We start from the raw sequence: 288358 nt of genomic DNA on the forward strand, positions 1-288358 counted from the left end.
TACACTTCAATTTCAGCCGTTCGGAAAGTCGTACCAGAACCTGTTTCTTTTTCACCCTGTTTTTCAATCACGCGTCCGAGCTCATTTCAGAAATCAACCTGTTCGATTTCAGGAATGAACCTGTTCGATTTCAGCCTCAAATAACGAGCTTTAACACATTTTTCACGATAATCCGAGTTTCGAATCTTTGGTTTGTGGCACACCGGCACCCCCAAATGTCTTCCGTTGGTGCTCAAACTTTGCGTGGCCGCTTTATCTCGACCCGATGAACTTTCTATGTGATTTCCGAGAATTTTATTCCGGACCCCTGAATCCCGAAAAACCATGTATTCTACACTTCAATTTCAGCCGTTCGGAAGGTCGTACCGGAACCTGTTTCTTTTTCTCCCTGTTTTTCAATAACGCGTCCGAGCTCATTTAAGGAATCAACCTGTTCGATTTCAGGAATCAACCTGTTCGATTTCAGCCTCAAATAACGAGCATTAACACATTTTTCACGATAATCCGAGTTTCGGCGAATGCTGGTTTGTGGCACACCGGCACCCCCAAATGTCTTCCGTTGGTGCTCAAACTTTGCGTGGCCTCTTTATCTGACCCGAGGAACTTTCTATGTGATTTCCGTAGAATTTTATTCCGGGACCCCGGAATCTCGAAAAATCGTGTAATATACACTTCAATTTGAGCCGTTCGGAAGGTCGTAGCGGAACCTGTTTCTTTTTCTCCCTGTTTTTCAATCACGCGTCCGATCTCATTTCAGGTATCAACCTGTTCAATTTCAGCCTCAAATAACGAGCTTTAACACATTTTTCACGATAATCCGAGTTTCGGCGAATTCTGGTTTGTGGCACCCCGGCACCCCCAAATATCTTCCGTTGGTGCTCAAACATTGCGTGGCCACTTTATCTGACCCGAGGAAAGTTCTATGTGATTACGGGAGAATTTTATTCCGGGACCCCGGAATCCCGAAAAACCGTGTATTACACTTCAATTTCAGCCGTTCGGAAGGTCGTACCGGAACCTGTTTCTTTTTCTCCCTGTTTTTCAATCACGCATCCGAGCTCATTTCAGGAATCAACCTGGTCGATTTCAGCCTCAAATAACGAGCTTTAACACATTTTTCACGATAATCCGAGTTTCGGCGAATTCTGGTTTGTGGCACACCGGCACCCCCAAATATCTTCCGTTGGTGCTCAAACTTTGCGTGGCCGCTTTATCTGACTCGAGGAAAGTTCTATGTGATTTCCGGAGAATCTTATTCCGGGACCCCGGAATCCCGAAAAACCGTGTATTACACTTCAATTTCAGCCGTTCGGAAGGTCGTGCTTTAACTGTTTTTTTTCTCCCTGTTTTTCAATCACGCATCCGAGCTCATTTCAGAATCAACCTTGTTCGATTTCAACCTCAAATAACGAGCTTTAACACATTTTTCACGATAAACCGAGTTTCGGCGAATCTTTGGTTTGTGGCACACCGCACCCCCAAATGCCTTCCGTTGGTGCTCAAACTTTGCGTGGCCGCTTTATCTGACCCGAGGAACTTTCTATGTGATTTCCGGGACCCCGGAATCCCGAAAAACCGTGTATTATATACACTTCAATTTCAGCCGTTCGGAAGGTCGTACCGGAACTTGTTTCTTTTTCTCCCTGTTTTTCAGTCACGCGTCCGAGCTCATTTCAGGAATCAATCTGTTCGATTTCAGCCTCAAATAACGAGCTTTAATACATTTTTCACGATAAACCGAGTTTCGGCGAATGCTGGTTTGTGGCACACCGGCACCCCCAAATGTCTTCCGTTGGTGCTCAAACTTTGCGTGGCCTCTTTATCTGACCCGAGGAACTTTCTATGTGATTTCCGGAGAATTTTATTCCGGGACCCCGGAATCCCGAAAAACCGTGTAATATACACTTCAATTTGAGCCGTTCGGAAGGTCGTACCCAAACCTGCTTCTTTTTCTCCTTGTTTTTCAATCACGCGTCCGAGCTCATTTCAGGAATCAACCTGTTCGATTTCAGGAATCAACCGGTTCGATTTCAGTCTCAAATAACGAGCTTTAACACATTTTTCACGATAATCCGAGTTTCGGCGAATGCTGGTTTGTGACACACCGACACACCCAAATGTGTTCCGTTGGTGCTCAAACTTTGCGTGGCCGCTTTATCTGACCCGAGGAACTTTCTATGTGATTTCCGGAGAATTTTATTCCGGGACCCCGGAATCCCGAAAAACCGTGTATTATACACTTCAATTTCAGCCGTTCGGAAGGTCGTACCGGAACCTGTTTCTTTTTCTCCCTGTTTTTCAATCACGCGTCCGAGCTCATTTAAGGAATCAACCTGTTCGATTTCAGCCTCAATTAACGAGCTTTAACACATTTTTCACGATAATCCGAGTTTCGGCGAATGCTAATTTGTGGCACACCGGCACTCCCAAATGTCTTCCGTTGGTGCTCAAACTTTGCGTGGCCGCTTTATCTGACCCGAGGAACTTTCTATGTGATTTCCGGAGAATTTTATTCCGGGACCCCGGAATCCCGAAAAACCGTGTATTATACACTTCTATTTCAGCCGTTCGGAAGGTCGTACCCGAACCTGTTTCTTTTTCTCCCTGTTTTTCAATCACGAGTCCGAGCTCATTTCAGGAATCAACCTGTTCGATTTCAGCCTCAAATAACGAGCTTTAACACATTTTTCACGATAATCCGAGTTTCGGCGAATGCTGGTTTGTGGCACACCGGTACCCCCAAATGTCTTCCGTTGGTGCTCAAACTTTGCGTGGCCGCTTTATCTGACCCGATGAACTTTCTATGTGATTTCCGGAGAATTTTATTCCGGGACCCCGGAATCCCGAAAAACCGTGTAATATACACTTCAATTTGAGCCGTTCGGAAGGTCGTACCGGAACCTGTTTCTTTTTCTCCTTGTTTTTCAATCACGCGTCCGAGCTCATTTAAGGAATCAACCTGTTCGATTTTGTGGACAGCGGGCCGCCCACGGGGGCGCTTGGTGAGGAGCGAAAACAAGCGTTTGCATTTGTATGGAGTCGCCACCAATTTTTATGGGAAATTGGAACCGTTCGAATACCTCGTGTCATGTCAAGACACAAAGTAGTGACATGAACACTAAGCAATCGTTACCCTTAGCATTCTATGTCTAGAATGACTCTCGTGGATGCCAATGAACACGGGTGCTCACGGAGATCTGGAGTAAGGGGTGAGGGTACGTATTAGGAAGCTCTTTTGATCGAACACCTAATCCCGCCCGCCTCGATAGCGGCCTCTACTAATGATTAGGGAAGTTATTCGTACTCGATATATTGTCGGTTATATGCATGAATGCAACATCCAATAGATTAATCCTAGCATGTGAGAATTAACTAAGCCGGTGAACAATTAATTAGGCAAACAATTGGGTCGAAGTTGAGATTTAAGGTTGATTTACATGTGAAAACATACAAGTGAAAGAAATACAGTAACTATAAATTACAATAACGAAAATTGGAATAGGCGATTTATGTCGAAAATACCTTTAAAACGGATGATTTGAGAAAAGAATAAAAGAATAAAAGAAATAAAATTACGAACAGGAATTAACGTGATAATACGAATAATAGTTAATTAATACGTAAACTAATTAAACTAGGTCAAGGCAGAAAAGGAGTTCAGGGACAGAAGTCGTCCTAGAACAGGCGCAGCAGACACTGCGCCCTTTGGAAGAGGCGCAGCAATTGCTGCTGTTCCAAGGACGAACTCTGGCTGTGAAGCCAAAACTGCAATTGTTAACGTTAATTGGTGAATCTAATGGATTGATTGATATTACTCGGATGGAAGTGATTTACAGATTATTTACATATGATTAATGTCATAAAAACAATAACATGGATGAAACGGAGATAAGGACAGATTAAACATGTGAAGGGTCGATGTTAATGAACGAACTAAACAAGCGAATAATTAACTAATACTAAACATGATGGATTGATGACGAATTAATGAACAAACAGGTGAAAATATACCAACGATGAATCCCAGAAACTCAACATGAACGAATTGAATCCCTAGAACTCGAATTGAATATTAGTGACGAAAACCCGCAAATATTGATTATTTGGGATTTGAGTCGGACCTATGACAACATAAACATGCTAATGACGATAGAATATATGATACAATATACATGCTAATCATTATGATTTTATGACGGAGAATTAACAGACGAACAAACAAAACAAATAAATTTGATACGAATTACAGAGGACGGAGGAAGAAGAAAAGAAGCAGGAACTGCGGCAGCCTCACAAAGAGGCGCAGCAGGTGCTGCGCTCCTTTGAAGAGGCGCAGCGGTTGCTGCGTCTTTTCTCGACTGTCTGTCTACTAGAAATCCGTAAAAAAGGGTTTGAAAGACGGTTTTAGAAATCGGTTTTAATGAGGTACTTTCGACACAAATCTTACAATTGTTATACAATAAATAAAATACAATAAATAAAAGGAATTATACACCCTCAGACTTGCATGTTGACGGAACGAGAAGAACTAAGAAGATCGATTAGTGATGCTCGACGCGAATGCAAGGAAAGAGTGCCCTCGTAAGAGGAAAACGATTTAACAAGTTGATTAATTAGATTGATTGAGTGTAGTGGTCAAATTGGTCGGTCATGCAACGGAGAGGCTGGTACCCGGAAGGATCCGAGCTTACGTGGTCGGAAGTCCAAGCACGTAGGCGCCAATTAGTAAGAACGAAGTCTAGAATGCAAAGGGAGAAGAGAAGGGCGGACACTTGCGTGAGAAATATGAGGAACGAAAGCTCCTATTTATACTAATCACGTGAAGGAATAGGGTTTCGGAGACTCTTTGGAAGTGAATCTCGGAAAGATATAAAAAAGATACGTAAATTATGCAAAAAAGGGCCTGGGAAGAGGCGCAGCAGCCACTGCGTCTCTTGGAAGAGGCGCAAAGACTGCCGTGCGTCTGTTCCCGAGGAGGTTTCCTCCGCTTAAGAAAGATTTCCGCGTTTTAGTTATGGTAGGACGGATTTAATTTGATTATCTTTTGAATATTACGGGATATTGTTTGCCAAAAGATAAAGTTTGATGAATATGGAATAGAAATATCCGGAACATTCCGGAACATTCCGACTCGGGATTTAACGGCTATCAGAAAATGGAGACGGTTTTTGACCCGGACTCCGAATGAACTCTAATTACTGCCAAAACGACCGTATCGGCACGTAGATGACATTTAAGAGGTTGACATTAATATTTGAGCAATCACTTGACGATAATCTTACGAATTGTCACAAATCGTTCCGCGAATCAAACATGCGGCCCAATCATCACCGGGTGGTTTGCGAGGGGTGCAGAAACGAGGTGTCTACAGAGCCCCCACTTTGACTGAGGCTTGGACAAGGCGAAAGTCAAAGTATAGCCATCAGGTCAATCGAAGATTACAACCTGACGACTATGGCGACGCGAGGCGCTCGGGGGTCTGAGCCAAGGACCTGTCGTCGGGAACATTTTAGAGTCTGTCGACTATCGGGGAGGGTCGTTTAAAGTCCATTAGACTACGTAAGGAGGCTCGCCAGCCATAAGAAGAGACCATACCTGAGACTTCTTCTCGAGATGCTTCCGGAGGTGCATAGGAGCTAAAAGGTTGAGCATGGGAGCTAAGGGTAAGACCTAAAGGATATACAAGGATTGTGCTAGGGTATGGGGCCCTAAAGGAAAGCATCGATGGGAAGGAAGCCTAAAAGTAAGTTCAACTTAAAGGGTAACAAGAGATATAGAAGGTAGCAGGACGTCGGTAGAAACTGCTGGGAACCTGCTTGCATCGGTCTCAAGCGGACTCTGGCGAAATTTTGGAGGTTGAATCTGCTTGCGTTGGTCTCAAGCGGACTCTTGGTTTGGAGAATATGTTGACGACTAGGAACATTTTAACCGTCATGAAAGAAAGTCTTGAATGAGCAGTACTGCAAAATACCACCGCGCTGGGGACAAATATTTTGACGACTAGGAACATCTTGATCGTCATGGAAGAAATCTTGAGTGAGCAATACTGCAAAATACTGCTGCGCTGGATATAAAAAATGCGGGCCGGAACGAAAGGAAATTGTCGAAACGGACCAAAATGATAAAATGTCATCGAGGAAGAGGCGCACCAAAGATGGGCCCACAAATAACGAACTTATAACGAATTTTCGAAAATTCGTGTGGAGGGAACAAAAGGAAGAGGCGCAGCAAGAGCTGCGTCTCTTGGAAGAGGCGCAGCGCCTGCTGCGTCTTTTCCCCAATTCGGCGGTTCTGCGTAAAAACGCAAAATCAGAAGAGGTTTGTTTCATTTTATTCGAAACACAATTTCTCAATTTCTCTCTCAAATCTTCACCATTTCCGTCAAGGTTGGATTCAAAAGCTTGCTTGGAACATGACTAATCGAGGTATGTGCTTTAATCTTGCATTAATCTTCCGTATTTGTCGAATTTTGAGCCGCGAACATTAGGGTTTTCAACCCTTTTGATCGAAAATTTGGGGCTTTTCCCCCAAATGGATTTTTCACGCCGAATTGATACTAGAAATAAGTAGTAGGCAATGTTAGGAACATAACCATGTATTTACTTCGAATTTCCATCGAATTTTGAGCCCTTGAGCGAATTTTGAGACGGTTTCACAGCTAGATCGAAAATTGCTTCGAAAATGGCCTTAGGATTGCCCATTTGTGATGGAATTTGATATTAGGGACCCTTGGATGATGGGTAACCTCCCTGTCATCTCGGAATTTTGGTTTGTGACAACTTTTGCAGGACACCTTTCTAGGGCATAATCGCCATTATAGCGAAATGCTGCCGAATTTTCGACCCGAACTCGAGACTAGGCTTTGACTTTGACTTGACTTGACCCTATTCATCACATGAGTGATCGAATTGGCGGGAAAATGGCCAAGGAGGGCCGGACAGGGGTGATTTCTGGGCCTTGAAGGCTCGAAAACTATTTAACAAAGGCTTGTCGTCATGTGACGCGGCCTGAATTTACCTTACTGTTTGCAGGTGACGCTGCTTCTACTTCCGGGAGAGATTCCATGGACATAGACGCTGCTGTCGTCGAGGAGGCATTGGAGCAGGCCTTCACCGCTGCGGTGATGGCTGCTGCGGACGAGGTTCCCGAGGAGGAGCCTGCCGAGGAGGAGGAGATCCCGAGACGAGCTCATCTTGGGCGAGGGGGTCGTCAGCTGAGAGGTGCTCCTGCGTGGGCTGAGACCTGGGAGAGTAGGCACCTTGTGTGGGCTGCCGAGGGTCACTTGTCCTACAGGACGGTGAAGAGCTTGGTAAATAAGAATTTCCTAACTCATTATTCATCCTCTTTCATTTTTGTTTCGAATTTCCATTCAAAACTAAAGATAGCTTTGTTTCAAATCATAATAGGAGACTGGGAATATCCGGTCGTTCTCCGGGTACACGACAGCGATGGAGCACTACGAGCGTCTGTCAGCGGAGGAGAGGGCCATGATCGAGCGCGGAGCGTTTGGTCCTCTGGTTCAGGTTTGGAGGGATATCGTGAAGAGGAAGTTGCGGGCCAACCTTAGCCTGGTCCGCGCTTTCTTGGATCGATTCTGGGATACGACTTCCACGTTTCACCTGCCGTTCGGCGAGGTGGGAGTCACCTTGGAGGATTACGGCATGATTTCTGGTCTGCCGTGCGGGACCGAGGAGATGGTGTGGCCAGAGACTGGCATGAGGGCGGACTCGGCCGAGGCGAGGAGGTTGATCGGCTGGAACTTGTCGCCGAAGGCTGTTGCGGTGCCAGGTTTGGTACCCAGTACCTACGTTCGAGACTACTTTGCGGGGAAGACCCCGGCATCGGTGGTGATCGATGGGAGGGAGACGGCTCCTCCTCCTTGTACAGCCGAGCAGAGGGCTCGCCTGTGGCTTTGGTGGTTCTTGTCTTCGATCTACCTCGGGGACAAGGGTGAGAGGCTGTCGATGAAGCTTCTTCCCTTTCTTTCTGACCTGAGTTCCCTAGGGCGTTGGGACTGGGTCACTGCTGGCTTTGCGGTCCTCATCCGCTTCATGAGGGCCATGGTTCGTCCGGAGTTGATGGAGAAGGGGACTTCTCCTGGCGCTGTCGGACCTGGGCTGCTGTTGGAGGTATGAACCCACCTTTAGACCAAAGTAAATTCCTTTCTTTTATCAAGGATCGAAAGATCGTCATTGACTATTTTATTTTATAGGCGTGGGTGTACTCCTACTTTCCGGACCTCGCGCCCAAGAGGACGGAGCCGTTGGAGAGGGCCTATCCCGTGGTGAGGGATTGGGTCATGTGCCGGACGAAGAGCAAACGTTCTTCTCACAATGTCTACCGGCGGGACGTGAACGCTCTTCAGCTGAGCAGCGTGAGCATCTCATTTGTATTCATTCACATCTTCTCATATTTTGTTTTCAATTGATCATAGGAATGACCTTTGCCTTCATATTGTCATAGTGGGTGCCCAGACCTTGGGCGGAGTACGCTGGAGCGCCTCCCTTTGTTGCTGAGGTCCTTCGACCTAGGAGCTCGAGTAGGCTGTTGCTGTGGACGTCGATGGGTCCTGTGTGGTATCTGGGCGAGCGGCTAGCTCGTCAGTGCTTTCGGGGCGCGTTGACGGTTCCCATTGATCCTCCTAGGACGATGTTTAGGGAGCCTTCTGAGGCTGAGAGAGAGGCGGACCTGGCTGGTGCCAGTGGCGACGACCTTCTTCTCCCTGACGAGGATTACTCGGCGTTCCTTTACGGGAGGTTGGCGTATTGGCCGGTAGTGGTGAGGATCTTTTGTTTTCTTGATTTCGATTTTCGAGACTTGCGACGAAAGATCGTCGATTAATGAGAGCCATTTGTCTTTTCAGGAGGTTGAGGCGGCGGGCATCGAGCCCCCAGAGTACCCCGAGACCCTCGAGTACACTGACGCTACTGGGAGGACGACGATCTCCGAGCTGCGTGACTTTGACGTAGCTGTGACGGATGCTGGCCTAGATGACTGGCAGCATCTGATTCGGAGGGTAAGTCTCCACTTTGCATAGTTTAGTGTAAGAACACATTTGATTGAATTTGTTTAATTTACTGAGAATTCTTTTGAAATGCAGGTTGCGCCATCTCGGTTCGTGGCACTATGGAGGGTGGCCAACCGGCTACGAGCTACGGCCATTGAGGCACTCGTCGGCGGTCGAGGTCGTCCGGTATGAACCTTTATACCCATTTTTCGATCTCCTTTTTTTGATTTCCAGTTTTGATTGAGTTGATTGACATGAGTCTATTTTATTGCTGTTTGCAGGGTGACCGCGAGCTGGAGCGAGAGTTGGCCCAGTCTCGGGAGGAGACGGCTCGCTTGTCGAGGGAGCTCGAGTTTCGGGATGCCGAGATCGCCGCTCTGATGGCGAGAGTTGCTGAGAGTTGGAGGGCGCCCCAGAGTAGCTTGTGTAGTTTTGTACATCTGATTTTGAAACATTTTTGGACTCGGTTTGGGGCGCAAGCCCCCAGTTTTCTTGGATTTTGGATTTGGTCGGGGCGCAAGCCCCCAGTTTGCTTGTGCATTTGGACGTGTTCGGGGCGCGAGCCCCCAGTTTGCTTGTACATTCGCTTTTTGTTGTATATATGATGGCCTGAGTGCCTTTGCTGTTGGGTTGTGTTGCTTGTACCTGCAGGTTAGTTCTTGAACATGTTTGGTAGACAACGGTTTATGCCGTTATGCTGCCGAAATTTACATGGGAAATCACGCGATTCATACATTTTATATACATATAAGGCCTTAATTAGCGCACAATGAGACTCAAAAGAAACGCAAAAATGCAAAAATTTTGCCGGAAATGACCGGACGGTAGGGAGGGTTACCCCCGAAAAAAAGAAAAATAGAAATCTATAAGTTAGAAAATGTAGGAATAGAAATTAAGAAAATGAAATAAATATATAAATGTTTGAATAATGAAAAGAATTAAACGGACAATTAAATACACAAATGTGATAAAATGGTGAAAATGTCAATGTCGCCTCGAAATGCGTGCCCGCGAAATTAGGAAATCCCAAAACATGGTAAACTTCCGTAGTTTACCAAAATAAAATCCCATAGGAATAGGAAATCACGCGTGTTATAGAATTAGGAAAGATCCAAACGCGGAAATCACAGGAGTGAGCCTGGGGAAGAGGCGCAGCACCAGCTGCGTCCCTTTGAAGAGGCGCAGCGGGCGCCGCGCCTGTTCCCAGATGGGTTTGTTCTGACGGATTTTGGAAACAGCAAATTAGTATAAATAGAAGCGCTGCCGAAGCTTTGAATCATATAATTCTTCCGTCTTTTCTTCGTCGCTTCTCATAAAACTCCTAAAATAAATTTTCAAGAGAAAATTATCATCATGAATACTTTGGAGGTTCGCTTGAAGGAATGGACTAATGAGTTTTCGAACACGGAAAAGCACGACATGGGTGCTTATAATCTTGGGTCTTTATTGAGTTTGAAACTCATCAAGGTAGTGAAACCGTTCTTGGATGCTTGCCTTGATTATTGGGATCCAAATTATCATGTATTCGCCTTTCCAGGAGGTGATATTTGTCCTTTTCCGGAGGAAATTGCTGCTATTGGCGGGTGGGACCCCGAACACTTACCTGCCATCCCTTCTACTGCTCAAGGGTATAAGAGCAAATTTAGAGATTTGCTTGGACTTACCAGACTCGAGGTAGATCGTCTTGTTACCCCGAAAGGCGTGCGGATGTTGGATTTTATAGACCGATTCATCAACAGGGCCGACCCTACTATTTCTTATGTTGCCAGGAGGAGGGCATTTGGCTTCTGTTTGCTGCATGTGTATGTCTTTCAGGGACATGTTGATGAGGACTTGAGAGGTGATCCTCGCCTTTTGGGTCTTATTGAGCAAATGGAGCTGCGCAGGAGCCCAGCTTGTTTGTGCCTAGGGGAGATCATTTTGGGTTTGGATAACAGGAAATCCAACCGTGATCTGCCGTTCTTGGGAAGTCCCGTCATCTTACAGGTAAAAAGACACGTTTTTTTTTTTTTTTTTTTTTTTTTTTGTGTCTAATGCTTGTTTTTGGTAGGTTTGGCTCATGGAACGGCTCCGACTGCTCGAGCCCCCAGTTCATGCACTTTCCTATCATGCCCGTATGATTTCGATGAGGACTCGGTTGTACATGGTGGACTTCTCCCGGGTCTGTGACTATTGGAAGAACAAGCTGAAGAGCGATGACGGCCCGTTGATCAGGTGGGTTGTACCATGGTGGCATCTCAAGTCTGTCACTGGAGTGTCTTCTCTGGATCCCACCAGGTCCTTGCGCATTCCTGGATTGGAGTTCATGGTATGCATCTTTCCTGAGAGGTTGATGAGGCAAGTCGGGTTGAAGCAGATGATCCCTAGGCTTGACACCGTTCCGCAGACTGCTATGGCGCTGACTACCGAGAGTCGGAGAGAGTGGGCTATGAAATGGGCCCAGAGAAACATGTGGTTCCTGAGCTTCTCCGCCAATGCTTTGTGGGTGTCGGACTCTTATCGAGGTGGAGAAAGGCCGCAACTTCGGAAGAGCGCGAAGATCGAGGAAGCGCGAGCCCGTTGATTACAAGGTGCGCGAGGGAGAGAAAGAGAAAGAGAAGCATCGACCGAAGGAGAAGAGGAAGCCGGCTCAAGTCATTCATCCTTCGAAGAAATCAAAGACTACTCCTGTCGCAGAGATGGTGGTTGGCAAGAATGGAAGAGTCAGGCCTCGAGAAAGACCGTTGGTGATTAGGTCTGAAGTGGTGCAAGAGCGACCGGCTCGAGGTCGTGACAAGAAATATGACAAGAACGACAAGGGCAAGGGAAAGATGGAGGAATAGCCCAAGTCTTAGTTATTATTATCTGATTATTATTATTATTGTTGTAATAAAAAGGAGGGATTTTTAGAATCCTAGCCTATCTATTTTTATTATCTGTCGTATTATTATTATTAGAAATTGAATGAAATAAAAGAGGTTAGGTGGTTATGAAACCGTTGGTATTTCTTTTAATTATTCTTGTCGAATTTCAAATGCAATGCAAATGTCCTTCTATTTACATTTACTTTATAAATAATGGCGGGTTGAATCCGGTGAAGGATTGCCTACGTATTCACTTTAAAAAAGCGAAATCAAACCCTTGTGCGTAGTTCGAGAAAATGTAAAAGAATAATTGTTCGAAGCAAGAGCTTGTAATGAACATAGAAAATAAGCACGAGCTTTTGCTTACTCTGGAGGTGCGAATTTAGTTTGTTTGATGATATGAGGATGACAAGTTTGCCAAGACGCAAGAGCATAGTGACATTCAAATAGGCCAGGGGCCGTTTATTTAGTGCCACAAGAGCGACACGTGGGTTTACGCGAGGCGCGTTTCTGTTCTATCCTAGGCATAGTATCGTTTCAGTTGGTCGAGATTTGTGGGGTTTGAGAACTCATTCCCATCTAGGTCTGTGATTCTAACCGCACCCCCTGGGAGTATGGATTTGACTAGATATGGTCCGGCCCAATTAGGTTTGAATTTCCCCCTCGGGTCGACAGGTAAAAGAGCTCTAACCGATTTGAGAACTAAATCTCTTTCTTTGATGTTTCTTGGCCTAACTCTTTTGTTGAAAGCTCGTTTGATACGTGCTTGATATGTTTGGACATTATGTAAGGCACGAAGCCTACGTTCATCCAGGAGGATGAGTTCTTCATATCTATCCCTTTTCCAATCGGCTTCCGGGATTTGACTTTCTAGCAGAATACGCAAGGATGGTATTTCTAGCTCAACTGGTTGTACGGCTTCCATGCCGTAGGTCAAATAGAAAGGAGTAGCCCCAGTGGGCGTCCTGACTGATGTACGATACCCCCACAAAGCGAAGGGTATTTTGCTTGGCCAATCTCTATAATTGTCAGTCATTTTCTTGAGGATTGTGACGACATTCTTGTTAGCCGCTTCTACCGCGCCGTTAGTCTGTGGTCTATAGGGCGAGGAATGGTGATGCTTGATCTTGTACTTGGCTAGCAATTGTTCGGTTTCGGCTTGGAAGTGGGACCCATTATCGCTAATGATCTCATGTGGGCAACCATATCGGCAGATGATGTTATTCTGTATGAACTTGGCCACGTTTTTGGCTGTAAGAGCGGTGTAGGAAGCCGCTTCCACCCACTTGGTGAAGTAGTCGATTGCTACTAGGATGAAACAGTGACCTCCTGTTCCGGCTGGGGTTATTTTCCCAATTATGTCAATTCCCCATGCGGAGAATGGCCAAGGAGATGTCATCGTATAGAGCAACGAAGGAGGGACATGTTGTACGTTCCCGAAGATTTGTGATTGTGGCAATGCCTCACATATTTGATGCAATCGGATTCCATTGTGGTCCAATAGTACCCTAGACGTGTGATTTTCTTTGCCATCATAGGTCCACTCATGTGAGGACCGCATTCTCCGTCGTGGACTTCCTCCATCACCTTTCGTGCCTGTGAATGATCGAGGCAACGTAGGACTACACCAAGAGGTGTTCTTTTGTATAACTCTCCTTGCATGAGAACGTATTGTGAAGACAATAGGCGTATAGCTCGTTGTCCCCTCTTGTCCATATCTGGTGGATAGGTACCATTAAGTTTGAAGTTCAGATTGCTTGGAACCGGGGTTCTGTGCGAGTTCTTCTTCATCGGTAATTTGATGGACATAAGCCGGCTCTGACCGTCGTTCGATACACAAAGGCATTTCCATCATGTAATCTGGCATGTTTATCAAAGATGCAAGTTTCGCAAGAGCGTCTGCGAATTGATTTTCCTCTCGAGGTAGGTGTAAGTAGGTTACGTGATCAAAGAATTGAGCGACTTGGTCTATCCTAGCTTGATAGGGTGCAAGGCTTTCACTCCGGATTTTCCAGGATCCTGTAACTTGGTTGATGATCAGTGATGAATCCCCATGTACTCGGAGGTTTTTGATGCCTAAACTTACTGCCGCTTGTAGTCCAATTAGACAAGCTTCATATTCTGCCGCGTTGTTTGTCACCTCGAAGTCGAGTTTGACAGCGATCGGTGTATGCTCACCTTCAGGAGAAATGAGCAACACTCCTATCCCAAATCCTCTCAGGTTTGATGCTCCATCAAAGTATAGATCCCAGGAGTCTACATCTGTTTGAAGTATATCCTCGTCGGGAAATGACCAAGTATCTATAGTTTGTGTGTCGTTGATGGGATTTTCTGCGAAGAATTCGGCGACGGCGCGACCCTTTATTACTTTCAGTGGCACATAATTGAGGTCAAATTCTGAGAGCATCATGGTCCATCTTGCCAGGCGTCCGTTGAGGACGGGTTTCTCGAAGAGGTATTTGACTGGATCCATTTTGGAGAATATCTTGACAGAGTAGCTAAGCATGTAGTGACGTAGCTTCTTCGTTGCCCATACAAGAGCGAGGCATGTCTTTTCGAGTTGTGAGTATTTGCACTCGTATTCTAAGAACTTCTTACTTAGATAGTAAATAGCTCTTTCTTCACTTCCTACGGTTTGAGCTAGCATGGCGCCCATGGCGGTTTCAGTTACCGTGAGATACAAACCAAGAGGTTGATCTCGTTGTGGTGGCATGAGCACTGGTGGTTTAGCCAATATCTCCTTGATTCTGTCGAACGCCTTTTGACAATCGTCATCCCACATTGTGTGGTCCGTTTTCTTGAGTTTCTTGAAGATAGGCTCACAAATCATCGTAAGTTTCGATATGAATCGACTTATGTATTGAACTTTTCCCAGGAATCCTCTGACTTCTTTTTCTGTTTGAGGTTGCGGCATTTCGATCAGAGCCTTGATCTTGGAAGGATCTATTTCTATGCCCCGTTGGCTAACGACGTATCCCAGGAGTTTGCCGGATGTTACCCCGAATGTGCATTTCTGAGGATTGAGTCTCATGTTGTACTTTCGTAGCCTTGCGAAGAACTTGCGAAGGTTCGCGATATGTCCCTCTCTTTCCTTAGATTTGACGATCATGTCATCCACATATACCTCGACTTCTTTATGCATCATGTCGTGTAGGAGTGTAGTCGCGGTGCGTTGGTATGTAGCTCCGGCGTTGATCAACCCGAATGGCATTACTGTATAACAATAGGTTCCCCATTGGGTGACGAATGCGGTCTTATGCATATCTTCCATGGCCATCTTGATTTGGTTATAACCCGCGTATCCATCCATGAAGGATAGTAACGCGTGGTCTGCGATATTGTCCACTAATATGTCAATGTGAGGTAGAGGAAGTCATCTTTTGGGTGGCTTTGTTCAGATCCCTAAAGTCAACATAAACTCGGATTCTCCCATCCTTTTTGGGTACGGGTACTATGTTAGCTACCCAGTCAGAATACTCGGAAACTTTGATGAACCCGGCTTTGAATTGCTTGTCGACTTCTTCCTTAATCTTTAGAGCCCATTCTGTTCTCATTCGTCGAAGCTTCATTTCACGGGTTTGAAACTTGGCTTAATCGAATTCTATGTTCGGCGATATCCTGTCGATCCCTGGCATGTCTTTGTAGGACCAAGCGAAAACGTCTTTGAATTCATTTAGGAGGTCTATGAAATCGGTCCTTTCGGTTGAGCTCAAGGTAGTCCCTATCCTAAGTTCTTTGGGTTCTAGTTCGGTTCCAACATTGATGGGTTCGGTGTCTTCTATTACTGGTCCCCCTTCCCCTTCCTGTAGTATTTCTTTGGCTACGTAGGGAGGTATTTCGGTCAAGTCTGGGTCTTGGTCGTCCTCAGTATCATCATAAACAGAATTGCACTCAAGATAACGCAAAGAGTAAGCAGAACCTGATTTATTCATATTAAGATTTGAGTAAAGTTGAAACAAAGAAGCCAACTGATCGAAGGATAGTGGCGGCAAAGGGACAGTGGTTGGGGCATTTCCCGAACTACTGTGACTACTCGAAAATAAGCTAGGAGAAACGAGGGGAGTGGGGATGACGACAGGAGTAGACTCTCTAATGACTTCTCTAGACTTTGACTCGACTCCGACTCCGACTCGATTCGAACTCGTCGTCTTCGGCTCTTCTTTGAACATCTCTCCTTCTCCGAGAGTGAGCTTGAAGAGTCTTCCTTGATTGTTGGTCCATTTGATTGATTTTCTCCACCCTTTCTGCTGCTTGGTGTCGATTTCTGTGATCAATGCGGTGGGGTTGAAGCGATCATCTTGAAGTATTGTAGTAATGATCTCATCCTGCGCGGCCCTAACAAATCGGTCCTCTCCAAACAAAAGGCTAACAGCTTGTTCGTCTAAGCAAGGTGCTTGACGGGTTTTGACGGTAGGATCCGTTTCTGGAGGAATGAAGTAGCAATCGTGAAAGATCTCGATTCCGGCTAGCTTCCTCTTGAGGTAATGCCAAGGTTCGGGGAATCCATGAAAGGGTTCTGAACTTCCTTCTTGGACGAAGTATCCATTGAGGGTAGGAAGATATGGCCTCATTTGGACTCCCACATACTTGCGGTTTTGGACTTGGGCAAGCATTTCGATGACTTCGTCTGGTGTGGGCTTGTATCCTAGCCCAAGTGGTATTCTTGATGAGTTGCCTTTCTTGTACGGCGCGAAGGTGTTCTTCCGAACTGGGTTCAAAGGCATTCCAGGGAAGTATCCCTGGTTTTTGAGTATGTGGTTGACCACCAAGTTAGAGTAGGGATTATAGTATAAGGGTGCCAACTCACTTTCTATGACATTTACACTTTGGAAGCCCCCAAGTTCGTATATGGGATCCGCAAGGACTTGATTATTTGATTGCTTCTCGATTATGGCTTTGATGGGTGACGAAGTGATTGTTACAACTTTGCCATTTAGTGGGATCTTGATCTTTTGATGAAGGGTGGATGTTACCGCTTTAGAAGCATGAATCCAAGGCCTTCCCAGAAGTATGTTGAATGAAGCTTCGATGTCCACTATTTGGAAGTTAACCTTTCGTTCGATTGGTCCCGTTGCTATGGTTAGGCTAGCAAGTCCTACCACCTTTCGACGTGTACCGTCATATGCACGTACACCTTGATTTGTAGGAGTCCAGTCCGACTCTTTCATGCCTAGTTTGTATGCCGTTTTGAGGGGTATGACGTTGACCGCGGAGCCATCATCTACCAAGGTCATTGGCACATTCTTCTTTAGACAGATGACGGTGATGTATAGAGCAAGGTTGTGACTGGCGCCAAAAGGTGGCAAGTCTTCGTCCGAGAAAGTAATAGGATTACTTAGCTTCGGTGATTCTTGGAAGACCAAGTTGACTATATCTTCGGGAGTAGAGTTATGTGCCACATTCAATTTGGCCAAAGCTTGCAGCAAAGCTTGGCGGTGTGGAAATGAGCTTGCCACTAGTTGCCAGACTGAAAGATCAGCCTTGGTTCTTTGTAATTGCTTGAGCAAATGATCAGTGGGGTCGTCTTCGTTGTCATTTGGTGTGATGACGTTGGTTGGACCGTTCTGAGTAGTGCTTTGGTATGGACGACCCGAGCGAGTTAGGTGCTCCACATCTTGGTCTTCACCATTTTGGACTATTTCCTTGACTAAGGAGTTTTCAATGAGATATTCATCTTCGTCGTCATCGGCCCAAACCCCATTGACTGCAGCTAGTTCCCTCATCCTCATGATGTCACTTTCTAGTTGTATGATTTGATCGACTAGCTTGTCGACCGCGGCGACTACTTCTTGCATAGTGGCATTTTGAGAGAAGGTCAATGGTACGCGCTCTTTAGGGGTTGCGTTGGGATTGCGCAAGATTGTTACCATTTTTTCTAGTTCCCACACTTGTCTATCTACACTCCTTGCCCATGCGATGAAGTCGGAAATGGTAGGGGAGATGGTAGAGTAGAGTCTTTCTTTCTCAATTGTATGAATTTCATCCTCGGCGGGAGAAATGAGATGTGAACAATCTAAGGTAGATTCATCACTTGTAATCACTAGAACTCCAAGAGGATTCTGAGTGTTATTGGGCTTACCTCCTGGTGGAATTGGAAGTCGACCATCTTCAATCATATCCCGAAGCACGTGTTTCAACTTGTAGCATTTTTCGGTGTCGTGCCCCTTGCCCCTATGGTATTCACAGTAAGAGTTTTCGTCCCAGAATTTGGACTTCCTTTCGGGCTCGGGAGTAGGTCCAATGGGTTGGAGTTTGCCTTGCTTCACTAGCCTTTTTAGAGCATTGGAGTATGTATCCCCAAGGTTTGTGAACTTCCTTGGTGGGCTAGTTTTCTTGGATGGTTCGAGAAGGTTAACTTCGTCGGTCTTGCTAGTAGAGCCGTATGAATGACTTGTGGACCCTTGGTATCCCCGACCTACCATTTTGGACAAGAGTCCTTTGCGGATGTCATCTTCAATTCGTGTCCCTAATACGGTTAAGTCCTTGAAAGTCTTGATGTTTTGATATCTCAAATGGTTGGCATATATGGGCTTGAGATTGTCCACGAACTTTTCCACAAGAGTGGCCTCATCCGGGCGTTCAACTAGTTGAGTACTAGTCTTCCTCCACCTACTTAGGAAGTCGGTGAATCCTTCTTTGTCATTTTGGGTAAGAACCTCTAGAGTACGCATATTGACTTGGATCTCGGCATTATCCGCGTATTGTTTTGAGAATTCGATCGCGGCGTCCTCCCATGTAGCGACCTTTTTGTGATCTAAAGTGTAGAACCATTGCTTTGGGATGGTGTCGAGAGATGAAGGAAAGATCCTTAAGAACATCTCGGGTTTGATGCCTTTGATAGACATGTAATCCTTGAAGGCACGGATATGGTTCAAAGGGTTCTCGTGTCCTTTGAACTTAGGGATATCTGTCATGCTAAAATTAGTGGGCAATTTGGAATTGACGGCTTCATACTTACGATTGTTCTCCCTATAAATGTCATCTCCTTTAAGGTACATCAATTGCTCCTCTAGGTATTGGAGCCTTTTCTCAGCTGCGGTCATCCCCACGGGAGGACTCTCATCCTTAGACTCGTCATCGGAAAATTGTAGTACTTCACCTTTAATGGGAGGCAACCTTCCCTCTACGTCAAAGATACGGCCTTCGATGAGCTCGAGGCGATCATAGGTTTGGTTTTGGGTAACTTGCATTTGGGCTAGCGCGGCTAGGATTCGATCATTACTTTCTTGAATTTGCTGGAGGTTCGTATCATCACTTGACCCAGGCATCTTGAAAACTGAGTAAGAGATCGGCGACGAATCAAAACACGATCGACCATTCTATCACACTTGCTAAAAGAGGAAAAGTTTTGACTCGTGAAGTGGGTGTGTGCCACTTGTGTTGAGTGAGTTTTGAAGAAAGACAAGATCTTTGAAAATGTGTGTCCTAGTCAACCGTAGTGTAGTTGCAGGAGTGGACTCGAGGTGAGGTTTGAAATGGGCTTGTGACCCGAATTTTGACACGACAAATGGACAGAGCTTTGACCGGATTTGCACTAATTAAAGGCCCTATTTCGAAATTCTTGATTTGAAATTGGGTTTTGATTTTTGAAAATTTGTCATGATTTGTTTTGAAATGGTGATCACGTAGGGTTTACATATTTATACAAGCATTATAACGGGATGCTGAATGCATTTAGAAAGGTTTTGGTTTAAAGGGTGGGTTGCCATACCGAACCATCAAACCCGAAGTCTGTGGAGAGGCTCGTGCCAAACAAGAGTAAGGCCGATTCCTAGTCCATTTCCTCAAGTAGTGAAGGCCCTTGATACAAACAAGAGTAAGCATCACGGTATGGATGACGTCAACCGCTATCCATCCTTAGGCCCAAATAGGAATTAGGACCGTTTAGACGGGACGATTGGTCGAATGGGTTGGGTTGGGCCTAGGAAGGCCGAATTAAACGGTCTAGGAAGACCGAGTTATGAAAACCGACAATTGTCTTGTACAAACTTATTCCCTAACCTTGTTCAAGTTTCACCCTAGCTACACGTAAGTGTATATCCCCAGCGGAGTCGCCAAACTGTGGACAGCGGGCCGCCCACGGGGGCGCTTGGTGAGGAGCGAAAACAAGCGTTTGCATTTGTATGGAGTCGCCACCAATTTTTATGGGAAATTGGAACCGTTCGAATACCTCGTGTCATGTCAAGACACAAAGTAGTGACATGAACACTAAGCAATCGTTACCCTTAGCATTCTATGTCTAGAATGACTCTCGTGGATGCCAATGAACACGGGTGCTCACGGAGATCTGGAGTAAGGGGTGAGGGTACGTATTAGGAAGCTCTTTTGATCGAACACCTAATCCCGCCCGCCTCGATAGCGGCCTCTACTAATGATTAGGGAAGTTATTCGTACTCGATATATTGTCGGTTATATGCATGAATGCAACATCCAATAGATTAATCCTAGCATGTGAGAATTAACTAAGCCGGTGAACAATTAATTAGGCAAACAATTGGGTCGAAGTTGAGATTTAAGGTTGATTTACATGTGAAAACATACAAGTGAAAGAAATACAGTGACTATAAATTACAATAACGAAAATTGGAATAGGCGATTTATGTCGAAAATACCTTTAAAACGGATGATTTGAGAAAAGAATAAAAGAATAAAAGAAATAAAATTACGAACAGGAATTAACGTGATAATACGAATAATAGTTAATTAATACGTAAACTAATTAAACTAGGTCAAGGCAGAAAAGGAGTTCAGGGACAGAAGTCGTCCTGGAACAGGCGCAGCAGACACTGCGCCCTTTGGAAGAGGCGCAGCAATTGCTGCGTCTGTTCCAAGGACGAACTCTGGCTGTGAAGCCAAAACTGCAATTGTTAACGTTAATTGGTGAATCTAATGGATTGATTGATATTACTCGGATGGAAGTGATTTACAGATTATTTACATATGATTAATGTCATAAAAACAATAACATGGATGAAACGGAGATAAGGACAGATTAAACATGTGAAGGGTCGATGTTAATGAACGAACTAAACAAGCGAATAATTAACTAATACTAAACATGATGGATTGATGACGAATTAATGAACAAACAGGTGAAAATATACCAACGATGAATCCCAGAAACTCAACATGAACGAATTGAATCCCTAGAACTCGAATTGAATATTAGTGACGAAAACCCGCAAATATTGATTATTTGGGATTTGAGTCGGACCTATGACAACATAAACATGCTAATGACGATAGAATATATGATACAATATACATGCTAATCATTATGATTTTATGACGGAGAATTAACAGACGAACAAACAAAACAAATAAATTTGATACGAATTACAGAGGACGGAGGAAGAAGAAAAGAAGCAGGAACTGCGGCAGCCTCACAAAGAGGCGCAGCAGGTGCTGCGCTCCTTTGAAGAGGCGCAGCGGTTGCTGCGTCTTTTCTCGACTGTCTGTCTACTAGAAATCCGTAAAAAAGGGTTTGAAAGACGGTTTTAGAAATCGGTTTTAATGAGGTACTTTCGACACAAATCTTACAATTGTTATACAATAAATAAAAGGAATTATACACCCTCAGACTTGCATGTTGACGGAACGAGAAGAACTAAGAAGATCGATTAGTGATGCTCGACGCGAATGCAAGGAAAGAGTGCCCTCGTAAGAGGAAAACGATTTAACAAGTTGATTAATTAGATTGATTGAGTGTAGTGGTCAAATTGGTCGGTCATGCAACGGAGAGGCTGGTACCCGGAAGGATCCGAGCTTACGTGGTCGGAAGTCCAAGCACGTAGGCGCCAATTAGTAAGAACGAAGTCTAGAATGCAAAGGGAGAAGAGAAGGGCGGACACTCGCGTGAGAAATATGAGGAACGAAAGCTCCTATTTATACTAATCACGTGAAGGAATAGGGTTTCGGAGACTCTTTGGAAGTGAATCTCGGAAAGATATAAAAAAGATACGTAAATTATGCAAAAAGGGCACGGGAAGAGGCGCAGCGACCCACTGCGTCTCTTGGAAGAGGCGCAAAGACTCTGCTTGCGTCTGTTCCCGGGAGGTTTCCTCCGCTAAGAAAGATTTCCGCGTTTTAGTTATGGTAGGACGGATTTAATTTGATTATCTTTTGAATATTACGGGATATTGTTTGCCAAAAGATAAAGTTTGATGAATATGGAATAGAAATATCCGGAACATTCCGGAACATTCCGACTCGGGATTTAACGGCTATCAGAAAATGGAGACGGTTTTTGACCCGGACTCCGAATGAACTCTAATTACTGCCAAAACGACCGTATCGGCACGTAGATGACATTTAAGAGGTTGACATTAATATTTGAGCAATCACTTGACGATAATCTTACGAATTGTCACAAATCGTTCCGCGAATCAAACATGCGGCCCAATCATCACCGGGTGGTTTGCGAGGGGTGCAGAAACGAGGTGTCTACAGATTTCAGGAATCAACCTGTTCGATTTCAGCCTCAAATAACGAGCATTAACAAATTTTTCACGATAATCCGAGTTTCGGCGAATGTTGGTTTGTGGCACACCGGCACCCCCAAATGTCTTCCGTTGGTGCTCAAACTTTGCGTGGCCTCTTTATCTGACCCGAGAAACTTTCTATGTGATTTCCGGAGAATTTTATTCCGGGACCCCGGAATCCCGAAAAACCGTGTAATATACACTTCAATTTGAGCCGTTCGGAAGGTCGTACCCAAACCTGTTTCTTTTTCTCCTTGTTTTTCAATCACGCGTCCGAGCTCATTTCAGGAATCAACCTGTTCGATTTCGAGAATCAACCGGTTCGATTTCGATCTCAAATAACGAGCTTTAACACATTTTCACGATAATCCGAGTTTCGGCGAATCTTTGGTTTGTGACACACCGACACCCCCAAATGTGTTCCGTTGGTGCTCAAACTTTGCGTGGCCGCTTTATCGACCGAAGAACTTTCTATGTGATTTTCGAGAATTTTATTCGAGGGAGCCCGAATCCGAAAAACCGTGTATTCTACACTTTAATTTCAGCCGTTCGGAAGGTCGTACCGGAACCTGTTTCTTTTTCTCCCTGTTTTTCAATCACGCGTCCGAGCTCATTTAAGGAATCAACCTGTTCGATTTCAGCCTCAATTAAGGAGCTTTAACACATTTTTCACGATAATCCGAGTTTCGGCGAATGCTAATTTGTGGCACACCGGCACTCCCAAATGTCTTCCGTTGGTGCTCAAACTTTGCGTGGCCTCTTTATCTGACCCGAGGAACTTTCTATGTGATTTCCGGAGAATTTTATTCCGGGACCCCGGAATCCCGAAAAACCGTGTATTATACACTTCAATTTCAGCCGTTCGGAAGGTCGTACCCGAACCTGTTTCTTTTTCTCCCTGTTTTTCAATCACGCGTCCGAGCTCATTTCAGGAATCAACCTGTTCGATTTCAGCCTCAAATAACGAGCTTTAACACATTTTTCACGATAATCCGAGTTTCGGCGAATGCTGGTTTGTGGCACACCGGTACCCCCAAATGTCATCCGTTGGTGCTCAAACTTTGCGTGGCCGCTTTATCTGACCCGATGAACTTTCTATGTGATTTCCGGAGAATTTTATTCCGGGACCCCGGAATCCCGAAAAACCGTGTAATATACACTTCAATTTGAGCCGTTCGGAAGGTCGTACCGGAACCTGTTTCTTTTTCTCCTTGTTTTTCAATCACGCGTCCGAGCTCATTTAAGGAATCAACCTGTTCGATTCCAGGAATCAACCTGTTCGATTTCAGCCTCAAATAACGAGCATTAACACATTTTTCACGATAATCCGAGTTTCGGCGAATGCTGGTTTGTGGCACACCGGCACCCCCAAATGTCTTCCGTTGGTGCTCAAACTTTGCGTGGCCTCTTTATCTGACCCGAGGAACTTTCTATGTGATTTCCGGAGAATTTTATTCCGGGACCCCGGAATCCCGAAAAACCGTGTATTATACACTTCAATTTGAGCCGTTCGGAAGGTCGTACCGGAACCTGTTTCTTTTTCACCCTGTTTTGTAATCACGCGTCTGAGCTCATTTCAGGAATCAACCTGTTCGATTCCTGCCTCAAATAACGAGCTTTAACACATTTCTCACGATAATCCTAGTTTCGGCGAATGCTAATTTGTGGCACACCGGCACTCCCAAATGTCTTCCGTTGGTGCTCAAACTTTGCGTGGCCTCTTTATCTGACCCGAGGAAGTTTCTATGTGATTTCCGGAGAATTTTATTCCGGGACCCCGGAATCCCGAAAAACCGTGTATTATACACTTCAATTTCAGCCGTTCGGAAGGTCGTACCAGAACCTGTTTCTTTTTTTCCCTGTTTTTCAATCACGCGTCCGAGCTCATTTCAGGAATCAACCTGTTCGATTTCAGCCTCAAATAACGAGCTTTAACACATTTTTCACGATAATCCGAGTTTCGGCGAATGCTGGTTTATGGCACACCGGCACCCCCAAATGTCTTCCGTTGGTGCTCAAACTTTGCGTGGCCGCTTTATCTGACCCGATGAAATTTCTATGTGATTTCCTGAGAATTTTATTCCGGGACCCCTAATCCCGAAAAACCATGTATTCTACACTTCAATTTCAAATAGTTCGGAAGGTAGTACCGAACCTGTTTCTTTTTTTTCCCTTTTTTCAATCACGCGTCCGAGCTCATTTAAGGAATCAACCTGTTCGATTTCAGAATCAACTGTTCGATTTCAGCCTCAAATAACGAGCATTAACACATTTTTCACGATAATCCGAGTTTCGGCGAATGCTGGTTTGTGGCACACCGGCACCCGCAAATGTCTTCCGTTGGTGCTTAAACTTTGCGTGGCCTTTTTATCTGACCCGGGGAACTTTCTATGTGATTTCCGGAGAATTTTATTCCGGGACCCCGGGATCCCGAAAAACCGTGTATTATACACTTCAATTTGAGTCGTTCGGAAGGTCGTACCCAAACCTGTTTCTTTTTCTCCTTGTTTTTCAATGACGCGTCCGAGCTCATTTCAGGAATCAACCTGTTCGATTTCAGAAATCAACCGGTTCGATTTCAGTCTCAAATAACGAGCTTTAACACATTTTTCACGATAATCCGAGTTTCGGCGAATGCTGGTTTGTGACACACCGACACCCCCAAATGTGTTCCGTTGGTGCTCAAACTCTGCGTGGCCGCTTTATCTGGCCCGAGGAACTTTCTATGTGATTTCCGGAGAATTTTATTCCGGGATCCCGGAATCCCGAAAAACCGTGTATTATACACTTCAATTTGAGCCGTTCGGAAGGTCGTACCGGAACCTGTTTCTTTTTCACCCTGTTTTTTAATCACGCGTCCGAGCTTATTTCAGAATCAACCTTGTTCGATTTCACCTCAAATAACGAGCTTTAACACATTTTTCACGATAATCCGAGTTTCGGCGAATCTTTGGTTTGTGGCAAACCGTCACCCCCAAATGTCTTCCGTTGGTGCTCAAACTTTGCGTGGCCACTTTATCGACCCGAGGAACTTTCTATGTGATTTCCGAGATTTTATTCCTGGACCGGAATCCCGAAAACCGTGTATTTTACACTTCAATTTCTCGCCGTTCGGAAGGTCGTCTGAACCTGTTTCTTTTTCTCTCTTTTTTCAATCACGCGTCCGAGCTCATTTCGGAATCAACCTGTTCGATTTCGACCTCAAATAACGAGCTTTAACACATTTTTCACGATAATCCGAGTTTCGGCGAATCTTGGTTTGTGGCACACCGGCACCCCCAAATGTCTTCCGTTGGTGCTCAAACTTTGCGTGGCCGCTTTATCTGACCTGATGAACTTTCTATGTGATTTCCGGTGAATTTTATTCCGGGACCCCGGAATCCCGAAAACCGTGTATTCTACACTTCAATTTCAAATTCGGAAGGTCGTCGGAACTGTTTCTTTTTCTTCCTGTTTTTCAATCACGCGTCCGAGCTCATTTAAGGAATCAACCTGTTCGATTTCAGAATCAACTTTGTTCGATTTCACCTCAAATAACGAGCTTTAACACATTTTTCACGATAATCCGAGTTTCGGCGAATGCTGGTTTGTGGCACACCGGCACCCCCAAATGTCTTCCGTTGGTGCTCAAACTTTGCGTGGCCTCTTTATCTGACCCGAGGAACTTTCTATGTGATTTCCGGAGAATTTTATTCCGGGACCCCGGAATCCCGAAAAACCGTGTATTATAATCTTCAATTTGAGCCGTTCGGAAGGTCGTATCCAAACCTGTTTCTTTTTCTCCTTGTTTTTCAATCACGCGTCCGAGCTCATTTCAGGAATCAACCTGTTCGATTTCAGGAATCAACCGGTTCAATTTCAGTCTCAAAGAACGAGCTTTAACACATTTTTCACGATAATCCGAGTTTCGACGAATGCTGGTTTGTGACACACCGGCACCCCCAAATGTGTTCCGTTGGTGCTCAAACTTTGCGTGGCCGCTTTATCTGACCCGAGGAACTTTCTATGTGATTTCCGGAGAATTTTATTCCGGGACCCCGGAATCCCGAAAAACCGTGTATTATACACTACAATTTGAGCCGTTCGGAAGGTCGTACCGGAACATGTTTCATTTTCTCCCTTTTTTTAATCACGCGTCCGAGCTCATTTCAGGAATCAACCTGTTCGATTTCAGCCTCAAATAACGAGCTTTAACACATTTTTCACGATAATTCGAGTTTCGGCGAATGCTGGTTTGTGACACACCGGCACCCCCAAATGTGTTCCGTTGGTGCTCAAACTTTGCGTGGCCGCTTTATCTGACCCGAGGAACTTTCTTTGTGATTTCCGGAAATTTTATTCTGGGACCCCGAAATCCTGAAAAACCCGTGTATTATACACATCAATTTGAGCCGTTCGGAAGAACGTACCGGAACCTGTTTCTTTTTTTCCCTGTTTTTCATTCACGCGTCCGAGCTCATTTCAGGAATCAACCTGTTCGATTTCAGCCTCAAATAACGAGCTTTAACACATTTTTCACGATAATCCGAGTTTCGGCGAATGCTGGTTTGTGGCACACCGGCACCCCCAAATGTCTTCCGTTGGTGCTCAAACATTGCGTGGCCGCTTTATCTGACCCGAGGAACTTTCTATGTGATTTCCGGAAAATTTTATTCCGGGACCCCAGAATCCCGAAAAACCGTGTATTATACACTTCAATTTGAGCCGTTCGGAATGTCGTACCCGAACCTGTTTCTTTTTCTCCCTGTTTTTCAATCACGCGTCCGAGTTCATTTCAGGAATCAACCTGTTCGATTTCAGGAATCAACCGGTTCGATTTCAGTCTCAAATAACGAGCTTTAACACATTTTTCACGATAATCCGAGTTTCGACGAATGCTGGTTTGTGACACACCGGCACCCCCAAATGTGTTCCGTTGGTGCTCAAACTTTGCGTGGCCGCTTTATCTGACCCGAGAAACTTTCTATCTGGTTTCCGAAGAATTTTATTCCGGGACCCCGGAATCCCGAAAAACCGTGTATTATACACTTCAATTTGAGTACATTCGGAAGGTCGTGCACGGAACTGTTTCTTTTTCTCCCTGTTTTTCAATCACGCGTCCGAGCTCATTTCAGGAATCAACCTGTTCGATTTCAGCCTCAAATAACGAGCTTTAACACATTTTTCACGATAATCCGAGTTTCGGCGAATGCTGGTTTGTGGCACACCGGCACCCCCAAATGTCTTCCGTTGGTGCTCAAACTTTGCGTGGCCGCTTTATCTGGCCCGAGGAACTTTCTATGTGATTTCCGGAGATTTTATTCCTGGACCCCGGAATCCCGAAAAACCGTGTATATTACACTTCAATTTCACCGTTCGGAAGGTCGTAAATGCGGAAATCTGTTTCTTTTTCTCCCTGTTTTTCAATCACGCGTCCGAGCTCATTTCGGAATCAACCTGTTCGATTTCAGCCTCAAATAACGAGCTTTAACACATTTTTCACGATAATCCGAGTTTCGGCGAATGCTGGTTTGTGGCACACCGGCACCCCCAAATGTCTTCCGTTGGTGCTCAAACTTTGCGTGGCCGCTTTATCTAACCCAATGAACTTTCTATGTGATTTCCGGAGAATTTTATTCGGGACCCCGAATCCCGAAAACCGTGTATTCTACACTTCAATTTCACTGCCGTTCGGAAGGTCGTCTGGAACCTTTTTCTTTTTCACCCTGTTTTTTAATCACGCCTCCGAGCTCATTTCAGGAATCAACCTGTTCGATTTCAGCCTCAAATAACGAGCTTTAACACATTTTTCACGATAATCCGAGTTTCGGCGAATGCTGGTTTGTGGCACACCGGCACCCTCAAATGTCTTCCGTTGGTGCTCAAACTTTGCGTGGCCGCTTTATCTGGCCCGAGGAACTTTCTATGTGATTTCCGGAGATTTTATTTCTGGACCCCGGAATCCCGAAAAACCGTGTATTTTACACTTCAATTTCAGCCGTTCGGAAGGTCGTACCGGAACTTGTTTCTTTTTCTCCCTGTTTTTCAATCACGCGTCCGAACTCATTTCAGGAATCAACCTGTTCGATTTCAGCCTCAAATAACGAGCTTTAACACATTTTTCACGATAATCCGAGTTTCGGCGAATGCTGGTTTGTGGCACACCGGCACCCCCAAATGTCTTCCGTTGGTGCTCAAACTTTGCGTGGCCTCTTTATCTGACCCGAGAAACTTTCTATGTGATTTCCGGAGAATTTTATTCCGGGACCCCGGAATCCCGAAAAACCGTGTATTATACACACTTCAATTTGAGCCGTTCGGAAGGTCGTACCCAAACCTGTTTCTTTTTCTCATTGTTTTTCAATCACGCGTCCGAGTTCATTTCAGGAATCAACCTGTTCGATTTCAGGAATCAACCGGTTCGATTTCAGGAATCAACCGGTTCGATTTCAGTCTCAAATAACGAGCTTTAACACATTTTTCACGATAATCCGAGTTTCGGCGAATGCTGGTTTGTGGCACACCGGCACCCTCAAATGTCTTCCGTTGGTGCTCAAACTTTGCGTGGCCGCTTTATCTGGCCCGAGGAACTTTCTATGTGATTTCCGGAGATTTTATTTCTGGACCCCGGAATCCCGAAAAACCGTGTATTTTACACTTCAATTTCAGCCGTTCGGAAGGTCGTACCGGAACCTGTTTCTTTTTCTCCCTGTTTTTCAATCACGCGTCCGAACTCATTTCAGGAATCAACCTGTTCGATTTCAGCCTCAAATAACGAGCTTTAACACATTTTTCACGATAATCCGAGTTTCGACGAATGCTGGTTTGTGACACACCGGCACCCCCAAATGTGTTCCGTTGGTGCTCAAACTTTGCGTGGCCTCTTTATCCGACCCGAGAAACTTTCTATGTGATTTCCGGAGAATTTTATTCGGAACCCCGAATCCCAAAAACCGTGTATTCTACACTTCAATTTCAGCCGTTCGGAAGGTCGTACCGGAACCTGTTTCTTTTTCTCCCTGTTTTTCAATCACGCGTCCGAGCTCATTTAAGGAATCAACCTGTTCGATTTCAGGAATCAACCTGTTCGATTTCAGCCTCAAATAACGAGCTTTAACACATTTTTCACGATAATCCGAGTTTCGACGAATTCTGGTTTGTGACAAACCGGCACCCCCAAATGTGTTCCGTTGGTGCTCAAACTTTGCGTGGCCTCTTTATCTGACCCGAGAAACTTTCTATGTGATTTCCGGAGAATTTTATTCCGGGACCCCGAATCCGAAAAAACCGTGTATTCTACACTTCAATTTCACTAGTTCGGAAGGTCGTGCTCGGAACCTGTTTCTTTTTCTTCCTGTTTTTCAATCACGCGTCCGAGCTCATTTAAGGAATCAACCTGTTCGATTTCGGGAATCAACCTGTTCGATTTCGACCTCAAATAACGAGCTTTAACACATTTTTCACGATAATCCGAGTTTCGCGACTTCAGTTTATGGCACACCGGCACCCCCAAATGTCTTCCGTTGGTGCTCAAACTTTGCGTGGCCTCTTTATCTGACCCGAGAAACTTTCTATGTGATTTCCGGAGAATTTTATTCCGGGACCCCGGAATCCCGAAAAACCGTGTATTATACACTTCAATTTGAGCCGTTCGGAAGGTCGTACCCAAACCTGTTTCTTTTTCACCTTGTTTTTCAATCACGCGTCCGAGTTCATTTCAGGAATCAACCTGTTCGATTTCATTTCAGGAATCAACCGGTTCGATTTCAGAAATCAACCGGTTCGATTTCAGTCTCAAATAACGAGCTTTAACACATTTTTCACGATAATGAAGTTTCGGCGAATCTTTGGTTTGTGACACACCGACACCCCCAAATGTGTTCCGTTGGTGCTCAAACTTTGCGTGGCCGCTTTATCTGACCTGAGGAACTTTCTATGTGATTTCCGGAGAATTTTATTCCGGGACCCCGGAATCCCGAAAAACCGTGTATTATACACTTCAATTTGAGCCGTTCGGAAGGTCGTACCCAAACCTGTTTCTTTTTCTCCTTGTTTTTCAATCACGCGTCCGAGCTCATTTCAGAATCAACCTGTTCGATTTCAGAATCAACCGGTTCGATTTCGATCTCAAATAACGAGCTTTAACACATTTTTCACGATAATCCGAGTTTCGGCGAATCTTTGGTTTGTGACACACCGACACCCCCAAATGTGTTCCGCTGGTTCTCAAACTTTGGGTGGCCGCTTTATCTGACCCGAGGAGCTTTCTATGTGATTTCCGGAGAATTTTATTCCGGGACCCCGGAATCCCGAAAAACCGTGTATTCTACACTTCAATTTCAGCCGTTCGGAAGGTCGTACCGGAACCTGTTTCTTTTTCTCCCTGTTTTTCAATCACGCGTCCGAGCTCATTTAAGGAATCAACCTGTTCGATTTCAGGAATCAACCTGTTCGATTTCAGCCTCAAATAACGAGCTTTAACACATTTTTCACGATAATCCGAGTTTCGGCGAATGCTGTTTAATGGCACACCGGCACCCCCAAATGTCTTCCGTTGGTGCTCAAACTTTGCGTGGCCTCTTTATCTGACCCGAGGAACTTTCTATGTGATTTCCGGAGAATTTTATTCCGGGACCCCGGAATCCCGAAAAACCGTGTATTATACACTTCAATTTGAGCCGTTCGGAAGGTCGTACCCAAACCTGTTTCTTTTTCTCCTTGTTTTTCAATCACGCGTCCGAGCTCATTTCAGGAATCAACCTGTTCGATTTCAGGAATCAACCTGTTCGATTTCAGCCTCAAATAACGAGCTTTAACACATTTTTCACGATAATCCGAGTTTCGGCGAATCTTTGGTTTGTGACACACCGACACCCCCAAATGTGTTCCGCTGGTTCTCAAACTTTGGGTGGCCGCTTTATCGACCCGAGGAGCTTTCTATGTGATTTCCGAGAATTTTATTCCGGGACCCCGAATCCGAAAAACCGTGTATTCTACACTTCAATTTCACTGTTCGGAAGGTCGTGCGGAACCTGTTTCTTTTTCTCCCTGTTTTTCAATCACGCGTCCGAGCTCATTTCAGGAATCAACCTGTTCGATTTCAGGAATCAACCTGTTCGATTTCAGCCTCAAATAACGAGCTTTAACACATTTTTCACGATAATCCGAGTTTCGACGAATGCTGGTTTGTGACACACCGGCACCCCCAAATGTGTTCCGTTGGTGCTCAAACTTTGCGTGGCCTCTTTATCTGACCCGAGAAACTTTCTATGTGATTTCCGGAGAATTTTATTCCGGGACCCCGGAATCCAAAAAACCGTGTATTCTACACTTCATTTCAAATAGTTCGGAAGGTCGTCTGGAACTGTTTCTTTTTCTCCTGTTTTTCAATCACGCGTCCGAGCTCATTTCAGGAATCAACCTGTTCGATTTCAGGAATCAACCTGTTCGATTTCACCTCAAATAACGAGCTTTAACACATTTTTCACGATAATCCGAGTTTCGGCGAATTCAGTTTATGGCACACCGGCACCCCAAATGTCTTCCGTTGGTGCTCAAACTTTGCGTGGCCTCTTTATCTGACCCGAGGAACTTTCTATGTGATTTCCGGAGAATTTTATTCCGGACCCCTAATCCCGAAAAACCGTGTATTATACACTTCAATTTGAGCCGTTCGGAAGGTCGTACCCAAACCTGTTTCTTTTTCTCCTTGTTTTTCAATCACGCGTCCGAGCTCATTTCAGAATCAACCTGTTCGATTTCAGGAATCAACCCGTTCGATTTCGATCTCAAATAACGAGCTTTAACACATTTTTCACGATAATCCGAGTTTTGGCGAATCTGGTTTGTGACACACCGACACCCCCAAATGTGTTCCGCTGGTTCTCAAACTTTGGGTGGCCGCTTTATCTGACCCGAGGAGCTTTCTATGTGATTTCCGGAGAATTTTATTCCGGGACCCCGGAATCCCGAAAAACCGTGTATTCTACACTTCAATTTCACTAGTTCGGAAGGTCGTCACTGAACCTTTCTTTTTTTTCTCCCTGTTTTTCAATCACGCGTCCGAGCTCATTTAAGGAATCAACCTTTTCGATTTCAGGAATCAACCTGTTCGATTTCAGCCTCAAATAACGAGCTTTAACACATTTTTCACGATAATCCGAGTTTCGACGAATGCTGGTTTGTGACACACCGGCACCCCCAAATGTGTTCCGTTGGTGCTCAAACTTTGCGTGGCCTCTTTATCTGACCCGAGAAACTTTCTATGTGATTTCCGGAGAATTTTATTCCGGGACCCCGGAATCCCGAAAAACCGTGTATTCTACACTTCAATTTCAAATAGTTCGGAAGGTCGTACCGGAACCTGTTTCTTTTTCTCCCTGTTTTTCAATCACGCGTCCGAGCTCATTAAAGGAATCAACCTGTTCGATTTCAGGAATCAACCTGTTCGATTTCAGGAATCAACCTGTTCGATTTCAGCCTCAATTAACGAGCTTTAACACATTTTTCACGATAATCCGAGTTTCGGCGAATGCTAATTTGTGGCACACCGGCACCCCCAAATGTCTTCCGTTGGTGCTCAAACTTTGCGTGGCCGCTTTATCTGACCCGAGGAACTTTCTATGTGATTTCCGGAGAATTTTATTCCGGGACCCCGGAATCCCGAAAAACCGTGTATTCTACACTTCAATTTCAGCCGTTCGGAAGGTCGTACCGGAACCTGTTTCTTTTTCACCCTGTTTTTTAATCACGCCTCCGAGCTCATTTCAGGAATCAACCTGTTCGATTTCAGCCTCAAATAACGAGCTTTAACACATTTTTCACGATAATCCGAGTTTCGGCGAATGCTGGTTTGTGGCACACCGGCACCCTCAAATGTCTTCCGTTGGTGCTCAAACTTTGCGTGGCCGCTTTATCTGGCCCGAGGAACTTTCTATGTGATTTCCGGAGATTTTATTTCTGGACCCCGGAATCCCGAAAAACCGTGTATTTTACACTTCAATTTCAGCCGTTCGGAAGGTCGTACCGGAACCTGTTTCTTTTTCTCCTGTTTTTCAATCACGCGTCCGAACTCATTTCAGAATCAACTTTGTTCGATTTCAGCCTCAAATAACGAGCTTTAACACATTTTTCACGATAATCCGAGTTTCGGCGAATCTTTGGTTTGTAGCACACCGGCACCCCCAAATGTCTTCCGTTGGTGCTCAAACTTTGCGTGGCCTCTTTATCTGACCCGAGAAACTTTCTATGTGATTTCCGGAGAATTTTATTCCGGGACCCCGGAATCCCGAAAAACCGTGTATTATATACACTTCAATTTGAGCCGTTCGGAAGGTCGTACCCAAACCTGTTTCTTTTTCTCATTGTTTTTCAATCACGCGTCCGAGTTCATTTCAGGAATCAACCTGTTCGATTTCAGGAATCAACCGGTTCGATTTCAGGAATCAACCGGTTCGATTTCAGTCTCAAATAACGAGCTTTAACACATTTTTCACGATAATCCGAGTTTCGGCGAATGCTGGTTTGTGGCACACCGGCACCCCCAAATGTCTTCCGTTGGTGCTCAAACTTTGCGTGGCCGCTTTATCTGACCTGAGGAAATTTCTATGTGATTTCCGGAGAATTTTATTCCGGGACTCCGGAATCCCGAAAAACCGTGTATTATACACTTCAATTTGAGCCGTTCGGAAGGTCGTACCGGAACCTGTTTCTTTTTCACCCTGTTTTTTAATCACGCCTCCGAGCTCATTTCAGAATCAACTTTGTTCGATTTCACCTCAAATAACGAGCTTTAACACATTTTTCACGATAATCCGAGTTTCGCGAATCTTTGGTTTGGCACACCGCACCCTCAAATGTCTTCCGTTGGTGCTCAAACTTTGCGTGGCCACTTTATCTGGCCCGAGGAACTTTCTATGTGATTTCCGGAGATTTTATTTCTGGACCCCGGAATCCCGAAAAACCGTGTATTTTACACTTCAATTTCAGCCGTTCGGAAGGTCGTACCGGAACCTGTTTCTTTTTCTCCCTGTTTTTCAATCACGCGTCCGAGCTCATTTCAGGAATCAACCTGTTCGATTTCAGCCTCAAATAACGAGCTTTAACACATTTTTCACGATAATCCGAGTTTCGGCGAATGCTGGTTTGTGGCACACCGGCACCCCCAAATGTCTTCCGTTGGTGCTCAAACTTTGCGTGGCCTCTTTATCTGACCCGAGAAACTTTCTATGTGATTTCCGGAGAATTTTATTCCGGGACCCCGGAATCCCGAAAAACCGTGTATTATATACACTTCAATTTGAGCCGTTCGGAAGGTCGTACCCAAACCTGTTTTTTTTTCTCATTGTTTTTCAATCACGCGTCCGAGTTCATTTCAGGAATCAACCTGTTTGATTTCAGGAATCAACCGGTTCGATTTCAGGAATCAACCGGTTCGATTTCAGTCTCAAATAACGAGCTTTAACAGATTTTTCACGATAATCCGAGTTTCGGCGAATGCTGGTTTGTGGCACACCGGCACCCCCAAATGTCTTCCGTTGGTGCTCAAACTTTGCGTGGCCGCTTTATCCGACTCCGAGGAAATTTCTATGTGATTTCCGAGAATTTTATTCCGGACTCCGAATCCCGAAAAACCGTGTATTATACACTTCAATTTCAGCCGTTCGAAAGGTCGTACCGAAACCTGTTTCTTTTTCTCCCTGTTTTTCAATCACGCGTCCGAGCTCATTTCAGGAATCAACCTGTTCGATTTCACCTCAAATAACGAGCTTTAACAAATTTTTCACGATAATCCGAGTTTCGGAATCTTTGGTTTGTAGGCACACCGGCACCCCCAAATGTCTTCCGTTGGTGCTCAAACTTTGCGTGGCCGCTTTATCTGACCCGATGAACTTTCTATGTGATTTCCGGAGAATTTTATTCCGGGACCCCGGAATCCCGAAAAACCGTGTATTCTACACTTCAATTTCAGCCGTTCGGAAGGTCGTACCGGAACCTGTTTTTTTTCTCCCTGTTTTTCAATCACGCGTCCGAGCTCATTTCAGGAATCAACCTGTTCGATTTCAGGAATCAACCTGTTCGATTTCAGCCTCAAATAACGAGCTTTAACACATTTTTCACGATAATCCGAGTTTCGGCGAATTCTGGTTTATGGCACACCGGCACCCCCAAATGTCTTCCGTTGGTGCTCAAACTTTGCGTGGCCTCTTTATCTGACCCGAGGAACTTTCTATGTGATTTCCGGAGAATTTTATTCCGGGACCCCGGAATCCCGAAAAACCGTGTATTATACACTTCAATTTGAGCCGTTCGGAAGGTCGTACCCAAACCTGTTTCTTTTTCTCCTTGTTTTTCAATCACGCGTCCGAGCTCATTTCAGGAATCAACCTGTTCGATTTCAGGAATCAACCTGTTCGATTTCAGTCTCAAATAACGAGCTTTAACACATTTTTCACGATAATCCGAGTTTCGGCGAATGCTGGTTTGTGACACACCGACACCCCCAAATGTGTTCCGCTGGTTCTCAAACTTTGGGTGGCCGCTTTATCTGACCCGAGGAACTTTCTATGTGATTTCCGGAGAATTTTATTCCGGGACCCCGGAATCCCGAAAAACCGTGTATTATACACTTCAATTTCAGCCGTTCGGAAGGTCGTACCGGAACCTGTTTCTTTTTCTCCCTGTTTTTCAATCACGCGTCCGAGCTCATTTAAGGAATCAACCTGTTCGATTTCAGGAATCAACCTGTTCGATTTCAGCCTCAAATAACGAGCTTTAACACATTTTTCACGATAATCCGAGTTTCGACGAATGCTGGTTTGTGACACACCGGCACCCCCAAATGTGTTCCGTTGGTGCTCAAACTTTGCGTGGCCTCTTTATCTGACCCGAGAAACTTTCTATGTGATTTCCGGAGAATTTTATTCCGGGACCCCGGAATCCCGAAAAACCGTGTATTCTACACTTCAATTTCAAATAGTTCGGAAGGTCGTCGACATCGAACCTGTTTCTTTTTCTCCCTGTTTTTCAATCACGCGTCCGAGCTCATTAAAGGAATCAACCTGTTCGATTTCAGGAATCAACCTGTTCGATTTCAGCCTCAATTAACGAGCTTTAACACATTTTTCACGATAATCCGAGTTTCGGCGAATGCTAATTTGTGGCACACCGGCACCCCCAAATGTCTTCCGTTGGTGCTCAAACTTTGCGTGGCCTCTTTATCTGACCCGAGGAACTTTCTATGTGATTTCCGGAGAATTTTATTCCGGGACCCCGGAATCCCGAAAAACCGTGTATTATACACTTCAATTTCAAGTTCGGAAGGTCGTGATCGGAACCTGTTTCTTTTTCTCCCTGTTTTTCAATCACGCGTCCGAGCTCATTTCAGGAATCAACCTGTTCGATTTCAGGAATCAACCTGTTCGATTTCAGCCTCAAATAACGAGCTTTAACACATTTTTCACGATAATCCGAGTTTCGGCGAATGCTGGTTTGTGGCACACCGGCACCCCCAAATGTCTTCCGTTGGTGCACAAACTTTGCGTGGCCTCTTTATCTGACCCGAGAAACTTTCTATGTGATTTCCGGAGAATTTTATTCCTCGGACCCCTTAATCCCGAAAAACCGTGTATTATACACTTCAATTTGAGCCGTTCGGAAGGTCGTACCCAAACCTGTTTCTTTTTCTCATTGTTTTTCAATCACGCGTCCGAGTTCATTTCAGGAATCAACCTGTTCGATTTCAGGAATCAACCGGTTCGATTTCAGGAATCAACCGGTTCGATTTCAGTCTCAAATAACGAGCTTTAACACATTTTTCACGATAATCCGAGTTTCGGCGAATGCTGGTTTGTGACACACCGACACCCCCAAATGTGTTCCGTTGGTGCTCAAACTTTGCGTGGCCGCTTTATCTGACCTGAGGAACTTTCTATGTGATTTCCGGAGAATTTTATTCCGGGACCCCGGAATCCCGAAAAACCGTGTATTATAAACTTCAATTTGAGCCGTTCGGAAGGTCGTACCCAAACCTGTTTCTTTTTCACCCTGTTTTTTAATCACGCGTCCGAGCTCATTTCAGGAATCAACCTGTTCGATTTCAGCCTCAAATAACGAGCTTTAACACATTTTTCACGATAATCCGAGTTTCGGCGAATCTTTGGTTTGGCACACCGCACCCCCAAATGTCTTCCGTTGGTGCTCAAACTTTGCGTGGCCTCTTTATCTGACCCGAGAAACTTTATATGTGATTTCCGGAGAATTTTATTCCGGGACCCCGGAATCCCGAAAAACCGTGTATTATACATTTCAACTTGAGCCGTTCGGAAGGTCGTACCCAAACCTGTTTCTTTTTCTCATTGTTTTTCAATCACGCGTCCGAGTTCATTTCAGGAATCAACCTGTTCGATTTCAGGAATCGACCGGTTCGATTTCAGGAATCAACCGGTTCGATTTCAGTCTCAAATAACGAGCTTTAACACATTTTTCACGATAATCCGAGTTTCGGCGAATGCTGGTTTGTGACACACCGACACCCCCAAATGTGTTCCGCTGGTGCTCAAACTTTGCGTGGCCGCTTTATCTGACCTGAGGAACTTTCTATGTGATTTCCGGAGAATTTTATTCCGGGACCCCGAAATCCCGAAAAACCGTGTATTATACACTTCAATTTGAGCCGTTCGGAAGGTCGTACCCAAACCTGTTTCTTTTTCACCCTGTTTTTAATCACGCGTCCGAGCTCATTTCAGGAATCAACCTGTTCGATTTCAGCCTCAAATAACGAGCTTTAACACATTAGTCACGATAATCCGAGTTTCGGCGAATGCTGGTTTGTGGCACACCGGCACCCCCAAATGTCTTCCGTTGGTGCTCAAACTTTGCGTGGCCGCTTTATCTGACCCGATGAACTTTCTATGTGATTTCCGGAGAATTTTATTCGGAACCCCGAATCCCGAAAACCGTGTATTCTACACTTCAATTTCACCGTTCGGAAGGTCGTCATCGAACCTGTTTCTTTTTTTTCTCCTGTTTTTCAATCACGCGTCCGAGCTCATTTAAGGAATCAACCTGTTCGATTTCAGGAATCAACCTGTTCGATTTCAGCCTCAAATAACGAGCTTTAAAACATTTTTCACGATAATCCGAGTTTCGGCGAATTCTGGTTTATGGCACACCGGCACCCCCAAATGTCTTCCGTTGGTGCTCAAACTTTGCGTGGCCTCTTTATCTGACCCGAGGAACTTTCTATGAGATTTCCGGAGAATTTTATTCCGGGACCCCGGAATCCCGAAAAACCGTGTATTATACACTTCAATTTGAGCCGTTCGGAAGGTCGTACCCAAACCTGTTTCTTTTTCTCCTTGTTTTTCAATCACGCGTCCGAGCTCATTTCAGGAATCAACCTGTTCGATTTCAGGAATCAACCGGTTCGATTTCAGTCTCAAATAACGAGCTTTAACACATTTTTCACGATAATCCGAGTTTCGGCGAATGCTGGTTTGTGACACACCGACACCCCCAAATGTGTTCCGCTGGTGCTCAAACTTTGGGTGGCCGCTTTATCTGACCCGAGGAACTTTCTATGTGATTTCCGGAGAATTTTATTCCGGGACCCCGGAATCCCGAAAAACCGTGTATTCTACACTTCAATTTCACTAGTTCGGAAGGTCGTGACCGAACCTGTTTCTTTTTCTCCCTGTTTTTCAATCACGCGTCCGAGCTCATTTCAGGAATCAACCTGTTCGATTTCAGGAATCAACCTGTTCGATTTCAGCCTCAAATAACGAGCTTTAACACATTTTTCACGATAATCCGAGTTTCGGCGAATGCTGGTTTGTGGCACACCGGCACCCCCAAATGTCTTCCGTTGGTGCTCAAACTTTGCGTGGCCTCTTTATCTGACCCGAGAAACTTTCTATGTGATTTCCGGAGAATTTTATTCCGGGACCCCGGAATCCCGAAAAACCGTGTATTATACACTTCAATTTGAGCCGTTCGGAAGGTCGTACCCAAACCTGTTTCTTTTTCACCTTGTTTTTCAATCACGCGTCCGAGTTCATTTCAGGAATCAACCTGTTCGATTTCATTTCAGGAATCAACCGGTTCGATTTCAGAAATCAACCGGTTCGATTTCAGTCTCAAATAACGAGCTTTAACACATTTTTCACGATAATCTGAGTTTCGGCGAATGCTGGTTTGTGACACACCGACACCCCCAAATGTGTTCCGTTGGTGCTCAAACTTTGCGTGGCCGCTTTATCTGACCCGAGGAACTTTCTATGTGATTTCCGGAGAATTTTATTCCGGGACCCCGGAATCCCGAAAACCGTGTATTATACACTTCAATTTGAGCCGTTCGGAAGGTCGTACCGGAACCTGTTTCTTTTTCTCCCTGTTTTTAAATCACGCGTCCGAGCTCATTTCAGGAATCAACCTGTTCGATTTCAGCCTCAAATAACGAGCTTTAACACATTTTTCACGATAATCCGAGTTTCGGCGAATGCTGGTTTGTGGCACACCGTCACCCCCAAATGTCTTCCGTTGGTGCTCAAACTTTGCGTGGCCGCTTTATCTGGCCCGAGGAACTTTCTATGTGATTTCCGGAGATTTTATTCCTGGACCCCGGAATCCCGAAAAACCGTGTATTTTACACTTCAATTTCAGTCGTTCGGAAGGTCGTACCGGAACCTGTTTCTTTTTCTCCCTGTTTTTCAATCACGCGTCCGAGCTCATTTCAGGAATCAACCTGTTCGATTTCAGCCTCAAATAACGAGCTTTAACACATTTTTCACGATAATCCGAGTTTCGGCGAATGCTGGTTTGTGGCACACCGGCACCCCCAAATGTCTTCCGTTGGTGCTCAAACTTTGCGTGGCCGCTTTATCTGACCCGATGAACTTTCTATGTGATTTCCGGAGAATTTTATTCCGGGACCCCGTAATCCCGAAAAACCGTGTATTCTACACTTCAATTTCAGCCGTTCGGAAGGTCGTACCGGAACCTGTTTCTTTTTCTCCCTGTTTTTCAATCACGCGTCCGAGCTCATTTCAGGAATCAACCTGTTCGATTTCAGGAATCAACCTGTTCGATTTCAGCCTCAAATAACGAGCTTTAACACATTTTTCACGATAATCCGAGTTTCGGCGAATGTTGGTTTATGGCACACCGGCACCCCCAAATGTCTTCCGTTGGTGCTCAAACTTTGCGTGGCCTCTTTATCTGACCCGAGGAACTTTCTATGTGATTTCCGGAGAATTTTATTCCGGGACCCCGGAATCCCGAAAAACCGTGTATTATACACTTCAATTTGAGCCGTTCGGAAGGTCGTACCCAAACCTGTTTCTTTTTCTCCTTGTTTTTCAATCACGCGTCCGAGCTCATTTCAGGAATCAACCTGTTCGATTTCTGGAATCAACCGGTTCGATTTCTGGAATCAACCGGTTCGATTTCAGTCTCAAATAACGAGCTTTAACACATTTTTCACGATAATCCGAGTTTCGGCGAATCTTTGGTTTGTGACACACCGACACCCCCAAATGTGTTCCGTTGGTGCTCAAACTTTGCGTGGCCGCTTTATCGACCCGAGGAACTTTCTATGTGATTGCCGGAGAATTTTATTCCGGGACCCCGAAATCCCGAAAACCGTGTATTATACACTTCAATTTGAGCCGTTCGGAAGGTCGTACCGGAACCTGTTTCTTTTTCACCCTGTTTTTTAATCACGCGTCCGAGCTCATTTCAGGAATCAACCTGTTCGATTTCAGCCTCAAATAACGAGCTTTAACACATTTTTCACGATAATCCGAGTTTCGGCGAATGCTTGTTTGTGGCACACCGGCACCCCCAAATGTCTTCCGTTGGTGCTCAAACTTTGCGTGGCCGCTTTATCTGACCCGATGAACTTTCTATGTGATTTCCGGAGAATTTTATTCCGGGACCCCGAATCCCGAAAACCGTGTATTCTACACTTCAATTTCAAATAGTTCGGAAGGTCGTGCGAACCTGTTTCTTTTTCTCCCCGTTTTTCAATCACGCGTCCGAGCTCATTTAAGGAATCAACCTGTTCGATTTCAGGAATCAACTTGTTCGATTTCACCTCAAATAACGAGCTTTAACACATTTTTCACGATAATCCGAGTTTCGCGAATCTTTGTTTAATGGCACACCGGCACCCCCAAATGTCTTCCGTTGGTGCTCAAACTTTGCGTGGCCTCTTTATCTGACCCGAGGAACTTTCTATGTGATTTCCGAGAATTTTATTCCGGGACCCCTAATCCCGAAAACCGTGTATTATACACTTCAATTTGAGCCGTTCGGAAGGTCGTACCCAAACCTGTTTCTTTTTCTCCTTGTTTTTCAATCACGCGTCCGAGCTCATTTCAGAATCAACCTGTTCGATTTCAGGAATCAACCTGTTCGATTTCAGCCTCAAATAACGAGCTTTAACACATTTTTCACGATAATCCGAGTTTCGGCGAATGTTGGTTTGTGGCACACCGGCACCCCAAATGTCTTCCGTTGGTGCTCAAACTTTGCGTGGCCTGTTTATCGACCCGAGGAACTTTCTATGTGATTTCCGGAGAATTTTATTCCGGAACCCTGGAATCCCGAAAAACCGTGTATTATACACTTCAATTTGAGTCGTTCGGAAGGTCGTAACCAAACCTGTTTCTTTTTCTCCTTGTTTTTCAATCACGCGTCCGAGCTCATTTCAGGAATCAACCTGTTCGATTTCAGCCTCAAATAACGAGCTTTAACACATTTTTCACGATAATCCGAGTTTCGGCGAATCTTGGTTTGTGGCACACCGCACCCCAAATGTCTTCCGTTGGTGCTCAAACTTTGCGTGGCCTGTTTATCTGACCCGAGGAACTTTCTATGTGATTTCCGGATATTTTTATTCCGGGACCCCGGAATCCCGAAAAACCGTGTATTATACACTGCAATTTGAGTCGTTCGGAAGGTCGTACCCAAACCTGTTTCTTTTTCTCCTTGTTTTTCAATCACGCGTCCGAGCTCATTTCAGGAATCAACCTGTTCGATTTCACGAATCAACCGGTTCGATTTCGATCTCAAATAACAAGCATTAACACATTTTTCACGATAATCCGAGTTTCGGCGAATCTTTGGTTTGTGACACACCGACACCCCCAAATGTGTTCCGTTGGTGCTCAAACTTTGCGTGGCCGCTTTATCGACTCCGAGGAACTTTCTATGTGATTTCCGGAGAATTTTGTTTCGGGACCCCGAATCCCGAAAAACCGTGTATTATACACTTCAATTTGAGCCGTTCGGAAGGTCGTACCGGAACCTGTTTCTTTTTCACCCTGTTTTTTAATCACGCGTCCGAGCTCATTTCAGGAATCAACCTGTTCGATTTCAGCCTCAAATAACGAGCTTTAACACATTTTTCACGATAATCCGAGTTTCGGCGAATGCTGGTTTGTGGCACACCGTCACCCCCAAATATCTTCCGTTGGTGCTCAAACTTTGCGTGGCCGCTTTATCTGGCCCGAGGAACTTTCTATGTGATTTCCGGAGATTTTATTCCTGGACCCCGGAATCCCGAAAAACCGTGTATTTTACACTTCAATTTCAGTTCGGAAGGTCGTACTGAACCTGTTTCTTTTTCTCCCTGTTTTTCAATCACGCGTCCGAGCTCATTTCAGGAATCAACCTGTTCGATTTCAGCCTCAAATAACGAGCTTTAACACATTTTTCACGATAATCCGAGTTTCGGCGAATGCTGGTTTGTGGCACACCGGCACCCCCAAATGTCTTCCGTTGGTGCTCAAACTTTGCGTGGCCTCTTTATCTGACCCGAGAACTTTCTATGTGATTTCCGGAGAATTTTATTCCGGGACCCCGGAATCCCGAAAAACCGTGTATTATACACTTTAATTTGAGTCGTTCGGAAGGTCGTACCCAAACCTGTTTCTTTTTCTCCTTGTTTTTCAATCACGCGTCCGAGCTCATTTCAGGAATCAACCTGTTCGATTTCACGAATCAACCGGTTCGATTTCAGTCTCAAATAACAAGCATTAACACATTTTTCACGATAATCCGAGGAGTTTCGGCGAATCTTTGGTTTGTGGCACACCGGCACCCCAAATGTCTTCCGTTGGTGCTCAAACTTTGCGTGGCCGCTTTATCTGACCCGATGAACTTTCTATGTGATTTCCGGAGAATTTTATTCCGGGACCTCGGAATCCCGAAAAACCGTGTATTCTACACTTCAATTTCAGCCGTTCGGAAGGTCGTACCGGAACCTGTTTCTTTTTCTCCCTGTTTTTCAATCACGCGTCCGAGCTCATTTAAGGAATCAACCTGTTCGATTTCAGGAATCAACCTGTTCGATTTCAGCCTCAAATAACGAGCTTTAACACATTTTTCACGATAATCCGAGTTTCGGCGAATGCTGGTTTGTGGCACACCGGCACCCCCAAATGTCTTCCGTTGGTGCTCAAACTTTGCGTGGCCTCTTTATCTGACCCGAGGAACTTTCTATGTGATTTCCGGAGAATTTTATTCCGGGACCCCGGAATCCCGAAAAACCGTGTATTATACACTTCAATTTGAGCCGTTCGGAAGGTCGTGCCCAAACCTGTTTCTTTTTCTCCTTGTTTTTCAATCACGCGTCCGAGCTCATTTCAGGAATCAACCTGTTCGATTTCTGGAATCAACCGGTTCGATTTCTGGAATCAACCGGTTCGATTTCAGTCTCAAATAACGAGCTTTAACACATTTTTCACGATAATCCGAGTTTCGGCGAATGCTGGTTTGTGACACACCGACACCCCCAAATGTGTTCCGTTGGTGCTCAAACTTTGCGTGGCCGCTTTATCTCGACTGAGGAACTTTCTATGTGATTTCCGGAGAATTTTGTTCCGGGACCCGGAATCCCGAAAAACCGTGTATTATACACTTCAATTTGAGCCGTTCGGAAGGTCGTACCGGACCCTGTTTCTTTTTCACCTGTTTTTCAATCACGCGTCCGAGCTCATTTCAGGAATCAACCTGTTCGATTTCAGCCTCAAATAACGAGCTTTAACACATTTTTCACGATAATCCGAGTTTCGGCGAATGCTGGTTTGTGGCACACCGTCACCCCCAAATATCTTCCGTTGGTGCTCAAACTTTGCGTGGCCGCTTTATCTGGCCCGAGGAACTTTCTATGTGATTTCCGGAGATTTTATTCCGGGACCCCGGAATCCCGAAAACCGTGTATTTTACACTTCAATTTCAAATAGTTCGGAAGGTCGTCTGAACCTGTTTCTTTTTCTCCTTTTTTCAATCACGCGTCCGAGCTCATTTCAGGAATCAACCTGTTCGATTTCAGCCTCAAATAACGAGCTTTAACACATTTTTCACGATAATCCGAGTTTCGGCGAATGCTGGTTTGTGGCACACCGGCACCCCCAAATGTCTTCCGTTGGTGCTCAAACTTTGCGTGGCCTGTTTATCTGACCCTAGGAACTTTCTATGTGATTTCCGGATAATTTTATTCCGGGACCCCGGAATCCCGAAAAACCGTGTATTATACACTTTAATTTGAGTCGTTCGGAAGGTCGTACCCAAACCTGTTTCTTTTTCTCCTTGTTTTTCAATCACGCGTCCGAGCTCATTTCAGGAATCAACCTGTTCGATTTCACGAATCAACCGGTTCGATTTCAGTCTCAAATAACAAGCATTAACACATTTTTCACGATAATCCGAGTTTCGGCGAATGCTGGTTTGTGGCACACCGGCACCCCCAAATGTCTTCCGTTGGTGCTCAAACTTTGCGTGGCCGCTTTATCTGACCCGATGAACTTTCTATGTGATTTCCGGAGAATTTTATTCCGGGACCTCGGAATCCCGAAAAACCGTGTATTCTACACTTCAATTTACGCTTCGGAAGGTCGTCACGAACCTGTTTCTTTTTCTCCTGTTTTTCAATCACGCGTCCGAGCTCATTTCAGGAATCAACCTGTTCGATTTCAGGAATCAACCTGTTCGATTTCAGCCTCAAATAACGAGCTTTAACACATTTTTCACGATAATCCGAGTTTCGGCGAATGCTGGTTTGTGGCACACCGGCACCCCCAAATGTCTTCCGTTGGTGCTCAAACTTTGCGTGGCCTCTTTATCTGACCCGAGGAACTTTCTATGTGATTTCCGGAGAATTTTATTCCGGGACCCCGGAATCCCGAAAAACCGTGTATTATACACTTCAATTTGAGCCGTTCGGAAGGTCGTACCCAAACTGTTTCTTTTTCTCTTTGTTTTTCAATCACGCGTCCGAGCTCATTTCAGAATCAACCTGTTCGATTTCTGAATCAACCGGTTCGATTTCTGAATCAACCGGTTCGATTTCAGTCTCAAATAACGAGCTTTAACACATTTTTCACGATAATCCGAGTTTCGGCGAATCTTTGGTTTGTGACACACCGACACCCCCAAATGTGTTCCGTTGGTGCTCAAACTTTGCGTGGCCGCTTTATCTGACCCGAGGAACTTTCTATGTGATTTCGGAGAATTTTATTCCGGGACCCCCGAATCCCGAAAAACCGTGTATTATACACTTCAATTTGAGCCGTTCGGAAGGTCGTGCGGAACTGTTTCTTTTTCTCCCTGTTTTTCAATCACGCGTCCGAGCTCATTTCAGGAATCAACCTGTTCGATTTCAGCCTCAAATAACGAGCTTTAACACATTTTTCACGATAATCCGAGTTTCGGCGAATGCTTGTTTGTGGCACACCGGCACCCCCAAATGTCTTCCGTTGGTGCTCAAACTTTGCGTGGCCGCTTTATCTCGACCCGATGAATATGTGATTTCCGGAGAATTTTATTCGGGACCCCGAATCCCAAAACCGTGTATTCTACACTTCATTTCAGTAGTTCGGAAGGTCGTGCATCGAACCTGTTTCTTTTTCCCCCTGTTTTTCAATCACGCGTCCGAGCTCATTTAAGGAATCAACCTGTTCGATTTCAGGAATCAACCTGTTCGATTTCAGCCTCAAATAACGAGCTTTAACACATTTTTCACGATAATCCGAGTTTCGCGAATCTTTGTTTAATGGCACACCGCACCCCAAAATGTCTTCCGTTGGTGCTCAAACTTTGCGTGGCCTCTTTATCTGACCCGAGGAACTTTCTATGTGATTTCCGGAGAATTTTATTCCGGGACCCCGGAATCCCGAAAAACCGTGTATTATACACTTCAATTTGAGCCGTTCGGAAGGTCGTACCCAAACCTGTTTCTTTTTCTCCTTGTTTTTCAATCACGCGTCCGAGCTCATTTCAGGAATCAACCTGTTCGATTTCAGGAATCAACCGGTTCGATTTCAGTCTCAAATAACGAGCTTTAACACATTTTTCACGATAATCCGAGTTTCGGCGAATGCTTGTTTGTGACACACCGACACCCCCAAATGTGTTCCGTTGGTGCTCAAACTTTGCGTGGCCGCTTTATCTGACCTGAGGAACTTTCTATGTGATTTCCGGAGAATTTTATTCCGGGACCCCGGAATCCCGAAAAACCGTGTATTTATACACTTCAATTTGAGCCGTTCGGAAGGTCGTACCGGAACCTGTTTCTTTTTCACCCTGTTTTTTAATCACGCGTCCGAGCTCATTTCAGGAATCAACCTGTTCGATTTCAGCCTCAAATAACGAGCTTTAACACATTTTTCACGATAATCCGAGTTTCGGCGAATGCTGGTTTGTGGCACACCGGCACCCCCAAATGTCTTCCGTTGGTGCTCAAACTTTGCGTGGCCTGTTTATCTGACCCGAGGAACTTTCTATGTGATTTCCGGATATTTTTATTCCGGGACCCCGGAATCCCGAAAAACCGTGTATTATACACTGCAATTTGAGTCGTTCGGAAGGTCGTACCCAAACCTGTTTCTTTTTCTCCTTGTTTTTCAATCACGCGTCCGAGCTCATTTCAGGAATCAACCTGTTCGATTTCACGAATCAACCGGTTCGATTTCAGTCTCAAATAACAAGCATTAACACATTTTTCACGATAATCCGAGTTTCGGCGAATGCTGGTTTGTGACACACCGACACCCCCAAATGTGTTCCGTTGGTGCTCAAACTTTGCGTGGCGTTTTATCGACTTTGAGGAACTTTCTATGTGATTTCCGGAGAATTTTGTTCCGGGACCCCGGAATCCCGAAAACCGTGTATTATACACTTCAATTTGAGCCGTTCGGAAGGTCGTAAATGCAGGAACTGTTTCTTTTTCACCCTGTTTTTTAATCACGCGTCCGAGCTCATTTCAGGAATCAACCTGTTCGATTTCAGCCTCAAATAACGAGCTTTAACACATTTTTCACGATAATCCGAGTTTCGGCGAATGCTGGTTTGTGGCACACCGTCACCCCCAAATATCTTCCGTTGGTGCTCAAACTTTGCGTGGCCGCTTTATCTGGCCCGAGGAACTTTCTATGTGATTTCCGGAGATTTTATTCCTGGACCCCGGAATCCCGAAAAACCGTGTATTTTACACTTCAATTTCAGCCGTTCGGAAGGTCGTGCTTAACCTGTTTCTTTTTCTCCTGTTTTTCAATCACGCGTCCGAGCTCATTTCGAATCAACTTTGTTCGATTTCACCTCAAATAACGAGCTTTAACACATTTTTCACGATAATCCGAGTTTCGGCGAATGTTGGTTTGTGGCACACCGGCACCCCCAAATGTCTTCCGTTGGTGCTCAAACTTTGCGTGGCCTGTTTATCTGACCCGAGGAACTTTCTATGTGATTTCCGGATAATTTTATTCCGGACCCCTAATCCCGAAAACCGTGTATTATACACTTTAATTTGAGTCGTTCGGAAGGTCGTACCCAAACCTGTTTCTTTTTCTCCTTGTTTTTCAATCACGCGTCCGAGCTCATTTCAGGAATCAACCTGTTCGATTTCACGAATCAACCGGTTCGATTTCAGTCTCAAATAACAAGCATTAACACATTTTTCACGATAATCCGAGTTTCGGCGAATGCTGGTTTGTGGCACACCGGCACCCCCAAATGTCTTCCGTTGGTGCTCAAACTTTGCGTGGCCGCTTTATCTGACCCGATGAACTTTCTATGTGATTTCCGGAGAATTTTATTCCGGGACCTCGGAATCCCGAAAAACCGTGTATTCTACACTTCAATTTCTGCCGTTCGGAAGGTCGTACCGGAACCTGTTTCTTTTTCTCCCTGTTTTTCAATCACGCGTCCGAGCTCATTTAAGGAATCAACCTGTTCGATTTCAGGAATCAACCTGTTCGATTTCAGCCTCAAATAACGAGCTTTAACACATTTTTCACGATAATCCGAGTTTTAGAATCTTTGGTTTGTGCACACCGGCACCCCAAATGTCTTCCGTTGGTGCTCAAACTTTGCGTGGCCTCTTTATCTGACCCGAGGAACTTTCTATGTGATTTCCGGAGAATTTTATTCCGGGACCCCGGAATCCCGAAAAACCGTGTATTATACACTTCAATTTGAGCCGTTCGGAAGGTCGTACCCAAACCTGTTTCTTTTTCTCCTTGTTTTTCAATCACGCGTCCGAGCTCATTTCAGGAATCAACCTGTTCGATTTCAGGAATCAACCGGTTCGATTTCAGTCTCAAATAACGAGCTTTAACACATTTTTCACGATAATCCGAGTTTCGGCGAATGCTGGTTTGTGGCACACCGGCACCCCCAAATGTCTTCCGTTGGTGCTCAAACTTTGCGGGGCCGCTTTATCTGACCCGATGAACTTTCTATGTGATTTCCGGAGATTTTTATTCCCGGACCCCGGAATCCCGAAAAACCGTGTATTATACACTTCAATTTCAGCCGTTCGGAAGGTCGTACCGGAACCTGTTTCTTTTTCTCCCTGTTTTTCAATCACGCGTCCGAGCTCATTTCAGGAATCAACCTGTTCGATTTCAGCCTCAAATAACGAGCTTTAACACATTTTTCACGATAATCCGAGTTTCGGCGAATGCTGGTTTGTGGCACACCGGCACCCCCAAATGTCTTCCGTTGGTGCTCAAACTTTGCGTGGCCTGTTTATCTGACTCGAGGAACTTTCTATGTGATTTCCGGATAATTTTATTCCGGACCCGAATCCCGAAAACCGTGTATTATACACTTTAATTTCAGCCGTTCGGAAGGTCGTACCGAAACTGTTTCTTTTTCTCCCTGTTTTTCAATCACGCGTCCGAGCTCATTTCAGGAATCAACCTGTTCGATTTCACGAATCAACCGGTTCGATTTCAGTCTCAAATAACAAGCATTAACACATTTTTCACGATAATCCGAGTTTCGGCGAATGCTGGTTTGTGGCACACCGGCACCCCCAAATGTCTTCCGTTGGTGCTCAAACTTTGCGTGGCCGCTTTATCGACCCGATGAACTTTCTATGTGATTTCCGAGAATTTTATTCCGGACCTCGGAATCCCGAAAAACGTGTATTCTACACTTCAATTTCTGGCCGTTCGGAAGGTCGTACCGGAACCTGTTTCTTTTTCTCCCTGTTTTTCAATCACGCGTCCGAGCTCATTTCAGGAATCAACCTGTTCGATTTCAGAATCAACCTGTTCGATTTCAGCCTCAAATAACGAGCTTTAACACATTTTTCACGATAATCCGAGTTTCGGCGAATGCTGGTTTGTGGCACACCGGCACCCCCAAATGTCTTCCGTTGGTGCTCAAACTTTGCGTGGCCTCTTTATCTGACCCGAGGAACTTTCTATGTGATTTCCGGAGAATTTTATTCCGGGACCCGGAATCCCGAAAAACCGTGTATTATACACTTCAATTTGAGCCGTTCGGAAGGTCGTACCCAAACCTGTTTCTTTTTCTCCTTGTTTTTCAATCACGCGTCCGAGCTCATTTCAGGAATCAACCTGTTCGATTTCAGGAATCAACCCGTTCGATTTCGATCTCAAATAACGAGCTTTAACACATTTTTCACGATAATCCGAGTTTCTGCGAATCTTTGGTTTGTGGCACACCGGCACCCCCAAATGTCTTCCGTTGGTGCTCAAACTTTGCGGGGCCGCTTTATCTGACCCGATGAACTTTCTATGTGATTTCCGGAGATTTTTATTCCCGGACCCCGGAATCCCGAAAAACCGTGTATTCTACACTTCAATTTCAGCCGTTCGGAAGGTCGTACCGGAACCTGTTTCTTTTTCACCCTGTTTTTTAATCACGCGTCCGAGCTCATTTCAGGAATCAACCTGTTCGATTTCAGCCTCAAATAACGAGCTTTAACACATTATTCACGATAATCCGAGTTTCGGCGAATGCTGGTTTGTGGCACACCGGCACCCTCAAATGTCTTCCGTTGGTGCTCAAACTTTGCGTGGCCGCTTTATCTGACCCGATGAACTTTCTATGTGATTTCCGGAGAATTTTATTCCGGGACCCCGGAATTCCGAAAAACCGTGTATTATACACTTCAATTTCAGCCGTTCGGAAGGTCGTACCGGAACCTGTTTCTTTTTCTCCCTGTTTTTCAATCACGCGTCCGAGCTCATTACAGGAATCAACCTGTTCGATTTCAGGAATCAACCTGTTCGATTTCAGCCTCAAATAACGAGCTTTAACACATTTTTCACGATAATCCGAGTTTCGGCGAATGCTGGTTTGTGGCACACCGGCACCCCCAAATGTCTTCCGTTGGTGCTCAAACTTTGCGTGGCCTGTTTATCTGACCCGAGGAACTTTCTATGTGATTTCCGGATATTTTTATTCCGTGACCCCGGAATCCCGAAAAACCGTGTATTATACACTTCAATTTGAGTCGTTCGGAAGGTCGTACCCAAACCTGTTTCTTTTTCTCCTTGTTTTTCAATCACGCGTCCGAGCTCATTTCAGGAATCAACCTGTTCGATTTCACGAATCAACCGGTTCGATTTCAGTCTCAAATAACAAGCATTAACACATTTTTCACGATAATCCGAGTTTCGGCGAATGCTGGTTTGTGACACACCGACACCCCCAAATGTGTTCCGTTGGTGCTCAAACTTTGCGTGGCCGCTTTATCTGACCCGAGGAACTTTCTATGTGATTTCCGGAGAATTTTATTCCGGGACCCCGGAATCCCGAAAAACCGTGTATTATACACTTCAATTTGAGCCGTTCGGAAGGTCGTCTGGAACTGTTTCTTTTTCTCCCTGTTTTTTAATCACGCGTCCGAGCTCATTTCAGAATCAACCTGTTCGATTTCACCTCAAATAACGAGCTTTAACACATTTTTCACGATAATCCGAGTTTCGGCGAATGCTGGTTTGTGGCACACCGTCACCCCAAATGTCTTCCGTTGGTGCTCAAACTTTGCGTGGCCGCTTTATCTGGCCCGAGGAACTTTCTATGTGATTTCCGGAGATTTTATTCCTGGACCCCGGAATCCCGAAAAACCGTGTATTTTACACTTCAATTTCAGCCGTTCGGAAGGTCGTACCGGAACCTGTTTCTTTTTCTCCCTGTTTTTCAATCACGCGTCCGAGCTCATTTCAGGAATCAACCTGTTCGATTTCAGCCTCAAATAACGAGCTTTAACACATTTTTCACGATAATCCGAGTTTCGGCGAATGCTGGTTTGTGGCACACCGGCACCCCCAAATGTCTTCCGTTGGTGCTCAAACTTTGCGGGGCCGCTTTATCTGACCCGATGAACTTTCTATGTGATTTCCGGAGATTTTTATTCCGGACCCCTAATCCCGAAAACCGTGTATTCTACACTTCAATTTCAAATGTTCGGATGGTCGTGCGAACCTGTTTCTTTTTCTCCCTGTTTTTTAATCACGCGTCCGAGCTCATTTCAGAATCAACCTGTTCGATTTCACCTCAAATAACGAGCTTTAACACATTTTTCACGATAATCCGAGTTTCGGCGAATGCTGGTTTGTGGCACACCGGCACCCTCAAATGTCTTCCGTTGGTGCTCAAACTTTGTGTGGCCGCTTTATCTGACCCGATGAACTTTCTATGTGATTTCCGGAGACTTTTATTCCGGGACCCCGGAATTCCGAAAAACCGTGTATTCTACACTTCAATTTCAGCCGTTCGGAAGGTCGTACCGGAACCTGTTTCTTTTTCTCCCTGTTTTTCAATCACGCGTCCGAGCTCATTAAAGGAATCAACCTGTTCGATTTCAGGAATCAACCTGTTCGATTTCAGCCTCAAATAACGAGCTTTAACACATTTTTCACGATAATCCGAGTTTCGGCGAATGCTGGTTTGTGGCACACCGGCACCCCCAAATGTCTTCCGTTGGTGCTCAAACTTTGCGGGGCCGCTTTATCTGACCCGATGAACTTTCTATGTGATTTCCGGAGATTTTTATTCCCGGACCCCGGAATCCCGAAAAACCGTGTATTCTACACTTCAATTTCAGCCGTTCGGAAGGTCGTACCGGAACCTGTTTCTTTTTCACCCTGTTTTTTAATCACGCGTCCGAGCTCATTTCAGGAATCAACCTGTTCGATTTCAGCCTCAAATAACGAGCTTTAACACATTTTTCACGATAATCCGAGTTTCGGCGAATGCTGGTTTGTGGCACACCGGCACCCTCAAATATCTTCCGTTGGTGCTCAAACTTTGTGTGGCCGCTTTATCTGACCCGATGAACTTTCTATGTGATTTCCGGAGAATTTTATTCCGGGACCCCGAATCAAAACCGTGTATTCTACACTTCAATTTCACCGTTCGGAAGGTCGACGTCGGAACCTGTTTCTTTTTCTCCCTGTTTTTCAATCACGCGTCCGAGCTCATTAAAGGAATCAACCTGTTCGATTTCAGGAATCAACCTGTTCGATTTCAGTCTCAAATAACAAGCATTAACACATTTTTCACGATAATCCGAGTTTCGGCGAATGCTGGTTTGTGACACACCGACACCCCCAAATGTGTTCCGTTGGTGCTCAAACTTTGCGTGGCCGCTTTATCTGGCCCGAGGAACTTTCTATGTGATTTCCGGAGATTTTATTCCTGGACCCCGGAATCCCGAAAAACCGTGTATTTTACACTTCAATTTCAGCCGTTCGGAAGGTCGTACCGGAACCTGTTTCTTTTTCTCCCTGTTTTTCAATCACGCGTCCGAGCTCATTTCAGAATCAACCTGTTCGATTTCACCTCAAATAACGAGCTTTAACACATTTTTCACGATAATCCGAGGTTTCGGCGAATCTTTGGTTTGTGGCACACCGCACCCCCAAATGTCTTCCGTTGGTGCTCAAACTTTGCGTTGCTGTTTATCCGACCCGAGGAACTTTCTATGTGATTTCCGGAGAATTTTATTCCGGGACCCCGAATCCCGAAAAACCGTGTATTCTACACTTCAATTTCAAATTTCGGAAGGTCGTACGAACTGTTTCTTTTTCTCCCTGTTTTCAATCACGCGTCCGAGCTCATTTAAGGAATCAACCTGTTCGATTTCAGGAATCAACCTGTTCGATTTCAGCCTCAATTAACGAGCTTTAACACATTTTTCACGATAATCCGAGTTTCGGCGAATGCTAATTTGTGGCGAACCGGCACCCCCAATTGTCTTCCGTTGGTGCTCAAACTTTGCGTGGCCTCTTTATCTGACCCGAGGAACTTTCTATGTGATTTCCGGAGAATTTTATTCGGGGACCTCGGAATCCCGAAAAACCGTGTATTATACACTTCAATTTCAGCCGTTCGGAAGGTCGTACCCGAACCTGTTTCTTTTTCTCCCTGTTTTTCAATCACGTGTCCGAGCGCATTTCAGGAATCAACCTGTTCGATTTCAGGAATCAACCGGTTCGATTTCAGTCTCAAATAACAAGTTTTAACACATTTTTCACGATAATCTGAGTTTCGGCGAATGCTGGTTTGTGACACACCGACACCCCCAAATGTGTTCCGTTGGTGCTCAAACTTTGCGTGGCCGCTTTATCTGACCAGAGGAACTTTCTATGTGATTTCCGGAGAATTTTATTCCGGGACCCCGGAATCCCGAAAAACCGTGTATTATACACTTCAATTTCAGCCGTTCGGAAGGTCGTACCGGAACCTGTTTCTTTTTCACCCTCTTTTTTAATCACGCGTCCGAGCTCATTTCAGAATCAACTTTGTTCGATTTCACCTCAAATAACGAGCTTTAACACATTTTTCACGATAATCCGAGTTTCGGCGAATGCTGGTTTGTGGCACACCGTCACCCCCAAATGTCTTCCGTTGGTGCTCAAACTTTGCATGGCCGCTTTATCTGGCCCGAGGAACTTTCTATGTGATTTCCGGAGATTTTATTCCCGGACCCCTAATCCCGAAAAACCGTGTATTTTACACTTCAATTTCAAATAGTTCGGAAGGTCGTGCTTTAACCTGTTTCTTTTTCTCCCTGTTTTTCAATCACGCGTCCGAGCTCATTTCAGGAATCAACCTGTTCGATTTCAGCCTCAAATAACGAGCTTTAACACATTTTTCACGATAATCCGAGTTTCGGCGAATGCTGGTTTGTGGCACACCGGCACCCCCAAATATCTTCCGTTGGTGCTCAAACTTTGCGTGGCCGCTTTATCTGACCCGATGAACTTTCTATGTGATTTCCGGAAAATTTTATTCCGGGACCCCGGAATCCCGAAAAACCGTGTATTCTACACTTCAATTTCAAATAGTTCGGAAGGTCGTGCTAACCTGTTTCTTTTTCTCCCTGTTTTTCAATCACGCGTCCGAGCTCATTTAAGGAAACAACCTGTTCGATTTCAGGAATCAACCTTTGTTCGATTTCAAATTCAAATAACGAACTTTAACACATTTTTCACGATAATCCGAGTTTCGGCGAATGCTGGTTTGTGGCACACCGGCAACCCCAAATGTCTTCCGTTGGTGCTCAAACTTTGCGTGGCCTCTTTATCTGACCCGAGGAACTTTCTATGTGATTTCCGGAGAATTTTATTCCGGGACCCCGGAATCCCGAAAAACCGTGTATTACACTTCAATTTGAGCCGTTCGGAGGGTCGTACCCAAACTTGTTTCTTTTTCTCCTTGTTTTTCAATCACGCGTCCGAGCTCATTTCAAGAATCAACCTGTTCGATTTCTGGAATCAACCGGTTCGATTTCAGTCTCAAATAACGAGCTTTAACACATTTTTCACGATAATCCGAGTTTCGGCGAATGCTGGTTTGTGACACACCGACACCCCCAAATGTGTTCCGTTGGTGCACAAACTTTGCGTGGCCGCTTTATCTGACCCGAAGAACTTTCTATGTGATTTCCGGAAAATTTTATTCCGGGACCCCGGAATCCCGAAAAACCGTGTATTCTACACTTCAATTTCAAATTTCGGAAGGTCGTGCGAACTGTTTCTTTTTCTCCCTGTTTTTCAATCACGCGTCCGAGCTCATTTAAGGAATCAACCTATTCGATTTCAGGAATCAACCTGTTCGATTTCAGCCTCAATTAACGAGCTTTAAAACATTTTTCACGATAATCCGAGTTTCGACGAATGCTAATTTGTGGCACACCGGCACCCCCAAATGTCTTCCGTTGGTGCTCAAACTTTGCGTGGCCTCTTTATCTGACCCGAGGAACTTTCTATGTGATTTCCGGAGAATTTTATTCCGGGACCCCGAAATCCCGAAAAACCGTGTATTATACACTTCAATTTCAGCCGTTCGGAAGGTCGTACCCGAACCTGTTTCTTTTTCTCCCTGTTTTTCAATCACGCGTCCGAGCTCATTTCAGGAATCAACCTGTTCGATTTCAGGAATCAACCGGTTCGATTTCAGTCTCAAATAACAAGCTTTAACACATTTTTCACGATAATCCGAGTTTCGGCGAATGCTGGTTTGTGACACACCGACACCCCCAAATGTGTTCCGTTGGTGCTCAAACTTTGCGTGGCCGCTTTATCTGACCTGAGGAACTTTCTATGTGATTTCCGGAAAATTTTATTCCGGGACCCCGGAATCCCGAAAAACCGTGTATTATACACTTCAATTTGAGCCGTTCGGAAGGTCGTACCGGAACCTGTTTCTTTTTCACCCTGTTTTTTAATCACGCGTCCGAGCTCATTTCAGGAATCAACCTGTTCGATTTCAGCCTCAAATAACGAGCTTTAACACATTTTTCACGATAATCCGAGTTTCGGCGAATGCTGGTTTGTGGCACACCGTCACCCCCAAATGTCTTCCGTTGGTGCTCAATGTAACGCCCCGTAATTTTGGACCGTTATTATTTTGCGAAGGTAATTTATTAATCAAGTTGAATTTAATATTAATGTATTTGAAGTAAAAATAATTCAAAGAAATATAATTTTATTATATTTTGAAGTAAAGTATTTATTTTGATAGTTTCGAAATGTTTAAAAATAGTTTAAACCGTGTAAAAACTTTTTATTTCGAAAAATGGGCATATCGGGAAAAAATTACAACTCTTTTGAAAATTGGGTAAACGATTTTGGAAATGGGTCGTATGAGTATTCAATTTTCTTGTAATCTCGTGTTTAAGAACTTTGGTCTTGTCGGAATTTGCGTTTGACAAACGGTTTTAGTTATTATCGAATCGAGCCAAACCCGACTCGTAAAATCCCGACTAAAACCCGCACCTTCCTCCTTTCCTCTCCCTTTCACGCGGCACCTCCCCCTTCCCCTTCCTTTTTCTGATTTTTCTTTTCTATCTACTCCAAACATTTCCCAAAACACCAAAAACACCATTTTTCTACAATTTCAAGCTAAAAATCACCATAACTTCCTCATTTCTTGTCGGATTTTCGCATAATTTATATTTCCGGAATCCTCTCGTCGAGATCTATAACCTGGTATATTTTAATTTCAGTTTTTCTTGAAGTTGTTTTAAGATGAATTTTGGCACAATTTCGGTTTTTATGCTTATTTTTGTGTTTTTATTGTTTTTTTTAGGTGAAGAATTGGAGGACGAGTTTGGGGACTCGTATATTGTCGAAGATAGTGGCTAGTTGCTTGTTAGGGTTTGGTTTTCAAGGTGCTAATTGCTCATTTTATAGCTTAAGGTAACATATTTCGAGTTACTCGACGAATAATCGTCACATTCTTTGGTTTTGTATGTTTTTGTGATTTTTGGTTGAGTAGTAAATTTTCACATGTTTAAAATGGGTTGCATGCATGTCTTTTGTTAGTTTAAGATAACATGTTAGTATTAGTAACGATTAATTATGTTTCAGACGGTGTTAAACTGAACTAAAACGGAAAAATGGAGGTGTAGCGGTGGCGGCAGCAGGCCCGGCAGGCCCACGGCTGGCCCGGGTCAGCCCGTTGCTTGTTTCGCGGTTTTTCACGCTTTGTTCATCGTTTTAGGTCCATTAATGTTATAGTTAGTATAAGATACATATGAGTACATTATTGAGACATCTCCAACAACGAGATTTAACACTCATTAATGTTAAAACCATTAAAAATCATAAAAGCATTTTCAAAATTTTAGTTTAAAGTTCTATAATAAGAATAATAATCAAAAGAGCTGTATGAATTTCATGAGGTAAGAATTGAAGTCGAACCTAAATGGGTGTCAAAGATAGAGTTTCATAGGTTACCAACATCAAACTTATGAGAGGAGTATGATGAAGTAAGGAAAAGAGGTATGAGCAGTAACGCTCATGATCAAGGAAGAAGGAAAAACAGACAACAAGGAAATGCCAGACACTTTTATCACAAACTACAACAACACCCAAAACGGTTCCAAAACTTCCTAACAACAAAACTCATAACCACATCACTCCCAAGGGTTTCCTCAATTGCTTATGTTACCTCATCCTAATCTATTCCCTGAAACAAGGTATTCCACTATAAGCGTGATCTCATCGTTCCAAATCCTCAAACATCCAGAAACAACTTCCACAAGCCTAAGGTCAAAGCTTCCAACAAAGCTATATTCGTATTCAACTAGTGTCAACTATGGTTTCCTCAAAAAGTAAACCTTCAATCAAGAATCCCAATACCAAGCCATAAACTCCAAGAGAAAGTTCCTCAAATATTCCACAAGATTCTCATTTCAAAACAAGGTAGTAACATACCAACCCCAAACTCTGAAAAATCAATAGGATCTGAAGTTTTCTATCCTTTTGCTTATTAAGGATTGCCAAAAGCGGATCTACACTCAGCTACAACATCCTCCCATTATCTCAAGTACTCAATGCGACCTCAAGGTCTATAAATCTATAGGGTTAACAAATTCTTCTCAACACTAAGTCTCTCTCAACTCAAGAATTCTCAAGAGTCAACTAAAATACCAAATCACATCACCAAACCATTATGGTCATCAACATCTCAAGGAATATTCTTTCAAATTTGACATCCTAAAACTTACTTACCGTCAAATTCCCAAGGAACAAGGTCTTAATTGTAACAACACTTTATCACCTCAAAGTTCCTAAAACCATAAGTGAAACTATGTTCTTTAACCTAACAATTGGTGTCAACCAAACCATTACCCTTTCTAGTTACCAAAACAAGTGCTAAGACTTCCCAACAATGTAGCTTACTCTCACTCTCATAACATACTTCAAGTAGTAATCAATATCACTCACTAAAACCAACAAATAATCCCACCTTTAACATTTCCCACACGATAACATATACATTATCAAACCCTCTTATCCAAAGTGATTATGGAAGCCAAACCCAAACTCGGCTACTTAGTCAATCCTATATCCTCAAATCACATCTCACTAACTCTGTAAACATGGTCAACAGGGTACCAACTATACTAAGGAGATAAGGAGTGATAACGGGATAGAGAAACGGTAAAATATTTTCAAAGGGTGCATGAACCTGACAAGTTAGGGAACTAAGGAGTCAGACCGTAAAGATAACGGTTGACAAAAATAAGAGGTATTCGAGTTAAGAAGATATCTAGGGCAAGAAGAAGATACATAAACTTTGGCATAAAAACAGGGTTCAACAAACGTTAAAGAGAAGGGAAGGAGAACAGAAGCGGCATAATGAAAGGGTTACCGCTTACCAAACACTCATCAAAGCCTATGATCGATATGATAAGGTTACATCACTAAGGTGCTCAACAAAGCCTCAAAAGTCTACCAAATCATAGGACTAACAAGGACTCCACAATGGTAGGTATTCCTCAACTCAATTGGTTCTAAGAGCCAAAATCAATTCACCACACAAATTCATTTGTTACCATCCATGTCCCAATGTATCTCCTTTACCATTCTCATCATCGAACTTCACTTACTATGTCATCCCCAAGTACCATGGCTTGTTTACTCCCTCATCTCACGACTTAATACTTCTAGTCTCCGATACCATAAATTAGAATCACATCTTTGAACTTACGAACTACATTGAACAACATTCCACCAAAATTCCCAAATTCAGATACGATTAAAAAGGTCAACCACGTGTTCTCAAATTTCGAAAGGTCAACAAGGGCTACTCTATACTAGATTTGGTCAACTCAAAAGGTTTAACAAACTAACTAATTCCAAAGTACGATACCAATCCATTAAGCAACGTCAATGTCCTATTCTATTCCTTTCAAGGCCTACAAGGATTAGGGCTAACTATCATTCCTTAAATTTTCCACAAGAAACATCAAGACTCTCAAATGAAGTAGCTCAGGTTCATTCCATCTTATGTACTAAGGTAGTACCCATGCTCAATCATCTATAACAAACAAGCTCTCAATAGTCATAAATCCCAAGGTGTTTCTCAACTCACTAGGCTCCCATATCAAGCACAACTAACAAGACTAACCAAAGGATCCCAAGTTATATTCTCCTATACAACTCAAACCTTAAACAATTAATTTCTCAACTCGTTCACGCCCTCCAAAATTACATTCTCTCAAAACCGGGTTCTCTTGAACAAGGGGACTATCCTGCGGAATAAAAGGAAGGTGTCCACATGGACTTTTGTTATAAGGAGAAAACGAACCAAGGATGAATCAGGAGAAAGAATTGAAGAGTAGTTACCAAGGCGAGATAAGAGGAATTTGAAAGACGAATGAACAACGAAATTGGAAGATTAAGGTAAGATACACTGAATACGGAAAGAAATATCGAGAAAGTGGAAGCATTCTTCATTTGGCATAACCAATCTTTAATGGCACCAAAATTAATAACTAACAATCAACAAACCTAACAATTAGCAATCACAAACAGACTAGCACATAAAATCCTAACTCTACCCATCCTACCCATCTCTCAAGTTTATTATTTAAAGGTCAAGTGATTTTAGGTGGGGTGCACAAACGTGCGTCGGGAGCAAATAAGCTCTGATACCAACTGTGACACCCTTAAATTTAGCGATTAAAAAAACACGTAAAATCTACGGAAAAACTGACAGGATATGTTTGTAATTGGTTCAACTAGACAAAACCTGTAATTTTTAAAATTTTTCTAAACCATTCACAAACATCTCCAAGAGGAGGGTGCCAAAATCTGTAAATACCAACAACTAATTTACAAACCTATGCTAAAGGCAAGAAAATATAGAGATACAAACCAAAGTAAAAGAGGGAGACATATGTCCCTTCAAATTATATACATAACCAAGAGTTAAAAGGTTTCTACAAAAATAACCAAACTAGGTCCAAGGTTCTCTTGCTCACTAGCTCGTCCGTGAACCCCAACTAAGCAACAAGTACCTGTCAATCGCATTTTATACAAACACGAAAGCCACAATTCAGTGGGGAGTAACTTCGAGTCCTCTCAGCCACGAAACGTCATATTTAATGTAACATGTAGTGTAACATGTAAACAACATGACAAGTAATTCAATTATCAAGTATTCTAACATGTGAGCCCTAAACTGACCAAACTAAACTATCATGTGAAACATATAACAAGTAGTAATCCAAACTTTATCAATTGTAACCGGCTTACATCTCACCTATTACAATTCATAAAATCACCATACAAGAAAGGGCAATATATCAAAGACATGCATAAGTTTTTACACGGTTAAAACTATTTTTAAACATTTCGAAACTATCAAAATAAATACTTTACTTCAAAATATAATAAAATTATATTTCTTTGAATTATTTTTACTTCAAATACATTAATATTAAATTCAACTTGATTAATAAATTACCTTCGCAAAATAATAACGGTCCAAAATTACGGGGCGTTACAATAAAAAGTTTTTACACGGTTTAAACTATTTTTAAACATTTCGAAACTATCAAAATAAATACTTTACTTCAAAATATAATAAAATTATATTTCTTTGAATTATTTTTACTTCAAATACATTAATATTAAATTCAACTTGATTAATAAATTACCTTCGCAAAATAATAACGGTCCAAAATTACGGGGCGTTACACTCAAACTTTGCATGGCCGCTTTATCTGGCCCGAGGAACTTTCTATGTGATTTCCGGAGATTTTATTCCTGGACCCCGGAATCCCGAAAAACCGTGTATTTTACACTTCAATTTCAGCCGTTCGGAAGGTCGTCACGAACCTGTTTCTTTTTCTCCCTGTTTTTCAATCACGCGTCCGAGCTCATTTCAGGAATCAACCTGTTCGATTTCAGCCTCAAATAACGAGCTTTAACACATTTTTCACGATAATCCGAGTTTCGGCGAATGCTGGTTTGTGGCACACCGGCACCCCCAAATGTCTTCCGTTGGTGCTCAAACTTTGCGTGGCCTGTTTATCTGACCCGAGGAACTTTCTATGTGATTTCCGGATAATTTTATTCCGGGAACCCGGAATCCCGAAAAACCGTGTATTATACACTTCAATTTGAGTCGTTCGGAAGGTCGTAACCAAACCTGTTTCTTTTTCTCCTTGTTTTTCAATCACGCGTCCGAGCTCATTTCAGGAATCAACCTGTTCGATTTCAGCCTCAAATAACGAGCTTTAACACATTTTTCACGATAATCCGAGTTTCGGCGAATCTTTGGTTTGTAGGCACACCGGCACCCCCAAATGTCTTCCGTTGGTGCTCAAACTTTGCGTGGCCTCTTTATCTGACCCGAGGAACTTTCTATGTGATTTCCGGAGAATTTTATTCCGGGACCCCGGAATCCCGAAAAACCGTGTATTATACACTTCAATTTGAGCCGTTCGGAAGGTCGTACCCAAACCTGTTTCTTTTTCTCCTTGTTTTTCAATCACGCGTCCGATCTCATTTCAGGAATCAACCTGTTCGATTTCAGGAATCAACCGGTTCGATTTCAGTCTCAAATAACGAGCTTTAACACATTTTTCACGATAATCCGAGTTTCGGCGAATGCTGGTTTGTGACACACCGACACCCCCAAATGTGTTCCGTTGCTGCTCAAACTTTGCGTGGCCGCTTTATCTGACCAGAGGAACTTTCTATGTGATTTCCGTAGAATTTTATTCCGGGATCCCGGAATCCCGAAAAACCGTGTATTATACACTTCAATTTGAGCCGTTCGGAAGGTCGTACCGGAACCTGTTTCTTTTTCACCCTGTTTTTCATTCACGCGTCCGAGCTCATTTCAGGAATCAACCTGTTCGATTTCAGTCTCAAATAACGAGCTTTAACACATTTTTCACGATAATCCGAGTTTCGGCGAATGCTGGTTTGTGGCACACCGTCAACCCCAAATGTCTTCCGTTGGTGCTCAAACTTTGCGTGGCCGCTTTATCTGGCCCGAGGAACTTTCTATGTGATTTCCGGAGATTTTATTCCTGGACCCCGGAATCCCGAAAAACCGTGTATTTTACACTTCAATTTTAGCCGTTCGGAAGGTCGTACCTGAACCTGTTTCTTTTTCTCCCTGTTTTTCAATCACACGTCCGAGCTCATTTCAGGAATCAACCTGTTCGATTTCAGCCTCAAATAACGAGCTTTAACACATTTTTCACGATAATCCGAGTTTCGGCGAATGCTGGTTTGTGGCACACCGGCACCCCCAAATGTCTTCCGTTGGTGCTCAAACTTTGCGTGGCCGCTTTATTTGACCCGATGAACTTTCTATGTGATTTACGGAGAATTTTATTCCGGGACCCCGGAATCCCGAAAAACCGTGTATTCTACACTTCAATTTCAGCCGTCGGAAGGTCGTACTGGAACCTGTTTCTTTTTCTCCCTGTTTTTAAATCACGCGTCCGAGCTCATTAAAGGAATCAACCTGTTCGATTTAAGGAATCAACCTGTTCGATTTCAGCCTCAATTAACGAGCTTTAACACATTTTTCACGATAATCCGAGTTTCGGCGAATGCTAATTTGTGGCACACCGGCACCCCCAAATGTCTTCCGTTGGTGCTCAAAATTTGCGTGGCCTCTTTATCTGACCCGAGGAACTTTCTATGTGATTTCCGGAGAATTTTATTCCGGGACCCCGGAATCCCGAAAAACCGTGTATTATACACTTCATTTAAATAGTTCGGAAGGTCGTTCTGGAACCTGTTTCTTTTTCTCCCTGTTTTTCAATCACGCGTCCGAGCTCATTTCAGAATCAACCTGTTCGATTTCAGGAATCAACCTGTTCGATTTCAACGACCTCAAATAACGAGCTTTAACACATTTTTCACGATAATCCGAGTTTCGGCGAATGCTGGTTTGTGGCACACCGGCACCCCCAAATGTCTTCCGTTGGTGCTCAAACTTTGCGTGGCCTCTTTATCTGACCCGAGGAACTTTCTATGTGATTTCCGGAGAATTTTATTCCGGGACCCCGGAATCCCGAAAAACCGTGTATTATACACTTCAATTTGAGCCGTTCGGAAGGTCGTACCCAAACCTGTTTCTTTTTCTCTTTGTTTTTCAATCACGTGTCCGAGCTCATTTCAAGAATCAACCTGTTCGATTTCTGGAATCAACCGGTTCGATTTCAGTCTCAAATAACGAGCTTTAACACATTTTTCACGATAATCCGAGTTTCGGCGAATGCTGGTTTGTGACACAACGACACCCCCAAATGTGTTCCGTTGGTGCTCAAAATTTGCGTGGCCGCTTTATCTGACCCGAGGAACTTTCTATGTGATTTCCGGAGAATTTTATTCCGGGACCCCGGAATCCCGAAAAACCGTGTATTCTACACTTCAATTTCAGCCGTTCGGAAGTTCGTACCGGAACCTGTTTCTTTTTCTCCCTGTTTTTCAATCACGCGTCCGAGCTCATTTAAGGAATCAACCTGTTCGATTTCAGGAATCAACCTGTTCGATTTCAGCCTCAATTAACGAGCTTTAACACATTTTTCACGATAATCCGAGTTTCGGCGAATGCTAATTTGTGGCACACCGGCACCCCCAAATGTCTTCCGTTGGTGCTCAAACTTTTCGTGGCCTCTTTATCTGACCCGAGGAACTTTCTATGTGATTTCCGGAGAATTTTATTCCGGGACCCCGAAAAACCGTGTATTATACACTTCAATTTCAGCCGTTCGGAAGGTCGTACCGGAACCTGTTTCTTTTTCTCCCTGTTTTTCAATCACGCGTCCGAGCTCATTTCAGGAATCAACCTGTTCGATTTCAGGAATCAACCGGTTCGATTTCAGTCTCAAATAACAAGCTTTAACACATTTTTCACGATAATCCGAGTTTCGGCGAATGCTGGTTTTTGAAACACCGACAGCCCCAAATGTCTTCCGTTGGTGCTCAAACTTTGCGTGGCCGATTTATCTGACCCGATGAACTTTCTATGTGATTTCCGGAGAATTTTATTCCGGGACTCCGGAATCCCGAAAAACCGTGTATTATACACTTCAATTTGAGCCGTTCGGAAGGTCGTACCGGAACCTGTTTCTTTTTCACCCTGTTTTTTAATCACGCGTCCGAGCTCATTTCAGGAATCAACCTGTTCGATTTCAGCCTCAAATAACGAGCTTTAACACATTTTTCACGATAATCCGAGTTTCGGCGAATGCTGGTTTGTGGCACACCGTCACCCCCAAATGTCTTCCGTTGGTGCTCAAACTTTGCCTGGCCGCTTTATCTGGCCCGAGGAACTTTCTATATGATTTCCGGAGATTTTATTCCTGGACCCCGGAATCCCGAAAAACCGTGTATTTTACACTTCAATTTGAGCCGTTCGGAAGGTCGTACCGGAACCTGTTTCTTTTTCTCCCTGTTTTTCAATCACGCGTCCGAGCTCATTTCAGGAATCAACCTGTTCGATTTCAGACCTCAAATAACGAGCTTTAACACATTTTCCACGATAATCCGAGTTTCGGCGAATCTGGTTTGTGGCACACCGGCACCCCCAAATGTCTTTCGTTGGTCCTCAGACTTTGCGTGGCCGCTTTATCTGACCCGATGAACTTTCTATGTGATTTCCGGAGAATTTTATTCCGGGACCCCGGAATCCCGAAAAACCGTGTATTCTACACTTCAATTTCAGCCGTTCGGAAGGTCGTACCGGAACCTGTTTCTTTTTCTCCCTGTTTTTCAATCATGCGTCCGAGCTCATTTCAGGAATCAACCTGTTCGATTTCAGGAATCAACCTGTTCGATTTCAGCCTCAAATAACGAGCTTTAACACATTTTTCACGATAATCCGAGTTTCGGCGAATGCTGGTTTGTGGCACACCGGCACCCCCAAATGTCTTCCGTTGGTGCTCAAACTTTGCGTGGCCTCTTTATCTGACCCGAGGAACTTTCTATGTGATTTCCGGAGAATTTTATTCCGGACCCCTAATCCCGAAAAACCGTGTATTATACACTTCAATTTGAGCCGTTCGGAAGGTCGTACCCAAACCTGTTTCTTTTTCTCCTTGTTTTTCAATCACGTGTCCGAGCTCATTTCAAGAATCAACCTGTTCGATTTCAGGAATCAACCGGTTCGATTTCAGTCTCAAATAACGAGCTTTAACACATTTTTCACGATAATCCGAGTTTTGGCGAATCTTTGGTTTGTGACACACCGACACCCCCAAATGTCTTCCGTTGGTGCTCAAACTTTGCGTGGCCGCTTTATCCGACCCGAGGAACTTTCTATGTGATTTCCGGAGAATTTTATTCCGGGACCCCTAATCCCGAAAAACCGTGTATTCTACACTTCAATTTCAAATTTCAGCAGTTCGGAAGGTCGTACCGGAACCTGTTTCTTTTTTCCCTGTTTTTCAATCACGCGTCCGAGCTCATTTAAGGAATCAACCTGTTCGATTTCAGCCTCAAATAACGAGCTTTAACACATTTTTCACGATAATCCGAGTTTCGGCGAATGCTGGTTTGTGGCACACCGCACCCCCAAATGTCTTCCGTTGGTGCTCAAACTTTGCGTGGCCTCTTTATCTGACCCGAGGAACTTTCTATGTGATTTCCGGAGAATTTTATTCCGGGACCCTGGAATCCCGAAAACCGTGTATTATACACTTCAATTTCACCCGTTCGGAAGGTCGTGCCAACAACCTGTTTCTTTTTCTCCCTGTTTTTCAATCACGCGTCCGAGCTCATTTCAGGAATCAACCAGTTCGATTTCAGTCTCAAATAACAAGCTTTAACACATTTTTCACGATAATCCGAGTTTCGGCGAATGCTGGTTTGTGAAACACCGACAGCCCCAAATGTCTTCCGTTGGTGCTCAAACTTTGCGTGGCCGATTTATCTGACCCGATGAACTTTCTATGTGATTTCCGGAGAATTTTATTCCGGGACTCCGGAATCCCGAAAAACCGTGTATTATACACTTCAATTTGAGCCGTTCGGAAGGTCGTACCGGAACCTGTTTCTTTTTCTCCCTGTTTTTTAATCACGCGTCCGAGCTCATTTCAGAATCAACTTTGTTCGATTTCACCTCAAATAACGAGCTTTAACACATTTTTCACGATAATCCGAGTTTCGGAATCTTTGGTTTGTGGCACACCGTCACCCCCAAATGTCTTCCGTTGGTGCTCAAACTTTGCCTGGCCGCTTTATCCGCCCGAGGAACTTTCTATGTGATTTCCGGAGATTTTATTCCTGGACCCCGGAATCCCGAAAAACCGTGTATTTTACACTTCAATTTGAGCCGTTCGGAAGGTCGTACCGGAACCTGTTTCTTTTTCTCCCTGTTTTTCAATCACGCGTCCGAGCTCATTTCAGGAATCAACCTGTTCGATTTCAGCCTCAAATAACGAGCTTTAACACATTTTTCACGATAATCCGAGTTTCGACGAATCTTTGGTTTGTGGCACACCGCACCCCCAAATGTCTTTCGTTGGTCCTCGGACTTTGCGTGGCCGCTTTATCGACCCGAGGAACTTTCTATGTGATTTCCGGAGAATTTTATTCCGGACCCCGAATCCAAAAAATCGTGTATTCTACACTTCAATTTCAAATTAGTTCGGAAGGTCGTCACGGAACCTGTTTCTTTTTCTCCTCGTTTTTAAATCATGCGTCCGAGCTCATTTAAGGAATCAACTGTTCGATTTCGGGAATCAACTTTGTTCGATTTCACCTCAAATAACGAGCTTTAACACATTTTTCACGATAATCCGAGTTTCGGCGAATGCTGGTTTGTGGCACACCGGCACCCCCAAATGTCTTCCGTTGGTGCTCAAACTTTGCGTGGCCTCTTTATCTGACCCGAGGAACTTTCTATGTGATTTCCGGATAATTTTATTCCGGGACCCCGGAATCCCGAAAAACCGTGTATTATAGACTTCAATTTGAGTCGTTCGGAAGGTCGTACCCAAATCTGTTTCTTTTTCTCCCTGTTTTTCAATCACGCGTCCGAGCTCATTTCAGGAATCAACCTGTTCGATTTCAGGAATCAACCGGTTCGATTTCAGTCTCAAATAACGAGCTTTAACACATTTTTCACGATAATCCGAGTTTCGACGAATGCTGGTTTGTGACACACCGGCGCCCCCAAATGTGTTCCGTTGGTGCTCAAACTTTGCGTGGCCGCTTTATCTGACCCGAGGAACTTTATATGTGATTTCCGGAGAATTTTATTCCGGGACCCCGGAATCCCGAAAAACCGTGTATTCTACACTTCAATTTGAGCCGTTCGGAAGGTCGTACCGGAACCTGTTTCATTTTCTCCCTTTTTTTTGATCACGCGTCCGAGCTCATTTCAGGAATCAACCTGTTCGATTTCAGCCTCAAATAACGAGCTTTAACACATTTTTCACGATAATTCGAGTTTCGGCGAATGCTGGTTTGTGGCACACCAGCACCCCCAAATGTCTCTCCCGTTGGTGCTCAAACTTTGCGTGGCCGCTTTATCTGACCCGAGGAACTTTCTTTGTGATTTCCGGAAATTTTATTCTGGAACCCCGAAATCCTGAAAAACCCGTGTATTATACACTTCAATTTGAGCCGTTCGGAAGATCGTACCGGAACCTGTTTCTTTTTTTCCCTGTTTTTCATTCACGCGTCCGAGCTCATTTCAGGAATCAACCTGTTCGATTTCAGCCTCAAATAACGAGCTTTAACACATTTTTCACGATAATCCGAGTTTCGGCGAATGCTGGTTTGTGGCACACCGGCACCACCAAATGTCTTCCGTTGGTGCTCAAACTTTGCGTGGCCGCTTTATCTGACCCGATGAACTTTCTATGTGATTTCCGGAGAATTTTATTCCGGGACTCTGGAATCCCGAAAAACCGTGTATTCTACACTTCAATTTCAGCCGTTCGGAAGGTCGTATCGGAACCTGTTTCTTTTTCACCCTGTTTTTTAATCACGCGTCCGAGCTCATTTCGAGAATCAACCTTTGTTCGATTTCAACCTCAAATAACGAGCTTTAACACATTTTCACGATAATCCGAGTTTCGAATCTTTGGTTTGTGGCACACCGGCACCCCCAAATGTCTTCCGTTGGTGCTCAAACTTTGCGTGGCCGCTTTATCTGACCCGATGAACTTTCTATGTGATTTCCGGAGAATTTTATTCCGGGACCCCGGAATCCCGAAAAACCGTGTATTCTACACTTCAATTTCAAGTTCGGAAGGTCGTCTCCGTAACTTTGTTTCTTTATCTCCCTGTTTTTCAATCACGCGTCCGAGCTCATTAAAGAAATCAACCTGTTCGATTTCGAGAATCAACTTTGTTCGATTTCACCTCAATTAACGAGCTTTAACACATTTTTCACGATAATCCGAGTTTCGGCGAATGCTAATTTGTGGCACACCGGCACCCCCAAATGTCTTCCGTTGGTGCTCAAAATTTGCGTGGGGTCTTTATCTGACCCGAGGAACTTTCTATGTGATTTCCGGAGAATTTTATTCCGGGACCCCGGAATCCTGAAAAACCGTGTATTATACACTTCAATTTCAGCCGTTCGGAAGGTCGTACCCGAACCTGTTTCTTTTTCTCCCTGTTTTTCAATCACGCGTCCGAGCTCATTTCAGGAATCAACCTGTTCGATTTCAGGAATCAACCGGTTCGATTTAAGTCTCAAATAACAAGCTTTAACACATTTTTCACGATAATCCGAGTTTCGGCGAATGCTGGTTTGTGACACACCGACACCCCCAAATGTGTTCCGTTGGTGCTCAAACTTTGCGGGGCCGCTTTATCTGACCCGATGAACTTTCTATGTGATTTCCGGAGAATTTTATTCCCGGACCCCGGAATCCCGAAAAACCGTGTATTCTACACTTCAATTTCAGCCGTTCGGAAGGTTGTACCGGAACCTGTTTCTTTTTCACCCTGTTTTTTAATCACGCGTCCAAGCTCATTTCAGGAATCAACCTGTTCGATTTCAGCCTCAAATAACGAGCTTTAACACATTTTTCACGATAATTCGAGTTTCGGCGAATGCTGGTTTGTGGCACACCAGCACCCCCAAATGTCTCTCCCGTTGGTGCTCAAATTTTGCGTGGCCGTTTTATCTGACCCGAGGAACTTTCTTTGTGATTTCCGGAAATTTTATTCTGGGACCCCGAAATCCTGAAAAACCCGTGTATTTATACACTTCAATTTGAGCCGTTCGGAAGATCGTACCGGAACCTGTTTCTTTTTTTCCCTGTTTTTCATTCACGCGTCCGAGCTCATTTCAGGAATCAACCTGTTCGATTTCAGCCTCAAATAACGAGCTTTAACACATTTTTCACGATAATCCGAGTTTCGGCGAATGCTGGTTTGTGGCACACCGGCACCCCCAAATGTCTTCCGTTGGTGCTCAAACTTTGCGTGGCCGCTTTATCTGACCCGATGAACTTTCTATGTGATTTCCGCAGAATTTTATTCCGGTACTCCGGAATCCCGAAAAACCGTGTATTCTACACTTCAATTTCAGCCGTTCGGAAGGTCGTACCGGAACCTGTTTCTTTTTCACCCTGTTTTTTAATCACGCTTCCGAGCTCATTTCAGGAATCAACCTGTTCGATTTCAGCCTCAAATAACGAGCTTTATTACATTTTTCACGATAATCCGAGTTTCGGCGAATGCTGGTTTGTGGCACACCGGCACCCTCAAATGTCTTCCGTTGGTGCTCAAACTTTGCGTGGCCGCTTTATCTGGCCCGATGAACTTTCTATGTGATTTTCGGAGATTTTATTCCTGGACCCCGGAATCCCGAAAAACCGTGTATTTTACACTTCAATTTCAGCCGTTCGGAAGGTCGTACCGGAACCTGTTTCTTTTTCTCCCTGTTTTTCAATCACGCGTCCGAACTCATTTCAGGAATCAACCTGTTCGATTTCAGCCTCAAATAACGAGCTTTAACACATTTTTCACGATAATCCGAGTTTCGGCGAATGCTGGTTTGTGGCACACCGGCACCCCCAAATGTCTTCCGTTGGTGCTCAAACTTTGCGTGGCCGCTTTATCTGACCCGATGAACTTCCTATGTGATTTCCGGAGAATTTTATTCCGAGACCCCGGAATCCCGAAAAACCGTGTATTCTACACTTCAATTTCAGCCGTTCGGAAGGTCGTACCCGAACCTGTTTCTTTTTCTCCCTGTTTTTCAATCACGCGTCCGAGCTCATTAAAGGAATCAACCTGTTCGATTTCAGGAATCAACCTGTTCGATTTCAGCCTCAATTAACGAGCTTTAACACATTTTTCACGATAATCCGAGTTTCGGCGAATGCTGGATTGTGACACATCGACACCCCCAAATGTGTTCCGTTGGTGCTCAAACTTTGCGTGGCCGCTTTATCTGACCCGAGGAACTTTCTATGTGATTTCCGGAGAATTTTATTCCGGGACTCCGGAATCCCGAAAAACCGTGTATTATACACTTCAATTTGAGCCGTTCGGAAGGTCGTACCGGAACCTGTTTCTTTTTCACCCTGTTTTTTAATCACGCGTCCGAGCTTATTTCAGAATCAACCTTTGTTCGATTTCACCTCAAATAACGAGCTTTAACACATTTTTCACGATAATCCGAGTTTCGGAAATCTTTGGTTTGTGGCACACCGTCACCCCCAAATGTCTTCCGTTGGTGCTCAAACTTTGCGTGGCCTCTTTATCTGACCCGAGGAACTTTCTATGTGATTTCCGGAGAATTTTATTCCGGGACCCCGGTATCCCGAAAAACCGTGTATTATACACTTCAATTTGAGCCGTTCGGAAGGTCGTACCGGAACCTGTTTCTTTTTCACCCTGTTTTTTAATCACGCGTCCGAGCTCATTTCAGAAATCAACCTGTTCGATTTCAGCCTCAAATAACGAGCTTCAACATATTTTTCACGATAATCCGAGTTTCGGCGAATGCTGGTTTGTGGCACACCGTCACCCCCAAATGTCTTCCTTTGGTGCTCAAACTTTGCGTGGCCGCTTTATCTAGCCCGAGAAACTTTCTATGTGATTTCCGGAGATTTTATTCCTGGACCCCGGAATCCAGAAAAACAGTGTATTTTACACTTCAATTTCAGCCGTTCGGAAGGTCGTACCGGAACCTAATTCTTTTTCTCTCTGTTTTTCAATCACGCGTCCGAGCTCATTTCAGGAATCAACCTGTTCGATTTCAGCCTCAAATAACGAGCTTTAACACATTTTTCACGATAATCCGAGTTTCGGCGAATGCTGGTTTGTGGCACACCGGCACCCCCAAATGTCTTCCGTTGGTGCTCAAACTTTGCGTGGCCGCTTTATCTGACCCGATGAACTTCCTATGTGATTTCCGGAGAATTTTATTCCGAGACCCCGGAATCCCGAAAAACCGTGTATTCTACACTTCAATTTCAGCCGTTCGGAAGGTCGTACCCGAACCTGTTTCTTTTTCTCCCTGTTTTTCAATCACGCGTCCGAGCTCATTAAAGGAATCAACCTTGTTCGATTTCAGAATCAACCCGTTCGATTTCAAATTCAATTAACGAGCTTTAACACATTTTTCACGATAATCCGAGTTTCGGCGAATGCTGGATTGTGACACACCGACACCCCCAAATGTGTTCCGTTGGTGCTCAAACTTTGCGTGGCCGCTTTATCTGACCCGAGGAACTTTCTATGTGATTTCCGGAGAATTTTATTCCGGGACCCCGGAATCCCGAAAAAACGTGTATTATACACTTCAATTTGAGCCGTTCGGAAGGTCGTACCGGAACCTGTTTCTTTTTCTCCCTGTTTTTCAATCACGCGTCCGAGCTCATTTCAGGAATCAACCTGTTCGATTTCAGCCTCAAATAACGAGCTTTAACACATTTTTCACGATAATCCGAGTTTCGGCGAATGCTGGTTTGTGGCACACCGTCACCCCCAAATGTCTTCCGTTGGTGCTCAAACTTTGCGTGGCCGCTTTAACTGGCCCGAGGAACTTTCTATGTGATTTCCGTAGATTTTATTCCTGGACCCCGGAATCCCGAAAAACCGTGTATTTTACACTTCAATTTCAGCCGTTCGGAAGGTCGTACCGAAGGTCATACCGGAACCTGTTTCTTTTTCTCCCTGTTTTTCAATCACGCGTCCGAGCTTATTTCAGGAATCAACCTGTTCGATTTCAGCCTCAAATAACGAGCTTTAACACATTTTTCACGATAATCCGAGTTTCGGCGAATGCTGGTTTGTGGCACACCGGCACCCCCAAATGTCTTTCGTTGGTCCTCAAACTTTGCGTGGCCGCTTTATCTGACCCGATGAACTTTCTATGTGTTTTCCGGAGAATTTTATTCCGGGACCCCGGAATCCCGAAAAACCGTGTATTCTACACTTCAATTTCAGCCGTTCGGAAGGTCGTACCGGAACCTGTTTCTTTTTCTCCCTGTTTTTCAATCATGCGTCCGAGCTCATTTAAGGAATCAACCTGTTCGATTTCAGGAATCAACCTGTTCGATTTCAGCCTCAAATAACGAGCTTTAACACATTTTTCACGATAATCCGAGTTTCGGCGAATGCTGGTTTGTGGCACACCGTCACCCCCAAATGTCTTCCGTTGGTGCTCAAACTTTGCGTGGCCTCTTTATCTGACCCGAGGAACTTTCTATGTGATTTCCGGAGAATTTTATTCCGGGACCCCGGTATCCCGAAAAACCGTGTATTATACACTTCAATTTGAGCCGTTCGGAAGGTCGTACCGGAACCTGTTTCTTTTTCACCCTGTTTTTTAATCACGCGTCCGAGCTCATTTCAGGAATCAACCTGTTCGATTTCAGCCTCAAATAACGAGCTTCAACATATTTTTCACGATAATCCGAGTTTCGGCGAATGCTGGTTTGTGGCACACCGTCACCCCCAAATGTCTTCCTTTGGTGCTCAAACTTTGCGTGGCCGCTTTATCTAGCCCGAGAAACTTTCTATGTGATTTCCGGAGATTTTATTCCTGGACCCCGGAATCCAGAAAAACAGTGTATTTTACACTTCAATTTCAGCCGTTCGGAAGGTCGTACCGGAACCTAATTCTTTTTCTCTCTGTTTTTCAATCACGCGTCCGAGCTCATTTCAGGAATCAACCTGTTCGATTTCAGCCTCAAATAACGAGCTTTAACACATTTTTCACGATAATCCGAGTTTCGGCGAATGCTGGTTTGTGGCACACCGGCACCCCCAAATGTCTTCTGTTGGTGCTCAAACTTTGCGTGGCCGCTTTATCTGACCTGATGAACTTTCTATGTGATTTCTGGAGAATTTTATTCCGGGACCCCGGAATCCCGAAAAACCGTGTATTATACACTTCAATTTCAGCCGTTCGGAAGGTCGTACCGGAACCTGTTTCTTTTTCTCCCTGTTTTTCAATCACGCGTACGAGCTCATTTAAGGAATCAACCTGTTCGATTTCAGGAATCAACCTGTTCGATTTCAGCCACAAATAACGAGCTTTAACACATATTTCACGATAATCCGAGTTTCGGCGAATGCTGGTTTGTGGCACACCGGCACCCCCAAATGTCTTCCGTTGGTGCTCAAAATTTGCGTGGCCTCTTTATCTGACTCGAGGAACTTTCTATTTGATTTCCGGAGAATTTTATTCCGGGACCCCGGAATCCCGAAAAACCGTGTATTATACACTTCAATTTGAGCCGTTCGAAAGGTTGTACCGGAACCTGTTTCTTTTTCACCCTGTTTTGTAATCACGCGTCCGAGCTCATTTCAGGAATTAACCTGTTCGATTCCAATCTCAAATAACGAGCTTTAACACATTTCTCACGATAATCCTAGTTTCGGCGAATGCTGGTTAGTGGCACACCGGCACCCCCAAATGTCTTCCGTTGGTGCTCAAACTTTGCGTGGCCGCTTTATCTGATCCGAGGAACTTTCTATGTGATTTCCGGAGAATTTTATTCCGGGACCCCGGAATCCCGAAAAACCGTGTATTATACACTTCAATTTTAGCCGTTCGGAAGGTCGTACCGGAACCTGTTTCTTTTTCTCCCTGTTTTTCAATCACGCGTCCGATCTCATTTAAGGAATCAACCTGTTTGATTTCAGCCTCAAATAACGAGCTTTAACACATTTTTCACGATAATCCGAGTTTCGGCGAATGCTGGTTTGTGGCACACCGGCACCCCCAAATGTCTTGCGTTGGTGCTCAAACTTTGCGTGGCCTCTTTATCTTACCCGAGGAACTTTCTATGTGATTTCCGGAGAATTTTATTCCGGGACCCCGGAATCTCGAAAAACCATGTTTTATACACTTCAATTTGAGCCGTTCGGAAGGTCGTACCCGAACCTGTTTCTTTTTCTCCCTGTTTTTCAATCACGCGTCCGAGCTCATTTCAGGAATCAACCTGTTCGATTTCAGGAATCAACCGGTTCGATTTCAGTCTCAAATAACGAGCTTTAACACATTTTTCACGATAATCCGAGTTTCGGCGAATGTTGGTTTGTGACACACCGGCACCCCCAAATGTGTTCCGTTGGTGCTTAAACTTTGCGTGGCCGCTTTATCTGACCCGAGAAACTTTCTATGTGATTTCCGGAGAATTTTATTCCGGGACCCCGGAATCCCGAAAAACCGTGTATTATACACTTCAATTTGAGCCGTTCGGAAGGTCGTACCGGAACCTGTTTCTTTTTCACCCTGTTTTTTAATCACGCGTCCGAGCTCATTTCAGAAATTAACCTGTTCGATTTCAGCCTCAAATAACGAGCTTTAACACATTTTTCACGATAATCCGAGTTTCGGCGAATGCAGGTTTGTGGCACACCGGCACCCCCAAATGTCTTCCGTTGGTGCTCAAACTTTGCGTGGCCGCTTTATCTAGCCCGAGAAACTGTCTATGTGATTTCTGGAGAATTTTATTCCGGGACCCCGGAATCCCGAAAAACCGTGTATTATATATACACTTCAATTTCAGCAGTTCGGAAGGTCGTACCGGAACCTGTTTCTTTTTCTCCCTGTTTTTCAATCACGCATCCGAGCTCATTTCAGGAATCAACCTGTTTGATTTCAGCCTCAAATAACGAGTTTTAACACATTTTTCACGATAATCCGAGTTTTGGCGAATGCTGGTTTGTGGCACACCGGCACCCCCAAATGTCTTCCGTTGGTGCTCAAACTTTGCGTGGCCTCTTTATCTGACTCGAGGAACTTTCTATGTGATTTCCGGAGAATTTTATTCCGGGACCCCGGAATCCCGAAAAACCGTGTATTATACACTTCAATTTGAGCCGTTCGGAAGGTCGTACCGGAACCTGTTTCTTTTTCTCCCTGTTTTTCAATCACGCGTCCGAGCTCATTTCAGGAATCAACCTGTTCGATTTCAGGAATCAACCGGTTCGATTTCAGTCTCAAATAACGAGCTTTAACACATTTTTCACGATAATCCGAATTTCGGCGAATCTTTGGTTTGGCACACCGGCACCCCCAAATGTCTTCCGTTGGTGCTCAAACTTTGCGTGGCCTCTTTATCTGACCCGAGAAACTTTCTATGTGATTTCCGGAGAATTTTATTCCGGGACCCCGGAATCCCGAAAAACCGTGTATTATACACTTCAATTTGTGCAGTTCGGAAGGTCGTACCCGAACCTGTTTCTTTTTCTCCCTATTTTTCAATCACGCGTCCGAGCTCATTTCAGGAATCAACCTGTTCGATTTCAGGAATCAACCGGTTCGATTTCAGTCTCAAATAACGAGCTTTAACACATTTTTCACGATAATCCGAGTTTCGGCGAATGCTGGTTTGTGGCACACCGGCACCCCCAAATGTCTTCCTTTGGTGCTCAAACTTTGCGTGGCCTCTTTATCTGACCCGAGGAACTTTCTATGTGATTTCTGGAGAATTTTATTCCGGGACCCCGGAATCCCGAAAAACCGTGTATTATACACTTTAATTTCAGCCGTTTGGAAGGTCGTACCCGAACCTGTTTGTTTTTCTCCCTGTTTTTCGATCACGCGTCTGAGCTCATTTCAGGAATCAACCTGTTCGATTTCAGGAATCAACCTGTTCGATTTCAGTCTCAAATAACGAGCTTTAACACATTTTTCACGATAATCCGAGTTTCAGCGAATGCTGGTTTGTGGCACACCGGCACCCCCAAATGTCTTCCGTTGGTGCTCAAACTTTGCGTGGACTCTTTATCTGACCCGAGGAACTTTCTATGTGATTTCCGGAGAATTTTATTCCGGGACCCCGGAATCCCGAAAAACCGTGTATTATACACTTCAATTTCAGCCGTTCGGAAGGTCGTACCCGAACCTGTTTTATTTTCTCCCTGTTTTTCAATCACGCGTCCGAGCTCATTTCAGGAATCAACATGTTCGATTTCAGGAATCAACCGGTTCGATTTCTGCCTTAAATAACGACCTTTAACACATTTTTCACGATAATCAGAGTTTCGGCGAATGCTGGTTTGTGACACATCGGCACCCCCAAATGTGTTCCGTTGGTGCTCAAACTTTGCGTGGCCGCTTTATCTGACCCGAGGAACTTTCTATGTGATTTCCGGAGAATTTTATTCCGGGACTCCGGAATCCCGAAAAACCGTGTATTATACACTTCAATTTGAGCCGTTCGGAAGGTCGTACCGGAACCTGTTTCTTTTTCACCCTGTTTTTTAATCACGCGTCCGAGCTCATTTCAGGAATCAACCTGTTCGATTTCAGCCTCAAATAACGAGCTTTAACACATTTTTCACGATAATCCGAGTTTCGGCGAATGCTGGTTTGTGGCACACCGGCACCCCCAAATGTCTTCCTTTGGTGCTCAAACTTTGCGTGGCCGATTTATCTGACCCGATGAACTTTCTATGTGATTTCCGGAGAATTTTATTCCGGGACTCCGGAATCCCGAAAAACCGTGTATTATACACTTCAATTTGAGCCGTTCGGAAGGTCGTCTGGAACTGTTTCTTTTTCTCCCTGTTTTTTAATCACGCGTCCGAGCTCATTTCAGAATCAACCTGTTCGATTTCACCTCAAATAACGAGCTTTAACACATTTTTCACGATAATCCGAGTTTCGGCGAATGCTGGTTTGTGGCACACCGGCACCCCCAAATGTCTTCCTTTGGTGCTCAAACTTTGCGTGGCCGCTTTATCTGACCCGAGGAACTTTCTATGTGATTTCCGGAAAATTTTATTCCGGGACCCCGGGATCCCGAAAAACTGTGTATCATACACTTCAATTTTAGCCGTTCGGATGGTCGTACCGGAACCTGTTTCTTTTTCTCCCTGTTTTTCAATCACGCGTCCGAGCTCATTTCAGGAATCAAGTTGTTCGATTTCAGGAATCAACCTGTTCGATTTCAGCCTTAAATAACGAGCTTTAACACATTTTTCACGATAATCCGAGTTTCGGCGAATGCTGGTTTATGGCACACCGGCACCCCCAAATGTCTTCCGTTGGTGCTTAAACTTTGCGTGGCCGCTTTATCTAACCCGAGGAACTTTCTATGTGATTTCCGGAGATATTTATTCCGGGACCCCGGAATCCCGAAAAACAATGTATTATACACTTCAATTTCAGCCGTTTGGAAGGTCGTACCGGAACTTGTTTCTTTTTCTCCCTATTTTTCAATCACGCGTCCGAGCTCATTTCAGGAATCAACCTGTTCGATTTCAGGAATCAACCTGTTCGATTTCACCCTCAAATAACGAGCTTTAACACATTTTTCACGATAATGTGAGTTTCGGCGAATGCTGGTTTGTGGCACATTGGCACCTCCAAATGTCTTCCGTTGGTGCTCAAACTTTGCGTGGCCTCTTTATCTGACTCGATGAACTTTCTATTTGATTTCCGGAGAATTTTATTCCGGGACCCCGGAATCCCGAAAAACCGTGTATACTTCAATTTGAGCCGTTCGGAAGGTCGTACCGGAACCTGTTTCTTTTTCACCCTGTTTTTTAATCACGCGTCCGAGCTCATTTCAGGAATTAACCTGTTCGATTTCTGCCTCAAATAACGAAGTTTAACACATTTTTCACGATAATCCTAGTTTCGGCGAATGCTGGTTTGTGGCATACCGGCACCCCCAAATGTCTTCCGTTGGTGCTCAAACTTTGCGTGGCCTCTTTATCTGACCCGAGGAACTTTCTATGTGATTTCCGGAGAATTTTATTTCGGGACCCCGAAATCCCGAAAAACCGTGTATTATACACTTCAATTTGAGCCGTTCGGAAGGTCGTACCCGAACTTGTTTCTTTTTCTCCCTGTTTTTCAATCACGTGTCCGAGCTCATTTCAGGAATCAACCTGTTCGATTTCAGGAATCAACCGGTTCGATTTCAGTCTCAAATAACGAGCTTTAACACATTTTTCACGATAATCCGAGTTTCGGCGAATGCTGGTTTGTGGCACATCGGCACCCCCAAATGTCTTCCGTTGGTGCTCAAACTTTGCGTGGCCGCTTTATATGACCCGATGAACTTTCTATGTGATTTCCGGAGAATTTTATTCCGGGACCCCGGAATCCCGAAAAACCGTGTATTATATACACTTCAATTTGAGCCGTTCGGAAGGTCGTACCGGAACCTGTTTCTTTTTCACCCTGTTTTTTAATCACGCGTCCGAGCTCATTTCAGGAATCAACCTGTTCGATTTCAGCCTCAAATAACAAGCTTTAACACATTTTTCACGATAATCCGAGTTTCGACGAATGCTGGTTTGTGGCACACCGGCACCCCCAAATGTCTTCCGTTGGTGCTCAAACTTTGCGTGGCCGCTTTATCTGACCCGAGGAACTTTCTATGTGATTTCCGGAGAATTTTATTCCGGGACCCGGGGATCCCGAAAAACCGTGTATTATACACTTCAATTTCAGCCGTTCGGATGGTCGTACCGGAACATGTTTCTTTTTCTCCCTGTTTTTCAATCACGCGTCCGAGCTCATTTCAGGAATCAAGCTGTTCGATTTCAGGAATCAACCTGTTCGATTTCAGCCTTAAATAACGAGGTTTAACACATTTTTTACGATAATCCGAGTTTCGGCGAATGCTGGTTTGTGGCACACCGGCACCCCCAAATGTCTTCCGTTGCTGCTTAAATTTTGCATGGTCGTTTTATCTGACCCGAGGAACTTTCTATGTGATTTCCGGAGAATTTTGTTCTGAGACCCTGGAATCCTGAAAAACCGTGTATTATACACTTCAATTTGAGCCGTTCAGGAGGTTTTACCGGACCCTGTTTCTTTTTATCCCAGTTTTTCAATCACGCGTCCGAGGTCGTTTCAGGAGCTAACCTATTCGATTCAGCCTCAAATAACGAGCATTAAACGAGCATTAATCCATTTTTCACGATTATCCGAGGTTCGACGAATGCTGGTTTATGGCATACCGGCACCTCTAAATTTCTTCCGTTGCTGCTCAAATTTTGCGTAGCCGCTTTATCTGGCCCGAGGAATTTTCTATGTGATTTCCGGAGAATTTTGTTTCGGGACTCTGGAATCCCGAAAAACCGTGTATTATAAACTTCAATTTGAGCCGTTCGGGTGGTCGTACAGGATCCTGTTTCTTTTTCTCCCGGTTTTTCAATCACGTGTCTGAGGTCATTTCAGGAGTTAACCTATTCGATTCAGCCTCAAATAACGAGCATTAAACGAGCATTAATCCATTTTTCACGATTATCCGAGGTTCGACGAATGCAGGTTTATGGCATAACGGCACCCCCAAATTTCTTCCGTTGCTGCTCAAATTTTCCATGGCCGTTTTATCTGACCCGAGGAACTTTCTATGTGATTTCCGGAGAATTTTATTCCGGGACCCCGGAATCCCGAAAAGCCGTGTATTATACACTTTAATTTCAGCCGTTCGGAAGGTCGTACCCGAACCTGTTTGTTTTTCTCCCTGTTTTTCGATCACGCGTCTGAGCTCATTTCAGGAATCAACCTGTTCGATTTCAGGAATCAACCTGTTCGACTTCAGCCTCAAATAACGAGCTTTAACACATTTTTCACGATAATCCGAGTTTCGGCGAATCTTTGGTTTGTAGCACACCGACACCCAAATGTCTTCCGTTGGTGCTCAAACTTTGCGTGGACGCTTTATCTGACCCGGGAACTTTCTATGTGATTTCCGGAGAATTTTATTCCGGACCCCGGAATCCCGAAAACCGTGTATTATACACTTCAATTTCAAACTCGGAAGGTCGTACCCGAACCTGTTTCTTTTTCTCCCTGTTTTTCAATCACGCGTCCGAGCTCATTTCAGAATCAACCTGTTCGATTTCAGGAATCAACCTGTTCGATTTCGCCTCAAATAACGAGCTTTAACACATTTTTCACGATAATCGAGTTTCGGCGAATCTTTGGTTTGTGACACATCGGCACCCCCAAATGTCTTCCGTTGGTGCTCAAACTTTGCGTGGCCGCTTTATCGACCCGAGGAACTTTCTATGTGATTTCCGGAGAATTTTATTCCGGACACCGAATCCCGAAAACCGTGTATTCTACACTTCAATTTCAGCCGTTCGGAAGGTCGTATCGGAACCTGTTTCTTTTTCACCCTGTTTTTTAATCACGCGTCCGAGCTCATTTCAGAATCAACCTGTTCGATTTCACCTCAAATAACGAGCTTTAACACATTTTTCACGATAATCCGAGTTTCGCGAATCTTTGATTTGTGGCACACCGGCACCCCCAAATGTCTTCCTTTGGTGCTCAAACTTTGCGTGGCCGCTTTATCTGACCCGAGGAACTTTCTATGTGATTTCCGGAGAATTTTATTCCGGGACCCCGGGATCCCGAAAAACCGTGTATCATACACTTCAATTTCAGCCGTTCGGATGGTCGTACCGGAACCTGTTTCTTTTTCTCCCTGTTTTTCAATCACGCGTCCGAGCTCATTTCAGGAATCAAGTTGTTCGATTTCAGGAATCAACCTGTTCGATTTCAGCCTTAAATAACGAGCTTTAACACATTTTTCACGATAATCCGAGTTTCGGCGAATGCTGGTTTGTGGCACACCGGCACCCCCAAATGTCTTCCGTTGGTGCTTAAACTTTGTGTGGCCGCTTTATCTAACCCGAGGAACTTTCTATGTGATTTCCGGAGATATTTATTCCGGGACCCCGGAATCCCGAAAAACCGTGTATTATACACTTCAATTTCAGCCGTTTGGAAGGTCGTACCGGAACTTGTTTCTTTTTCTCCCTATTTTTCAATCACGCGTCCGAGCTCATTTCAGGAATCAACCTGTTCGATTTCAGGAATCAACCTGTTCGATTTCAGCCTCAAATAACGAGCTTTAACACATTTTTCACGATAATGTAAGTTTCGGCGAATGCTGGTTTGTGGCACATTGGCACCTCCAAATGTCTTCCGTTGGTGCTCAAACTTTGCGTGGCCTCTTTATCTGACTCGATGAACTTTCTATTTGATTTCCGGAGAATTTTATTCCGGGACCCCGGAATCCCGAAAAACCGTGTATACTTCAATTTGAGCCGTTCGGATGGTCGTACCGGAACCTGTTTCTTTTTCACCCTGTTTTTTAATCACGCGTCCGAGCTCATTTCAGGAATTAACCTGTTCGATTTCTGCCTCAAATAACGAAGTTTAACACATTTTTCACGATAATCCTAGTTTCGGCGAATGCTGGTTTGTGGCATACCGGCACCCCCAAATGTCTTCCGTTGGTGCTCAAAATTTGCGTGACCTCTTTATCTGACCCGAGGAACTTTCTATGTGATTTCCGGAGAATTTTATTTCGGGACCCCGAAATCCCGAAAAACCGTGTATTATACACTTCAATTTGAGCCGTTCGTAAGGTCGTACCCGAACCTGTTTCTTTTTCTCCCTGTTTTTCAATCACGTGTCCGAGCTCATTTCAGGAATCAACCTGTTCGATTTCAGGAATCAACCGGTTCGATTTCAGTCTCAAATAACGAGCTTTAACACATTTTTCACGATAATCCGAGTTTCGGCGAATGCTGGTTTGTGGCACATCGGCACCCCCAAATGTCTTCCGTTGGTGCTCAAACTTTGCGTGGCCGCTTTATATGACCCGATGAACTTTCTATGTGATTTCCGGAGAATTTTATTCCGGGACTCCGGAATCCCGAAAAACCGTGTATTATACACTTCAACTTGAGCCGTTCGGAAGGTCGTACCGGAACCTGTTTCTTTTTCACCCTGTTTTTTAATCACGCGTCCGAGCTCATTTCAGGAATCAACCTGTTCGATTTCAGCCTCAAATAACGAGCTTTAACACATTTTTCACGATAATCCGAGTTTCGCGAATCTTTGGTTTGTGGCACACCGCACCCCCAAATGTCTTCCGTTGGTGCTCAAACTTTGCGTGGCCGCTTTATTCGACCCGAGGAACTTTCTATGTGATTTCCGGAGAATTTTGTTCCGGGACCCCGGATCCCGAAAAACCGTGTATTATACACTTCAATTTCAAATTTCGGATGGTCGTAATCGAACATGTTTCTTTTTCTCCCCGTTTTTTCAATCACGCGTCCGAGTTCATTTCAGAATCAACCTTGTTCGATTTCAGAATCAACCCGTTCGATTTCAAATTTTTAAATAACGAGGTTTAACACATTTTTCACGATAATCCGAGTTTCGGCGAATGCTGGTTTGTGGCACCGGCACCCCCAAATGTCTTCCGTTGCTGCTTAAATTTTGCATGGTCGTTTTATCTGACCCGAGGAACTTTCTATGTGATTTCCGGAGAATTTTGTTCTGAGACCCTGGAATCCTGAAAAACCGTGTATTATACACTTCAATTTGAGCCGTTCGGGAGGTTTTACCGGACCCTGTTTCTTTTTATCCCAGTTTTTCAATCACGCGTCCGAGGTCGTTTCAGGAGTTAACCTATTCGATTCAGCCTCAAATAACGAGTATTAAACGAGCATTAATCCATTTTTCACGATTATCCGAGGTTCGACGAATGCTGGTTTATGGCATACCGGCACCCCTAAATTTCTTCCGTTCTTTGCTCAAATTTTGCGTAGCCGCTTTATCCGCCCGAGGAATTTTCTATGTGATTTCCGGAGAATTTTGTTTCGGGACTCTGGAATCCCGAAAAACCGTGTATTATAAACTTCAATTTGAGCCGTTCGGGTGGTCGTACAGGATCCTGTTTCTTTTTCTCCCGGTTTTTCAATCACGTGTCTGAGGTCATTTCAGGAGTTAAACTATTCGATTCAGCCTCAAATAACGAGCATTAAACGAGCATTAATCCATTTTTCACGATTATCCGAGGTTCGACGAATGCAGGTTTATGGCATAACGGCACCCCCAAATTTCTTCCGTTGCTGCTCAAATTTTCCATGGCCGTTTTATCTGACCCGAGGAACTTTCTATGTGATTTCCGGAGAATTTTATTCCGGGACCCTGGAATCCCGAAAAACCGTGTATTATACACTTGAATTTGAGCCGTTCGGGAGGTTTTACCGGACCCTGTTTCTTTTTCTCCCAATTATTCAATCACGCGTCCGAGGTGGTTTCAGAAGTTAACCTATTTGATTCAGCCTCAAATAACGAGCATTAAACGAGCATTAATCCATTTTTCACGATGATCCAAGGTTCGATGAATGCTGGTTTATGGTAAAACGGCACCTCCAAATTTCTTCCGTTGCTGTAGGTTGTCAAGCATCTTAGCTCTTTCGAATAAAGAATTGCTTTAGGACCTTTGTGTTCGGTTCTCTATATACGGTGCCCAATTGTTTCGGGAAAGATTACACGAGACTTAATTAGATGAATAAGAATGCGACTAAGATGCTTGACTTTGTGTGTGAATGTGAGGTCCTTCATCCTTGATTTGCTCCCACTTTTGCGGTCTTTCACAGAAAGACAATAAACCTAGCCCCGGAGGTTTTCGAGGAAAAGCTCTTGATGCTTAAGTTAGCTATGCTTCCCTTATGGCGATCGAATTCCTCGTGAGGAGTTATTCGTGCCGCCCAATTGTAGAGAAATAAAGTTAAATGGCTTAAAAGTGGGATAAGTTACCATCTCAATTGAATAGTGAAAGGTATTTATAGGATGTACTTGTACAGGCGTGGATGTATACGTGGCAAATCCACGTGTCCTGTTCTATACATCCAACATGTGGTCCAAGGCAACCTCCCACTCGGACCTAAGGCGTGCTCGGACCTAGGGTGCGAAAACAGAGGTCGGAGGGAGCTGATCTGTATGGTCAATTGTTTACATGCTCTCCTCGTCAATTGACCCAGACTGGCCAGGTCAATGGCACGGTCCGAATAAGGCTTATTCACGTGCCTCGCCTGTAGGAACACTTATTTTCCTATTCTTTCCAACATAATAAAAATTGAAACTAGGAAGAGATAGAGACAACGTCGTATGTATGCAGGATTCGGAACAGTAGGGCTCATGGCTTGGCAAAGCAAGCTATGAGAATGCATTATGAACCTTTCTTTTCAACTGCCAAAAAAAAAAAAAAAAAAAATTGAAACTAGACCTGGTTTCATCTTTTGGATCAGTTTGAATTTTGGTCTAATTTCGGCCCCCCGTTGAAGATTTTTTTAAGTCGAAGGATCATAATTACCTATCGTCCATGTTTTTACCCAGCCTCAAATCTCGGCCATGCTCTAGGAGGAGCATTCGATTGAACACACAAGTTTGGAGTCAAGACCATCTACAATTGTCGGGAAGCATATCGGTAGAAGCAAGCTCGGTACTTCAGAATTTTTGCAGCCATTTTAAAGCTAATTAGTCATTTAAGTAAAACACATCATAGATAAGCCATAGCCATGCAAATTAACCCAAGCAACAAAATCAAATTTAGTTCCACAATCTTAAATAGAAATCCCAAATTTGCCAAAACATTGGCATTGTCTTAGAGAACCAACCGGAAAAGAAAGGAGAAATAATAATAAATGGAAGTATCTTCCATATTCGAAACCTCGGGGCTCAAATTTGTCACTCATTAAGCAGCTCGGTGATAGCATCAAGCAAAGCTTCAGCCTCGATTACATCTAGGAAACTGCGTCCCAGTTCTTCATTACCTCCCATGTGCTCTGGTAATGGTACCATGAATTCCCCGGGTTGTGCATATGCAGCATTCAGGTTAGCAAATATAAACATCTCGATTACAATTGCTAGGCCAATTGGCACTGACATTGGCACAACTGTCGGTACACTGGAAACAGTTATCGCCGACAGTGGTGGTAGTGGAGCACTCGAACGAGCTTCATATTGAGCTGCCCATCTGGATAGGGATCCCTTGACGATGATCTTCAGTTGCTTGCGACAGTGGGGGTCCTGCATAAACCTAGTTAAAACTGATTCTCTCTCTTCAGTATGCATGGTTTCATGGTGGTTGTTGGGAGCCTGGCCCATCATAAAAGGCGGATTTGGAGCAATACCAAATGTTGCACCAGGACTAACCATTCGGGACTGAAAGTACATGTGAAATTGCTGTGATATTAAAAAAATAAGATCAAATTATGGTATTTATGTATTGTCTGTGAAAATTTCAGCTTTTTTGACAGAATATTAAAGCACAAAGAGACGAACCTGTAACCTATTCACTGTAAGCGTCGTAGCGACACCAGGGACGTTAGTACAGTGAGCTAACTCTGAGGGAGCCGCATCTGAATCAAGAGAGCAGAAAACAATAACAGTGTCAGCAAAAAGTAATTCACAGTTATTACGCACTCACGTGTGAGATCAACCCGAATAGGTGCATTTTCCTTGTTTAGTTTTATGATTAATGGGTTAGTCTCACAGGTAATACGACCAAGTTTTTGTGCTTACTGGAAATCCCCGAATGCTGAGCAATATTTCGAAACCCACGACGTAGATCCAGTGCCCAACTGAATGATGAGGTCTGTCCCATAGACCAGCCAGAACCTCTCTCCATCTCGTCGATCTTCCTTTTTCCGTACCTTTGGGATCCACTACTGCTCCCGGGAATCATTAGATTTCTTTTCGGAAAAACGCTTGCATGAGGAAGTTGACGGGATCCGACGACAAATGGTCTTCTTGCTTCTCTGGGAGTACTGGAGTCCTCCGGAATATCCGGCATTAGGGGTGGGCGGGATTCAAGCAAGATCTCCCGTCTCTTCACTATAGGGAATTGCCACAAGTATTTAATGTCATTTTGAGATAGTGGCTTCATAAGATACATCATAGCTCCATTCGACAGAGCTTGCGTGACGAGTTCTTCATCGAAAGTATCACACATCACTGCATAGAGTAAAGGGTATAAGTTCAAAAGAGTGGCTGATCCAGATAATTTTCTCAGTACTTCCTTTTTAATATTTCAAATTTGTAATATGTATAATTTTTTGTTTTTAGCACGAAAATGCATTAAGAATTATGTTTCTGGTGTCTAGGACCCCAGAAGACACATCATGCATCCACCATTGTTCGAAAAGATAATGACAAGAATTAAACATAATCAAAAGAGATACTTACGAACTACTGGAAGCCTTGTTTCCTTTTCAACTTTTTCCAGAAACTCAAGACAGCGCATGTCTGGCAATCTGATGTCTGTCACTACCAAGGAGATGCCATGATTTTTGTTCAGTAAAATCTGTAGTGCAACTTCTCCAGTGGCAGCAGCCACAACTAAGAATGCAACGCAAAAAATAGTTAAGACGACAAGATCAGATTTAGGCAATAGAGGAAAGAAATTATACTCAGATGGTTCTGCCCGCCTGGAACTAAAGAAAGAAAACAAAGTAGCACATCATAGATCAGTATTTTTAGATGGCACAATCATTAATAAGTAGACATGTCAAACCGGCAGGGTAGGTTGGGTTTGGTTCGGGTGCAAGTCATACGGGTCACGGGTCAACTTAAGTATAAATCAAATATTTTGAGAGATATTGAAGAGAGAAGTGAAGGTCTCGAAAAGTATGAATGACATATAAAAATACAGAGCTAATACTTTTGAATGGTTATTTCACAATCAATATATGAATTCATACCCCATTTTAATATCCATAAAAATTTACTTGAACCATTTATTAACATTAAACCATTGTTTTTCGTTTATATGTTTGAAATACACTTTTAAAATAAACTTATCTTCGGGTCTAATTGGTTGGGTCATCTTTCGACTCCAAATTAAGGGGTCATTTCAAGCTATATTATTCCGACTAGGCAGAAAGTGTCATGGCGACCTTATCTGACAAAGAATTTTTCAAATTTGACGACAGACGAGTGTCTGATCAATTTTGTAGACACAAATGTGAAACATCTCACAAGTTTTAAAGAGAAGATGAAGAGATAATTACCCCAGGTTATTTTTTTAGACATTTTCATTTTGCTTTTTCAAATGTGAATTTTATAAATTAAGGAAATCTCTTTTATGTGTTGTCACAGAAAATGAAAAATCATTACTAGATTTAAAACTGACACCATTGAAACTAATTAAAAGCCAATTCTTAAAAAATCATTTTGGGGTTATTCTTGGCAGATCATTTTCCCTTTACCCTTTTGATAATTTCCCTCTTCTTTGACACCATACAAACTATTCAAGTGACATTAGTGAAGTGTAGTCAGAAATTGGTGTTTTGAACACGTGTCAAGTGTTGTGTCGGTACAAGACATGTGTCAGACACGCATACACCAAATAAGTAAAATGTGCGGTAACATAGGTTTCAAGTCATGGGTTAAGAACATACAGAGTACACAAAATCGAACAATTTATTCTTGTTAAAATAAGTTTCTTATGATAAACCCCAGCCTTTATTAACATAAATACTTGCAAGTGTATGAGCAATTTACGCTTAAATGGGGTCATCAAATAGTAGACTTATTTTCATATCAAAATTTGAGATGATAAGATTTTCTCCTTCAGCAATCACCATTAGGCCTAAAACAAACCTACGGCCTCCTCTTAGAAAAGAGCAAAGAGTGCTCGGAGGATCAGCCATTAGAGTGAAGGAGAGGATCAGCCATTCAGCCTCAGATGCGTCAGCAACGAAATACATATACAAGACCCGTCTGGCACTTCGCTACAAAATACATTCTCATACATGAAAATAATTCATAAGCAAATCAACTAAATAAAAGGGGAAAATTAATGTAGAGTTCCTCCAGATAAAATGATTAATATAAATTGGAAACAAGACTTCCTAGGACAAAATTAAAAAAAATCGGACAACGATTGTGAGGGTAATTTAATCTACCCCATTCTCTTTTAGGAACAACAATCCAATGCACTAGGATAAACGAAAGATACCATAAAAAAATGAATGACAAGAAAGATGCAGAGAAACCTTTCAACCATACATAAAAGCGATTAGGTACAAACCTTCATATTTCAACTTGATCAAGTTTGCGATCCTCGCTGAGAAATCAAAATCAACCACTAGGATACGAATATTTTGGGTAGAAGCCGTCATATCCATGACGCAAGAATATAAGAGGAAGAAGAAAAAGGAAGTATGCAGCAAGAATATAAGGGAGGAAGAAAAAGGAAGTATGCAACAAGAATATAAGGGAAGAAGAAAAAGGAAGTATTACAATCAAGACAGAAGAGAAGGCTTTGATTTTATATGGAGGAACTATCCCTATCACCCTATGAATGGCCTTTTATATAGAAGAAGAAACAAAAGTATAGTAGAAGTCTCGGAAAAGTCCCCAAATGATGATCCAAAGGGATTCGAATCGAGATTTCAGGATTAATTAGATGCCATCTAAAAAGAAAGTGATTATTATTTGTCAAGGAAAATACACCTTAAAACAAATTATATTCCATCTAAAAAGGAAATGTCATTATTATTTGTCAAGGGAAATACACCCTAAAACAAATTAGTACGTACTCCATCTCATCTCTACGTTACTCCGACACTTCACTTAGCTGTTGTATCGCGTGTCGGGGTCCAAATCCGACGCTCTGAACATAACTCGGAACATAACTCGGAACAGAACTGGGGAGTCGAAGTAACAAAGTCCCTTATTATACTATCCTTCCTTCATCTATATAAAAGTCATTCATAGGAATTGTTGCTCCATATAAAATCAAAACTTTCTCTTCTCCTCACCCTTACTACTAATCCGCTCATGGCGTGTAACGTAAGATGTCAACTTTTAAAAACTTATAAAAGATAATCTCTTTTAAAAGTTGGTCTATATATATGTAACACTCCTCTAATTTTCTACCTTATTTGCAAATAAGTGGATTTTTTTCCTTTTTGACTAGAGGATTCATTTATATTGTCACTATTACATTAAAAAGGTCATTGTTAATAAACTTTGACCGTTATTTTCCACGTATATATAAAGAGAATATAAAATAATACTCTGAATATGTAATGACACAAGTACAATGTGAACTTTGTCATGTTTCAAAAAGGAAAAAACCCATGAAATTTGTAAATAAGGTAGAAAATTGGAGGACGTTACACCACATAAGAGATCATCTTTTGAAAGTTCGCATCTTACGTTACATTACACACCATGAGTAGATTGGTAGAACATGAGAAACATGATACTCCGTATAAAATACATAAAATCATCTGATCTACCCCTAAACTCCAAGATTAGTACCAAAAGTACCTCAAATATCCAAATTCAAATTTTTTAATGGCTACTTATTATCACAAAAAAAAAAATAGTGTACATTGATGAGTAAATAACTATTATATTAATGACTATATGTATTTTGATGATTGATCAACTAAAACCACCTAAATATAATATTTAAATTGTAAAATTTTAGCATTTATGGTAGGGTTTTTTGCCAAAAACTACCTTATATTTAGGTGTATTTGTAAAAATACTACCTTATATTATTATTTTTGTTTTCAACTACCTTTGTTTTCTTTATTTTTGGTCAATAACTACCTACACTAAGAATCTAGACATATTTGGTCTATTTTTCGGCTTTAACATATCTCACATGACTCTTTTATGTTTTAATCTTACTAAGGCCCGATTTTGGGAAGTCATAAAGTACTTACGCTAAACTTTAGTAGATGTTTGTAGTTATTATTGAAATGTGAAATTTATTAATTTTGCTTATCTGAAGTTAAATTTTGGTTTGGACACAGTTGATCATTGTTGTTTGATGTTAAGAAAGTCATGTGAGATAGGTTAATGTCACTAAATCGACCAAATCTCGCCATATTTTCAGCGTAGGTAGTTTTTGACCAAAAAATGAGAAAACAAAGGTAGTCTAAAACAAGAAAAATAATATAAGATAGTTTTTTTACAAATACCCATAAATATAAGGTAGTTTTTTACAAAAAACCCTTTATGGTATTTGTAGACCGAGGTTAGGGGTATCTTGTGTCATATTGAAAAACCGATGGTATATTTTAGAATCTTAAAAAACATAGGGGTACATCGTAGAAAAACCCAACCACTAAATATGCATTAAATATGCGCATGAGACACTAGATTTCGTGAATCATTTTACTTTATTCCATCACAATCAAAAGTAAAATTATACTGAATTTGTAGGTCTAGTGGAAGTGGAATGGAAACAATCACAGAAGAACCAATATAGCACAAAATCAAAAAACCCTTCTCAATTTGGCAGAATGATATATATGTTTGATCTAATAACTACAGCTAAGAGATCTTTTATCTTTTTCCATGTCAGAAGGATAATTTGTTTTATGGTGTATTTTCCTTAACAAATAATAATGACACTTCCTTTTTAGATAGCATTTAATTAATCAATAAATCTCTAATCGAATTCGTTTGAATCATCATCTGGAAACTATTCCGAGGCTTCTACTATAATTTTCCTTCTTCATCTATATAAAAGCCATTCATAGGGATAGTTGCTACATATAAAATCAAAGTCTTTTCTTCCGTCTTGATTGTAATACCTCCTTTCTTCATCCCTTATATTCTTTGTGGCATGGATATGACATCTACCCAAAATATTTCCTTTCTTCATCCCTTATATTCTTTGCGGCATGGATATGACATCTACCCAAAATATTCGTATCCTAATAGTTGATTTTGATTTTTTAGCGAGGGTGGCAAACTTGCTGAAGTCGAAGTATGAAGGTTTTACTAATTGCTTTTGTGTATGTTTAAAATGTTTCTCCGCATTTGTCGTGTCATTCCTTCTTTTAGGGTATCTTTCGATTATCCAACGCATGCAGCAACTCGCATCGCATTGGATTGGATTGTTGTTCATAAAGGAGGATGAGGGTAGATTAAATTACCTTGACAAACGTTGTCCGATTTTTGTTAATTTTCTCCTAGGAAGTCTTGTTTCTAATTTTTGTTAATCATTAATCGCTGTTGTTATCATTTAAGTTTATTAAGTTTATTGGTCAAAAGATAAACTTGTCCGATACATCAAACATGACAAATTAGTACGTACTAATAATCATGGGGGGCACTAATTTGGGAATTTAGGGGTATATCATATGTAAATTGAGGGTATATGTTAAAATTTGAGAAAATGCAGGCATACACCGTATAAAATATCTAAATATAATTTAATACGGAGCATCTTGTTTCTCATGTTCTACCAATTAGAGATGACCAAACCGTTTTCAAAATCTCATTTTTGAGCGATATCTGGTGCAATTTATTTAAATACATTGATTTTTGGTGATTTTATGATTTCGTAAAAACATAAAAAAAATCATATTGAATAGGATAAGAGTAAATAACATAAAAATATATATCGATATTTCGTCGTTTTATGATTTATTTTAATATTTTATACTCCCTCCGTTTTTGAATATATGGCGTTTTGTGTTTTTTTAGGTAACCCTTTGACTTTAATTTTTACAAAAATATCGTGGTTTAAAAACTAAAAAAATTATACCATTTAAGAGATACTTAAGAGAGAGAAGAGGGTGTCTTGAAAAGTGAGATAGGATATATAAAACATACGGAGTTTTAAAAAGGAACCATATAATTCATGGTCACGAGTTCGGAACGCGACGATTCTTTTTTTCAAATACAAATTGATCGTCTTTAGGAGATCTTCAATTTGAAAAAAAAAAAAAAAATGTATTCCCACTTGTTGAACTTGTTGCAAAATTATTGTCAGTCAAAACGTTTTTAACAAAAAAAAAAACTTTAACTGACTATATCTTATGGCTACAAGCTCATAAAATAACGAATTGTTTTTAAATTGATCGTTTATACGAAGAAAAATAGGCCGTTCTCGAAGTTTGTGGTCAAGAATTATAGACCAACCAAAGATTTTTAGCTCAAAAGGAGAGGTACACTAGAATATCCCCAAAAAAATGAACATTAGAAGACCATATAGTATACGATTAGACGATACCTTACTATCATATTTTCTTTTTCTCCACTTCTCATTTTTTTCCCACCTCAAATTGATGATTCCAGCTTCCATGCCATGATTCATCTCAGCCGATCTACAAGAAGTCAAGTAACTTTTTGAGCAAAGGCTTTGTTGGTTTTATTGAGCATGATATGATTACACCATAAGTATCATGCTTAAAATCCATACTTCAGGTGTCAAAAAAGAAAAATGCAATTATATTAGATAGGATTCGAGTAAAGTGACCAAGACGGGATTCATGGATATGATAATCCCCTTCAAAATACTTCATACTTATCAAAATAATAAGTGAAAAAACAAATAGCGCACCTGGATGGTGGATACCATAAACGATTTGAACTAAATTTGAACATCAGCCAGTGACCAAATTCTATTCCCACTAGGAGTAGATGTCTCATTCGTTTACCATTCTGTTAGGGGAAATATTTTTAGTTTCATGAAATAAATCCCTAGTTTGTTTATGACTTTTATAACCATATACAAAGTTATCCCCACAAATGACTCGGGATCCACCATTGTTAGTCCAAGTCCATACACCCAACAAAGAGTTGATGACGGAAAGGAAATGAGAGAGAAGTTAAGGAAGGGGAGAGAGGTGAAGATAACTTTGTATTTTTCAGTCAACTAAGTATACCCTGCCCATTACATTTTCTTTTGAACGCGGTATTTCCATTATTCAAACAAAGCACAAAGAAGGTCTTTATAAAATTGGTATACTTCAATTTCTATGGTTCTCAAAGGAAATCAGAAAGGCGTCTTACATGGGGACCGACAAGATAGTGTCATCTTAAGAAGTAAACTTGAGCCTTGCCGGATCATTAAACTAGTTTCATTAATAATTTCCCGTTTGGCAACATCTTGTTAACAATACAATCCATTCTTGAATGGTCCTTTTTTTGCGAGGTACTGAAGGCCACTTGATGGGTAGACTCTTCCCAAGTCTGCTTTTTTCATTCACAAGGATCAATAATCAAGCCCACACTGATCACATTTTTTAAGAAAAGAGATCTCTTACCCCTGACGCCAATCAACTTTGAAAAAGGTCGTTCTTTGAAAATGATACTCCCGAGTGAGATGGGTTTAACCAACAAATTTAATGCAAATTATTTTTTTCCAAACGAAACTAGTTTGATTAACCGGCGAGGTAGGATGTTTACTTTTTGTTTGACACTATCGTTTCAATCCTCATGGAAACTAAAGTGTGAAAACCAAACAGGGAAATACCATTGAAGCATGATATCAAATATCGGTCCTTACGCAAAGGATTCTCTTTTACTACACCAATGTATAACAGATTGCCAAAAAAGCCAATATTTGAATAATACGCTCAATATAGATAATACCGTTGATACAAGGCTTACAACCGATAGTAGACCGATGCGGCTACTATGACAGATATAAATGCGGTAAACGACAACATTAGATGTGCCGCTTCTTGGTAGGCAATCATGATTTGTGACCGATACCATGATTTAATACCTTGAAGAAACCTACTAACTATAAGGGGTCGCTTAGGATGAGTGTAATTATCAGAGGAGTAATTTAACTCAAATTAACTAGAAAATGGAGGAGTGTAATGGTGGTGAAGTGATGCAGTCATTATCAGTCCTATGTAGATTGAGTGTAAGACCCTGAACAAACCTATTAACTATAAGGGGTCGCATAGATTGAATCTAATTATCAGGGGAGTAATAGAACTCAAATGAACTGGAAGTTCATAAACAACTGAAACAGTGACATGTTAGCTATTAACCCTTGGCTGACTGGCTGTTGCAGGCTTGCAACTGAGACAGTGAGACGTAATTCTATTGTTCATGTCACAAGCATAACAATTTTTTATTAAAAAAAAAAACAAGTTTGTTACCATTTTTACAACATTGTTAGCTTTATTGATTTATTGACTATTTATGGGGTCTCCTTATATTCTTTTCCTCATTTTTTTTCTTATCATAACCCTAGTCATTGACAGTTTCAAATAATGAATTACGTTAGAGCCTTCATTCCATATAGATTTTGAAGAGGAATTATTTCTGTCAAAGTGCTTGAGAAGAAGAGCTAGAAAAATTGTTGTGGAAAAACTGCATGTCTGAAACAAGTATACTATAATTATATAGCAGCTACACCGCTTTAACAAGGATCTAAAAGCTTTATACTACATATACAAACTTAAGGAACAGAGGCAAATACGAAACAAAGGTGTACTTACCATGTTGTGAGTTTCCAGCAGAAAGTATCCGGCAAAACAAGCTGTAGTAGTGGGTCGGCATCCAAAGATGAAAATAATCGCAAGCATACAATCCATGCATCATCCGTACACTGCATAATTCGTTGGAAGATGATTTGAGCTACTCGTCACTTAATTCTCTGTGCACATAGCAAACTACCAGATCAGAAATACATTTCCACTTGACAATCGACATGCAACACGATGTAGCTAATAATTTTTTACGAAAGGTATTTCTACAAAGTAATAAAGCAAGGAAACCTGATTAACCATACAATATCAGGTGTGTATAACTAATCCATATAAGGCATGTATAAATTGTGTGATCCAAACATCTATCGTTCCACTATATTTCCAAAGTTGCTCAACCCCTAGCGAAACGCATGGACAGATTCCGAGGGCCTGAGCCCACCCTAAGAAATTGAATAAATAATTTTTTTGCATAGCTATTCCACTCGGGCGGCTGATTTAACATTTATTCTCCTGTAAGGCCGGCTTATACAACAGTTGTGTAAAACGGAATCTATAAGTTACTCATATATCATAATGACCCTTTAAATTGAAACTTTGGTTAGTTAGTTAGTTAGTTAGTTAGTTAGTTAAAAGATCTGTTTTACAAATTTCTAGTTAAAAGATCTAACATCATCAACCCATACAATTACTGTAATTACTCCAAGCTAGAAAATTTTCAGCAACATCAACAATCATTACAAAACCACACAATCAATGACCCGAATTCGATTTCTCCAAGTTTCGTCCTCTATATATCTAAATTTGAGATGAAAAGATTGTCTCCTTCAGCAATCACCATTTAGGCCTAAACCCAACTACCGCCTTCTTTTAGAAAAGAGGACTCAGAGGATCAGCCATTAGAGTGAAGGAGGAGGCCATTCAGCCACAGATGCGTCAAACACAAAATACATATATAAGACCCGTGTGGCACTTGGCTAGTTGGCTACCAGTACCAAGAGTCCACTAGAAAAAAAACACCTTCTCAGACACATGAAAGTAAGCAAATCAGCTAATTAAAAGGGGAAAATTAATGTAGAGTTCCTCTGGATAAAATGATTTAACATAAATTGGAAATAAGACTTCCTAGGAGAAAATTAACAAAAATCAGACAACGATTGTCAGAGTAATCTACCCTCATTCTCCTTTATGAACAACAATCCAATGCAAGTTGTAGCATGCGTTGGATAATCGAAAGATACCATAAAAGAAGGAATGACACCACGGAGAGAAACATTCAAACATACATAAAAGTGATTAGGTACAAACCTTCATACTTTGAATTGAGCAAGTTTGCCACTAAGAAGTCAAAATCAACTACTAAGATACGAACATTCTGGGTAGGCGCCACCATATCCACGCGACAGAGAATATAAGGAGAGAAAAAAGAAGGTATTACAATCAAGGCAGAAGAGAAGGCTTTGATTTTATATGGAGAAACTATCCCTATGAATGACTTTTATATAGATAAAGGAAAAGTATACTAGAAGCCTCAGAAAAGTTCCAAAATGATATCCCAACGGAATCGATCAAAGATTTCAGAATTAATTAAAGCCATCTAAAAAGGAAATGTCATTATTATTTGCCAAGGGAAATACACCCTAAAACAAATTAGTGCGTAATCCATACCATTTCTATGTTACTTCAGACACTTCACTTAGCACTTGTGTCGCGTGTCGGATACGTATCAAATCCGACATTTCACTATAGGCAACAAAATAGAAAAAGTTGCACAAAATAGCCATGTACGACACTCCGAGAGTCTATATAAAAGTCATTCATAGGATAGTTCATCCATATAAAATCCAAACCTTGTATTCTCCCTTGATTGTATTACTTTCTTTCTTCTTCCCTTATATTCTTTGTGAGATGGATATGGTGACGCCTACCCAAAATGTTTGCATCCTAATAGTTGATTTTGACTTCTAAGCGAGTGTGGCAAACTTACTCAAGTCCAAATATGAAGGTTTGTACCTAATTACCATTGTTAGCATTTTAGTTTATTGGTCAAAAGATGTCAACTTAATTGAGTGTATATTTTAGAATCCAGGAAAAACAAAGGCGTACACCGTAGAAAATATCTTAATATATTTAATACGGAGTATCATGTTTCTCATGTTCTACCAATTAGAGGTGACCAAACCGTAACGGGTATCCGGTTTACAAAATCTCATTTTTGAGCATCCTAACCTCTTCCGTATACTCTTCCGTATATCCGGAAATTGTATATGCGGTATTTGGTACAATTTATGTAATTTTATGTCTTATTTTATTGTATTTTTGTGATTTTATGATTTTGTAATAACTTTATAAATCATATTAAATAGTATAAGAGTAAATAGCATAAAAATGTATATCGATATTTTGTGGTTTTATGATTTTATTTTAATATTTTATACTCCCGTTTCTGTATATACCGTATCGGAAATCGTATATCCGATTTCAAAATTTGCCGATACGTATCCGATATGGTTTACCATATCACATATACAAAAATTCGTATCGGATATACGAATATTCGTATAATTTAAACCGTATACGTATAACATAAACGTATCGTATATTTTTGCTCACCCTTACTACCAATCCACTCATAGCGTGTAACGTAAGATGTCAACTTTTAAAAGATGATAACTTTTAAAATATGGTCTCTTATATTCTGTAACGCTCCTCTAATTTTCTACCTTATTTGCAAATTTCATGGGGTTTTTTTCCTTTTTGACTAGAGGATCCATTACATTGTCTCTATTTCATTACGAAAGTCACTCTTAACCGTTATTTTTCCACGTTTATATAAAGAGACAATGTAAAATAAAACTATGTATATATAATGGTACACGTACAACGTGAACTTTGTCATGTTTTAAAAAGGAAAAAAACCCATGAAATTTATAAATAAGGTAGAAAATTAGAGGAATGTTACACACTTACACCACATAAGAGACCATCTTTTGAAGGTTCACATCTTACGTTACATTACACGCCATGAGTGGATTGGTAGAACATGAGAAACATGATACTCCGTATAAAATATATTTAGGGACATTCTACTTTGTGCACTTGTGTTTTCTCGAATTCTAACATACATCCTCGAGAAAAATCATTTGATATAACCCTAAACTCCAAGATTAGTTCCTAAAATACCCCCCATATTCCAGTTTTTTAATGGTTACATATTGTCACAAAAAAAATTGTACATTGTACATTGATAAGTAAATAAGAATTATATTGATGGCTCTATGTATTTTGATGAGCGATCAACTAAAACCACCCAAATTTAATATTTAAATTGTAAAATTTGAGCATTTATGGTATTTGTAGAACAATTAATTGAGGTTAGGGGTATCTTGTGTCATTTTGAAAAATCGATAGTTTATTGTAAAATCTGAAAAAACATAGGGGTACAACAAAGAAAAAACCCATATATTAGAATAATGAGCCTACACACATATACAAGCTACGTTTCGTTTCATTTTATATATTGTTCTCGAATGTTCCATATGAATTAAGAAAAATCATTGACAATATAACAATATTAGCTGGGTATAATAATTTTCTCTTGAAAACTGAAAAACGAACAATATTCTTTGTATCAAGTCTTAAACTCTTAATTTTACCAATGAGATTAACACTCTCATTGGTTTGTGAATAATGCATGAGAGTTTGAATTTTTAGAAAGAATTACATGAAAAATGTAAAACAAAAATAAAAATTAAAAACATTTTATTTTTCTAAAATGAATTATAAAACGAAATAGAGGGAGATTGAGAACGCAAAACAAGCCACAATCTAAGAACCACGGACATTTTGTGAATCATTTACTTTATTCAATCACAATCAAAAGTAAAATTACATTGAACTTGTAGCTCTAGTGAAATGGAAACAATCACAGAATAACCAATATAGCATAAAATCAAAAAACCTGCTCAATTTGGCAGATTGATATATATGTTTGATCTAACAACTATAGCTAAAAGATGATCTTCCATGCAAGGATGACATAACGAAGCGTTATTAGATTTTAATAATTAGATTACCAAAGTTATACGGTAAGTTAAACGGTAAATGTGGCTGGATTATGATTTTTAGTATTGATATATAGGCACTTTTAGTCATAATAATAGGCGTGGTCTCGTGGATGATTAATGACTATGCCGTAATTTAGTTGTAGTCCTGTTATATCGGATTTCATGGTTAATATGATGAGAGTGTAGGCCATAAGGGGCACGAGATGATTCAGTTCGAGTTGAGTTGGTGACGGTTTTCTAGAGAAACCAAAGGAAGGTCAACCAAAGTAAACACTCAACATGGACCGTGGACCGAAACCGAGAACTAAGATCCAGCGCTAAAATCATACTCCTAAGTCTGCCAAGGGTCAATGGTCAACTAAAGTAAAGGTAAAGAAAGACACAAGGGGAAGAAAGGAGAGAAAATGAAGTCACAAAACATAACCAAACCGCTAGATGGCGGGTCCAGATCCAGGGGTCGCAAGTCGTGGAGCAGGCCGTCTATTGCGTTTATTTCTGTCTTTTGCTCTAAACCTAATTTTAGGTTCAAGATATCATTGGTAATACATTGGTGAAAGCATATTATTCTAGGATTTCATGCTAATACTTAGTATGGAGAGCTAATTCATTTTTCTAGATCTATCCATTAAAGTTGTCATTTTTATCATTATGAAGTTTCCAATCTCCTTCATTTTATCTCATTTGTTGTTAATCATCTTGCTTTATTGCTTGATTAATGTAATTGTTGCTTGATTGATCAACTTGTTGGTTGAATTTGATTGTTTGACAATTTCAACACACAGCTTGTGAATGAGTTTTAGAGTAGATTAATCTTAACTCGGATTAACAGATGCTTTGGTGCTAATCACGTGTATTAGTGTCATTCACCTCAATCAAACCCTCTCTTCATATCTTCTTATTGGATTCAACATATGCTTGAATCTCCACTTTTGCATACTTAAACATCAAGTCAAATTCTACTTCAATATCTAACTAAGGGCCTTGTATAATTTACTTTCTTAGAAGTTAAAACACAAAATCTTCAGATTAAAAATACAAGTTATGTAAGTAATGGAAGATTTAAAAAAAAAAAAAAAAAAAAAAAAAAAAAAAAAAAAAAAAAAAGAATATTCTACATGGTACCCCTCCTTTTCCACTAAAAAAAAATTGACGGCCTATATTTCATGGTCACGAGTTCCAAACACGACGATTCTTTTTTTCAAATTCAAAGTGATCATCTTTACAAGATCTTTGATTTGAAAAAAAAAAAAAAAAAAAATATATATATATATATAGGGACATTCTACGATGTACCCCTGAGTTTTTCGGTTTTCTATGTTGTGCCCCTCATTTTTTATATTCTACCTTGTACCCCTAAACTTCATACTTATTTCTCCATTATGACCAAGTTTAACTCACCATTAACTTTATCACTATCAAACAACCGTATTTTGACTTTTATTCTGACTTATTAGTGTTGTGTCACCATCCTATATGAGAAATATCATAAATCACTTTTAATAAGCACAAACTACTATTAAAAACATCTGTCATGATTCATGACATGATAATGGGGATTTGATGAACGTTTTGTTAGATTCTTATACTATTTGGTGGGTTAATAGGTAATGCAGCCAACTAATAAGTAAATGAGTAAGTTATCGAGTAATTGGAAGGGTAAATAAACGATTTAATAGGTCAATTAAGAAACCAAGTTTGCAAAGATAATAAATAAGGTCATGGTATAGACTAATTTATAGAGTTGAGGGGTACACCATAGAATTTTAAAAATGTAGGGGTACAGCATAGAAAATCGAAAAACTCGAGGGTATAGACTAATATATATTACTACTTTCTGAACTTGTTGGAAGAGTTATTGTCGCTCAAAACGTTTTTAAACAAACAAACTTTGACTGACTACATCTCATGGCTACGAGATCATAAATTTTAACGAATTTTTTTAAATTGATCGTCTGTCAGGATCTTAGTTTGAAAAAAAATAGGTCATTCTCCGAGTTCGTGGCCAATAATTATAGACAATCAAAGATTTTTAGCTTAAAAAGAGGGGTACACCGTACACTATAGAATATGCAAAAAATTGGGGTACCATGTAGAATATCCCAAAAAAAAAATGAACACTAGAAAACCATATAATGTACGATTAGACGATATCTTACTATCGTATTTTCTTTTTCTCCACTTTTCATTTTTTCCCACCTCAAATTGATGGTTCCAACTTCCATGCCGGGATTCATGTCAGCCGATCTACAAGAAGTCAAGAACTTTTTGAGCAAAGGCTTTGTTGGTTTTATTGAACATGATATGATTACACCTCAAGAATCATGCTTAAAGTCCGTACTTCAGGTGTCAAAAAAAATGCACTTATATTAGATGGGATTCGAGAAACGTGACCAAGATGGGTCATGGATGTGAATTATGATAATCCCCTTCAAAATACTTCATACTTATCAAAATAATAAGTGAAAAAACAAATAGCACAACTGGATGGTGGATACCATAAACAATTTGAACTAAATTTAAACATCAGCCATTGACAAAAAAAAAAAAAGCTACTAACTTTTTTATAGACAAACTGCATGTCTGAAACAAGTATACTTTAATTGTATAGCAGCTACACCGCTTTAACAAGGATCTAAAACCTTTCAACTATATACACAATCCTACAAGAACAGAAGTAAATACAAAACGAAGATGTACTTACCATGTGAGTTTCCGGCAGAAAGTATCCCGCAAAACAAGCTGTAGTAGTTGGCATCCAAAGATGGAACTAATCGCAGGCGTATAATCCATGTATCATCCATTCATACTTGCACTCCATATATCATTGAAAGATGACTGTGAGCTACTAATCACTGAACTTTCTCTGCAAATAGCAAACTACCAAATCAGAAATACATTTCCACTGGACAATTGACATGCAACACTATGTAGCTAATGATTTTATACGAAAGGTATTTCTACGGGCTAATGACGCAAGGAAACATGATTCACAATACAATATCAGGTGTGTGTAACTAATCTATAAGGCATGAACTAAATTGTGTGATCCAAACAACTACTGTTCCACGCTTCCACTATATTTCCAAATTCGCTCGACCCCTAGCGAAACGCATGGGAAGATTCCGGGGGCCTGAACCCACCCCAAGGAATTGAATAAATTTTTTTTTTTTGCATAGTATTCCACACGGGCCGCTGAACTTAGTTTAAAAAAAGCGCGCCTTGGATGAGGCACTAGCCAAGACGCCTCGGTGCGTTTTAGGTGCGCCTTTTAGACAAGACTCAACCCCTAGTGAAACGCATGGGCAGATTCCGAAGACCTGGGGCACGTGCCCACCCCACCCCAATAAATGAAATAAATAATGTTTTTGCATAGCTATTCCACGAGTGCCGCTGATTAACATTTATTCTCCTGTAAGGCCGGCTTATACAACAGTTGTGTAAAACAGAATCTATAAGTTTCTCGTACATCATAATGACCCTTTAAATTGGAAGTTCGGTTAGTTGGTTAAAAATCCGTTTTACAAATTTCTTGTTTACGGTCGACTGCCTTACTTTAGAGCTTGTATCTGATTAAGTAAATTACACATTCTTACACAAGTAATCTTAAAAATCTAACATCATCAACCCATAAAATCACTGTAATTACTCCAAGCTAGAAAATTTTCAGCAACATAAACAATCATTTACAAAACCATACAATCAATGACCCGAATTCCGTTTCTCCAAGTTTCATCCTCGAAAATTGAGCCCAATTCAATTAACCCACCAACAATTTCCAATATATCTACATATAAAAACCAGAAATATATAAAAATCAACCCATAAAATTACTGTAACTGCTCCAATCTAGAAAATTTCAGCAACATAAACAATCATTTACAAAAAATCACACAATCAATGACCCGAATTCGATTTCTCCGAATTTCGACATCAACAATCAAGCCCAATTCAATTAACCCACAAAATAATCGATATATCTACATCTAAAAACCACCAAATTATAAAAATTATGAACAATCATGAACAAAGCACAAATCGAAATAAAAAACACAAAAATAAAGAAAGAAGTAATGGACCTTTGAGAACAAATTGAACAAATTGGAATACCCAATTGGGAAATCGATTGAAACTATCATCTTGATGTTGTGTAGATGATCAAATCCCTCAATTTTTTGAATAGGGTTTTGGAATTTCCGGGAACACTACCAAACCCCATTTCAATCGAGTTATTCACCTCCTTTTGTGTTGATTTTATAGTGGATTTATAAGCACTGAAATATGTTCTGTTTGGTGTAAATTGGGGTGTCCACCGTCGGACAATAGTGTATAATTCTTCGCCGCCGGTATAAACACGGAAATATTTGGATATAATAATTAAATGGATCTAAATTTGTTTGGTCTTGTTTAAAATGGTCTTTCGTCGGACAATAGTGTATAATTCACTGTTCTTCGTCGCCGGTATAAACACGGAAATATTTAGACATAATAATTAAATGGATCTAAATTCGTCTGGTCTTGTTTAAAATGGTCTTTCGTCGGACAATAGTGTATAATTCTTCGTCGCCGGTATAAACACGGAAATATTTGGACATAATAATTAAATGGATCTAAATTTGTTTGGTCTTGTTTAAAACGGTCTTAATTAACAAATTTCATAATCTTTTTAAAATTCTGTCTATTTCGGGTATGCGATTCATTTTAAGTTAAGACGATTTTAGACAAAATTTGGTGTTGCTAGGGTACTACTCCGTACTCGATAATCTATATATAGAAATTGGGCAATTCATGTTATTACACCGCGTTCATTCACACACTATTTCGATCGAGTTACGGTAATTTTAGTTTAGTTTGGTTTGGTTTACATTAGTTTTATCATCTCGCTTAAACTATATTTAATTTTGTTTCGTTCAGAAAGTTTCTATCAAAGTGAACGAGACCCAATTAGACGAAGATGATCGTTAGTTTTAGGTTTAAATGATTTTCTTTTAATTGTTTTTATGATTGCGAGTTACTCCTTATGTCCAGATCACTTGTTAAAAAGTAAATTAATACTCTCCTGTTCTCTTTGCTCGATAAATACACATAAAATTATTCTCGCAAAATTTTATTACGTGTCGAGTTGTTAACCAAAGATTGAGATACAATTTTTTTTAGAAAAAACTAGATTTTTAAAACAACCCCAAATATGGCTTGCAATTTTGACTAACATTTTTCAAACAAAATTTAATCCTTAAATATAGGGTTGTTCACTCAGTGGTCCGGACCAAAGACCAAACCGGATCGGACCATTTGGTCCGGACCAGACCGGACCGAATTTTGTTTGGTCCGGTCCACGGTCCACCTATTTACTTTACTTTGGTCTTTGGTCCGGTCCTGGACCAACCCGAATGGACCGCGGACCGGACCATGGACCGAAGTTATGTAATAAAAGAATTTTTAAATTTGTAATATTATTGATTTTATTTTCTACTTTGTTTACACGTATTATAAGATGTGTAATTATGTAGTTAAATCTCGTAAGAAAATAATGTTGTTTATTTTGACCATTACGAACTTCTCGAGTTTTAGTTTTATATGGTAAAACATGTCAATGACAATAATATTTGGTCCATTTGGTCCTGTCTGGTCCGGTCCACGTGTTTTTGTGGTCCAGACCTGACCGGACCAATATTAATATGGTCCGGTCCTCGGTCTACCTCTTAACCCTTATTTGGTCTTCGGTCCAGAGAGTTTGGTCTGGTCCGGTCCGGTCCCGGACCAATGAACACCCCTACTTAAATAGATAACTAGTTAAGATCCCGCGCAATGCATGCACGGTATATATAAGAGTTGTTATTTTTAGCATGTTTTAGTTATAGGTTAAATCGACACGTTATTAATTTTCATATTTCACGCCTAAGTTTTTCGATTGGAGGAAAAAAATGTAAATTTTCTTAAAAAAATCATCATATAAGCTAATAATATGAGCTTATAGTTTTATTTCTACAGGTAATTAAGTGCTCAATCATTAATAATAGCTCCAAATGAAAAACTTAGTAATATATAATTTATGGGTATATCAAATTTATTTTATTTTAATTACTAGTTATATTTTAGAGTTTAATAACAAACTAGTTTAGATCCCGCGCATAAATGCGCGGTATTTATAGGATTTTTACTTTTATATTACTTAATAATGCTAAATTAATACCTCACTAATTTTTCATATTTCATGTCATTATATTTTGATATGAGAAAAAAAATTGAGCTGTAGAATTATTCAAGAAAACCGAGTAAAATTGAACTGCAAAATAATAATGGTATTTAATTAATTGTTCATTTTCTCGTTATTATATATTTTTTCGAAAAAAAAAATTAAAACTGAAAATTAGTCAAAGAGAATTGAGTAACGTGCTGAAATGTATTTTTTAAAAACTATTTTTTATACCACAAAGCTAATGATTCCAATTTATTAATTCTCTCATTTTTTTTTGTCATTTAAGTAATCAAAACGATTTATAGTTTTGTTTATACATAGTATGAGTCAAGTCATTCTCAAATAATAGCATCAATAAAAGATTTAATAGTTTACTAAAATATTTAATAGTTTATAGCTTTATATTATTTATATTTTAATTAAAATATTATAGTTTAGTGTTTAGTAAAAATTATAAAATTTGATGAAAAAGTTAATATTAAATGAAATACATTATAATTATTAATTACCTTATTCAGTGAATACAATTAAATTATCAATAGTTTCCTTATTTATAAAGATGCTTTTTGGAGGGAAAATTTTGGAGTTCACCTATTCATTTAGTAAATAGGAGATTTGTTGATGAAATAATAAAAAGATAATGGTTTAATGGAAGAAAATCAATCTTATTTATTCTTTTAATTAAGAAAGTGTTTTTTGGATATAAAATATTTCATAATACTTATTCTTTTAGTATATGGGGTATGAAAAAGGGAAAACACAATAATAAAATCAACCAGATGATTTCAACCATATTTTAGGAAAGACATCATCTCCATTTTTTTTTTCATGGGTATATTTTCTCTCTTAAGGAATACATGGTATAATATTATACATATCCATTTTAGTATTTCATTCAGTCATTCAACATTATATATTTTATATTTTAGGAAATATATCTTCTTTATTTTATTTTTTTTGGTACAATATCTCTCTTTAAGGAATATGGGTATAATATTATACATATCCATTTTAGTATTTCAGTTATTAAACCTTATCCATTTTATATTTAAGGAAAGACATCAACTCCATTTTTTTTGGGTACATTTTATGGAATACATGGTATAATATTATACATATCCATTTTAGTATTTCAGTCATTAACCTTATCTGTTTTCTAGTCAAACTAAAACTATTTGCACGGTCTAGAATTAAGAGCATGTTTGGCCAAATTTGTTAAAGTGGGTTTTTATAAATTAATACTCTTCTCCTTTGTCTTTGTGCAATACATTACGTAAATTCCTTCTTGCAAACTTCTATTACATACCGAGTTCTTAACTAAATATTGAGATATAATTTCAGAAAAATAGTATATATTTCTAAAACAACTCCAAATATCGCTTATAATTTTGACTTCGCATCTTCTCCAAACAAACTTTAATCCTTATGTAGATAATGAAAAAGGGAAAACACCATTAACAAAATTCAACCAGGATGATTTCAAACCATATTGCTGGAAAGACATGTTCTCCATTTATTTTTGGTACATTTTTTCTCTTAAGTAATACAAAGTATCATATATACATATCATTTTAGTATTTCACTCATTAAACCTTATCTATTTTTTTTTGTCAAATTAAAACTATCCGATCGATCCAGAATTAAGAGTATGTTTGGCTTAATTTGTTAAAAATAGGTTTTTATAAATTAATACTCCGGTCTTCTCCTTTGCCTTTGCGCAATAAAATACTTCAATTTCTTCTTGCAAATTTATATTACGTACCAAGTTCTTAACCAAATATTCTGATATAATTTCAAGAAAATTAATCTAGATTTCTAAAACAACTCGAAATGTCGCTTACAGTTTTGACTTGACATCTTCTTGCATATTTTTAATTTTTTACTCTCACTCGCTCGGTTTTCTTCTTTGGGAATTCAATGTTCCGAGGCTTTCTTTGAGAGTCAATTAGTCCGTGTTCGTGTCCCTTGGTTTTTACGTTCTCTTTGGGTAATGTGAAAGTTTTTGACTTTCGATTAACGCTCTCATCCGCGAGGATATTATGGGTCAATTTCGATTGACCTAATTTCATTTTCTTCCTTGTCAAAAAAAATTGAATTTTAGTACGGATCCCGTTTATTTTCACAAATACTACTATCCTCGAGTTGTATAATAAGCATTGTACAACCACTATACATTTATCTCAGCTTATGTGTAATTTTTCACAGTTTTTAAAAAGCTTGCTTTTTTAATGTTTAAGTATGTGATTTCAAAAATTTTACAGCATAGCTCGAATTCTAAACTATACAACTGGCGATATAGTCTATTAATTGTCTATTTGCCATCTTAAAAAGAAATGAAGGTTTATCATCCTTTTTAACGGTCCAGATTTAACTCTAACTCGATTGGATAGTTGTAATTTGACTAGAAAATAGATAAGGTTTAATGACTCTAATACTAAAATTGTAACACCCCAACTATCCGGTCAAGATAATTGGAGCGTTACCATCTCAGTTTCCCGAGATAGTGTTTCAAAACTCCAATCGAAGAACATTTTATTAATGTAAAGTTTAATGATTTACATAAACATAAACAAATGAATAAAGTACAACTCATGACATCTATACTCTTCTAGCCAACTGGACTCGTCTCGTGATATCATCAAGCTCGTCCCGTCTCCCGCGTACTAACCAAACAACCTGTACTTAACTTGCTCCCCGTATGACCAAAGGATATCATATGGATCGACACAGGTCACTTCAAGAGAGATAGGTGACAAAGACACAGACACACAAACGTTAGTTTCAACAGATAAATAAAGTGTCACACGACTCGAGTGTGTGAACATATAACGTGACTATCATATGAATAACATGATATCAAATAACCGATGCCACAGTACCGGGACACGCCCAGAAATACCGACCACCTCACTGGTACCGGGACACGTCCATACATACCGATAACCACAAACAGGTACCGGGACTAGGGGTGAGCAAAAAATTTTGAAACGGTTTTTTAATACGGATACGATACGGTATACGGTTCTCATTATACGATTTTTCGTATATACGTTTTTTTTCGTATACTCGATACGGTTTTCTACAAACCGTTTCGTATTCGCATCAGCGAAAATGAAAATCGGATATCCGGTTTTGACACGGTTTTGAGTATATTTTAAAAAAAAATTATATGTATAAATGATACCTCACCCTCACCCTCATAAGTCATAACACTAATTTCTATCCTCAATCCTCCGCCTCCTCAGTCCTTCACTCCTCACTCCTCAGTTCTCACAAAGACCTTTCGATCCCTAAATTCAATCCACAATTTCGACTTCATCCTCCTCTCGAACAACTGATCTGTTGCACAAAATCACAAATAGTCACTCTATCAATTTTTGTGTTTTGGTTGTTCATGTTCATGTTTTCCATTAATTTCTTTTTTTTTTTGTGTTTTCCATTATGTCGTCATGGTCGATGAGGAGACGAAATCTTAAAGACTTGAAACCTTAAGTAGCCAACCCACTGAACATGGAAAATTTATAATATTTGGAACATTATGCAGAGAGGCACTTTGAAGACTTTGTAATATTTATCTATTTGGCACTCTTTGGAGAAGAGACGAGAAGAGCTTGTTTGGCCGCTATTGACTTTACAAAATCTGAGTGTTCTATTTTTTTTTTAAATCTCATCTAATAGAAAAATAGGGTAACGGTATCCGGATTTCGTATATACGGTTTAACCGGGTAACCGAAAACCGTATACACGGTTAAACCGAATCGTATTCGGAACCAAAAAAGTTGGTGTTCAAAAAACCGTATACCCGAAAAACGTATCGGGTATATAGTTTTCCTCAGCCCTAACCGGGATACGCCCAGACGTACCGGGTCCGGAAGCCAACTGATTCCCCTGCCAGACGTCATGTCTCAACCACACGAGTCCCTCTAAACTCAAGTCATTAATGTGCACATCCCTCTTGGAGTGAGAAAGTTCCAAGAGGCGACCCAAGCGAGAGACGGTCTTCCAACCGTCTCCCGTCTCCTCAACAACAACCAACAGTCACAGCCGTTATATTACCTAATATACATGACAAGTAGAATAAATGCAAATACCACACAATATGCCAACCAGTGATTCATCGAAAACTCTAATCCAATATCATGCTATAATGCAAATGACTAATCAATGCCGACTCACTCAACCATTATAAACATATTGAAACTGAGTAGGATTAACCTACCTCACAACAAATCCTCATAAGCAATCCGCCACACAAGCTAGGTCCGTCTCGTAAAACCGTCTCATAAAACACATTTTCAAAATACGATAATAATACAAATACATATAAATATACTCATCTAATCACACAAATACATATAAATATACTAATATATTTATACCAATACATATAAATAACTAATACATTTATACAAATATGTATACGACTAACTAAATACGAATTAATTAACTAAATAAACTCGTCTTAATTATTTACTCAAAAACCCGACTCAACCCAAATACCACCACCACCTCTGCTGCCACCGTGGACCATCACCACTGGCCACGGTGGCCACGACCAGCCGCAACAACCACGACCACCACCAACGGTCGACACTACTAGTGCTGAGCAAAATCGTATACCTAATAAGGTTTCGATACGGTTTTCAGGTATACGGTTTTTTGAACACCGATTTTTTTATTTAGGATACGATACAGTTTAACCGTGTATACAGTTTTCGGTTACCCGGTTAAATCGTATGTACGAAATCCGGATACCTGGATAAGGTTGCCCTGTTTCTCTATTAGATGAGATTAAAAAAAATAGAACACTCTGATTTTGTAAAGTCAGTAGCAGCCAAACCAGCTCTTCTCGTCTCTTCTCCAAAGAGTGTCAAATAGATAAACATTACAAAGTCTCCAAAGTGCCTCTCTACATAATGTTCCAAATATTATAAATTTTCCATTTTCAGTGGTTTGGCTACTTATGGTTTCAAGTCTTAAAGATTTCGTCTCCTCATCGACCATGACGACATCATGGAAAACATAAAAAATTAAATTAATCGAAAACATGAACATGAACAACCAAAACACAAAAATTGATAGAGTGACTATTTGTGATTTTGTGCAACAGATCCGTTGTTTGAGAGGGGGAGGAAGTCGAAATTGTGGATCGAATTTAGGGATCGAAAAGTCTTTGTGAGGACAGAGGAGTGGAGGATTGAGGAGGCGGAGGATTGGGGATAGAAATTAGTGTTATGACTTATGAGGGTGAGGTTGAGGTATCATTTATACATATAATTTTTTTTTAAAAAAAATATTACTCAAAACCGTGTCAAAACCGGGTATCCGGTTTTCATTTTCGCTAAACCGGATACGGAATGGTTTGTAGAAAACCGTATAGGGCATACGAAAAAAACGTATATACGGAAAACCTTATAATGAGAACCGTATACCGTATCGTATCTGTATTAAAAAAAAAAAACCCAATTTGAAATATTGTGCTCACCCCTAAACACCACCACCACCACCACCAACAACAACAACAACAAAAAACACCAACAACACCACCCTCCACACGGCACACCCACACATACCTCCACCACTGAGGCTGCCACCACCACGGTGCCGCCCTGACCACGGTGGGTCCAAGGGTGGCCACCATGCCGACAACCACAACAGCAACAACTACCACAACAATTAACAACAAAACACCCGACAACACTCGACATCCCTCTTTCTCTCCCCTTTCCCGCTACCTGTAGCCATGATGTATCCATTTTATATATAGTTTAGCCCCCTATTTTAGCCCGATTTATTTGACTATTGTGCTTTATTTAGTGTTTTTATGAGCTAATATTGCATTCTAGGTGTATTGCTCGTATTTGTTACATTTTGTAGGAATCTAAGCGATCAGAAGCTTTTTCCCGTCATTTTAGCAAACATCGGAATTTGCAAAGTTAAGTAGAGGCAAGCTTGATCATGGCATTGCAATTTATAAGGAGTGTTAGTACAAGCAAAAATGACACTAACTTATGTTAGTAGAAAAGTGAAGAAATGAACCCAAGTATAAAATCAAGTGTTAAAGCCCAAGTAGAGAATATGGGAGAATGCCTTGGATGCTCATCTTAAGATGCTCTTTGGATGCTAATTGTGCAATAAACCGAATGTTTAAGAAAGAGTTAATGGCCAACATGGGATTCTCTGGATAATTACTCAAAAAATGGTCGGACTCATGCATCCCCGATCGGGGTTAGCCATATCTAAGCTCTTCCGAGTTGTTTACATTTCACCTCCTATTTACTATAAATAGTGGGTAGTATTCCACACTTGGGGTAGACTTCCACAATATATTTCTCTCATATTTTAGCACAAATCATTAGTTTTTTAGTTCTTAGTTTAGTTTAGTTTAGATTTCGTTTAAGCATTTCCATATTGTTATTTACACTTCATTTAAGCTTTTCAAGTTATTTCAAGTATTTGTTCTTCAAGTTTCATTTCCTTTGTTAAGGTAATTTTATTTCTTGTATTATTTTGTTGTTCCTTTGTCATTTACTTTTGCTAATATTCATGTTTATTATATCACTTGCTATAGTTTCATTTCTATTATGTTCGAGTAATTTCCTTAGTCTAGGGACTAGGGAAGCCATGCAAAATCTAATATATGTAAAATCATAAATTAGGTTGATATAATATTGTCTAATCGTTTCTATCACATGTTTGTATCGTCACGTTTAATCTTTGTTTAAAGGCCTTATTCATTGATTAAGTTTGTTAATTCGTTTTATAAGTCGAGAGACACGGAATCGGATTAGACTAAGCATGTTTAGTAGGACGACCTAGTCATAAATGAGAGTTTCTCTAAGACCCGGTCTATGGTTGATACTAATATCGTGAGGTATGTGTCTTTAAGCCTAAACAATTGACAATGTTATTATTTACGAGTTTAGCATGAATATATATTTACAATTGCATGTGTGACCCGACTCCCCTAGACTCCTCTAATCATATAGTTTACAACGTTTTATTTGCATAACCAACCAACAACCGATAAACCGACCTCGATAGAATCCAATCCATAACAACTTGTTTAGCAAACTCCCGTCTCCTCGTGGTTTGACCCATATTACTACATTTATTTGTGTTTAGGGAATTTATCTTTGCATAGGTGTGTGATAGCCTATCAAGCCACCCTCACGGCCACCCATAACCACCACTCTACTCCCCTTTATTCCCTTAACCTAGCTCCGCCCAAAACCAGACCTACACCAACCCGCAACAACCTCAAAACCGGAGCCCTAACCCGTGACCCAAAACCCGAAAAATCCCCTTTTAAACCCACGGTCAAACCCCTAAATGGGTGGTCAACGGTGCTAAATGGGTGGTTAAAGGCGGGTCAGAGGTGGGTCAAGGTCGGGATGGGTCAATGGTATGAATAAAATAATATAAAGGCTAGTATAAGACGGTTTACCTTACGAATTCGAGGTGGGGGGACAAAAGACAAATCTCCCTTTTCTTCTCTTTTTCTCTCTGCTTTCTCTCTAAGATGTCCCTCAATTTTGTGTGGTGGAAATGATGAATGAAATTATAAGGTTGGGTGGATGAGGATAAGGGAGTATATATGTATGTGGTGGAAGTATAATACATATATAATGTATTATTATTATTATCATTATTATTTCGTCTCAACATAACTCGTATAAATAAAATATTATTGTTATTATTATTAAATACGGAGTATTAGAAAAATGGATATGTATAATATAATATAATATAATATAATACCATGTATTCCTTAAGAGAGAAAATGTACTAAAAATAAATGGAAAGGATGTCTTTCATAAAATATGGGTTGAAAATTGAAATCATCCCGGTTGAATTATGTTTATTGTGTTTTTCCTTTTTCATTAGGTGGCTGGTTCATATCGACGACAACAAAACCAAAAGCATTAAAAAAATTGAAGTTGGTCTCCCCCTGCAAGGGAACAAAGGAGAATGACATACTACAGACTCCGACCCTTGCGCCTTAGCTCATGGTCTTTAGTTTTTTTACCTGATATTTCTTTCTATGTAATGGATTTATCCATATTAGTCACCAAAAAAAGGGAAAAAAAGGGCCCCAAATTAACATAAACATATTTCAGCGGAAATTCAAAAGTGCTAAAAGATCTAAGGGGGTATTTGGTTGGCATCATTGGAATGGATTGAAATGGATTTGATCAATTTCAATGTTTGGTTGGAGCATTTTGGAATGGAGTTAAATATCCAATGGATTCTAGCTCTATTCCAATCCCTTGGAATCACATATGACATATCCATCTCCTTTCCATGGATTCAAACTCCATAACTTTATGTTTATTTTTCCAATGAACCAAACAAGTTTTGAAAGGTATGGAGTTGGAACCCCATACTTCTATGGTTTCTCATTCCAATCCATATTAAGTAACAAACCAAACGGCCCCAACACATTATCATACTCTTGAAGAATAATAATGATTTGGAACAAAATATTAGAAGAAAAACTCTTAAACTATTGCTCTTAATATCCTTGATTTAAACCTTCTATAAACAAGATATATGACTAAAATAAATTCCGCTAGGCTAAAATGGAGAATAAATTAAAGTCTAATATATAGAAAAGCGCGAAAGTGGTAATTTACCCCCTTAACTTTGGTCAGTAGTGAAATTAGGCTCCTTAAGTTTCATTTGTAGCAATCAAGCCCCATAAGTTTGATCAAAAGTGAAATTAATCCTCATTGTGAGATTTCTCATGAATATTCCATGAAAATGAATTTCATAATCGAATTAATCAAATAGAAAAATTTATTTTTATAATCTTATAACTTTTATACAATATATAATTGTAATAGCGAGTATGTTTTGATAATTTTACAATTGTTAGACAATTTATTATAAATGTTAGAATAATTCATTAATTTGTATCATATTTTTAATTTGTTTTATTATAGATGAATGTAAAATTATTATTTAGGTGAATATTTAATTTTATATAAATTATTAAAATGAAATTATTAATTTTTATTTGGTATTGGTTGTGTAATATAAGTATAAATATGATTTTTTGTTGATTTTTAAGTAATTATAAAAAATCGGGGATGAATTTCACTTTTATAAAAGTTAGGGAGCTTGAGTGCTACAGTTGAAATTTGAGGGGCCTAATTTCACCATTGAACATAGTTATGGGGGCAAATTGCCACTTTCGCGTATAAAAAAGGTCAAAATCAAGAAACAAAACTGATATTTTTTTTTTCAATTAAAGGACTTTGTGTTATAATAATCGCTTTGTCGAGTTGTGAGTTGCTCCTAGAATGTTAACCTCAACTCCTCCACGTTCAATGAAAAAGAAATTGAACAAGAGGGAAACATGTAGTTGACATACCAAAGCAATAATCCAAAAGAAGCAATGTTTGTAACCAAATTATTGAACATTCATGATCTACCTGATTTAATAATTGTTGTAACAATGACATTCATATTACTTCTACTAGATAGATTGATAGGACGCCCCGCAAATTAGGATTAGAAAGCATGAGTCCAACGCAACACGAACCGTTGGTCTATTTTAAAACGGAGAAGATATACATGTTAGACACGGAATATTAAGATTAAAATAAGTTAAATAACAAATCCCTTGATAGATAAGATAAATTTCGATATACCGTCCCATTTTATAGTATATTACTTCCTCCATTCAACTCCATTCTACCACTTTGCTTTTTCACGTTTGCCAACTCGTGTTTTACGCGGTAAATATCGTTAGCTACGTATTTTCAAAAATTATAAAAGTTAGATATTTTTAATGTACTCGTAAAGACGAATTAAACAAGATCACACATGAATATATTTTCACTTATGTATTGAGAGAAAATCGAAATTGAATGTGTATTTGTGAATAGTGTAGGAAATGGAAATAGGTAGAGTGGAGTTGAATGGAGGAAGTACCTGTTTTAGGGTTTGACAAATTATTGTCTATGACGACATTATCTGCCTTAAGACAAGTTTAAAATGGTAGATAAGACAAAAGAATAATGCTTGGGGATTAATAAAAAGTTGGGTTTAATGAAATGTTCCTACAAATACCCAAAATGTTCAAATTTTACAATTTTAATATTAAATTTGGCTGTTTTAGTAGATTACTTATTTATGTTACGTAGCGCCATTAAATAATTCTTATTTACTCATCATATACAACTTTTTTTTATAGAATTGAATCTTTAAAGTACCCCAATTTTGATAATTTGTGTATTTTAAAAATTATAGTATTTGAATTTAAGGGATATAGTAGATGTTTGTTAAAAATTGAGGGTGCATAATAAAATTTGAGAAAACACAAAGAAATATCATAAAAAAATCCCTAAAATATTTGTCAACAAATAGAAAGTGAAAAGACCGAAAACACATTTCACTAATTTTCATATTAAAACAAATATATAACCATCCTAATAAATTATGTCTTTAATAATCTCTTAAATTTTAAAACTGTTGTGAAATAAAGACAAGAGAAAATTATAGAGAGGAAGTAGAGAGACAGAACTGTATCCTTATTCCATTATGAAGGGTATATATATACAATACAATGGGAGAAGGTTTCCATAAGACAATATATTCTAGAGTATTCTAAGATATGGACATCCATATAATATTTACATTAATAATATTTCATAACACTCCCCCTTGGATGTCCATTATTGAAGAAGATGCCTCGTTAAAAACCTTACTAGAAAAACCCTGTGGGAAAAAAATACTAGAAAGGAAAAGAGTACAATAATCTTCAAACACGCATAATAATAACTGCCTCGTTAAAACCTTTCCATGGAAAACCCAGTGGGACAAAACCATGGATAAGGAAAAAGAGTACAGCGCGTGTCAACTCCCCCTGATGATTGCATAACTTGATAAATCTTGAAATGAACCATGCTTTGACGTAACTTCTCGAACGTTGAATAAAATCCATTGTAGTTGATAAACTTGATATCTCCAAATCCTTGATAATTTCAATCTTCATATTTCTTTAATTCTCACAATTTGGGTGTAGTCATTTGTGATGACTCTTGGATCTTATTTCAAATAATATTTCCACAATAGTGATATAGTTGCTCCTCAACAAACGACATAACATTACATGTCTAAAACAATTTGTAATCTCAATCAATAATGATGATCATGACTATAGCGTAATAATGCGCTTATAGTGCTACCTCGTTAAAAACCTTGCTAGGAAAAATCCATTGGGACAAAAAAACCTAGTCGAAGGGAAAAAGAGTGTAGCCATCGTTCCTTAATTCCTTGTATTAAGGAGAATCAGTCCGATAATTATTGAATACATCATCCAATTTCTTTGAGCTATTTTCTTTGCTAAACCACATATGTATGGATTGACATTCTCATTGTAGATTTTGACTACATTATTTTCCAATCGTTATGGTACTTCTGGACCACAAACTAATTTCACATGTTTAGCATAAAGCTCATTTACGTCATTATTCTCATATGCTCAAACTTCAGGTTGAGACAATAACAATTTCAAATAAACTCTATAGGAGTTTTGATGTTCCATTTTAGAACTAATCACGATATCTTTCAATCGTATTGTAGAGGTTTATATATTTCATCAAGAGTTTTCAATAACTCAATTGATCAACCATTAACAATTGATGATCATTTATAAGAGGCTCCTAAAGGGAGTTTTCCTCAAAGGGGTAGATCATGATATATTTCTCCTTTCTAACATTATCCATTCAAAATTATATTATGAAACATGTGCATGCATATGATATGAAACTAAGTTCTAAATGACATATGCTAACAAAGATGTAATAATAATAAATTAAATATTAAAACTAATATGCAATGATAAACTTACTCTCTATATGCACATGATGATGACTCAAAATGCAAACTGTACAGTTTTCTTTTCCAAGATTCATAATTTGGATTGACTTCAGGTCAATAAGTGGACTTCTAATCCATGAGCTCATTTATAATCATTGATTATATGTCGACAATCAAAATTGGACTTACTTATAAGATCCCCATTATCTAGTCCATTAAATTCCGCGCGCAAATGCATATCGGTTCCTTAAACATATCGATATAATTTCAATATCTCGTGATATTGTCAGTACTGATCAATGATATCTGAATATATTTGGTACCATTCCTTTTCTAAATAGGCCATCTATTATCATTCAGATATCGATGTCACTTTCGGGACATCCAAATTTCTTTACTCCATAGGAGTACCAACTGCCAATGCTTGCCATTTTCTTATTACTTGAAATATGTGAACCGATATGACTCTCACACTACATTCCACGTGTGGTTATTGTTCAATTTGGCAAGAATCTAATTTTCATTACATCTATTTTCTATGACTAATTTATAGCTCGCTATACCACATATAGGGCTAATCTGTCTATAATTAAATCATAGATTTTAATGTAACATATCACATTTTGATAAGGTGGTAAAAGTGGTATCATAATACATCTTCATAATCAAATGAATGCCATCATTTCTAATTTCATGAACCTCTACTTGATGTATTTCATATTGAAAACAAACCACTGAACTTCAGGTCCAGTTGGGGATAATATACTTGTTTGTTTTTACCAGCTTTTCGTTATCATTCTCCCCCTAAGGTGGTAAAAACCATAACCACCTTAGACCTTAATTTCTCATATCACCGATAAGAATTTATATGGGCATTTTTGTAGATTAATAAAATCTTCTGGGGAGTAACATATAATGCAGTTGGATTTTAAATGTGCTGAATTACAATGCCCTTTTCGGAGACTAACGATTCTATATAATAATCAAACTGTGATCTCCAATATTAAATATACTCAGTCTTCGTGTAATGTCTTGCCTTTAATAAATTTACACCAGAGAGTTTTCAGCACTTATGTTTTCCGTAGGATAAACTTCAGGTTTATCAAAACGGGTATAATAAGAACCCGGATGGCCTTAATGTCACATTTGAATAATTTCATGTCAACCTTTTTAGTTGCCCACAATCCGGGACAATCTTTCATAATCAATCTGGCTAGATAAATAATGTGACATATGACACAACATGTGTCTCGTATATGTTGGCAAGACTCACCAATATTCCAATAAGGAATATATTACTCTTTGAGTATTTTCATATGACATTTCATGAAATATTCACTTTCATGAGATATTTTCATTTCTTTCAATGAACAACTTTGGCTCAATAAGACCACATCATTAAGCTCAATTAAGGCTTCTTTACTTGGCTCATCAAATGCCACATTATTAGGCTCAATTAATAAGGCCACAATATTAGGCTTGTCATAACGCCATATTTTCGATCTGTGTTACAAACAGAGTCTTTATGAGATGTCACATTCAACTTCAAAGAATGGATCAAATTTCATATCTCATTATACTGTTCATCTTCAGGTGAACAAGAATCAAGTCGCAAATAATAAATTTGCCTTTCATAAAGACCGCTTTAAATAGAACAGCGGTTCATATACTCATAGACGTGAACTTCTGGCCTACTTACACTTATACAATATGAATATATTGTATTGAAGAGACGGTGTTAAATTATTACACACCTTTAGAACTTTGAACTTTCCAAAGTCATAATATGGACATATCTCTCATCCTTATAAAATAAATCTTTTGGAATTTCAAATCCAAAATTATAGGATATGTCCTTTTTCTAAACTTGTTTATCAAATATCTGAAATTTTATGACCAATTATAAGTACATACATCCTACGAGGCTGAAAAACTTCTTGTCACGACATACAATTGCATCAAATTCTCACAGAATAATTTTTTCATGCAAAACAAGAAGATACACTAATCGTAATAAATTAAAATAGGGAGAATTAGATGTACTGCACATGAAAATCGAAGCGAATTGCAGCGGAGTATAGCTATTATGATATTGCTAGCCAATCAAAAACTTGAAATTGGCTTTTATGCATGGTCCATGAAACAACTTAGCCAACAACCACTTAGGTATTAAAATTACAATAGAAAAACCAAGCCCCAACTAGTTAATATAGTAGGGGACATTCAATCAGGTTTAAAAGAAAAATAAATTTATAGAGCACCGCATAATTCATTTGAATGAAAAAATTGATAAATCTAACGTATAACAACATGGATTACTTATGAACATTCCGACATATTTTATGAGTCTTTTGATGTAGTGCATAAACTTACTAGTAATCTCGAATTATACTCGCAAAACAAAATTAATACATTCATCAAGCAATTTTCTTTTGCCCTTTTTCTCTGGAATTTCCTTACGGCAATAGTAATAATATGTGTACTGAATAAATACATGCCATGATTGTTGAACAAAAAAATTACATAAAGACAAACCAATTAAATATAATTCAACAATGAAGTAATATGAGTATAAATAATCTCTGTCTATTTGACATACATATAAACTACTTAATCAACATGTAAGCATATATATTAAATTCTCATGATACACCGTAGCACATACGTAAAAATTGCAATCATGATACCCTAAAATTTTCTTCAAAAGTTAATGTAAATTATCATTAAGACAACATGGTAATTAGTAGTTATAGTAATCATGATACCACAATTTAAGCATGATATTTATTCATAGTTCAATCATTAACTAAGTTGGTTTAATGCTATGCTTCCCGGATTTTGGTCTTTTGTACGTATTTGTAATGGATATACAATCACAATAATAGACCAATAAATAAAATTATAAGAACTAAACAAGGGTGAACGACATAATGAAGCAATATAACCCTAATCAATTGAAGGAACATTCTTAATTTACATTATTGCTTGTTACTCGGTAGATAATAGTTGCGAAAGAAAAAAAAAAATACCTGAATTGGCAAAGTAATAGAATAAGATCTGATATGAACCTCCATATTATCAGATCTGAATAATAAGTAATCGTCGTTAATTTTATTTGCCCAGTCGGTTAGGATTCGTGCTGATAACGTGTTGTGAAATAAAGACAAGAGAAAATTATAGAGAGGAAGTAGAGAGACAGAACTGTATCCTTATTCCATTATGAAGGGTATATATATACAATACAATGGGAGAAGGTTTCCATAAGACAATATATTCTAGAGTATTCTAAGATATGGACATCCATATAATATTTACATTAATAATATTTCATAACAAAAACAAGTTTAAGGCGAATATTTGTCTTTAATAATTTCTTAAATTTTAAAACAATTTTAAGACGAATATTTCCGTCTCAAATAAGAATCCGGAAACAAAATACCAACCAGGCAACAACAAACACACACTTACCTTTTTACATTCCTTCACTGGTTTGTCTCTCTATAGATTCTTCTCACAAAACCCATTTTGACCAAAATTCCACTATATTTCTTACTGATCCATCATACATTCATACCTAAAACTTATAAAGTTTCAATCTTTTGAAATTTTCTAACTCATTTTGACCAAAATCCCACTATAAAGTTTTCATTTTTAAGATATCCTGCAAAATTTGTGCTTTTTTATTGACTGATCCATCATACATTCATACCCATAACTTAAAGTTTTAATTTTCCGTCCTAATTATTTGTTTACCTTTAATTAAAATACGACCCACAAAGAATAAAATAGGTAAACAAATAATCCAGATGAAGGAAGTAGTAAAAAAAGTAGAGATTGTGTGAGAAATGGTGGAATGGAGAGATTGAGGAAGAAAAGAGAGAAATGGCAATTAATAGTAGAGGAGTATTGAAATGGGTTTCTTCATATAAAAGGATTACTTTAATTGTTTGTTCAATTAACATTGTTATTGGTTTATATGTTCTTCATTGTCTTTACAGTTCTCTATATGTTTACACTGATACCAGTAGCTCCTCTCAGTATGGTAAATTTCTTTTCTTTTCTTTGATTGATTGATTACTTGCATTTGTATGAATTGTATCAGTGGCGGACCCAGGATTTCGAGTTTTAAGGGTCTTAGGAGGATTTTGGATTATGGGTTCTTTTGATTTTGCTCAAATTGTTGTTCATGAATGTTTGATAATTAATCCCCTTGATTGATTACTTGCATTTGTATCAGTGGCGGACGCAGGATTTTAGCCTTTTGGGTCTTAGGGGGATTTTGTATTAAGTGGTTGTTTTGATTTTGTTCAAATTGTTGTTCATGGATGTTGAATTGTTGATGAATGTTGATTATGTTGTTGACTGATTCATGAAGTGTTTTGGATAGTTTGTATGTGAATTAAGCTTTGTTTTGATTAGTTTAGAAGGGTTTGATTTCTTCAACTCTACATAGTAAAAGTTACAATGTGAGCTATTTCAACCGAAAATTTGCTTATGGGATGGTCGATTAATGATTTTATACCTTAAAATTTAGCTGAAATTGTTGTTCATGGATGTTGATGAATGTTGATTGTATATGCTGTTGACTGATTTATGAAGTGTTTTGGATAGTTTGAATGTGAATTGAGTTTTGTTTTGAATAGTTCAGTTGGGGTTTGATTTCTTCAACTCTTGATAGTATAGTAAAAGTTACAATCTGAGCTATTTCGAGCAAAGGTTAGATGATAGTCAGATGGTCAATCGATGATCTTATACCTTAATATATCGCTTAGGCGAATGCTGTTTGAGATTAAAGAGTGGATAATGCACACATTATGAAATTTCACTAAGTTAATGAGTCTCTAGGGATTTGAATTTGGGACATGTCATTGAGTTACTATACCATGTGAAAGAACCGTTTCTACTAAAAGCGCCTTAGTTGATGGTTGATGCCCTTTTGTGTTGTTATAGGTCCCTCATGTAAGTCCGTCTCATATAAGTCTCCGTGATGTTTATGGGTTGCATTGCTTTAGCTGCATTCGTGTTCCTGCATCTCCATTTGCTTATTTCTTTGCAATTGTACTATTATTATGTCCATTTGGATCGCTCCTTCCACTGATTTAAGCTTGGAAGTATTGGTTGTTTGTTGACTGATGTATCGTATACGTGAATCGAACTGTGATTTATTCAATTCAGTTCACAATTTCTTTTCAGGATGTTAAGAATGATGGTTTTACTTTGTTATGAACAGATATTAAGTACACCCCAAATGAGATAAGTAGAATGGAGGAATCTCTCCGAATTAGGGAAGCATCAGAGCCTATAGAACTCATTAAAGTGGTAAGACTGGTTTTTGTCTTCTACTCCGCATTTCACTGCAATAACATTACATTACGTCATTACCCAATGTTTCAAGGGGCTGGCATAGTATTAGATATATGCTTCGAGTCTTCGACGCTGCATCACGATCAAGTTACAAAGGCTTTAAAGGTTACCACCACTACCATATTTTTAGGCAAGATCTTGCCACATGTATAGCACCGTGACCAAATTGGGTTGTGAGAACCAATTTGGAAATCAACATACCGAGATTTCATACCATGCTCAGCTTCTGTAGTCCTGCCAATGGCAGGGTAAGGGTAAGGGCCAAGGGGGGTTGGATGCTACTGGAATAGTTTGACTTTGGCTCCATCTGAATAGAAATGTCTCGTGTTATATTGATAGCTGCATTTGATTTGGAAAGTTTCTGAACAAATTCTTTCAGCTAATGGGTGGTTCGTTGCTGTGATTTGGCCCTTAGTTCAACGCATATAGTCAAGTTGAAGTTCAATTTAGCTACTGTTAATATTTTGATTGTTTTTTTTTTTGCTGTTTATAGTGATGTTCATGTACTTTGCTTTCCTTTAAACTGACACCTCTTTTTTTTTGGTTGTTTAAGGTTAAGAATTTCACTACGACATTAGCTGAACAAAGGCGTAAGCCAAATTTACCACTGCACTTAAAGCAGTTGATTAGAGATGAGATCTTGCAACAGCTCAGAAGTCTGCCTGAAAATGCAAATCTGACTGAGCAAAGAGGTTGGTGTGTGTAATTTGTGGTCTTTGTTATTTGTTAATCTAATTTATGTTTTATGGTTTTGCTACTTTCTATAAGGCACGACACATAGATTTCTGTAGCTGACCCTGTAAGAGTACCGAACTCTGAATTAATGTACATTTGCTTTTCGACTTTAACATGGAGAGCTCCATGCCCTTTGCATCTTTTGTTGTCTAATGTTGTCATACTTTAGTAGAAGTTTAGATGATTTCATAATTTATCTACTTGCAGCCAAGAGAGCTGTTACTCGATCCTTGACTGCATGATATTGAATCTCGGTTTGAGACGATCTAGAAATAGATTGTCACTGTCTGATCTCAACCGTTGTGCCATCAGAGCGGCCAATTCCACCTTGAAAACCGATGGTGTAACCTTGAAAACCCTGATAACCCAATGTCGATTCGGTTGCGGCCTAGATTACGATGCTTGACTCGTGTAAATGCCAAGTCATTTCTTTTTTTCTAGAATTGTATCATCACTGTTGTCAGTTTTCTTTGTTTCCTTTACTATTATAATTGGTTTACAGAACAGCAATTTTTTGCATATAGTAGGAAACAAAAACCTACCTGGCTTCCTATACCAATTCTCTGCCTGTAAGCCTTATGGCCCATTTCGTTTGATATAAGGTCTGACCAACTTTGAACATTCACCCGTTTTTTTACTCTCCGTATGTCGTTTGGCGTCGTGTCATTACTCATTAAGCACTCATGCGTTCCACCGTGGATTTAATCTACTTCCACTGTGGATTTAAATTGAAACCTGTGTAAACTGAGACCAAATCGTCTCCCATTAGCACTCTTTTATTGTGATTGATAGGCAAACTAACTCTCTCTTCTAGTTGTCTTATTGACGTTAATGTTTTGTCTAACATGGCTATCTCTTTCCTTGAAAACAGAAGCAGTGGAAACCTGGAGAAGAATAAAATTACATGAAGCAAACCTGCTTCTTCTTGGTGAAAATAACACAACACTGACGAATGTGACGATGTCGACTGATGAAGCTGGTGTGCACTTCTTCTCCTCAACTTATGTATTGTCTTTGAAGTAGTTATACATTTTCTTGACATTCAGCAGCATGTTTAACCACAATAGTTTTTCGTGATTCTTGTCTTTTTGCTTTTTTTTTTGTAGCACTTTTAGTCACGGCCTTGGAATCAAAGTGGTCTATGGTTATGGACGAAATCGGATTGTGGATACCACCAATTGTTATCAACAAGGAACACATGGATAAACCTGCAGACGTAGATGAGCTTGGTAAGCTATCGGCACTATCAGTTACTCTTTCCCTTTTCTTTTTAATAGATGTCATTTTTCAATGTCGGGAAGGTGCTCTAACTCTACTTTAACAAAAAAATATGGTACTTTGAAAAGTTGTGAAATTTGTCTCGTTATATTTGTATCCAAAAATGCTTTCATAAGAGAAAAATCTCATAACGTTTACTCATATATTTTTGTTCTGAGAGCCACTGAAGAGAGAAGTCGGTGTCTCTAAATGTGAGAACGACTATTTTTTTTTCCCTTAAAATTTTTACTGCCGATTTTTTGTTTTCTGAGATCTATGTTTTGACTTTGACGGCCGTGTCAGCAATTTTTGTGTCAAGTCAGCAAATGTGTGTGACGTTATTACTTTTGTGTCTCCAGAGGATTACTACCCTTTACCAGGGAAGCCTGTTCCTTCCGAGTGTCATGCAGAACTTCATACGGATTATGGTGGGGCCGCGGTTAGATGGGGTCTAACCCACCATAAAGAGAGTGCAGCTGACTGTTGTCAGGCTTGCTTTAATCAGGCTAGACTTGCCAAGCCTGGTCAAATGAAATGCAATATATGGGTTTATTGTCCATCTGAGACGGGTTGTTATTCTCCCGACATTTATGAACATAAGAATCAGGAATGCTGGCTAAAATACGTAAGTGCCCGCCTGTTTTACGCTCGTAGCTTTTACGCAACAGCAAAGTTCAGCTTTTTTCGTATAGCTTTAATAAATAATGTGATGACTGTGCAGGCCGAACAACCCAAAGTAAATTTCAAAGACAAATATACGGAATCATATCGAAGTACGCACCCAACAGCACCATTAGTCGTTCCTTGGGTTTCTGGGGTCATTTCGTAACGACCCCGTCATTTCTGCTAAGCAGAAACATAGCTGCTAAAAACTTTGTTTTCGCAAACTAGAGGATTTCCAGGCAAATATTGAATGGAACAAATTGTTCATCAGCTTCTTCAATTCTGAAGCCGATTTTCTGTCAATCGTGAGATCGTGCCATATTTGAGATGGTTCATACTGGTTAGCATAGACATTGTCTTATGAATACATTGTTTTGTTATCTAATGTATCATGTATGTGTAAGTTGATGTATCAAATGTGTAATTCCTATATAAATGCTCAGCAAAGATCGGTCGATCGATCAACTCATTTTCAGAGTGATCATTCTTTTCTTTATTCTGACCTAGACAATGGTACTCAAAAGGCAACACTGTAAACTTACAATGTAATGGGATCTCTCCCAAATTTGGTTTTTAAGTCCGGTTGTTAGATGAATTTCCGCTGTTTGTTTAAGAGATGAGAGCTTTTGTTAGTTAGACCAATTGAAATTTATACCTCTCAACTCTAAAAGAGTGTGAATCTCAAATATACTTAGACCTCTCCATTTGAGCGGTTTGGGCCGTCTCGGCTTAGGGTCCGCATTTTTTCCAAGCCTGTCTAGCCGCTCACTAGCCTGACCCAACCCGCCTCCTCGTCGGGCCGATACAAGATCCAAGATTTGCAGCCTTCCCAACCAAGTATAGGAAAAAATGGACCATCACGACCTGACTAATCCACCAGCCAGGCCTGAGTCATCCCAGTTTGGCTCGCCTCCCCCATAGGCCGATTTAGAGTAATCGACTCGGTAAGAGCTCTCTTACCCCCAACCATGAAGTTAAGGGCTCGATTTTCACCCGCGACTAAATGCGCTCATTTGAAAAAAAAAAATTCTTATTTGGGCTCTGCCCGACCTGTCCCATCTCCTTAATGAGCTGGTTCACGGTCAGCTCGAGATGTGGTCAGGTACTCAGGTCTATGTTAAACGGATCCCCTACAACCCGATCCCTCGCTCTAATTAAAACACGTTCAGAAATTAATTTTAAATCCAAACCGCCAAATTTGTTAACCTTACATTTCCTATTCAAAATCAGCCGCCACATTTCTCATCTCTACTACTATCACCTTTCTCCGGCAACCACTTCACTTCTATTCCGTTATCCGGTAAGTTCCTATATTCAATCAATTCGTCTTCTGTGAGACGGTTTTACACTAATATTACTGTAAAACGGATCCACTAACAAAAATAAATATCGTTACAATATCCGTTTTACACAAATTCATCGGGAAGAGTGTAAGACCGTATTATACAAGAATTTGTAATATTTAATAACGACCTCTTATTGGTCGGAAAAAGGGTTTAGGGTACGATTTTCCGATACTTTCTCAAAACCCTAATGCAATTGTAATTGTCCCCTAAATTATTTCTTTTGTTTTTTTGTTAGTGCTATTAAGGTATTAATGGACATTAACGATGTCGATGTTGATGAGGAGGATCTCGATTTCTCGAGGAATTACTTCCTGGCTAAAGAATTAGCAAGTTCAGCTAAAAAATCAGGACATAAGTTATCTGATATTGATCTTGTTTCTGAAGAGGTAATTGTTTGAATTTATCTTTAATTGTTGAATTTAATTTGATTGTTTGGTGCGATTTCGGCGAATTATTGGGATTGCATTGGTTGTTTGTGTGCTTGTGTAGGAGTTGAGAGCGGCGGTGGCTAATCTGAAGCCGAAACATGAGAAAGAAGTTAAGACTTTGATGGTTGGATATAAGAGTTTGTATAAGAAATGGTTGTTTGAATTGAGGTAGTTAATTTGTTGATTGATCTGATTTGTTGCATTGTTGATTTCTGATTTGGATAGAGCCGAAAACTTCGTGTTCTTTTGGTTATGGATTAGGATGGAATAATTCTCGCACAAATAGGATTATACATCCAGTTGTACCATAAACATTGTACAACCAAGGTATAAGAATCCGAGCTTATATTATTTAACATAAAGCTCGGATACTTTATCACAAAGCTCGGATTCTACACCGTACAACATATACAACTGGTTGTATAGTCCATGAATTGTAATTCTCGTTGCAATTTTCATTTTTGGTCATGTGGAAACAACCTCCCTGTTTGTTAATGCAAGGGTAAGGGTGTATATCGAGTTAGGATTCTCTCAATTTCCTATCAGTGATTAGGATTTCGTGTCGGGTCAATATGGAAGCTCCATGTTCATTTGAGACACTTCTGTCAACTATTTGTCCAAATTAAATCATATCCACTATTAGTGCTTACTGTACATTGATCCCCTTTTAAATTTTACCCCGCCATTTGCTGGAGCCTTTTTGCCATCAGAGTGTCATCCGAAGAAAACTTGAACTAATAGAAGAAATAACATTTTTGAACTCTAGGATTTTTTGGAAGGAATGTTAAGCAGCATGTTCATATTGTTAAAAGGATTCAATACACTGCCAGTATCGGCATGCTTTCTCGAGAAAATCAGCAGATGTAGGATGTCATTTTGGAAGCCTTGCATAGGGTTTAGTGTGTGTGGCCTCTTTTGGTTTTCTGCTGGGTTTTCTCTTTAAGAGGTTGTTTGGTTAGTTGCCTGTTAAGTCTTGATTCATGGGAAGTAGAAATTTCCCTGAATTGATTAAACATGATGTTGTTTGATTGCCCATTTCATGGGAATTAGAATTTCCCGAGGAACTCTAATTCCTACATAATGTAGGAAGTCATTTACCTAGCCCCCTAGGTAAGTGCAAGTTCCCACATGAATTCATTTGTCATGGATGAATAAATTGGGTATAATTCATTTGTAAAAAACACATACTTGCCAATCAAGAAATAATGGTGTTTATTTTGATATATTTTTTATTGACTAATTTTAAGCTGGTTTTAGCTGTAACCAGGAACATCTATCGTGCCAAACTACAGTTTCAGCATTCGTATGAGTTTATTCTAACCCTTTGATTTGCATTTTGTATGGTATCAGATGTGGGTTTGGCCTTCTTATGTATGGTTTTGGATCGAAAAAGGCCTTAATTGAGGATTTTGCTTCAACAACATTGAAGGAGTTTTCGGTGCTTGTCATCAATGGTTATCTACAATCAGTAAATATCAAACAGGTGATGTTACTGCAAATTTAGATTTTTTTTTTCTGAGCAAACTCGCTTATTCTGTCAGAAGAGATTTGTTGAAAATCTTTATAACTCGTTTCAAAAGCGGGATAAGCTGTTACTAAATAATCTAACTTGCAGGTTATCATTGCGGTGGCTGAACTCTTTATGGAGGAAGTAAAATTAAACCGGAAAGCCGCAGGAAGCTATCCAAAGCTTCAGCAACCATTTAATTCTAAATCCATGGATGATTTGCTTGCTTTTCTAAATGGATATGGGGAAAACAAGAGTGATAAATTTGTCTGTATTCTGGTTCATAACATCGATGGACCTGGGTTACGGGACTCTGAAAGTCAACAATATCTTGCACGGTTGGCCGCTTGTGCTCATGTTCGAATGGTTGCTTCCATTGATCATGTGAATGCAACTTTGTGTAAGCACTCTCACCTTCGCTACTATTTGGACTAAAGAGTTAAGATAGGTGTACAAAAACATGGTACCTATTCATATAATATAATGTGAATCTGAAATAATCATACCAGTAGAATGCATTTCGACTACTATTTCTTATTTACGTGCTCTCTGTCTATTGTTTTCCTAAATTATTTCTTTTATAGGAAAATAGAAGCAACTGGTGGGTGTTTGGTACTTCTTTTTCATGAAGTAGCAGATGGTTGTCCCAATGTCGGCTTAACGTTACTTGGATACCAGTAGCCACCTTTGCTGCTAATCACGTTTTCTATCCTGTAATTAACTTCACCGTCGTTTTTGGCATTGCAAATATATTAGACAAGAATGGTTATATCATCTCTGTGTCATCCCTATAGATCAAGTTGAAGCAACCAATGGCGTACTTCAACTGGGATTTCTGGTTTATCCGTGTCTGATCTATATTTTAGCGGATTTAATGCACATGACTACTGTAAACAGAGAATTTTTTCAGTTGGATATTAGAGAGTTGTTACTTGGCTCTAATGACTTGTTCTTGCAGTATGGGATAAGAAAATGGTGCACACACAGTTCAACTGGTGCTGTCATCACATCCCTACCTTCGCGCCATACAAGGTTGAAACAACATTCTTCCCATTAATTCTTGCAAATGCTGGTAGTGCTCAAAGTGCCAAAACTGCTGCTATAGTTCTCCAAAGTTTAACCCCTAATGCTCAGAGTGTATTTAAAGTTCTCGCTGATTTTCAATTGGCTCATCCAGACGAAGAAGGTAAATACTAAATAGCTTCTTTTGAACTAAGATAACACATATTTTCGCTGAGTTGGTCTCATGACGAGTGATGACCAATACATTAGCTACATTCTTAATTTTGGTTTTCAGTGGGTTAGTGCCTTAGGGTACGTGGGCAAGATATTTTTTTCGACTATCTAGATGAAGAAGATGAATGACTTCTTCTGAACTAACAGACAGTCAGACACAAAGTATCATATGCGAGTATGAGACGGTCTAATGATATGATTATCATGAGATTAATTCACACAGTGCGGTAGATACTTAGTAAATGGGCTTGTTTGACATGATATTAATTTGAGACGGTCTCTCAGGAGAAGACTAACTGTGGGTTTCAGGGCGATTCAAGTATATAATAAATCCTTTTATCTTGCAGGGATGCCAGTAAACGATTTGTATACAGTGTGTCGTGAGCGGTTCCTGGTCAGTAGTCAGGTCACCCTGAACTCCCATCTAACAGAGTTTAAAGATCACGAGTTAGTCAAGACGAGAAAACACTCTGACGGTCAAGATTGTTTGTACGTTCCTCTCTCCAGTGAAGCTATTGAGAAACTGTTAATTGAGATTAGTCAGTAGATTGCTGCCATGAACACTAATTTGCTGTATTTGCCCATGTCTCTTGTAATGATAACTTGGCTTCTGAAGCAAATTCTGTCACAATTTCTTCATTATTTGTATTTTATAAATTTTTATTTTTATGAATGAACTTGAGAAAATGATTATAACTATACTTGGCAAAATTGACTCGTCCCAATGACTCGGTCCGAATAAGCCGACTCGTACTTAACATGCCAATGGGGACCCGAGTTTGACCCGTAACCTGAATTGACCCGGTTAATATGATCCGACTGAAATGTTTATTGTTTCATGCATTCCATTATCCCTAAATAACATGATAACAACAAACCCGAATTGACATGTCCCAACACGATCTGACAATCTGACCTGAATCCCGAATTCCTGTTAAACCTAAAAATGGCCTGACCCAAATGCACGCAACCCAGTTAACCCGTTTGTCAAGTCTAATTATATCTCCATTTGTCAAAAAGAAAAGAAATAAGAAAGAACAAGATGACTGCCCACCAAATTATAATCACTCGCAATTAGTCTCTGTAGACGAGCAATAGGTCTTGGTATAGACGGGTGGGGCGAACAGACGGGTAAAGACCTCTAATAAAATGGGTAGGAGGGACAAGGTGGGGCACCCCCATGTGCTTCCCATTTTATGACAAATGGGTATTTTGTGAGGGGAAATGGTATCCGTCTATACGTATAGACGGATAGTGTCCGTCTATAATGAGAATTTGTGGTAGACGAGTCTGTCTAAAGTACCAACTCCGACGTCCTACTTCTCCACTTTCCAATCATAAATTTGGTTGTTATTAGTCATTAACAAACTCAATAATATTTCTTGTTAGTCACTTTTTTGTTTTTTATGGCAGCTGTTAGTCACTTTCAAATACTCAAATAATTTAGAATCAAAACGATGTTAATCCCAATCAAATCTAATTACTAACAAAATATATCATGAATCAGCAATTTATTTAACAATATGTCTTGTTTAAAATCGTCTTTTTAAGTTAAAACTTCTCACAAGTCACACATGCCTCCTCTTATTTTTGCTTCATTAAAATCGTTTGGGGTGCTATCTAAAGTCTTAAACTCTAAACTTAGGATGGTTTTAACCAAGAATTTAGTTTCCCAGTTCCCACCTCTTCACTTAGAATCAAAACGATGATAATCCCAATCAAAATCTTAATTACTAACAAAATATATCATGAATCAAGATAAGCAATTTATTTATTTAACAATATGTCTTGTTTAAGATTGTACTCCCTCCATTTTTTAATATATGACGTTTTCCTTTTTTCGAGGCGAGCCTTTGACTTTAATATCTACAAAAATATATTTGGTAAAAAATTATAAAAATTATATCATTAAATTCCTTATGAAAAACTCTTTTATATGAGTATACATATCACTATATTTAAACATATAATTTGAGAGATATTGAAGAGAGAAGTGTGTATCTCGAAATGTGAGAAAGTCATATATAGGAAAATAGAGGGAGTATCTTTTTAAGTTAAAACCTCTCACAAGTCACACATCCCTCCTCTTATTTTTGCTTCATTTAAATGGTTTGGAGTGTTATCTAAAGTCTAAACTCTAAACTTAAGATGGTTTCAACCGAGAATTTGGTTTCCCAGATCCTACCTCTTCACTTACAAGTTACAATCCCATACATAACAAACTTTTTTTTCTCACTTAACTGAATCACACCACACCATTGACCATACCACTCAACTCAACCAAACCAATCGTTGACCATGGAGGAAAAGAAGAAAATACTGGTAACCGGATCATCCGGTTACCTAGGCGGTCACCTATGCCACGCATTACTCAACCATGGTTACGCCGTCCGAGCTCTAGTCCGCCGTACCAGCAACGTCTCCGCTCTTCCGCCCTCGCAAACGCCGTCATTTGAGCTCTTTTACGGCGACATTACTGATTTTCCTTCTCTCCTCGCCGCCGCTTCCGGTTTCCAATTCATCATCCACTCTGCCGCCGTTGTCGAACCTTGGCTTCCTGATCCTTCCCGATTTTTCAGTGTATTTACTCTCTCCGTCTCAGTCAATTGTTTAATATTTTTTAATTAATTTTTTAGAATTGTTGCTTAAGTCAGCTTATATTCAGTAATTATTGCGTGAGACGGTCTGACTCCTTCCGTCTCAGTCAATTGTTTAATATTTTTTAATTATTTTCTTTTTAGAATTCTTGCTTTTAAGTCAGCTTATATTCAGTAATGATTGTGTGAGACGGTCTGACTCTCCCTGAGACGGTCATACTATGCTAAAAGACGATTCATTTATTAGTGAGAAATGATTTTTTTTTACTGAAATGGATCGTCTCACAGCGTGACACCGTTTTACCTTGTAACTATGGTGCTAGTCTATAGATAATGTGAGAAATTGAGTGGTAAATGTGTTTTTAGTGGATTATTTACTGTTTTTTTTGTTGTTGTTATTGGTAGGTTAATGTAGGTGGATTGAAGAATGTGATTCAAGTTTGCAAGGAAACTAATTCAATCGAGAAGATCGTTTATACGTCGTCGTTTTTTGCTCTTGGTCCTAGTCGTGCTGGTGCGATTGCGGACGAGAATCAAGTAATTTGTCTTACTGAACTAATTGCTCTTGGTCGTACTCATGCTGGTGTGATTTTCCGATGGAACTTAAGACTCATTGTTATTTAGATTATATTACGACGAATTAAAGCATATGTCTTACTAAACTGATTGCTCCTGTTGTTGACATTGTTGTTGTTGTTGTTGTTGTTGTTGTTGTTGTTGTTGTTGTTGTTGTTGTTGTTGTTATGGATAGAGGTAGCTTTAGTTTGCTTCCGCGTTGTTTGGGATGGAGGCAGTGGAGGAGCCAGAATCATTTACCTGTGGGGTCTATTCTAATGTAATTGTTATTCATATCTTATTACGGGGTCTTAAAGACAAAATTTTCAAAACAAACAAATATTAATGATAAAAATCGTCAATTAACCCCACTACTCTATATGTGGGTACGCCATTGGATGAAGGTAATGTAAAAGTTGGAGAAGTTACATACACACCCTTTAAAAAGCGCTTAGCTCGACTGTTGCTTCGTGCTCACTTGAAAATTATGGAGTAAATTCTTTGTTGGAGAATGATGCTAAATACAGGAAGTGTTTTGTAGATGTGCATGTTTGATGTATATATTGATGTTCTTCTAGGTACATCCGGAGAAATATTTTTGTTCAGAGTATGAGAGATCAAAGGCTGCAGCTGATAAGATTGCATTGCAAGCGGCATCAGAAGGGGTTCCAATTGTGGTGATGTACCCTGGAGTTATCTATGGTTCTGGAAAGCTCACTACAGGAAACATTGTCGCAAAATTGGTGAGTCAGAGTCTTTGAGTTTCAGATTACTTGAATTTTTCGTGTAGTTTGGTGTCAGCCAGTGTACTGTCATAAGGAATGGTTGCTGGCTTATTTACAGAGATATATACCGTCATCAAAATGGTTCACCGAATTACCAGTTCTTTTTTATTATGAGTTGCAGACTTTTAGTAATTCGAGGCAATTTCTCACCGCAGTTTTCATCAGGAGTCATCTAGAAAAAAGAGAAACAAAGTTTAACGCAACGTACAACTTAATCCCCTCCTCCTACCTTGGCATTTGCGGAAACCTGAGGTGTTGGGATAATGTTGTAGTTAGTGTATAAAAAATACTTAAGGGTGTATTTGGATTGAGTGATTTGAAGGGAAAAGAAAGGAAGGGAGAGTAGGGGATTTAAAATCCCTTGTTTGGATAACAAATGAGGGTGAAGGGAAATGAAGGTGGAGAGATTTGAAGGGATTCAATTTCCCTCCTCCAAGGCAAATCAAAATCTCTCCACAATAGGCAAGATTTGGAGGGAAATTGTATCCAAACACCCACACCCCATTCCCCCTGCCCTTCCCTTTCCTTCTCTCCCTTTCCCTTATCTCCTTCCCCCTCCCCTCCCTTTCCCTCCACTTTTGCTATCCAAACACACCGGTGAGTTTCTCAAACTCGTTTCCTTAAGGGTGTGTTTGGAGGGAAAAGAAAGGGAGGGAGAGTAGGGGATTTAAATCCCTTGTTTGGATAGCAAATGAGGGTGGAGGGAAATGAAGGGGGAGAGATTTGGAGGGATCGAATTTCCCTCCAAGCCTAATCAAAATCTTTCCACGATAGGCAAGATTTGGAAAGAAATTGTATCCAAACAACCACACTCCATTCCCCCTCCCCTCCCCTTCCCTTCCCTTCCCTACTTCCCCCTCCCCTCCCTTTCCCTCCAAATCTCTCCCCCTCCATTTCCCTCCACCCTCATTTCCTATCCAAACAAGGGATTTTAAATCCCCTATTCCCCCTCCCTTTCTTTTCCCTCCAAATCACCCAATCCAAGATTCCAAACACACCCTAAATGTCACTTAAACGTCGTAAATAGAGGGGAACTTATTTCTATGAGAACGTATGTGTTATACGGAACTATATTGCTCACAGTTTCCAAACTTTCCTCTCAAAGATGAGTTACTGCATGTTCTGAAGTCTGAACTACTTTAATATTGTTCTGTTGCAAAGGACTATAAGATTTGAACTGATTCTAATTTTTCCGCTTTCCTGGGCGAGGGTAATATAACTCTCAGGAGTCCCAGTTATGCAAATACATTAAAACCAGTGTTCATTCTATTCTAACCGTTGAACGCCTTTTGTGTTCTGCCTCCTGGAGATAGACTCATCGAATTTATATTTCTGCCTGTCAGCTAATAGAACGCTTTAATTGGCGACTACCTGGTTATTTTGGACAAGGAAATGACAAATTTTCTTTTAGTCATATTGATGATGTGGCGGACGGACATATATCAGCTATTAAGAAAGGCCGAGTAGGTGAAAGATATTTGCTTACAGGAGAGAATGCATCATTCAAGCATGTTTTTGATGCTGCAGCTATCCTTACTAATACGAGCAAGCCACGATTTGGTATTCCCTTTTTCGCAATTGAGGCATATGCATGGGTTTGCGTTCTATTCTCTCGGATTACTGGAAAATTGCCATTGCTCAGCCCACCGGTATGTCATTTATCCTTTAAATTCATGTTTTAGTTTTTCATTTGCCTTTTCAGTACGAAACCTATTCTACTGAACAAATTCGCCACCTTAAATTTGTCTTGTGTTCTTTGCGAAACAGACTTGTGTTTAACAAATCGGGTCTTGTAAGGTTTGTGTTCGTGATGAACAATAGGTCATCAGTCACTTAAATCCGAACACAACTCAAGCATATAAGCAGGTCGTACTCAAACACGACCTCTTTATTTACCAGACCAATGTAACATGTAAGTTGTCGAATACTCGAACCCATATGTATATTGTAGGTCAAATGGTAGCTACTCAGTGGTTAAGGTTTCTAGTTAACCTGTTTAATTCAGACTTGGTAATGATAACCAAGTGGTGTTAGTCCAATGGTAGCCGGGTTAAACCTTGAAGCTTGCAGAAATGCAGGAGTTGAGAGGTCCCAGGTTCAGGTTCGACTATCGACTACCAGCTGGGGCGATGATCACTTGGCCACTGCAGCCCCCCCCGAAGGGAGTGGCTTACATGGTCCATGTGGTGGTGCGGGAATGCATGGGCCCGGGGGTGTGTTCAACCCCCTCGTCATCAAAAAAAAAAAAAAAAAAAGACTTGGTAATGATGCTAGTAGGGGTGTTCATGATCCGGTCCGGACCAGAAAATTGGACCGGACTGGAATCTAATGAACTGGAACAGGAATTAAAGATTCCGGTCCAAGCTTTCTAAGTGATGGGGCATATTCTGCACCCGCTGACCAAGTCAACATATTGAGTGGGGTCTCGGCATAGACATCCCGGTGATGACCTTTCGGCTACCGCCACTGGGTCTCGGATGGCAACCTACCGTAGGGGCACATACCCGCGTACTCACATCCAAGAACCCTCGGCATGGAGTCAACCAGGCTCGCCGGCCTGCCATAGGTCCCTCGGCCGAGGGTAGATCAGTCTTTCCACCTGCTATGCCACTTGGCCCACTTGGCCACTACGTGACAAAAGGTGAAAGTCTATAAATACTCCTCAATCCTCATTGAGGAGGGGATCCAGAATCTAACCTAAGAACCACTTAAATTGGTATTATCTCTCTCATCTCTCTACAATACACGTAATCAAGCTACATACTACTTAATCACAATAAGGTCACTGACTTGAGCGTCGGAGTGAGTACGCTTGGCACAAAGCCAAGCCCTCAGTTTGCTTATTGTTGCAGGAGAGGCCGAGGAGAGCAGTCAAGGCTAGAAGAGGCATTATTCGACAAAGCTAGCGTGGTAAACAAACCTGCTTCGGAATCCATACCCGGAACAATTGGCGGCATTCAATACAAACCGAGGCCTTCGATAAAGGGGCAGGCGCTGGCAGACTTCTTGGCCGAATGCACGTATCAGGAAGAATCGTGTCCCGGCATGTGGGAGGTATATACCGATGGATCCTCCACAACGAACGGCTCGGGAGCCGGCATCCTTATCATCGGCCCAAACGGGGACGACCCGAGTACGCTTTGAAGTTTACCTTCTCGACCTCAAACAACGAATCCGAATATGAGGCGTGATAACCGAATTGAGTTAGCCGAGCCGAGCGGCGGGCGTAACACATCATTTTGAAAACGGACTCTCTCTTGGTGACTAACCAATACGAAGGAGAGTACGAAGCTCGGGACAATGGGATGGTAAGATACCTCGAAAAGGTAAGAGCCGAGACCTCAAAATTGAAGTCATTCAAAATGCGACACATCCCTGTGTCCGAGAACAACCGGCCGACGCTCTCTCAAAGCGCGATTCGACCATAAAGAATATCACCGCACCGTCTTTGGTGGACATCGAGAACGCTAAAAGCATTGACGAAACCATCGGCATGGTGTGCGACGTGGAAGCCGAGACGACATGGATGAGTCCGATAAAGAGGTTTAAATCGACAAAATGAGTTCGGAGGACCGCATCTCTCACAAAAGATAAAGAGGATCGCAAAGAAGGTACTTGGTATTTGAAGGAGAGTTATACAGAGGTCCGTGACAAGGCCACTCTGAAATGTGTCGGTCCAACCGATGCAGAGCTAATACCGACGAAATACACGAAGGCATCTCGTGGTCATCACACGGGGGCAAGAACACTAGCCCACAAAGCTCTCCGAGCCGGCTACTTCGCCCACCATGCTTGAAGATTCCAAACAAAACCGTAAAATGCAACAATCGCCGATGCACGCTCCTGATACACGCACCTTCCCGAGACTCGCAACCGTGCTTAATCCCCTTCCCTTTGCACAGTGGGGAATGGATCTACTAGGGCCATTTCCAACGGCATCCGGAGGAAGAAAGTTCCTAATCGTCGCCGTCGACTACTTCACCAAACGGGTTGAGGCGTGTGGCGGTGCTCGCGAAAACCGCGCGGCCGTAAGAAAGGTGATCTGGGAAAATGTCATAACTCGTTTTGGGTTACCCCAAGTCATGGTGTTCGACCATGGCCGAGAATTTTGGAGTGACACAATAATGAGCGGGAAGAACTCGGCATCAAATTTGCATACTCCTCCGTCCGCCACCCCGCAACGGACAAAGTGAGGCGACGAATAAAAAACGATCCTCAACGGCTTGAAGAAGACAAATTGAAGACCTCGAAGGAAGATGGGCCGATGAGCTACCCGACGTTCTATGGTCCCTCCGACCACGGAGAAAAAGAAGCAACGGGTGCGTCCTTTTCACCTAGTCTACGGTCCGGCGATCCCCGCCGATTGAAGCAACGGTGCCAACATTCAGAACGGCCACTTTTAACCCGGATGAAAACGAGGAAGGCCTAAGAACCTCCCCGGACCTCGGTCGAAGAAAGCCGAGATACGGCACGCCTCAACTTAGCAAAGATATCGAGCCGAATGAAAAGGGCCTACAAATCAAGAGTCCACAAAAGGGACTTAAAAGTAGGAGATCTGGTCCTAAGGAAGTCAGCCGCCACCAACAAAGGAAACATCCATGGCAAGTTGACGGCCAACTCGGGAGGGTCCCTACAAGGTAGTTGAAGAAATGAGGCGGCACATACCGGCCGACGGACATGGGAGATATACCTTTGATGAGCCATTGAACACCGACAATCTCGTAAAATACTTTGTATAACAAATGAGTTGCCCAAAACAATTGTTGGCACCCCAATGCATATTCATATCTAATGAGGAGTCATCCAAGTTTTTCATCAAAGTGTTAATCCACCCCAATCGAAGGCATACTAACATATGTACACAAAGCAGACAGAGCCAAAACCTCGTCTCATCCCTACCTTTAACGGAATGACGGGGACGAGCCGATATGCTAACATATGTTCAACGGCGGCAAAACGTAAACTCCGTTGCCCCGAATCGGGCCGGGAAGAGACGAGTGAAACGCAATCGCCTCGGCAAATTAAGACCGAGCTTAAAGACGTTAAACACAGATGAGATACGCATTCTAACTGCCTCGGCCAAGCCGAAGGTAAAAACGAAAAAGCGCTCAATTAGTTAACGCAACCGCCCTCGGCAAATTAAGACCGAGCTTAAAGACGTTGAACACAAATGAGATACGCATCCTAAATCGCCTCGGCTAAAGCCGAAGGTAGAAACGAAAAAGCGCTCAATTAATTAACGCAAAAAGACAAGTGAAGGAATAAATCAAAGGCCTCGGCCAAGCCAGAGGCAAAACAAGCGAGTTCTCATTAAAGAAAAAGATAACAAAGTTACAAGAAGGAGAAATACGGACGACGACGGCCCCTTTGGGATAAGCCAAGACTCTACCTACCAAGGTTTTACAAAATACAAGGAAAAGTAAAGCAAAAGGTTACTGACTGGTTCTTTGAAGCGCCAAAAGGATGGGCGGGAGAAAAGGCTTAATAGTTGGCCCCCGAATAAGGCTATCCGAGACGCCGGTGAGCCCGGTGACGACCGCCCGTCTCCCTATGCCCTTCTTGCGCCCTTACCGCCATCGCCAGCGCGTTACCCTCGGTGAGCGACTTAGATGCGCTCCGAGCGACCTTAGCATCCTCGGCTTTCTTAGCGCCTTAGCATCCTCACCGCCTTGCCCAGCGAGACTCCTCCTCGGCCGCCCTCGTCTTCTCTGCAAGGGCCGCCTTTGCAGCGGCCGCCTCCTCCTCCTTCTTGCCCTGGCATCCTCGGCGACCTTATCTCGCCGCAGCCTTCTCTTTAGCTTCGAGCCTATCATCGAACAACTCGTCGAATTTTGTCCACCGAAAGGAGCCATCCTGGATAGACCTCATCTACCACCTCCCCGAAAGCTTCTTCTGGTCCCTATACCGAGCACACATGCGTGGGAGAAGCGTGTTTTGAAGTGTCTCAATATCCTTCTCCCTTTGGGCAAGGATAGCACTAGTCTCCCTACGCGACTGCTGAGCCGATACGCCCTTTTCGACTCCTCCTTTGGGGCGACAACGACGTCGTAGCCGCCCTTCAGACTCGTCCCGTTCCTCCTTCACCACGGCGGCGGCAGAGTCGCCAGCCTCTACCTTGGCCTTCTCGCCGACAAAGAGCTTCTCAATTTCCTCGACCCGCTTGTGCGGCAAGGAGGTCATGCTTAGCCTTTCCTAGCCACCCTCATGCAACAACATCGAGCCTCACCGCTTATCAACGGCCCCGTATCGGCCAAAGCCTTTTCTTGCTCCCTAATACGGAGCCGACCAGACGGACCAAATCCCAACCTTCTTGCTCGCCTTTGTACCCTCCGCTACGAGCGGCCGTTGGGATATCGACGCGAGTACGAGTCGACATTTTTTCCCGCCGTCTCGCATAGGCCTCTTCTCAACTCGCCGCTCGAATGGGGACAGATCGCGCCGGTTGATCTACAAAAATTCAACCAAAGAGTCCACGTCAACGTTCATGGACATACCCGCAGAGCCTGGCCATCGTATATCTAATGAGCCTGGCTAAATCGAGCCGCAAGTTAGACTGTCACGGAGGGCTTGCTCTTCTTGCCGGTTGACCCGTTTCTGCTACCGCATTAACATGAGCGTCGGAGGCGAAGCATCGGTGGCATGGGTAGATCTTTTCCTCTTACGCCTAAGCGAGATCCTCAAGATCGGAATCCTCTCCATCGACAATGTCAACGACCTCCACCTCTCGTTGAGGCGAACCAAGGTTGACACCGTCGCCGCCGTGACTCGCTTTTCTGATCCTGGCGAGGAATGGCAAGCAGCTACCTTGGCTGGGCCGCCGTATCGTCCAAGCCCTTCAGAGGTCGGTGGCGACGGACGGCGGTCATGCACATCGACCTTCTGATTCTTCTCCTTAACGTTTCCGTCTTTGTCCACCCATCTTCTCGAGGAGTTGCTCGTACAGCCGGGACCAAAGTGCTCAGTAAAAAAACAAAGCAAAACTTAGACAAAGGGACATGTCAAGAAACAAACAACGAAAAACATTAAAGCAGAAATGGGCCTCACACCGACCCCACTCACCCCGTGCTAGGGCCGGTATGAGGCCGACGTGGCAAAGCGGCTCATCCATCTGGATGACTTGCGTCGGGGGCAACCAAACCTTCGGCGCCCCATCATCATCGACCTCGAAAAGCTTCGATGCTCGCTTCTCGTCCTCATTAAGATAGACATTCCCGGCGTCCATCTTATTCTTGCCCTTGGGGATCATCTTCTCACGCTCCCCTTTGCTCTCGCACCGCAAGTTAACATGGTGCTCAAAAGACCGAGGCAACGGATAATCATCCGGGACCTCGACATACACCCACCGTTCCTTCCACCCTTCGCAAGAGGTGAGCTTAGGCACGGTGAGGTAGCCCGCTCGGTCGGGACGCTATACCACCCCCGGCCACCTTGAACATTCATTCGAAGAAAATGAATTCGGCGGAATAAGTTTACCGTTGGGATCACCCCCCGAAACGACACGACCACACGAAGCCGACTATAGTCCTAACGCCAAAGGGTGAAGCCGCGCCGCCGCAACGTTCATCGCCCGAATTATGGAAGAGACGTACATATTGAGAGAGAAACCGAGACCATACTCCATGTGCCTCATATATACGCCGATGTGACCCGGGGGAGGGCAACAGACGGCCTGACCCTCCCCAGGGATGACAATGTTGTACCCCTTGCCAAAAAAGAAGTGCTCTTCGAAAAATTCAGAGCGAGCGGCGGACCAACTTATCGATAAAACCACGATCGGCGCCGTAGTACGGCATCGTAATGATGCAAGACCGTCGCCTCTCCGCCCCGGAAGGATTCCTTTCCTCATCATCACACGCATCCACATCGTCATCATCCTCCCACTCCTCCGTAACTCGCGGTCAACTTCCGGGAAGGAGACCTAGGGCCCCTCGACCTTAACTTAATTGCGGCTACCACCTCCTCCTCATCAAAACGCGACGGGGAACCCCGGCGCACGGCATCGGGACCGCATCGAGAAGACATGGTTCACAAAGAATTACTTAAACAAAACAAAAAGTTGAAAAGGTTTTTTCGGTTTACCTTGAAGAAAAGTGCTACGCCGACGTAAAAATTCTGAAGATCGGAAGAGAGGGAAAGGCTTGGAATTTTGGAAAGAAGAAAATTTTTAGAATGAATGAAATTGCTAACCAATTTCACTTCAAAAGTCCGTATTTATAGGCAAAAGCCCATAAAGGAGGACCAATCAAAACGCACCCGTAAAGCGTCGGCAATCAACGAAGAGACACATGTCGCATGCGTACACGGAATGTCAATCGACGCAATGATTGAATGTCAATCAATGCAACAAGAACCAAGCGTCTTCAACACGCCCTTTATATCCCTTTGACTATTCATCTTCCTCAAGAAAATCCTAAAGTATCTGTTTCTCCGCCGCAGATGACTAACCAAGCTAGGTAGCACCGGCGGGGCAATCAAAAGTACACCCAAGACTCTCAACCTCGAGTCCGCCTGCAAGTAACATTTTCTTTCCACATTTGATGTCCATTACCCATCCATGTGGAGGGGGATATGGAACGGCCTGCATGTAAGTAAGCCGAGGAAGAAGAAGCGGGCGTAAAATTTTCACTTGCGCGAATATACGCTCAACATACATCGGAGCCCATACCACGGCATAGACTACGCTGGGGCAAATTGATGGGGCATATTCTCGCACCACGACTAAGTCAACATATTGAGTGGGGTCTCGGCATAGACATCCCGGCCCGATGCGACCTTTCGGCTGCCCGGCTACTGGTCTCGGATGGCAACCTACCACCGGGCACATACCCGCGTACTCACATCCAAGAACCCTCGGCATGGAGTCAACCAGGCTCGCCGGCTCGCCATAGGTCCCTCGGCCGAGGGTAGATCGCTCTTTCCACCGCTATGCCACTTGGCCCACTTGGCCACTACGTGACAAAAGGTGAAAGTCTATAAATACTCCTCAATCCTCATTGAGGAGGGGATCCAGAATCTAACCTAAGAACCACTTAAATTGGTATTATCTCTCTCATCTCTCTACAATACACGTAATCAAGCTACATACTACTTAATCACAATAAGGTCACTGACTTGAGCGTCGGAGTGAGTACGCTTGGCACAAAGCCAAGCCCTCAGTTTGCTTATTGTTGCAGGAGAGGCCGAGGAGAGCAGTCAAGGCTAGAAGAGGCATTATTCGACAAAGCTAGCGTGGTAAACAAACCTGCTTCGGAATCCATACCCGGAACACTAAGGATTCTTGATTCAATCTCATTTGAATAAATACTCTGGTTGTTTATCGTTTATAATTTTATGCCTAAATTTCAGGGCTTCATACTTTCTTTTTCATAAAATGCTGAAATTTGTATGATTTGGTGTAGACGGTGAACGTTCTAAGGCATCAATGGGCATATTCATGTGACAAGGCCAAAAAAGAGCTGGATTACAACCCTAGAAGCTTGAAGGAGGGCTTGGAGGAGATGCTCCCATGGCTGAAGAGCTCAGGCTTCATAAAATACTAATCCACGGGTTGTCGGGTTTGCATCAATGGTTGCTTCTACAACGCTTTCTTCAACTGACCGTTATCTGCAAGTTTCTGTTTGATATATAGAGTTTTCTTTCAGATCACATAGATCTTGTACATACTTTACGAGTCTGTTATGTTCGCTGTTTCTATTTTTCTGATATCAACAGTTTTCCTGAGTGCATATCCATAATGTCGTCGATGAACGAAATTCACCATGATTCCAAAGCGGTTCACTATCAATTTGAGATGAAAAAACGACTTATCGGAGACTAAACCTGGCAAAATTGACCCGATCTATATCCGTCCCGACACCCGAGAATGACCCAGACCCGAATTGACCCGACCAGACCCGAATTCCGTTAAACCCGAAAATGACCCGACAAAAAGCTGATCCGTTTATTAGGTCTATCGGAGACTACATTACACATCCTTTTGATGTGTAGATGAGTTGAAATGTGGAGCTTTCGAGAATCGAACAGCTGGTGACCAAACATAACTACTCTCCGTCCCGGTCAATTGTCGTTCTTTGATTTTGGCACAAAGACCAAGGAAAGAGGAGGGGACCAATTATAAAATGACAAGTGGACCAAATTGAGTGTGAATGATAAAATCGCTCATCAAATGCAGACAACAATTGACCGAGACACCAAAAATGAAATATGACAACAAATAACCGAGACAGAGGGAATAACTTTTTTCCCCACATTGCCTAATAGGATTAAATACACACTTCCAAAGTCCCCAAAACCTACATGTACACTTACCATTCCACTACATAACTAACTTTGTTTCCTACATAACTGAATCATACTCAACTCAACCATCCATTGAACATGGAGGAGGAAAAGAAGAAAGTACTGGTGACCGGATCATCCGGTTACCTAGGAGGTCACCTATGCTACGGTTTACTTAACCATGGTTACGCGGTCCGAGCTCTCGTCCGCCGTAGCAGTCGCCTCTCCGCTCTTCCGCCATCGCAAACGTCTGACTTTGAGCTCTTTTACGGCGACATTACCGACTTTTCTTCCCTCCTTGCCGCCGCTTCCGGTTGCCAATTTATCATCCACTCTGCCGCCATTGTCGAATCTTGGCTTCCTGATCCTTCGCAGTTTTTCACTGTATTTACTTGCTCCATCCCAGTCAATTGTTTAATAGTTTTGTTTGTTTTTCACTCGTACCCCTAACTATTTAGTTTAGTTAGGTGCTATAACTCTCGGCTAAGAATTTAGAACACAAAATTTTTTTTTAAAATCAACCTAGTCCCGAATTCTGGTAAGTTAAAACTTTTTTGTCTTTTGGCAAAAGAAAAGCTACTACGTTAGTCTTTTAAGGTGCTGTTTAGCCTAGTTTATGTGAAATAGCTTTTACTTTGTAGAATGAGTTTTTTCATAAACTACTTTTTGAAAAAGTTGTGGTTGTTTGGCCTAACTTTTGTAAAAGTAGTTTCTTAACAAATTGATGTGTTTGGCCTTTTTTTTTTTTTTTTTTTTTTTTTTTTTTTTTTTTATCTATAATCCTAAGAGTTTTTGGAAGAAGTAGAAGCATAAGCATCAATTTGGTGCTTTTGTTTCTAGGTGTTGTTTGACCTTACTTATAGAAAATGACTTTTCCTTTCTAAAAGAAGTTTATTCAGAAGTTTACTTTTCGGAAAAGTTTTAGTTGTTTGACCATACTTTTGTAAAATCGGTTTCTCACAAAATTTATATGTTTGGCCTAACTACTTTAATACAACTTTTGTTTGCACTTAGAAAGCTTGGCCAAACACCCCTTAAATACCGTCCATTCGTTAATTAATTGACTTTTTAATAAATACCTTCCATTTTACTGTATTTTTTAAACATCCCGGGATTTAATTTCATTTTTTTCCTATTTTTTTTGCTATTATTACAAAAATATCAATCACTTGTCCCACTATATCTTTATTACCCTAAAACAAATTTTTTTTAATGTCTTAACTCCCATCATTTACAATTTTTGTATTTTAAGTGTATCAATGAGACACAGGAATTACCTTATAAAACTAAATAATTATTTGTTACGGGTACTTTTTCTTTTTATGTAATTTTAATTAAAGATAAATAAATGAAGTTTGCGTATTTTTTTTGTTTGACTTTGTTTTCTTGCTATTGTTATTGCCTATTGGTATTGGCAGGTTAATGTAGGTGGAATGAAGAATTTGATTCAAGTTTGTAAGGAAACTAATTCGATTGAGAAGATCGTCTATACATCGTCGTGTTTTGTTCTCGGTCCTACTCATGCTGGTGTGATTGCTGACGAGAATCAAGTAAATTCGTCTTACTAAACTAATTGCTCGTGGTCCTACTCATGCTAGTGTGATTTCCGATACAACCTAAGACTCGTTGTTCTTTGATTTTTAAGTTTGACGAACTAAAGCAAAATGTCTTACTAAACTGATTGCACTTGTTGTCGTTGTGCTCAGGAATGTATTTTGTAGATGTTCATGTTCATGTTTGATGTATATATCGATGTGTTTCTAGGTACATTCGGAGAAATATTTTTGTTTGGAGTACGAGAGATCAAAGGTTGCAGCTGATAAGATTGCATTACAAGCGGCATCAGAAGGGGTTCCAATTGTGGTGGTGTATCCTGGAGTCATCTATGGTTCTGGAAAGCTCACTACCGGAAACATTGTCGCTAAAATGGTGAGCCAGACTCTTTAAGCTTCAAATTACTCGATTTTTCTGAGTCATGCTTTACTTAAAGCCGGTGTGTTCTGCCTCTCGGAGATAGACTCATAAGCTCTAATAGAACGCTTTAATTGGCGACTACCTGGTTATTTTGCCTGTCAGCTAATAGAACGCTTTAATTGGCGGCTACCTGGTTATTTTGGACGAGGAAATGACAAATTTTCGTTTAGTCACGTTGATGATGTGGTGGACGGACATATATCAGCTATGAAGAAAGGCCGAGTAGGTGAAAGATACTTGCTTACAGGAGAGAATGCATCATTCAAGCATGTTTTCGATGCTGCAGCTATCCTTACTAATACGAGCAAGCCTCGATTTGGTATTCCCTTTTGGGTAATCGAGGCGTATGCATGGATTTCTGTTCTATTCTGTCGGATTACTGGAAAATTGCCGTTGTTCAGTCCCCCGGTATGTCACTTTCCTTTTCGATTCATGTTTAAATTCCGGTCTATAAATCCGGACTGGATTGGACCGGATTAGGTAGACCTTCAATGTATATTAATTTAATATTTTAAGAAAAAAAATAAAATAAAAATAATTCTGGTATTTCTGGTCCAAGACCGAACCGGACCGGAAACCAAAATCTTTAAAAATGGTGGACCGGGGACCGGACCGGTCCAGACCGTTTTTCCGGTCCGGATCGGATGTTGCCCGCCTTTAACTGAAATGTTTCACATCTATCAGTTAAAAAAATTTCACCTCAAATCCATCCGAGTGTTCACATCTGGAATTTTTCATTAAAGCTGATTGTTCCGATGAGATTTATCATCGGGGCAGAGTCGACTTGTGTTTTATGCGAAACAGACGTGTTTACCCAATTGGGTTACGTAAGGTTTATGACCGTGATGAGAATTAATAGGTCATCAGTCCCTTAAAACCGAGCACAACTCAAACAATTAAGCAGGTTGAACTCGAACATAGACATCTTCACTTTTCCAAACCAATGTAAGTTGTTGAACCCATCTCCATTTCAGGCTAATACTGAGATTTATATTATTGTGGTAGGCGGTGAGTGTTCTAAGGCGTCAATGGGCATATTCATGTGACAAGGCCAAAAAAGAGCTGGATTACAAACCTAGAAGCTTGAAGGAGGGCTTGGAGGAGATGCTTCCATGGCTGAAGAGCTCAGGCTTCATAAAATACTAGTTAACGTGTTTCCGTCAATGGCTGTTCCTACAAGCCTGCCTTCAACTGACCCTTCTCTGCTAGTTTCTGTTGGATACTGAGAGATCATTCCGAGAACATAGATCTTGTACACGCTTAATAAATAATGTTCGAGATAAACAAGTAGACTATTTGGGATGAAGAACCGATATGCATGTTCAACAACTACGGTGTACATCCCATTTGATGTGTAGATAAGTCGAAATGTGGCACTTTAGACAATCAAACAAGTAGTGACCAAACATCAAATATATTGACCCATCTATTCGGATACATGACGGCTGGCGCAGTTCAACAAGAAAGGAAACAAAACCAGACTCCCGCTATAAAGGGAGAGAATCCTAGTTCCTGGAGCATGAACTTTTCAATTATTTCTTATCTCCAACCCTATTTCTCTTCCAGAAGTGCTAAATTATGCGTCATACAAGATAAACAGCGGCCAAGAGCGGAAAGACCTCTTAAATCTAGAGAATCTAGCTCCTTTCTTTGCAAATTTAGACCACAATCTTCACTGATGGATCCCGTGCAACGACGTCTACAACCATAAAAGTAACAAGCGAAAAGTAAAATGACTTGAACATGAAGCATGCAACTATACATTATGCTCACACGCAAAATTAGCACATAAAACATGCAAAAGATTATGCTCACTGTGCGCTCTTTCATATCTGTTAAGCCTTGCACGCAAGAAAACAAGGACAGGTTATTTTCAGATCAATGTAGTTGCCAAGAATGCGTACAAACGTTGCTTTTAGACATCGATATAAAATATGTAGTACTCCGTATGTACTGCCCAGGATTCAGTAGAAAATGATTTTTGAGTTTATGGTAAGAGAGTAAGCTCCCTTCAAACTTGTGTATAAAATAATAAGGGGGTATTAAGTACATAAGGGAAAAGGAAAAGGGATAATTGGGTAATCCTTAAATCCCTTGTTGGGTTCTGAACATGCATGGGAATGGCAAAATATTAGTAACCACCAACCCGAAACAATCGCTCATCAGCACCACCACCGCCCCCAACCCACTATACCATAACAAAGATGAAGTACCCCACCAAGCATATGTTTATGAATGTAATGCTGTTTATCACTCTGTTCATGACCTCCGCCACTTTCTCAGCCATCTCGCCTCCACTAGTGCTCCTCTCCCTAAGTTAGGGTTTTCTTTCTTGTTTGATTTTGAACATGTAAGAGAATGACGACATATTACTCAAACAAACAATCACCACCACCACCACCGGCGCCTCCCTCCCCACCCTACCCTCCCCGCATGACAACAAAGATGAAGCATTTCACAAAAAAACACAATTTAAGAAGCTAACAATAACAAATAGAAAGAGGGGAGACGGAAGATACCCGGAGGCGGTACGACGACGTCACCATAGATGGATTTGATGCGAGAAAGGGGAACAACATAAGAATCAGAAGAGGCTTCCGCATAGAGCTGCTGCTTCCAGTCCCATATGGTCTTTTTGAGAGATTTGTTGGTAGCGGTGAGTTTTGAATTATCGGCTTCCAGGGATTCAATGAGATTCTGCTGACTGAAAGACCTTAACCCCAGCACACTGAAGCATCCTAGCAAGCATATGTTTATGAATGTATTGCTGTTTACCACTCTTGTCATGACCTCCGCCACTTTCTCTGCCATCTCACCTCTTCTGGTGCTCCTCTCCCTCAGTTAGGGTTTTCTTAGCACCTTCAGATCCGTAGAATAGTGCAGTAGCCTCTTTTTCTTTAACAAGGCTTCTACAGAAGAAGAAAGATGGTTTTGTGTTATAACAATTGCTCAGACCTGCACTGTTACGAGTATGCAAAAAATGTATCAAGATCTAAATTCTCTGGCTAATCCAGAGGAAGGATAAATTGTTAAAATAAAAAACGCACATCATTCCCTAACAATCAAATCCTCAGAAAACAGGAACACTCTAACAGACAAAATAAACTATAAAACTATCAAGCACTTCATCTCAACTTATGTAACTCAGACTCGTTTAAAAGTACCTGACAAGGCGACACGGGTGCGTGTCCAAGTATAATGTTGAGTGTTGGACACTAGTAGACAACGGGATAAGAAGAGCCGCAAAAGATACATGTAGGAAAATCCTCTTGGTTATGATGTATACCTAAGGCAAATAAGCAGCCGAGGAGTCCAAAACTATACTTTCTGCCCATCACACAGAGTGCGCCACGATTATAACCTCTCCCGTGGAATACCACGCCACCCCTCACTAAAGAGGGAAGCGCTCGGCCTTAGGCATTTTGTAATCGTCTAACCTCCGCATCCAATTAAAACACTATTAACATCTAACTTATACACAAATAATAATCGATGCTTTTAGAACAAGTGAAAGTAAAATGCACCCAGGAATCAAATCTAATGAAGCTACATCAATCAACAATAGCCAAATAACAGTTTAACATACTCCGTTTAAAACATAATTGCTTAAAAAGTACATCAATCCTCATTCCTCAATCACCTCAAACCGGAAAACTTTAGTCTGACTGATTACACTACACTAATTCTTCTATGATACGCGATCACACTATCTGTACTTCGTAGCGTGAGACGGTTTCTCAAAAGGCCTGTGTCAATATCTCGCAACCACTAAAAACGATACGATTATCGCAACATCTTATACAACAACAAGAAGAACAACAACGACATTACTCCACTGCCTAAGGGCTCCCGCAAATTGCGGTGTAACAAACAACGATATCGCAATTTAATCACACAATTAATAGAAATAAAACTAGGGAATCGGCATTATCAAATCATTTAAGTTTACATCATCATCAATATAAAACAACCAAAATATGGAAACTTATCATTTCTAACGAATCAAATACAGTAATAGATCAAATAAATCGAGATTGTGTTCTAGATAAAAGCAACGAAAGTAAAATTGAAGATGAATTAAAATGCCGAAGATTAAGAATAAGAGAAAATGATACCTGGTTCGATGAAGAAGGTAGAGAGAAGAAGTAAGAACCCTAGGAGAGAGAAAGGGAAATTAAATTGGGGATTTATTCTTGGTTTAAGAGGTTGGGCCGACCACGACTATATGACTTGGGTACACAAATTGTTATAAGGGACGATTTTAGAGTTTAGTACACAATTGTTATATGAGACGATTTTACGAGTTCGACAATTACAAGAATTTGTTGAAATGTAAAATTATAAAACATAATTATCCTAAAATGTTAAATTTAAATTCAGATTTAGAAAACTAAGTTATGTATGTTAGGTTACGTTATATAGTTAATTAGTTATAGTGAGTTTGTTTTATTATAAGACAATCATATTTGAAATCCGATGATTCAAGTATTATTTGAATATTAGTATTGGTGCTCGGCTTCGCCCGGGCTACCTCTACTTACCATTAATTTTTTTTTTCATTAAATAAAATTACTTAAAGTTGCATAACCCATAAATTCATCATTAATATATTTTTTATAACATATCCTAAAATTACGATGTAATAAATTTTGAGACAAATTCACTACTCCCGCTATTAATATTTTATTCTTATTAATGAAACAATAATAATAACATTTCACTACTTGCCCGTAATCATTGTTACTTTCACTACTCCCGCTGTAATTATTGTCATTGTCACTACTGCCGCATTAATATTGATAATTTCACTAATCCCGCCGTAATTATTGTTACTTTCATTATTGTTGCATTAATATTGATTATTTCATTCACTACTCCCGTTGTTGTTTCTACCACTCTCACTAATCTCTTTGATAAAATTGTTACTTTTATTATTCAAATGAGTGATTACTATCATATAAATATATCCAATGTTACTACAATTCTTTTCTTTACTGACGAAATTACTTTTACTACTTAGACATGCAATTTTAAGAGGATAATATATTTATATAAATATATTACATATATGCATTAAATCAAATCGAAAGAATTATGCAATATTATATATTATTGAATCTAACTTGAATTATTTATAACCTACTTATTATATTTTTGTATGCTAAATAATTAACATATCTATATATCTAATAAACTACAAAGTTTAATAAAATTGTATAGATTTTATTTAATATATAATTTTATGATGATAATAATTAATACCATAAGTGTGCATGTTTATACAAATTAATTATTTTATTTTAAGGAAATTGACTATCTTCTAGTCTTCTATAAATATTTAGGAAAATTACCAGACATCTTCTTTCTTTTACTCTCCTTGAAATTGACCATCTTAATTAATTATTTTATTTTAAGTAAATTTGTCATCTTAATTAATTATTTTACTTTAAGGAAATTGACCATGTTTATGATTCAAGTATTATTTGAATATTGCTTACTAATGAGTATATGAAGTGTTATGGGTAGCGTTTTATAAGACTCATAAGTCATACCTATACCCGTGTTTTCATGATATATCCATACCTAACTCACAACCATCATGGTTTGAAATTTGTAGACTCATACCCGTGTTTTATCTTAATTTTATGTCGGTCAAGTGTATAACTAGAGCTGTATTCGGGTCGGGTTCGGAACGGGGCGGGCTTACTTGGCTAGGCCTTGAACCTGCCGGGGGAGGGTGGGCTTGGCCGGGTTGGGAGTATGTTTGACCCGGGCTAGGCCAGTGGTGGGGTGGAGGGCGGGCCTATGTAATTTTTTTAATTTTTTTTAATTTTTCACTAAATAGACGGGCCAAGAGCGGGCCGAATTTGGGATTCATGACCCGGCCTTTGGGCCGGGCATGGTCGTGTGTTGAAAGAGCCCGAAGGACGGGTCGGGTCGGGTCTGGCCATGCTAATGGTCAGTTCTATACTTCTATGTATAACTTTAATAGTTCGTTGTTCCTTGAGATTCTCTCTCATATATGAATTCAATCATTAATTACATTTCAGAAAATTACATTTCTGTAACGATCTTAAATGTAATAATATGTACTTCGTAAGTGATTGAGTTTGTTTCACATGTGACGATATTTCATATGAATTCACACTATATAGCTACTTTAGGAATCGTAAATTAACCTTTTTAATGTATGTAGTGTTACGAAATTATTAAACATAAGTTTAGGAGAATGATAGCGTAAAAGAGTAAATATACTTAGCCACTCGCTTTGTAAGAGCATCATAATCATAGCTTAACCTTTCTAAGGTGTTTTTTAGCGACCGAGTGTATTTTCGAGTGACTTTTAAATGCGGTAAGTGTATGTAGAAGAGATTAGGAGCCGATTATACACTTCTTGTTCACTGAATTGCAACATTTCAATAAAATATCATTCAAATATATATTCATCCAATGTTGCAACCAGGGTTACCTAACTCACTCAACTAGGCTGTGAATTGCGAATTAATTCGCGTGAATTACGAATTCAAATTACATCGAATTATGGTTTTTGGTTCTAATTATCGAATTATGCTCATTTTTGAGCGAATTACGTATTAATATTATGAATTCGAATCGGTCGTTACGAATTAGGTATCAGAGGAGAGACGGATTTAGCACGCAAAAAAAAAAAATTGCAAAAACATGGAAAATGGATCTCAATGGTAGTCTAGGCCTCTAGGGCACAAATTCTTTTTGTGACTCTGACGGAAAAAATCTGTCATAAGCCTGTGACTTGAGACAAAAGGGCAAGTGGGAGAGGCAAGCGAGGGAAGGTTGTGAGAGGTCACAAACTTGTGACAGTCACAAGCAAAACAGACCGAGTCTAGTGATCACATTTCACACTCACTAATGATGAACTTAGGATAAAAAAAAAGTATTTGCAATACTTTTACATTATAATTAACAAAAGCTAAATGATGCCTGTCTAATCTTGCTCTTCATCAGTGATAAATTTACCAGTACCAGGATTAATAGCAGCAATAAAAAAGAAGACAACATTCAACAACACCAACGGCTCGATTTCATTAATCGGGACACCCGTCTCAATGTTAAGCTGAGCAAGCGCTCCTTTCCCGGTAATGATTTCACCAATCAACGAGAAAGCGAACCCAAGTTGAGCCAATCTTCCGACAAAGAGTTCATTTGACTTAGTGAACCCGAAAAGAGGACCTCTGTCTTTAAGTCCTAAAGCGGACTTGATTCCTTTGCCTGGAGGGATGACAGCTTTGTCTAGACCAGTGGGCTCGTCCACGAACCTACCCCTGTCTCCTAACGCGCCAATTGCTCCTAGCAATGTGAATAGGATGAAGAAGAGCAGTAGCGGCTCTGCTTCGTAGATTGGTATTCCTGTTTCGAGATTTAGTTGTGCCAGTATACCTTTTCCTGTGATACCTTCTCCTAACAATGATGCCTGCAATGCATTTTATAACAAATTGGAGCATAATACGAATGAGTATCATAGACATTTCAGAGAGTAAAATGCGTAATCTGAATTATAGTAATCAGTGACGGAATTGAACTAGGATTCGAAGGCAGGAGCGCTAAAACATAGTACATAAAAAACATAAAAAATCGAAGGAATATTCACCGACGTCTCAACTCATACCCCTCTTTTTTTGCAAAAACTTTTGACCGTCAATAAATCTTGACTAGAAGTTCAGAATACGATAATTTTTTTTTTCAAATTGACCGTCTTTAAGAGGTCTTCAGTTTGAAAAATAATTCACCGACGTCTCAACTCGTAATCGGGAATTATGATCGGTCAAAGTTTATTCCTTAAAAAATTTTGACCAACCATAACTACCGGCTATGAGTTAAAAAAGCGGTGAATTGTTTTTTCAAATTCAAGTCCTTGATGAGATAATTGGTTTGAAAAAAAAATTACCGTTTCCTGAACTCGTAACAGAGAATTATTGTCGTTCAAATATTTTTTGTGAAAAACGAAGGGCTACACCTTAGAAAATGAAAAAGTTCAGGGGTACACGAGAGAATATCCCAAAATCGAAAATTTTAACTAAAACTCGAGTTTTTCACTGTCTAGGGGATAGTTTGCCAGCCTTGGTCGGCCTGAGACTTGACAAACTGAGCCAAAAGCCTAATTTCATCATCTTGTAAGCGAGGGCCGAAAGTGCACTGGCCTCGGGGAGTACATTTCTCCCCGAATCCAGGCATCCTGCCTTTGCCGCTGTATGTAATATTGTATATTTCATCCTCACTGTTAACACCATTCCTTTCCAAATCGTTGGTAAACAAGGTCGCGCCAGCTTGGATTAAGTTCCCACCAGCATCGTGGCATCCTATGCACGCTCGCCTAAACAATGCCGCGCCTCTCTCTGGTTCTATGGCAACGGCAACAGAGGGCATAGGAATTAAGGATATAAGCATAGCCATCACAGTTGCTACTAGCGCCTTTCCTGCTTTTTCGCTTGCATCCTTTTTTCGAGACTTGTTTTTGTAAAGAAAAGATGAATGAGTTGTTTTGATACTAATTCAGTACCCTATACGAGTTTGGAACGTCGTACTAGTACACTACACTAGCCAGAAATAAAACGACTAAAGCTCGCTATATCTAACACCTGACCGCCCCTGCTGGCTTTTGAAAATTTCGAAATTTTTAGTTAAAATTTTCATTTTTTTTCAGGTCTCCTTATAATATTACCTTTTCGCCCCCGCTGACTTAAAATTCTGGCTCTGCCATTGCTCATGGTTGACAATGCAAGATCAAGTAAGAGACAGTTGTGAATTACTCATATAACTTTGAATCTCAGAATTCATTGTTAAAAGTGTTGCAGAAGCGGGCTAATTTAATGTAAAATTCGCGGAAACATGAGGATGTAGTCTGTAAGATAAATTATTAGGATCATTGTATAGGGTACATGACTTTAGCGGGAAAACAGAAAGTGAAGGGAGAAACTTACAGCAAAACCGATCATGGCAACACGACCGACAAAGAGTTCATTTTCCTTAGTAAATCCAATTCCTCCAGAGGTTCCAAATAATCCATCTTCAACTTTAAGCTTAGTCTTCTCCACCTAGTACAAAGTATCCATGCATAACAATTAACAAGCATAAAAAATCAATAACGTAGTCGAGAACAACAACATTACACCAGTCCCCCATCAGAAGGTCGGATGTACGCACCCTTATGTCTGTATTACATTTCCTCCGTAATTACATGATATTCCCGTTTGACTTTTCGGAGTCAGCAAATGTAAATAACTTTATACATATCATAACATTGGTTGCCCGAGTTAAAAATCAGTCGCCAAATGTAAAAAATGGTGGGATTTTTGTAGTCGCCAAATTGGCGACTGATGTTTTGGCGACTGTTTGAGTCGCCCGATTGTGGAATTCTTGTAGTGTTTGTAAATATTTATAGTCAAAATTTACGAACTTTGACCTCAAAAAGTCAAACAGAAACATCACGTAATCATAGAGAAACTAACTAAAAACAAGAATTGCACCATACAACAAACTGTTACTTCACAATAAAAAGAAGCGCAATCAAAAACATCACGTAATCACAAAGAAACTAACTAAAAACAAGAATTATTGCACCATACAACAGACTGCTACTTCACAATAAAAAGAAGCGCAACCAGTTCAGACATTATTCCATACCTTTTTGGCAGGAGTAGCTTTGGCTTTGGACTTGAACAAAGCAAGAGTCTTAAGCACCGGTCGAGACGAGACAGAAGGAAGTGGAGAGAAGAAGAGAAGTTTAGCATTGTTGTTAGTAGGTTTGATCAACTTATTTATTTGGAGATTAAGCAATGCATCTCTCTTTAAACCAACACCACCTTGTGTAGAAACACCGGCCATTAACACCATAGTTTGTGAAGCCATTGCTATTCTTTCTCTTTTCTCTCTAGTTTTCTAAACTTTTGTTGAAACTTGAGAGATAGAGAAGCTCTTAATTATCACACACTCACTTAGTTCTACTTCTTCTATCCTTTGTGTATGTTTGTTGGATTTTTAAGGATAGAAAGGTGAAGTATAAGAGTGTGTGTCCAAGAGATGTGGATAGCATTTGAGTGTGTTTTCTTTGGTTCATAACCTTACCACGTTTGTTGATGTTCTTAGTGCATTTTACACCATAGATTCATGTAATCATGTATGTGATCATCATTCCAATTCCTTAGAATATCTCCAAATTTTTACTACAAGTTTGTTGATTAGTCCTCTTGAACTATTTAGGCTTCCACGTGTATGTATGTCATTGTTCTAAAATTTCAAACACAAATTCTAGTTTAGGACCGGTATATCCGTCGTAACCTTAAGACATGCCAAATATCCAGTAAGAGGATTATACATCTGATGTACTACCTCCAATTCTATAGTTTATGAGCATTCTAATAAAGTTTTTGAGTTTCATTTTAAAGTTTCTGAGTTTTACTATGAAATTTCTGAGTTTATTCATTTAAACATTGAGCTCTAAAAAATTACAATAAAACCCAAAAATATTAGTATGAGTTTAGTTAAATTTGAGTTTTGACAGAAAAAATATTAAAATCTAACTTATAAACTATAATATGCTCAAAAAAATACACATATGCTCAAAAACAAATAAAGTTTGAGGTAATAAGCTCAAAAAAAATACATATATGCTCAAAAAACAAAAAAATTGGAGGTAGTACATCCGATGTACGTTCCTTTTTCTCTGAATTTCGAATCTCGGTACCGATCAGGGTTGGCACTATCGCTAGTTAAGGATGGCAGATTCTTGTGCAAGACGGGCATATCTGTCTTAAACTTGAGACGAGCCAAACAGAATAGATGGTACAAAATAGAATGTCTAGAGATTAACAAAGATTGTATTATCTATCTTAGTGGACTATTATTCGACTCATTTTAATCTTAAGACGAATATGTAGAGAACCTGGACGCTTTATCTCACTGAATCCAGGCCATATCAATTTTAGAATGCAACAAAAGAAGTTTGCGGTGAACAAATGAACTGCAAAATGTTTTGTTTTCCTGGCCTTGATTAAAAAGCATGCGTTTAACCACTAATCTCTGGTTATACACATTCATCCACGATGTAGTAATACTCCAACAACTAGTCGTCGAAGTATTTAAGTGGATGATGGGGAGCCAGTAAGTGGATTATACATCCGATGTACTACCACAAGTTTTATACTTTCTGAGCATTATAATAAAATTTTTGAGCTTTGTTTTAAAAATTATGAGTTTTACTATAAAGTTTTCGAGTTCATTCACTAAAATATTAAGCTCAAAAAAATTACAATAAAACTCAAAAACATTACATACAAATTTACTTAAATTTGAGTTTTGACGGAAAAAAATTAAAATCTAACTTATAAACTTTAATAAACTCAGAAAAAATACACATATGCTCAAAAACAAATAAAGTTTGAGGTAATAAGCTCAGAAAAAATACAAAAATGCTCAAAAATAAGTAAAATCTGAGGTAATACATCCGATGTATGTTCCTTTTTCTTATGGGGAGCTCATGGTTAAAAGAGCAACAGCTAAGGCTAAAGAGTAGAAATTTCGAATTTTGTACGCCGTAGATTTATACTCCATAAATTGTGTACAGAGATTCAGATGTTTGAGATGGGAAGACGGAAAATTAAAGATCAAACAAAATTAAGACAAAATTAGTTTGTAGCAAAATAAGATAAAACGGCCAAAACAGAAATAACAATCATAATGTTAAGAAAATAGTTTGTTGGGAGAGGTCTATCAGGGCTACCACCGAAACCTTCATATTCTGCGCGAATCTTCTGCTTCATAGCATCTGATAACTCTTTCTGCAATTCAATTAAGCAACACAAACTCAATTGAGTTTTATTCAATCTTCGTAGTTTTAGATGTGGAGACTAAACAACTAAAATAGCTTCATCTTGTGTTTTTAAGTTGCATGAAAACATGACACTTGTGTGTGTTATTTTAATCCTGCAGAAACGATGAAAAGCGGTGAAGATGAATAATGTGTACACAATCGAGTTGAAAGAACATGTATTTACGTATCAATCATCAGTAGAACAAACCTGGCCAGACGAGTACTTTGCTGCTACAAACTTCTCTGGAGCAGCTTCATCCAATGAGAAACCCTGTCATCCAATATTCTTTGTTTTAGATCATAAATGAAAATTTGTCTAATAATCATGGATACTCTGATTTAGTTAGTGGTATCGGTGTTTGTGCTTGGTAGGCTTCAAATAGAAAAGGAATTCCAGACTGACCTCAGGAGGGTCGAACTTGGCTCCAAGGTTACTGAGCTTTGCGTGTGCTTCAGCATAGTCCTTGAAAAACGCCTCCTGATCTGCAGCATATTTCTCAGCATACACCTGCAGTGCAATTACAACAGCGATTACGACAGATTAAACATACTCCCTCCATTCAACTCCACTTTACATGTTTGTTTTATCACGTTTGCCAACGCGACTTTTACGCGGTAAATATCTTTGGCTACGTATTTGCAAAAATTATAAAAAGATATTTTTAATGTACTTTTAAAGACGAAGCAAATAAGATCCCACATGAATATATTTTAACTTATGTATTGAGAGAAAATTGAAGTTGAAATTTGAAAACATGCAAAGTGGAGTTGAACGGAGGGAGTATATAGGACTTGATGTAGTGATTGTTACATTTGTCTTTGACACTGTCTTGCTTCTTTTACCTTGAAAGATGGGTCTTCAAAAAGAGCAGCATCAGTTGGCAAGACAAGCAAATCTTCATCTCTCTTTTCTTTGATGTCCTGAAATAAGTCGATTCAAATCAGTGCACGGAACAGGCAAACATCTTACTTTGACGAGTTGGTAATACTCAATTTATACAAACCTTGAAGTAGGAATTATCAAACTTCAACCATTGTGCTGTCCACGACTGTCCACCAGGAGCTCCTGGGCCATCTTTCTGAAATATGACAAAAACACAATTCAGTATACCAGTAACATAAAACCAAGGGAAGAGAGCAATTTCATCCCATTTCTAGGAATCTCGAAAATTCTTATAGAGAAGGTGCTCAAGGGAAGACTATAATAGGAGAATGATAGTTAGGTTGGAGAAATGGACAGCAACTACAAAGGCCAAATACCCAAATGGCGATGGCCAAAGCGTCCGGTTTATCTAAAAGACCCACTAGATGCCTTACATGGTCAACCCGTAGACAGATATTTTCACAAATGAAAGGCAGATTATATATATATATACACCACTTAAAGCTTCTTAAGATGAAAGTTAACACAGCTACTTCAGAAACTCGTACAAGAAGATGAAATTCAGATTACTGTTTCGTAGAATTTCCACACAAAAACAAGCCTTATAAACTCCTCAACCAAAAGATTCAATTGCTTGTAGTTTCTCATCAATTGGAAGATTACTTTTAAAGGCAACATGCCTATATCCCCAGTAATGTCCTAATGTTTCTATGTGAGAGCTTTAGGGAAGTTCTATCACGATTTTGGGACAAAAAAATACCAAGTGATACCAGTTACTATTGTAATATTACAAACATTGTCATTACTAAATCCAACTTATATTCCATAATAAAAAGTGTCAAGTATTTACTATAATTAACTTAACAATTAACCCACCCTCTTACTATCAACCACCCTAGCTACCACAAACAGCCACCATAGTTTAGCCAAATAACCACCCCAGCGCATTGACCACCCATCTAGCCTGAACCTTCCAGCCTAACCTCCTGCATCCTTACTCCGCCTAAACACCAGAAACTTCCAATGTCCTCTATACTAGCCCTGATCTCCTCCTCCCCCGCTCAATTCCAATCTGCTCCCCCGCTCAATTCCAATCTCCTCCTCTATACAAAAGCAAACATCCTACGCAATGAGGCCAGGAGGAGGAGTACAATCTATGTATATCTCGTGTATCAGACCTCCTGAAATAGTTACCCCAAAGTCCTAAAGTCTACCTTCGTTGTCCCAAAGTACTAGGAAGCATAGGAGCACTGAATTATTTGTGATGACAAATAACAACGAGAGGCCATGTTTTGGGAGTCTCACCATAATATAGAATCCAATGGGAGGAAGTATAAATAATTGTATTCCCTTGTTGCATAAAATAAAATGACATCCTCTAACGGCTCAATTATCAGTTTCCCAAATATTTTATCATATTCAGTGATCTCCAACTTATACGTACTGCATTTATTCCAAATTAATAATCAGTAATGAACTAATGAACTACACCCCATGACATATATATTATGAAGTACGAAGCATATCATTACTGAACGATATAAAGTAATAAAGATTTATATGACTATAATGCTGACAATGTACGTTTTCTACTGAGATCTGACAGATTTGTGCCCCAACAAAAAAATTACAGATAAAAATTACCGTGTATTTGGTCTCTGGCTTTCCCCAACCACTGCGTTCTGGTCTTGATCTTCCCAATGTATGTGCTCCAGATAGCGCAACTATATCCTATATGGACAGCATGAACAAGCTAATTAATAAGAACTGTTGGTAAGAAGATAAAACTTGTAAAAGAGTTTACCGAACCTTGTCACTGAGACCCATTCTGTAAAAGACATCACGTAGATGTTGAGCAGGTGAAGGAGGTCCAGCATCTGAGCAACCAAATACCACGAATCGGTTGAGGAATGGGGAAGTAAGAGCAACAAAAACAACATTTGGGATACGAGATCTAAAAGTACACAATGTAGATGTGTTCTAATACATAAATGCCAAGAAGATAGGAGATTATGCAGAATAATCAGGAAGCACAAGACTACAAAAATGCATACTTTTTCTGTCACAATTCATAGATGGAAACAATTCTAGATAGAGAGTACATAAACATGGCAGTTTATTTATCAAGTAAATTCACTCTTTTTTCCTGGTTCTAACATGACGGCCTGTAGAGTTTTCAACACAATCTGACATCCCTATACATATCTTTTTAACCATGCTAAGATCAAAGACTTGTGCAGTTCAGAGGTGAAAGTTTTCAAAACAAGGTATCTAAGATGTAAAAAAAAAAGAAAAAAGAAACGAAGAAAGAGGTGTTCTCTTACCAGGAAGTCTCCCTTCTTCTGGGCACTGATCGGGTCCTGTTACATCAACTCTTCCATACTTCATTGGTATTTTAGGACCACCGGCCTCCTACAAATGTACACTAACTTGAATCACAGGCCTGCAAGTCTGCAACACATCACCACGTACAAGGAATAAGAAAAGGAAAATACCTCAATTGCCGTGGCACTGGCCAACTGGAATAGATCCGCATAAGTGACTCCAGAGTACTTGTCTTTGATTGGCTGAATAAGTTTCAAGGCATTTACAAGACCTGGTTGTAGAACCCGTATATTAATTCATGAATTCTAATAAAAACACGGATATGTTGAATCCATAATATTAAATCAAGGCCACGACACCAAAACATGACCGTTTCACAAAGGTTCGATCATAACCGCAATCGCTTTTAACACTATGGAAGACACTTTGAAGTCATAAGAATGGGTGATGGGGCTAGTAATTACCAGCATTAGCTCCATGTTTAAGTTCAACCTCAAAGCGGAGACTGCCATTAGCTCCACCTCGTTGAGGCCAGTCTTGGATATCCTTATTGTAAGTACCTGAATCATGCCATCCTAATCGGACCTACAGAGTACAAACCCATACTATTCAGCAATCAATTAATTATACATTGATACACCAACAACATTACCCTACGACCCCAATGCTTCCACCAAAGGCCCGAGTGGTCGGATAAACGTGACAGATGTACAGTCTTACACTCTTACCCCTATCTGTTTCTAGCTGAAACATATAGGAGACTGAGTCGAGAATTGCACCTAATAATAACTCAACTAATCTAGCTTATACTTCTTGGTATTTCACAGCCAAAGAATGTTACTCTTTGACTCCGCAAAACATAAAACAATTCAATTACACATCTATGCCTAACTTAATAAACTGATGAACGGCAACCAATTGCTTCATTTGTTCCCATCATTATCCACTAACCAAAGAATGCTATTATTCGACAGACAAAAGAAAATCAGTTACAGCAATTATCGTGTAAGGTCGCTGTAATGATAAGTTGATAACAATAAATGAGGTGCCTAAGCATTACTCAGTCGATCTTCCAGGAAAAATTGATATCAATTACACATTGATGCTTGCTTATCATCAGTTCATCACATTAACGAAACTCAACCATTTCAATAATTCACATTGCTTCATTTATTCCTATCATAACCCAAGACCAAAAAACGCGGCAATTCAACTCCGTCAAAACCAAAAAAACTCAATCACACATTGATACTCATCAATCACAAATCAACCTAACAAAACACTATATAATTTAAATCCTGATAAATTCAGTAATTCATGCTTGCTTATCACCAATACACATCAATGCTCGCTTATCATCATAAATTGACGAAACTCAAACAATTCAATAATTTACATTGCTTCATTTATTCCTATCATTATCCAAAACCAAAGAATACGACTATCCGACTCCATCAAAACCGAAGTAAATTAATCAAACACCAATACGGCAATACTCATCAATCATAAATTGACAAAATGCTTCATTTATTCCCATCTTCTTTCGCACTCTTCATTCTTCAACTGCTGCGGATTAGAAGCGTAACATTTTGTCATTAAATTGCGATTAGAATCTGACCTATCGAATATTGAAATGCATACCACCACCTCTTTCACTGCTTCTTTTTCGCATGAACAGATTCAATATCATACGCGTCGGTCTCACACATTTCATCAACGACAACGACAATGATGAAGCGCAAACAATTCAGTTAATTCACATTGCTTCACTTATTCCTATCATAATCCGGAATCAAAGAATACGACAAATTCGACTCAATCAAAACCAAAACAGCTCAATAACCTAAATTCAACCAAACAAAACAATTCCTATCATAATCCGGAACCAAAGAATACGACAATTCGACTCAATCAAAACCGAAACAACTCAATAAACATAAATTTAACAAATATCAACCAAAACAAAACATTAATCAAACAATAAAAGCTCACATACAAGGATAGGATGACAAAATGTGGAGTTCAAAAGCGATTTAATATCCTCTTTCGCACTCTTCAACTGCTTCGGATCAGAAGCGGAACATTTCGTCGTAAAATTACGACTCGAATTTGACCTAATCAAATGCATTCCACCTCTTTCACTACTCCTCCGCATGAACAAATTCGACACCATACGCGACGGTCTGACGCATTTCACCGACGATGCAGATGATGACGAAGATAATGATGAAGATGAGTGGATTAGGAATCGGCGAGTGGTGGTTGTTGCGGCGGCGGCGGCGGTGCCAGTTAGGGTTGCCATTTTTTCTGTGCGATTTAGTAGTTGAATTTGGAGTAGAGTATTTCAACAAAGTGTGATTTCAATAGATTAGTACGGAGTATTTGGTAGTTTGTTATTCGTTACTTAAATTTAGTTGGTGACTTTTAAGTGGCTTTCTGCCCACACACATCACTGCTCACGCGATACGGTCTATCTCGATGTCGCCGCACACAAATTTTGAATGAAATGGGTCGCGATTGTATTTGAATCTTTATTTTATATTAGTAGATTATTAGTTGAGATCTCGTGCTAAAGCATGACATTTGTAAGTTAAAGCATAATATTTGTGAGTTTGGCTTATATAAATGAGATGTACACTTGTACTTATAATAGGTTGTAATGTGTTGATTATAATGTTAGGTATATTATCAAAAAGAGTGCAATATTTAAATGACTTTTAGATTAAATTATTTTTGTGCGAACCTTTTTTTATTATTAAAAATAATAAAACTCGACTATTATGGAAAAACATAATCTAATATAGGATCACTACTTTGTTATTGCATTGATCAGAAAAATTTACAGATTTCAATATACACCAAACAAATTTAGTGAATCATATCTTTTAAGAAACGTCTCCATATCATCTAGAGTAAAGATTGGTGTTTCATGGAGGTGAATGTGATTTATGACTTCTTAGATGTAAAACGTGGCAGAAAGGTAGTGATAGTGGTAGTGGATTGGAGGTTGTTTCAAGTAGTAAGAACTAATCACAGTGACTGATGTTTTATTTTGCGGGTAAATTAGTGGGATGGAGGGAGGGTGCATTTGTGGAGGGTGATGAGTTTAACGAGGATAGTGATAATAAATAAGGTTATTTATCAGCAAAATATCGCTTGCATTAAAATATATAGGTAACATGAATAATAACAAGAAACCTCAAAAGATCATACTGATAAACTTAATCTTGACCTCATCAATCCAAATTAAACTAAAATCTTAATTCTAACAACATTGTCGAGAGCAAGGGTTAGTTTCCATTGGATTGTGGATTTTTCTAGAAGTAGGGGTTTAGTTTTTCACTTGGTTGGATAAATTTGAGAGAGGTTTCGAAGACAAGGATCGATCTTTCAAGGGATGGGATTGTTTTAGATCATGTGTGTGAATATGGTTGAAAAATAGGGGTCCGCGTGAAGGATTTTGTTTCAAATGAGAAGATGGGGGGCAAGACTATTGTTATAGGTGGTGTCATAAGCAGCCCCAACCACGTAGTGTTGCGTTGGAATTTGGTTCACAAGGTACGTCTATAGTTTGACCGGGAGATATAACATTTAACTACCTGTAAATGTTTTTACGTAACTACCATTTGCCCCCCAATCACTTATTAATATTTTAGCATGGCCCACCACTATAGTCATTCAATTGGGCGGGAAAACATTTAGAATTTCTTATTCTTTTAGTTTAGTGGGGATTATTAACAGAAGCATATTATAAATGACATATTTGCTTGACATGTTTGATCAGTATATTTCATTTAGCAGATTTAGTAGAAGTGTCTGGTAATGAGCGAGTTTAGGTCAATAGATTGTTGTATCCATGTGTAAATAATTGATAGATTCATTTTTTACAATCTACTCCTATTAGAATGAATATGTTGGGGAGGACAACATATTGGGAGCTTAATCTACTGTTTCAATATATCATCTACCAAACACATAAATTATAAAGTAAAATTGCTTTATAAAAAATTACTCGCTCTATTTTAGTACTCTATAGATCTTTCTACTTGACTTTTTGTTATCTCAAGATAATACTTTAACCGTAGTTTTAATCATTAATATATTACTAATATTTTTTTGGTTGAAATAATAAGTTTTCAAAAGATGATCATTTATGTAAATATTTTATTATCATACCATGACTTTGTATATTCTTTTAATGTGTATTTGTGGTCAAAATTTTACAACTTGACCTTAAAAATCAAATAGTCAGATTGTAGGGAAATGGAGAGTGTAAGTGGTACATTATATTATATTTTAGGGTTAAATCTAATTAGAAATGGGAAGAGTATGAATGTATGATATTATACTCTGTATTTTACGGTTAGATTTGCTTAGGAACGGAAGAATTATTAAAGTGGTAGAGTTTGTAATAAATGTCTAATAAAGTATTATATTTTTTTTATTATTAAGTTTAATAGAATAAATTATGTGCATATCAAACTTATTATTATATGGTGTTGCAGTAGATTTTGGAACATCCCATACAAGATACAATTTGTTAGATTAAACGAGTTTCGTTATTCTTAAAACTATGTCTAACTGATACATCCTCGCAAAGGATGTATGAATAAACACCGGTATTACAGTAAGCTATGCTGATTACTGAACCATGTCTAACTGATAATGACCTGATTCCGGAAAGTTATTTGGCAAGAAACCGTGGTTAAAACTTAAAGTGATTTTTTTTTTTTTTTTTTTTTTTTATTTGACAACGAACTTAAAGTGAGTATTGTAATGAGGTGCGTATGTTGCTATCAGCTTCGGGCTTCAGGAGTAACAACTAAAACCGCTTCTGTCTGGTTGTAAATTTGTGTCTGATATTCACAAAATCTGATACAAAAACTCATATAAGACCGATGTATGGCACATACTACAACCCCTTCTCAAGTTATGCACCTCATTCGATATAGTTATAATAACTATGTTGCACCATACAACAGTCTCATATAAGATCAACTGTTCTCACTGCTGATGAATGTGGCACGGCACTCCAGCAATGGAACAATGATATCTTCATCTCTGCTTCATCAGCAGATAGAACAGTTGATCTTATATAAGACCGTTGTATGGCGCAACATAGTTATTATACCATAACGGTAAAGCTTCATTACAAGCAAAAAATCCAGCAAAGGAACAGTGATATATTCATCTCTGCTTCACCAGGAAACATGCACTGGTGCACAATGCATCTTAGCTCCTTTTTGGCTCTTATTCAAGAATTTCAACAGCAGCGTAGAGTTATTAATTGGTTTTGTTTCGGCACAGGTGGGACATCAAGCATTCGAGCATACACGAATATCAAGACATTAGGCAAGAACAGCCCAGCTCTTCCTGAATGACAGCATGGGTACAGGGTACAGGGTACAGGGAACAGGGACATATCAGCAGTATAGGGCTATAGGCTTGCATTCCTTGTACAGTTGTACCAGATTTCCGATAAATCAATAATACTAACTCCTATGAATATCTAAGATCATCGGTGCTAAAATGCCCGAAAAAAGTTCAATGTCAAGTAGCTCATGAAAACCTCACATTTTCCTTTAAAAAGAACCACATATTTCCCCAAGAACGTCAACAAAAGATGACTATCATTTATCAAACCGTATGAAAAGTGAAAAATATCGTCAAAGTCAAATAGGAGATTAAAAATGATGTACAGGATGGATTGTTTGATATTGATTAATGATGAACTGCATAAATTTGATGTTTACGCTTACATCTATATCTATATACGGAGTATATAATAATACAAAAGGGTATTATAGACTTACAGTTAATTGAACATGGAAGGTTGTAATCGTATAAAAGAGAGTAAGAGACACAATTGGCAATGGTACACAAACATGCGTGATGCTTCTGCTGGTCTCGCTAAAAAAAAATGAGATGGAGCCGTGGAGGGAATATGAAACCGGAGAAGAAGTGAATCTTGAACGGCAGGACTTTCCGGTGAAGAAAATACAGGTAGTCAGGTACAAATTAGCATCATAGCCAAGTATTAACTTTTTTTTTTTTTTTCAGTAACATTTGACAAATATACATACAATGGTCGCTATGCAGGGAATGGCAAGCCTTGATTAAAAAAGGCATACCTGGAAAGGCTGATAAACGGTCTGTGATGAGAATATATTTACCCGCTTTGTTTTTCACCCGTACCAACTGGTGATGCCTGATCAATTTTCTTGTCCTCTGCATTACGAGAAGCAGCAGACAGATCCTTTGATTCTGACATTTGAGGCATATCTTCCTCAATAGGAAGGGTTCGCTTCGAGCCGTCTAATGCAACACCAAGAACAATGTTGTCATCTAAAGCAGGTCTTGCAGTTGACGGGGGGTTTGCACCATTTTCACCATCTCGCTTTGGTACACTACTCTCATTTTCATCTACCTTTTCCTCATCGACTGCTTTTTTTGAAGATTTCATTCTACTCTCGCCATTTGTTTTGTTTGAAGGTTCAATTAGAAGGAAGGGATAGTTAGCCGCAGCAGCAGCAGCAGCTGCTGCTCCAGGGAAGACGCTTTCAGAAAATGGAACATTCTCAGTATCAGCTTCAGTAAAAACTTTTCGTATCGTTCTGATGGGTGTCGCAAGTCGGGCACGATGATGGCTGACAACTCTCAAAAGATCTAGGAGTATTGCTTCCTGTTTCAAGAAAAGTTTAAAAAGACAAATTTCTCATTACAGACCAATAGCAGATCAGAGTAACAATTGACAGACACCAGAATGAAGAAGAGTGCAAATTAAAAGTCCAGTTTTTTTTTGCCTCCGACGAAGAAAATAATAAAACTTGCAATGGGGATGGTGATAGAAAAACAATCCGACTCATATCTTGTTATAATACCCCAATGAATTCATAGAGGTTAATATAAATTGCACTAAAGTGGAATCTAGGAGTATATTGGAAGGACCATAAAGCAATCAATTAGAGAGTGAGGTGGAAAAATGAATGAAAACAAAAGAACGGTTTAAGAGACGTCTCGATCAGCTATATAAAGACCTAGCAGTAGCACATAGCACCCAATGTGTCCTTTCTAGGTGCTCTTTCCACTCCTTCCAATACCACAGATGTCCATACAAAAACCATTGAACCGGGTGAATTTCGCAAAAAAGGCATTAGAGGGCTCGATAATACATTTACAGGCTAGTAGGTTTCAGCTAGATCAAGCTCCATAAGCTAATCTATGAACAGAAGGAAATGTACTAGTATTTGACGTAGCAGGTTCAGCAAGCAGTAATAATTTGATTAGCATCAGTAAGAATGTAAGATTAAACCATAGAAGACGAGATACAAAATGTCACATATAAAGGTACGAGTATTATAGAATAGATCTAACTTATCGTCAGTGACAAGAAGTTACCTTAACACACAGGTACTCCTCAAAGCGTGAAGTCTTCACGAAGCACGATATCATAATCTGCAGAAAAAAATTAATGGGAGAATTATAAGCTTGATTCCAGTGTAATTCATATGCAGTGAGGACTTAAGGTCCGCATGAAATGTACTCAACTACTTTGTGTACTTTTGTATCGGAAATTGAGTTTTGCTACAAATTTATAACTCAATGAAATTGAAAAACTAATATTAAGTGAAGCATTCGTGAGCTGATATTAGTTGAGGTGTTGAACAAAATAAGAAATTTATTTTTATTTTTAATAATAAGATAATCCCTGAATAGCTTCATTTCCGTTTACCATGAAATTATTGAAACAGTTAAAGGACATATTTTATCATCTATGATAAATAAATGGCGGACTCAAAAAGAGAAATTTGAGACCCTATGTGCAACACTCACTAGGAGAGCCTGGTTCTCCGGGTTGATATTGTCCAGGAAAACCCTCCTATGCAACCTCTGCTGCTCCACTTGGGGATTTTTAGCCAAAACCTTTCGCATGTCAGCTACAATAACCTGTGTGCAGACAATGCTCAAAAACATGTCAAACCAAACACAAAAGCCAGGACTTCATGCAGTATAACTAAAATACGAAACAAGCTTGCACTCACATTAATCTTGTTGACATCCAAGTGACTAACAGCAATGTGGGTCTTAATACGCCAATGAGTTTTTTGGGTCAGATTTCTGACGATGTTAACTGTGAACTTGTGGTTTGGGATATATATTGCTTCTCGATCATCTCCTCGAATGATTGTTGGTGACCACCAGCCGACATGCTGAAACAATAATAGAACAATTACTCGCAAATAAGGTTCTCTTTGATCCGGTATGATATATCAATCAAACACATTATGTACTAATACGAGAGATAAAATTTACCTCTACTGTTCCAGAGACTTCATAGCCTTCTATCTTTGTTTGAATCCATTCATTTAAAATAAACGGTCGTGTTGCATGAATCATAACGCTAGACAGAAAATTTGTGAATATCTGTGTTCATCATGAGAAAAAATTGAAGTTCAACTAATTACTCGAGATGGGAAAGACAACAAGGATATAATCATTTAAGAGATGCAGGAAACATAAAGCACCTCACGGCCGGCAAGGGTGAGCAAAACTGTGCCGAGACCTCCGGCAGTTAGCCACTTTTGAGTAGAGAAACCAAGCAATTCCATGAACAGGGAAACAGATGCCACCCACACAGCAGTATAGATCGCTTTTCCAGCAAATTGTAAACCCATCTGAGCAAAAAGAATCGGAGTAAAAGAAAGTTCCATTAACAATCATCAAAGCTAACGATGAGCCAACTTGTAATAAGTTCCTAACGCCCTAAAGGAGGAAATGAGAGCCATCATCCCACAAAGGCTTTTGCCCACAGCGAGTAAGGCAGTAAAATGTACACAACCTTACCCTATGTTAAAAAAAGCAAAGAGGGGTTCTTTTCGGTGAATGACTTTAGTAAGTCGTCTTAATATATTCCACCATATTCCAAAGCCAAAATTATTCAGTCCTGATTGTGATAGATAATTGCAGTGAAGATAAACAGGAGACTACACAATAAACCCTCTCACAGATCAAAAGCTACTTTTTATTTTAAAATATACTCCATAATTGTCAAAGCATAACAAAGCTATTCACAAGCACAATGAAGAAACTTTGCAAAGTTACATCCCTGTTAGCACAAGTACATTGGGTAAACCTTAGATATAATAAATAATAATCAGTTGATTTCATAATGAGTACATGATGGTAAATCAGAAATCTGTAGATCTGTACTAGGGGATTACTGAATATGTGATCAAGATACCAACTACCAAATATCGACAGAAAGAAAGGTAAGAATCAGAACATACATTTCTCGTATCAGAAGAGTCGCTAGCTTCCACAAAGAATGTCTGAACTTGTTGAAGCAAGCTGATCCAGAAAACGCTATTAGAATCAATAAAAGGAACTACACCCATGTTAAAAGTATACGCTGTCAAGAAAATAAAGAACCCCCTGAAAGACTTGGCCATTAATAGAATAGGGAAGAAGTATAGGTACACCTGGAGTTTTAGTTATATCGCAGCTATTACGGGGTTTTGGAGCCACATACACGTCTGACGAAGGGACATACCATACCGCCACTGACTCAATGAATTTAAAGAGGCTCCTTCTATGGCAAGGAATGGAAGTCGGATTTATGTAGCCCCATGCCCCCCATGTATACAATTGTAATGAACTACAAGTTTCAGCATAATTACTATAACTAAGAAGGGGCTGATGCCATTGAACTCTTAACAGGAAAGACAATCGACTGATTCACTGACAACTACTATTATATGAGAAGTTTAGTTTGACAACACAATACAATGCTAGGCTTGTAGCAAGTGTACGAATGTCCCTGAATCAATCTACTCAAATGGGTGTAGGCATATAGCAATTTATTAAACATTCAACCCAACAGCGTAAGCCAAACAACTAGGCATCGTCCCCAAAACAACAATACCACCTTAAACAGCCTTTCAATACACTTCATAGTGAATCATTGACCTTGAAATATACTCGAAGCTCAAAGGCAGAGGATTATGTTCACAGTGCACCTTACCCAGACAGGCAATATGCGAAAGCAACCATAGTTGATAATGATCGTGTAAAATGCAGAATCCGCTGCTTAACAGCCTGGCTGGCTTCTGCTGGTAAAATTATAGGATCCAACGCTCTGAAACAAGACGGCTAGAAATAGTAAAGAACATGTCTCTTCACCGATGTACACTAAATAAGACAAACAAAAGAAGCATAGAGACTATCCATATTACGATATAGCATTCAACTCACGCACCTACAAACGAGCAATGCCCCACTCCACAAAAGCAATGGTTGAACATATGAAGTCGCAAAAAAATATGTGCTACTTTTTTTCCAGCTGCCCGCGTTTTTCTAAAGATATAAAGAAAGCAAACATAAATCATAAAATTAGACATCATACACGTGATACAACTGAACACGGGCAAAAGGGAAAAAACATAAGGCACATACATGAAGGAAAATACTCCAGCCGAGTCGCATGAGAGGCAGAAGTGCCCATGCCAAAGCCATAACGCCTATAGCTGGGATCAACTTATACACCACTGAGGTTGAAGATAAACTGCTAAACACCCTGCATAAATGCCCCATTAAATCACAACCCTTGACATTAGCAAAACAAACACTGGCCTACTAAAACGAAGGATACCTCTTGAAGACAAGAGGAGCATTTTGAATCAAATGAGATCCATTTGCTCCACTAGGCAACAAACTAGATTTGCACTGGAACGCCTTAGGATTGGAGAAGCTACTACTTTTCTTTGTAAATTCCTGAAGATTACAACCATATTGTACCTGTATATTGTAAAGTCAGTTGTCAATTGTCATAAGTTAACAACTCACGAACATCACATCTATTCATGCATAAAACCATTGATTGAACATCTAACCATCAGCTAAGGCTTTTTGTTGAGATAGCTCTTTCGCGTGATATCAGACTAATCGGAATCTCAATGTGACAAATGACAATGACCCTGATGATTCAAGTTCAAATCCAACAGCCTCATATTTCATAAGTGGAGTTTCAACAAAAGGTGTGTTAGTGTGCAAACCCATGTCCCTCGGTAGAATAAAGATGGAAGATCATAAGTGTCTACAAAATATAATAGTACGAGGCCTTTTGGGAAGGAGCAGAGTAAATCCGTGAGGGCTTGGCCCAAAGCGGAAAAATATCGTACTATTATGGATTATGTGGACACAGATGGAGAGGCCCAACACGGGATATTAACGCTTCCGCATAACAAGGTGCACTAGGGACTTAGGGAGGCATGTTACGATATAAAATCATTGATTGGTCACTCACTAATACAGTTGTTCCATAAAACGTATGCCATTATACATTTATACTTACACCTCCAGAGTAAATTCATCAGCCGAACAAAACTAAATTGCAGATGATGCAAATTATATACCTAAAATAGATACGTAGCAAGCACTCCCTCCGTCTCAATCATTTGTTTACCTTTGATTAAAATACTCCTCACAAAGAATAAAAATGGTACCCATGAGCACTTAGATCAACTGGCAAGGGGTTGTACTAGCTTAATCAGAGGTCTCGTGTTCGAGCCCTGAGAACGCAACAGTGTTAAAAGTCATGAGGGAGAGCTTTACCGCCGTAGTGGTCCTACCCAGCTCGAATCCGGATTAAACCGGATGGTTTATACCAAAAAAACAAAGAATAAAAAGGGTAAACAAATAATTGAGACGGATGGAGTAAATAACTTAGGCCTATTCTTTTGGACCGCACTTGCCTAAACTAAACTGAACGGAACTTAGCTGAAATTTAAGCTCAAAAGAACGGGGCCTAAAAGATAAAAAAATAACAACAGTTAATAATTATACCTTAAAGTGGTTCGGAATTCCAGAAAGGCGGAGTTCATATGGCAATCGTAAAGAAGAAGCCACCACCATTGTTACCTACTTTTACCTCTCCTACAATAACCAACAGTAAATATCATCAATTCCTATAATTACAGTTCCAATAACACGCAGTAAAAGTAATTTACCGTGATCAAGAGCAAATTAGTACTCCGTACAACTTAATTAATATTAAAATAACAGCATTAGTGATAATTCAGGTAATATACTTAACTTGTAATCAAAATTAAGCATCAAATGAACAATTACAATTACAACTAAAGAATTGCTTACTTTATTAGTAGTCTCGCTGCGAGAGCACCTGCAACGAGACGAGGCGAGGGGATTAGTCACTGTTGTCGACGGAGAATACCCAATTTACAAAAAAAAAAAAAAGAATTTGGATTATAATTAATACTAGTTAATGTTTAATCTGATCTAATATGCGGTGAACTGAAGCCGCCGGGATGATTAACAGAAATTCAGTAAATTATTGTTATTTATTTATAACTTCCTAGAAATTGGAGTTTGGATAAATGGATAAATTAAATAGTTTCCCCCAATTATTTTGGGTAGTTACAAAGTGAAACGCATCGTTTTACGCTTTATTACTAGTCATAATCATTTTTTGCTGTGTCGTGTGGTCTTTAAAAACTCGCGTGCGGATTTATATGGCTCACTACGAGTCTACGAGGACTATTCTATCCGCGTGGATAGAGGCATAGAGCGATCACAAATACTATCCTACAACCAGTTGTATAGTAGGATTGTACAACCACCTCAAAGTTGTTGAGCTATTTTACAAGTTATTGAGCTATTTTATGAAATTATCGAGCTTAATAATTATTCTGTTAAACTCAATAACTTTGTATCATAATTCGATAATTTTGTTAGTAGAGCTCGATACCTTTATAACAAAGCTCAACTACATCAAATAAGTTGTATATACAACCAGTTGTATAGAGCGATCGGCTCGTCTTTTTCTAACGTTTGTTTTTAGCGCGAAGACAAAAAAAAAAGGTACACAATAATATGTTTTAAACAATACACGAAAAGAGTAAAAATGACTTGCTCATAAGATAATTACACACTTGTATAGTTGTATGTACCTGAAACGAAAACGTAAATAAATGACTTACTTCCTCCTATTCACTATATTCTTCCCCTTTCCTTTTTCCACAAGGAATAAGAAATCGATTTTGGACCACACAAAAGACACTACCCCACATGTAATTTAATTTGGACCACACAAATCAATCCAAAAAAGGAAATAGGGAAGAAAACCCGAATAATCCGAATAAGGAAATAGGGAAGAAAATGGTGAATAGGAGTGAGTATTAGACAACCTTAAAAGAAAAACGTATAGAAATGATTAATAGAGAGTAGAGACTATCTATTTTGCTATTAATATTTCTATTTTCTAATGACTTGCAAAGTTGCAAAACTTGTACCGTATCAAATGCAATTATTTTTTCCTTGACAAAAACCAATTACCCTTTTCTTTTGAGTAAGAACAAGGAAAGATTGGTTTCACATCAATTTTCCCCCAAAATCAAGATATTTTGGTATACAAACAACAATAAGTCTTGCTATTTTGGTATACAAACAACAATAAGTCTTGCTTCAGACAGTCTGAAATAAAACGAACCAAATGTCACCATTTTTTCAATAGAATATAACCATTTAATGACAAAATGTTATAACTAAAATTTTAACATTTTATCCTAAAAATGATGGCTACATTTTATCAGAAAATAGTGACAGTTTACCGTAAAATGGCTATATTTGGTCAGTCTTATTTCAGACGGGAAATAGCCCGTCTAAAATAAGAATTTGCGTACAAATAACGCGTCCAACAATTAAACCAACAGTAGTAATCCGCCCGTTTTACATGCTTTAAAGAGCAGACATCAACAATAGTACCCCAAGAAATCGAGAACATCCTGACAACTTCGAATACACCATTTGGACCACACCCAAACCGTCCCATTCCAAAAGCACACATGTGAGCATCGCGTCTCTGACGATATAAAATCCAAAGCTAGCAATTGCCGCCTTTTGTTATCTCATGGGACCACCATGCCTTCACTCTCCTGCTAGCAACAACCGACACCTATGGCCATCGCAAGCCACCTCCCCACTTCAATCACTATCAGCGGAAATGGCAACATATACCGGTAGCTGGTAATAGTTGTCCTCGTACCAGTTTATTTTCAGGGAAGCAAAAATCAATGGTTGGAATTCCGCATCCAAACTCCCACCGGTTCAATCAGTACAAAACAATGAATTTACATAACTTGTACAAGCAAATAAATCTGTTTATACATTTCATATTATACTGAACAAATAATACATTTGATCTTTGTATCGTAACCTCGTCTTTCTGAAGACCTACATTACTGTGACTTTCATAATGGTTTGATTGTCGAAACAATAAGTATTAAGTTTTTGACATTAGCCTATCTTCTGATGAGCCAAAAAAGGACGATAAGAGATACGGGAAAGTATCCTGCTATCATCTGTGCTAGCATGCTCTACAAGTGCAACGAATCTCAATAATGAAACGGTTCTCCAACATCTACTCAAAATTATAGGTTACCAGTTACCACACGTCTCGCAGGTATCGTCCATCTGTCTGCAACTTCTTCACAACGCATTCAGCTTCAGACGATCCCACGTTCTCCTAAAACCAGAATACGTAACACGGTCAAAGTCAACTCATTGCTAAATGCTACTCCCTCCTATTTAGGGGTGAACAAAAAGTGCCCCGGACCGGTAAACCGGACCGGCCGGTCCGGTCCAGACCGGATACATACCGGTCCGGTCTCCGGGTCCCAAAAAATATGGTGACCGGTCTCCGGTCCGGTCCATATTAAAAAAAATAACTTAATTTGCCTTGTAAAGTGGTACCGATTCGGTCCAAACCCAGTAAAAACCGGACCTAAAGGGTTCCGGTCCGGTCCGGGTCCCCCTCAAACCGGTCCGGTCCATGGTCTTGGGTTTGATGGTTAGCCGGTCCGTGGGTTCATCCGGTCCGGTCCGGTTTTGGACCGGTGAACGCCCCTACTCCTCCTATTCACTAACATCTTCCACATTTCCTAAAACGGAAAATTCACAAAGATCTTCCACTTTCCTAATTTGTCTATCATTTGTGGTTAATATAACATGTAACCCCACATTCTCTCACCTACTTTTATTTTCCTCCACATATTAGTATATTACCACTCCACTAAATATTGGTCAAAAACCAATGTGGAAGATCATAAAGAATAGGAGGGACTAGGGAGTAATAGGCAACTCAAGAGATATAGATTGAGAGTACCTGTTCCTGGACAATATTATGCAAAGTCCGATGGACATCTCTAGCCATACCCTTGGCATCACCACAGACGTACAAGTAACCCCCGGAAGAGATCATACTCCACAAGTCCCCGGCCTGCAAAATTAGAGCATTGAGTTACATTGTCCAAAAGGATGTACAGAAGGATCCCCAGAAGAAATCATACCTTCTGCGTCATCTTATGCTGAACATACTCCTTTTGTTGTCCCTCTCTTGAGAACGCAACAATTAGCTCGGACACCACACCTTCTTTAACATACATGTTTAGTTCATCCTCATAAATAAAATCCTAGAACACGGATAAGGTATTAAGTTAGCACTAATTCGACCAGTGAGCACTAATCCGACACAAATAATGTAGTTTTTACAGTACCATTCTACGATTTCTACATCCAAAGAAGAGTACAGCAGGACCAAGTTGGACGCCTTCCCGTTTCAATCCCAGTCTTTCCTGAAAAAGGTATGAACCAGCACAGATTTAAAGACTTGAGAATCTATTCAAACACAACCAACAGCACACAGACATGAGACAGCAATCAAACCTGCAAGAATCCCCGGAAAGGAGCCAATCCGGTTCCAGGTCCCACCATTATTATTGGAATTGAAGGGTCAGTTGGCAACTTGAAGTTAGAAGGTCTGATAAAAATAGGAGCCCAGCTGCAATCCCGACTTTTATCGGAAGGCACTGCATTCTGATGACACGTGATTTACACACAATGTTAACTTAGGAGACCTTCAGAACTCATTATATGCATGTCATGCTTGTTTCTTTGTAAAATTGGTGAAATAAATTTTGATTAAACATAAAAAATTGACAGTTAACAACTCAAAGTTGAGAAGAATAACTGATCCTCGTAAGAAATATAATAACTTTGAACAATGAGGGAGAAGAGTTTGGAGGAATCACCTTCATCCACGTAGAACAGACCCCTTTGTGAATTCTACCCGTAGGGGTCGGGCCATAAACTAACGCACATGTCACATGGACTCGGTCGGGGAATAATCTGGAAAAGTGCAACATGAAATTACAGCCTTCGTATACATCATGACTCACTTGTATTTTAGAAACAATCACAAGCTTACCTTGGTGAGGACGAGATTGAATAGTAACGTGGCGGTAACCGTGGAGCCACTGCAGCAAAAAAAACACCAAGTGGAGGCTTTGCTGATGGAAACTCAGCCATAACCTCAAGAAGACTCCTTTGACTAGCAACAATCCAAGCCGAGTATTCATCCTGAATTTAGTGATCAGGAAATAATTCAAAATTAAAGTCAGCACATATAGATGAAGGATGTCAAATAGACAAAACATTAAAAAATATTGTAACATTTCAGGGTAAGAAAGACCACATAGAGAGGATAAACCAAACCTTCCCCTCGGGTGACGCCAGATACTTGAGTTTCTCCTTCTCACTAGATTCCGATGCATGAGCAGCCAGTGCAAGAAGTGCAGCCTAAACATAAGACATACAGTAGAATCATTGAGGCATGCAGTACAGCATGAAGAAGACAATCAAACATTCAGTGCAAAATAAGAAATAACCTTTCTAGGAGGATTTAGAAGATCAGCATATTGTGCAACGGCTGTGCGAAGTGTGCAAGGACCAGGAAAAGGAGGAGGTAGTGAGCCTCCCAAAGGGCTGCCGTCTTCTGCATCTGTGTGAATTGAAAAAACCAGATCGAGAGACTGGCCCAATAGCTTTACTGCTTCTTCTACAGTTTCATCACAATTTTCGGCGTAAACTCCGACATGATCTCCAGTTTCATATCTGAGAACAAGAGGATGGTAAACTATAAGGATTATGGGTTAGTTACAATCAAGCACGAATATCTGAAAGCTTACATTCAGATAAATCCGAGCAGGACGTTTATGACCAAAGATAGAGACATAGAGTATATTGGGATATATTAAATGCCAAAATAACCACCAGTCTGCACTTCTGCACTGTTAAAGTTTCAGTGGACAATTGGAATTATAGCTAGCATTCTGATAAATTTACGCATTCAATGAATCACGTCGTTCTATTCTTGATCAGCTTCATATCCAAGTGTTGGATAAAGAGTTCACTTGAATATGGCAATATGAATGCAGCAAAAGACTCAAAAGCAACATAAACAACTGTGTACGGGAGGCAGCAAAATACACCCCCATCAAATCATATGAACTAGTGAAATATGAAATATTAGGCCATACAAATTGCATCTACGACTAGTACTCTATCTCAGAACGGAATAAGGTAGGCTCAAAAAACGATCTCATGTAAAATATTTACATTGAATCCCAAATTCAGTAACATGAATAATTTAAGAGAAAACTTACGTGACTCCAGTGCCTGCCACATCAAACTCCAAGTGTATACAAGAACGATCTGACTCTGGTTTATGAAGCTCTCGCTGCACCGCGACTTGAACTCTTTGCATTTGATGAAAAAATACAAGAGAAGGAAAGAGACCAATTAAAAAAACAAAATCGACAGAAACGGTGAAAAAAAATGTGTATCGACTTTGTGGCATACAATTCTATGCTATTCACGTCACAATAGCTACCAGCCTTCCACGTGACAATAGCATCAAACTACGCTGTCCAGTACACTTCCCTTTCCGTAGACTTGAAACTCAAAGCACTCTATGGACATTTAAAATACTATGATTGAGACTCATTACCTGCATGGATGATGAATGTCATAAGCAGCATTCCCATTTGCTAAGTTACTGTACTTTTTCTCCAAGGATGTACCAGCAGAATCATGTAACACGACACGGTATTCAGAAATAGCAGCTGTATATGGAGTTGATGGACTCTTCGCATCATCAGCATCCCGCAATAGCTTGTCCAACTCTGGCCAGAGCAATTCCTTCCTATATAAGGCGTTATATCATTAAATAGACACAGCATAGAGTCAATAACTAAACAAAGTTCCGGATGAATAACAATAATAGTATTCATAAAAGATCCACACCACGCAGAAAAATCATCCTCAATACATTGATCGTCATCTCCAAGACCAGCAGGTATCAGACGTTTTGCACCTAATACATTAATCACAGCTTTGTGAGTTGCCTAGAAGTTTAAATGATAATCTGGAGAAAGGTAAAAAAACATATAGAAAAGATGTGCGGTTAATTCTGAGTACCTTGTTCAGTGAGCTTTTCATCTACCACGTTCCCAATCTATTCCAGACGGATAACATCAAAAAAATGAAAAGAAGCAAACGTGGTGTTGAGGTTTGAAGAAAATAATAAAATAAAAATTACCTTGTTGAAGTGTTCATACTGACGATTACCCAGACCAAAAACACCATATGTCAATTGTTGAAGCCATGGCTCTTTCTCCTCTCCCTAACAGGAAAAAGGAAATCAAACCATCTAAGTTAGCAAAGCTGTGCAAGAAGTTAGATTAACCCCTCCACAAACTAAAACGATACAAGCGGGCACTGAGTGTGATACACGCCTACAAGATTTTTAAAAATGAGAGTGGTAACATAAGATTAAATCAGATGTAGAAGCTAAACCTCTGTGAGCCATTTGTAAAACCGAGCAGCATTATCAGTAGGCTCTCCATCTCCATACCTACAATCCAAGCTTGGTCATTAACCAGGAAAAAAAGAAAGAAAGACAGAAGCATAAACAGTCCCCTGTCAACATATCATAGCAGGTATAGGTTGATCTTACGTGGCAACCATGAAAAATGCTAAGGTTTCTTTCTTTAATTTTTCTTCATACTGTTCATCATCTGCCGCATAGTCGTCCTATGTAATGCGAGAGAAAAAAAATCTTACATTGAGAAAGGAAAGAAATACAGTACCCACACCACAAACATAGATAACAAAACCATTTGACGAACAAGCCAGCTATCTTACCAGGTCAACAACTTTCACAAATGCCTTCTCATATCTAGCCTTGATCTCTTCAGCTAACGCCTACAACAGAAGCGGAGATAACAGGTAAATACATATCTTACTAAAGCTGTGTAGCCTGTGAACATTTCACAAACGGTGAAGCAGGAGATAAAAGAGAACTTTAAAAAGCCTAATCATTTCTCTACACTCGAATTTTGCATTATGTTCCATCTCTACCAATGAAAATCATAGGCCATAGTTTTTCCATTAACTTATCCATCTCTCTCTACCTACGAAAACTATATGCCAATATGCCATAGTTTCTCGATCAAGGCATCAACTTATCCCCCCACTGCTTGGAGTGAGAACATCTTGGAAGTTGGGAGGCACTCAAGGTAGTTATGATTATGATGATCACTTACTCTAATTAAATCTCTTCAACCACAAAGTGGATACATTTTGTTGCTCCACAGTTCCAAATCCAGTAATTTGCACTCAATTTATCCACTTGACAAGCCATGATTTAAAGTTACGAGGGGGCGAGGGCTTAACATAGATCGCAACTTCTAGGGGAGGCAAATTAGTACCACAACAACTTAACTTGGAAAAAAAATAAAACTAAGTTCATTTTTTTTTCGCTTAAAGGGGCAGCAGTCCTTGTTAGACCCGTCACTCGGAATCCACACCAGTAAGTACATTCCATACAACATTAAGCTTTGTAGAATCACGGATTGACCCTTGTTCACATAGTCACGTCTCTTTATCCCCTAAATCTAACAAAACCAACTAGCACAAAATTTGTCCTTTGTTAACATACAAAAAGGAAAAGGGGAGGGCATTGCCGCAGTGGAGGGGGGCGAAGAGGAATGGATCAACTACGATTTCACTCCAAATATTTCCTAAGAGTGCTTTTGATTCGTCTCCAATCTTATTCGCTAAATTGCACCCCTCCCTCTTTTCCCTCTAAATCCCTCCATCCGATCACAGGGTTAAACTAAACAATACAGCATCATCAAATCGCTCACCTAATCAACCACACCAAATAATTAACCTAAAACCTCAAAAGCGTAGGAAATTCTACCAAATGCCGATCCAATCAACAGCCAACAACAACATTAAACCACACCTCGTAATCACCAAACCAATAATCAATCAATCAAACACCAAATAATCAACCTAAAAACTCGAAACCACGACAAAATCTCCAAATGCAGATCCAATCAACTAGCAACAGCATTCAACCACACCTTCTAATCACCAAACCAAAAATCAATTAATCAAACATCAAATAATCAACCTAAAAACTCGAAACCACGACGAACTCTACCAAATGCAGATCCAATCAACTAGCAACAGCATTCAACCACACCTTCTAATCACCAAACCAATAATCAATCAATCAAACACCATATAATCATCCTAAAAACTCGAAACCACGACAAAATCTCCAAATGCAGATCCAATCAACTAGCAACAGCATTTAACCCACCTTCTAATCACCAAACCAATAATTAATCAATCAAACACCAAATAATCAACCTAAAAACTCGAAACCACGCCAAAATCTCCAAATGCAGATCCAATCAACTAGCAACAGCATTCAACCACACCTTCTAATCACCAAACCAAAAATCAATCAATCAAACACCAAATAATCAACCTAAAAACTCGAAACCACGACGAACTCTACCAAATGCAGATCCAATCAACAATCAACAACAACATTCAACCACACCTCACAATCACCAAAACAAAAATCAATCAAACCATCAAATCAAGCAAAAAACAGTAAAAAAAAAAAAAATTAACCTTAGCAAAACCTTCAGCAGTTCCAGTTTGAGTCCCAAAAAAAAGAGTAACTTTAGTTTTACCAGAAGACAAAAGCTCAAGTTCATCATCATCTTCAACCTTCGTATTCAATGGCTTCGGAGGTAGTATAACCTTGGAACTCGAGCCGCCATCGCCAGATCTTCTCCATAAAATCAACGCGAACCCTATAATCGCCGCTAATGACGTTGTTAATATGAGTAATGATAAATTAGGATCGGATGATATAGTTACTCCCAACGTCGATTCAATTGATCGGATTAAATCGGCGGTGGAAGCCATTGATGAACTTTGCTCGAAGCTTTGGTCGTCTGCTCGAACTCTCGAAGTTTCGAAAATGGTGGACTATAGTGGTAGTATTATTGCTGCTGCGTGTTGTGGTGTTGTCCCCCCACCTTTGAAAGATTGTGGACTTTTTACTTGCTTTGGGTTTTGATGTGGTGACTTTGTTTAGTGTGCTTTAAGGATATTTTTGTCTTTTCAACTTTGAGATTTGATTAATAATTTAATTTAATATGGAAATCGGAGATCTTCTGAAATAAGGTATTTTACTAAGGGGTGTTTGGTTGGCATCATTGGAATGGACTTGATCCATTTTATAGTTGTTCATGAGTCATCCCGCCCATTAGGTTCGCCAGTCCAGTCCGCTTATTATGTGGACTTGGACAAAAATTATTACCCGAAAAAATTAAGAGGGCGGGCCAAGCACAGCCCGCCAAGTTAAATGGGCGGGTATGGACAACAAGAAAATCTCGTGGGATGGCCCATTAGATCCGTTTACTATTTAAATCATTTACTTTTACTCTTACAAAAAATGATATTTTCAAAGAAAATTGTATCAATTTAATATAGATGTGCAACACTAAAATAATACGTAAACTATAAAGGTTAAAATATAACGAAAATATTTATATATTGGGTACCCTGATATATTTTAATTAATAAAACATCTAAATTGAAGTTTCGTGTCACGGCCCATTATAACATAGGCCGCCCGACTTTTGATTAAAGGGCGGACAAGGGCAAGGATAATTGGCCCATAATTAAGGCTCGGCCCGCCCACTAAGGTCTTAAAGGAGAACTTTTTACCTTCAGCCCATGTTCGGTCCAAACCCGCATTTGAACAGCTCTAATCCATTCCAATGTTTGGTTTGAGCATTTTGGAATGGAGTTAGATACCAATAGATTTTAACTCAATTTCAATCCCTTGGAAATTGGAATCCCATACACACTTTCTCCCTATGGATTAAAACTTCATACCTCCATGTTTATTTTTCCAAGGAACCAAACAAGTTTTGAAAGGTATGGAGTTGGAACCCCATACTTCTATAGTTTTCATTCCAATTCATTTCATTCATAAGTAGCGAACCAAACGATCCCTAAATGGGATGAAATCAATTTTTCATTGAGAGAGAAACCCAACGGAACATAAGGAGTATTCTACTTGGCGATCACATTGGAAATGAGTTAAGGCATGCGTCACGAGCCATATTATTCTTCATACCAGTATAAGACCATCTAATTGAAATAAACGACGAACATAACCAGAAAATGTCACTAAACAAAGAAAAAACATAATTACAAGTCTACGACCCTCCTTACGTTGATGCAAGATGCGAATAAGTCAAAGATTGTCTCTTGCCACCACAAACTTTCGAATCCCCGTATGTCTCGCCTCATGCATAATTGTCATCGCTTTTGTCATTGTTGGATCCCAATGCTCTCCTTCAATTGCTCCGCATATCCCCACCACACAAGACCTACAGTATCCTTACAATACCTATCTTCGTCCCCTTTCTCTCGCATACACTTACATCAACATTCACCTTCAACTTTTCCTCTTGCGATCGTGCCTAGCCCCACCCTCTTCCGTTCCTCCTTCCATCTTATTCCTCACGCTCTCGCCCTCCCCCCTCGTCTCTATAATCAGTCCTCAAATAAGTCTCTAAACGCCAATTACGCGAATTTGCTTCCCCTCGAAGACCAACTTATTCCTCGCCCTCCCTCGTTGCCAAACACGTAATCACAAACACCAACTTTCATTCTTATTGCATCCCTCCCAACTCGCCTCCACCCAACCATCTCATTCACCAACTCAACCCCCCTTATATGAAGTCCAACCTACTTAGACCTGCCAAAGAAAAAAACTACCCGGGACTAGGGCCAAGGTTGAACCAACCCGACCAACCCATATTAAGAGACCAACCGATTAAAAGCCTCAGTTTTTAGTCGATTTGACCCTAACCTAACCCATAGCTCTTTCCATTCTCCATATTCTACACCCTAAAAGACTCGTAAGTCCTACCAAAGGTGGTGAAGCAGAGCAAAAGTACACAAGTACAAAAGTACACCCACTACACAATACACCCCCATAAAATTCCCACGCCAAACACATAAACAGACAAACGGTCCTGTCCTACTAAAATTTGGTTCAATTCAATTCTTTCGATCGTAAAAACGGTAATTTCATAAATTTACTCTCTCTATTTAAAAGGGTTTTATTTAAAAGTTCTCTTTTTTTACCCTCCTTTCACTTTTTTGTGCTCAACCAATTTACCTCTACTCATCTTCTTCAGGTTAATTAATCAGTTATTTACTGAACGCATGAATTTGATTATTATTCCGTATTTTATCAGATCTTTATTTATTTTCTTAGGGGTTTTCTCCCTTTTTTGGGTCGTTAATAATTGTCTAAAACCCTAAAAAAATTCGATTTTGTGTGTTAGGTATACTTAGTTGGATTAAACTGATCAAAAGAGCACATTTAATTTGTTGATATACTTGCGTTTTTTTTTGGGTATATTTCCTCTGTTTTTTTTAGGGTTTTTCCCCTTTTTTGCTCGATAATCGTTGTTTAAAACCCTAAAAAAACGATTTTTTGGGTTATGTATACTTAGTTGTGTTAAATAGAGCAAAAGGGCACATTTTTTTTGTTGAGATACTTGCGAGTTTTGTAGTAAATTGACTATTTGATTGATTTTTCCCTGTTTTTTTTTTTTGGTTTCTAGGGTTTTAGATAAAAGTGTGGTGATTTTGTGTGTTGCAGGAGGAAAAATAGGGGTAAAGAATGGGCTCAGTAAAGCTAAGGGAGAGTGTTCTTGGTATAGTCGGAGACGCAGCACGAAACTGTCCTTTGCCTAGACACTTTTTTAGCATGCCCAATAGTATGATTTCTGTACTTTGTTATTGCTTTATCTGATGCTACTTTCGATGCTAATTTTGTTATGGCCTATGGGTCATATCCGAGCACTTGGATAAGGTTCCGTATATGGGAGCTGCGTTATTTCGCTATTTGTGGTAGCCATTGAGGCACTGGGGTAGTATCTTCATGGGTCATTCATAAATAGTCTCTCAGTGTTTGGGGATAGTGGGGTAAGTATGCGTACATTCGGAAATAGTATCCTAGTGTGTAGGGATAATGGGGGTAAGGTTGCATCTTGCATACATCCGAACTTAATACTCCACTATATTTGGTAGCCATTGAGGCAGTGTCGTCACAGGTCATTCAGAAACAGTAAACAGTCTCTCAGTGTTGGGGCAGGGGATAAGGCTGCATTAATCCAAACCTCATTACTCCACTATCTGTGGTAGCCATTGGGGCACCGGGGTAGTGTTGCCATGGGTCATCGACTTCATTGAGAAACAGTCTTTAGGTGTCCCAGGTTGCGTACATCCTAACTTCATTACTCCACTATTTGTGGTAGCCATTGAGGCAGTGCGTAGTGTAGTTATGTTTTTGTTGCTGCTACTTTCAACTCTTAGTAGGGCTAATTTATAATCATGTTTTGGGTAGGAGATTTTAAGGAGAGGATTGAAGCAGGTTCGTTTTACGAGATTAATCACGCTAAGTTGCCCATTGATGCTCCTGCTGTGCTCTATACTCTTCGTGCTGTTATGGTAACAGAAACTCCTATCTTAGCCTGAATTTCATGTTTTTTCGGAGGTTGTGCTTGTTCATTGTTTATGGTACGTGGTATGATTTAAGAAATTGGTAGTCCTGGTTGGTGTTGTGGTGATTTCATGTCTTTGTGCTGTGGTAGCAGCCAATCTTACATGCTGGATTTCATCGAATTCTTTTGTGTTCCTGGTTGGTAAGGGTGTGCCTGTTTCTTTGAACATATAACAGTAGAATTAGGTGTGTATTGGGTCGCTAGTAAGCTGCATTTTACTGATTTGTTGGGTGTTCCGGGTTTAATTAGATTAAGTTTGGTGCTCGTGAGCAATGAAAAGCTTAGTCGTTGACTGAAATTTGCGCCTTTCTGTCTGCTTATTCACGATTATACTAGTACCTCTCATGAATTGATTGTGAAGTAATGGAGCAAAAGTATGAAGGCAAGTATTGAAATATGAATTAGTGATGATGGATTGTGTGTATGGGTGTGTGGGGGGTCGATCAAGGAGATGAAGATCGACCAATAACTATCCCGTTAAGGGGTAAATAGTTACCCACCTTCCCCTAGGCCCTAGGGTAATATATAGCCCTCGTATAAGAGTAATAATCCCCAACCAACCTTTCACACTCCCTTCACTACCACCGTTTTCCTCTCTTTCTCGTTTTTTTTTTTCATGACTCCCTTACAAGTACACATAATTATACGGATCCTTAAGCCGTGGAAGTGTGGAAATTTATTTATCAAGGACTCTCATCGTTTTTTTCCTGCTTGCGTGTTTACGGACATAAAGTATGTGCTCTCATAGGTGTGAACATAAAGTCTAATGTGGTGTTTTTAATCTGTGTGTATATTGTTCATGAAGGTAACTGCAACCACCGAGCAAAACGTGACTATAAGATATCCTAGCATCCAGTCTCTCCAAGCATTTTTTGCCAAGGCAGACCGTTTAGCTATTAGGTCAAAATTGTATCCTGCAACAGATGAAAAATATGTATTGGATCCAAAGCTCGCGGTTCAGGTTCTTGGGCACCAAATATCTTCTCGAGAGTTTGTGGAGCACAGGCATTCCAAATCTTTCTGGTTAATCAACTGCTCCAAGCCAGAACAGTTGGGCTTGCCAGCGTCAATGTATGGTGCTGCAGATAACATCGCTAAGAACGGAACATGCTTTTCTACACTCCAAAGCTGTGGAATGAAATGGGGCTTCCGCCAGACCCAGATTGTCCAATCTTGTACTGTAAAGCAGCCTGACGATGCTGATGAGGCAATGAGTGCTTTATCTCATGGAGATGATCAAAATATTGTCAAAAAAGAGGAAATTCATGAAGTTGAAGTTAAGCTTGAGGAAACTCCTGACATTAAGGTGAAAGAGATTATACAATATAGCAGAAAGAGGAAGCATGGGAAATCTGTACATTCTCAGTATCGGAAGACTAAACGCAATATTAAACGTGAATCTCTTGAGAATCTAACAAAAGTTGAAGTAAATGGGAAAGACCGTGTGGATAGATGGTCTTTAATCAGGTAAATTCATACATATCAACTGCAGTTTAAGATTTTAAGCTTGCTTCAAAATTTGTGAACTTGATTTACTTGTTAGCTTTATATAATGTTGAAACGATGAAGGTATGAGGTGGCGGTAAAGAACATGGTTGAGGTGTTGAAGGCTAATAAAGCGTCTTACAGCAATCCAATTTCCCGTGGCACTCTGAGAATAGAAGCTAGGAAAAAAATTGGTGATACTGGCCTGTTAGACCATCTATTGAAGCACCTAGCAGGAAAAGTGGTGCCGTCAGGAGGCGATGAGCGCCTACGTAGAAGGTGTGCTCCTGACGGTACGATGGAATACTGGCTTGAGAGCGCAGATCTTGTCAACATCAGAAAGGAAGCTGGAATTCAAGATCCATACTGGACTCCACCTCCCGGCTGGAAGAAAGGAGATTGCATAAGCTCTCATAATTGTATCTGTTGTCAACAAGTAAGGCTTCTAAAGGAGGAACTCAACAGCCTGAGGCGGTAATAATTTGACCAAATATCTCTTATAGGTGCATGAAAATATCAATCCAACAGAGTTTTCACTGTTTCTGCCGACCTTATCGAGCTTCCTGTTGTGTGAACAGGAAAGAAACAGACCCAAAGTTCAAGGAAGATAAGCAGCACACAGTCACTGTTGTACTACCAGAGAATGCGTCAACTCCTGGAAGATTTAACAAGGTCAGTGTTATGTCCCCTCGTAAATCAAATAAAGGAATATAGCTTAATCATCTCATACATTTTACCTTTTTTTTAGGATTCGTATGAGGCTTTGGCCAAGAAGAAATCTCTTATGGTGGAGCAACTTCACAAAATGTCGAAAGCGTTGGTGCAACTAGAGGTATGTGATATTATTTTCCTGCTTGTTATTTGAGGCTTTTTTTAGGTGGCAAGGTGGAGGTCCAAGGGGTTTTTTTGGTGCGAGGGTAGGAAACCATGTAAGTGCCCTTTTAGAAGCAAACATTATACCTCATGGTCAATAGTGATTGTCACCCAATAATGATTTTCTGTCAGCTGCCTCTGTTATGAGAAGGCACGAAAAAATTTAGGTTATGTTACATCTAATGAATGTTCGTATCCTGCAATTATATAAAGTTGAAGATCATATTATATAGGGATTTTCGACATTATACCGGGGTGTCTTTTCTTCTAATTCTAGTATGTGCCCTCGGTTTTTACTATCATCTAAAACTACCCCTAAACGTATGAAAAGTTATTCGAATAGCCTAATGCTCTGTTTCACCTCTCGTAATGTTATGATTAGGGTCTTTTACGCAATTTTAAATGATTGCTCGTCCATTATGGGTGAGGCCATCAACATAATCATTGTTTACTCATCAATAAGCATCTTCTAAATATTATGTTTAGGCACTTCTAATCGATTACTCGCCCATAATGCATGGCGAAACTGTCAACATAATTATCGATCAATTAACATCTTTTCTTGACAAAATTCGACCCTCAAGAAAACCTGAATTGTAATACTTGCATTAAGTTTAGGGTTATTTGAAGTGATTTTAGAAGATAAAGGGTATATAATAGAATTCGGAAACTTTGGGTACACAGAATGTGCAGTCTGTTTTATTTACAGTTCCGACATTTTATTAATAACCTCGAAATGGTAATCCTGCCTGTTAGTGTAAAAAGACAGAGACTAATGCAAGTATAATATTATACAGGCTGAAATGAAGAAAGTAAAATCTCAAAAAGGAGCAGAGGGAGCCCGAAAACCTTTGATGATAACCTACTCTAAGAACTTGTCAGGTGAAGAGACGTCGGAAGAATCAAGTGAAAGGGATGATGAAGCATTTGGGAGAGGGAGACCTTTGAGAGCATGCAGGCGGGTAAGGAAAGTTGTGACAGTGACCCCTCCGACGGCTTCACCTCACTCTACCACCACTTCGTAAATCAAATATTTTGACAGTTAACTTAACCTCCTAATGTATATATGATGAAAAGCGGTTCTTCCCAAGTTTTTGACACAGCCGATAGCATGGTGAAATTGTCAATATAGGTTAAATAGAACAGTCAACAGTCAACAGTGAAGTAAAAGAGCAAGGGCATGATTGTGTATGGTTCTCTTTTGTTATATTCTCTGAATCATAGAATTCGCAGAAATGAGTCGTGTTCAGGATTGCCGATATATACATTCTTCTGGCAAGTGTTTTCAGAAATACATGGTATAGACGTTACTCCATACCGTCTGCTTTACGCTTTGTATTAGTCAGTTGGTTTTCATTACCTAACTGTAATCTGTAGAGCTGCGTTATATAATCATCGTAAAGTACATCAAAGCCGGGGTTGAATTGAATCATTTTTTGTATGCGTCATTGTTAAAATTCTCACATTTTCTAATTTTTTTCACCCATGGACGGTTCTAAAGGTTGATTCATGTCAGCCGACCCCAAAATCATTTTTGGGAAGGCTCTGATGTTGTTGTACTCGTTCGAACCATGCATGGGATGACATTTACGAGAAGCATATGAGTTATGACAATCGATAATATCAACGTAACATTCCGTAATTCATGTCGTAACACACGAGTCATTCATGAAAACGAGTATCAACGACCGCAGCTATGTGCAAATATGCGAAATCATTACTAATACGATATAAATTCTAAATTATGCTAATTAAAATTTTAAACTATGAATTGTAAAATCATAGCAAGATGTAAGTAACCCAACGCTCCCCGTGGAATCGTTAACGATTGACACGTTTACAATTATGAGAAGTGTTGCTCATAACCTGGGTTAACGCGTTATTTAAGGTATCCACGAATTAAATGACTTGTTATACAAGACAGCATTCAGAGTTGAGTTGAAAGTATACACTAGTCTCTCCTTCAATTTGTTCACTAACGCGCCGAAGCTGTTCCGTCGTCTCGGTAATTTCTCTCCTCCTTTTTGTGTCGAATTATACAAACTTTATATACTTGTATTTGTTTTGTCTCGACTGATTCTTTACGTTTGATTACAAGTTTCAAAACAATTAAGCAATCGTAAATAATCAATCGAGTCAAATCAAATATATACCGTAAGCGTAATATGCTGAATTCATGTTTTATGTTTCTTTTTGATGGTCGATTTAATTTTCGCGATTGCATAGTTCTAACGCATCACTTGATTTAATTTTCGCGATTTCATACTTCGTTAATCGTTGATTGTCGATATTTACGTTTCTTTTTAATCGTCGATTCTGTTGTTTTTCTTCGCAATCAGGTTCAGGAAGCTAAAGCCGCTCCTCTGTACCTGTCACTGTTAAATGTTAATTGCTTAGTTAAAGTAATAAATGGATTATAATTTAATTTAATTTTGGCAATTGAATACTTAGTTAATCGTTGATTGTTGATATTTATGTTTTTCTTTTTAATCGTCTATTTTGTTGTTTTTCTTCGCAATCAGGTTCAGGAAACTAAAGCCGCTCCTCTTTTTAATCGTCTATTTTGTTGTTTATCCGTAGGAATGGACTGGACGGTTGGAGATGTTATCAACGATCATATAAGGCAAAACGTTGAGAGTAGAGCGCGCAAGAAATGCGACAGTTACGTTCAAGCCTTTGAAGACGTAAGTGTTTCGCAGACAACACAATTCTGATTGTACTGTATGAGTCTCGCGGTGTGATGTATGTACAAGTTGTTAATTTGGCCATTCTGTTACATTGCAGTGCCAAAGGACGCTAAACCGTACTGGCGAAAAAGACCGCAGCAAGTGCCAATTCTACAAGGATATGCTGTATGAATGCCGGAAGCAGTCCGCCATATCCGTGAAGCACCACCAAAAAATTGAAGTCTATTACGATGTCTGAGTAAGCGCTTCTGACGCGAGGTTATGTAAAAGGTTTTACGATAAGCTTATCAGGAGACGGTTTGATACCAGTATTAAATTAGTGTTCTATGTTTAGCTTTCTAATACAAAGCATACAGTATTAGTGACACTGTCGATGATAATTAGTAATTTGTCGACAAACTGACACCAGGTTTATGAATAACTTAAAAAATATACGGAGCATACCGTATTTTATTTTACATATTCTTGTTTAGGACGGATATTAAAACGAATTTAATTATTACCACTTACATTTTTTTTTTGGCAGCAATAAAGAAAGATTCCTTACACAGTGCGTAGCCGACTTTCCGAGCCAGACTTTATTAGTACATTATTTGAAAAGGAAATTAAACTAAGAATGGGGTTAGCAAAAAGAAAAGGCTCCTTAAGGGGACGATTTGAGTTTGCCAAATGATCGAAAATTATTACCACTTACATAAATGAAGACAAACGAATAAGTAATATCAATCCCGTCTTAAGGGATTTTTAATTTACCTCCGTCTTAAGGGAGAATAACTAGTTTTGACGAGCTATAAGCTCGTCAACCAGAGCATAAACATCATTGTAAGAAGATCCACCTTTCTCAACAGCTTCCTTAGCCTTCTTGGCTAAAATTTCGACGTTTTTTCTCATCACTTGAACGTCTTCATCACCGCTTAAAATCCGTCTCACGGCAACCTCAACCTTGTCCCGAGTCACTCTAACCTTAAACTTGAAATCTAATGACATATACGTACACTCATCGTTTCCAACTCGAATACCGACCTTAAGTACATCAACAAGGAGGCATTCATTGAAGAATTGATCGGCCGAGAGTGGCCATGTTGCGAAGGGCATCCCGGCACACAAGGATTCCATTGACGAGTTCCAACCACAATGACTCATAAAAGCACCTACATTGTCATGGTCAAATATTAGCAATTGAGGGGCCCACCCTTTAATTATAAGTCCCTGGTTCGAATCCTTGATCCGCTCCTCAAACCCGGTTGGAAACCAACCTGGTTCATTTGGGTTAGTATAGTGAATACTCTTGGCCACCCAGATAAATGGGTGTCCAGATGACTCGAGTCCATGCGCAATCTCGTGAAATTCTTCTTTACACATACCAGCTTCGCTTCCAAAGCTCACGTACACAACTGAACGTCGAGCTTTGGAATTAAGCCAACCAAGTATCATGTTCTCATCGTCATTATTATTGACGCTTTGGTTCGCTCCTCTCTGAGATTTATCGATTGCGGTCTTGTTGGAGAATTTGCTTACAGGACCTGATGAAAAACACAAAATTTTGATTAAATTAGGATTTAATTTGCTTTGAAATTAGACGAATAAAAAACATTCATTCATTTTCATGACAGGACAGAGCCAGGATTTCAACTCTGAGGCGTAGCAAATATATTAAGAGCATAATTATTCATAAAAAGAAATGAAAAATCACCAAAAATGCAGTAAGTGGATTATACATTAATAAAGTTTTTGAGTTTTATTTGTAAGCTTTTACTATAAAATTTCTAAATTCATTAACTTAAATATTAAGCTAAAAAAATTACAATATATAATTCAAAAACATTAAGTTTTGACAGCAAAAAATTAAAATGAAACTTACTATAAACTTTAAAAAGCTCAAAAAAAAATTTACATGAGCTCAAAAATAAATGAGATCTGAGGTAATACATCCGATATATGTTTCTATTTCTCCCAAAAATATCTTCGGTAACGTATAAACTACAAATTACAAATTCACAATAATCAACAATTACTAGCTTACAGTTTTCATTTCATAATTCAATAACTTTTCTTCATTTTATTCTTCGACAATAATTTAGATTCTCTAGCCTTGTGATATAATTGAGTTACCGTGGGTCCGTGGCAAACAATAAAAGCAACCCATATCTCCTCACAAATCATGTCGTTAGCCTCCTACCTCAATCATGGGATTTCCCATGATGCACCTTCTCTTTATAAAAGATATTACAGCTGTTAAGTTATATTTTCCGTAAATAGCGTAGATGCAATATATTGCATAAATAGCTAACAATGGCTCTGTTTGGTAAATGGTATATTGGCCAAATTTCAGCATATTGGATTGGTTTAGCATCTTTGACTTACAAATATGCTATTTAGAGCGTTTGGCTAATGACATATTGAAATAGCCTAATATGCTATTTTTACAATATGCGGCTCCTACCAGCATATTGGGTTAGCGGATTGGAAAAAAAAAAATTATCTTATTTAGCCCCTTAAAATATACTAACCTTCCTTTTATATATGTAATAAATAATTTGTTCATATCCTTATTTGTCATTTTACAAAGGATCTAAACAATCTGTTAATCTAAAACCGTCAATTACCAAACACCTGTAAAACAATTCTGCTAAATAAATCTGCTAGTCAAATCTGTTAAATCATTCTGTAAAACCAGATAATTTAACAAAGACTTTGATGCCCTTATAATGGAAATTGGTGACTAGTGGAAGTTATTTTAGTAGAATTATATTTGTGTAAAACGGTTTTATACAAGAAATCACGAAATATTACCGGCAGTAAAAGCAATCAAATAACGAGAAATGCAAACATAAAAACAACAAAGAGTAAGTCTCTTATAAAACAAATTTATTATAACACTCGGTAAAACACGGTATGTAAAACCAGATAATTTAACAAAGACTTTCGGGCCCTTATAATGGAAACTGGTGGCTAGTGGAAGTTATTTTAGTAGAGTTATTATATTTGTGTAAAACGGTTTTATACGAGAATTATTGAAATAACTTACCGAGTGCAAAAAGCTTGATTCCCATAACTTCCTTTGCATAGTTATGGTATCCAGGCTCCAGATCAAAAGCACTGTTTACAATAATCGCAAAGCTATCTAACTCAGCTTTACTTATTTCTTCAAAAAACACGAGGATATTCGGTTCACCCTGGCAATGAGGCATGCGTTTCCGGGTCATGTAAACCGGGTCAGGTAAACCGGGAAGAAGAAAAGCTTGATCATCGAACTCAACATTTTCATGTGGCTTAAACTTCCTTAAGCAATCCTCTACACAAAATGCAAACATACTAGAACCTCGAAAAGCGATCCTTGGAATACTGGCTTTTTTGGCCACATCCAGTGTCCAGGATTGGACCACGTCGCTGACTAAACAGTCAGGACGTTGGGTCTTAAGGAGTCCCAGCAGGGGCTCCTTAAGACCCAACACAGCCATAAAGACCTTGTAACGAAGCTCGGCCGAGAGGGAATGAAGAGTGTTTTCGACATCTTCAGGTAGTCCAAACTTCAACCTGTCAACCAAATGATGTTAGTCCAGTGATAGCCGGGTTAAAGCTTGCAGAAATGCAGGAGTTGAGAGGTCCCGAGTTCGACTACTAGCTGGGGCGATGATCACTTGGCCACTGCAGCCCCCGAAAAGGGTGGCTTACATGGTTCATGTGATGGTGCGGGAATGCATGGGCCCGGGGGGATTCAACCCTAAAAAAAAAAAAAAAAAAAAAAAAAAAAAAAAAAAAAAAATCAACCTGTCGAGGTCTAGGAGATGGAACCCAATGTCGTTGCCTGCTTCTTCTCGGTCTCGAGTTATGGCATTTTCGAAGATTTTTGCGTTTCGAGGGGTGGTTATTATTGTTACTTTAACCTTTGGGTGACTTGCAACAAATCTTGCTGTGTCTATCATTGGAAGAAGGTGTCCTCCTGCTATGTGTGGGAAGAAAAATATCTTTACTTTCCTCATTTGGGTGACTTGCAATTATTAAGAGAAAAGAGTTTATTGCCTTGAATAGTTGAATGAATGGGATGGATGTTATTATATACCACTCCGGCACCACAAATTCTTATTTCAGACCGCCATATCCGTCTGAAATGGTCAGACGGATACCATTTCCTCTCACAAAAAAACCCATTTAGGGTGTGAGTGGGAAAGCACATGGGGGTGTCCCACCACCCATGTGCTTCTCACTTGTGAGAGGTCTTATTACGGTCTGAAATAAGACGGTCTTAAGCAAGACGGACTGCTCCGGCACTCCCTAGTCCCTACTAGTGGCGGAGCCATGATTCAATTTTAGGGGGCGAACAGGTAATGATTACTTTAAAAATAATTTCGGTAATTTTAATTAAAAATTTCAAAAATTTAATTTGTATTGTGTATCGGTGTGACGGATTAAAAAATGAGCACTTTATGATAAATAGTCATCATCTACATAGTATAAAAGCTGAGTTTTTTAAAGAGTTATTATTGGTTGTTGAGTTTTTACATGTGGGTCTCCCATGTTTTCTATTCTACTTAATTACCCTCTCTCCTCAACTCAATTCTTTCTATTTCTATCTCTTATTCTATTTTAACTACTTATGTTAAAACATGAGTTAAAATGTCACAATTCACATAAAATGTTGCAATTTACATACATTCAACAGGTCTAAGATGTCAAATACCTAAAATATAATTCTAATAAAATGCGGTTGTATATTATCTCATATTCAAATCTAATATTTATGAAATATTCGAATCTCCAAATTTGACTATTTATATTGTCACGGTATTGAACACTTAATTACGCTCAATTATATGCTCATGTATTTAATAATAGCGCCTGCTATTACAACCCGTACATTTTTTGTACGGGTATAAAACTAGTTTTACGTTAAAAAGTGACTACTTAATTAAAAAGTGGTTGTTTGGTAGTTACATTTTCATTTACAATTAGTCTTGCTGAAGACGGGTAGGAGCAAGTGACGGATAATGCCACTCACAAAACGAATAGGGGGGGACAAGGTGGGGGCACCCCATGTGCTTCCCTCTCTCCTCTATTTGGGTCATTTGTGAGGAAAAATGGTATTCGTCACTCCAAAGTGACGGATACGTGCCGTCACAAATGAGATTTTGTGTTTCATTTAAAATGGTCTCTTTTTAAATGATTGTACTATCGCAGGATGGTTTTATAATATACTCGGAATTTGCATGCGTATAATTGTTAATCTCGTTTAAGACAAAGGTACGCGCTCCCAAATTAAAAAATTAAAAAATAAGTGAAATGAAATCTAACCTTGTGATTTTAATAACACAAAATCTCATTGAAGACGGCGATATCCGTCACAAGCTGAAGACGGATACCATTTCCCCTCACAAAATACCCATGAGAGGCAAGTGGGGAAGCACATGGGGGATGCCCCACCTTGTCCCCTCTCCCTTTTTGTGAGAGGTCTTCAGCTTGTGACGGGATTAGCCCGTCACAAGCAAGACGATTTGTTTTAATAATGGAGATTGGCTCATTATCGATTAATTAATACTTCGTATCAATGAAAAGGCAAGGAAATAAATGTGTTATGATATGTAAAGCTAACAGATTTTTTTAATATGTATCTTTTAGAGCACATGTTAGTTAATTACAGAAAGTTTGTTCAGAATATTTTATTAATTATGGTAAATGTGATTTGTACATCTATTTTTCATGATTTATTCTCAGCAAAGTTTTTCTAATTAACTTATTAACATATGAGAAAAACCCATTTAAAAATTATAATGAAGTGGGAAATGAAAATACTTGATAAATTTACAATTATACCTCGGGTGATACCGAAATTGAGTACCACCCAGTGACTTAAAGATACATGTTAGAAAAACCCATTTAAAAATTAAGGAAATGAAAATACTTGATAAATTTACAATTATACTTGGTGGTACCGAAATTGAGTACCACCAGGTAACACCATCTCATTTTTCTAATGAACAGGCAATGATTTTCACCAATAGCCACTCGTTTTTTTTTTGTTTTAAGGTGATTCAACTTTATATGGAATATAAACCATGGAGGTAAATTATATCTTCCTGGCTCCCACGAGTCCCACGAGTAGAAGTGGCAAACATATAGCATGGGTCATCGCACCAAAAAAAAAAAAAAAAAACAATAATATCATATAAAATAAAGAAAGAAAGATATTAGAAAAAAAACAATAATATCATATTCCCTAATAATAGGATATCGATATCGCGACGTGGAGCCCCTACGTTTGGACCATGGCAAACGTTCAAATTCAATGTTTGGACCATAGTAAACGTTCAATTCCTACGTTTGGACCATGGCAATCGTTCAATTCCTACGTTTGGACCATGGCAAACGTTGAATCTCAACGTTTGGTCGCATGGCTGAACCTTGGGTTGCACAAATTTCAGATTTACGCAGAAAAATCGCAATGTTTGCTACTACTAAGTCAATACGTGACGTAAATTAACTATCGAATAAATTTATCGATGCGCAAAAAAATGAAAATTAACCAAATAATAAAGCGATTAAGTTGTTTACGTACCGGTGATTCGGGATCGGTCATGTTAATTAATCTTGTTCATTGTTGTTGATTTTGTTTTTTAGTTTAAATGATTTTTATTACAATTTGAGAGAAAATTTTTTTTAGAGAGAAAGTAGTGTTAATGTGCAAGGTGTAATTATTGTCTTTTTTTTTAAAAACGTCATCAATAATTAATAAAGGGTCTTGATTTTCGTAGTACACATTTTACTCATCAGAGTACATAATTGACAATTATACTCCTCTCATTTCTCCTTGCAATTTTTCTCTCTAATCTATTCTCTCTAATATGTACTACGACGATCGTGGTTGTATTATGCATACTACTATGACTTCTTTTACCACTTTTTTTAATTTAATATGTACTACGGCTCTAAAGCTTGTAAACATGAAAAGAAATCAAACTTGGTGTATCAGATGGCAAAGGAAAGAGGCTAGCAAATCATATTTCTTTATTCACTCAAAGTTAGTATATTACTAGTTTGGATGCCCGTGCGTTGCAACGGGTTAATTAACTTAGCAAAACAAAATTGGTTATAAGGTCTTAATATTTACATCTTATGTCTAATCATTTATTTAGATATGATCAAAAGTCAAAAACATCTTATTTAAGAGATGCAAAAGATGTTAGGTTGATACCTAAGTTCCAAGGATGCCTCATATTTATAATCATAAGACCGCTACATCTTATGTTAATCTTTCGATGTGGGACAATTCTATTATTTTTATATAATCCTACATTATTTTTCAATGTGGGACATATAACATACTAAGAAGTACACAATTTTATATATGTACAAATTATATGAAATCTATATGCTAATGATATCATTTTTACCACGAATCAAATTATGTTATTTTCATAATTTTCTTAACGATGTTTATTTGCCAAATGAAATGTAAAATTTTTTATATAAAAATTAGAAACATCACTTGAATATAATATAGGAAATAAATATTATAATAATTAAAAGATTCTCCACTTTATTTTTTACATAAAAAAATATTATTTATGATACTTTCCTAAATTAATTTTTAAGATCACCCACCTTATGATAATTTTCTGATGTGGGACAATTCAACTATTTATATGTAGTATATTTACCACACCTACATTATTTTTCAATGTGGGACAAATAACACACGAAAAAGTACACCATCTTTTTTGCACCTATTTCGATATCCAACCCGATTTAATAATGAGAAATATTATACTATCTATTTATATTCGTATGTTTTTTTCCATTTTTTGTCATAATTAAAATATGTACAAATGATATGATTTAAATTACATTTTTTTTCCTAACACGACTTTTAAGATGTAATTGAGGGAGCAATCAAATGTATAAACAAATGCAAAATATTTTCTTTTTCTGGTGCGATTTTGATTAATAGTTAAAAATTATGATGTGTTTTAGTTACTCAAATGTAATGAGGCATAATAGTTACCTATATTTGAAAGTTAAAAAGATTTCATTCTACTATTTATCAAAGTAAAAAAGCTCATTATTGATTTGTTTGTGGATTCAAGATCTTTTTATGCAACACTTGATTGTATTATAATTCATAAATTTTCTATTTTATTGCCGAGATTATCAATATACGACACATTAATAACCAATTTATGTATATTTAGCACCATTTTATTTTTTAATTATGATTTTGTCTTAAATAAAGTTATTATACTATCGATTGTCTTAAAATAAACATTATAATATAACTAATATAGTAATATATAATCACTTTTATAAATATCTACGTGGTTAATATTTGTATAGTATTGTTGTAACTAAGGATTAATTTGCCGCTAATACAAACTCTTATAAGAACTCTCTAAGATAATTTTTAAGCGATTCAAAAGATTTTGGGTTGATATCCCTAAGTTTCAAATATAACTCATATTTATAATCATGTGATACCTCACCTCATGATAATCTTCGAATGTGGGACAATTCAACTATTTATATGTAGTATATTTACCACACCTACATTATTTTTCAATGTGGGATAAACAATATACTTAGAAATACACCATTTTTTTCGCACCTAATTCGACATCTAACCCAGTTTAATAATAATAAGCAAATACTATACTATTTATTAATATTCGTATAGTACATTTTTTTAACTTATTATCGTAATTAAAATATGTGCAAATAATATGATACTATATTCTAATGCTAGCATTTATTTACCACGAATCTAATTATATAATTTTTCAAAAAAAATATGTTACTTTAATTTGCTAAATTAGATGTATAAGTTTCTATATAAAAATTATAAATATCACTTGGACATAATATAAAAAATATATATATATCATATCGTGGAGATAATGATATAAACTCTTAAGAGTTCTCCAAGACAATGCTTAAGATACTCAGAAGGTTTTGGGTTGGTATTTAGGTTCTAAGGATGTCTTCTATTTATAATCATATGATCACCCATCTTATGCTAAACTTTCGGTGTGGGACAATTCTATTATTTATACGTAATATATTCACCACACCAACATATTTTTCAATGTGGGACAAATAACATACTTAGAAATACACCATCTTTTTCGCACATAATTCGACATCTAGCCCGGGTTAATAATAATGAGCAAATACTATACTCCCTCGATTCAAGATCTAATACAACATTCCTTTTTTTACACTATTTATGAACGAATAGAATCTTTATGATTCCGTGCAATACGTAGGATATAAATATGGTCATGTGGGATCTTATTTGATTCACCTATAAAGTACAATGAAAATATCAAATTTTTAAATTTTTTATAATGTAAACTTAAAAATATTTACGTTGTAATTTGTGTCTTGGCAAGTGTATAAATGAAAATGTTGTATTTGGTCTTGAATGGAGGGAGTACTATTTATTAATATTCGTACGTTTTTTTTTCTAATACTTTTTTGGCAAATGAGATGTATAAGTTTTTATATAAAGATTATAAACATCACTTGAATATAATACATAATATAGAAAAAATATGTATATATCATGCTGTGAAGATAATGATATAAACTCTTAAGAGCTCTCCAAAACAATACTTAAGAGACTCAAAAGGTTTTTGGTTGGTATATAGATTCCAATAATGACTCCTATTTATAATTATAGGATCACCCACCTTATGTTAATCTTTCGATGTGGGACAATTCTATAATTTATACCTATTATAATCACCACACTAACATTATTTTTCAATGTGGGACATATAACATATTAAAAGAAGTACACCATCTTTAATACTCGTATGTGCAAATCATATGAAATCTATACTCTAATGAAAGCATTTTTTACCACGAATCTAATTATGTTATCTTCATAATTTTTATAACAACATTTTTTTGCTAAATGAAATGTCAAAGTTTTTATATAAAAATTAGAAACTTCTCATGAATATAAAATAGGAAATATAGATATTATAATAATTAAAAGATTCTCCACTTTATTTTTTATGTGGAAAATATTATTTATAAAACTTTCCTAAATAAATTTTTGATGATGTGGACGCTCTAGAATCACTCGAAAAAACTCTCTTTTATATATATATATAGATTGCTTAACAGTTTTTCACTTTTTTTGGTTGTTTCATACTACGGCCTGCAACTATGTGTACATGATTACTCGTCAGCCAATCGTCATCGTCCAACACGCCGTTGTAGCACTGCTTCAACGGCGGCAGACCAGTAGCAAACCACACCGCCGACCACTGGCCGTTAACTACCACCAACAAATCCACCGTACCATACTTAAACCCTTAATTAATTTAGAAATAAACCCTAATTAAAAAAAAGGAACAAAATTATGAGTAAGGGTTAAATTAATTATTGAAATATATCATTAAAAGATTAAATACATGCTCGTCAGTTGAATAATCATTAATAATAATTAATGATTGAAGAATTTTAATAAGGTTGAAGAAGGTTAAGGTTTCAACAATAGGTCAAGGGTAAACAAATGGAAATTTTGGTACAAAAAGTACTGTAATGAGTAAACATCCTACTGCGAAAATAAATTCCGTTAATAAAACGTCGTCGATGAAAATTAGCCCTTAACCTAAACTACCCTAGAATACTCCTACTGCTTCCATGTTCTACTGCTACTCTCTGCCCCGCTCTCAACACCAAAAATATGAAGAGCCCTCTCACCTACTCCTTTTTGTCCCATGCTCTCTGCTAACCCACAAAACAGCTAGTCTTGCTATAGACGGATATATCCGTCTATAACTAAAGACAGGTCAAATAGCTTGAAAGTGGTAGCATTTTTGGCCCCCACCACCCCACTTGTTGTTTGTCCTATTAGGAATGTGATACTCCCTCCTATTCCAGATAATTGTCCCATTGTCTATTTTCGTCTAGTCGGGTAACTGTCCCATTGTCTATTTTTGGTAAGTGTTGTGGTCCAAATTCAATTCCATTTCCGTCTATTCACATAACTGTCCCATTGTCCGTTTTGTATGGTCTAAACTCACTTTCTTAATTCTTGTGCCATTTTCACAATGGGACGGTTATGTAGAATAGAAGGGAGTATTATATTTGACCCGTCTTTAGTTATAGACGGATATGTGTCGTCTATAATAAGATTTTGTGCACACAAAATAGGCCAAAAAATGAAGCCCCTACTCTTTACGCCACTTTTGCCCTTCAAACAAATAAGGATTGGTAGTGGACTAATGGTATTTCTTTTGGGCCCATGAACAAGAAATTGTAAGGCCTTTTTCGTCCAAAGCATGATCCCAGTACATGGGAGCAATGTTGTCAAGATCGGGATTCTACTTTGGATCGATGGGGAGGGTAGGATCGAATCGGTAGAATCGGATCGTAGAATCGCAAGATTCTACAAACTCACTAAATATAATTTTTTATTTGGTAAAAACATATAATTGAAAATCAAAACACTTATTTATTAATATTTATTCATAAAATATTGGTAATTAATGATTTTAGTATCATTGTATGAACAACTTACACAAAATTTGGGTTTTACGGTGTCATTATATAAAAATATATATTATTTTTTTATTATGTAATCGGATCATAGGATCGTAAAATTGTAGGATCGTATTATGATCCCATCTCTAGAAATTTTCAAATTAATAAGATCGTAAGATTCTACAACTATGATAGAATCGTAGTATCCAGGATCGGTAAAGCATTTTTGGATCGTAAAATCGTAGAATCGTTGGATCGAATCGCGATTCTGACAACAATGGCTTCCCATTTATTTGATTTTCTACTGCTTGATTTTGGTCCGAATACTTCCAAGTTTAAATCGTCTCCTCTTGGCCCGATTCAAGTTCCGTCTCGTTCCATTATATCTTTAAGGTTAAACTGACGTCTTCCAAATAAATAATAAAATGAGCTATTTAACTCTAAAATAAGTAAATAACGCTAAATTGAGTTATTAATTGAATCAAATAAGAGATAAAATGTGGGCTTAAAACATGTAAAATGATGTGTTATCAGGTACTCGCGAAAAAAGAGCTGAACAAGTGCCAATTCTACAAGGATATGCTGTATGAATGCCGCAAGCAGTCCGCCATATCATCCGTGAAGCACCACCAAAAAGATGAAGTCTATTTACAGAGTATGAGTGAGTGAGTTTGACACGAGGCCGTTAAAAAAGGAATGAGAAAGATACCGAAACAGAGAAATACGGAGTACTATCTGTTATGTGAAAGGTCTTACGATAAGCTTATTTGGAGACGGTTTGATACAAGTATTAATAATTTGTCGACAAACTGACACCTTCTGACAAACGGTAGTAAATCGAGCATGAGTAACTATAATAACCAGGTTTAGGAATAACTTAACAAGATATGCAGCATACCGTATTTTATTTTGCACATTCTGGTTTAGGACGGATATATCCGTTTTATAGTTAAAACTTTTTTTTTTTTTTTTTTTTAAAAAAAAAAAAAAAAAAAAAAATTAAGTAAGAAAACTAGGTTGATCCTCTAGGGTAGGACCAACCTATCTCATCATTTCGAATGGGGGAGGTAAGTTGAAGCCACCGGCTATCAAACCACCTCGAAAGAGTTGGACATGAATGTCCAATAGAAGCCCTGAAGTCAACAACCTTGTTGGCTTCACGAAAACAATGTTTAATTATCACTTCATCGAAAAAATGAAGGTCTAATTTCACATCCTTGATAATACTAGAAATGATGCAAACGGTTAGTTATTATTACTTCACACTTAGATGATGCAAACGAATAATATCTAGGAAATAACAAAAGTTTCTCCTCATCTATCTAAATCCTGTAATACTTCACCCATTTTAGACTTTTAGTTAATTATAAAGTGGATGCCTACGTCTTAAGCAAAGCTATAACTGATTTTATAGGAGTGTAAACTTCACCAGTTTTAGTTATAAAGCGGATACCTTAGTGTCACGGTCCGGAACTTTGAGCCGGAATGTGGCGCGCACCTTTGTACGTCTAACACACGACAAGAATACAAGCGAGAGCGTCAAGCACTAGTGCATTCGTAATCGATCTCGGTTGGCGTGTGTCGGGAATCCTAGTCACAATTATCAAAGTCCGGCACACGGAAGTAATAAAAGTAAGCAATACGATTATTGAAAGTAAGAAACAAGCAATATCAAGCTTAAGGACAAGAAGCGGCTTTGATTGATTTGCACCTCTCATAGAGGCAAATTTGATAGTTTGAGTCCGGTAGCAGGATACATTGATTTTGCAGAATAGCGATACGTTTTGTAAACACCTAAAAACGTATCTTAAACTAAAAACAGGACTCCAAGATTCGACACGCAGGAAGTAGTCTTGGAGTACTAAATGAAACTAAAAACAGAAATGAAAATACATGAGTACAAATAAGAAATCTAAGGGCTCCAAATGCAAGGTCCGCGCGCGCAATTCTCAGGGATTATGCGGCTAAAAGTGCGGCTCCTTACACTTAGCTTTGTCTTAAGGGAGACTAACTGATTTTATTTAGGGTTTTGTCGAGCTATAAGCTCGTCAACCAGAGCATAAACATCATTGTAAGAAGATCCACCTTCCTCAACAGCTTTCTTAGCCTTCGTCGCTAAAATTTGTACATTTTTCTTCATCACTTGAACATCTTTATCACCACTTAAAATCCGCCTCACGGCAAACTCAACCTTGTCCCGAGTCGTCACTGTAACCTTAGACTTGAAATCTGTCGCTGACATGTACGTACACTCCTCGTTCCCAACTCGAATACCTACCTTAAGCACATCAACCAGCAAACTCTCATTGAAGAATTGATCGACTGCGAGTGGCCATGTTATAAAGGGTACCCCAGCACACAAGCATTCGATAGACGAGTTCCATCCACAATGAGTCATAAATGCACCTACATTAGCATGGTCTAGTATTAGCAATTGAGGGGCCCACCCTTTAATTATAAGTCCCTGGTTCGAATCCTTGATCCGGTCCTCAAACCCGGTTGGAAACCAACCTGGCTCATTTGGGTTAGTATAATGAAGACTCTTAGCCACCCAGATAAATGGGTGTCCAGATGACTCGAGTCCGAGTGCTATCTCGTGAAATTGCTCCTTACACAGACTAGCTTCACTTCCAAAACTCACGTACACAACTGAATGTTGAGCTTTGGAACGAAGCCAACCGAGTATCATGTCGTCATCATCGACGCTTTGGCTCGCTCCTCTCTCCGATTTATCAAGTGCGGTTTTGTTGGAGGATTTGCTTACAGGACCTGATGAAAAATAAGAAAATTACATGAAGCAAAACTTAACTGCTAATAGATGAGGCACTGTTAGGTAAACAACGGATTAATATAAGCAGAAGCAGATTTAGAAAGCAGATTTAGAAAGCAGATTTGACTAGCATAATGATTTAGCGGGTTTGACTAGCAAATTTATTTAGCAGAATTGTTTTAGAGGTGTTTGGTAATTGACAGTTTTAGATTAGCAGATTGTTTAGATCCTTTGTAAAATGACAAATAAGGATATAAATAAATTATTTATTAAATATATAAGACAATTTTTTTCCTTTCTAATCCGCTAACCCAATATGCTGGTAGGAGCAGCATATTGCAAAATAGCATATTAGACCCCAATATGCTATTTCACTATGCCAAACCAAACGCTTTAAATAGCATATTCGTAAGTCAAACATGCTAAACCTCTCCAATATGCTGAAATTTGGCCAATATGCCATTTACCAAACAGAGCCGAAATGTGTGGCTGACCTAAAGTGACCCGACCCAAATTCGACCCGGTTGCTTCATTTACCACCTCTAGTTACAACAGTCAGCAGGTTAAGTACTACCCATTTGATAGATAAGACAAAAGTAAATAATTTAGGGATCTGTGTCTCAGTCAAATTTATCAAAACTAGTATGAAACCTGCGGTATATATAGACCCTTTACTTTTTATTTTAATGTATTATATATATATATATATATTTTATTTACATATCATTAATTTTTCATATTTTACCCCTTTTACTTTAATATGAGAAGAAAAATTTGAACTGGAAAACTAATCAAGAGAATTAAGCGAAATCATGAAATGTGTGTTTAAATAAAAATATTTTTTTACCATAGAGCTAACCAGTTAAATTTAGGAATTTTCTCAAATAACTTTAATGATTTTTTTATTACAAAAACTAATAATATCGGTTTATTTTTTTTTTATACGAATTAAGTTTATGTTAAGTCATTCTCTAAGGAATATATAATAATAATAGCACTAATAAAAGATTTTGCCATTTAAATTTTTTAGATTTATATAAGTTTTTTTTCTTAATTAAATAATTATAATTTAGAGTTTAGAAAAGATGGTAGTGATTAAAAGATCATAATATATTAATGAAAAACAATAATTTATTGAAAGAAAATCTTGCATGTTTCTTTATTTAAGCGGATTCCTTCCGATGGAAAACTTTTGAGAATTTTTATTCTCTTAGTATATAGGTAAGGGCGTTTCATTGTTAGAAAATTTTCCACACCCCCGTCCATTAAATCCTAGAACCGCCTCTGTATATAGGAGATGAGATTGTACTAAGACCTAGCAAACAGGTCAACCAGACCAGGTTCAGGTTGAGTCATTTTGTTCCCAGCCAGTTTCAAGTTTGAAAGAGTTTGGGTCAGTTCGGTGTCGGAACGAGTCATTTCGGGATCAGGTTAGGTTGGTGTCGGAACGGGTCATTTCGGGTTCTGGTCAGTTATGAACTAGGTTGCACGAACACTCCTCCTAATCGGTGTTCCCGTGTCGGACACAACACTCGTCGGACACACGTCAAAACGTGTCGGACACCTGTAAAGCCGTGTCTAACTTTCATCTTTTACTTGGGCACGTGTCCGACGCGTGTCCATGGTATTTTGAGCCGTGTCCATGGTATTTGGACACACCTTCAAACGGAAAGTTGAATTTAAGTTAAATGGCGTGAATTGTTATTGATGGGGCATATTCTGCACCGCTGACCAAGTCAACATATTGAGCAAGGTCAAGGGTATCCACAGCAAAGTCAACGACTTAGACAGTCTAGCCGATGGAGCCCATCGGCCTGTCACCGGGGTCTCGGCCGACAACTAGCCAGTAGGGGACACAGGTCCGCGTACTCATATCCAAGACCCTCGGCGAGCCTGCCACAGGTCCATCGGCCGAGGGTACAACGGTCTTTTTCACCTGATAGCCACTTGGCCACTTGGCCACTACGTGACAAAAGGTGAATGCCTATAAATACTCCTCAACCTTCATTGAGGAAATGATCCACAAATTGACCTAATAACCACTATTCATCTGGTAATATCTTCCTTATCTCTCTACAATATACTCTTAGCCAAGTTATAACAACTTCTCTCTAAGTTCACTGACTTGAGCGTCGGAGTGAGTACGCTCGGCCAAAGCCGAGCCCTCAGTTTGTTCATCGTTTCAGGAGACCGCAAGGAGGATTCAAACAAGGACATCAGTTTACTAGCTACGAGTGGTAACAAACATCTGCTCTGGAATTACACCCGGAACAATTATATGGTTGAATTTGGTGGGCAAATGATGTTCTTTAGACAAGTAATGAGATGTCGAAATAGATTGATTATAAGTTGGTTTTTGGTTTTAGAAATGAGAATAAGTTATATTTAACGTCAAATTTGACCTTCATTTATTTAAATTTAATATCATACTTTTTCAAAAATGAAATCACACATATATAACTATAAAATATATATTTTATTAAATTTAAATAACGTGTCCCGTGTCCTAAATTTCATGGGATGCCGTGTCACGTGTCCGTGTCGTTTCCGTGTCCGTGTCCGTGTCCGTGCTACCTAGGTTATGAATAATAAATGGGTCATTTTAGGTTAACTATTATCAAGTTTATTATGGATAATAATCGGTTTGCAACAATAAACATTTGAGGCGGATTAATTCAGGTTCGGTTTAAGCTTGGATGCCGGGTCGAGTCATTCGGTTCGGGTTAATTTTGCCATATTCAAATTTTTACTATAAAAAAACAAAATTACCACTTACCCAATGCAAAAAGCTTGACTCCAATAACTGTTTTTGCATGGTTATGGTATCCAGGCTCCAAGTCATGAGCAGAGTTAGCCATAATAGCAAAGCTATCCATCTCAGCTTTATGTATCTCTTCAAAAAACGAGACAACATTAGGGTCACTCTGGCAATGAGGCATGCGATTCCTGGTCATGTAAACCGGGTCGGGTAAACCCGGAAGAAGGAAAGGTTGATCGTCCGACTCGACATTCTCATGCGGCTTAAATTTCCTTAGGCAATCCTCTACACAAAACGAAAACACACTAGCACCTCGAAAAGCAATCCTAGGGATGCCGGCCTTGTTGGCCACATCCAGTGTCCAGGATTGGACCACGTCGCTGACTAAACAGTCAGGACGATGGGTCTCAAGGAGCCCCAGTAGGGGCTCCTTCAGACCCAACACAGACATAAATACCTTGTAACGAAGCTCGGCCGAGAGGGAATGAAGAGTGTTTTCGACATCTTCAGGTAGTCCAAACTTCAACCTGTCAACCAAGTGATGTTAGTCCAGTAATAGCCGGGTTAAAGCTTGCAGAAATGCAGGAGTTGAGAGGTCCTGTGTTCGACTACCAGCTGAGGCGATGATCACTTGGTCATTGCAGCCCCCGAAAGGAGTGACTTACATGGTTCATGTGGTGGTGCGGGAATGCATGGGCCGGGGGATTCAACCCCTCGTCGTCATAAAAAAAAAAAAAAAAAAAAAAAAAAAAAAAAAAAAAAAAAAACTTCAACCTGTCGAGGTCTAGGAGATGGAACCCAATGTCGTGGCCGGCTTCTTCTCGGTCTCGAGTTATGGCGTTTTCGAAGATTTTTGCGTTTCGAGGGGTGGTTATTATCGTCACTTTAACCTTTGGGTGACTTGCAACAAACCTTGCTGCGTCTACCATTGGAAGAAGGTGTCCTCCCGCTATGTGTGGGAAGAAAAATATCTTTACTTTCCTCATTTGGGTGACTTTCAATTATTAAGAGGAAAGAGTTTATTGCCTTGAATGAATGAATGGATGTTATTATATACCACTCCCAGGATTCAGTTTCAGGTGGGCAAAGTGGTAATAATATAAGGTTCACTCGAAAAAAAATCGGAGAGTTTAACTAAAAATTTCAAAAATTTAATTGGGGTGGGGGCCGGGGTAGTCTCCTAATTCGACCACTGCTCCTTAGTAGTTATAGTGTACGATCGTTGTATGGTATATTAGTGTGACAGATTAAAAGTAACCACATCTTATCTTTATTAATTCAGAAGACAATGTTGAATGCAGGATGCGGCACGTCATTGTCATTTGTACAACTTTTTTTTTTTTTTGAGAAATTCAGGTTATGGTGGGACCCGTTGGTGTGCAAAAAATTAATTTCTTCAAATCGTCCGCCAATACAAACATGCGACAATTTTCATCTTAGAAAAAATACTACTCCGTATGAAATAATTTTACATTCGGAATAAATGAAATTAATTGCATATAAGCGGAATGAATTACAAATCGGAATAAATGAAATTAATTACAAATAATCGGAATGAATTACATAATTAAATTTTTTAACATAATAATAAAATTACATAATTACGAGAAGAAATTACATTTAATTACGGGAATGAATCACATATAATGCGAATAAATTACATAATTTGCATAATTTTTAAAAACTATATAGTACGATATACTTAAAAAAAATCATGACGGAGTATTTACTTACAGTAAAAAAAACTCGGCAACTTTTCTATCAGCCGCGCACATCGAAAATGGTAGGTGACAATGATTATGTAAAGTTTTTTATGTATGCAAATTTTACAAATTTTATTTACAATAGTATATTACGTTATTTCCTCTTAAACCATTGCATATGAACACGTATTTGAAATAAGTGTAAACATTAATTATATAGATCGCTGATTTAGACCAACTTTTTCATTTTAAATGGTCACTTTTTAAATGATTGTACCACACAGGATGGTTTTATAATATACTCGTAATTTGCATGCGTATAATTGTTAATCTCGTTTAAGACAAAGGTACGCAATCGGGTCAGTCGGGTCGGGTTTGGGTCGGGTCACGTCGGGTCGGGTCATATCGGGTTCGGGTCATATCGGGTCAGCATACCCTTTCGGGTCGAGTCGGGTCGGGTTCGGGTCGTTATCGGGTCGGGTCATTTCGGGTCGAATGAAGTATCGAGTCGGGTCGGGTTTGGGTCGGGTCATTATCGGGTCCGGTAACTTAATCGCATTACTATAACTTTTTACCATTAAATTTATTTTTTAACCTATTATTTGGTTTAATTAAGGGGGTGTTTGGTAAACGGCGGATTGGGAAATTTTCAGCATATTCAAGGCTTTTAGCATGTTTGACTCACCAATCTACTACTTTGAGTGTTTGGTAAATGGCATATTGAAAGAGTAGATTGGAGCTCAATCTACTGTTTTCCAATATGCTGCTCTACTCAGCATATTCACATTAGTAGATTATGAAATATGAATCCGTCAACAATCTATACATAGATACAACAATCTATTAACCAAAACCTGTTAATTACCAAACACTTCTACTAAATCTGCTAATTGAAATATACTAGTCAAACCTGTTAATCCAATCTGTCATTTATAATCTGCTTGACCAATCTGCTTCTGCTAATATCAATCTGCTGATTACCAAACAGGGCCTAATTCATTACTAAGTAAAACATATCAATTTAAACACAAAATTACTTTCATTTTGATCAAAATTAAGCTTAATAATTATCGGGTCATCAACTTAATCGGGTCAGTATCGGGTCGGGTCAATATCGGGTCGGGTCTGGGTCGGGTTCGGGTCACTCATAAACGGGTCGTGTCGGGTTACGGGTCGTCATCGGGTCGGATCGGGTCGGTTTCGGGTCATAATATTTTCGGGTTCGGGTCGGGTCGGGTTTGCTCGGGTTCGGGTCGGGTCACTCGGGTCGGGTCAGACTTGCCAGCTCTAGGTACGCACTCCCAAATTAAAAAATTAAAAAAAAAAGTGAAATGAAATCTAACCTTGTGATTTTAATAATGGAGATTGACTCATTATTGATTAATTAATATCAATGAAACAAAGAAATAAATGTGTTATGATATGTAATACTAACGGATTTTTTTAACATGTACCTTTTAGGGCACATGTTAATAAGTTAATTATAGAAAGTTTATTTAGAATATTTCATTAATTATGGTGATATGTAATCCCACCAAATAGCACCATCTCATTTTTCCTAACGAACAGGCAATGATTTTCACCAATAGCCACTCGTCTTTTGTTTTTGTTTTAAGGTGATTCACGAGTCCATGGAGGTAAATTATATCTTCCTGGCACCCACGAGTCCCACGAGTAGAAGTGGCAAACATATAAAGGGATAGAATTTATAAAGGTTTGTAATTTGTAGTATTGAATGATTTGATGATGGCTAATAAATATAACTAGTTTTAAACCCGTGTAAAATTGCATGGATATGTATTTGGGCCGGTATTAATATTTTTGGATGCTTCTTTTTTTTTTTTTTTTTTTTTTGCATTTCTATTCTAATTATCTAGTTGGTCTAAATCAACGATTAAATTGCACGGGTATGTATTTGGGCCGGTATTAATGTTTTTGGATGCATTTTTTTTTTTACATTTCTATTGTAATTATCTAGTTGGTCTAAATTAATTTCACTTATTACGAATGTAAAATTATTTCATAGTATTTTTGCTAAGACGGAAATTGTCGCATGTTTGTATTGGCGGACGATTTGAAGAAATTAATTCTTTACACACCAACGGGTCCCACCATAATCTGAATTCCAAAAAGAAAAAAAAAGTTGTACAAATGACATGGCGTATCCTGGATTCAGCATTGTCTTCTGAATTAATAAATATAAGATAGAGGTTTTTCTAACGTGTGCCCTAAGGGCACACATTAATAACCCATATATGGTAAGATTAACACAAATTCACATTAATAGACTCGATAATTAATTCTAAAACACTCCTAAATTCTACCTTAAATTAATTCTTAATATCTTTCCGTCTTCATTTATCTTCATCGTCTATCCGTCTTCGCTAGGTGGTAAGATAAACGAGTACAAAGCTTTAAGAGTAAAAATATCTTTTTATTTTAAGGTCCAACTTTTAAGATGGAAAGTAGCGAATTTAACTTTGAAATTACTCCGTATTGGCCTAACTTTAAAAGTGTTTTTGCAATTGAAAAAATAGAAATTTGGCCAAACACTATAAATTAGGGAGGATTAAAAATGTATTTAAAAAGTCAAAAGTTGATAATTAACCCCTAAAAGTAGAGGTAGGAAATTGTTAATTCTACTACTACTTTTCACACTAGTGTCTAAAAAGCCCAAAAAATTAGTTAGGCCAAACATAAATATTTATTAAAAAAACATATTTACAAAAGTTTGGTCAAATAACCGAAATTTTACGAAAAGTAACTTGTGAATAAACTCATTTTAAAAAGTAAAAGTTATTTTACATAATCAAGGCCGAACACCACCTACATGTCTTCATTAAAAATCAAGATTTAAATAGATTTTATTTTTATTTTTAGAGTTGTTTGCTTGGAAATTTCATATTTTGTGTTCAAAACCCATAAATTTAACTTTTTAAATTTGAATTAAATTCGCATTTTAAAATGTAAGGTTCTGTTTGGTATAACTAACTGAAAAGGTAGCTGAAAACTATAACTGAAAACTGAAAAGGTAACTGAAAATCATAACAAATCAGGTACCTGAAATCTCAAATGCTACTCTAGGTAACATTTTATTTCAGGTAGCTTATTTGGTTAAATAAGCTACTTACAAAATGCTTACAAAAAATAAGGTACCTGAAATTTTGGTAAAATAAGCTACTTTGACCAAATTTGATACCTGAAATAACTTAACAAACGGAGCCTAAGTTTTTAAATTAAACTCGAACATTTTGAACTTCGACAACGTTTTTAGCTACTAAAGCTCATGTTAATTTAAAACAGGATTCTTAGCATAAAAGGCAGGGTTTTTAATGGCAAAATTTAATGTTGCTAATGCATAACTTGAATCTAAAGTTTTTAAGATAAAACAACAAGTTTTCAACTTAACAACCGTTACAGATAAAACAACTAACAAATAACAAATTAAATTAATGTCCTTATTTTCTCTGAAAAAACCCTAGCTTTCATCCATCAAATTCGGGGCTTATTTGACCGAGCCGAGTTGTCAGATCATGGTTTGACATCCATAGTTTACAAGAAATTTATTTTCTTTGGTTTCTAATAGATTCGTTTTCGATTATAGTTATTCTTTGTAAGTACCGTATGACGATCTATTAATGAAATTATTCTTCTATTTAAAAAAAATAAAATTAATGTCCTTGTTTTTTTGATATAAAAAGAAGGTTATTAAACATTAATATCAACAATTTTTAGAGAAGAATAACGATAACTAATGTCAATGAAAAAAATGGGTTGAAGCGTTGTGGATGCGCCACGTGTCAATCCAGCTTTAAATACAAGTATTAATATTAATTACTGCTGAACATCCCCTATTTACTAAATGAATAGGTGAAACTCCAACTTTTCCCACCTAAAACATATTTCCTAGAATAACGCTTGATAGTTTTAGCATATATTATAGGTGTAGACATGATAGTCAGTCTCTTGGCCCCGTTGGGCGTGAGATATAACTCAGAACCGACTATACACGTCATCTCCAACATCCACCCAACCATGGAAGTGGTTAAGTGGCCCCAAAGCACCTCAGGAACATCCCCATCTTTTGGCCCATGATGATATAAGGCTAATGGTGAAGTTCCTTTCCAACGGAGCACCGGGAGCTTCTGATTCGAAATCACCATGTCTTTGTTGTGATGGTGATGCATTTGTTAAACCGTCAGTACTTAGTGTCCCGAACTTCCTTTGTACATGCTCGAAATTCGACTTGTTTCTAGTTGTAGAACCTCTCGGATGACCTTTCAGATGCTCAGTGATAGGGGGTGACAAAATGTCTTGGTCCTCCGGGTGGGAGAAGTCATGCAACAAGTCTATGACTGCCCTTCGGTAAACCGGGTCACTGTTTCTCACACCTTCAACTAATTCCTCAAACAAATCACCATTATTTTTCGGCATTTGTTGAGGACTATCATATACCAATGTCTTCCAAAAGACATGAACATCCTGAAGATGGATCTTCCTACCTCTTTTCTTCAATGAAACCAACTTGCATGCAGAAGGTAATCCATGAGTCGTTCGTAGCACGTGTCCATATTGATTCTCTACCCCGATACCCAAACCAAGGCCTCTCAAAAGTTCTTTCTCCATTATCTCTTTGGCCATAGTAGACATGTTCCCTTGCAATAAGGAGAATGTACGGGATGTTGGCCTTGGTCTACTCATTGAATCTTCGAGCTCTTTTTTAATCTTGGAGTGTTGACCTTCTAGCATGCCGTACGTGGATACGGGACCACATGGTATCAAGTGTGAGATGACTGCTTTTCAACCAACCCATCAATAGAAAATGGGCTGACTTAGCACGGGAAGTTGCCGTGTTACCAAGATGGAAGCACTCGTTTGTATAACATAATACAAACTTTGTCGCGTGCTCATCCCAAGTGGTCCCGATATAAGTGGCCAAAGCAGGCCACTTGATGCAGAAGATCCTCCATGCACCAACGCTGAAACTCTTGCTCGGTATATGCATCGATCAAATGAATCCAACCCGATTCTGGATTTGTCATGACATGTTACTCTCGGTTTGATAAATAGCGATAGCTTTAGCATTGATGGCTTTGTTCACGTGCCATCGACACAACAAATGATCAACATCGGGATATACTGCATTAAGAGCGTTGATCAAACCCAATTTCTGGTCGGTGACAAAAACAGAAGGGGATGCTCCTGTGGAATCTGAAATGTCACTTAACTTCTTCAACAGCCACTTGTAACACTCCTCGGACTCGGTTGGAAACATCGTACATGCAATTAAGAACGACGATCTGGTGGATGTGACATCAACCGCCATCTCAATGACTAGATTTTTGTACATGTTGGTTTTATACGTCGAATCCATGATTACCACGTCAGGATAAGCCCAGAACAACTTCAGAGAATCAGGATGTGCCATGAAAACATGTGTGATCGTTTTTGTCTCATCAGAATTAATCTCATGCGAATGGACGTATTTCGCTTCTACTGCTAGAGTCAACATTTATACAGGTATAAGAACAATATGGACTCTGTATTAGCATCATCATGTAGTTGCTCCAGGGGTAAACTTGATTGGTTGCTTTATGGGCTTCCTCTTGAAATTCTTTGTTCGACCCGAGAAAAAAGATTACGCATCTAAGGTAGTACCTCAGACCTTATAGTTTTTGAGTATATACACATTTTTTCTGAGCATATTACCATTTATAAATATAGTTTTTGAGCAATATTATATTTTTGGGCTATTTAACAGGAATACTCCAAACTATCGACCACCTTCTCAAAATATTCCAAACTTTAATTTAACTCACAATAAAACAAACTATTCACACCCTCTTCTCGTATTACACACTACAAAAAGAATTAAAACAGGCGATTGATTTTGGCGACTGAAATCAGTCGCCAAAATCAATTTGGCGACTGAAATCAGTCGCCAAACGTCAGTCGCGGACCTTAGTCGCCTTTTCTAACTTTGGCGACTAAAGTCGGTCGCCAAATTTGGCGACTGAAAAATCAGTCGGCAAATGACTAAAATGGCGACTGATATAATAGTCGCCAATTTGGCGACTGATTTGAGGTAGTCGCCAAATTGGCGACTGAATTTCAGTCGCTAAAATTGGTATTAGTCGCCAAATTTGAGGTGACGTAGCCAGTTTCACTGAGGAAATTTGGCGACTGAAAAGGGATTTGGCGACTGAAATTCAGTCGCCATTTTGGCGACTACCATAAATCAGTCACCAATTTGGCGACTGGATTTCAGTCGCCAAATCCCTTTTCAGTCGCCAAAGCCACTGTATGTTTTGGTGGTTTTTTTAGTTTTCATTGCTAGCCAAATATTTACAACCTGCATACAAACCGATGTTCCGCAACACCATACATCCCAAATTTCAACACACACAACACCATACATTTCAACCCAACACCTCCCATTTTCTCAAACTTCATTTCATATATTGAAAATGAAAGTTTTACAAGCTAAGCTATTCTAATGTTCAAGTCTAAAGTTCAAGTTTTACAAGCTTAAATGCTAAAATCATCTTACTTGGAAGCCAACACCGGCTCCACTCCCCCCATGTGGACCATGCGGATCATTTGGATCGTAGTTGGGTCTAGGTCTGGGGTTACAACCTTGCCACCAATTCTCAAACATTTCCATTCTTTCCTTCATTTGGCGGAATTCTTCATCACGTTTGGCATCACGTTCATCACGCTCTCTTACTTGAGCTTGGAGTTGACTAATAATTCCCGGTTGATACGTGTTGCTGGGAATTGTTGAAGTCGATCTCCTACGCTTTTTCTTATAGAAAGTCGGTGTTGAACTTCCGGTACCATATACGTGCCCTTTCTTGAAGCCATTCACCAACTCATACCATATGTCATTATCCGGTTTTTCTGGATTGGCGGCTTTTTCTTGTTCAAATGCTTCCTACAATATTAAACAAATGGTTGTAAGTTAATATGGCAACCACCTTATATACGACATTTTAAAAGAGAATAAATTAACAAAAATTAAGTGTTAGGGAAAACTTACATATAATTGCTTATCTTTTGGCTTAGTCCAAATTCTAACCCCTTTGTGGTCAACCCTGGAATGCGTGTCCAGAAACAGTTCCGGTACCGTCGCAATCGACTTTGACTTCTTCTTTCCTTTATGAATGAAAAAAAAAACATACATGTTAGAAAATCAACAAAAAATCTAACATAAAATAAACATGTTGCATTGAAAACCAAAAAAAGTGTGAAATAATAGACAAACTTACACCCAATACACGATCCCAGAACGATCGTGAACCCGCGAAATGAGTAAGCTCGTTCACGACATCTTCCTTTCCTCTTTTTTTGTTGAGGGATGCTTGCTTAGACTTCTTCTGAAAAGCTTCACTTTTGGTATGCTTTATTAAGCCTTCATACTTGTCACCTGCAATTACACATATGAAATCATAACTAATAAGTTACTGATATTATTTATAATATAAGAGAGTATATGCTAATTAATACAAATAACAAAACAAGTTAATTAAATACCTTTCATGTGCTCTGGTTCCTTTGGGCGCCTAATTACCTTCCAGATCACGTCCCGATATCGTCGAGTACCGACGCGTCATTGTACTATTACGGACATTCATTTCTTGAGACGGTGACCAAGCAAATGATAGCTACAAAAAAAAAGCGACAAAATTTCATATTAGTATGAAATAAAAGTATAACCTTGGTTCTTAAAAAATTTATCAAAATTAATTATTTGGTTTCTAAAATAAAGAATTACGGAAAATATATACCCGAAAGTTATTGAACCACGCCTCTTTTTGTGCATTAGAAGCTTGTGTCCACGATGTAGGAATTTGACCCACGAAATTAGTCTTCGTGCTTTTCGTGACACCTCGTACCACGCAATCGTCCATAAACCTGCATTTATTTTGAACATGTAAAATTAGAAACAATTATTATTTTAGAAAAAAAAAATCAAAATAGTAGACTAATAAAGAATAAGACTTACCATAATCCCGCCGGCTCAAGAATCATCCGATGATCCGAAGTGTACCGTATCGGCACCCGTACTGGCTCGTCGGTAGCGTCAGTCTCCTCACCGTTACCGTCACCGTCCGTCTGCATCGGATCCTCCTGCACAAACTCCTCCTCCTCCGGACGCGTACTCTGTCCAGAACTTGAGCCGCCTCCACGCTTCCTACCTCGACCTGCTCCAGCCATCTGCAGTAATACAAATAAAAATTAACACAAATAATGATAAATGAAAATTATACAGACTTCTAAATTTTAATAATTTACTCTTGAGGAATACAAAATTATACCAATTTAATCATCTTCATCTCCAAACCTCTCGTCCTCATCCTCATCCTCATCCTCATCCTCATCATCGTCGTCATCATCATCATAATCATCTTCATCTCCAAACCCCTCGTCCTTCCTCCTTTTCTCCTCCTCCCTTCTCCTCCTCACCTCCTCTTCCCCCCTCATCTCCTCCTCTTCTTCCCTTCTCTCCTCCTCCTCCGCCTTATCCTCCCCCGGCAGTCTCTCTTCCACATCATAATATTCTTCCTCTTCCATGTCTTCACCATCTTTATTCTCATGCTCATAGTTGATTTCATCGGGTGGAGACAAAAGTGTTTCATTTGAAACGTTTTCTTCTTGGAAAAAAGTTGTATCAACTTGTGACCGTGCCTTTGTCTTAAAGATTTCACACCACGCATTTTGATTTCTATCATTTGTTGTGCTTGGATAAGTAGCAAAATACACTTGATGAGCCTGATGTGCAAGTATAAATAGATCATACTTAGAGTATGTTCTAGTACGATTCACTTCTACAAGCTTGTATTGTTCATGTACTCTCATTCCAAACCACGAATTATCCTTCCAAATAACCTTGAATAAGACAGTTTTATAAGCTCCGTCACGTCCATTATAACTAATTTCAAAGATATCTTCAACTATACCATAGTATTCGTTGTCATCAAGAGAAGAAATAGTAACCCCCCAATTGCACCTAGCCTTACCTTTACCGTGGTTGAATGTTTGAAAATTAAACTCATTAACCGAGTATCGATTCCACGTTCTTACCATTTTTGAAGGACCAAAAGCCAAACTTCTTATCAAATCATCTTGAATATTCAACTCAATTACATGTTTCTGAAACCATGTTGGAAATTGGTCCTCATGTTTGTCCCAAACATCATCCTTACTTATATTAGGATTCTGCTGAATGAAATCATTAACAAACTGTGTTTCGTATGACTCCAAGAGGTCATAATTAGATAGCACGTGGCACGATTATACTCCTTATCATCCAAATATCTTGTTTGCCCCTTTGATGAACACCCTTCATCATCTTGAGTTTGAAAAAAATCGGGTAAACTTCCGTCTATTTCATCCGGTTTCTCAACATTCAAGTTTTTTGCTTTGGTTTCTATATGTTTTTCAAAGTAAAGAGAACAAAAGTTTGCAATCTCTTCCATTAAATAAGCATTTCATATAGAACCTTCCACCCTAGCTTTATTATCAATTTTTTTCTTCAAATGATTAAGAAACCTATAAAAGTTAATGATGAGTTTTATTAATAATAAAGTTAACATATAATAAATAGATTAGTTATTATTATTAATTTTAATTTAAATGTAGCTAGATTATCTTAATTACCTTTCAAATGGATACATCCACCTATATTGGACGGGTCCCCCAACTTTGGCTTCATATGGCAAATGAACTGGTAGATGCTCCATGGAGTTAAAAAATGCAGGAGGAAAGATCATTTCAAGCTTACACAATATCTCGTGGTATTTGCTCTTCCGCATTTAATCATGTCATCAACAGATATTGAAGAGGCACATAAATCTCGGAAGAATTGACTAATCTCAACAACTGCATTCCAAACGTTTGTCGGCACGAGGTGTTTCAAAGCTACGGGTAATAATCGCTCCATGAATACATGACAATCATGACTTTTCAAGCCTTGCAACTTCAGCTTCTTAAGATCAACACATCGACTAAAATCAGATGCATACCCATCATGAAACTTCAAATTTTGTAACCACTCACACAATACCTTTCTCTTAGCTTTGTCGAGAGTGAAAATGGATGTTGGCTTAGACCCGTCGCCGCGAATGTGTAATTTGGGACGATGACAAAATTTTTGCAAATCTTTTCTAGAAGCAATGCTATCACATTTTTCACCTTCTACATCCATGATCATGTCAATTAGTTGCTCAAAGAAATTCTTTTCTATGTGCATTACATCCAAATTATGTCTTATCAACATTGTCTTCCAATAAGGAAGGTCTCAAAGAATACTTCTTTTAAACGAACCGTTTTTCAGCTTTTTCAATTCTTTAAATTCTTCTTCGGTACCATCAATAGGGGATGGTAAATCACATACCGTCTTCCATATCTCATCCCCAGGCACTCGTTTCGGAGGGGCATCAAGCACCTCTTTACCTTTTGTGAAAGCTTTCTTGTTCCTCCTATGTGGATTTCCCTCTCGTAAGAAGCATCTATGACAACCAAACCAGCTTATTTTCTTGCTATTGGGAAGCCAAAATGCTTTACTTTCCTCCATGCAACAAGGACATGCTTTTTGTCCTTGTGTAGACCACCCAGATAGCATACCATAGGCGGGAAAATCATTTATTGTCCACAAAAGGGAAGCTTTAAGTTGAAAATTTTGTTTTTTAGACACATCATAAGTTTCCACCCCAACTTCCCACAAATATTTCAACTCCTCCACCAATGGTTGTAAATAAACATCCAAATTACGTTTCGGGATTTTTGGTCCGAGAACAATAAGTGACAAGAAAATAAATGGTCTTTTCATACATAACCAAGGTGGTAAGTTGTATGGTGTGACCATAACGGGCCAACAAGAATACTTCATCCCAAAATTACCGAAAGGATCAAATCCATCCGTACACAAGCCAAGTCGTACATTGCGGGGTTCCTTGGCAAAATCAGGATACATCTGATCAAATCGTTTCCATTCTTCCCCATCACTAGGATGACTCAACTTCCCCGGAGCACGTGGGTTTTCTTTGTGTCATCTCATTTGTTCGGCAATGTTTTTGGTGACATAGATTCTTTGAAGTCTTGGTGCGAAAGGAAAGTAAAACAATTGGTTACATGCTATTGGTTTCTTACTCTTTTTGGCCCTCTTACTATCGTTGCCTTTTTTCAACACCAAAATTGTATCTCCTTCACTTGTCTCATATCTATCCGCCCCACAATCTTTACATTTGTCAAGCAAAGCATCATCTTTCCAAAATAGCATACATCCTTCAGGACATGCATCAATCTTTTCATGCGGTAACTGAAGACCTTTAACTACTTTTTTGGTAGTATAGAAACTTCGGGTCATGATATTATCATCGGGGAAAGATTCCTCAAGGAACGAGGCAATGTCATCAACAGCAACAAATGGCATATTAAACTCACATTTCAAGGTAATTAGCCTAGAAGCGGCTTGTAACAATGTCATTCTGCTTCCTTCATACAAGGGTTTTTCTGAGACTTTTAACATGTCAATAAAGGCTTTTGCTTGTGGGTGTGGTGGTTGTTCTTCAGAAATGGTTGTATGGTCATCACTATTAAAAATAGTGGAATCCATAGCATCAACAACCATATCTCTATATGGGTTATAATCATTTTGTATTTGATGGGTGTGAGCTTGTTCATGAATTGGAGAATATGCTTCTCCATGTGAAATCCAATTGTAATAATTTGGCTTTAACCCGTTTATAATGAGATGTTCTTCTACTACAATGTCAAGCTGGTATTTCAGGTTTTTGCATTTGGCACAAGGACACCTAAGTTTTTTGTCTACCAAGTCATATTCATCTTGTTGTTTAGCAAATTCAATAAACTCGCTAACACCCTTTATAAATCTACCAGTAGGACGTCTTTTCTTATTGGAATGGTCTAATCTTCCTTCATACATCCATGAACGTTCCAATCTCTTCATTTTAATCTAAAGAAGACCCCACAATAATTTAAACATTTTTAAAAAATAACAATAATATTACATACAAAATTTAAACATTATACTCCACATTATACAATAAACATATGAAAACAATATATAAATATTGTCAATAAGTAATCCATTTTCGAATGGGGTCCTTATCACTCCAACCTAAACCCGTCAATTTACATTTTAAGTCACTAGCAAACACACTTGTAATTTATTAATGAGGAAAAAATTCGGCAGCAATTCCCTCCAGTTCTCCAAATACACATCTATGTAGAATAACTAATTACTCCACATATACATGTATTCGGAGAACATTAAAGGGATCGCCACCAAACTCATTCCTCATTAATAAATCACAAGTACGTGTTTACTACCTAAATGACTTGAAACGTACAAAGACAGTCCCAAAATGGGGGCTATTCAAGAATTACTCCTAATGAGTAATTCTTGAACGGGTACTAAGTCAACATCAAATAAAACAACAACACAATCAAGTACTAAATTAATTAAGTCAATCAATAGCACAATTCAACCACATAATAAAGGTTTCTATCCTAAAGTCCGTAACATAATTTGAACTAAAATTAGTAAATTTAAAAGGTAACTGGTAAGAGGAGGTTACCTAATCAAGTAAAAGCAAAAATGAAAAGAAAACAAGAAGCAACAGCTACCGCGGTGACAACCCTGAAAAGAGAAAAGAAAAACAAAAAAAACAAGGTTATTCAACCTCAATTCATCAATAACATGAATTATCAAACTAAATTTATCAAAATCAAGTCCTAAAGAAGGTTTCACTTAGCTAATAGCTAATTTCTCTTAATCCAAAAGACGGTTCCACTTAACTAATTCCATTAATGCAAAAGGCGGTTTCACTTAGCTTAATATTAATAATAATACGACGGTTTCACTTAACTTAGTAATAATAATAATAATAATAATAATAATAATAATAATAATAATAATAATAATAATAATAATAATAATAATAATAATAATAATAATAATAATAATAATTAAGACGGTTCCACTTAGCTTAATACTAATGATAATGAGACGGTTTCACTTAGCTACCAACACCAAACACCACCCCACGACCCACCCCAACCACGGCCGACCGCCGGCCGACCACCACCCACCACCCACCGAACCACCCCCACCCATAACCCTAAACCAAGACAAAAACCCCTTTAATCATTCCCTTTTAATTCAAACACAAATTAAACTAAATCTAACTACAAATTAAACTAAATCTAACTACAAATTAATCAAACATACTAACTACAAATAAATCTAACCAACTAACCACAAATTAATCAAACTAACTACAAATTAATTTAACAAATTAAACTAATTAAACTGAAATTAAACAAAAACAACTAACCTAATTAAAGAGGGTGGATGTGGCGGTGGAAATGGCGGTGGAAATGGCGGTGGAAGGGTGGTTGTGTGGTGTTGTTGGTTGGTTGTGTCGTCGTCGCCGCTGTTTCGCTCTCCCGTCCTTTTTTTTTTTTCGTAAAGAGTAAAGTATGAGAGAGGCTGGTTTCTATTAAAAAATTTGGCGACTGAAATTCATTTTGGCGACTGAATTTCAGTCGCCAAATTTGGCGACTACCTATATTTCAGTCGCCAAATTTAAAAACTCGGTCGCCAAATTGATTCCCTTTTTAAAAAAGACAGCCTGGTTTCTATTAAAAAAATTGGCGACTACCCGTTAATCAGTCGCCAAATTTAAAATCTCAGTCGCCAAGTTTGATTCCCTTTTTAAAAAAGACAGTCGCCAGATTGGCGACTGATTTCGGTCGCCAATTTGAAAAATCAGTCGCCAATTTGGCGACTAAATATATCAGTCGCCAAATTTCGATCGCCTATTTTAGTTTTTCTTGTAGTGACACCAAGTAACCGGCTACCTGTTTAGCAAGTAGCTTCCCTTTAATTTCCCTTACAAACCCACCCATAAACCACCATATCACCAAACTCAGCACATTACCAACATCCACCACAACCGTCTCCATCCACCCATAACCACCTACGCCCAACTCAACTGGCCACCTAATCCCAACTCACTACCATCACAACGACCGCCTCACAACCTCCCAAATACTAAATTAATATTTACCCCCAAATCGATTTGGGGATCTAGGGTTTCTGGAAAATGACATCAATTGAAACATGGGAGAAGAGGAGGCGACAGTGTTGGTGTACTCCGTAGTGATTTTGGCGGACTGAAAATTGATTGGGAAAAAAATTTTGATGTGACAATGTACACCATGAAGAGATGAGAGGAGAGTTATGGTAGCTTAGCTTTGGGGAATCAATATCCAGTACTCTTGTTCAGCTAAAAATCATTTTTCCTTGTTGCCTTATATTTTGCTTGTGAGGAGATCTAAAAACAAAGCTCTTTATTGTGTACCTTTTGGAGTTTTGGTGGTTATAGCCTGCTAATTCAGTACAAACATTTAATCATGGATTTTATTAGTGTTAATTGTAGAGAGAATGGTGGTTTTTTTGAGGTTGCTCACATGTGTGGTATCGGTCTGGATCAGATTGCTTTCCTCAAAAATCAGGGGAGAAGAGGCAAAACTGTTCCGATTTAATGGGGAGAAGATGGCGATGAAACGGTGGTGGCCACGGTGGTAAAAGGTGGTCGTAAATGGTGTAAATGGGAGAAAGATGAAGTTGAGAGGGAGATGAAGTGGTGGACTGGTGGGGATGGGATCTAATAATAAACTTTTGACCTGATTTTACAGGTTAAAAATGTCTCAAGTATGATACGAGAAGACAAGGTTAATAGTTTGGTTTATTGTGAGTTAAATTAAGGTTCGGAGTATTTTGAAAAGGTGACCGATAGTTTAGAGTATTAGTGTTAAATAACCCTATATTTTTTTAGTGTAATGTTTTAGTATATTTGCTCAAAAACTTTATACTAAAGCAGAACTCAAAAAATTTAAAATAAAACTCAAAAAATAAACAATAAGAGGTACTACCTCAAATGTATAGTCTATGAACTGGTTCGACCCCCAATAGATGCGTTTTCTGCTTCTTTTTTTGGACCTAGGCACAATAAAAAAAAGTTAGAGCAATAAAGACAAAAACAAGTCTTCTTAAATTGAAAAATGTGATTATTATAAAAAAAAAATTACATTCATTTGCGTATATTCTAAGAGATTGAATAAATGTCACAAAAATTTCGCTACCCCACATATTAAATTCTGGCTTTGCCACTTTCTCGAGTAGACCTGGTAAAATTGACTGATCCGACCCGAATCCAATCTGATATCCAAACTTCAGAGCCGAACATGACCCGACTTAGCATAACCCGACCTGAATTTTTATTGTTGCAAACTGATTATTATCCACAAATAACTTAATATTAGTTGACCCGAAATGACCTGAATTCGAAATGAGTCGATCCGAAATTGACCCAATCAGAACCCGATCCAATTGACCTATTTGACAGGTCTAGCCACGAGTAAATGTGGCAAACGTATTAACAGGGTAAGATAAGGTCGAATTAATTTAAGTCGGGTTAATTTTAGGGTACACATAAATTCACGGGGCAAATCAACCAATGAAATATGTTACCATTTTTATAATAAAACAAACAACAAGTGGGATGGAGGATCAAATATGTTACCACTTTTTAGCTTAGTTTGAGTAAACGAGTTCAAAAACTTAATAGTAAAAACTCATATTCTTTAAAATAAAACTCGAAAAGTTTATTATAAAACTTAGATTCTTTTTCTATTTTTTATTGGGATATACTACCTCCATTCAACCCCACAACACCATTTTGTTTTTTCACGTTTGTCAACGCGTGTTTTACGCGCTAAATATCGTTAGCTACATATTTATAAAAAATATAAAAGTTAGATATTTTTAATGGACTTGTAAAGACGAATCAAATAAGATCACACATGAATATATTTTCACTTATGTATTGAGAGAAAATTGAAATTGATGTTTAATTATGAATAGTGTTCAAAATAGATAATAGTAGTGAAGTTGAATGGAGGGAGTATATCCCAATAAAAAATAGAAAAAGAGAAGATAGTAACTTGTTGGGCAGGCAAACGTTCAAAGTCCATAAAATATACGGCGTATATACTTTATTCTTTTTATATATATAGTATTTTTTATAGATACACACTTCTCTTTAACCCTAGTGACGAGTATTTATTTATTTTCCTTAAAATTTGTTGGTTTACTCAATCGCAAACATGGGACGCGGCGGAAGATCATCCGGTATGGTATCACTCTCTTGCCCTTCGTTTTACGCCAAACTTATTTCGTCACAAATCATTAGGACGGAAGGAGTAAATAAATAAGTATACGGAATATAACTGTGTGCCATTATTTTATCGTTTCGTTAGAGTTATTGATTTTATGTTGCATTTATCGCGATCGATCTCAAATTATTGTAGAAGATGGTCTTATGATTTTATTTTCGCAAGACGGATTTATTTAGTCTTTTGCTATTCGATTAAATTGGTTGATAGTTCAATCAATATTTATTTTAAGCAAAGATAGACGAATGATTGAGACGGATATATTATTATTTCGATTTATGTGCGCGCCCTCACTTCTTCTTGGCAAACATTAATTTGAAAAGATTTGATCTTGATAATTATGGCTTAATCAATTATATTGTTCGGACTTGGTTAGAAATATCCGATATAAGTGCATGTTCAATTGTCAGATTCGTCTATTTTACAAGTATCCGATACTATCAAAATCATTGTTATTCCGTGTTTTCTAATTTTATGATCATGTTCAGGAAGTCGCAGCTACTCCTCTGCACCTGCTCGTAGGTCTGCCACTCCCAAACCAGGTTAGCACTGTCACACGTCTAGTCGCAATACTGTAACGCATCTTGTTGAAGCCATATTGATTGCTGTATTATTATTGCTTAGCTAATGTTGTTATATATCTGAGTATCTGACTACATCTTGTAACGCGTCTTGTTGAAGAATACAGGCCCCACCCTCTTTGATGTATTATTGCTTAGCTAGCTAATGTTGTTATATATCTAAGTATATGACTACATCTTATATCTGACTACATCTGGTAACGCGTCTTGTTGAAGAATTCAGGCCATCATATTTGCTGTATTATTGCTTAGCTAATGTTGGTATATATCCGAGTATCTGGCTACATCTTGTAAGTTGTAACGCGTCTTGTTGAACAATACAGGCCCGCCGTATTTGCTGTATTATTATTGCTTAGCTAATTTTGGTATATAACAACATAAGCGCGAATGTGCTATAATAGATAGACTGGCTTCGATTCAGTTTTACTTTAATCCGTAACATGATGGCTAATTGCGCCTGTTTCTTCTCGATCTGGCAGCGCGTTCATCTACTTCACAAGCGCAACAACCCAATGGACTAGCAGGGTTTGGTGCTGCAATTCTTGAAGGTGAGCACACAGATTCTGTTTTCTGAGTAACTGATACTCTGACAGTGGTACTTATGAGTGAGCAAATTTAGGCCCGGACAGAAAAAATGGACCGGATCGGACCATTTGGTCTGGACCAAACCCGGACCGAATTATTTTGGTCCGGTCCTCGGTCCTCATTTTTTCAAGCTTTGGTCTTCGGTCCGGTCTAAGACCGGTCGGTTAATTTATGTCCTTTTTAATGACACAAAATTAAAATATTATGAATCAAATTAATATTTTATCTTCAAAAGACATTATAAATTAGTATTGTCAATGGTTTTCATAAAAAGAGTCTCTAATTATTTAAATGCATTTTATTTAGCGGAACTAATATGTAATTATCGTATACGAAATAGTGGAAAAACTAATTTTAGGTCCATTTCGGTTCAAGACTGGACCGTACCAAATATTTCGGGTTCGGTCCGGTCCGGTCCAAGATCGAAAGTTTTAGGTCCGGTCTTTGGTCCACTAAACTCTTATTTTTTGTTCCAGTCCGGTTCGGTCCGATCTTGGACCGATTCTCAGCCCTACTTGTGAGTTACTCTCGTGACACGATTTTTTCGGGTTATGTGCAGGATTTGGTTGGCGTATGGGTTGGGACATTACAGAAAGAATGATCAGTTCAGTATTTGGACCTCGTAAGATCAATCATCAAATTGTAGGATCCGCTCCTCCTGAAGCTGAAGCTTATGATGCCTGTGCTGTTCACTCTAAAGCCTTTCAAGACGTAATTGCTCTTTCGACATTAAAGTTTTGTACTGTTTGTTTGAATGTGTTCCGCGGTGTGAGTCACTAATCAAGCTGCTATCTTATGTTGCAGTGTCTAAACAGCTGCGGAAGTGAGATCGGCAAGTGCCAATTCTACATGGATATGGTGTCTAATTGCCGACACAACTCCGGCTCAGCCATCAATGCCTAGCTTATAATTACAATGTTGAAGTAGTAGAGCTTTTCTTTGTGTTTTCTTGCATATGGAGCTTACTCTGAGTTAATTTTTGTTCGTAACGACTTCGAAATTTGAACCTCTATGAGGTGGTTAATAACTAGTTATGCCTTCAAAAACATTTTTATATGGAACTTGTTTCTATGCAACAGAGTACTAATCTTCTTTCTACTTTAGAATGGAAAATGGAGATGACTATGATGATCGGTAGTATCCAATCTCGATACCACATAAACCAGGTCATCTTCCCATATTGAAAAACCGAGCCTCTGAAAAAATTCTACGCTAAAGCCCTGTTCTTTTGGACTTAATTTCAGCTTATTTTAGTTCAGTTCAGCTCTATTCAGTTCAGCATGCATAGCTCCATGAAAAGCTAGCTGAAACCTGAAAGCTAAAGCCGAAGCCAAAGCAAATGCCAATTGCTCATGGATATGTTGTCTGAATGCCGCGACAAGTCCATCTCAGCAAACAATGCCTAACAAGTCGACATCATGTAACAACGTTCGGCTTACAAAAACAATATACTTCATCCATTTCACTTTTATTAACTCATTTCGACTACTCGCGAGTCGCGACAATACATTGTTCGTTTCACTACTCGTCCAGAATAATTAGTTCTTCTAAGAGAACGGACGCGTACCCGTTAATTAGCCTATACATACATTGTTATCAATCTACTCCTATGTGTAGCTAAATATCTCTATAACAACATCTAACTGTTACGGAAACTTTTCTTTTTACAAAAACAATAAAAACGGATCTTATTCTATAATTTACGTCACAAAAAGAATTTAACTTCATTTCGGACTGCTTGCAGGGCCTTCGAGTCGAATATAATCATACATTAGTCCTTGGAAAGGGCTAGCCCCCTTAGTTTGAGTCAGAAACATGGTGTTGCTACCCTTAACCAGAGTACTTCCTTTTACGTCGATATTAAAGAGCCAATATAATCCATGAATACCGTGCCTTGCTATCGAATTATCATTCCCTATTCTTCCTGATGTAAATATTGCAGGACTTGGCTTTGGTTGATTGAATCGTACCTATTTGATCATACATTTATTGAACACTTATTCGATCACACTATGTTGTGTGTTACAACCAGTGGTGGAGCCAGGATTTGTGTTCAGGGCGAAAAAGTTTCAGCAGGGGAGGACTTGTAAAAATTTTAACTAAAAAATTCGAAATTTCCAATATTCAGCGCTGGCAAGCGCCCTGGTAGCCTTCCTAGGTCCACCACTGATTGTACCATACAACGGTCTTATATAAAACGAGTCGATTCAAGTACAGAAAACAAAGATTTTGTACCTCTAAATCGGAATTGGTTGCGGATGCAAGTGCTAATCTTAACTTGTAGATTCCATTTGGTGCAACATCATCAAGTTGAAATTTGACTTGCCATGTAGTTCCATTATATCTTGCACCTATTTGCCTATAATCCAATAGTATAAATTTTCATATTATTGCCAAAACGGTAATATTCGTCTTAAATATAAAACAGGTCAAATACTATCTTATATAGGTAGCTGAGACAAGAGTTTGTCATTCTCTAGACATTCGATCTGTTTTTTGTCTCATCCATCTATTTGACCCGTTTATTGTTTAAGACTAGAGTTGGCCGTTATTTTAGGCAATTTGGCCCAGCCCGCTCTTGGCCCGGGTCCTAAAATTCAAGCTCGGCCCGCCCTTGGCCCGACATTTTAGTAAAAAAAATATACAGGTTTGCCAGCCCGGCCCGCCTTTCACCCATCACGGGCCTGGCCCGGGTGAAACATACTCCCAGCCCGGCCAAACCCGCACCCCCCCCCCCCCCTTGGTCGGTTCAGGCCTGACCAGAAGAGCCCGGCCCAAAGACAGCTTTATTTAAGACGGATATGTCCGTCTTAAACAAGAATTTGTAATTTTTTCAGGAAACGAATTAACCTGGTGACTTGAGCGTAGAACCAATCTTTCTTATAATCGCTTGTATGAACATCGTAAACCAGGTCATTCTTAGGATATAATTCGCCATATCGCTCCCATAATCCGTATTGTCTAAATCTACACATTCAAACAAATGATTCAGTACCAGTACCAGTACCACCTGGTATCGTCATCTTGTATTCCAGAATATTGTCGTAGTTATAATTGGTTATTGTACAAGTCGACTTACTTATCAGGATGGTTGACGTAAAGCTTGTTGACATACTTCGGATTAGGATCCGGAACATAAAATTCCTTAGCAGTACGATCCGGAATGCCTATTTCCCAAAGGGTTGGTCCGTCTCTTAGTGGCTCGAACACGAGCTCCCCCAAATCAACATTGCGGCCTATTTTTAAGCATAGCTCTCAACATTAGTTAACAACCAACCTAAACAAGTGACAATATCGTACTATTAAGGACAACTATGTATAATGTCAACAAAAAATTACCTACAGAGATGCTGACAGATGTTTTGTGTTTAAAATCGCCGATATAACCATCAACAAAACCGTGAACGTCATAGGTTCCAACTCGTACATAGTTAATCGTAAAGAATCCTTCCTCGTCCGTTCGTGTCCAAAATTGATATGTCTATAGAAGTACCCTTGAACTTTTTCGTTTTCTATGGTGTACCCCTCGTTTTTCGCAAAAAAACTTTGACCGACAATAATTCTCTATTATGAGTTTAGAAAACGGTAATTTTTTTTCCAAACCAATTATCTCGTCAAGGCCTTCAATTTGAAAAAAAAAATCACCGCTTTTTGAACTCTTAGCCGGTAGTTATGGTTGGTCAAACATTTTTTAACGAATAAACTTTGACCGACCATAATTCCCGACTACGAGTTGAGACATCGGTGAATTTTTTTTTCAAACGGAAGACCTCTTAAAGACGGTCAATTTGGAAAAAAAGTTTATCGTATTCTGAACTTGTAGCCAAGAGTTATTGACGGTCAAAGTTTTTTTGCATAAAAAGAGGGGTATATCATAGAAAATGAAAAAGTTGAGGGGTACACGAGAGAATATCCCATTAATATTTAGATGGAAAATTAGTCGAGTTCCATGAAATCTAATTGAATACTTGGACAAAACAGCAAGTCTCATTTCAGACGGGTTTTATCCGTCTTAAGTTAAAACGGATAAATTGGGACAATTTATGGTAAAAAAGTGAATATTTTCTGATAAAAAGTTACCATCAGCCGTTAATAGAATGTGAAATAGTGACATTTTTCTCGTCTTAAGTTAAGACCGTCTGAAATGAGATTTTGAGCTTGCTTATTACCTTGCAATCTCTTTGCCAAGATCCAGCTTCTCCAACTGGGCCTAGTCCAATGAATGCATTTTTGGCGGGTACTTTTGTATTGGTGACATATCTAAAACATTCATAATGTTTGTAAATATGAGACAAGACGGTAACACGGTTTTACACAATAATTATTGAATTGTAAATAAATACTTTCGAAAGCTAAATTCATGTCAAAAGAGAACTTACTTATCATGGACAAAAAATCTACCAGTGACATTAACTCGTTCGTTTGCCTTCGGAAAATCTTCTGATGCCGGAAAGCTATAAGGCCATTTTTGAACTTCCGCTAACATCTTAAGCAAAATGGAAGAAAACTCGAAATCACAAAATTAAAAAGATAATGAGTTAAACCAAAACAATTTACAAGATTAGTTGGTCTTCCTTAAGACAATCATATCCGTCTTAAGGATAAAACGGGTCTAATACTACCCATATAGTTAGACGAGACAAGGTTCTTGCCATTCCCGAGACATTCTGTTTTTTTACCCATCTATCTAATTGACCCGTTTAATGATCATGTATATATAAGGATGCATTGTTTCAAGGTAATACTCCATAGTCTCAATCATTTGTTTACCTTTTTTTATTCTTTGTGACGGGAATTTTGATTAAAGGTAAACAAATGATTGGAACAGATGGATACAATTATTATACATATGTACGTACGTACCCTTTGTTTAGCATCCTCCCAAAGCAACTTAAAATCTGGACCTTTGGTTTGATTATTCATGTACATGAAAATAGGACCATAGATATGATTCCATGGTTCTCCTTGTTGAAATTTAGGTATAAGCTCTTCTCCTGAGTAGTGAGCACTCACAAACATCTATACATATAATGATGAGATTAAGTTAAATAAAGCACGGTTATTCAACCAATAAGACTGTTGTACAACGGCCTCATAACTCATGCACCTGATTTATTGCTATCATTAAATGAGGTGCATAAACTATAACAGAAACTCGCAGTCTTATTACAAGAGACCAAGTGTATATTAAGTTGGTTGAAGGAGCAAAGTAGAGAGGAAACATACAGCAAGGGTGGACGGCCCGACATGGGAAGTAAGGAACTGTTTGTTTGGACCACCAGAACGGAACTCAAAGCTCGGAGTAATCTGCCAGAATCCGCTAGGCGGGTCTTTACAAATCCATCCATGTACCCTTATGTCTTGGCTTTCCTTCGAGTATTGGTATTTGTCATCCACCTATATAGGATACATTTCATGTTATGCACTTCGTTTAACAATAGACGATATACTGATGCAGATGTCAACTGGCTTAGTTGGTAAAGTCATGAGGGCTGGTACTCATGATCTGGGTTCAAACCCCGTCAGCATCAAAAAAGTATTGCACAAGACTACAACTCAAAAACGAACCTCTCCTTTGAGTTTGGGATCAAGGGGATTGATCATAATAACAGCTTCGGGATATTCGAGCTCTTGAACTCTGGGTTTCATACGGTCCTCTGGTACCGGCATTTCCCTTTGTCGATTATCTGCTACCACCATGTACTTAAACCTGCCCATTCGACCCATATTTTTTACTTGCTTATTCGTTTTAAATATGATTTGAGTAAATATCATTAGCAATTTACTTACATTTGTCTTTGAAGCTTAAAAGCAAGCCTAGCATTTGGCATGCCAAATTGATCCCATCCCCCTCTTTCGAATATACCATAGGCATATATTCCCGATACTCCTTGAAGCATGACGTACCTATTTAATCGTATCACCAAAAAAACCATAATCGATATTAAGCTAGGACGTTCGAGTTAAGGTTAGTTTGAAAATATACATGAAAGACAGAGTATGTAAGTTCATACACCTTTGATCGATTTCCATTGGGGCGGCCTTTTTAGCATCGGTAGATGGATTATATGGCAACTTAAATGACAATTCAATTTGGTCCGGTCTATCCAAAATTACTCGAAACTCTTTAGCTACAATCCTGTCGAACACAATTTCAAGTAGTCAAGAAACAGCCTCTCTGTATTGCTAAAACAAGGATACGACACTCTTGGCTCCCAATTTTATTTGAGAATCGAAGTAGCGTAATACAATACCTTTGAAAATTTCCCTTAGTTCCTTTGGTACCCGGTGGAGCCCAAACGACATCCCAATAACTGCAAATGTAATCATCAAGTCAAAAATGTGATTGTAGTTAATAGAATGGTAGAATGAAGAAAAGAAGAACATACATACCCTCTATCGTCTTCAGGATTGACCGTGTCCAAAATGTTATCGATGCCATTGTAGTTAATCCCAGTTACGAATCCATCTGGGTTGGCTATCGTAACTGCAAGCAATCCATTACTCAAAATTACCTGCACCGGCCATATCCCGTTTCATATCAATTTTAAATCAATGTGGAGTACCATCTCAACCAAAAGTCTAAGCTGATTGTCGAGGTCCATCAATGGTTTGAACTGACAAATCAATCAAAAGCTTAAACTGATGGCTGTAAAGACGAGAACTAATCAAATGGTTAGTTAAAGGTAAGATATAAACTCACAAACTTGTCTTGGATATCAAGTTTAACAGGTGGAAATGACTCTTTCGGAGGTGAGGGTGGAAGTTTAGGTTCTACGGTCATTGGCTTTGCTCGCGGCTCTTGTGGCAATGGTGGTACCGCTTGTGGCTCTGGCAATGCCTTATCTTGTGTAGTTGGTGGTAGTGACTCTTTTGGTTGTGGCTCTGGCAATGCCTTATCTTGTGGAGTTGGTGGTAGTGACTCTTTTGGAAGCGAGCGTACTCCTTGTGGCTCTGGCAAAGCCTTATCTTGTGGCATTGGTGGTAATGACTCTTTCGGAAGGGAAGATACAGGCGCATTTTCTGTAGCGTCTGGCTTTCCTCCCGGTACTTGTGGAGCTATTGTCGGAGGTAAAACTGCTTGTTGATTGTCTACACCCGGTGACTCAACTACTTCCTTTCCTAGAGCTGATTCTGTAGAAGCTTGAGGTACAAACTCTTTCGGCGATGATGATGGTGGCTGTTTTTCAGCGGGTAGGTCAGCCGCTGGCTTATCTGCTGCTGCTTGAGGAGACGCTGCTTGAGGAGCTGCGGCTGGTGCCCCCTTTACTTTGCGCGTTGATGGTGGTGGAGTTTCACTGCCCAATTTTACGTATCTTAGAGCAACTCCAAGGCTAAACCCAAATTTAATTACTTGAAATTAATACGTAAAATTACGAGCTAAACTAAACTAAATTACAATGTTCATCGATACTAAGCTAATACTCAACTAATTCGTATCGCCCTATAAGGTCACATTTAATTATTTCTCACGTTTAAATAACTCTAAGTTCGATTAAAGTTTAGGTTACAATAACGTTATCTGAATTATTCTTAGGTACAACCAGTATACCACGACACTGTATCATCTTGTACCCTTCCAATTAGAAACATTTCTTTTCAATTAGGTTATACTCGTATTTTGTTATTTCATTTTTCAAGGGTACGACAACCTAATATCCCGAACGTTGTGTCGTAGATGGATTAAGCTTAAGAAGTCTTACCCATTAGAGAATAATTTGGAATCACAAGCTGCATTTGTAGAAACACCTTTAATTTCATTGCAAGACACCATGAAAGGATAAGTCTTTGTCTTAAAAGGACCATGAACAAACTTAAGATTTCCACTTAACACCAAATCAAGCTTCATATCCTCCTTATTCACAAGTTTTTTCGATATTTCAACCTCGCCACGAGTGGTAACCTTCAACGTCGACACTCCCTTAGAATTAAGGGCAACATTTTCGATATGGGCTTCGCCTAAATGGGCCTCAACGTCGTTCCAACTTGTTTCCATAACCATATTTTCTAAACTTACTCCTATCATCGGATTCTTGTTATTCGACTCCAAATTGAACGCGAGATCAGTCGATAAAACTTTTTGTTTGGCCATTACGACGTCTGCTACGTTAAATTTAGCGACTTCGACCGCTTTTACTTGGAAATGTGGGACTTTAGCATTTTTGAAGGAAATTAATAAGATTATGCCATAGATGCCAAGGCCAAAAATAATGGCAGCCAATACCCCAACACACCCAAATTTCATCATATTCGCTTTTCGTCGCCTTGCCTCGTTGTTGCCCAAGTCATATCTACCGTGTGCCGGTGGCCGAGGAAGTTGGCCTGAATTTGCCATTTATATAAATATATGACAAAAAAAAAATCAAATACAAGTAATGTACTTCCCCTTTCTTTTTTATTTTTTATTTTTTTCCCCTAATTTATTTTTTTTATTTTTTTTTTATTGAAGAGGGGAAATCATTTGAAAATTGGAGATTATTACAAAATATAACGAGATTATTTTACATAATTTATTACTACTTAAAAATGATATAATTGATGTTTATTAAATATAAATTATAAAATTAATGGTAATTTAGTGATTTATCTATAATTAGTATATAGTGATCAATTAAGCTTAAAGTGTGGAAATTTGTAATTTTATTGGTTTCCAAAGATTTAGGGAAAGTGGATGAACATGAACAACTCTTGTGATTTTGGCCATCAAAACTCATTTGAAGCTATTAACATTTTGAGAGCGGATTATATGTCCTATTTCGTAGAAAGTCTACTTTTCGTTGAGAACAGGGCGAAAAAAAAAATCTTCTTTTAGTTGAGAACTCTTCAATACAAGTAGAAACAGTACTTTACAGCATTTACGGCACTCTTTTTTAATGTTATCACATATACTCAAGGTTTACCAGTGCGCACCAAAGACTACAGTTACTCCCTCCGTCTTCTTTATGGGACGCTTTTTGATGTTGAGAAAAAAAAATCTTCTTTTAGTTGAGAACTCTTCAATACAAGTAGAAACAATACTTTACAGCGTCTACGGAACGCTTTTTTGCCGTCTTCAATGAGATTTTGTGTTTTTAATGTTATCACGTATATTCAAGGTTTACCCAATGCGCACCAAAGATTGCAGTTACTCCCTCCGTCTTCTTTATGGAACGCTTTTTTAATGTTATCAAAGAAAGTAACTAATCTTTGAGAAATTCAGCAAAACAGCTCCAAATCGGAGAGATATTAATTGGGACGGAGGGAGTACACGACTGTCGACAGCGACGACAGGTTGGACAACACAGAAAGGTATCAGCATGTGAAAAGGAAATACAGATAGAGATGCCAACTTAAAAGAATACCAAAACACATTGCTACAGAGTTTGGTGTAAAGTGATACAACATGCAGTGCTACAGAAAGCCACATACCAATACACTAATAATTACATCCATCATAACATGTTTCTAACAACACGAATTCTAGAATAAGACGGTCTCACATGAAAGACAGTCCTTTTATATAAAGGGACTGTCTCACAGTGTGAAAACGTCGTACACAGTAATTACTGTTCTAACAACTAACTCACTCACAGGATTAATTAAGGATACAACATTTGATTCTCCTCTCCTAGGAAAAAGGCAGATTACAGTAATACGGAATCCGATGCGCCTATTAAAAACAGTTGCAGGAGGCACAGAAAACATACAGATTACAGATGTTGGATTTTAACGAGACGAGATACTATCCATGTCGGTTGATGGAGCAGGGTTTAAGTCGTCGCCGTCCTTAGCGCTGGGGCTACAAAGCTCGTCGACCCTCCTGGTGACTTCAGACATTGAGGGACGGGAATCAGGGTACTGAGCAGTACAGTCGATTGCAAGCTGTAACAGCTGAACCATCTCCTCTTCGGCATGTTGGTATCTAAGGAGCTCCATATCGAAGACCTCAGATGCCCAATCGTCTTTAACAACGGATTGGACCCACCTTGGGAGATCTACGCCTTCCTCGTTTAAGAGGGCGTGAGTTGGGGCTTTCCCTGTGAGGAGCTCCAGGAGGAGGACTCCGTAGCTGTACACGTCAGCTTGTTGAGAAACCTTTCTTAGGTCAGTTACCTCTGGAGCCCGATAGCCATTGACTCGGTTTGGAGTGGTGGATGGTCCCACTAGCTGAGCTAGCCCAAAGTCCGAAACTTTAGCCTCGTAGGTTTTGGTGAGGAGAACATTGGACGATTTGATGTTGCCGTGGGAGATGTTTGCGCCTTGAGAATGCAGGTGGGTAATTCCACGAGCTACAGCGAGGGCGATGCTTGACCTCATCTCCCAATTTAGCGGCGTTCTCCCACCACCTTTGTTTCCTGCAACAACGGGCCAAGAAAACTGCAGTTCAGAGGAATGCTCATACTAAACAACTAAATTAATCAACATTACAGACACATAACTCGACATGCAAGTTCAGGAGCATGTTTATGCAGAGGAGTTATTCTCTGTTCCGAGATATTGAAGACTGCAGAGTAAATCCACATATTTGCCGACTGTTAAAAAAATATACAGGCAAATGATCGTTCATCAAACGATATTATGAAGAAACAAGAATGCATACGAATACTGATACACTAAAAATCAGAATTTATACGAGAATGCAGCACGATTTAGTAATACTCCAGTTAACACTCAATTTATACGAGAATGCAGCACAAAACAGCAGGAAATTTGACGAAAACTATGAAAGAAAGTTGAGAACAAGGTATTAAGTAGAGGGTCACCATGCAAAAAGGCGGATAAGCTTCCCATGGGCATGTAATCATACACAAGAAGCTTTTCATCCTGGCTATAGTAGTAAGCTCGAAGAGGCACTAAATTCTCGTGTTCCATTGACCCAACAATGTGAATCTTCTCCTTGAATTCTCCTTCCGAAATGACCACATCCTTCAATCTCTTGACGGCCACCACAGTTCCCATCTCCATGACTGCCTTATAAGCCGTCCCAAATGTACCTTTCCCCAACACCTCAGCTGAAGCTCTCAGCAACTCCTCCAAGTCGAACTTTTTCCCGCTGACTCCATTCCCATAGAACACCAACTTCTTACCAATACCCCCATTCGGCTCATCAATTCTCGCTGCTGGAACCGCTGCCATCTCAGTTGCAGCCACTGAATAACCACCATTCCTATATCCCACATTATTTTCTTCCTCCTCCTCGACACCTGTCTTCTCTACCTCTATTTGCTTATGAATTGACGAAAATGCCACAGCATTCGGCTGTCTTTTCCTCTTCTTACCACATATCAACACTATTATCATCAAAATAATCGCAAATGCCACCACCGCTCCTACAACAATCCCTGCTATTGCCCCACCCGACAGTCCTCCCTTTTTCTTCTTATGTTCCCCATTCAAAACCCCGGTACCTACATTGTCAATCCAACATAGCATTCTTTAAATAAACAATAAAAATTAAGGTTGACGATAAGAATACAGCAAAATGATCACAGTCCTCCGCAGTAGACCCATAAGACCAAGAGTAAAAATTAAGGTTCCGTCCTGAAACCAATTGTTAAAACGAGTAACCCCCAATACCTACATTGTCAATCAAACATAGCAAAACAAGGTTTATGATAGGAATACAGCAAAATGACCCTAATCCTCCGCTGCAGACCCATAGGGCGAAAGACTAGACAGCCACAAGTCATATGGGATTCCGTCCTAAAACCAATTGTTATAACGAGAAGTACCCCACTAACATATAAACTAGTCCAACACTCCTAAATCAACCAAGTGAGGTTCCGTCCCTAAAACCAATTCTTATAATGGAAATTACCCCACAAACATATAAACTAATCTAACACTCCTAAATCTACCAAGTGAGGTTCCGTCCTGAAACCAATTGTAAACTTATCTACCAAGTGAGGTTCCGTCCTGAAACCAATTGTAAACTAATCTAAAACTAGTAAATCTACCAATGTGGGAGAATGCGCCATTACACACATGAAAAGAGACCTCGACATTAAAAGAAGACAAAACCCGAAAACAACAATAAATTAATGAAAAAGAAGTACCAGCAGCAAGACCAGGGCAAATATGAAGGGGCTTTCCACACAACTTAGTACCCTGAAAAGCCGAAACCGGCATTGCAGCAAGACTAACCGGAATAGTACCATTCAACAGGTTATTAGACACATTAAACTGATCTAATTCAAGCTTCCATTCGGGTAAAAACCCGGTTAACTGATTATTCTCAAGATACAATGTCTTCAACCTAGACAAATCCCTAAATGACCCAGAAACTTCACCAGTAAAATTATTATTACCCAAGTTTAACCGAACAAGGTTTTTTAACTCGGATATAAACCCAGGAATTACTCCACCCAACGCGTTATCCTGCAAATAAAGACTACGCAACTGAACACATGACCCAAGATCCGACGGTAAGATTCCTGTTAATGCATTAAACCTGAGACTCAGTAATTTCAGTGAGGTAAGATTTTTGAAAATGCCAGTTGGGATTTCACCAGACAGTGAAAATCCAGGTAACTGTAATCCAACAACGACGTCGTTTCGACATTGTACTCCGTACCATGAACATGGGTTTGCTTCTGTTCTCCATAAAAGCGTCCGACCTCCTACCGCTTCGCGTAAAGCCAGCAATGCAGATCTGGTAGAAACCGGATCCGCATTTACTGTCAGAAAAAATAACAGTGGTAGAAACACAATGCCATATGAAACAAAGTGTTTCATGCTTGTTTCTTAACAGAATCAAGTGCAGCAAATGCAGTCACACTGAGCACAGTAAATGGGTAAATGGGTGGGTAAAAGAGGGGTTTGTGAGGTAGAGGATTAATGGAGAAGGGAGAAATGGAGTGGTTTAGGAGTGAATGAATGTGAAGAGAGAAGTGCTTTTAAAAGTGTGGGGGAGTGTGTGTGTTCAGGAGGAGAGTAGGAGACTGTAGTAGTAGTACTAGTAGCAAGTGAAGAGAACAGCCTGGTTATGTCATTAAAACCCTACCTGCTTTTTTCCATTAAAGTAGTTGAGTTTAGCTTTTTAAAACCCATACTTGTGCTTTCTTCTATGTGACAAATTGACAATGGTCACAAATTTTTGTTTTAAGTTAAACACAAAATCTCATTGAAGACGGGCACTATCCGTCACAAGCTGAAGACGGATAGTGCCCCTCTCAGAGGATGCAAGTGGCAATATGCATGGGTGCTCCATTTTCCCTTCCACTTGCCAACCCACTTGCTTTATTGTGAGAGGTCTTCAGCTTGTGACGGATATTGTCCGTCACAAGCAAGACGCTTTGTAAGTTAAAATAGACCAATTGCTGGACTTAGTAAATTGGTCAATCGGGTCGGGTTTGCTAGACCCGTTTAGTAGAACTGGCAAATTACAAATGAAAGTGACCCAACTCGAATCATTTCGGATTCAGCTCATTTTCGAGTTATTTAAGGAAAATGGAATATGTGTAATAATAAACATTCGGGTTTAGTCATATTTAATCGGGTCAAGATCGGATCCTCAGTTTAGGTGTCGATTCGGGGTACGGATCGGGTTGTTCAGGCGAGTGGTTGTTTAGGCGAGTTAGTTTTTGTTAGGTATACTAGTTGGTCTTGATTAAGGCAATCAAGTTTAAAACGTGGTAAATATTAACTCATATTGTTTAGATGAGACAAAAATTTGTTATGTCCAAGTCATTCTGTTTTTTTTTTTGTTTGTTTGTTTTATCTAACTATTTGACATGTTTCATGTTTGAGAATTAAGATGACATGTATTCATTTTAAATAAGAATTTGTGAAAATCAACATATGTATTTTAAACTTAAAACATGTCAATTATTCCAAGTAGTTATAATTTGGCTAGTTTAATCTAAAGATGGACATGTCCATCTTAATAGACACCAACTAAGAATCAATAAAACAACTTTCATCAGAAATACTTTACTCAACAAATATACTAATGACTATATGAAACTTCCTAATGAAGTCCAATTTGCTTTAAAACATAATCACCTATAGTTGCTCTCAAATCATAGTGTTCGATAATTTTATCATTTTGTTAAAATGATACACCTTCTATCAAACCAATTGTTTTAGGATAAAATCTCAATTGTTTGTGGGTCGGTCTTTGAAGAAACTTAAAGTTCCACATGTAAAGGTTGTTCCACATTGATAAAAGAGGAGGAGAATTACCACTTTATAAAGCAAGGGGATACTCCCTTTATCGCCAATTGGTTTTAGAGTGGAACCTCCTTGTCTTATGAAGCGGATTCTTTCTCCTCCGTTTGGGGTGGCCCAGGTCTGTTGTTGAATTTAACATGGTATCAGAGCTCATGGCTAAGACCTGAGTTTCATGGCCAAAAGTTTGCAGTCGGACAGGCAAAATTTAATACTGGGCCATGTTTGCAGTTGGACGAGCAAAGTTGCTCAGTTGAATTTTTCCAGTCTCAGTGGGCCTCACATGTGAAAGAGTGTGAAAAAACTCAAAGTTACACATGTGGGGGTTGTCCCACATTGATAAAAAAAAAAGATAAGAATTACCACTTTATAAGGCAAAAGGCTACTCCCTCTATCGCTAATTGGTTTTAGAGTGGAACAACTTTATTGTCTTATGAAGCGGATTCTTTTTCCTCCGTTTGGGATAGTCTACGCCTGATGTTGAATTTAATAGTCTCTTACACCTACTTTTATAAATCCGTTGTGGAGAACTCAAAAAAAAAAAACATTTAAACAAAATTATGAATTTAGGATCCATTATAACTAAAAAAGGACTATTTTGTTGCTAATTTGCTATGCTACTACAACCCCTCTAAAACCATGTATTGTATTAGACCAGACCAGTAGTTGTGTAATTTAATGAAAGGGAAATTGAACGTGGAACATTTACTCTATAGGACCTTTTTTTTCAACCATTTAATTAAGACAAATAATATTTTTCACCAATAAATAAAAAAAGTATTAAAGAGATTGATTGATCGTTAAATTAATCACATGATAATATGTTGATACTTGTTGGTAGTTGGAGTTCTTGTAAGTTACTACCATTTTCGATGAGCTATAATCCGTCAATGTACATTGTTATATTGGAATAAAATCGTCTTTTTCAAAACATTATAATTAATGTAGACCTATCAAATGGACCAAGCAGGTCAAATTCTTGGTTGAGTCATACAAATCGGGATCTAAATATACGAGCTACTGACCAAATTAAGGTAAGAATAAAAATTTGTTATTAACGCCTTTTATATCTGCCATTTTTAAATCAAATATAATATTTTTATCATATTCAATTGCTTACATTACTTATTTTAAAACAATTTATAAAATTAATTTTTTAGCTGTATATTTAATTTAGAATAATAATAAAATTAATTTATATTTTTTTTATTATTATTTTAAATATAATATACTCCCTCCATTCAACTCCACACTACCACTTTCTTTTTTCACGTTTGCCAACGCGTCTTTTACGCGCTAAATATCGTTAGCTACGTATTTGCAAAAAATATAAAAGTTAGATATTCTTAATGTACTCGTAACGACGAATAAAACAAGATCTCACATGAATATATTTTCACTTATGTATTGGGAGAAAATTGAAATTGAATGTTTAACTATGAATAGTGTACAAAATAGATAATGTTAGTGTGGAGTTGAATGGAGGGAGTATAAGTTAATATTTTAAAAATATTTATGGTTTATCTTTGACGACATCAGTCGATTGGGTCGATTCAGGCTTCGTCCCTAAATTAACAGGTTATTTTAAATTTGTCAAACGAGTTGCATGATAAAATTTAGGGGTCTTACTCCTGGGAAACCGGATCGTACCAAGTTAGATTTTGACGGGTCTAAATTATTAGTGTTACAACCAGACTATCTTGTTTGTGACCTCTCACAATCTCTCTTCCACTTGCTCTCTCACTTGTTCCTTGTGAAAGGTCATAAAATTGTAACCGAAAATCATCACAAATAAGAATTCGTGGGTAACAATTAAAACACAAAACCATTTTCTTTTGCTAGTTGTATAGAGTATTTCATTCTTCCTCTCTGGAAAAGACTCAAAAGAGAAATCCCCTGAAAAAGAGGGTCATATGTCATGTGGAGTAAAGGCAGTCAAATGAGTCAAATTGGTTTCTTAAAAAGTACATTATCTGCTTTAGATAATTGCAGTTTAGTCAGTGACTAAGTGAGTAATTAATAAAGAAAACACTAAATTAAGGAGGCTACTTAGGTTAGGAGCATATTCTCCTGCTAAACAAAGCTGTAGTAGTGTGTGCTTCTAAAAGTGGCATCAACTATTAACTGATTAAACTGCCCATTTTATAAGCTAATCCTCTGTAAAGCCATGTTTTAACTCTTTAGTCTTTATGCATTGTAACTTAGCCGGTATAATTATATATACTGGTGTGGTTATTTTTTGGGGGTACATAAGACTATAAGAGGGACAAACCCAAAACTAGCTTAGCTATTAAATGCGCACAAAATTTCATTGAAGACAGGCGATATCCTCACAAACTTGTGACGGATACTATTTTCTCTCACAAAATACCCATTGAGAGATGAATGAGAAGCACATGGAGGGTGTCCCACCTAGTCCCCTCTTCCTTTTTATGAGAGATCACTAGCTTAACCCGTCATAAGCAAGACTAGCTATTAAATGGGAAAGCCACTCCAAAATTATTGTCGAGAAGGATGGGACGAAGATCGAAAGAAGGATAGTTCAGGATAGGATTGGTGCTTGAATATACTACCTTTGTCCCGATCATTTGTTGTCCTTTTTCATTTTAGGGTGTTTTAGTTATTTGTTGTATTTTCTATTTTAAGAATGAATTTGATGAGTAATTTGATCATTCACATTCAATTTATTCCACATGTGATTTAGTAATTGGTCCCTTTCTCCTTTCCTTGATCTTTGTGTCAAACCAAAGGACAACAAATGACCGGGACGTAAGGAGTATTTCTCTATGAGAATAAGTGTTTAAGTCTTGCCGCCTTAATTATTTGTTTCAAAATCCGCCACTGACTAAAAGTTAAATTTGGTAAATTTCTTTGATGCAACTCGAACATTTGATACTAATTTCACTAAAGCATCCATCCCTCCTAGACCTGGCAAACGGGTCAATCGGGTCGGGTCATTTCGGGTCTCTCATTGATTCAGGTTAATTCGGGTCAGGTCGGGTCGGAACATGTCGGGTCGCTTCATGAGTTATCGTATTCAATTTTCAGCCCTAAATAAGAAGTAATCATCTACTTTTAAGGAGTATCCGATTTTCGTTCGAACCTCGTTTATCGCGTACCGACACCTTCATATTTCTACAAATGCTTGTTAAAATTTATGTGGTTTCTTTATCTAACCCGATGAATCGTCCTTATGATTTACAGACATTTTTGTTCTAGGACCTCAAAAACCGTGTATTATACACTTAACTTTGAGCTGTTTGGGAGGTCGTACCGGGTCATGTTTCTTTTCCTGCCAATTTTTCTACTACGTTTCTTGGGTCGCTTCATGAGTTACTGTATTCGATTTTCAGGCCTAAATAATAAATATTCATCTATTTTTAAGGAATATCTGATTTTCCTCCGAGATTCGTTTATAGAGTACAGACACACTCAAATGTCATCTGTTGCTTCTCAAGATTTGTGTGGCTGCTTTATCTGACCCGAGGAACCATCCGTATAATTTACAGACATTTTTGTTTCGGGACCCTGAAATCCCGAAAATCGTGTATTATACACTTAACTTTGAGCCGTTTTCGGGTTGTACCAGGTCATATTTCTTCTCCTACTAATTTTTTTACCACGTCTCTGGGGTCGCTTCATGAGTTAACGTATTTGATTTCCATCCCAAAATAAGAAGTATTTATCTATTTTTAAGGACTACCTAATTTTCGTCAAAAACTCGTTTATTGCGTACCGACACCCTCAAATGTCCTCTGTTCCTTCTCAAAATTTGTCTGGCTGCTTTTTTTGACCCGAGGAACTGTCCGTATGATTTAAAAACATTTTTGTTCCGGGACCCTGAAATCCCGAAAACAGTGTATTCTATACTTAACTTTGAGCCGTTTCGGAGTCATACCGGGTACGATTTCTTCTCCTGCCAGTTTTTCTACCACGTCTCTGGGGCCGCTTCATGAGTTAACGTATTCGATTTCCAACCCTAAAGAAGAAGTATTTATCGATTTTTAAGGAGTATCCGATTTTCGTTCCAAACTCGTTTATCGCGTACCGATACACTAAAATGTCTTTTGTTGCTTCTTAAATTTATGTGGCTGCATTATCGGACCCGATGAACCATCCGTATAATTTACAGATATTTTTGCTTCAAGACCTAGAAATCAAGAAATCCGGGTACTATAAACTTAACTTTGAGCCGTTAAGAGGTCGTACCGCGTCATATTTATTATTTCTTCTCCTACCAGTTTTTCTACTATGTCTCTGGGTCGCTTTACGAGTTAACGTATTCGATTCCCAGCAATAAATAAGAATTATTTATCGATTTTTAAGGAGTACCCAATTTTCGTCACAGACACGTTTATCGCATACCGACACCCATAAATGTCCTCTGTTCCTTCTCAAAATTTGTGTGGCTACTTTATCTGACCCGAGTAACCGTTTGTATGATTTACATACATTTTTGTTCCGGGACCCTGAAATCACGAAAACCGTGTATTATACACTTAACTTTGAGCTGTTTCGGGGTCGTACCGGGGCATATTTCTTCTCCTATTAGTTTTTCTACAACGTCTCTGGGGTCGCTTCATGAATTAACGTATTCGATTTCTAGCCCAAAATAGAAGTATTTATCGATTTTTAAGGAGTATCTGATTTTCACCCCAGACTCGTTTATCGCGTACCGACACCCTCAAATGTCCCTTGTTGCTTCGAAAAATTGGTGTGGCTGCTTTATCCTACCCGAGGAACTGTCCGTATGATTTGCCAACATTTTTGTTCCGGGACCCTGAAATCCCGAAAAATGTGTATTATACCCTTAACTTTGAGCCGTTTCAGGGTCGTACCGGGGGAAATTTCTTCTCCTACCAGTTTTTCAACCACGTCTCTGGAGTCGCTTCATGAGTTAAAGCATTCGATTCCAGCGCTAAATAAGAAGTATTTATCGATTTCTAAGGAGTACTCGATTTTCGTCCCAGACTCGTTTATCGCGTACCGACACCCTCAAATGTCCTGTATTGCTTCGCAAAATTTGTATGGTTGCTTTATCTGACAAGAGGAACCATCTGTATGATTTACTGACATTTTTGTTTCGGGACCCTGAAATCCCGACAATCATGTATTATACACTTAAATTTAAGCCGTTTGGGAGGGGAGGGGGGGGGGGGGTCGTGTCGGGTCATGTTTCTTCTCCTACCAGTTTTACTACCACGTCTCTGGGTTGCTTCATGAGTTACCGTATTCGATTTTCGGCCCAGAATAAGAAGTATTTATCTATTTTTAAGGAATACCTGATTTTCGTCCGAGACTCGTTTATCGCGTACCGACACCCTCAAATATCCTTTCTTCCTTCTCAAACTTTGTGTGGCTGCTTCATCTGACCCGAGGAATCGTCCATAGGATTTAGTGCTATTTTTGTTACGGAACCCTGAAATCACGAAAACCGTGTAATTTACACTTAACTTTGAGCTGTTTCGGAGTCGTACCGGGTTATATTTATTTTCCCACCGCTTTTCTACCACGTCTTTGGGGTCGCTTCATAAGTTAACGTATTCGATTTCTAGCCCTAAATAATAAGTATTTATCGGTTTTTATGGAGTACCTGATTTTCGTCTGAGACTCGTTTATCGCGTACCAACACCCTCAAATTTCCTCTGTTACTTCTCAAAATTTGTGTGGTTGTTTTATCTGTCTTATCCTACCACTTTTTATAGCACGTCTCACGGGTCATTTCATGAGTTACCGTATTCGATTTTCAGCCCAACATAAAAAGTATTTATCTATTTTTAAGGAGTACCCGATTTTCGTCCGACACTCGTTTATCGCGTACAGACACCCTTAAATGTCCCATGTTTCTTCACAAAATTTGTGTGGATGCTTTATTTTACCCAAGGAACCGTCCGTATAATTTACAAACATTTTTTTTCCGGGATCCTAAAATCCCGAAAACCGTGTATTATATATACACTTAACTTTGAGCCGTTTTCGGGTTGTACCAGGTCATATTTCGTCTCGTACCAGTTTTTCTACTATGTCTCTAGGGCCGCTTCATGAGTTAACGTATTCGATTTCCATCCCAAAATAAGAAGTATTAATCTATTTTTAAGGAGTACCTGATTTTCGTCAAAAACTCGTTTATCGCGTACCGACACCCTCAAATGTCCTCTGTTCCTTCTCAAAATTTGTCTGGCTGCTTTTTTTAACCACGGGAACCGTCCGTATGATTTAAAAACATTTTTGTTTCGGGACTCTAAAATCCCGAAAACCGTGTATCTAGAAAGTTCCTCGTGTCAGATAAAGTGACCACGCAAAGTTTGAGTACCAACAGAAGACATTTGGAGGTGCCGGTGTGTCACAAACCAGCATTCGCCGATCCTCGGGTTATCGTGAAAAATGTGTTAAAATGTGTTAAAAGCTCGTTATTTAAGGCTGAAACCGAACATGTTAATTCCTGAAATGAGCTCGGACGCGTGAATGAAAAACAGGGAGAAAAAGAAACAGGGTCCGGGACGACCTTCTGAACGGCTCAAATTGAAGTGTATATAATACACGGTTTTTCGGGATTCCGAAGTCCCGGAACAAAATTCTCCGGAAATCACATAGAAAGTTCCTCGTGTCAGATAAAGCGGCCACACAAAGTTTGAGTAACAACGGAAGACATTTGGAGGTGCCGGTGTGCCACAAACCAGCATTCGCCGATCCTCGGGTTATCGTAAAAAATGTGTTAAAAGCTCGTTATTTGAGGTTGAAATCGAACATGTTAATTCCTGAAATGAGTTCGGACGCGTGATTGAAAAACAGGAAGAAAAAGAAACAGGATCCTGTACGACCTTCCGAACGGCTCAAATTGAAGTGTATACTACACGGTTTTTGGGGATTCCGGGGTCACGGGACAAAATTCTCCGGAAATCACATAGAAAGTTCCTCGTGTCAGATAAAGCGGCCACGCAAAGTTTGAGTACCAACGGAAGACATTTGGGGGTGTCGGTGTGCCACAAACCAGCATTCGCCGATCCTCGGGTTATCGTGAAAAATGTGTTAAAATGTGTTAAAAGCTCGTTATTTGAGGCTGAAATCGAACATGTTAATTCCTGAAATGAGCTCGGACGCGTGATAGAAAAACAGGGAGAAAAAGAAACAGGGTCCGGTACGACCTTCCGAACGGCTCAAATTGAAGTGTATAATACACGGTTTTTCGGGATTCCGGGGTCCCGGAACAAAATTTTTCGGAAATCACATAGAAAGTTACTCGTGTCAGATAAAGCGGCCACGCAAAGTTTGAGTACCAACGGAAGACATTTGGGAGTTCCGGTGTGCCACAAACCAGCATTCGCTGATCCTCGGGTTATCGTGAAAAATGTGTTAAAATGTGTTAAAAGCTCGTTATTTGAGGCTGAAATCGAACATGTTAATTCCTGAAATGAGCTCGGACGCGTGATTGAAAAACACGGAGAAAAAGAAACAGGGTCCGGTACGACCTTCCGAACGGCTCAAATTGAAGTGTAATACACAGTTTTTCGGGATTCCAGGGTCCCGGAACAAAATTCTCCGGAAATCACATAGAAAGTTCCTCGTGTCAGATAAAGCGTCCCTGCAAAGTTTGAGTACCAACGGAAGACATTTGGGGGTGCCGTTGTGCCGCAAACCAGCATTCGCCGATCCTCGGGTTATCGTGAAAATGTGTTAAAATGTGTTAAAAGCTCGTTATTTGAGGCTGAAATCGAATATGTTAATTCCTGAAATGAGCTCGGACGCATGATTGAAAAACAGAGAGAAAAAAAAAACAGGGTCCGGTACGACCTTCCGAACGGCTCAAATTGAAGTGTATAATACACGGTTTATCGGGATTTCGGGGTCCCGGAAGAAAATTCTCCGGAAATCAAATAGAAAGTTCCTCGTGTCAGATAAAGCGGCCATGCAATGTTTGAGTACCAACGGAAGACATTTGGGGTGCCGGAAAAAATGCGTTAAAATGTGTTAAAAGCTCGTTATTTGAGGCTGAAATCGAACATGTTAATTCCTGAAATGAGCTCGGACGCGTGATTGAAAAACAGGCAAGAAACAGGGTCCGGGACGACCTTCTGATCGGCTCAAATTGAAGTGTATATAATATACGGTTTTTCGGGATTCCGGGGTCCCGGAACAAAATTCTCCGGAAATAACATAGATAGTTCCTCGTGTCAGATAAAGCGTCCCTGCAAAGTTTGAGTACCAACGGAAGACATTTGGGGGTGCCGGTGTGCCGCAAACCAGCATTCGCCGATCCTCGGGTTATCATGAAAATGTGTTAAAATGTGTTAAAAGCTCGTTATTTGAGGCTGAAATCGAATATGTTAATTCCTGAAATGAGCTCGGACGCATGATTGAAAAACAGAGAGAAAAAAAAACAGGGTCCGGTACGACCTTCCGAACGGCTCAAATTGAAGTGTATAATACACGGTTTTTCGGATTCGGGGTCCCTAAGAAAATTCTCCGGAAAAATAGAAAGTTCCTCGTGTCAGATAAAGCGGCAACACAATGTTTGAGTACCAACGGAAGACATTTGGGGTGCTTAAAAAATGTGTTAAAATGTGTTAAAAGCTCGTTATTTGAGGCTGATATCTAACATGTTAATTTCTAAAATGAGCTCGGAAGCGTGATTGAAAAACAGGAGAAAAAGAAACAGGGTCCTGCGACCTTCCGAACGGCTGAAATTGAAGTGTATAATACACGGTTTTTCGGGATTCCGGGGTCCCGGAACAAAATTCTCCGGAAATCACATAGAAAGTTCCTCGTGTCAGATAAAGCGGCCACGCAAAGTTTGAGTAACAACGAAAGACATTTGGAGGTGCCGGTGTGCCACAAACCAGCATTCGCCGATCCTCGGGTTATCGTAAAAAATGTGTTAAAAGCTCGTTATTTGAGGCTGAAATCGAACATGTTAATTCCTGAAATGAGTTCGGACACGTGATTGAAAAACAGAAGAAAAAAAAAACAGGATCCGGTACGACCTTCCGAACGGCTCAAATTGAAGTGTATAATACACGGTTTTTTGGGATTCCGGGGTCACGGAACAAAATTCTCCGGAAATCACATAGAAAGTTCCCGTGTCGATATAAGCGGCTACGCAAAATTTGAGTACCAACGGAAGACATTTGGGGGGTGCTGGTGTGCCACAAACCAGCATTCGCCGATCCTCGGATTATCGTAAAAAATGTGTTAAAAGTTCTTAATTTGAGGCTGAAATCGAACATGTTAATTCCTGAAATGAGCTCGGACACGTGATTGAAAAACAGGGAGAAAAAGAAACAGGATCCGGTACGACCTTCTGAACGGCTCAAATTGAAGTGTAATACACGGTTTTTCGGGATTCCGGGGTCCCGGAACAAAATTCTCCGGAAATCACATAAAAAGTTCCTCGTGTCAGATAAAGCGGCCACGCAAAGTTTGAGTACCAACGGAAGACATTTGGGGTGCCGTGTGCCGAAAACTCGCATTCGCCGATCCTCGGGTTATCGTGCAAAATGTGTTAAAATGTGTTAAAAGCTCGTTATTTGAGGCTGAAATCAAACATGTTAATTCCTGAAATGAGCTCGGACGCGTGATTGAAAAACAGGGAGAAAAATAAACAGGGTCCGGTACGACCTTCCGAATGGCTCAAATTGAAGTGTAGTTTTTCAGGATTCCGGGGTCCCGGAACAAAATCATCCGGAAATCACATAGAAAGTTCCTCTTGTCAGATAAAGCGGCCAGGCAAAGTTTGAGTACCAACGGAAGACATGTGGGGGTGCCGGTGTGCCACAAACCAGCATTCGCCGATCCTTGGGTTATCGTGAAAAATGTGTTTAAAATGTGTTAAAAGCTCGTTATTTGTGGCCGAAATGGAACATGTTAATTCCTGAAAAGAGCTTGGACGCGTGATTGAAAAACAGGGAGAAAAAGAAACAGGGTGCGGTACGACCTTCCGAACGGCTCAAATTGAAGTGTATAATACACGGTTTATCGGGATTTCGGGGTCCCGGAAGAAAATTCTCCGGAAATCAAATAGAAAGTTCCTCGTGTCAGATAAAGCGGCCACGCAATGTTTGAGTACCAACGGAAGACATTTGGGGTGCCGGAAAAAATGCGTTAAAATGTGTTAAAAGCTCGTTATTTGAGGCTAAAATCGAACATGTTAATTCCTGAAATGAGCTCGGACGCGTGATTGAAAAACAAAGCGAAAAAAAAAACAGGTCCGGGACGACCTTCTGATCGGCTCAAATTGAAGTGTATATAATATACGGTTTTTCGGGATTCCGGGTTCCCGGAACAAAATTCTCCGGAAATAACATAGATAGTTCCTCGTGTCAGATAAAGCGTCCCTGCAAAGTTTGAGTACCAACGGAAGACATTTGGGGGTGCTTGGGTGTGCAAACCAAAGATTCGCGATCCTCGGGTTATCATGAAAATGTGTTAAAATGTGTTAAAAGCTCGTTATTTGAGGTCAAATCGAATATGTTAATTCCTGAAATGAGCTCGGACGCATGATTGAAAAAACAGAGAAAAAAAAAAAACAGGTCCTGATTTTACCTTCCGAACGGCTCAAATTGAAGTGTATAATACACGGTTTTTCGGGATTCCGGTCCCGAAGAAAATTCTCGGAAAAATAGAAAGTTCCTCGTGTCAGATAAAGCGGCAACACAATGTTTGAGTACCAACGGAAGACATTTGGGGGTGCTTAAAAAATGTGTTAAAATGTGTTAAAAGCTCGTTATTTGAGGCTGATATCTAACATGTTAATTTCTGAAATGAGCTCGGAAGCGTGATTGAAAAACAGGAGAAAAAGAAAGTGGTCCTAGATTTACCTTCCGAACGGCTCAAATTGAAGTGTAATACACGGTTTTTCGGGATTCCGGGGTCCCGGGACCAAAATTCTCCGAAATCACATAGAAAGTTCCTCGTGTCAGATAAAGCGGCCACGCAAAGTTTGAGTAACAACGAAAGACATTTGGAGGTGCCGGTGTGCCACAAACCAGCATTCGCCGATCCTCGGGTTATCGTAAAAAATGTGTTAAAAGCTCGTTATTTGAGGCTGAAATCGAACATGTTAATTCCTGAAATGAGTTCGGACGCGTGATTGAAAAACAGGAAGAAAAAAAAACAGGATCCGGTACGACCTTCCGAACGGCTCAAATTGAAGTGTATAATACACGGTTTTTTGGGATTCCGGGGTCACGGAACAAAATTCTCCGGAATTCACATAGAAAGTTCCCCGTGTCAGATAAAGCGGCCACGCAAAATTTGAGTACCAACGGAAGACATTTGGGGGGTGCTGGTGTGCCACAAACCAGCATTCGCCGATCCTCGGATTATCGTAAAAAATGTGTTAAAAGTTCTTAATTTGAGGCTGAAATCGAACATGTTAATTCCTGAAATGAGCTCGGACACGTGATTGAAAAACAGGGAGAAAAAGAAACAGGATCCGGTACGACCTTCTGAACGGCTCAAATTGAAGTGTAATACACGGTTTTTCGGGATTCCGGGGTCCCGGAACAAAATTCTCCGGAAATCACATAAAAAGTTCCTCGTGTCAGATAAAGCGGCCACGCAAAGTTTGAGTACCAACGGAAGACATTTGGGGGTGCCGGTGTGCCAGAAACTCGCATTCGCCGATCCTCGGGTTATCGTGAAAAATGTGTTAAAATGTGTTAAAAGCTCGTTATTTGAGGCTGAAATCAAACATGTTAATTCCTGAAATGAGCTCGGACGCGTGATTGAAAAACAGGGAGAAAAATAAACGGTCCTAAGACGACCTTCCGAATGGCTCAAATTGAAGTGTAGTTTTTCAGGATTCCGGGGTCCCGGAAAAAAATCATCCGGAAATCACATAGAAAGTTCCTCTTGTCAGATAAAGCGGCCAGGCAAAGTTTGAGTACCAACGGAAGACATGTGGGGGTGCCGGTGTGCCACAAACCAGCATTCGCCGATCCTTGGGTTATCGTGAAAAATGTGTTTAAAATGTGTTAAAAGCTCGTTATTTGTGGCCGAAATGGAACATGTTAATTCCTGAAAAGAGCTTGGACGCGTGATTGAAAAACAGGGAGAAAAAGAAACAGGGTGCGGTACGACCTTCCGAACGGCTCAAATTGAAGTGTATAATACACGGTTTATCGGGATTTCGGGGTCCCGGAAGAAAATTCTCCGGAAATCAAATAGAAAGTTCCTCGTGTCAGATAAAGCGGCCACGCAATGTTTGAGTACCAACGGAAGACATTTGGGGTGCCGGAAAAAATGCGTTAAAATGTGTTAAAAGCTCGTTATTTGCGGCAAAAATCGAACATGTTAATTCCTGAAATGAGCTCGGACGCGTGATTGAAAAACAGGCAGAAAAAGAAAGAGGGTCCGGGACGACTTTCTGATCGGCTCAAATTGAAGTGTATATAATATACGGTTTTTCGGGATTCCGGGGTCCCGGAACAAAATTCTCCGGAAATAACATAGATAGTTCCTCGTGTCAGATAAAGCGTCCCTGCAAAGTTTGAGTACCAACGGAAGACATTTGGGGGTGCCGGTGTGCCGCAAACCAGCATTCGCCGATCCTCGGGTTATCATGAAAATGTGTTAAAATGTGTTAAAAGCTCGTTATTTGTGGCTGAAATCGAATATGTTAATTCCTGAAATGAGCTCGGACGCATGATTGAAAAACAGAGAGAAAAAAAAAACAGGGTCCGGTACGACCTTCCGAACGGCTCAAATTGAAGTGTATAATACACGGTTTTTCGGGATTCCGGGGTCCCGGAAGAAAATTCTCCGGAAAAATAGAAAGTTCCTCGTGTCAGATAAAGCGGCAACACAATGTTTGAGTACCAACGGAAGACATTTGGGGGTGCCGGAAAAAATGTGTTAAAATGTGTTAAAAGCTCGTTATTTGAGGCTGATATCTAACATGTTAATTTCTGAAATGAGCTCGGACGCGTGATTGAAAAACAGGGAGAAAAAGAAACAGGGTCCGGTACGACCTTCCGAACGGCTCAAATTGAAGTGTAATACACGGTTTTTCGGGATTCCGGGGTCCCGGAACAAAATTCTCCGGAAATCACATAGAAAGTTCCTCGTGTCAGATAAAGCGGCCACGCAAAGTTTGAGTAACAACGAAAGACATTTGGAGGTGCCGGTGTGCCACAAACCAGCATTCGCCGATCCTCGGGTTATCGTAAAAAATGTGTTAAAAGCTCGTTATTTGAGGCTGAAATCGAACATGTTAATTCCTGAAATGAGTTCGGACGCGTGATTGAAAAACAGGAAGAAAAAAAAACAGGATCCGGTACGACCTTCCGAACGGCTCAAATTGAAGTGTATAATACACGGTTTTTTGGGATTCCAGGGTCACGGAACAAAATTCTCCGGAAATCACATAGAAAGTTCCCCGTGTCAGATAAAGCGGCCACGCAAAATTTGAGTACCAACGGAAGACATTTGGGGGGTGCTGGTGTGCCACAAACCAAAGATTCGCGATCCTCGGGTTATCGTAAAAAATGTGTTAAAAGTTCTTAATTTGAGGCTGAAATCGAACATGTTAATTCCTGAAATGAGCTCGGACACGTGATTGAAAAACAGGGAGAAAAAGAAACAGGATCCGGTACGACCTTCTGAACGGCTCAAATTGAAGTGTAATACACGGTTTTTCGGGATTCCGGGGTCCCGGAACAAAATTCTCCGGAAATCACATAAAAAGTTCCTCGTGTCAGATAAAGCGGCCACGCAAAGTTTGAGTACCAACGGAAGACATTTGGGGGTGCCGGTGTGCCAGAAACTCGCATTCGCCGATCCTCGGGTTATCGTGAAAAATGTGTTAAAATGTGTTAAAAGCTCGTTATTTGAGGCTGAAATCAAACATGTTAATTCCTGAAATGAGCTCGGACGCGTGATTGAAAAACAGGGAGACAAATAAACAGGGTCCGGTACGACCTTCCGAATGGCTCAAATTGAAGTGTAGTTTTTCAGGATTCCGGGGTCCTGGAACAAAATTATCCGGAAATCACATAGAAAGTTCCTCTTGTCAGATAAAGCGGCTAGGCAAAGTTTGAGTACCAACGGAAGACATGTGGGGGTGCCGGTGTGCCACAAACCAGCATTCGCCGATCTTTGGGTTATCGTGAAAAATGTGTTTAAAATGTGTTAAAAGCTTGTTATTTGTGGCCGAAATGAAACATGTTAATTCCTGAAAAGAGCTTGGACGCGTGATTGAAAAACAGGGAGAAAAAGAAACAGGGTGCGGTACGACCTTCCGAACGGCTCAAATTGAAGTGTATAATACACGGTTTTTCGGTATTCCGGGGTCCCGGAACAAAATCCGAAAATCACATAGAAAGTTCCTCGTGTCAGATAAAACGGCCACACAAAGGTTGAGTACCAACGGAAGACATTTGGGAGTGCCGCTGTGCCACAAACCAGCATTCGCCGATCCTCAGGTTATCGTGAAAAATGTGTTAAAATGTGTTAAAGCTCGTTATTTGAGGCTGAAATCGAACATGTTAATTCTTGAAATGAGCTCGGACGCGTGATTGAAAAACGGGGAGAAAAAGAAACAGTGTCCGGTAGGACCTTCCGAACGGCTCAAATTGAAGTTTATAATACACGGTTTTTCGGGGCTCCGGAACAAAATTATCCGGAAATCACATAGAAAGTTCCTCGTGTCAGATAAAGCGGCGACGCAAATTTTGAGTACCAACGGAAGAAATTTGGGGGTGCCGGTGTGCCACAAACTCGCATTCGCCGATCCTTGGGTTATCGTGAAAAATGTGTTAAAAGCTCGTTATTTGAGGCTGAAATCGAACATGTTAATTCCTGAAATGAGTTTGGATGCGTGATTGAAAACCATGGAGAAAAAGAAACAGGGTCAGGTACGACCTTCCGAGGGGCTCAAATTGAAGTGTATAATTCACGGCTATTCTGGATTCCGGAGTCCCGGAACAAAATTTTTCGGAAATCACATAGAAAGTTACTCGTGTCAGATAAAGCGGCCACGCAAAGTTTGAGTACCAACGGAAGACATTTGGGAGTTCCGGTGTGCCACAAACCAGCATTCGCTGATCCTCAGGTTATCGTGAAAAATGTGTTAAAATGTGTTAAAAGCTCGTTATTTGAGGCTGAAATCGAACATGTTAATTCCTGAAATGAGCTCGGACGCGTGATTGAAAAACAGGGAGAAAAAGAAACAGGGTCCGGTACGACCTTCCGAACGGCTCAAATTGAAGTGTATAATACACGGTTTTTCGGGATTCCGAGGTCCCGGAATAAAATTCTCCGGAAATCACATAGAAAGTTCCTCATGTCAGATAAAGCGGCCAGGCAAAGTTTGAGTACCAACGGAAGACATTTGGGGGTGCCGGTGTGCCACAAACCAGCATTCGCCGTTTCTCGGGTTATCGTGAAAAATGTGTTAAAATGTGTTATAAGCTCGTTATTTGAGGCTGAAATCGAACATGTTAATTCCTGAAATGAGCTCGGACGCGTGATTGTAAAATAGGGAGAAAAAGAAACAGGGTCCGGTACGACCTTCCGAGCGGCTCAAATTGAAGTGTATAATACACGGTTTTTCGGGATTCCGGAGTCCCGGAACAAAATTCTTCGGAAATCACAAAGAAAGGTCCTCGTGTCAGATAAAGCGGCCACGCAAAGTTTGAGTAACAACGGAAGACATTTGGGGGTGCCGGTGTGCCACAAACTCGCATTCGCCGATCGTTGGGTTATCGTGAAAAATGTGTTAAAATGTGTTAAAAACTCGTTATTTGAGGCTGAAATCGAACATGTTAATTCCTGACATGAGCTCAGACGCGTGACTGAAAAACAGGGAGGAAAATAAACAGGGTCCGATACGACCTTCCGAATGGCTCAAATTGAAGTGTATAATACACGGTTTTTCGGGATTCCGGGGTCCCGGAACAAAATTCTCCGGAAATCACATAGAAAGTTCCTCGTGTTAGATAAAGCGGCCACGCAAAGTTTGAGTAACAACGGAAGACATTTGGGGGTGCCTCTGTGCCACAAACCAGCATTCGCTGATCCTCGGGTTATCGTGAAAAATGTGTTAAAATGTGTTAAAAGCTCATTATTTGAGGCTGAAATCGAACATGTTAATTCCTGAAATGAGCTCGGACGCGTGATTGAAAAACAGGGAGAAAAAGAAACAGGGTCCGGTACGACCTTCCGAACGGCTCAAATTGAAGTGTAATACACGGTTTTTCGGGATTCCGAGGTCCCGGAATAAAATTCTCCGGAAATCACATAGAAAGTTCCTCGTGTCAGATAAAGCGGCCAGGCAAAGTTTGAGTACCAACGGAAGACATTTAGGGGTGCCGGTGTGCCACAAACTCGCATTCGCCGATCCTCGGGTTATCGTGAAAAATGTGTTAAAAACTCGTTATTTGAGGCTGAAATCGAACATGTTAATTCCTGAAAGGAGCTCGGATGCGTGATTGAAAAACAGGGAGAAAAAGAAACAGGGTCCGGTACGACCTTCCGAACGGCTCAAATTGAAGTGTATAATACACGGTTTTTCGGGATTCCGAGGTCCAGGACCAAAATTCTCCGGAAATCACATAGAAAGTTCCTCGTGTCAGATAAAGCGGTCAGGCAAAGTTTGAGTACCAACGGAAGACATTTGGGGGTGCCGGTGTGCCACAAACCAGCATTCGCCGTTTCTCGGGTTATCGTGAAAAATGTGTTAAAATGTGTTATAAGCTCGTTATTTGAGGCTGAAATCGAACATTTTAATTCCTGAAATGAGCTCGGACGCGTGATTGTAAAATAGGGAGAAAAAGAAACAGGGTCCGGTACGACCTTCCGAGCGGCTCAAATTGAAGTGTATAATACACGGTTTTTCGGGATTCCGGTGTCCCGGAACAAAATTCTCCGGAAATCACATAAAAAGTTCCTCGTGTCAGATAAAGCGGCCACGCAAAGTTTGAGTACCAACGGAAGACATTTGGGGGTGCCGGTGTGCCAGAAACTCGCATTCGCCGATCCTCGGGTTATCGTGAAAAATGTGTTAAAAACTCGTTATTTGAGGTCAAATCGAACATGTTAATTCCCGACATGAGCTCGGACGCGTGATTGAAACACGGGGAGGAAAATAAACAAGGTCCGATACGACCTTCCGAACGGCTCAAATTGAAGTGTATAATACACGGTTTTTTCGGGATTCCGGTCCCTAACAAAATTCTCCGGAAATCACATAGAAAGTTCCTCGTGTTAGATAAAGCGGCCACGCAAAGTTTGAGTAACAACGGAAGACATTTGGGGGTGCCTGTGTGCCACAAACCAGCATTCGCTGATCCTCGGGTTATCGTGAAAAATGTGTTAAAATGTGTTAAAAGCTCGTTATTTGAGGCTGAAATCGAACATGTTAATTCCTGAAATGAGCTCGGACGCGTGATTGAAAAACAGGGAGGAAAATAAACAGGGTCCGATACGACCTTCCGAACGGCTCAAATTGAAGTGTATAATACACGGTTTTTCGAGATTCCGGAACAAAATTCTCCGTAAATCACAAAGAAAGGTCCTCGTGTCAGATAAAGCGGCCACGCAAAGTTTGAGTAACAACGGAAGACATTTGGGGGTGCCGGTGTGCCACAAACTCGCATTCGCCGATCCTCGGGTTATCGTGAAAAATGTGTTAAAAACTCGTTATTTGAGGCTGAAATCGAACATGTTAATTCCTGACATGAGCTCAGACGCGTGATTGAAAAACAGGGAGGAAAATAAACAGGGTCCGATACGACCTTCCGAACGGCTCAAATTGAAGTGTATAATACACGGTTTTTCGGGATTCCGGGGTCCCGGAACAAAATTCTCCGGAAATAACATAGAAAGTTCCTCGTGTTAGATAAAGCGACCACGCAAAGTTTGAGTAACAACGGAAGACATTTGGGGGTGCCTGTGTGCCACAAACCAGCATTCGCCGATCCTCGGGTTATCGTGAAAAATGTGTTAAAATGTGTTAAAAGCTCGTTATTTGAAGCTGAAATCGAACATGTTAATTCCTGAAATGAGCTCGGACGCGTGATTGAAAAACAGGGAGAAAAAAAGAGGGTCCAGTACGACCTTCCGAACGGCTCAAATTGAAGTGTATAATACACGGGTTTTCGGGATTCCGGAACAAAATTCTGCGAAAATCACATAGAAAGTTCCTCGTGTCAGATAAAGCGGCCGCGCAAAGTTTGACTACCAACGAAAGACATTTGGGGGTGCCGGTGTGCCACAATCCAGCATTCGCCGATCCTCGGGTTATCGTGAAAAATGTGTTGAAATGTGTTAAAAGCTCGTTATTTGAGGCTGAAATCGAACATGTTAATTCCTGAAATGAGCTCGGACGCGTGATTGAAAAACAGGAGAAAAATAAACAGGGTCCGATTTACCTTCCGAACGGCTCAAATTGAAGTGTATAATACACGGTTTTTCGGGATTCCGGGGTCCCGGAACAAAATTCTCCGGAAATCACATAGAAAGTTCCTCGTGTCAGATAAAGCGGCCACGCAAAGTTTGAGTACCAACGGAAGACATTTGGGGGTGCCGGTGTGCCACAAACCAGCATTCGCCGATCCTCGGGTTATCGTGAAAAATGTGTTAAAAGCTCGTTATTTGAGGCTGAAATCGAACATGTTAATTCCTGAAATGAGCTCGGACGCGTGATTGAAAAACAGGGAGCAAAAGAAACAGGGTCCGGTATGACCTTCCGAACGACTCAAATTGAAGTGTATAATACACGTTTTTTCGGGATACCGGGGTCCCGGAACAAAATTCTCCGGAAATCACATAGAAAGTTTCTAGTGTCAGATAAAGCGGCCACACAAAGTTTGAGTACCAACGGAAGACATTTGGGGGTGCCGGTGTGCCACAAACCAGTATTCGCCGATCCTCGGGTTATCGTGAAAAATGTGTTAAAATGTGTGAAAAGCTCGTTATTTGAGGCTGAAATCGAACATGTTAATTCCTGAAATGAGCTCGGACGCGTGATTGAAAAACAGGGAGAAAAACAAAAGGGTCCGGTACGACCTTCCGAACGGCTCAAATTGAAGTATATAATACACGGTTTTTCGATTCCGGTCCCTAACAAAACTCTCCGGAATCACATAGAAAGTTCCTCGTGTCGATAAAGTGGCCACGCAAAGTTTGAGTACCAACGGAAGATATAGGGGTGCCAAAGTGTGCCACAAACCGGTATTCGCCGATCCTCGGGTTATCGTGAAAAATGTGTTAAAATGTGTTAAAAGCTCGTTATTTGAGGCTGAAATCGAACGTGTTAATTCCTGAAATGAGCTCGGACGCGTGATTTAAAATTGGGAGAAAAAGAAAGGGTCCAGTACGACCTTCTGAACGGCTCAAATTGAAGTGTATAATACACGGTTTTTCAGGATTCCGGGGTCCCGGAACAAAATTCTCCGGAAATCACATAGAAAGTTCCTCGTGTCAGATAAAGCGGCGACGCAAAGTTTGAGTACCAACGGAATACATTTGGGGGTGCGGTGTGCCACAATCTAGTATTCGCCGATCCTCAGGTTATCGTGAAAAATGTGTTAAAATGTGTTAAAAACTCGTATTTGAGGCTGAAATCGAACATGTTAATTCCTGAAATGAGCTGGGACGCGTGATTGAAAAACAGAGAGAAAAAGAAACAGGATCAGGTACGACCTTCCGAACGGCTCAAATTGAAGTGTATAATACACGGTTTTTCGGGATTCTGGGGTCCCAGAACAAAATTCTCCGGAAATCACATAGAAAGTTCCTCGTGTCAGATAAAGCGGCCAGGCAAAGTTTGAGTACCAATGGAAGACATTTGGGGGTGCCGGTGTGCCACAAACCAGCATTCGCCGATCCTTGGGTTATCGTGAAAAATGTGTTAAAATGTGTGAAAAGCTCGTTATTTGAGGCTGAAATCGAACATGTTAATTCCTGAAATGAGCTCGGACGCGTGATTGAAAAATATGGAGAAAAAAAAACAGGGTCCGGTACGACTTTCCGAACGGCTCAAATTGAAGTGTATAATACACGGTTTTTCGGGATTCCGGGGTCCCGGAACAAAATTCTCCGGAAATCACATAGAAAGTTCCTCGTGTCAGATAAAGCGGCCACGCAAAGTTTAAGTACCAACGGAATACATTTGGGGGTGCCGGTTGCCACAAACTAGTATTCGCCGATCCTTAGGTTATCGTGAAAAATGTGTTAAAAGCTCGTATTTGAGGCTGAAATCGAACATGTTAATTCTGAAATGAGCTGGGACGCGTGATTGAAAAACAGAGAGAAAAAGAAACAGGATAAGGTATGACCTTCCGAACGGCTCAAATTGAAGTGTATAATACACGGTTTTTCGGGATTCCGGGGTCCCAGAACAAAATTGTCCGGAAATCACATAGAAAGTTCCTCGTGTCAGATAAAGCGGCCAGGCAAAGTTTGAGTACCAACGGAAGACATTTGGGGTGCCGGTGTGCCACAAACTAGTATTCGCCGATCCTGAGGTTATCGTGAAAAATGTGTTAAAATGTGTTAAAAGCTCGTATTTGAGGCTGAAATCGAACATGTTAATTTATGAAATGAGCTGGGACGCGTGATTGAAAAACAGAGAGAAAAAGAAACAGGATCAGGTACGACCTTCCGAACGGCTCAAATTGAAGTGTATAATACACGGTTTTTCGGGATTCCGGGGTCCCGGAACAAAATTCTCCGGAAATCACATAGAAATTTCCTCGTGTCAGATAAAGAGGACAGGAAAAGTTTGAGTAACAACGGAAGACATTTGGGGGTGCCGGTGTGCCACAAATCAGCATTGGCCGATCCTCGGGTTATCGTGAAAAATGTGTTAAAATGTGTTAAAAGCTCGTTATTTGAGGCTGAAATCGAACGTGTTAATTTCTGCAAAAAGCTCGGACGCGTGATTGAAAAACAAGGAGGAAAATAAACAGGGTCCGATACGACCTTCCGAACGGCTCAAATTGAAGTGTATAATACACGGTTTTTCGGGATTCTGGGGTCCCGGAACAAAATTCTCCGGAAATCACATAGAAAGTTCCTCGTGTTAGATAAAGCGGCCACGCAAAGTTTGAGTAACAACGGAAGACATTTGGGGGTGCCATGTGCCTAAAAACCAAAGATTCGATCCTCGGGTTATCGTGAAAAATGTGTTAAAATGTGTTAAAAGCTCATTATTTGAGGCTGAAATCGAGCATGTTAATTCCTGAAATGAGCTCGGACGCGTGATTGAAAAACAGGAGAAAAAAGAAACAGGTCCTGTGACGACCTTCCGAACGGCTCAAATTGAAGTGTAATACACGGTTTTGAGATTCCGAGGTCCCGAATAAAATTCTCCGAAATCACATAGAAAGTTCCTCGTGTCAGATAAAGCGGCCAGGCAAAGTTTGAGTACCAACGGAAGACATTTAGGGGTGCCGGTGTGCCACAAACTCGCATTCGCCGATCCTCGGGTTATCGTGAAAAATGTGTTAAAAACTCGTTATTTGAGGCTGAAATCGAACATGTTAATTCCTGAAAGGAGCTCGGACGCGTGATTGAAAAACAGGAGAAAAAGAAACAGGTCCTGTGCGACCTTCCGAACGGCTCAAATTGAAGTGTATAATACACGGTTTTTCGGGATTCCGAGGTCCCGGACCAAAATTCTCCGGAAATCACATAGAAAGTTCCTCGTGTCAGATAAAGCGGTCAGGCAAAGTTTGAGTACCAACGGAAGACATTTGGGGGTGCCGGTGTGCCACAAACCAAAGCATTCGCCGTTTCTCGGGTTATCGTGAAAAATGTGTTAAAATGTGTTATAAGCTCGTTATTTGAGGTCAAATCGAACATTTTAATTCCTGAAATGAGCTCGGACGCGTGATTGTAAAATAGGGAGAAAAAGAAACAGGTCCGGTTTACCTTCCGAGCGGCTCAAATTGAAGTGTATAATACACGGTTTTTCGGGATTCCGGGGTCCCGGAACAAAATTCTCCGGAAATCACATAAAAAATTCCTCGTGTCAGATAAAGCGGCCACGCAAAGTTTGAGTACCAACGGAAGACATTTGGGGGTGCCGGTGTGCCAGAAACTCGCATTCGCCGATCATCGGGTTATCGTGAAAAATGTGTTAAAAACTCGTTATTTGAGGCTGAAATCGAACATGCTAATTCCTGACATGAGCTCAAATGCGTGATTGAAACATAGGGAGGAAAATAAACAGGGTCCGATACGACCTTCCGAACGGCTCAAATTGAAGTGTATAATACACGGTTTTTCGGATTCCGGTCCCTAACAAAATTCTCCTAAATCACATAGAAAGTTCCTCGTGTTAGATAAAGCGGCCACGCAAAGTTTGAGTAACAACGGAAGACATTTGGGGGTGCCTGTGTGCCACAAACCAGCATTCGCTGATCCTCGGGGTATCGTGAAAAATGTGTTAAAATGTGTTAAAAGCTCGTTATTTGAGGTTGAAATCGAACATGTTAATTCCTGAAATAAGCTCGGACGCGTGATTGAAAAACAGGGAGGAAAATAAACAGGGTCCGATACGACCTTCCGAACGGCTCAAATTGAAGTGTATAATACACGGTTTTTCGAGATTCCGGTCCCTTTAACAAAATTCTCCGTAAATCACAAAGAAAGGTCCTCGTGTCAGATAAAGCGGCCACGCAAAGTTTGAGTAACAACGGAAGACATTTGGGGGTGCCTCGTGCCTGAAACCAAGATTCGCCGATCCTCGGGTTATCGTGAAAAATGTGTTAAAATGTGTTAAAAGCTCGTTATTTGAGGCTGAAATCGAACATGTTAATTCCCGAAATGAGCTCGGACGCGTGATTGAAAAACAGGGAAAAAAAAGAGGGTCCAAGATTTACCTTCCGAACGGCTCAAATTGAAGTGTATAATACACGGTTTTCAGATTCCGGTCCCTAACAAAATTCTCGCGAAAATCACATAGAAAGTTCCTCGTGTCAGATAAAGCGACCGCGCAAAGTTTGACTACCAACGAAAGACATTTGGGGGTGCCGGTGTGCCACAATCCAGCATTCGCCGATCCTCGGGTTATCGTGAAAAATGTGTTGAAATGTGTTAAAAGCTCGTTATTTGAGGCTGAAATCGAACATGTTAATTCCTGAAATGAGCTCGGACGCGTGATTGAAAAACAGGGAGAAAAATAAACAGGGTCCGGTTTACCTTCCTTCCGGCTCAAATTGAAGTGTATAATACACGGTTTTTGGGGATTCCGGGGTCCCGGAACAAAATTCTCCGGAAATCACATAGAAAGTTCCTCGTGTCAGATAAAGCGGCCACGCAAAGTTTGAGTACCAACGGAAGACATTTGGGGGTGCCGGTGTGCCACAAACCAGCATTCGCCGAACCTCGGGTTATCGTGAAAAATGTGTTAAAAGCTCGTTATTTGAGGCTGAAATCGAACATGTTAATTCCTGAAATGAGCTCGGACGCGTGATTGAAAAACAGGGAGCAAAAGAAACAGGGTCCGGTATGACCTTCCGAACGACTCAAATTGAAGTGTATAATACACGTTTTTCGGATACCGGTCCCGAACAAAATTCTCCGGAAATCACATAGAAAGTTTCTCGTGTCAGATAAAGCGGCCACACAAAGTTTGAGTACCAACGGAAGAGATTTGGGGGTGCCGGTGTGCCACAAACCAGTATTCGCCGATCCTCGGGTTATCGTGAAAAATGTGTTAAAATGTGTGAAAAGCTCGTTATTTGAGGCTGAAATCGAACATGTTAATTCCTGAAATGAGCTCGGACGCGTGATTGAAAAACAGGGAGAAAAAGAAAGGGTCCGGTTTACCTTCCGAACGGCTCAAATTGAAGTATATAATACACGGGTTTTGATTCCGGTCCCTAACAAAACTCTCCGGGAATCACATAGAAAGTTCCTCGTGTCAGATAAAGTGGCCACGCAAAGTTTGAGTACCAACGGAAGATATAGGGGGTGCCAGTGTGCCACAAACCAGTATTCGCCGATCCTCGGGTTATCGTGAAAAATGTGTTAAAATGTGTTAAAAGCTCGTTATTTGAGGCTGAAATCGAACGTGTTAATTCCTGAAATGAGCTCGGACGCGTGATTTAAAATTGGGAGAAAAAGAAAGGGTCCAGACGACCTTCCGAACGCTCAAATTGAAGTGATAATACACGGTTTTTCAGATTCCGGTCCCTAACAAAATTCTCCGGAAATCACATAGAAAGTTCCTCGTGTCAGATAAAGCGGCCACACAAAGTTTGAGTACCAACGGAATACATTTGGGGGTGCGGTGTGCCACAAACTAGTATTCGCCGATCCTCAGGTTATCGTGAAAAATGTGTTAAAATGTGTTAAAAACTCGTATTTGAGGTGAAATCGAACATGTTAATTTCAAATGAGTGGGACGCGTGATTGAAAAACAGAGAGAAAAAGAAACAGGACTAGGTACGAACTTCCGAACGGCTCAAATTGAAGTGTATATAATACACGGTTTTTCGGGATTCCGGGGTCCCGGAACAAAATTCCCCGGAAATCACATAGAAAGTTCCTCGTGTCAGATAAAGCGGCCAGGCAAAGTTTGAGTACCAACGGAAGACATTTGGGGGTGCCGGTGTGCCACAAATCAGCATTGGCCGATCCTCGGGTTATCGTGAAAAATGTGTTAAAATGTGTTAAAAGCTCGTTATTTGAGGCTGAAATCGAACATGTTAATTCCTGAAATGAGCTTGAACGCGTGATTGAAAAACAGGGAGAAAAAGAAACAGGGTCCGGTACGACCTTCCGAACGGCTCAAATAGAAGTGTATAATACACGGTTTTTCGGGATTCCGGGGTCTCGGAACAAAATTCTCCGAAAATCACATAGAAAGTTCCTCGTGTCAGATAAAGCGGCCACGGAAAGTTTGAGTACCAACGGAAGACATTTGGGGGTGTCGGTGTGCCACAAACCAGTATTCGCCGATCCTCGAGTTATCGTGAAAAATGTGTTAAAATGTGTTAAAAGCTCATTATTTGAGGCTGAAATCGAACATGTTAATTCCTGAAATGAGCTCGGACGCGTGATTGAAAAACAGGGAGAAAAAGAAACAGGGTCCGGTACGACCTTCCGAACGGCTCAAATTGAAGTGTAATACACGGTTTTTCGAGATTCCGAGGTCCCGGAATAAAATTCTCCGGAAATCACATAGAAAGTTCCTCGTGTCAGATAAAGCGGCCAGGCAAAGTTTGAGTACCAACGGAAGACATTTAGGGGTGCCGGTGTGCCACAAACTCGCATTCGCCGATCCTCGGGTTATCGTGAAAAATGTGTTAAAAACTCGTTATTTGAGGCTGAAATCGAACATGTTAATTCCTGAAAGGAGCTCGGACGCGTGATTGAAAAACAGGGAGAAAAAGAAACAGGGTCCGGTACGACCTTCCGAACGGCTCAAATTGAAGTGTATAATACACGGTTTTTCGGGATTCCGAGGTCTCGGACCAAAATTCTCCGGAAATCACATAGAAAGTTCCTCGTGTCAGATAAAGCGGTCAGGCAAAGTTTGAGTACCAACGGAAGACATTTGGGGGTGCCGGTGTGCCACAAACCAGCATTCGCCGTTTCTCGGGTTATCGTGAAAAATGTGTTAAAATGTGTTATAAGCTCGTTATTTGAGGCTGAAATCGAACATTTTAATTCCTGAAATGAGCTCGGACGCGTGATTGTAAAATAGGGAGAAAAAGAAACAGGGTCCGGTACGACCTTCCGAGCGGCTCAAATTGAAGTGTATAATACACGGTTTTTCGGGATTCCGGGGTCCCGGAACAAAATTCTCCGGAAATCACATAAAAAATTCCTCGTGTCAGATAAAGCGGCCACGCAAAGTTTGAGTACCAACGGAAGACATTTGGGGGTGCCGGTGTGCCGAAAAACTCGCATTCGCCGATCATCGGGTTATCGTGAAAAATGTGTTAAAAACTCGTTATTTGAGGCTGAAATCGAACATGCTAATTCCTGACATGAGCTCAAATGCGTAATTGAAACACAGGGAGGAAAATAAACAAGGTCCGATACGACCTTCCGAACGGCTCAAATTGAAGTGTATAATACACGGTTTTTCGGGATTCCGGGGTCCCGGAACAAAATTCTCCGGAAATCACATAGAAAGTTCCTCGTGTTAGATAAAGCGGCCACGCAAAGTTTGAGTAACAACGGAAGACATTTGGGGGTGCCTGTGTGCCCTGAAACCAAAGATTCGATCCTCGGGTTATCGTGAAAAATGTGTTAAAATGTGTTAAAAGCTCGTTATTTGAGGTTGAAATCGAACATGTTAATTCCTGAAATGAGCTCGGACGCGTGATTGAAAAACAGGGAGGAAAATAAACAGGGTCCGATACGACCTTCCGAACGGCTCAAATTGAAGTGTATAATACACGGTTTTTCGAGATTCCGGGGTCCCGGAACAAAATTCTCCGTAAATCACAAAGAAAGGTCCTCGTGTCAGATAAAGCGGCCACGCAAAGTTTGAGTAACAACGGAAGACATTTGGGGGTGCCTGTGTGCCACAAACCAGCATTCGCCGATCCTCGGGTTATCGTGAAAAATGTGTTAAAATGTGTTAAAAGCTCGTTATTTGAGGCTGAAATCGAACATTTTAATTCCTGAAATGAGCTCGGACGCGTGATTGAAAAACAGGGAGAAAAAAAAGAGGGTCCAGTACGACCTTCCGAACGGCTCAAATTGAAGTGTATAATACACGGTTTTTCAGGATTCCGGGGTCCCGGAACAAAATTCTGCGAAAATCACATAGAAAGTTCCTCGTGTCAGATAAAGCGACCGCGCAAAGTTTGACTACCAACGAAAGACATTTGGGGGTGCCGGTGTGCCACAATCCAGCATTCGCCGATCCTCGGGTTATCGTGAAAAATGTGTTGAAATGTGTTAAAAGCTCGTTATTTGAGGCTGAAATCGAACATGTTAATTCCTGAAATGAGCTCGGACGCGTGATTGAAAAACAGGGAGAAAAATAAACAGGGTCCGGTACGACCTTCCGAACGGCTCAAATTGAAGTGTATAATACACGGTTTTTCGGGATTCCGGGGTCCCGGAACAAAATTCTCCGGAAATCACATAGAAAGTTCCTCGTGTCAGATAAAGCGGCCACGCAAAGTTTGAGTACCAACGGAAGACATTTGGGGGTGCCGGTGTGCCTAAACCAAAGATTCGCCGAACCTCGGGTTATCGTGAAAAATGTGTTAAAAGCTCGTTATTTGAGGCTGAAATCGAACATGTTAATTCCTGAAATGAGCTCGGACGCGTGATTGAAAAACAGGGAGCAAAAGAAACAGGGTCCGGTATGACCTTCCGAACGACTCAAATTGAAGTGTATAATACACGTTTTTTCGGGATACCGGGGTCCCGGAACAAAATTCTCCGGAAATCACATAGAAAGTTTCTCGTGTCAGATAAAGCGGCCACACAAAGTTTGAGTACCAACGGAAGACATTTGGGGGTGCCGGTGTGCCACAAACCAGTATTCGCCGATCCTCGGGTTATCGTGAAAAATGTGTTAAAATGTGTGAAAAGCTCGTTATTTGAGGCTGAAATCGAACATGTTAATTCCTGAAATGAGCTCGGACGCGTGATTGAAAAACAGGGAGAAAAAGAAAGGGTCCGGTACGACCTTCCGAACGGCTCAAATTGAAGTATATAATACACGGGTTTTCAGGATTCCGGGGTCCCGGAACAAAACTCTCCGGGAATCACATAGAAAGTTCCTCGTGTCAGATAAAGTGGCCACGCAAAGTTTGAGTACCAACGGAAGATATAGGGGGTGCAAGTGTGCCACAAACCAGTATTCGCCGATCCTCGGGTTATCGTGAAAAATGTGTTAAAATGTGTTAAAAGCTCGTTATTTGAGGCTGAAATCGAACGTGTTAATTCCTGAAATGAGCTCGGACGCGTGATTTAAAATTGGGAGAAAAAGAAAGGGTCCAGTACGACCTTCCGAACGGCTCAAATTGAAGTGATAATACACGGTTTTTCAGGATTCCGGGGTCCCGGAACAAAATTCTCCGGAAATCACATAGAAAGTTCCTCGTGTCAGATAAAGCGGCCACACAAAGTTTGAGTACCAACGGAATACATTTGGGGGTGCGGTGTGCCACAAACTAGTATTCGCCGATCCTCAGGTTATCGTGAAAAATGTGTTAAAATGTGTTAAAAACTCGTATTTGAGGCTGAAATCGAACATGTTAATTTCTGAAATGAGCTGGGACGCGTGATTGAAAAACAGAGAGAAAAAGAAACAGGACTAGGTACGAACTTCCGAACGGCTCAAATTGAAGTGTATATAATACACGGTTTTTCGGGATTCCGGGGTCCCGGAACAAAATTCCCCGGAAATCACATAGAAAGTTCCTCGTGTCAGATAAAGCGGCCAGGCAAAGTTTGAGTACCAACGGAAGACATTTGGGGGTGCCGGTGTGCCACAAATCAGCATTGGCCGATCCTCGGGTTATCGTGAAAAATGTGTTAAAATGTGTTAAAAGCTCGTTATTTGAGGCTGAAATCGAACATGTTAATTCCTGAAATGAGCTTGAACGCGTGATTGAAAAACAGGGAGAAAAAGAAACAGGGTCCTATTTACCTTCCGAACGGCTCAAATAGAAGTGTATAATACACGGTTTTTCGGGATTCCGGGGTCTCGGAACAAAATTCTCCGAAAATCACATAGAAAGTTCCTCGTGTCAGATAAAGCGGCCACGCAAAGTTTGAGTACCAACAGAAGACATTTGGGGGTGCCGGTGTGCCTAAATCGGATTGGCGATCCTCGGGTTATCGTGAAAAATGTGTTAAAATGTGTTAAAAGCTCGTTATTTGAGGTCTGAAATCGAACATGTTAATTCCAGAAATGAGCTCGGACGCGTGATTGAAAAACAGGGAAAAAGAAACAGGTCCTAGTGCGATCTTCCGAACGGCTCAAATTGAAGTGTATAATACACGGTTTTTCGGGATTCCGGGGTCCCGGAACAAAATTCTCCGGAAATCACATAGAAAGTTACTCGTGTCAGATAAAGCGGCCACGCAAAGTTTGAGTACCAACAGAAGACATTTGGGGTGCCGGTGTGCCACAAACTAGTATTCGCCGATCCTCAAGTTATCGTGAAAAATGTGTTAAAATGTGTTAAAAGCTCGTATTTGAGGCTGAAATCGAACATGTTAATTTCTGAAATGAGCTGGGACGCGTGATTGAAAAACAGAGAGAAAAAGAAACAGGACCAGGTACGACCTTCCGAACGGCTCAAATTGAAGTGTATAATACACGGTTTTTCTGGATTCCGGGGTCCCGGAACAAAATTCTCCGGAAATCACATAGGAAGTTCCTCGTGTCAGATAAAGCGGCCAGGCAAAGTTTGAGTACCAACGGAAGACATTTGGGGGTGCCGGTGTGCCACAAATCAGCATTGGCCGATCCTCGGGTTATCGTGAAAAATGTGTTAAAATGTGTTAAAAGCGCGTTATTTGAGGCTGAAATCGAACGTGTTAATTTTTGAAAAAAGCTCGGACGCGTGATTGAAAAACAGGGAGAAAAAGAAACAGGGTTCGGTACGACCTTCCGAACGGCTCAAATTGAAGTGTATAATACACGGTTTTTGGGGATTCCAGGGTCCCGGTATAAAATTCTTCGGAAATCACATAGAAAGTTCCTCGAGTCAGATAAATCGGCCACGCAAAGTTCGAGTAACAACGGAAGACATTTGGGGGTGCCGGTGTGCCACAAACCAGCATTCGCCGATCCTCGGGTTATCCTGAAAAATGTGTTAAAATGTGTTAAAACCTCGTTATTTGAAGCTGAAATCGAACATGTTAATTCCTGAAATGAGCTCGGACGCGTGATTGAAAAACAGGGAGAAAAACAAACAGGGTCCGATACGACCTTCGGAACGGCTCAAATTGAAGTGTATAATACACGGTTTTTCGAGATTCCGGGGTCCCGGAACAAAATTCTCCGTAAATCACATAGAAAGTTCCTCGTGTCAGATAAAGCGGCCACGCAAAGTTTGAGTACCAACGGAAGACATTTGGGGGTACCGGTGTATCACAAACCAGCATTCGCCGATCCACAGGTTATCGTGAAAAATGTGTTAAAAGCTCGTTATTTGAGGCTGAAATCGAACATGTTAATTCCTGAAATGAGCTTGGACGAGTGTGATTGAAAAACAGGGAGAAAAAGAAACAGGGTCCGGTACGACCTTCCGAACGGCTCAAATTGAAGTGTATATTACACGGTTTTTCGGGATTCCGGGGTCTCGGAACAAAATTCTCCGAAAATCACATAGAAAGTTCCTCGTGTCAGATAAAGCGGCCACGGAAAGTTTGAGTACCAACGGAAGACATTTGGGGGTGCCGGTGTGCCACAAACCAGTATTCGCCGATCCTCGGGTTATCGTGAAAAATGTGTTAAAATGTTTTAAAAGCTCGTTATTTGAGGCTGAAATCGAACATGTTAATTCCTGAAATGAGCTCAGACGCGTGATTGAAAAACAGAGAGAAAAAGAAACAGGATCCGGTTCGACCTTCCGAACGGCTCAAACTGAAGTGTATAATACACGGTTTTTCGGGATTCCAGGGTCCCGGAACAAAATTCTCCGGAAATCACATAGAAAGTTACTCGTGTCAGATAAAGCGGCCACGCAAAGTTTGAGTACCAACAGAAGACATTTGGGGTGCCGGTGTGCCACAAACCAGCATTCACCGATCCTCGGGTTATCGTGAGAAATATGTTAAAAGCTCGTTATTTGACGCTGAAATCGAACATGTTAATTCCTAAAATGAGCTCGGACTCGTGATTTAAAAACGGGGAGAAAAAGAAACAGGGTCCGGTATGACCTTCCGAACGGCTCAAATTGAAGTGTATAATACACGGTTTTTCGGGATTCCGGGGTCTCGGAACAAAATTCTCCGAAAATCACATAGAAAGTTCCTCGTGTCAGATAAAGCGGCCACGGAAAGTTTGAGTACCAACGGAAGACATTTGGGGGTGCCGGTGTGCCACAAACCGATTCGATTCGATTCTCGGGTTATCGTGAAAAATGTGTTAAAATGTGTTAAAAGCTCGTTATTTGAGGTGAAATCGAACATGTTAATTCCTGGAAGGAGCTCGGACGCGTGATTGAAAAACGGGAGAAAAAAAACGAGGTCCGATGACGACCTTCCGAACGCTCAAATTGAAGTGTATAATACACGGTTTTTCGGGATTCCGGGGTCCCTGAACAAAATTCTCCGAAATAACATAGAAAGTTACTCGTGTCGAGATAAAGCGGCCACGCAAAGTTTGAGTACCAACGAGAAGACATTTGGGGTGCCGGTGTGCCACAAACCAAAGATTCACCGATCCTCGGGTTATCGTGAGAAATATGTTAAAAGCTCGTTATTTGACGCTGAAATCGAACATGTTAATTCCTAAAATGAGCTCGGACTCGTGATTTAAAAACGGGGAGAAAAAGAAACAGGGTCCGGTATGACCTTTCGAACGGCTCCAATTGAAGTGTATAATACACGGTTTTTAGGGATTCGGAGTTCCGAACAAAATTTTCCTAAATCACATAGAAAGTTACTCGTGTCGATAAAGCGGCCACGCAAAGTTTGAGTACCAACGAAGACATTTGGGGTGCCGGTGTGCCACAAACCAGCATTCACCGATCCTCGGGTTATCGTGAGAAATATGTTAAAAGCTCGTTATTTGACGCTGAAATCGAACATGTTAATTCCTAAAATGAGCTCGGACTCGTGATTTAAAAACGGGGAGAAAAAGAAACAGGGTCCGGTATGACCTTTCGAACGGCTCCAATTGAAGTGTATAATACACGTTTTTCGGGATTCGAGTCCCTAACAAAATTTTCCTAAATCACATAGAAAGTTACTCGTGTCAGATAAAGCGGCCACGCAAAGTTTGAGTACCAACGGAAGACATTTGCGGGTGCCGGTGTGCCACAAACCAGCATTCGCCGATCCTCGGGTTATCGTGAAATATGTGTTAAAATTTGTTAAAACCTCGTTATTTGAGGCTGAAATGGAACATGTTAATTTCTGAAATGAGGTCGGACGCGTGATTGAAAAATAGGGAGAAAAAGAAACATGATCCGGTACGACTTTCCGAACGGCTCAAATTGAAGTGTATAATACACGGTTTTTCGGGATTCCGGGTCCCGGAACAAAATTCTCCGGAAATCACATAGAAAGTTACTCGTGTCAGATAAAGCGGCCACGCAAAGTTTGAGTACCAACAGAAGACATTTGGGGTGCCGGTGTGCCACAAACCAGCATTCACCGATCCTCGGGTTATCGTGAGAAATATGTTAAAAGCTCGTTATTTGACGCTGAAATCGAACATGTTAATTCCTAAAATGAGCTCGGACTCGTGATTTAAAAACGGGGAGAAAAAGAAACAGGGTCCGGTATGACCTTCCGAACGGCTCAAATTGAAGTGTATAATACACGGTTTTTCGGGATTCCGGGGTCTCGGAACAAAATTCTCCGAAAATCACTTAGAAAGTTCCTCGTGTCAGATAAAGCGGCCACGGAAAGTTTGAGTACCAACGGAAGATATTTGGGGGTGCCGGTGTGCCACAAACCAAAATTCGCCGATTCTCGGGTTATCGTGAAAAATGTGTTAAAATGTGTTAAAAGCTCGTTATTTGAGGCTGAAATCGAACATGTTAATTCCTGGAATGAGCTCAGACGCGTGATTGAAAAACAGGGAGAAAAAGAAACAGGGTCCGGTACGACCTTCCGAACGGCTCAAATTGAAGTGTATAATACACGGTTTTTCGGGATTCCGGGGTCCCGGAACAAAATTCTCCGGAAATAACATAGAAAGTTACTCGTGTCAGATAAAGCGGCCACGCAAAGTTTGAGTACCAACAGAAGACATTTGGGGTGCCGGTGTGCCACAAACCAGCATTCACCGATCCTCGGGTTATCGTGAGAAATATGTTAAAAGCTCGTTATTTGACGCTGAAATCGAACATGTTAATTCCTAAAATGAGCTCGGACTCGTGATTTAAAAACGGGGAGAAAAAGAAACAGGGTCCGGTATGACCTTTCGAACGACTCCAATTGAAGTGTATAATACACGGTTTTGAGATTCTGAGTCCCGAACAAAATTTTCCGGAAATCACATAGAAAGTTACTCGTGTCAGATAAAGCGGCCACGCAAAGTTTGAGTACCAACAGAAGACATTTGGGGTGCCGGTGTGCCACAAACCAGCATTCACCGATCCTCGGGTTATCGTGAGAAATATGTTAAAAGCTCGTTATTTGACGCTGAAATCGAACATGTTAATTCCTAAAATGAGCTCGGACTCGTGATTTAAAAACGGGGAGAAAAAGAAACAGGGTCCGGTATGACCTTTCGAACGGCTCCAATTGAAGTGTATAATACACGGTTTTTCGGGATTCCGGAGTCCCGGAACAAAATTTTCCGGAAATCACATAGAAAGTTACTCGTGTCAGATAAAGCGGCCACGCAAAGTTTGAGTACCAACGGAAGACATTTGCGGGTGCCGGTGTGCCACAAACCAGCATTCGCCAATCCTCGGGTTATCGTGAAATATGTGTTAAAATTTGTTAAAACCTCGTTATTTGAGGCTGAAATGGAACATGTTAATTTCTGAAATGAGGTCGGACGCGTGATTGAAAAATAGGGAGAAAAAGAAACATGATCCGGTACGACCTTCCGAACGGCTCAAATTGAAGTGTATAATACACGGTTTTTCGGGATTCCGGGGTCCCGGAACAAAATTCTCCGGAAATCACATAGAAAGTTACTCGTGTCAGATAAAGCGGCCACGCAAAGTTTGAGTACCAACAGAAGACATTTGGGGTGCCGGTGTGCCACAAACCAGCATTCACCGATCCTCGGGTTATCGTGAGAAATATGTTAAAAGCTCGTTATTTGACGCTGAAATCGAACATGTTAATTCCTAAAATGAGCTCGGACTCGTGATTTAAAAACGGGAGAAAAAGAAACAGGTCCGTATGACCTTTCGAACGGCTCCAATTGAAGTGTATAATACACGGTTTTTTTCGGGATTCGAGTCCCTAACAAAATTTTCCGAAATCACATAGAAAGTTACTCGTGTCGAGATAAAGCGGCCACGCAAAGTTTGAGTACCAACAAAGACATTTGGGGTGCGGTGTGCCACAAACCAAAGATTCACCGATCCTCGGGTTATCGTGAGAAATATGTTAAAAGCTCGTTATTTGACGCTGAAATCGAACATGTTAATTCCTAAAATGAGCTCGGACTCGTGATTTAAAAACGGGAGAAAAAGAAACGAGGTCCGGTATGACCTTTCGAACGGCTCCAATTGAAGTGTATAATACACGGTTTTTCGGGATTCCGGAGTCCCGGAACAAAATTTTCCGGAAATCACATAGAAAGTTACTCGTGTCAGATAAAGCGGCCACGCAAAGTTTGAGTACCAACGGAAGACATTTGCGGGTGCCGGTGTGCCACAAACCAAGATTCGCATCCTCGGGTTATCGTGAAATATGTGTTAAAATTTGTTAAAACCTCGTTATTTGAGGCTGAAATGGAACATGTTAATTTCTGAAATGAGGTCGGACGCGTGATTGAAAAATAGGGAGAAAAAGAAACATGATCCGGTACGACCTTCCGAACGGCTCAAATTGAAGTGTATAATACACGGTTTTTCGGATTCTGGTCCCTAACAAAATTCTCCGGAAATCACATAGAAAGTTACTCGTGTCAGATAAAGCGGCCACGCAAAGTTTGAGTACCAACAGAAGACATTTGGGGTGCGGTGTGCCACAAACCAAAGATTCACCGATCCTCGGGTTATCGTGAGAAATATGTTAAAAGCTCGTTATTTGACGCTGAAATCGAACATGTTAATTCTTAAAATGAGCTCGGACTCGTGATTTAAAAACGGGGAGAAAAAGAAACAGGGTCCGGTATGACCTTCCGAACGGCTCAAATTGAAGTGTATAATACACGGTTTTTCGGGATTCCGGGGTCTCGGAACAAAATTCTCCGAAAATCACATAGAAAGTTCCTCGTGTCAGATAAAGCGGCCACGGAAAGTTTGAGTACCAACGGAAGATATTTGGGGGTGCCGGTGTGCCACAAACCAGTATTCGCCGATTCTCGGGTTATCGTGAAAAATGTGTTAAAATGTGTTAAAAGCTCGTTATTTGAGGCTGAAATCGAACATGTTAATTCCTGAAATGAGCTCGGACGCGTGATTGAAAAACAGGGAGAAAAAGAAACAGGGTCCGGTACGACCTTCCGAACGGCTCAAATTGAAGTGTATAATACACGGTTTTTCGGGATTCCGGAGTCCCGGAACAAAATTCTCCGGAAATAACATAGAAAGTTACTCGTGTCGTCGATAAAGCGGCCACGCAAAGTTTGAGTACCAACAGAAGACATTTGGGGTGCCGGTGTGCCACAAACCAGCATTCACCGATCCTCGGGTTATCGTGAGAAATATGTTAAAAGCTCGTTATTTGACGCTGAAATCGAACATGTTAATTCCTAAAATGAGCTCGGACTCGTGATTTAAAAACGGGGAGAAAAAGAAACAGGGTCCGGTATGACCTTTCGAACGGCTCCAATTGAAGTGTATAATACACGGTTTTTCGGGATTCCGGAGTCCCGGAACAAAATTTTCCGGAAATCACATAGAAAGTTACTCGTGTCAGATAAAGCGGCCACGCAAAGTTTGAGTACCAACGGAAGACATTTGCGGGTGCCGGTGTGCCACAAACCAGCATTCGCCGATCCTCGGGTTATCGTGAAATATGTGTAAAATTTGTTAAAACCTCGTTATTTGAGGCTGAAATGGAACATGTTAATTCCTGAAATGAGGTCGGACGCGTGATTGAAAAATAGGGAGAAAAAGAAACGAGGTCCGATGCGACCTTCCGAACGCTCAAATTGAAGTGTATAATACACGGTTTTTCGGGATTCAAGTCCCTAACAAAATTCTCCGGAAATCACATAGAAAGTTACTCGTGTCGGATAAAGCGGCCACGCAAAGTTTGAGTACCAACGAGAAGACATTTGGGGTGCCGGTGTACCACAAACCAAAGATTCACCGATCCTCGGGTTATCGTGAGAAATATGTTAAAAGCTCGTTATTTGACGCTGAAATCGAACATGTTAATTCCTAAAATGAGCTCGGACTCGTGATTTAAAAACGGGGAGAAAAAGAAACAGGGTCCGGTATGACCTTTCGAACGGCTCCAATTGAAGTGTATAATACACGGTTTTTTCGGGATTCCGAGTCCCTAACAAAATTTTCCGGAAATCACATAGAAAGTTACTCGTGTCAGATAAAGCTGCCACGCAAAGTTTGAGTCCAACGGAAGACATTTGCGGGTGCCGGTGTGCCACAAACCAGCATTCGCCGATCCTCGGGTTATCGTGAAATATGTGTTAAAATTTGTTAAAACCTCGTTATTTGAGGCTGAAATGGAACATGTTAATTCCTGAAATGAGGTCGGACGCGTGATTGAAAAATAGGGAGAAAAAGAAACAGGGTCCGGTACGACCTTCCGAACGGCACAAATTGAAGTGTATAATTCACGGTTTTTCGGGATTCCGGGTCCCGGAACAAAATTCTCCGGAAATCACATAGAAAGTTCCTTGTGTCAGATAAGGCGGCTACACAAAGTTTGAGTACCAACGGAAGACATTTGGGGGTGCCGTTGTGCCACAAACCAGCATTCGCCGATCCTCAGGTTATCGTGAAAAATGTGTTAAAATGTGTTAAAAGCTCGTTATTTGAGGCTGAAATCGAACGTGTTAATTCCTGAAATCAGCTCGGATGCGTGATTGAAAAACAGGGAAAAAAAGAAACAAGGTCCGGTACGACCTTCCGAACGGCTCAAATTGAAGTGTAATACACGGTTTTTCGGGATTCCGGGGTCCTGGAACGAAATTCTCCGGAAATCACATAGAAAGTTCCTCGTGTCAGATAAAGAGGCCACACAAAGTTTGAGTACCAACGGAAGACATTTGGGGGTGCCGGTGTGCCACAAACCAGCATTCGCCGATCCTCGGGTTATCGTGAAAAATGTGTTAAAATGTGTTAAAAGCTCGTTATTTGAAGCTGAAATCGAAAATTTTAATTCATGAAATGAGCTCGGACGCGTGATTGAAAAACGGGGAGAAAAAGAAACAGGGTCCGGTACGACCTTCCGAACGGCTCAAATTGAAGTGTATAATACACGGTTTTTCGGGATTCCGGGGTCCCGGAACAAAATTCTCCGGAAATAACATAGAAAGTTACTCGTGTCAGATAAAGCGGCCACGCAAAGTTTGAGTACCAACGGAAGACATTTGCGGGTGCCGGTGTGCCACAAACCAGCATTCGCCGATCCTCGGGTTATCGTGAAATATGTGTAAAATTTGTTAAAACCTCGTTATTTGAGGCTGAAATGGAACATGTTAATTCCTGAAATGAGGTCGGACGCGTGATTGAAAAATAGGGAGAAAAAGAAACAGGGTCCTGTTTACCTTCCGAACGCTCAAATTGAAGTGTATAATACACGGTTTTCGGGATTCAAGTCCCTAACAAAATTCTCGAAATCACATAGAAAGTTACTCGTGTGTCGGATAAAGCGGCCACGCAAAGTTTGAGTACCAACGAAAGACATTTGGGGTGCCGGTGTACCACAAACCAAAGATTCACGATCCTCGGGTTATCGTGAGAAATATGTTAAAAGCTCGTTATTTGACGCTGAAATCGAACATGTTAATTCCTAAAATGAGCTCGGACTCGTGATTTAAAAACGGGGAGAAAAAGAAACAGGGTCCGGTATGACCTTTCGAACGGCTCCAATTGAAGTGTATAATACACGGTTTTTCGGGATTCCGGAGTCCCGGAACAAAATTTTCCGGAAATCACATAGAAAGTTACTCGTGTCAGATAAAGCGGCCACGCAAAGTTTGAGTACCAACAGAAGACATTTGGGGTGCCGGTGTGCCACAAACCAAGATTCACGATCCTCGGGTTATCGTGAGAAATATGTTAAAAGCTCGTTATTTGACGCTGAAATCGAACATGTTAATTCCTAAAATGAGCTCGGACTCGTGATTTAAAAACGGGAGAAAAAGAAACAGGTCCTGTGATGACCTTTCGAACGGCTGCAATTGAAGTGTATAATACACGGTTTTTCGGGATTCCGAGTCCCGAACAAAATTTTCCGAAATCACATAGAAAGTTACTCGTGTCGATATAAAGCGGCCACGCAAAGTTTGAGTCCAACGGAAGACATTTGCGGGTGCTTGCGTGTGCCACAAAACCAAAGATTCGCGATCCTCGGTTATCGTGAAATATGTGTTAAAATTTGTTAAAACCTCGTTATTTGAGGCTGAAATGGAACATGTTAATTCCTGAAATGAGGTCGGACGCGTGATTGAAAAATAGGAGAAAAAGAAACGAGTCCTAGTTTACCTTCCGAACGGCACAAATTGAAGTGTATAATTCACGATTTTTCGGGATTCCGGGTCCCGGAACAAAATTCTCCGGAAATCACATAGAAAGTTCCTTGTGTCAGATAAGGCGGCTACACAAAGTTTGAGTACCAACGGAAGACATTTGGGGGTGCCGTTGTGCCAAACCAAAGATTCGCCGATCCTCGGTTATCGTGAAAAATGTGTTAAAATGTGTTAAAAGCTCGTTATTTGAGGTCAAATCGAACGTGTTAATTCACGAAATCAGCTCGGATGCGTGATTGAAAAACAGGGAAAAAAAGAAACAAGGTCCTAGATGCGACCTTCCGAACGCTCAAATTGAAGTGTATAATACACGGTTTTTCGGGATTCCGGAACGAAATTCTCCGGAAATCACATAGAAAGTTCCTCGTGTCAGATAAAGAGGCCACGCAAAGTTTGAGTACCAACGGAAGACATTTGGGGGTGCCGGTGTGCCACAAACCAGCATTCGCCGATCCTCGGGTTATCGTGAAAAATGTGTTAAAAGCTCGTTATTTGAAGCTGAAATCGAAAATTTTAATTCATGAAATGAGCTCGGACGCGTGATTGAAAAACGGGGAGAAAAAGAAACAGGTCCTGAGTTTACCTTCCAAACGGCTCAAATTGAAGTGTATAATACACGGTTTTTCGGGATTCCGGGGTCCCTGAACAAAATTCTCCGGAAATAACATAGAAAGTTACTCTTGTCAGATAAAGCGGCCACGCAAAGTTTGAGTACCAACGGAAGACATTTGGGGGTACCGGTGTGCCACAAACCAGCATTCGTCGATCCTCGGGTTATCGTGAAAAATGTGTTAAAAGCTCGTTATTTGAGGCTGAAATCGAACATGTTAATTCCTGAAATGAGCTTGGACGAGTGTGATTGAGAAACAGGGAGAAAAAGAAACAGGGTCCGGTACGACCTTTCGAACGGCTCAAATTGAAGTGTATAATACACGGTTTTTCGGGATTCCGGGGTCTCGGAACAAAATTCTCCGAAAATCTCATAGAAAGTTCCTCGTGTCAGATAAAGCGGCCACGGAAAGTTTGAGTACCAACGGAAGACATTTGGGGGTGCCGGTGTGCCACAAACCAGTATTCGCCGATCCTCGAGTTATCGTGAAAAATGTGTTAAAATGTGTTAAAAGCTCGTTATTTGAGGCTGAAGTCGAATGTGTTAATTCCTGAAATGAGCTCGGGCGCGTTATTGAAAAACAGGGAGAAAAAGAAACAGGGTCCGGTACGACCTTCCGAACGGCTCAAATTGAATTGTATAATAAGCGGTTTTTCGGGATTCCGGGGTCCCGGAACAAAATTCTCCGGAAATCACATAGAAAGTTCCTCGTGTCAGATAAAGCGCCCACACAAAGTTTGGGTATCAACGGAAGACAGTTGGGGATGCCGATGTGCCACAAACCCGCATTCGCCGATCCTCGGGTTATCGTGAAAAATGTGTTAAAAGCTCGTTATTTGAGGCTGAAATCGAACATGTTAATTCCTGAAATGAGCTCGGACGCGTGATTTAAAAACAGGGAGAAAAAGAAACAGAGTCCGGTACAACTTTCCGAACGGCTCCAATTGAAGTGTATAATACACGGTTTTTCGAGATTCCAGGGTCCCGGTACAAAATTCTCCGGAAATCACATAGGAAGTTCCACGTGTCAGAAAAAGCGGCCATGTAAAGTTTGAGTACCAACGGAAGACATTTGGGGGTGCCGGTGTGTCACAAACCAGCATTCGCCGATCCTCGGGTTATCGTGAAAAATGTGTTAAAATGTGTTAAAAGCTCGTTATTTGAGGCTGAAATCGAACATGTTAATTCCTGAAATGAGCTCGGACGCGTGATTGAAAGACAGGCAGAAAAAGAAACAGGGTCGGTACGACCTTCCGAACGGCTCAAATTGAAGTGTATAATACACGGTTTTTCGGGATTCCGGGGTCCCGGAACAAAATTCTCAGGAAATCACGTAGAAAGTTCCTTGTGTCAGATAAAGCGGCCACGCAAAGTTTGAGTACCAACGGAAGACATTTGGGGGTGCCGGTCTGCCACAAACCAGCATTCGCCAATCCTCGGGTTATCGTGAAAAATGTGTTAAAAGCTCGTTATTTGAGGCTGAAATCGAACATGTTAATTCCTGAAATGAGCTCGGACGCGTGATTGAAAAACAGGGAGAAAAAGAAACAGGGTCTGGTACGACCTTCCGAACGGCTCAAACTGAAGTGTATAATACACGGTTTTTCACGATTCCGGGGTCCCGGATCAAAATTCTCCGGAAATCACATAGAAAGTTCCACGTGTCAGATAAAGCGGCCACGCAAAGTTTGGGTATCAACGGAAGACATTTGGGGGTGCCGGTGTGCCACAAACTAGCATTCGCCGATCCTCGAGTTATCGTGAAAAATGTGTTAAAAGGTGTTAAAATCTCGTTATTTGAGGCTGAAATCGAACATGTTAATTCCTGAAATGAGCTCGGACGCGTGATGGAAAGACAAGGAGAAAAGGAAACAGGGTCCGGTACGACCTTCCGAACGGCTCAAATTGAAGTGTATAATACATGGTTTTTCGCGATTCCGGGGTCCTGGAACAAAATTCTCCGGAAAACACATAGAAAGTTCCTCGTGTCAGATAAAGCGGCCACGCAATGTTTGAGTACCAACGGAAGACATTTAGGGGTGCCATTGTGCCACAAACCAGCATTCGCCGATCCTGAGGTTATCGTGAAAAATGTGTTAAAATGTGTTAAAAGCTCGTTATTTGAGGCTGAAATCGAACATGTTAATTCCTGAAATGACCTCGGACGCGTGATTGAAAGACAGGGAGAAAAAGAAACAGGGTCGGTACGACCTTCCGAACGGCTCAAATTGAAGTGTATAATACACGGTTTTTCGGGATTCCGGGGTCCCAGAACAAAATTCTCCGGAAATCACATAGAAAATTCCTCGTGTCAGATAAAGCGGCCACGCAAAGTTTAAGTACCAACGGAAGACATTTGGGGGTGCCGGTCTGCCACAAACCAGCATTCGCCGATCCTCGGGTTATCGTGAAAAATGTGTTAAAAGCTCGTTATTTGAGGCTGAAATCGAACATGTTAAATCCTGAAATGAGCTCGGACGCGTGATTGAAAAACAGGGAGAAAAAGAAAGAGGGTCCGTTACGACCTTCCAAACGGCTCAAATTGACGTGTATAATACACGGTTATTCGGGATTCTGGGTTCCCGGAACAAAATTCTTCGGAAATCACATAGAAAGTTCTGCGTGTCAGATAAAGCGGCCACGCAAAGTTTGAGTATCAACGGAAGACATTTGGGGGTGCCGGTGTGCCACAAACCAGCATTCGCCAATCCTCGGGTTATCGTGAAAAATGTGTTAAAAGCTCGTTATTTGAGGCTGAAATCGAACATGTTAATTCCTGATATGAGCTCGGACGCGGGATTAAGAAAAAGGAAGAAAAAGAAACAAGGTCCGGTACGAAATTCCGAACGGCTCAAATTGAAGTGTATAATACACGGTTTTTCGCGATTCCGGGGTCCCGGAACAAAATTCTCCGGAAATCACATAAAAAGTTCCTCGTGTCAGATAAAGCGGCCACACAAAGTTTGGGTATCAACGGAAGACATTTTGGGGTGCCGGTGTACCACAAACGAGCATTCGCCGATCCTCGGGTTATCGTGAAAAATGTGATAAAAGTTCGTTATTTGAGGCTGAAATCGAACATGTTAATTCCTGAAATGAGCTCGGATGCGTGATTTAAAAACAGGGAGAAAAAGAAAAAATGTCTGGTACGACCTTCCGAACGAATCCAATTGAAGTTTATAATACACGGTTTTTCGGGATTCCCGGGTCCCGGAACAAAATTCTCCGGAAATCACATAGAAAGTTCCTCGTGTCAGATAAAGCGGCCACGCAAAGTTTGAGTACCAACGGAAGACATTTGGGGGTACTGGTGTACCACAAACCAGCATTCGCCGATCCTCGGGTTATCGTGAAAATTGTGTTAAAATGTGTTAAAAGCTCGTTATTTGAGGCTGAAATCGAACATGTTAATTCCTGAAATGAGCTCGGACGCGTGATTGAAAGACAAGGAGAAAAAGAAACAGGGTCGGTACGACCTTCCGAACGGCTCAAATTTAAGTGTATAATACACGGTTTTTCAGGATTCCGGGGTCCCGGAACAAAATTCTCCGGAAATCACGTAGAAAGTTCCTCGTGTCAGATAAAGCGGCCACGCAAAGTTTGAGTACCAACGGAAGAGATTTGGGGGTGCCAGTCTGCCACAAACCAGCATTCGCCGATCCTCGGGTTATCGTGAAAAATGTGTTAAAAGCTCGTTATTTGAGGCTGAAATCGAACATGTTAATCCCTGAAATGAGCTCGGACGCGTGATTGAAAAACAGGGAGAAAAATAAACAGGGTCCGGTACGACCTTCCGAACGGCTCAAATTGAAGTGTATAATACACGGTTTTTCGGGATTCCGGGGTCCCGGAACAAAATTCTCCGGAAATGACATAGAACGTTCCTCGTGTCAGATAAAGCAGCCACGCAAAGTTTGAGTACCAACCCAAAGACATTTGGGGGTGACGGTATGCCACAAACCAACATTCGCCGATCCTCGTGTTATCGTGAAAAATGTGTTAAAATGTGTTAAAAGCTCGTTATTTGAGCCTGAAATCGAACATGATAATTCCTGAAATGAGCTCGGACGCGTGACTGAAAAACAGGTAGAAAAAAAACAGGGTCCGGTACGACCTTCCGAACGGCTCAAATTGAAGTGTATAATACACGGTTTTTCGGGATTCCGGGTTCCCGGAACAAAATTCTCAGGAAATCACATAGAAAGTTCTTCGTGTCTAATAAAGCGGCCACGCAAAGTTGTTTGAGTACCAACGGAAGACATTTGGGGGTGCCGGTGTGCCACAAACCAGCATTCGCCGATCCTCGGGTTATCGTGAAAAATGTGTTAAAAGCTCGTTATGTGAGGCTGAAATCGAACATGTTAATTCCTGAAATGAGCTCGGACGCGTGATTGAAAAACATGGAGAAAAAGAAACAGGGTCCGGTATGACCTTCCGAACGGCTCAAATTGAAGTGTATAATACACGGTTTTTCGGGATTCCGGGGTCCCGGAACAAAATTCTCCGGAAATAACATAGAAAGTTCCTCGTGTCAGATAAAGTGGCCACGTAAAGTTTGAGTACCAACGGAAGACATTTGGGGGTGCCGGTGTGCCACAAACTAGCATTCGCCGATCCTCGGGTTATCGTGAAAAATGTGTTAAAATGTATTAAAAGCTCGTTACTTGAGACTGAAATCGAACATGTTAATTCCTGAAATGAGCTCGGACGCGTGATTGAAAGACAAGGAGAAAAAGAAACAGGGTCGGTACGACCTTCCGAACGGCTCAAATTTAAGTGTATAATACACGGTTTTTCAGGATTCCGGGGTCCCGGAACAAAATTCTCCGGAAATCACGTAGAAAGTTCCTCGTGTCAGATAAAGCGGCCACGCAAAGTTTGAGTACCAACGGAAGAGATTTGGGGGTGCCGATCTGCCACAAACCAAAGATTCGCCGATCCTCGGGTTATCGTGAAAAATGTGTTAAAAGCTCGTTATTTGAGGCCGAAATCGAACATGTTAATCCCGAAATGAGCTCGGACGCGTGATTGAAAAACAGGGAGAAAAATAAACAGGGTCCGGTACGACCTTCCGAACGGCTCAAATTGAAGTGTATAATACACGGTTTTTCGGGATTCCGGGGTCCCGGAACAAAATTCTCCGGAAATGACATAGAACGTTCCTCGTGTCAGATAAAGCAGCCACGCAAAGTTTGAGTACCAACCCAAAGACATTTGGGGGTGACGGTATGCCACAAACCAACATTCGCCGATCCTCGTGTTATCGTGAAAAATGTGTTAAAATGTGTTAAAAGCTCGTTATTTGAGCCTGAAATCGAACATGATAATTCCTGAAATGAGCTCGGACGCGTGACGAAAAAAAAATGTAGAAAAAAAAAGGGTCCTAGATTTACCTTCCGAACGGCTCAAATTGAAGTGTATAATACACGGTTTTTTTCGGGATTCCGGGTTCCCGGAACAAAATTCTCAGGAAATCACATAGAAAGTTCTTCGTGTCTAATAAAGCGGCCACGCAAAGTTGTTTGAGTACCAACGGAAGACATTTGGGGTGCCGGTGTGCCTAAAACCAAAGATTCGCCGATCCTCGGGTTATCGTGAAAAATGTGTTAAAAGCTCGTTATGTGAGGCTGAAATCGAACATGTTAATTCCTGAAATGAGCTCGGACGCGTGATTGAAAAACATGGAGAAAAAGAAACAGGGTCCGGTATGACCTTCCGAACGGCTCAAATTGAAGTGTATAATACACGGTTTTTCGGGATTCCGGGGTCCCGGAACAAAATTCTCCGGAAATAACATAGAAAGTTCCTCGTGTCAGATAAAGTGGCCACGTAAAGTTTGAGTACCAACGGAAGACATTTGGGGGTGCCGGTGTGCCACAAACTAGCATTCGCCGATCCTCGGGTTATCGTGAAAAATGTGTTAAAATGTATTAAAAGCTCGTTACTTGAGACTGAAATCGAACATGTTAATTCCTGAAATGAGCTCGGACGCGTGATTGAAAAACAGGAAGAAAAAGAAACAGGGTCCGGTATGACCTTCCGAACGGCTCAAATTGAAATGTATAATACACGGTTTTCGGGATTCCGGGGTTCCGGAACAAAATTTTCCGGAAATCACATAGAAAGTTCCTCCTGTCAGACAAAGCGGCCTCGCAAAGTTTGATTACCAACGGAAGACATTTGGGGGTGCCAGTGTGCCACAAACCAGCATTCGCCGATCCTTAGGTTATCGTGAAAAATGTGTTAAAATGTGTTAAAAGCTTTTTATTTGAGGCTGAAATCGAACGTGTTAATTCCTGAAATGAGCTCGGACGCGTGATTGAAAAACAGGGAGAAAAAGAAACAGGGTCCGGTACGACCTTCCGAACGGCTCAAATTGAAATAATTTAATACACGGTTTTTCGGGATTCTGGGGTCCCGGAACAAAATTCTCCGGAAATCACATAGAAAGTTCCTTGTGTCAGATAAAGCGGCCACGCAAAGTTTGAGTACCAACGGAAGACATTTGGGGGTTCCGGTGTGCCACAAACCAGCATTCACCGATCCTCGGGTTGTCGTGAAAAATGTGTTAAAATATGTTAAAGGCTTGTTATTTGAGGCTGAAATCGAACATGTTAATTCCTGAAATGAGCTCGGACGCGTGATTGAAAAACAGGGAGAAAGAGAAACAGGGCCCGGTACGACCTTCCGAACGGCTAAAATTGAAGTGTAAAATACACGGTTTTTCGGGATTCCGGGGTCCCGGAACAAAATTCTCCGGAAATCACATAGAATGTTCCTCGTGTCAGATAAAGCGGTCACGCAAATTTTGAGTACCAACATAAGACATTTGGGGGTGCCGGTGTGCCACAAACCAGCATTCGCCGATCCTCGGGTTATCGTGAAAAATGTGTTAAAAGCTCGTTATGTGAGGCTGAAATCGAACATGTTAATTTCTGAAATGAGCTCGGACGCGTGATTGAAAAACAGGGAGAAAAACAAAGAGGGTCCGGTACGACCTTCCGAACGGTTCAAATTGAAGTGTATAATACACGGTTTTTCGGGATTTCGTTGTCCTTGAACAAAATTCTGCGGAAATCACACAAAAAGCTCCTCGTATCAGATAAAGCGGCCACGCAAAGTTTGAGTACCAACGGAAGACATTTGGGGGTGCCGGTGTGCCACAAACCAGCATTCGCTGATCCACGAGTTATCGTGAAAAATGTGTTAAAAGCTCGTTATTTGAGGCTGAAATCGAACATGTTAATTCCTGAAATGAGCTCGGACGCGTGATTGAAAAACAGGGAGAAAAAGAAACAGGGTCCGGTATGACCTTCCGAACGGCTCAAATTGAAGCGTATAATACACAGTTTTTCGGGATTCTGGGGTCCCGGAACAAAATTCACCGGAAATCACATAGAACATTCCTCGTGTCAGATAAAGCGGCCACGCAAAGTTTGAGTACCAACGGAAGACATTTGGGGGTGCCGGTGTGCCAAACCAAAGATTCGCGATCCTCGGGTTATCGTGAAAAATGTGTTAAAAGCTCGTTATTTGAGGCTGAAATCAAACATGTTAATTCCTGAAATGAGCTCGGACGCGTGATTGAAAAACAGGGAGAAAAAGAAAGAGGGTCCGTTACGACCTTCCAAACGGCTCAAATTGACGTGTATAATACACGGTTATTCGGGATTCTGGGTTCCCGGAACAAAATTCTTCGGAAATCACATAGAAAGTTCCGCGTGTCAGATAAAGCGGCCACGCAAAGTTTGAGTATCAACGGAAGACATTTGGGGGTGCCGGTGTGCCACAAACCAGCATTCGCCAATCCACGGGTTATCGTGAAAAATGTGTTAAAAGCTCGTTATTTGAGGCTGAAATCGAACATGTTAATTCCTGAAATGAGCTCGGACGCGGGATTAAAAAAAAGGAAGAAAAAGAAACAAGGTCCGGTACGAAATTCCGAACGGCTCAA

The 288358-nt window shown here is 40.0% G+C and overlaps 16 protein-coding genes and 1 long non-coding RNA gene across 36 annotated transcripts; 7 read left to right on the forward strand and 10 right to left on the reverse strand.

Annotated features, from left to right (window-relative positions):
- Positions 1 to 85593: 85593 nt before the first annotated feature.
- On the reverse strand, positions 85594 to 103719 carry LOC141604734 (two-component response regulator ORR21-like). Of its 12 annotated transcripts, XM_074423209.1 has the most exons (10): positions 103455 to 103716; positions 102080 to 102241; positions 101535 to 101622; positions 95324 to 95481; positions 93427 to 93527; positions 93097 to 93190; positions 87297 to 87449; positions 86634 to 87065; positions 86394 to 86470; positions 85594 to 86294 (listed from the first exon to the last, which is right to left on the reverse strand). In XM_074423209.1, the coding sequence occupies exons 7-10, from the start codon at positions 87352 to 87354 to the stop codon at positions 85797 to 85799; spliced, it is 1065 nt and encodes a 354-aa protein (XP_074279310.1). In that variant the 5' UTR covers positions 87355 to 87449; positions 93097 to 93190; positions 93427 to 93527; positions 95324 to 95481; positions 101535 to 101622; positions 102080 to 102241; positions 103455 to 103716; the 3' UTR covers positions 85594 to 85796. The 12 variants fall into 12 exon arrangements, with proteins under 12 accessions (XP_074279310.1, XP_074279305.1, XP_074279307.1 ...); XM_074423204.1 differs by lacking the exon at positions 93427 to 93527 and having other exon boundaries at positions 87297 to 88843; positions 103455 to 103717; XM_074423206.1 differs by lacking the exon at positions 93427 to 93527 and having other exon boundaries at positions 88713 to 93190; positions 103455 to 103717.
- Positions 103720 to 120851: 17132 nt separating this feature from the next.
- Positions 120852 to 126017, forward strand: LOC141604737 (uncharacterized). The gene is made up of 7 exons (XM_074423215.1): positions 120852 to 121445; positions 122634 to 122722; positions 123321 to 123459; positions 124374 to 124481; positions 124609 to 124731; positions 125119 to 125384; positions 125481 to 126017. The coding sequence occupies exons 1-7, from the start codon at positions 121286 to 121288 to the stop codon at positions 125586 to 125588; spliced, it is 993 nt and encodes a 330-aa protein (XP_074279316.1). The 5' UTR covers positions 120852 to 121285; the 3' UTR covers positions 125589 to 126017.
- Positions 126018 to 126607: 590 nt separating this feature from the next.
- On the forward strand, positions 126608 to 130638 carry LOC141604738 (origin of replication complex subunit 2). Its single transcript, XM_074423217.1, has 7 exons — positions 126608 to 126722; positions 127004 to 127154; positions 127258 to 127364; positions 128547 to 128679; positions 128812 to 129103; positions 129662 to 129889; positions 130287 to 130638. Exons 2-7 carry the CDS (start codon positions 127020 to 127022, stop codon positions 130484 to 130486), a joined length of 1095 nt encoding a protein of 364 aa, XP_074279318.1. The 5' UTR covers positions 126608 to 126722; positions 127004 to 127019; the 3' UTR covers positions 130487 to 130638.
- A 1433-nt stretch (positions 130639 to 132071) lies between these two features.
- On the forward strand, positions 132072 to 143645 carry LOC141604743 (uncharacterized). Its single transcript, XM_074423223.1, has 5 exons — positions 132072 to 132519; positions 132942 to 133073; positions 133670 to 133834; positions 135220 to 135525; positions 143275 to 143645. Exons 1-5 carry the CDS (start codon positions 132238 to 132240, stop codon positions 143413 to 143415), a joined length of 1026 nt encoding a protein of 341 aa, XP_074279324.1. The 5' UTR covers positions 132072 to 132237; the 3' UTR covers positions 143416 to 143645.
- A 501-nt stretch (positions 143646 to 144146) lies between these two features.
- Positions 144147 to 147519, forward strand: LOC141604742 (uncharacterized). The gene is made up of 5 exons (XM_074423222.1): positions 144147 to 144538; positions 145573 to 145704; positions 145919 to 146083; positions 146231 to 146536; positions 147134 to 147519. The coding sequence occupies exons 1-5, from the start codon at positions 144254 to 144256 to the stop codon at positions 147272 to 147274; spliced, it is 1029 nt and encodes a 342-aa protein (XP_074279323.1). The 5' UTR covers positions 144147 to 144253; the 3' UTR covers positions 147275 to 147519.
- Positions 147520 to 153002: 5483 nt separating this feature from the next.
- LOC141604739 (photosystem II 22 kDa protein, chloroplastic) lies at positions 153003 to 156205 on the reverse strand. Its single transcript, XM_074423218.1, has 3 exons — positions 155789 to 156205; positions 155086 to 155199; positions 153003 to 153578 (listed from the first exon to the last, which is right to left on the reverse strand). The coding sequence occupies exons 1-3, from the start codon at positions 156011 to 156013 to the stop codon at positions 153093 to 153095; spliced, it is 825 nt and encodes a 274-aa protein (XP_074279319.1). The 5' UTR covers positions 156014 to 156205; the 3' UTR covers positions 153003 to 153092.
- On the reverse strand, positions 154060 to 154644 carry LOC141604740 (cytochrome c6, chloroplastic). Its single transcript, XM_074423219.1, has one exon. It carries the CDS (start codon positions 154556 to 154558, stop codon positions 154205 to 154207), a length of 354 nt encoding a protein of 117 aa, XP_074279320.1. The 5' UTR covers positions 154559 to 154644; the 3' UTR covers positions 154060 to 154204.
- A 1470-nt stretch (positions 156206 to 157675) lies between the features above and the next one.
- LOC141604741 (putative L-ascorbate peroxidase 6, chloroplastic/mitochondrial) lies at positions 157676 to 163685 on the reverse strand. Of its 2 annotated transcripts, none has more exons than XM_074423221.1 (11): positions 163178 to 163685; positions 161646 to 161766; positions 161352 to 161452; positions 161181 to 161268; positions 160666 to 160733; positions 160501 to 160587; positions 158978 to 159052; positions 158817 to 158894; positions 158377 to 158481; positions 158182 to 158244; positions 157676 to 158086 (listed from the first exon to the last, which is right to left on the reverse strand). In XM_074423221.1, exons 1-11 carry the CDS (start codon positions 163481 to 163483, stop codon positions 158081 to 158083), a joined length of 1098 nt encoding a protein of 365 aa, XP_074279322.1. In that variant the 5' UTR covers positions 163484 to 163685; the 3' UTR covers positions 157676 to 158080. The 2 variants fall into 2 exon arrangements, with proteins under 2 accessions (XP_074279322.1, XP_074279321.1); XM_074423220.1 differs by having other exon boundaries at positions 157676 to 157941; positions 163178 to 163680.
- A 3157-nt stretch (positions 163686 to 166842) lies between these two features.
- LOC141604745 (mechanosensitive ion channel protein 2, chloroplastic-like) lies at positions 166843 to 173710 on the reverse strand. 3 transcript variants are annotated; one of them, XM_074423226.1, is made up of 14 exons: positions 173456 to 173544; positions 173332 to 173359; positions 173023 to 173112; positions 171830 to 171975; positions 171634 to 171754; positions 171437 to 171534; positions 171203 to 171316; positions 170469 to 170529; positions 169707 to 169856; positions 169495 to 169605; positions 169224 to 169391; positions 169015 to 169128; positions 168580 to 168636; positions 166843 to 167863 (listed from the first exon to the last, which is right to left on the reverse strand). In XM_074423226.1, the coding sequence occupies exons 3-14, from the start codon at positions 173089 to 173091 to the stop codon at positions 167351 to 167353; spliced, it is 1722 nt and encodes a 573-aa protein (XP_074279327.1). In that variant the 5' UTR covers positions 173092 to 173112; positions 173332 to 173359; positions 173456 to 173544; the 3' UTR covers positions 166843 to 167350. The 3 variants fall into 3 exon arrangements, with proteins under 3 accessions (XP_074279327.1, XP_074279326.1, XP_074279325.1); XM_074423225.1 differs by lacking the exon at positions 173332 to 173359 and having other exon boundaries at positions 173023 to 173144; positions 173420 to 173710; XM_074423224.1 differs by having other exon boundaries at positions 173332 to 173601.
- Positions 173711 to 175282: 1572 nt separating this feature from the next.
- On the reverse strand, positions 175283 to 182495 carry LOC141604746 (NADPH--cytochrome P450 reductase-like). Its single transcript, XM_074423227.1, has 18 exons — positions 182026 to 182495; positions 180238 to 180297; positions 180050 to 180126; positions 179890 to 179947; positions 179633 to 179716; positions 179512 to 179548; positions 179338 to 179407; positions 179042 to 179236; positions 178698 to 178790; positions 177921 to 178146; positions 177748 to 177831; positions 177461 to 177612; positions 177285 to 177381; positions 176920 to 177069; positions 176751 to 176828; positions 176544 to 176666; positions 176360 to 176473; positions 175283 to 175720 (listed from the first exon to the last, which is right to left on the reverse strand). The coding sequence occupies exons 1-18, from the start codon at positions 182323 to 182325 to the stop codon at positions 175640 to 175642; spliced, it is 2079 nt and encodes a 692-aa protein (XP_074279328.1). The 5' UTR covers positions 182326 to 182495; the 3' UTR covers positions 175283 to 175639.
- A 1812-nt stretch (positions 182496 to 184307) lies between these two features.
- On the forward strand, positions 184308 to 189666 carry LOC141604747 (protein DYAD-like). 6 transcript variants are annotated; one of them, XM_074423229.1, is made up of 8 exons: positions 184308 to 184503; positions 185090 to 185207; positions 185837 to 185940; positions 186799 to 187460; positions 187563 to 187952; positions 188057 to 188150; positions 188227 to 188310; positions 189149 to 189666. In XM_074423229.1, exons 2-8 carry the CDS (start codon positions 185111 to 185113, stop codon positions 189374 to 189376), a joined length of 1659 nt encoding a protein of 552 aa, XP_074279330.1. In that variant the 5' UTR covers positions 184308 to 184503; positions 185090 to 185110; the 3' UTR covers positions 189377 to 189666. The 6 variants fall into 6 exon arrangements, with proteins under 6 accessions (XP_074279330.1, XP_074279334.1, XP_074279332.1 ...); XM_074423233.1 differs by having other exon boundaries at positions 184415 to 184503; positions 185840 to 185940; XM_074423231.1 differs by having other exon boundaries at positions 184496 to 184619.
- A 598-nt stretch (positions 189667 to 190264) lies between these two features.
- Positions 190265 to 191419, forward strand: LOC141604749 (uncharacterized). The gene is made up of 3 exons (XR_012526210.1): positions 190265 to 190356; positions 190932 to 191035; positions 191136 to 191419. It is a non-coding gene; the product is annotated as an uncharacterized LOC141604749 (long non-coding RNA).
- Positions 191420 to 191519: 100 nt separating this feature from the next.
- Positions 191520 to 195079, reverse strand: LOC141604748 (anthocyanin 3'-O-beta-glucosyltransferase-like). Its single transcript, XM_074423235.1, has 3 exons — positions 194810 to 195079; positions 194067 to 194575; positions 191520 to 192561 (listed from the first exon to the last, which is right to left on the reverse strand). The coding sequence occupies exons 1-3, from the start codon at positions 195019 to 195021 to the stop codon at positions 191813 to 191815; spliced, it is 1470 nt and encodes a 489-aa protein (XP_074279336.1). The 5' UTR covers positions 195022 to 195079; the 3' UTR covers positions 191520 to 191812.
- A 9117-nt stretch (positions 195080 to 204196) lies between these two features.
- Positions 204197 to 209105, reverse strand: LOC141604750 (anthocyanin 3'-O-beta-glucosyltransferase-like). Its single transcript, XM_074423236.1, has 3 exons — positions 208828 to 209105; positions 208072 to 208580; positions 204197 to 205294 (listed from the first exon to the last, which is right to left on the reverse strand). The coding sequence occupies exons 1-3, from the start codon at positions 209037 to 209039 to the stop codon at positions 204543 to 204545; spliced, it is 1473 nt and encodes a 490-aa protein (XP_074279337.1). The 5' UTR covers positions 209040 to 209105; the 3' UTR covers positions 204197 to 204542.
- A 16764-nt stretch (positions 209106 to 225869) lies between these two features.
- LOC141607033 (uncharacterized) lies at positions 225870 to 228284 on the forward strand. The gene is made up of 5 exons (XM_074426408.1): positions 225870 to 225978; positions 226511 to 226564; positions 227083 to 227151; positions 227748 to 227899; positions 227993 to 228284. Exons 1-5 carry the CDS (start codon positions 225954 to 225956, stop codon positions 228089 to 228091), a joined length of 399 nt encoding a protein of 132 aa, XP_074282509.1. The 5' UTR covers positions 225870 to 225953; the 3' UTR covers positions 228092 to 228284.
- Positions 228285 to 228638: 354 nt separating this feature from the next.
- Positions 228639 to 234480, reverse strand: LOC141604752 (uncharacterized). The gene is made up of 15 exons (XM_074423238.1): positions 233892 to 234480; positions 233582 to 233703; positions 233443 to 233502; positions 233205 to 233327; positions 232979 to 233095; positions 232757 to 232898; positions 232415 to 232585; positions 232052 to 232207; positions 231568 to 231674; positions 231358 to 231448; positions 230528 to 230669; positions 230268 to 230424; positions 230039 to 230155; positions 229424 to 229547; positions 228639 to 229158 (listed from the first exon to the last, which is right to left on the reverse strand). Exons 1-15 carry the CDS (start codon positions 234165 to 234167, stop codon positions 228913 to 228915), a joined length of 2151 nt encoding a protein of 716 aa, XP_074279339.1. The 5' UTR covers positions 234168 to 234480; the 3' UTR covers positions 228639 to 228912.
- Positions 234481 to 236517: 2037 nt separating this feature from the next.
- Positions 236518 to 240248, reverse strand: LOC141604753 (putative inactive receptor kinase At1g48480). The gene is made up of 3 exons (XM_074423239.1): positions 239224 to 240248; positions 237931 to 238575; positions 236518 to 237522 (listed from the first exon to the last, which is right to left on the reverse strand). Exons 1-3 carry the CDS (start codon positions 239900 to 239902, stop codon positions 236894 to 236896), a joined length of 1953 nt encoding a protein of 650 aa, XP_074279340.1. The 5' UTR covers positions 239903 to 240248; the 3' UTR covers positions 236518 to 236893.
- Between the last annotated feature and the right edge of the window lie 48110 nt (positions 240249 to 288358).

The sequence above is a fragment of the Silene latifolia genome, chromosome 10, assembly GCF_048544455.1.
Source record: "Silene latifolia isolate original U9 population chromosome 10, ASM4854445v1, whole genome shotgun sequence".
In the NCBI taxonomy this organism is placed as follows: domain Eukaryota; kingdom Viridiplantae; phylum Streptophyta; class Magnoliopsida; order Caryophyllales; family Caryophyllaceae; genus Silene; species Silene latifolia.

Excerpts from the sequence above, each read along its gene's own strand:
- LOC141604752 (XM_074423238.1), bottom strand. The coding sequence starts at position 234,167 with ATGCCACAAGATAAGGCTTTGCCAGAGCCACAAGGAGTACGCTCGCTT. Across the intron at positions 231,449-231,567 it reads AGATTTTTTGTCCATGATAA|ATATGTCACCAATACAAAAG; the intron begins GTAAGTTCTCTT and ends TGAATGTTTTAG. Across the intron at positions 229,548-230,038 it reads TTCTACGCTCAAGTCACCAG|GCAAATAGGTGCAAGATATA; the intron begins GTTAATTCGTTT and ends ATTGGATTATAG.
- LOC141604734 (XM_074423211.1), bottom strand. The coding sequence starts at position 87,354 with ATGCGCTGTCTTGAGTTTCTGGAAAAAGTTGAAAAGGAAACAAGGCTT. Across the intron at positions 87,066-87,296 it reads AACAAGGCTTCCAGTAGTTC|TGATGTGTGATACTTTCGAT; the intron begins GTAAGTATCTCT and ends TACTCTATGCAG. Across the intron at positions 86,471-86,633 it reads TCAGCATTCGGGGATTTCCA|ATGCGGCTCCCTCAGAGTTA; the intron begins GTAAGCACAAAA and ends CTCTTGATTCAG.
- LOC141604750 (XM_074423236.1), bottom strand. The coding sequence starts at position 209,039 with ATGAGGAAAGTAAAGATATTTTTCTTCCCACACATAGCGGGAGGACAC. Across the intron at positions 208,581-208,827 it reads CATCTCCTAGACCTCGACAG|GTTGAAGTTTGGACTACCTG; the intron begins GTTGAAGTTTTT and ends CTTGGTTGACAG. Across the intron at positions 205,295-208,071 it reads AGTCAAGCTTTTTGCATTGG|GTCCTGTAAGCAAATCCTCC; the intron begins GTAAGTGGTAAT and ends ATTTTTCATCAG.
- LOC141604745 (XM_074423225.1), bottom strand. The coding sequence starts at position 173,091 with ATGGTGGTGGCTTCTTCTTTACGATTGCCATATGAACTCCGCCTTTCT. Across the intron at positions 171,976-173,022 it reads GAATTCCGAACCACTTTAAG|GTACAATATGGTTGTAATCT; the intron begins GTATAATTATTA and ends TACAATATACAG. Across the intron at positions 171,535-171,633 it reads GCTGGAGTATTTTCCTTCAT|AAAAACGCGGGCAGCTGGAA; the intron begins GTATGTGCCTTA and ends TTATATCTTTAG.
- LOC141604737 (XM_074423215.1), top strand. The coding sequence starts at position 121,286 with ATGGCAATTAATAGTAGAGGAGTATTGAAATGGGTTTCTTCATATAAA. Across the intron at positions 123,460-124,373 it reads AAATCTGACTGAGCAAAGAG|AAGCAGTGGAAACCTGGAGA; the intron begins GTTGGTGTGTGT and ends CCTTGAAAACAG. Across the intron at positions 125,385-125,480 it reads AGGAATGCTGGCTAAAATAC|GCCGAACAACCCAAAGTAAA; the intron begins GTAAGTGCCCGC and ends ATGACTGTGCAG.
- LOC141604738 (XM_074423217.1), top strand. The coding sequence starts at position 127,020 with ATGGACATTAACGATGTCGATGTTGATGAGGAGGATCTCGATTTCTCG. Across the intron at positions 128,680-128,811 it reads AATCAGTAAATATCAAACAG|GTTATCATTGCGGTGGCTGA; the intron begins GTGATGTTACTG and ends TCTAACTTGCAG. Across the intron at positions 129,104-129,661 it reads TCATGTGAATGCAACTTTGT|TATGGGATAAGAAAATGGTG; the intron begins GTAAGCACTCTC and ends TTGTTCTTGCAG.
- LOC141604747 (XM_074423229.1), top strand. The coding sequence starts at position 185,111 with ATGGGCTCAGTAAAGCTAAGGGAGAGTGTTCTTGGTATAGTCGGAGAC. Across the intron at positions 185,208-185,836 it reads CTTTTTTAGCATGCCCAATA|GAGATTTTAAGGAGAGGATT; the intron begins GTATGATTTCTG and ends TGTTTTGGGTAG. Across the intron at positions 188,151-188,226 it reads CTCCTGGAAGATTTAACAAG|GATTCGTATGAGGCTTTGGC; the intron begins GTCAGTGTTATG and ends CCTTTTTTTTAG.
- LOC141607033 (XM_074426408.1), top strand. The coding sequence starts at position 225,954 with ATGGGACGCGGCGGAAGATCATCCG. Across the intron at positions 226,565-227,082 it reads GTCTGCCACTCCCAAACCAG|CGCGTTCATCTACTTCACAA; the intron begins GTTAGCACTGTC and ends TCGATCTGGCAG. Across the intron at positions 227,152-227,747 it reads TGGTGCTGCAATTCTTGAAG|GATTTGGTTGGCGTATGGGT; the intron begins GTGAGCACACAG and ends GGTTATGTGCAG.
- LOC141604739 (XM_074423218.1), bottom strand. The coding sequence starts at position 156,013 with ATGGCTTCACAAACTATGGTGTTAATGGCCGGTGTTTCTACACAAGGT. Across the intron at positions 155,200-155,788 it reads AAGCTACTCCTGCCAAAAAG|GTGGAGAAGACTAAGCTTAA; the intron begins GTATGGAATAAT and ends ACTTTGTACTAG. Across the intron at positions 153,579-155,085 it reads TTGCCATGATCGGTTTTGCT|GCATCATTGTTAGGAGAAGG; the intron begins GTAAGTTTCTCC and ends AATGCATTGCAG.
- LOC141604746 (XM_074423227.1), bottom strand. The coding sequence starts at position 182,325 with ATGGCTTCCACCGCCGATTTAATCCGATCAATTGAATCGACGTTGGGA. Across the intron at positions 177,832-177,920 it reads TTCTAAATCCTCCTAGAAAG|GCTGCACTTCTTGCACTGGC; the intron begins GTTATTTCTTAT and ends TCTTATGTTTAG. Across the intron at positions 176,474-176,543 it reads AGCATAAGATGACGCAGAAG|GCCGGGGACTTGTGGAGTAT; the intron begins GTATGATTTCTT and ends CTAATTTTGCAG.
- LOC141604740 (XM_074423219.1), bottom strand. The coding sequence starts at position 154,558 with ATGGCTATGCTTATATCCTTAATTCCTATGCCCTCTGTTGCCGTTGCC.
- LOC141604753 (XM_074423239.1), bottom strand. The coding sequence starts at position 239,902 with ATGAAACACTTTGTTTCATATGGCATTGTGTTTCTACCACTGTTATTT. Across the intron at positions 238,576-239,223 it reads TTGCCCTGGTCTTGCTGCTG|GTACCGGGGTTTTGAATGGG; the intron begins GTACTTCTTTTT and ends TTGACAATGTAG. Across the intron at positions 237,523-237,930 it reads CTTATCCGCCTTTTTGCATG|GAAACAAAGGTGGTGGGAGA; the intron begins GTGACCCTCTAC and ends CCGTTGTTGCAG.
- LOC141604743 (XM_074423223.1), top strand. The coding sequence starts at position 132,238 with ATGGAGGAAAAGAAGAAAATACTGGTAACCGGATCATCCGGTTACCTA. Across the intron at positions 132,520-132,941 it reads ATCCTTCCCGATTTTTCAGT|GTTAATGTAGGTGGATTGAA; the intron begins GTATTTACTCTC and ends TGTTATTGGTAG. Across the intron at positions 133,074-133,669 it reads CGATTGCGGACGAGAATCAA|GTACATCCGGAGAAATATTT; the intron begins GTAATTTGTCTT and ends ATGTTCTTCTAG.
- LOC141604742 (XM_074423222.1), top strand. The coding sequence starts at position 144,254 with ATGGAGGAGGAAAAGAAGAAAGTACTGGTGACCGGATCATCCGGTTAC. Across the intron at positions 144,539-145,572 it reads ATCCTTCGCAGTTTTTCACT|GTTAATGTAGGTGGAATGAA; the intron begins GTATTTACTTGC and ends TGGTATTGGCAG. Across the intron at positions 146,537-147,133 it reads TGCCGTTGTTCAGTCCCCCG|GCGGTGAGTGTTCTAAGGCG; the intron begins GTATGTCACTTT and ends TTATTGTGGTAG.
- LOC141604748 (XM_074423235.1), bottom strand. The coding sequence starts at position 195,021 with ATGAGGAAAGTAAAGATATTTTTCTTCCCACACATAGCAGGAGGACAC. Across the intron at positions 194,576-194,809 it reads CATCTCCTAGACCTCGACAG|GTTGAAGTTTGGACTACCTG; the intron begins GTTGATTTTTTT and ends TTTGGTTGACAG. Across the intron at positions 192,562-194,066 it reads AATCAAGCTTTTTGCACTCG|GTCCTGTAAGCAAATTCTCC; the intron begins GTAAGTTATTTC and ends GTTTTTCATCAG.
- LOC141604741 (XM_074423220.1), bottom strand. The coding sequence starts at position 163,483 with ATGGCAACCCTAACTGGCACCGCCGCCGCCGCCGCAACAACCACCACT. Across the intron at positions 160,588-160,665 it reads GAATGGGTCTCAGTGACAAG|GATATAGTTGCGCTATCTGG; the intron begins GTTCGGTAAACT and ends CTGTCCATATAG. Across the intron at positions 159,053-160,500 it reads AGCCAGAGACCAAATACACG|AAAGATGGCCCAGGAGCTCC; the intron begins GTAATTTTTATC and ends GTCATATTTCAG.